This window comes from Anabrus simplex, chromosome 5 (assembly GCF_040414725.1).
Source record: "Anabrus simplex isolate iqAnaSimp1 chromosome 5, ASM4041472v1, whole genome shotgun sequence".
In the NCBI taxonomy this organism is placed as follows: Eukaryota; Metazoa; Arthropoda; class Insecta; order Orthoptera; family Tettigoniidae; genus Anabrus; species Anabrus simplex.
Window position 1 is genome coordinate 48,549,571 of NC_090269.1, and position 273,481 is coordinate 48,823,051.

At 40.4% G+C, this 273,481-nt stretch overlaps 1 protein-coding gene across 1 annotated transcript; it reads left to right on the top strand.

The window, feature by feature from the left end:
- The first annotated feature begins 107,084 nt into the window (after positions 1-107,084).
- LOC136874347 (uncharacterized) lies at positions 107,085-236,672 on the top strand. Its single transcript, XM_068227762.1, has 13 exons — positions 107,085-107,204; positions 112,832-112,909; positions 124,059-124,292; positions 159,934-160,078; positions 163,014-163,097; positions 170,516-170,649; positions 205,358-205,494; positions 212,327-212,481; positions 213,499-213,577; positions 219,567-219,729; positions 221,998-222,172; positions 223,572-223,631; positions 236,521-236,672. Exons 1-13 carry the CDS (start codon positions 107,085-107,087, stop codon positions 236,670-236,672), a joined length of 1,716 nt encoding a protein of 571 aa, XP_068083863.1.
- Positions 236,673-273,481: the final 36,809 nt, after the last annotated feature.

Consider the following 273,481-nt stretch of genomic DNA (forward strand, 5'->3'; position numbering starts at 1 on the left):
TAGTAGTTAGTGGGACGTAAAAACTATAACATTATTACTAATATCACCACTTCCATCGGTGAGTGTTTTCGAGTTTTTAGTAGACTGCGGCACTGTCATTGTCTTTTTTTAAAATTTTGCTTTACGTCTAGCTGCAGTCGCTTAAGTGCGGCCAGTATCCAGTATTCGGGAGATAGTAGGTTCGAACCCCACTATCGGCAGCCCTGAAAATGTTTTTCCGTGGTTTCCCATTTTCACACCAGGCAAATGCTGGGGCTGTACCTTAATTAAGGCCACGGCCGCTTCCTTCCCACTCCTAGCCATTTCCAGTCCCATCGTCGCCATAAGACCTATCTGTGTCGGTGCGACGTAAAGCAACTAGCAAAAAAATTGCTTTACGTCGCACCGACACAGGAAAGGCCTAGGAGTGGGAAGGAAGCGACCGTGGCCTTAATAAAATTATAGTACAGTCCCAGCATTTGCTTGGTGTGAAAATGGGGAAACACAGAAAACTATCTTCAGGGCTGGGTTCGAACCCACTATCTCTCGGATGCAAGATCACAGCTGCGCGCCCATAACCCCACGGCCAACTCGCCCGTTCACTGTCATTGTGACATCATGGAGATCAGTTGTAATGAACAACCCATTCTTCACTTGTACAGTTAGCTCCCAGGTGGATGAATATTAATAAATAATAATGGTCCTTGAGCGATCAACGAATTGCGACCATGTCTTGCGGTCTAGCTGGTCATTCCAGCCTGCAGGAAGGTGAGAACTTAGCAGTGCTTCTTCCGGGATGAGCAAAAACCACACTAGCAATTGTTCAGTTTGAATGTTTATTACTCTTAAGGTGCGCGCTCAACTTGCTAATGAGTGCCCTTCTTCGGGATTTAATTGTATAATGTTAGCTTTTATAACTACCTGCATTTCCTCAAAGCAAAGATACGGCTCATAACAGTGTGACTTCCCATACTGCTCGCTGGAGAGCTGCTCCTCAGAAATATAGACTGGTAATGAGTGATCCTGTTGGAATAATTCCTGCGTACTGTTACTCCATTGTGACGATTTTAAACATCGTATAATAACTCTCATTATGTTCATCCAACCTTAGGTATAACCATTGCCGCGGTCGGCTCCAACATCTGTTGGGTTTCTTATGAACGAAGTAGGGAAGTAATTTCTATCACGTACGAAGTTAGTTTTGTGGATCCGTCGGTCACTGTATCCTAAGACCTCGAGATCAAACCCGGCACAGGTATTCAGAATTCGACACTTCATACCGTTCGATATTTGCATGTGAAATATATCTGGTTGAAAATTTGGTGTTTAAGGTGGTGGTGGTGATTATTGTTTTAAGAGGAAGTACGACTAGGCAACCATCCTCTATATAACACTAATCGGAGAGAAAAATGGAAGGGGTCCGACACTTCAAAAAATGAAGGTATCGGCCAAAGGAAGACAAGGGCCATGAAGGGCGTGAAAATGAAAGATTCCCTAAGCCTCAATACGTAATACCGTCGGGGTCGGAAAAGAACAAGTGTTGACCAAAGGAGGTCGGATAGGATAGATGAAGGTGAGGAGCCTGGCACAAGTAAGTGGAAGCAATGTTAGGACTCAGCTAAGGGCCCCGTGGTCGCCAACCCACGCTCCAGAGTTCAGAGCCCCTGGGACCCCTTTTAATCGCCTTTTACGACAGGCAAAGGATATCGTGGATGTTATTCTACCACTCCCACCCACAGAGGGGGTTTGGTGTTTAACCTACAAAAGTAATTAAAACTCTGTTATGCCTATTGCTCACGGTAAAATGTTCCGTAAAATTTGTTGTACAATTAATTTTATAAAAATTTGGTGAAAACAAGTTGTGTTGCTCGCGGTGAAATTATTTTATAAAATCCGTGGAAGCAGCAGGATGGCTATCTATGAACTCACTTCTGAATTTAGATGTGTATATGCTGCCATCTATTGATAAACTTTTAAACCAAGAATCAGCTGTTCAACTTGCAGTGTGTTTGAGAGTATGGCTCCAACAAACAAAGCAAAATTTGATGCTTTAGCTGCAATTATATGTTGTACAGTGGTAAAAAGGAAGAAAAGAAATGCCAGGAAATGCTGTACTCGGGATTGGAACAAAAAAAAGAGAAGTAGGTAGAGGATTGCTGTCCTTGGTCGAAAATTAGTTGAGGTTAGAAGACCAGCATTCATATAGGAATTCGGCGATTGTGTTTTCTGCCTCTCTTCTTGCATTTCTGTTGTGGTAAAGTGGCGTTTTAACCTCGTACAAACAAGGATATTTCTGGTATTCGTCCAGTAAAACACTAACAGCTTCCTTAGTCCACCCGGATCCTGCCATTTTACAAAGGAGTGTTTGTTTACTATCGAGCTTCACAATCTTCTCACGACGTAGCGCCAGCATCATCGTGATGTCAGCTTCGCTGATTGGTTCGTTTCATAAAATTAATTTTACGGGATAGAACATGTCCTATTTTATGAAAAGTTTTATCAAAGGTTTTATAAAACTTGAATTATACCTGAGCAACAGAAATTTTATTAAACTAAATTATTGTACAATAAATTTTACAGAAAATTTTACCGTGAGCAACATACATTAGACGGAACATTGAAACCAGCCCCCAGGCTTCAGATTAAACTGCGTGCACATGATAGCTGAGACCATGCGATGATTATTGTTACTAGAGGACCTGTGCTGCTCCTCAGAATTCGTTATAGATAGGTCAGATAACTCGTCTTGATATTCCTGCCGTAGTCATATTGTTTTGCCTGCCATTTTAAATGGTTTTATGAACATTTAATAAAAAGCGCGTTATGGTATGCCACAATTTGTAGCCAGAATTCATCCATTCCGACATCATCATGCCATCTGTTTGCTAAAATCTAATAATGTTATTTGTTTTACGTCCCACTAACTACTCTTTTTTATGGTTTTCGGAGACGCCGAGGTGCCGGAATTTAGTCCCGCAGGAGTTCTTTTTACGTGCCAGTAAATCTACCGACACGAAGCTGACGTATTTGAGCACCTTCAAATACCACCGGACTGAGCCAGGATCGAACCTGTCAAGTTGGGGTCAGAAGGCCAGCGCCTCAACCGTCTGAGCCACTCAGCCCGGCTGCTAAAATCTAAAAAGCTATCCATGTAATATAATCACCTTTCTACCCTGCAGTTCTTGATGTAAAGCTTGGTGCTGAGTTGTAGAAGGCAATGGTATTTTTAATTGTTCTCTATACAGAACGGTTGTCTTGTGAGCTCATAGGTTAGTCTGAGGGAGCGGTTTTTGCCAGGCAGAGAACTCATTTAAGATACATGGCCTTCACTCTTTCTAGTGTAACTAGGTTATCCTTCGGTAGGTGTTACCAAATAATGGGTAAGGCGTATGTAATGATGGTCTGTTTGCACGTAGACTTTTCTTTTCTTAGCAACATCTAAGTTATTAGGAACGCTCTGCCATCTGTTGAATATATTTGGAAGCTGGGAAAGATCAGAGAATCTACGAGTATCTAGCAATGAATAGTATTCTTCTGTCATCAGAGGAAGTGCATTCTCTCTGGCTTGGCAGGTGTTAATCGTAAGGATGAAAGTCACGTATATCAGAACTAACCAATGTACCCGTGCTTCGCTACGGTATTCTACATTGTAGGTTTATACGGATTTCTCCGTAAATTACCGTAAAGGCAGTGAGTAAGATTATATTGAATTGCATGCCTCTTAGCGCTATCCTAGAAACGAAGCAGGGAGGACGGAATACGTTGTTTCCGATGTAAGGTAGGCATTGGGGAAGTTTTGAGGATAATGTCAGGCCACATTTCCTACTGCCAATCATAATCGAGTTCGGGAGTTTCTACTACAACGGCAGGCTCACTTGGAAACTGCCATTCACAATAGAGATGGAGAGTTTTCATTATAAAGACAGGCCCTATTTCATAATGCAAGTCACAGTCGAGTTCGAAAGATTTAATTGTAACTTAGCAATGCAGCGCTATCTAACCTATCAACAATCGAGACACGACAATAAGACATAGGACCAAAGTTGTTGATCTCTCCAAATAGAATGGCGATTACGCTATCTGTTTTGTAATACGACTTACCGTTTAGCCACCAATTAACCCGAAACGAAGGTCTGCACAGCCATTAAAATTCATCCATATTTCGATATTTTCCGGAGCCAAAAGTTATACATTTTAATAGCTTGGAAATTTTTCTCAAAGAGAAAATTGTCCAGGTATTGGGATTAGCACTCGCATACATGTGAAGATATTAAGGAAGAAAGTGATACAGTTAAGAAACTTGAAATTAATAGAAAATAGGATTATAACTGAGGACAGCCGGATAGGACAAATATTTAAATACCAAGTGAATGTATTGGAAAATCAAATGCCCCTCAATAAATTGTGATGGTATGAGTTACGGATATAAGAAGGCGATAACAGAGGAGAAATTTAGGTGCAGGGATTCTTAGGTAATCAGATAAGATGACGACTTATAGTGTTATTACTTAAGCTATTCGAGGACGGTTATAACCTCTAACGATATTCCGTCAATATCCCGCAGAATAGCCGATTGACTTCTCTCTTGCTTTCTACCCAAGGAACAACCACGAGTTCACAGCAATGATAAAGAAAATGGCAATACGCTACCTCCCTACTGCAACCAGCCAGAGACGCTGCCATGGTAACCTGTAGGTTCGTTGTCGGTCTCTCGGTCACTCAATGCAGAGCATGATACCCGCAGAAAATAGTAATTTTCTCCATCATCTGAAGAGTAATCTAAATTATGAACATAACAAAAGTTGTTTATAATAAAGAGACGTTTCACATACAATTCACGGATTTTATAGAAAATCAATAGTGTAAGAGAAACTGGAGGAAAAGGAAAACTGTTCTGCTTTTCCTATAAACCCCCGTATATTCAAAGATGTTTAAATTATATGGATATCAAAACCTTCTCCGGGATGAGTATACTCTAAATATGATGTTTGGTCGAGACCTATCCAGCCGTTTTGCCGTGATGGTGGAACAAACAGACAGACATGAAAAATAAAATACACCGATTCGGTCTTGAGTTGACCTAAAACGGCTAATATCTTAAAACTTGGCAAAACAAACGAAATTACAGACAGCGGACCCCCTACAACTTTAATTATGTAGACATTAATAAAAGTGTTAGTCGCTTAGCAACCTGCTAAGTAGAGAATGTATTGCGGGTTAGGGTAAGCCTTCGCCTGCAATTATTGAAGTGACCATTTAATGATTTTATTTTATGATTACTCAAAGTCGGCTGAACTTAGATGTTTCACTGTCTCATGATTCATCGGCAGGTAATTCCTCAGAGAATAAAACAAAAATAAAGCAAATTGACAATTTGAAAGTGATTGAGGTATGAGCGATGCTAGTAATACCATTCGTTATACAGCCAGTCTTTGTTATGAATGGTATGAAAATGTTGCTCATTGGGTCGCTTCGTGCATGCATTTCAGTTGGCTTGACAGACTGATATGTAATAGCAACTTTTGGCTCAGTTAGGAAAGCAACGACAAACTACCTCAATCTTCATTTCCCTAGTACGGCTCTTCAGTGATGCGTAGGCCATTTATGATAGCTAATGGTGGAGCTATTGAGGATCCAACTAATCTAGGGGCTGAGAACTAAACATACACATACATTTCAATTAAATCATAGAAGTTCAAATGATCAATGGTGGGAGAGAGTTTAAATCCGGTACGCCCCTCTCTCACCCCGACCCCCGGCCCCCGCGTACGGCATAGCACGCGATACCCAAATATATATTATATACGAGAAGGTTACAAATATAAATACAGCCCACTGGGTACTGCACTTATAATGAACAAAAAAATTATCTATTAAAAACAGATTTGAACCATATGTGCAGAAGAGTCCGCCTCTGAGGTGTAGTGGTTAGCATGATTAGCTGCCAGCCCGAAGGCCTAGGTTCGATTCCCGGCTCTGCCACGATATTTGAAAAGTGGTACGAAGGCTGGAACGTGGTCCACTCAGCCTGAGGAGGCCAACGGAGTAGAGAGGGATCTGATTCCCACCTCAGCCATCCTGGAAGTGGTTTTCCGTGGTTTCCCGCTTCTCCTCCAGGCAAATGCCAGGATGGTATATACCTAACTTAAGGCCACTGCCGCTTCCTTCCCTCTTCCTTGTAAATCCCTTCCAATCTTCGCACCCCCCCCCCCCTCTACAAGGCAAAGCAGCTGAGGCCGCCTGGACGAGGTACCGGTCCCTCTCCCCAGTTGTATCCTCACGACCCAAAGTCTCACGCTCCAGGACACTGCCCTTAAGGCGGTGGAGGTGGGATCCCTCGCTGAGTCCGAGGGAAAAACCAACTTTGGATGGTAAACAGATTAAGAACGAAAGAAAGAAAGATATGCAAAAGAATACAAACTCATGATTCTTTAGCTGTGCATATTATCAACATGCAATATCTCTTTTCGGTTTCAACTCAGTAATTTATAACTGTTAGGCTCTTCAGTTTGCCGAAATTAATTCTGAATAAATAAATTGATAAACTACCTGAAAAATAAAACATATAGTAACAAAATTATAGCTGAAAAAAAGAAAGCGAATTAAAATTAGAATGCCATGTTTCGTTCTAAAAAGAACATGATCAGATTCTATCAAATCACACTCTGATGATGTTAATTCAAGAAGGTAAAATGGCAAACTATGTTTTTTTTACATTTACCGGGTGAGTTAGCCGTGCGGTTAGGGGCGCGCAGCTGTAGGCTGCATCCGGAAGATAGGGGGTTCGAACCCCTCTGTCGGTAGCCCTGAAGATGATTTTCCATGGTTTCCCATTTTACACTAGCGAATGCTGGGGCTGCACTTTAATTAACGGCATGGTCACTTTCTTCCCACTCCTAGCCTTTTCCTACCCCGTCGTCCTCATGAGACAATTTGCTTTACGTCGCCCCGACACAGATAAGTCTTACGGTAATGAAATGAAATGTCATATGGCTTTTAGTGCCGGGAGTGTCCAAGAACCAGTTCGGCTCGCCAGGTGCAGGTCTTTTGAATTGACTCCCATAGGCGACCTGCGCTCCATGATGAGGATGAAATGATGATGAAGATATACCCAGCCCCCGTGCCAGCGAAATGAACCAATTATTGTTAAAATTCCCGACGCTGCCGGTAATCGAACCCGGGACCCTGTGACCAAAGGCCAGCACGCTAACCATTTAGCCATGAAGCCGGACGATATTATGGCGATGATGCGATACTACGGAAAATTATGTACTGATAGTGGGGTTCGACCCCACTCTCTCCAGAATGCAAGCTCACAGCTGCGCGCCCCTAAGCATCTAAGCATACAGTCAATTCGCTTGGTCGTGTGATTAATTCTTCTGGCTCGGGGACTGTGAATTTGAGTCTGTTCCAATACTCTCCTCTTCATATTCAGACAACACTCCACACTACCCCTGGATTGGCCTGGTGTGAAAAAGGGAAACCACGGAAAACCTCCTTCAGGGCTGTCAACAGTGGAGTTCAAGCTCACTCTCTCCCAAATGCAAGTTCACAGCTGCGCGCCCCTAACAGCACGGCCAACTCGCTCGGTCACTGTGATTCCGATTTCACGTAAAACGGATGTTCACGATGTAAACATTGAGATAAAACTAGAAGCATGCTTGCCTTCTTAAAATTCTTATAGGAGCCGGGAAACGAACCGAGAGCCTCGATTTCAGAGACAGAGATATAACCTTACCATTGTGCTGGTGCAAACTAAAGTACATCAATCACTTTAATACATTTGTTCTCATCTACAAGCTGTCTTTGACAGGATCAGCGACTAGTCTTGTACTGTACTACATTCATAGAGCCTCGATGCAGTGAAGCGGTAGGAGCCATCAAGCATTTAGAGTGGAAAATTGGTGGAAGGAAATACACTGCAGCAGAAATCGAGAGCATGCTACATGGGAAGTGGCGTATCGCTCAGAACTTCAACGAAAAATTATTCTCCTCATATTTATCTTTTCTTTTCTTAAACTCAGTAGCCTGTCTATTATACCACCAGGCTCTCTCTTGGCTAAGTAACATGGGTGTTAATTTCCTGTCTTTTAAATCCAATGTTTGTGTTCTTTCCCCAGTTATAAAGCATACAACGTGACTGCCTCGTGCAAGCGGATTTACTAGCATATGAAATAACTACTTCGACAGAGAACATTCCCTTCACTGGTGTGTCTAAAGGCTATTCTCAGCAAGTGATGGTAATGTGCCCCTGAATAAAATAGTAATCGTTTAAATACATGTCTTTTTCGTAATGTATTGATTGAGAGTTATTTCATGTAATAATAATAATAATAATAATAATAATAATAATAATAATAATAATAATAATAATAATAATAATAATAATGTAAATGTCGTATGGCTTTTAGTGCCGGGATATCCCAGGACGGGTTCGGCTCGCCAGGTGCAGGTCTTTCTATTTGACTCCCGTAGGCAGCCTGCGCGTCATGATGAGGATGAAATGATGATGAAGACAACACATACACCCAGCCCCCGTGCCATTGGAATTAGCCAATTAAGGTTAAAATCCACGATCCGGCCGGGAATCGAACCAGGGACCCTCTGAACCGAAGGCCAGTACGCTGACCGTTCAGCCATCGAGTCGGATATAATCTATATATATAAAAGCAAGTCGGGCTGGAGCGATGTATATATAAATATTTAAAAATGAAAAAAGACGTGAATTAATGAGGCACTTCCAGAAATCTCAGAAATTTGAACCTTTGTACGGAGGAAACTGATGACCCCAGGATCCCTAGAAAAATCGGAAATTCTCAAAATTCCCTGAAGGGGGCACGCTGGGGGGGCTCAAATTTTGGGCTCAGCATAAGAACACAGTCGTATAGTATATCCAAAACGATAACCTATAGGTTTCGTGGGCTTAAAAATTTTCGAGAATTTCCTCATTTTTATCCCCAATCCCCCCAAATCAAAATGGCGGCACAACCTGCCAGACGAAGTAGACAATTGAAATTTGGTGAAATTATAGCTTTTGGTCCCTAACCGACGGGAAAATTCCAAGATGTTCAAATTTTTCACTTTTTACCCCCCAAAGATATTGAAATATGGAGGCAATTTTAATGACTGTGCAGACATTCCTTTTGAGCTATTTTTTGGCTAAATGGTAAGTCGTATCACAAAACGGATGGCACAATGTCGCTTCAATTCGGAGTGATCTACAACTTTGGTCCTGTGACATTTTGTCGTATCTCTCTCCCTAATACGTTAAATTTGGCCGTATTTCTGGATTGTTCGTAAATTTGGTGATTTTTACAAGTATATTTCATTGTTTGACACACTTATAAGTATGATAGGATCATCACGTTGTGTGCGCACATTGGCACGATTAAGGGACATATGTGTACCAAATTTCATGATTCTAGATTGTACATAAGTAGGCAAAAAGTAATGTAAAATGTTAAAAATGCACCCAAATTTCACCCTATTCAAAATTTGATCTCAATTTACCCCCTTAATATGGGAGATACGAGGAAATGGTTTAGAAACAAACATGTAGAGCGATAAATGAGGCGTCTGATGGCGCAAACCGTTTCTTAATATCATAAACCGTTTAGGATATATGAATCTCGAAGTGGAAGTCTGCACTTTTCAACGTGCTCATGCTTATCCGTCATCTATATATATAAAAGCAAGTCGGGCTGGAGCGATGTATATATAAATATTTAAAAATGAAAAAAGACGTGAATTAATGAGGCACTTCCAGAAATCTCAGAAATTTGAAACTTTGTACGGAGGAAACTGATGACCCCAGGATCCCTAGAAAAATCGGAAATTCTCAAAATTCCCTGAAGGGGGCACGCTGGGGGGCTCAAATTTTGGGCTCAGCATAAGAACACAGTCGCATAGTATATCCAAAACGATAACCTATAGGTTTCGTGGGCTTAAAAATTTTCGAGAATTTCCTCATTTTTATCCCCTATCCCCCCAAATCAAAATGGCGGCACAACCTGCCAGACGAAGTAGACAATTGAAATTTGGTGAAAATATAGCTTTTGGTGCCTAACCGACGGGAAAATTCCAAGATGTTCAAATTTTTCACTTTTTACCCCCCAAAGATATCGAAATATGGAGGCAATTTTAATGACTGTGCAGACATTCCTTTTGAGCTATTTTTTGGCTAAACGGTAAGTCGTATCACAAAACGGATGGCACAATGTCTCTTCAATTCGGAGTGATCTACAACTTTGGTCCTGTGACATTTTGTCGTATCTCTCTCCCTTATACGTTAAATTTGGCCGTATTTCTGGATTGTTCGTAAATTTGGTGATTTTTACAAGTTTATTTCATTGTTTGACACACTTATAAGAATGATAAGATCATCACGTTGTGTGCGCACATTGGCACGATTAAGGGACATGTGTGTACCAAATTTCATGATTCTAGCTTATACATAAGTAGGCAAAAAGTAATGTAAAATGTTAAAAATGCACCCAAATTTCACCCTATTCAAAATTTGATCTCAATTTACCCCCTTAATATGGGAGATACGAGGAAATGGTTTAGAAACAAATATGTAGACCAATAAATGAGGCGTCTGATGGCGCAAACCGTTTCTTAATATCATAAACCGTTTAGGAGATATGAATCTCGAAGTGGAAGTCTGCACTTTTCAACGTGCTCATGCTTATCCGTCATCTATATATATAAAAGCAAGTCGGGCTGGAGCGATGTATATATAAATATTTAAAAATGAAAAAAGACGTGAATTAATGAGGCACTTCCAGAAATCTCAGAAATTTGAAACTTTGTACGGAGGAAACTGATGACCCCAGGATCCCTAGAAAAATCGGAAATTCTCAAAATTCCCTGAAGGGGGCACGCTGGGGGGGCTCAAATTTTGGGCTCAGCATAAGAACACAGTCGTATAGTATATCCAAAACGATAACCTATAGGTTTCGTGGGCTTAAAAATTTTCGAGAATTTCCTCATTTTTATCCCCTATCCCCCCAAATCAAAATGGCGGCACAACCTGCCAGACGAAGTAGACAATTGAAATTTGGTGAAATTATAGCTTTTGGTCCCTAACCGACGGGAAAATTCCAAGATGTTCAAATTTTTCACTTTTTACCCCCCAAAGATATCGAAATATGGAGGCAATTTTAATGACTGTGCAGACATTCCTTTTGAGCTATTTTTTGGCTAAACGGTAAGTCGTATCACAAAACGGATGGCACAATGTCGCTTCAATTCGGAGTGATCTACAACTTTGGTCCTGTGACATTTTGTCGTATCTCTCTCCCTTATACGTTAAATTTGGCCGTATTTCTGGATTGTTCGTAAATTTGGTGATTTTTACAAGTATATTTCATTGTTTGACACACTTATAAGAATGATAGGATCATAACGTTGTGTGCGCACATTGGCACGATTAAGGGACATATGTGTACCAAATTTCATGATTCTAGCTTATACATAAGTAGGCAAAAAGTAATGTAAAATGTTAAAAATGCACCCAAATTTCACCCTATTCAAAATTTGATCTCAATTTACCCCCTTAATATGGGAGATACGAGGAAATGGTTTAGAAACAAACATGTAGAGCGATAAATGAGGCGTCTGATGGCGCAAACCGTTTCTTAATATCATAAACCGTTTAGGAGATATGAATCTCGAAGTGGAAGTCTGCACTTTTCAACGTGCTCATGCTTATCCGTCATCTACATAAATTAAATCGTAACGACCGTGTGTCTGTACATTGATTTTGGCGAAATTTCCGTACAGTTATCCGTTTCACCTGTAATTATGACCATCTGCATCATTTTTAGCTTTGGTGTCTGTTTGTCTGTTTGTCTGTTTGTCTGTCCTTCTATAACTTGAAAACTACTGGATATATTTCCACCAAACTTCATATTTAGAATCCACCTCTCCTTGGGTAGGTTTTAGCTCAAATATCGTTTCTAAATCCCTGAACTGAGTGGGGATTTTTACGAAACCGAAACCGTGATTTTGCACTGCCTCAAAGTATACACAACCGAACTTAATGGAAATCAACCTGCCTTAATGAAAATGAATTTCTAAACCTTTTTTTCTCATGTGCATCATTTCGATAACAGGATTTAGTAAGGGATATATCATTAACGGACCGTTTTTCGGTACAAATCCCAGCGGGTGCGTGTAAAGCGTACTTCTTACAACTTGAAAACTAACAAGATATTTGAACCAAATTTTATATATAGCATCCATCTGTCCAGGGGTAGGTTTCCTTGGTGTCTGTTAGTTAGTTAGTTAGTTAGTTTGTTTGTTTGTTTCTTTGTTTGTTGGTCTGTTTGTCTTTCTCTAACTTGAAAACTACTGGATATATTTCCACCAAACTTCATATTTAGAATCCACCTGTCCTTTGGGGAGGTTTTAGGGCAAATATTGTTTCAAAATCCCTGAACTAATTGGAGGTTTATACGAAACCGAAACCGTGATTTTGCACTCCCTCTAAATACACACAACCAAACTTTATGGAAATCTACCTGCCTTAATGGAAATTAATTTCTAAACCTTTTCTTCTCATGTGCATAATTTCAATCACTTACAGGAAAGATAGTATGATCAAACTCTACACGAACATTGGCCCACCCAGTACCCATATGTGAGCCAAATGCTATGTCACATAATTATCCGAAAAGTAATGGAAATGTAAGATATTCTTACACAAATTTCAACCTATTCAACGTTTTTGATTCAATCTGACCCATGAATAGATTAGATGCGAGAAAATATCATAGGACCAGCCATTTAGATCGCTAAATACTGCGCCTTACGGTACAATCCTTTGTCGATATGACGTACCGTTTAGCAGCAGTTAATCTGTAAATGAAGGTCTGTAATATTGTAAACATTCATATACTTTCGTATGTCCATCTGTATATATATTCATTGATGTCGATTTGTAGAGATCGAGAAAGGATGTGTCTGCTATTGTAATCAGTACTCCCTACACCGACTTTGACTGCTGGCAGTAGGAATGGGGTCCTTCTCCAACTCCTGTGTAACTGGCATTAGTAAGGAGGGCCTACCATTTTAATGAATAATTCACTTTTCGATTTGTCTTGCAGAAGGCAAGGGATCATGCAGTTTTGTTCGAAAGTCCCCTACTCTATTGTGTTTGGCTCTAGGCCAGGGTGCCCGCCATTATAAACAAATGTTCCAATCTAAAATTTGACTAGCATTAGGCATTGTGGCCTGCTATTTTCATGGAAACTCACTAATTCTGTGTGACTGGCAGTAAGCTGGCTAGCAGCAGTAAAAAGGGACTGTCATTATAATGATAACTGCACAACTCAATTTTGACTGGTGGTAGGGAAGTTGCCTGGTATTATAATAAAAACTCCTCAACTGTAACCTGTCTGAAAGTAGGAAATGGGTCTGCCATTGTAACTAAAACTCCCCAAATCGATTGTGACCGCGCAGTAGGCATTGGGGCCTGCAATTATAATGTAAACTTGCCAACTCGATTGTGAATGGCAGTAGGCAAGTGAGCCTGGCGTTATCATCACAACTCCGCAACCCTCACTTTACATTGGAAACAACGTATGTGGACCTCCCCATGCTATTTCTCGGATAAGGCTAAGAGACATGCAATTTTAAAACAATCTCATTTGCTGCACGCACAGTATTTACGTCGATATCCGTATACAATGTAGAATACCGTAGCGAAGCACGGGTACATTTGCTAGTAATAATATCAGAGCGTGTTAACCCTGGGTGGAGATCGGATTCTCTTCATACCAGCACGTACATGTCTTATAGGAAATTCCACTTGAAGTTGTCATATTCGAACCCAGAACACTGGAATTAGAAGTTAAATAGGGCACTCTTGTAAACATGAGAAGGAGGTGGTGGTAAGGAATATACTGAATGTCATCCCTATCCCAACTAGTGACCTTCTGTGGCATATACCCCATAACATGACCAAGATATTCCAGCTTCCTTCTTATAACCTCTGTGATCAACTGAGATTGACAATCCCACCTCATTTGTATCTTCAAAAGCCTCTTTACACTCACATTTCAAAAGCTTGGAATCTTTTCTTTGGTAGCTAAAGACTGTGTCTATGCTTCGACGCTGTATAGAAGAATTGAAAATACACAGCATCTTGCAATCCTTTTCTTTCTTTAAGTGTGGGCTCAACCGAGTAAGTGTCTGAGTGTTTTGAGTGACATAACTATCAACTTGCATTCGGGAGATAGTGGGTTTGATCTCCACTGTCAGCAGTCCTGAAGATGGTTTTTACGTGGTTTCCCATTTTCACACCAAGCCGCTTCCTTCCCACTCCTAGCCATTCTCTATCCCATCGTAATCGTCGTCATAAAACCTACCAGTTTCGGAGCGACGTAAAGCAAATTGTAAATATATATATTTAAAAAAGTGTATGCTCAGTTCATGGCTGCTGAGTTAAATTCGAATTTAGTTCGTTCGTGATCTGTTTACCCTCCAGGGTCGGTTTTTCCCTCGGACTCAGCGAGGAATCCCACCTCTACCGCCTCAAGGGCAGTGTCCTGGAGATTCAGACTTTTGGGACAGGGATACAACTGAGGAGAAGTGGGAAACCACGAAAAACCACTTCCAGGATGGCTGAGGTGGGAATCGAACCCACCTCTACTCAGTTGACCTCCCGAGGCTGAGTGGACCCCGTTCCAGCCCTCGTACCACTTTTCAAATTTCGTGGCAGAGCCGGGAATCGAACCCGGACCTCCGGGGGTGGCAGCTAATCATGCTAACCACTACACCACAGAGGCGGACTTCGAATTTAGCATAGTTTCAAAAGGAGGAGATCGCCATGCTTGCGACCAACTAAAGCTCCAATTAGCAAAACAAATGGAGCTTGTTACTAGCGTTGTCGGTGCGGAACGCCATCTCGTGTTTGTGTTTGACGGCTCCCTGCTGAGTTCTGTGACTAGTCAGCTGACAGACGGAGGAGCTTTGTTTTGAATGAGAGTGGGAGAGTGTGACGGACCCACAAGTAAGTGATTCCATTCAGGAGCGGCGATTGGGAATTAAAAGAGAAGGGAGGGGGGGGGGGCAAAAAATGTACAGACAACAAAAAGTGCATGGGTTAGTGGGATATAGCGGGCGGGGGGGGGGGAGGAAGACGGCATGGTGTATGCATATAAACTGAAGGAAAAACCCTCCAAAGTGAGAATTATTTATGCTCTCCGAGCTAATTTCCACAGAGAGGTAAATGTTTTACCAACTTAAGTGTGGCAATAATTTGAGATTCTGATTCAATAATTGACTATACAATAAAAAGTTCACCAAAGGAACAATATATACATCTATTACAATTAAATAGAAGTACGCGTGATTAGGTAAGGTAAAGGTTATTCTGCCCGAAGGCAGGTCCGAACCTCCGCAGAGGTGTTCCTGAGCCGGAGTTTACGTGCGGTAGGATGGCCAGTTCATTTCCGCTCCTCCATACCCTTACCCCCCACCAACAGCGCGTAGCAACCCATCCAACTCCTGACCACGCCCAATGTTGCTTAACTTCGGAGATCTCACGGGATCCGGTGTTTCAACACGGATACGGCCGTTGGCTACGGCGTGATTATGCAATTAAAATCATTTAGTATTTGACTAGGCCTATACACTAAGAAACTAATAGACAGTAAATAGACTGCTAGACGGACGAATGTGCGCGGCAATTCGGTGAATCATACCTCAGTGTCCATGATCTTGGCAAAAAATTATACCCCTGGTACCCTTTTTCACAGCATATGCAAAGTCCCCACTACTTGTTGTGGCGCTATGCAATTCAGTTAGCCGCGACGAGCGACATTTTGTGCGTATTTCCGCTAATAATTAACGAAAATAAAGTAAAGAATTAGCTGAAAAGAAAACAGGGCTTGTACAAAGTGCTTTTATAAAAAAATTACTCCTATATTCCTAGTTTCAGACGGCTAAAATGGAATAATTTTTTTCTCCCCAAAGTTGGGTGGCCACTCCCCCCCTCGCCCCCCTTTGTCGCCGCTACTGAATTTCCATTCACTTACACAGCGCAATCAACTCTTGTGACAAACGTGGTGTGGCCAAACTTTCGAGAGACACCCCTCAAATGTAGAAGAAAATATCTTATATGGACATGGATCAGGAAGCGGTATGTTTCCATGTTAGAACTCACGTTTATGCTCGACGATGCAAAAATATAAATATTATACGCCAGAAAACTGAATCTTAATGAGGCTCATCATAGTTCAAGTTTCATTATGATACAGGTTCTGCACCAATCAGAGTTCAGAATTTCATTCTGTTTGACCAATTAGGTTAGGATAGCATCGCACCTGCGCTCAACGCACTGGCTTCGCAGATGTTTCCAAAATCAAACATGTCGCACACACATACGCACTTTCTACTTCCAATATTCCACAACCACACGACACATTCCTGCAAATTCACTTCACCAACTGTACAATAAACAATTTGTAAAAAGCTGGGTTATGATAACCTTCTATCAAAGCTCTGTTCAGTAAACTCAACTGTCAAGCGACATCTCGACAGAAATGTATGAATATTTAAAAAATAGAGTTATAATTATCGTCGAGCACAAACAGTCGTATGCAACTCGTCTATGATGATAATTAAGACACTCGTATGGAAGTTATAAAACTCGCTTTGCTTCTTTTATAAACGTACTCGTGTCCTAATTATTGCCATTATAGGCTTGCTGTATAATTTACTATTATACAACTCTAGGCTACATTAATAATGGGAAACACGTCCGGCTTGTGGTGTAGTGGTTAGTGTGATTAGCTGCCACCCCCGGAGGCCCGGGTTCGATTCCCGGCTCTGCCACGAAATTTGAAAAGTGCTATGAGGGCTGGAACCGGGTCCGCTCAGCCTCGAGAGGTCAAATTAGTAGAGGTGGGTTCGATTCCCACCTCAGCCATCCTGGAAGTGGTTTTCTATGGTTTCCCACTTCTCCTCCAGGCAAATGCCGGGATGGTAGCTAACTTAAGGCCATGTCCGCTTCCTTCCCTCTTCCTCGTATATCCCTTCCAATCTTCCAATCCCCCCACAAGGCACCTGTTCAGCATAGCAGGTGAGGCCGCCTGGGCGAGGTACTGGTCATTCTCCCCAGTTGTATCCCCCGACCCGATGTCTGATTTTCCAGGACACTGCCGTTGAGGCGGTAGAGGTGGGATCCCTCGCTGAGTCCGAGAGAGAAACCAACCCTGGGGGGTAAACAGATTATGAAGGAAGAATAATGGGGAAATAAAATGAAACGGTGTATGGCTTTTAGTGCCGGGAGTGTCCGAGGAAAAGTTCGGCACGCGAGATGCAGGTCTTTTGATTTGACGCCCGTAGGCGACCTGCGCTTCGTGATGAGGATGAAATGATGATAAAGACGACACATACACCCAGCCCCCGTACCAGAAAAGTTAACCAATTAAGGTAAAATTCCCGACCCTGCCTGGAATCGAACCCGGAACCTCTGTGACCAAAGGCCAGCACGCTAACCATTTAGCTATGGAGCTGGACAGAATAATGGGAAACACACAGGAACAGAACGTACCAGCATACCACAGGAAATGTTCAAAATGTCCTCCGTTAGCGTTGATATCTGCATCAGCCCGCCATCACATTGAATCCCGGGTGCACAGATGTACTGTATTTCTGGAGTAGTGCGTGAGCATGATTCATATTTCACGTATACTATTCTGTGGAGTAGCCCGTCTGGTAGCCATGATCGTTAAGGTGTTGAAGTCTAAAACGTTCTGACACCGTGGTTAGCCGGTTCGAGTCCCGTTGATCAAAAAATTTTCCCCATCAGAATGTTGGTCGGCAGGTTAGGGGAGGTGGTGCTATACAATTGCGGATCACCAGATCGCGCGCCAAAATCCTGCATTAAATTCCAAACCTCTCCGCAGTTCTCATGTGGAGTGAGGGCATATGACGCTGTTGATAATGATTCGTCCGTCGGATGGGGACGTTAAACCTCGAGCAGACTCCTTGGTGATATTCGACAGGAGTCGGCTATGTGCCGGCACCGGCTTTCACCCTCCTCCTTCTCTCGCCATTCATTTCATCTCATTAACTCCTCTGATGAGGCTGACGTTACGAAGGGCATCCGGTCATAAAAGCCCGCCACGACAGATTCATCTCCCCTCATGCACGACCCCCATAGAGAAAAGGGACGAGGGATGGACAAACAAAACATTATTTTGTGAAGTAGAAACAGAGAGTGATAGCTACAACACTGGTTTAGTTTAAGCCGATTTAGCTCGTAGAATACAGGAAGGTTCATTATAAAATGGACACGAGCATTCTAAGTACATAGAAACGGCGCCATTTACTGCAGTCTGCTATGCACGACGTCACGCTAGTCGAACAGAAGTGTTCTCAGCTGTTGATTCTACAGTCTTCTGACCTTCAAAGGTAGTAAATATGTCATTCATTTAAGTGAGTGAAGGGAGAATGTAGTACTCGTTGGCATATGACTGTTACATCTTCTGTCCAGGATTAAACTTAAACCTTTAACTTTGTTTTCAAAAGTGAGAATGGTTCAACATTACTAGGGGGGGGGGGGGGGCACATTTACATTCATTTAGTGTTAATGGGTTTTAGATGTTCATATCATTATAATTTCAGATTCTCTGAGTCCGTTTAATCTACTGTACTCCAAAGTTCGAACGCGCGATTTCTTAATTAATTTGACATATGATAGCTTCGTGAATATCAGTTACTTCCGCGTGAGCATAGACCTGTACATCGTATGCGTATAGATCATAAATATGTACAGATTTAAATCATAAAATGTTGTTAACATAGAGCAAGAAGAGAATAGGAGAAATTCTAAAACCCTGAGGCGTCTCTGCTTCCATGAGGACATTCTTTCGGCGATGTAAACACACGGGTTACAATTTCAGAGAAAATATTTTATCCATGCTATTACATTGACTGTAAAATTCAACGATTCTAACTTCGCCAGAAGTATGTCCACACGCAGTCAAAGATTTTAGTCAAATAAAAATGCCTACAACCTGTTTTCCAATTAGTGACCGGGTCAGGGATGGAATGAATGAAGCCCCCATCTTGCGGCGAGGGTAGGAATTGTGCTAACTGCCGAGGCCTGTCGCACTCCTCTGGGGTAATGATTAATGAATTATAGATGAAATAATAATAATTTCGTGTGGCTATTCCTAGCCGAGTGCAGCCCTTGTAAGGCAGACCCTCCGATGAGGGTGGGCGCCATCCGCCATGTGTAGGTAACTGCGTGTTATTGTGGTGCAGGATAGTGTTATGTGTGGTGTGTGAGTTGCAGGGATGTTGGGGACAGCACAAACACCCAGCCACCGAGTCATTGGAATTAACCAATGAAGGTTAAAATCCCCGACCCGGCCGGGAATCGAACCCGGGACCCTTTGAACCGAAGGCCAGTACGCTGACCATTCAGCCAACGAGTCGGACATAGATGAAATGATAACAGAGAGTGTTGCTGGAATGAAAGATGATGGGGAAAACCGGAGTACCCGGAGAAAAACCTGTCCTGCCTCCGCTTTGCCCAACACAAACCTCACATGGAGTGACCGGGATTTGAACCACGGAACCCATCGGGGAGAAGCCGACGCGCCGCTGCCTGAGCCACGGAGGCTTGTATTGTAGTCAAATGTAATAGTATTAAAATTGTCAGCTGACTTTCAGTTGGCTTCCTGAGTCAAAGTTGAGGGGTTCGTTCCCAACACAGGTAGGTGATACTTGAAGGTGCTCAAATACGCCATCCTCGTGTCGATAGCGCCTCAACCGTTTGAGCCACTTAGCCGGGCAGAGAGAATGAGAGTTGACCAAGGGAGGTCGGATAGGAAAGATGAAGGAAAGAAGCGTGCCCACCAAGCTGTACCGGGATCGACCTCACCAATGTGAGCTTGGAAGTCATCAGAGTCACTTCCGCCGCACCATTCATAGATCTAATCCGTTTACCCCACACTAAGTGATGGGGTTACTGACAATGGAAGCCTTCCACTCCTCCAAGGACCTTCACAGCCTGAACTAAGACGACTTCTTACATGAATAAAGGTTAACCATGATTAATTTCCATTATATCTCCAGAAAATTCAAATTCCCGCGCTTCTCTCGATCAAAGGATACAGTAGGAGATCATTTTATAAGCTGTACTCTTCTATTTTCTATTATGAACCCTAAACTCTGTGAGATACCGACTACAACTCGCACTTTTCCGCTCTTGTTTTGCAATCTTCTCTTGAGTGACACTTGAAAGAAACAGGTCACCTTGTCTGACAAGTGGCAAGTGAACCACCTCGTTCGAATATTTTTTCATTATAAACCTCCACCATTAAAACTGTCAGCATTAAGGAGTCCAATGCATTTCCGAAGTCAGTTTCCTCAGAAGAGCTGATATAGTAGCCTAAAACACAAAGCAAGTAAATGTTCTGATCATTCATCCTACAATAATTACGATGGAGTGAGATATTGATCACGCACTTCAAGTGAACTGCGAGAAAAAGGTGTTTCTATCAAATTTGTATGTCCTTAGTGAAAAATAAGACATGCATATCTCCTGACGCCTGTATCGGGCCTACATTTCGGGTTCAGGTATTCAGTATTAAATTTCGTGCACGACATCTTCACTACTCATTTTAATTTCACTTTTTTAATTGAAGTGTTTACAGTATAAAATAATAATAATGTTGTTTGCTTTACGTCCCACTAACTACTTTTGCGGTTTTCGGAGACGCCGAGGTGCCGGAATTTAGTCCCGAAGTAGTTCTTTTACGTGCCAGTAAATCTACTGACACGAGGCTGACATGTTTGAGCACCATCAAATACCATCGGACTGAGTCAGGATCGAACCTGCCAAATTGGGGTCAGAAGGCCAGTGCCTCAACCGTCTGAGCCACTCAGCCCAGCTACAGTGTAAAAGGTTAATGTTTTATAAATTAACGCGTTAATCATCACCAACCTCTGCCCACACTCAAATCGTATTATTAATATTTTACTTAATGAGATGTGTCAATGCAGATAGCACATGCCTGCACACGACTCCCACCTCACAGTCGTTAGCTGACTGTTCGCGAAGATTTCGCATTAACAGTAAACGCGACAAAAATATTTTGAAGCGACTTTGAGATATCTTGACGAATCATACGATTTTGGTTAAGAAAATCATTACTTTTCCGCGAATTACAGCGAATTAAAGCGAAGGGGCCAGGCTATTGCGAACTTTACTTATTTTGCGATAAGTGCAAAACTGTAGCGAAATTAATGGAAAATACCGAGCTTGGAGTTGTATTCCAATATTACGTGTGTGAAGGGAAAAAGAAGAGAGAATAAGGATTTCTCAGTTCGACAGAAATACATGTTCGTTTTAATATTGCAGGAAATCCTGTAATGGTATGACGGTATAGGATGAAAGCTATGGTCTTGTAGACTGAAAGGGTAATTTGGTATGTAATCCTGATTAGGGCTATACTTTAACTTCATCATCACAAATATTTTCATTCCCTACCCTGAAAAGGTGGGTCTGGCCACCTAGAGGGTTACGACCTCTCTCTGGCCAAGAGATGCGGGTAGGTTTGTGAGATGTCATGGAAGAGGGAGATGGGTAAAGAGATGTGAAGAAGTAGGAGGCGGGAGGGAGTTTCTAGGCTCTTGGCTAAGCATTTTATAGTTTTATTTATTTTGTTCTTTACAATAACGGGTTGCCTACTGCCATTTCTTGATGGATACAGTACTTTTGTATCCAACTCTTGGCACAGGCCAGAGTAAAGTGTAGCTTTCACCGAAGTCCCAGTCTCATCCATGGCTGTGACAATATGGAAGCTGCTGGGGTATGGGTGGTGCTGAGTAATGAAATTCAGAGCATGACCAGTTCATCTGAGTGTTATGAAAGGTGCTGCTCATAGGATCAGTCGTGCTGCAATAGTACTTTCTGACCCAGTGAGGAAAGCAATGGCAAACTACCTCATTCCTCGTCTTGCCTAGTACGCCTCATTTTGGTGCTGCCATTGGTTTTTGCGGTTTCCTTATAACCGCATAACCTTTGGTGGTGCTATTTGAGGATCCAACCAGCCTCTGGGCTGATGACCTAACAGCCAGACACAATAACGGGAGAGAGTAATTGATTTTTTGGTCATGACTTGTTTTTACCCTTCAGTTGTAGTAGGCCTGTTACGTTATTTTGTTTTTTGCAACAACTGCAGGTACATAAATTCATAAATTAACTCTACAGTTTAACAAGGAACTGACTGGTAGCTTTCCGTTAAATCCTGCGCCTAGAAGTACTAATACTAAAGAAGATAGTGGAATTTGTGACTGGTAGTACGTGATACGTTAATTTGTTCTCTTAGTACACTTAAAACCTACGACGAACAGAATATAAGTGGCAGCGTAAGTGACTGGAAGATAGAGCCTATTTTTGTTTAAGCTGAGAGAGCTGTGGGCGTCCCAAGACAAGGGATTCCAGAGGTGTGAAGTTGAAACTAGAATTTAATTCAGAATAAGTGGTTGAGAAGTGAAGGTTGAAGCTTTGATTTGCCATGGCTTTTAAGTGATTAAGATCGGTTGTAGGGATGCCTATTGAGCAATGAAATGGTTAAGAAACGGACGAGATCTTCGATTGTAGGCGGCGAGGAAAGAGAACGGCTGGTTGGTGGACGTGTCGATGGTTCTAATGGAGGCTATGACTGAGCTCAGGTTGGTTTGGGGGAGGTCCAGGGCGGCGTCTGCAGCGGCGCGGGTGTACTGGGTGATTGGCGTCACAGGTGTGACACAGGGTGTTTGATGCGTGTTGGGACATCGGGATGTAGAATGTTATTGACTGCAGTGCCGCGTATGGGATGTTTAGCTGTACAGTGAGTGGTGGGGTGATTGTTATAGACGAGGCATCGCTCAAACTATTATAAAGTACTACTACTAATAAATTTTTTTCACTCCTCCCCTGAAGGGGGAGGCGGGCCTCTTAGACGGGAACGCCGTCTCTCAGGCCGGGAGATTTGTCACGGTGAAGGTGAGAGGATTAGCGGCCGTGGCCTTTACTAGGAACTGTAACTGTCCCGGCATTGCCTTTGTGCAGGAGAATGGAAAACCACGGAAAACCATTCTCAGGACTGCCGACGGTTGGGACAAGCCGTGAAGTCCAGACCTTTCACGTCTCCCGAATGCAGAGGCGAACAGCCATGGTAGAGCCGTGGCACCCCGTCCTGTGTTCGGTTGGCCGGTCAGAGTGCACAGCTGTTGCACCACGGACCAACCGTGCTCACTTATGGGAGAAGACCCACTCTTCATCTAGACCAACCACCGACCATAATTGAGCCCTAATTAAGATTACACAAGGAATGATGATCAATAGTGTTTCACTGACTTCTTATGAATAACTATTGAAAGTGATTACAGCGAAATTCAAGCGATGGGTTAAGATCTATTTCGTGAAATAATGCAAAAAAGTTTTTCCTTTTCGCAAAATCGAACATAAATTAATGCGAAAACTAATCATGCCTCTGGTGACGATACAAATTACGGTGATACCACCGCCACCTCGTATTGCAACTGTAAACTATGTACTACGTACAATGACTCTCACGAGCTATACAACCTGGCAATGTTTATAGACATGATATGGACAATTTTTTTTAAAAAAATCGTCATTAATCACTGTTACTCTTTAGTGCAATTTTATTTTTTATCTCCAACTAATGACCGAAATACCATGTTCTTTAAATGATGTAGATAATTTATTTAAATCTTTTATCCATTACTTCCACGATAACGAACTTTGTGAAAGTATAAATAGAGCAATAATGTATTTTTTGTTACAATATATCTGAAATGGAATACTATTTTGAATGTTTCTTTGTTTCCCATGATATGAAATAAATCAAGACGAGTTTTGGTGAGGATAATATTAATGTTGCAAATATTGTTATCGCACTAGGTAAAAAGTTATAGTTCTCTGCAATTGCTCTCTTTAGAACTGGGAACGGTAGAAGCGGAGCAGTTGTTTTCACTCTTCCTTCGGAGACCTCCTGTAGTCCTCCGATTGAATTCACTGGCGGAAAATTCAAATGCTTTGATGTGGGCAATGTAGTAACGGTGATCTTGGGTGGAATTATAATTTAGGTTTCAGTACTAATTCCACAGATGCATGTGTATTCCTACGTTCGTCATTCAAATGCTGCATTCATTTCAAGATTGGGCATTATTTGTTATGCTATGAATAACAGATTTTTGTCAGCTGAAATTCAGTTTGCAATAGGTGCAGGTGGATAGAATAATGTAGATTGAATATTGCCATAGATCATACCCTTGCAAATGCATTTACAGTATTATTAATAGTAGAAATATTTAAGTAATAATTATATTCCATTGCATGTCAACATGTATTATATACATGAATTATACTCGTAGCTCATTTATTACTTAAAGAGTAAGAACTGATTGAATTGTTTATATGCTGTACTGGACTGAGTAGTTCAGACGGTAGAGCGCTGGCCTGAGCTGAAGTTTGCGGTTTCAGTTTTGACTTTGCTCGGTGGTACTTGAAGGTGCTCAAATGCGACAGTCTCATATCGGCAGGTTTACCGGCACATTAAAGAACTCCTGTGGGACAAAATATCGGCACTTCGACGTCGCAGGAAAACCACGGAAGTGATTAATGGGATGTACAATAATAATATTTCTTTCCGTTTAGCCTCCAGGGTTGGTTTTACCCTCTACCGCCTCAAGGGCAGTGTCCTGGAGCGTGAGACTTGGGTCGGGGATACCTTTTTTTTACAATATATTTTACATCACACCGACACAGTTAAGTCTTATGGCGACGATGGGACAGGAAAGGCCTGGGAGTGGGGAGGAAACGTCCGTGGCCTTAATTAAGGTACAGCCTCAGCATTTGCCTGGTGTGAAAACGGAAAAAAACACCTTCAGGGCTGCGGACAGTGGGGCTCGAGCCCACTATCTCCCGGATGCAAGCTCACAGCTGTGTGCCTCTAACCGCACGGCCACCTCGCCCGGTGGTCGGCGAGGAAGACCAGTACCTCGCCCGGGCAGCCTCACTTGCTATGCTGAACAGGGGTCTTGTGGGGGAATGGGACGCTGGGAAGGGATAGACAAGGAAGCGGCCGTGGACTTACGTTAGGTACCATCCCGGCATTTCCCTGGAGGAGAAGTGGGAAACCACAGAAAACTACTTCGAGGATAGCTGAGGAGGGATTTGAACCCCCCTCCTCTACTCAATTGATCTCCCGAGGCTGAGTGGACCCCGTTCCAACCCTCATACTACTTTTCAAATTTCATAGCAGAACCGGGAATCGAACTCGGGCCTCCGCGGGTGGCAGCTAATCACACTAATCACTACACCGCAGAGGTGGATAATAATAATTTATTATTATTAAAACACTAACGATAAATGAGAATGTATTGTGCCCTTTTAAAGGCAACAACTGCGGTGATCTCTTCTTTCTTCTGTGCGCCGGCTGCTCCTGTAATAAATGACATGTAAATTATACTCACCGCTGCATGTAGACTCTTCTTTCTCAGACGTGCCCGTCCGTTATCCCCGGAGAGGCCACCCGCTGATTAAGGAGTGAGGGAATGAAAAGAAGGGGTAAACTAACTAAAATGACGGTACCCAAGACTGAATTAAAATTTAAATAAAAGACTAATTTATTAAATAAAAAAGCAAAGTGCGAGAAATGAACGTAAACTGAACTAGTGAAAAAAAATGTAAACAAATGAAATAACAGTGACTAATAAAATATAAAGAGTAAGGATCTACCTTACAAAGCAAATGATAAACTGCCTAAATAAACTGACTGAAGGTCAAACACCTCAATTAAAATATACCAGACTATCTTGACACTGTCTTCAAGTTAATAAAATGACTCAGTTAAAAAAACTGGTCAGAAAGACCACCTTCTTGAAATACACAAATACATTACGGAGAAACATATCTCTCAAAAATAAATTTAAAATAGTTGACTCACAATAAAGTAAATTAAATTCTGTTATGCCACCAAACCACTGACTTATAGGAGTTATTAAATGTTTAAGTACATGTGGTTCATTTGGTAAAATACCCAAATTTAAATAATCATGGTCTGCACGAGGCAAGTGTATCCCTTAAGGAAATAACTCGAAGAAAAACAGAACAACCATGAACATCACACTTCATTTCCTACATAACTGTTGTCTTATTCAACACCTCATGAATAAACCAAATTAATTATCGAAACATCACTCTGAGTGTATCCAACCACTCATCTAAATTATAAACTTCATTTGCATGTCTGTGATAGACTGGACTTCTTAAAATAAACAGAAATTTTAGGCCAAATGCCTGATGTTAACATTATCAAATGATAGCGATCCTTGTACATTAAAATTTCTATTGACTTTGCCGCTAACTGCGTTTCATTATTAATTCATACTTGTGGTATCACCACTAGATGGAGGCAGATACCCTCTTATTTACCATTCATTGCGGCAGTGTTATACAATTGGTTTTTTTAAAGATCGCTTCATTTCAAAATAAAAATGTAGTGGATTTTAAAAGAAAGTTTGGTAATTACTTAGATGCCTGGTATGAGCATACCACTACTATTTCGACTGTGACATAATCGATGATCCAATAAACCTAACATCTAAATGGTATTTACATCATTACGTTAATTAACGGAGAAACACTGCTCCGGGAAAAAAATACAGAGATCAAAAAAACTAGCCTAGCTACACTTATCTATTTACAACAAATCAAATATAAATAATTCACATACGCCTGCGTCCTACAAATAAACGGTAAAAGTACAAACAGAAAAGATAACAAATAAGCAAACTAGGTCCCACCATCGCGGCCTACTGGAAATAAAAAGGATAGAAATGCGCAAAACAAACTCGGAGTCACCAGAAAAATATATCCCGCTGCGAGTAGCAAAATGAAATATTGCGAATTTGACGGCAATCTCAAATTTCAGACGATAAATGTCTGGACATGATATTATTTAACCTTGATGGACAAATTACTGTTACTTCACGTCATCCGTGACTCTACATAAATATTCAAAACACATTGACTTGTCACTCTGTTCACATTGTACAATAGCTAGCATATTATCGAGCATCTACTTTCCCTGGAATTAATTAAACAAATACAGGCTCCTGCCTGTAGTATCATAACCCATGTCGTAACACATTTAACACACGTGGTTAAGCTCTTCATTTCACAATTCTTTTTACTCATTAGTTCACGACGTCATTATTATTCATTATTCTCACAACACAGCCTCGCTCGTATCCGGCGGGCACAAATATCTGTCGTGCACATTACGGCTTCTTACGACAAATCAAGACATGGTCCCAATATCATATTTCCATCATCAACGTAGCTCATCAGGGATATTAATCATCTAGCTCGATCTCTCGATCATTCACTGTTAACACATCACAAAAATCACAGAGCTGACTCATCAATGGCGCTCACCGTTTCTATCAAAAACAAAGAATGACGAGATTGCCTCTCAAAACACAAATGTTGAAACATGCGCAACCGCAACTACCCAGAAATAAAAATTCGCGTCTACCAAAACCGGACATCAGAAGGATGATTCCGCAACATAAAACAAGGTGAAATGCGCAAAAATAGCAAAATAAACATTGAAATCATCGCGACGGCGTCCCCAAGATCAAAACTCCAACAAAATCGACTCAAAACCAACGATCTAAAATCATGATGAATAATAATAATAAACTGACATAACACTCGTAGATCAAAATATCAAAGCTGGCTAACTGTCAAAGTGACATACTACAAAAATCAACCATAAAACACGCAAACAAACATCTCCTTAAACAAAGTGCACAAAATAAGCCTATCTGAAAATGCAACATAAACAATATTATTATTATTATTATTATTATTATTATTATTATTATTATTATTATTATTATTATTATTATTATTATTATTATTATTATTAGCAGTATTATAAGACTGTGAATTATTTACAACCCTGCCTAGTACTCTAAACTAGATTGATCATCGATTTTTGCCACGGTCCTACATATTTATTTACATTATAATGATGCTCATACCTGTGATGGTGGAGGCAGGTCGGTTCACCAACCGGCCCCTGTCATGGTTGAAATTAGAATTCCATCTTCAAGCTGATGTGGTATTCCAGATTTTTTTTACACACGCAAATTTGACACATTCTTGCCATGCCGTGACACACGTTTATACAGCATAAAACACTCGTATTTCTCTCACTCCAGTGAAAGTTAGAAAATGCCACTGCAGACTCCTGCCTGTTGTAGAAGGATGGTCGCCTCGCTATCTACCTGCAAAAACACCTGGTGGCCTGCTCGCCGATCCCTCAGCTCTGTTTACACTACAGCTTACAGTACATTAACCCTACTGTCTCCTCAAGGTTGACTATTGCGGTCTCCATTGAAGAAAGTCAATCACCTTCCTGTCTGTCTTTACTGGTTTCTCCCCGTAAACATCTCGCTTGCCAAACAGTTTGTAGAATGGTAGAAACAAGCTAAATACAATTTATGTTGTGGAGAAAATTTTATACTGATCTCACATGTAACACTCCCCGCTGGTTAGAAATGTTTTTATGTAAATATGCTGAAAAACATGGACTTGTTTCCCTCGACTAGTAATGTGAGTTCATTTGAGTTGAAAGTATAATTCTTGCCTACTCTCCCTGAATTTACAGTAAAAGTCTGTGAAAATGTTCATTTTCTGAAATGCTATTCTCCCAAGTAAATAATACAAGGCTTTCTAAAAATGCCTACAAGTGTCTAATCGCTTCCTTACCAGCCAAAATAAAGCTGACTAAATGCATTTGCTGACACACACTGTCACTCTGTCGAACGTAAATTCACTGAGAATACTGAAGTAACACTAAAAGTACTCAAGACAATAACTGAGAACTCTGAAGACACTGAGAGTTGACTCAAAACACTGAGACTGACTGAGAGTTCCAGAAACACTGAGACTGACTGAGAGTTCACAACGACTGACTTGACTGAGAATTCACAACGACTGACTTGACTGAGAACTCAAAAACACACTGAGAGCTCGACCCTGTGGTCGCTGGGTTTTGTAGAAATTCCTCCCACCACCTGGAAAATAGTTCCGTGGAAGGGATGTGGCGTAATAATCTAGTCCTCGGGAGCGCTTTCTCGTGCATCCGTAGGTTATGGTTTTCAAAATTTATATGCAAAACTTCCTAAATTTTGTCCGACTCACATGTGATATTGCGCCGCGGGAAATGATCATAGGATAATCCACACGACTGCGCGCGTCACTGGTGTTATTTTCTTCCGGTGGATGGCCTCATCCTGCCATGACAGCTCCCTCTTCTAGATCCTATTACTCCTCCGTGTGAAGTTGAATTTTAATAATTAGGCACTAATTAACCACAGATTGGCACTGATAATTCACCAAATATTATAAAGAAGTCAGGACACTGTTTTTCACTACCACATCGGGCTTCAGATCGCGAGAAACTGAGTGTAGATTTCCCGGTCTGACGGCTCATTCAAATTTAGAATATTCTGATTGGCTGAGACTTTCGCGCCCTTCCAAACGTGGGTGCATCCGCTTCCTCCCAAGAATTGGCGGTTATAGTCGTTGGTTCCCTATTGTCCTAGCAAAGTAGGTCAGGCTTCAACGCGTGCTTTCCTCGTGAGAACGACCAGCAGATCGCCGCTCCCAGGCGGTGTCATAAAATTTATTGGAAGGGACCCTAAGGATGGATTCCAATTTTGGTCGTGCCTAGAGAAGAGTTTCATGGATTTTCTCGCCGCCTGACTGGCGCCAGAAAGTTCCTTTGTGACTGCTAGTTTCACAGCCTCACTGTGGTATCTCATATGTGAAATATTCAATTTAATTGTGAATTAAATTAGGCCAAATTCGCTTATGGGTGCAATGCCCCCTTACGCCGTTAGAAATCTTACGCGATAGTGGAAGATTTCTCAATTCAACCACTGATATTCTAGACATACTTGCAGCCATAAGCGAATGTATACTCCTGACTATGAAGTATACATCTGCTTATGTCTGAGTTTCTCTCTGATTTCTCTCTCTAATAGTTTGTTCTCTTTCTCGAGGTCATCTGCAATCTGTTTCATGACTGCTAGTATCTCGGCTGAGTTCTGTTCGCATTCCGGACAATTCTCTTCTGCCTGTTGACCTGTCTCAATCTCGAAATGACTGTCGTCTCCTGGGTTCGTTGATAGGGTTTCCTGGTCATCTTCTTCTTCTGCTTCGGTACACGGGTTATCATCATCATCTTCTTCTTCTGCTTCGGTACACGGGTCATCATCATCATCTTCTTCTTCCGTGCCGGAACTTGCGTCTTCTCCTGCGTTTGAGCTCCTTGGTTTTTCCACGAGATTCACTTGAGCTGCGCCTGGTGCTATTCGGTAGGTTCTAAGATTGGCTGCATTCATAATCATTTCATTTTCTCCATCTAAACTTCTAATTTTATATGCATTGTTTTGCATATCCTGGACAATGCTGTAAGGACCGATGTACAATGGTGCGAATTTTGCGTAATACTTCCTTTCAGGATCGGAGATGGCTGGTCTACGGATCAATACCATTTCACCTACCCTTAATGGCTTGTGATAATTTTTTCTTCGGACTCTTCTCAGCCTGCGGTCAGCTTGCTCTCTTAAGTGCTCCCGTACCTGTTGTGTACATAGTTCCGGGGATAATAGGGGTTCAGGCGGACAATTGACGACTGGACACCACGGCCTGGCCGGTTGTAAGCCATTATGCACCGTGGCTGGGATTTTCGCTGTTGCTTCATGGACAGTATTGTTTATGCAGTCAGTGATCAATGGGAGAATATCGACCCATCGCCAATGTTGTTCTGGGATATAAATTCTGCTGAATTTTGCGATGACTTTCATTACTCTTTCTGCCGGATTCGACTCTGGGTGACGTGTTGAACTCAGAACATGCTGTATTCCTAATTGCCTTAAACCTGTTTTGAACTCTGCGGAGGTGAACTGGGTTCCGTGATCTGTTAATAATTTCTCCGGTTTTCCCATGGCCGGAATTATTTCCCTATTAATGCATCTTAAAACTGACCTAGTATTGGCCTTTTGCATTGGAGAAAGGTTTGTAAATTTGGAAAATACATCCATGGTGACTAATATGAACTGATTGCCTCTCCGTGATTTCGGGATTTTTCCATAAATATCCATCGCGAATAACTCACGGGGCTTTGACGGTAGAATGGGAATTGGTTTCTGTTTTAAAAGATAGGAGTTCGCCTTGACACGCTGGCAAGTGTCGCATGTAACTATTGCATCCCTGACAGTTTTCCTTAGGTCTTTCCAGATGAAAGTTTCCTGAATTGTGGCCACGGTCTTATCAATACCTCCGTGCCCAATAACACGGTGTACATGCCATATTAGCTCTTCCTGTAATTCTTTCGGGACGACAATCTTTAATTTAGTATGATCCTTATCTGCGTATTTTAACAATTGATTATTTAACAATCTGTATTCTTGTGCGGCCTTGTGAATTTCGTCATAACGAGGGTCCCCTTGTTGAATTGTTCCCTGGAAATACTGGATAATCGGCTGTAAGGTTGGATCAGCCTGTTGAAAGGTTGGTAACTGGCTCAGTCGGAGTAGTACATTTCGGTCTTCCTGGGTTAAGTCCACATAATTTACCTGCTCTTCACGTTTATTAGGGTTCCTGCTTAAGGCGTCTGCTAAGATGTTTGCCTTGCCGGTACAGTGTTCAATGGTGAAATTAAATTGCTGCACGAACAGTGACCAACTAGTAATTCTGTCAGATGAAACAGCTGATTTTAACATGAACGTTAAAGCTTTATGGTCGGTTCTTATGACGATTGGAAATCCATAAATAACTTTCCGCCAGTGCTGTAGGGCTTGGACTATAGCTAGCATTTCCAGCTCTGTAGTTGTGTAGTTCCGTTCGTGTGACCTCAATTTTCTACTATAAAAGCCTAAATAGTCCTTGGTTTTACATTCATTGTCCTGTTCCTGGAATAAAACTGCACCTACGCCCACTTTAGATGCGTCTGTCTGAAGGATAAATGGTCTGTTAAAATCAGGATACGCTAATTGTATGCTCCTGGCTAACAGTTCTTTAGTACATGTGAACGCTGTCTCTGCTTCCTGTGTCCATTTCCATCTGTTATTCTTACATAGCAGGTCTTGTAGTGGTGCTACGACTTCGGTGAAATTTTTACAGTGTTCTCTAAAGAATTGACACATACCAAGGAACTGGCGAACATGTTTCACCTTGGTAGGTCTAGGGAAGTTACTTATCGCTTCTAACTTGACCGGATTTGGTCGGATTCCCTTGCCGTCTATCACGTGTCCTAGGAATAGGATTTCCGGCTGACAGAAGTGTGATTTCTTGATATTTACCTTGAATCCAGTTTCTATAAGGTTTTTAAACAGTTTGCCTAAATTTTGGAGGTTTTCTTCAAAGGTTTTAGTTGCGATTATCATGTCATCGATGTACAAAGTAGTAACTGCTTTGACTTCGTCTGTTAGGTTCCTGTCAAGTGCCCGTATGAGAGCGCTAGAAGAATTGCGGGTTCCGAACGGGAGTCTTTCAAAAACATAGGTCTGTTGATCAAACATAAACCCTGTTAACAATTTCGACTTATCATGCAGAAGGATATGGTGAAAAGAACTGGTCAGGTCCACACCTGTGAAAATTTCCATGTCTCTAAATCGACGAATTGCGTCCTTAATGGGCATGGCTTGATCATTCTCTGGGATTAATTTGGAGTTTAATTGACGAGCGTCGAGGCACAGCCTCAGGGAATTGTCGGCTTTCTTTACTATGACAAGGCTGTTCACGTACGGAGTAGGTCGCTTCGAGATGATCCCGTTTTCTTCCATTTGTTTGATAATTTGCTTGACCTCCTCGTGGTATTTTTCTGGCACTGGATACGGCTTACGTTTGTATGGTTCCCAGTCCAAAACATTGAAAACGTATGTAAAATTAGGGATGAGGCCTACTTTGGAATCGAACACGGCCTGATGTTCAATTAAGAAGGCTCTTAATTGATCTTTCTGTTCTTTCGTCCCTTTAAACTCTGCAACCTTGTCATTGATTAAATTTTCAATATCTTCTGCAGTATCAACCATAAAAATGTCTGTAAAAATCCCCTCATGGTCCAAAATATTTAACTGTTCATCCGCATGCTCGGTTCCTAAGATATCACGGAAGTCTCCGTCAGTACTGTTATCTGCTTCGTCCTCATCAGTTTCCGGATTTATTGCCACCTTGTCGTGACCTCCATTCCTTCGGAATCTCACAACGCCCCCTGCAAGGTCAATGACGGCATGTGTTTCCCTTAGAAAATCAGCTCCAAGAATTACGTTGTAGTTAACTCTGGCCATTATGATGAATGCATGACTGTAGGTTGAGCTCCCTATTGTCATCTCCAGGTATGTCTGGGACTTACAGGTAGTCACCTTGTCTGGCACAATCCCTTTTATTTTTACTGTCGAGACCGGGATCTCAGGTAGGCTCATTCTCTCTTTCAAATCATTAAACAGAGTCCTCGAAATAATGCTGATACTCGCACCAGTATCTAAAAGTCCTAAAATACTTGTTCCGTAAATTTTGATTTTAATCACAGGTAGAGGTAAAATTTGTGGGCTCTCCTGCTTGAATTCATCATTTAATAAGTCCTCAGGCTGCGCTATCCATGAATCTACTTTCGCTACTTCCCACTCTTCATTCTCATTGGTTAAATGTGTGGCTGAGTCAGTGTCCAATGGAGCTACTAATTCGAAATTGAAGTTTTTTTTTCTAGCACCGGTCCCCTCGTACGTCGGTGCATTCGGATTGAGCGGTCTGCGGTCCTCGCTTCCTCTCCTTCTTGTTTGCTGGAACTCGAGGCTTTCGGCTCCTGTGATATCCGGGTTCATGTCTTGGGATTCGATTGCCTGTTTCCACGGATCGCGCTGCTGTTTGTTACTCAGTTCATTGATGTATCGGCGCCCCTCTTGATACCTCGGGTCCGAGTTCCTATCTCGCTGGTAATTCCTTCTCTCGTTCCATCTCCTTTCAGGGTCGCGATAGTAAGGCCTGTCTCTCCCTCGATCTTCCCATCGCCTTCTGTCACGTGAGAGGTACCTCCTTTGGTATGGCTGCCTGTCCTGGTATCGCGGTCGCCTGTCTGGATAGTTAGGTTTTCTAAACCACGGACGTTGGATTTCTTCCTCCTGGCGTCTCGTGTTCGTATCTCGCCGCGATACAGCGCCTGAATTCGGGCCGTTTGCCTGCGCCTTGCCTCGTGCATTTTCACTGGTGGCATTAGCTAGGTACGCCCTATGTTCCTGCGTTTGCCTGGTCACTCTCTGCGGTACATTGTTAGTGGATGTAGCGTCTAGCTCCCTTAAAATAGCCTCAACTTGAGCTGGATGATCTACCCTCGCTGTAATGAGCATTCTCTGCACGTCCGACGGAAATTGTTTGATTATTGTCTGCACGATCTCTTCGTCTGACACCGGAGAATCTAACTGTCTAAGTTTGACGAGCTGTGTTAAGAAGAAGTCTAAGTATCGTGTGGGCTGTGTCGACATGTACTTGCGAGTGTACAAGTCCATCCTGAGTGCTTGTTGTGTGGATAAGGACCAGTACCTTTCGAGGAAAGCCTTCTCGAAATCTGCGAACGTCTTAAAAGTATCTACGAAACCGTAGTACCAGGTCTTCGCCTGTCCTTCCAGATATTTTTCTACTATGCGTAGTTTCTTGTCTTCTGGGGCTTTAATATCTTGGAAATATTGTTTCAATTCCCTAAGATATACTTTTGGGGTTATTTGTGACGTTCCACTAAATTTCTTCGGCTGATCGTCACTCGTACGCACGATGTTTATGATCTGCGTGGAAGCTTCAGTTCTCTGCGTACTTTCCGGCATTGTCCTTTCCATGTTAAATATTTGTGTTATCGGCTCGGTCTGTGTCGGCTCATGCTGCGGCTGTATCCTAATTTCTCTGGCTACCTGGGACTCAGCTTGTTTGTCTACTAGCATCTTGACCAAGGTCGAGAGGTTTTCACCCTGGGTCTTAATTGCCTGGATTTTTCCCTCTATGACCTCGTTAACTTCCTGTCTTACTGACTGCTCACTGAGTGTAATCGCACCCTCAGTTTCCGCTACCTTTTCTGACAGTTCGGTTAACCTCTTTGTAATATCCTGGGTCTCCGACTTTAAGGTCATGATTTCGTGGCTCGTTTTCTCCTGAGTCTCTCCAATCTGTACGCATACTTTATTCATCTCTTTTCTAGTCTCATCCTCAATTTTATCTATACGCTCTTCCAAGAGTATGATACCTCGAGCTAAATCCGTGCCTTGATCTTGCACCATTACCCTGGTTTCCCTCATGGTTTCCTCAACAGTCGCGCTATGGCTGTCTAACTGCTCTTGTATTTGTGCTTGTGCATCGGCTAACTTCTTAATTTCTTCCATCGTCTCCTGCCTGTTTGCATTGCACGCCTGCATGAGTTTATCCTGGTTTTCCCGTAACTCTTTCTTCAGTTCAACCTGGCTCTTTATAAATTTCTCCTCGAGCTTTATCTCACACTGCTTGAATTCTTCCAAAACCTGTCCGTGTACTGCCTCTACTTTATTCGCAAGTTCGGCTTGGCTACTCTCAATCTTATTTGCAAGTTCAGCTTGACTAGATTTCAATTCACTTTGTGTGGCTTTTAACTCATTGGCTAACTCTACCTGGCTGGATTTTAATTCGCCTTGTGTGTTTTTTAACTCGTTAGCTAATTCGGCCTGGCTACTTTCTACCTTATTTACAATTTCCATAGCTAATTCTGCCTGGCTGCTTTCTATTTTATTCGAGAGTTCGGCCTGACTTGATTTCAACTCACTGGTTGTTACACTTAAATCGTTAATGGTTTTAATCAACCTGTCCCACTGCTCCTGGCTAATCGACATTTTATGTGCTGAGAGAATACGACTGAGACCATCAGGCTCCCCAACCTACTTCCAACACATGCAAGACATAGTAATCACCAATACAAAACAATTTTATCCTAAATTTGGATAAAATTATACAAAACATATCATTTATAATTAATACCACTACTTGTCAAACAGTACTATCACAGCATTCATATTTATTAACACTCAGTAAATCTATGTTCATGGCTGTTAGTCTGGGTACAAAATAAATAAAATGCAAAATGCAAAGTCCCGGGGATAAGCAAATCTAGCCCCTAAAGTTGGGCGGCACGCTTTTCACTCCTCACTCCGGCCCCTGTGCCCTTTTAAAGGCAACAACTGCGGTGATCTCTTCTTTCTTCTGTGCGCCGGCTGCTCCTGTAATAAATGACATGTAAATTATACTCACCGCTGCATGTAGACTCTTCTTTCTCAGACGTGCCCGTCCGTTATCCCCGGAGAGGCCACCCGCTGATTAAGGAGTGAGGGAATGAAAAGAAGGGGTAAACTAACTAAAATGACGGTACCCAAGACTGAATTAAAATTTAAATAAAAGACTAATTTATTAAATAAAAAAGCAAAGTGCGAGAAATGAACGTAAACTGAACTAGTGAAAAAAAATGTAAACAAATGAAATAACAGTGACTAATAAAATATAAAGAGTAAGGATCTACCTTACAAAGCAAATGATAAACTGCCTAAATAAACTGACTGAAGGTCAAACACCTCAATTAAAATATACCAGACTATCTTGACACTGTCTTCAAGTTAATAAAATGACTCAGTTAAAAAAACTGGTCAGAAAGACCACCTTCTTGAAATACACAAATACATTACGGAGAAACATATCTCTCAAAAATAAATTTAAAATAGTTGACTCACAATAAAGTAAATTAAATTCTGTTATGCCACCAAACCACTGACTTATAGGAGTTATTAAATGTTTAAGTACATGTGGTTCATTTGGTAAAATACCCAAATTTAAATAATCATGGTCTGCACGAGGCAAGTGTATCCCTTAAGGAAATAACTCGAAGAAAAACAGAACAACCATGAACATCACACTTCATTTCCTACATAACTGTTGTCTTATTCAACACCTCATGAATAAACCAAATTAATTATCGAAACATCACTCTGAGTGTATCCAACCACTCATCTAAATTATAAACTTCATTTGCATGTCTGTGATAGACTGGACTTCTTAAAATAAACAGAAATTTTAGGCCAAATGCCTGATGTTAACATTATCAAATGATAGCGATCCTTGTACATTAAAATTTCTACTGACTTTGCCGCTAACTGCGTTTCATTATTAATTCATACTTGTGGTATCACCACTAGATGGAGGCAGATACCCTCTTATTTACCATTCATTGCGGCAGTGTTATACAATTGGTTTTTTTAAAGATCGCTTCATTTCAAAATAAAAATGTAGTGGATTTTAAAAGAAAGTTTGGTAATTACTTAGATGCCTGGTATGAGCATACCACTACTATTTCGACTGTGACATAATCGATGATCCAATAAACCTAACATCTAAATGGTATTTACATCATTACGTTAATTAACGGAGAAACACTGCTCCGGGAAAAAAATACAGAGATCAAAAAAAACTAGCCTAGCTACACTTATCTATTTACAACAAATCAAATATAAATAATTCACATACGCCTGCGTCCTACAAATAAACGGTAAAAGTACAAACAGAAAAGATAACAAATAAGCAAACTAGGTCCCACCATCGCGGCCTACTGGAAATAAAAAGGATAGAAATGCGCAAAACAAACTCGGAGTCACCAGAAAAATATATCCCGCTGCGAGTAGCAAAATGAAATATTGCGAATTTGACGGCAATCTCAAATTTCAGACGATAAATGTCTGGACATGATATTATTTAACCTTGATGGACAAATTACTGTTACTTCACGTCATCCGTGACTCTACATAAATATTCAAAACACATTGACTTGTCACTCTGTTCACATTGTACAATAGCTAGCATATTATCGAGCATCTACTTTCCATGGAATTAATTAAACAAATACAGGCTCCTGCCTGTAGTATCATAACCCATGTCGTAACACATTTAACACACGTGGTTAAGCTCTTCATTTCACAATTCTTTTTACTCATTAGTTCACGACGTCATTATTATTCATTATTCTCACAACACAGCCTCGCTCGTATCCGGCGGGCACAAATATCTGTCGTGCACATTACGGCTTCTTACGACAAATCAAGACATGGTCCCAATATCATATTTCCATCATCAACGTAGCTCATCAGGGATATTAATCATCTAGCTCGATCTCTCGATCATTCACTGTTAACACATCACAAAAATCACAGAGCTGACTCATCAATGGCGCTCACCGTTTCTATCAAAACAAAGAATGACGAGATTGCCTCTCAAAACACAAATGTTGAAACATGCGCAACCGCAACTACCCAGAAATAAAAATTCGCGTCTACCAAAAATCGTCGCAAAATACGCGGGATAAGTACAATCAAAACCGGACATCAGAAGGATGATTCCGCAACATAAAACAAGGTGAAATGCGCAAAAATAGCAAAATAAACATTGAAATCATCGCGACGGCGTCCCCAAGATCAAAACTCCAACAAAATCGACTCAAAACCAACGATCTAAAATCATGATGAATAATAATAATAAACTGACATAACACTCGTAGATCAAAATATCAAAGCTGGCTAACTGTCAAAGTGACATACTACAAAAATCAACCATAAAACACGCAAACAAACATCTCCTTAAACAAAGTGCACAAAATAAGCCTATCTGAAAATGAAACATAAACAATATTATTATTATTATTATTATTATTATTATTATTATTATTATTATTATTATTATTATTATTATTAGCAGTATTATAAGACTGTGAATTATTTACAACCCTGCCTAGTACTCTAAACTAGATTGATCATCGATTTTTGCCACGGTCCTACATATTTATTTACATTATAATGATGCTCATACCTGTGATGGTGGAGGCAGGTCGGTTCACCAACCGGCCCCTGTCATGGTTGAAATTAGAATTCCATCTTCAAGCTGATGTGGTATTCCAGATTTTTTTTACACACGCAAATTTGACACATTCTTGCCATGCCGTGACACACGTTTATACAGCATAAAACACTCGTATTTCTCTCACTCCAGTGAAAGTTAGAAAATGCCACTGCAGACTCCTGCCTGTTGTAGAAGGATGGTCGCCTCGCTATCTACCTGCAAAAACACCTGGTGGCCTGCTCGCCGATCCCTCAGCTCTGTTTACACTACAGCTTACAGTACATTAACCCTACTGTCTCCTCAAGGTTGACTATTGCGGTCTCCATTGAAGAAAGTCAATCACCTTCCTGTCTGTCTTTACTGGTTTCTCCCCGTAAACATCTCGCTTGCCAAACAGTTTGTAGAATGGTAGAAACAAGCTAAATACAATTTATGTTGTGGAGAAAATTTTATACTGATCTCACATGTAACACTCCCCGCTGGTTAGAAATGTTTTTATGTAAATATGCTGAAAAACATGGACTTGTTTCCCTCGACTAGTAATGTGAGTTCATTTGAGTTGAAAGTATAATTCTTGCCTACTCTCCCTGAATTTACAGTAAAAGTCTGTGAAAATGTTCATTTTCTGAAATGCTATTCTCCCAAGTAAATAATACAAGGCTTTCTAAAAATGCCTACAAGTGTCTAATCGCTTCCTTACCAGCCAAAATAAAGCTGACTAAATGCATTTGCTGACACACACTGTCACTCTGTCGAACGTAAATTCACTGAGAATACTGAAGTAACACTAAAAGTACTCAAGACAATAACTGAGAACTCTGAAGACACTGAGAGTTGACTCAAAACACTGAGACTGACTGAGAGTTCCAGAAACACTGAGACTGACTGAGAGTTCACAACGACTGACTTGACTGAGAATTCACAACGACTGACTTGACTGAGAACTCAAAAACACACTGAGAGCTCGACCCTGTGGTCGCTGGGTTTTGTAGAAATTCCTCCCACCACCTGGAAAATAGTTCCGTGGAAGGGATGTGGCGTAATAATCTAGTCCTCGGGAGCGCTTTCTCGTACATCCGTAGGTTATGGTTTTCAAAATTTATATGCAAAACTTCCTAAATTTTGTCCGACTCACATGTGATATTGCGCCGCGGGAAATGATCATAGGATAATCCACACGACTGCGCGCGTCACTGGTGTTATTTTCTTCCGGTGGATGGCCTCATCCTGCCATGACAGCTCCCTCTTCTAGATCCTATTACTCCTCCGCGTGAAGTTGAATTTTAATAATTAGGCACTAATTAACCACAGATTGGCACTGATAATTCACCAAATATTATAAAGAAGTCAGGACACTGTTTTTCACTACCACATCGGGCTTCAGATCGCGAGAAACTGAGTGTAGATTTCCCGGTCTGACGGCTCATTCAAATTTAGAATATTCTGATTGGCTGAGACTTTCGCGCCCTTCCAAACGTGGGTGCATCCGCTTCCTCCCAAGAATTGGCGGTTATAGTCGTTGGTTCCCTATTGTCCTAGCAAAGTAGGTCAGGCTTCAACGCGTGCTTTACTCGTGAGAACGACCAGCAGATCGCCGCTCCCAGGCGGTGTCATAAAATTTATTGGAAGGGACCCTAAGGATGGTTTCCAATTTTGGTCGTGCCTAGAGAAGAGTTTCATGGATTTTCTCGCCGCCTGACTGGCGCCAGAAAGTTCCTTTGTGACTGCTAGTTTCACAGCCTCACTGTGGTATCTCATATGTGAAATATTCAATTTAATTGTGAATTAAATTAGGCCAAATTCGCTTATGGGTGCAGTATATATTTCATGTATTCGCCGTCTTCATACTTATAAAGCTGTATTTACTACGTCGCTAGCACATTCGTTGCGCACCGCTACAGGAATTGCAAGCGAGCACACATTCGATAGTGTTCCTCCGTTATCCGCTCGGCCTCCGCTCGCCCTTCGAAGCAAAGATCGAAACAATAACGAACAGGGTTCGAACCCCACTGTCGGCAGACCTGAAGACGGTTTTCAAAGGTTTCCCATTGTCACACCAGGCATATGCTGGGGCTGTACCTTAATTAAGGCAACGGTTGCTTCTTTCCCACTCCCAGCCCTTACCTATTCCATCGTCGCCATAAGACCTATCTGTGTCGGTGCGACGTAAAGCAGATTTTTAATACACATGTTCTCATTCGTCTCTTGACTTAGGCCAGAGCAAAATGTAGCTTCTACCAAAGTCTCAGTCTTGTTCATGGCTGTGCCAGTATGGAAGCTGCTACGGCATTGGTGGTGCTGAGTAATGACTAGACATCGCGTTTGTATGAGAATGCATATGTTATTTGCCGATATGTAGATCTCCAAAACCGACAAGGAAGTGCGTTTGATTGGACGAATTATTAAGTTGAATAGTGCCTATACACGCATACATATGCGTATATTTTAGATGCATATATTTCAAATTTAGGATTCGATGATGATTATGCTGCTTGTTGATTAAAGAGGCCTAACATCTAGGTCATCGGCCCCTAATGAGGCGAAATGTAATTACAATTTAAAAGTACAAAACTCATCCACTGACCAGAATTCAAGACATGATGTTGAATAATGAATGGATGAATATGAATTTAATAATCAGTGGATCTAACTCCCACTATTAAAAGTTTAAAATAATTCCAAAATTAATCCACTGACTAGAATTCAAACAAAAGAGACGATGAACAATAATTATGAACTTAAAACAATCTGTGGGATCGAACCGCAATGCCCCACCTTCCCAGAAACGATTTTAAAATAATAGTGTATACTGACCAAGGGGCTGCTTCCAAAGCACAGTCCTGAATCGATGATGATGTTGTCTACAGAGGTCTAAAATCCAGGTCAACAGCCCCTCATGATGGTACTTATTGCTAGAAAAGTAAGAACCATGGTATTTCTCGTGTAGCGGTACGTAGACTTACGGTGTCCCACACATTGTGGTACTACTCACAGGTAATGTAATACCCACAGATAACGCAGGCCTATGGTGTTTCTCACATTACGGCGCCACTCATAGGCAACGCAAACTCACGGTGTTCCTCACATAGGTGTACTAATCCTGTCTTATTCCTCACAAAGTGGGTACTAATCACAGGCAACGCAGACCCACGGTGTCGCTCATATAGTGGTACTAAAAAATGAAATAAAATGCTGTATGGCTTTTAGTGCCGATGTCCAAGGACATGATCGACTGGCCAAGTGCACATCTTTTTATTTGACTCCTGTAGGCGACCTGCGCCTTGTGATGAGGATGAAATAATGGTGAAGACGACACATATACCCAGCCACCGTGCCATCGAAATTAACCAATGATGGTTAAAATTCCAGACCCGAGCCCGGCCCCTGTGATCAAAGGCCAGCACACTAACCATTTAGCCATGGAGCCGGACACAGCGGTACTTGTCACAGGCACCATCCAGATCCGTGGTGTTTCTCACAATGGAACTGATCACATGCTACGTAAGCCCGTGGTGTTCCGCATATAGTGGTACTAATCACGGATACTGTAAAACCACACCGATTCACCTTCTTCTGTTGCTATTAATCACAAACCTATTGTGCAACTACTCGCAAGTAAAGGCGACCCATGGTGTTCCTCGCGTGATGGTACAAATTACAAGTAGTCTAATAGTTCTAATTCAATCATCCCTTGGTCGCCCCTTTTAGTCACTCTTACGAGAGGCAGGGGATACCGTGGGTGTATTCTTCGTCTGCCTCCCCTTCCCACAGGGGGTAAATTATCGATTTATTGTCCGTGGTAGAGTGTCGGCCTCCGGATCCCAAGATAGCGGGTTCAAACTCGGCAGAGGTAGTCGGATTTTTGAAGGGCGGAAAAAAGTCCATTCGACACCCCATGCCGTACGATGTCGGAATGTAAACGTTCTCTCGTGATACATTTGGTATTTACTCGACAAAATTAATTAAATCTCAGCCATAGACGCCCAAGAGAGATCCGGTTTACTCTAGGTCCGCTAGATGGCAGACAGAGTAAACCGGAACGTCGAAATTGACGAGCAGACAGCCAGATGGCGTCAAATCGAAATGTCTGGAAACGGTAGCTGAGGCCATACGATTATTATTATTATTATTATTATTATTATTATTATTATTATTATCGATTTATTGTGCATGTTTTAACATATTTTACAAGCAGTCTTCAACAAAATACAAAGTAATTAATGCAGTGATCGCTTTCGGCAATGAAACGGTTCAAAGGGAACTGACACTTCCAAATCATACGAGAAACAATCAAGAAGCTAGAAACAAGTGGGTTGAGTCTTGGTGATTCACTGGGTAGTATTCAGAACGTGAACGTGTATCCCACGAAATGTCGGGCTCTGTCTGCAAAATATATTTATCGTGATGTCCTTAAACGCAAACCGGGCTACGACATCATGATGTATGCATGTTTAGTCTTCAGCCAGAAGGCTGGTTGGATCCTCAACAGTTCCGCCATGAGCTGTCATAGATGGCCTAGGCATCACTGAAGAGGCGTACTAGGGAAATGAGGAGTGAGGTAGTTTCCCGTTGCTTTCCTCGCCGAGCCAGAAGTTGCTATTACATAGCAATCTGCCAAGCCCACGGAAATGCATATACCAACCGACCCTATGAGCAACAGTTTCACACCATTCATAGCAGGGACTGGCTGCGTAAGGAATGGCCTTACTAGCATCGCTCATACCTCAGTCACTTTCATTTTGTCAAAACCAAGGATAAGACAGAGACAGATCAATGAAAGTAACAAAATTGCTCTAGACCATACCAGAAGACTTAGTGCAGTGTAAACACTAGGTCCCGCCAGCAAAGGCAAGACATCATGAGCCGGGCTGAGTGGCTCAGACGGTTGAGGCGCTGGCCTTCTGACCCCAACTTGGCAGGTTCGATCCTGGCTCAGTCCGGTGGTATTTGAAGGTGCTCAAATACGTCAGCCTCGTGTCGTTAGATTTACTGGCACGTAAAAGAACTCCTGCGGGACAAAATTCCGGCACCTCGGCGTCTCCGAAGACCGTAAAGGAGTAGTTAGTGGGACGTAAAGCAAATAACATTATTATTATTATTATTATTATTATTAAGACATCATGATAGCTCTAAACAAATATTTGGCTGGTATTCATAATGTGGATCTAGCAGAATATTTAACAACTACACTCGCTCCTGAATTCAAGTACTGTCCTCTCACATCCGTAGAGGTACAGAGATCACTCTACGCATTGAAGCCAACAGACAAATGCCACAGATTTAAACCAGAAAACTTGACTGTTTTTGCAAAGTAAAGCAAAGCAAACTCACCTCCGTACAGGACATGAAGGCCCTTAGAGGAGTGGAAGGTAAAGGCTTCCATCATTGTTAACCTCGGCGCGTGATGGGGTAGAGTGGTTAGCTCTACTCCCGGCCGCCTTTGCCCCCAGGAATTAACCTGGTACTCATTTTTGGTTTAGGCTGAGTGAACCTCAGGGCCTTACTGCTTTTTAGTAAAGCAAGTTATGGACAGGAAAAGTAAGGAGTGCAGTGCAAAATGAAAGAGGGATGTGTATTTAAGTATGTTTCCTCGCGCTTGTGCTTTTCTGCACGGTTTTCTTGCAACTCTATTAATTGATTTATCATGTGCATTAATTAACACACTGTGCCGTATCTAAGAGATGTGCATATTATTTTAACAGTGAACGCTGATTGATTGTTACGTCTCACGAACTATGCAGGGATTGTTATTACTAATGGAACACCCAGCGGCTGTAAGTAGTGTGACTTCTTTGTTTTTATTTCAGTTGTTTATTGATGATCATGATTTTATGTATTGGTTTGGGTGAATCGCGTGAGTCCAGTAAAGGAATGTTACGTTTGCATTTCATACAAGTGTTTAATAGCATGATGATAAGTGCATCCTTAAATGCATATTTGACCACTTTTTGCAGCATAGTTGCATGCTTATATTGGTGATTTATATAGCATGTAAATCCGAGGTCTAGTGATGATATTCGGAGCATAGTGTGTCTCAGTGTTTTGAAAGTTGTTACTCACCGAGCTCGATAGCTGCAGTCGCTTAAGTGCGGCCAGTATCCAGTATTCGGGAGATAGTAGGTTCGAACCCCACTGTCGGCAGCCCTGAAAATTGTTTTCCGTGGTTTCCCATTTTCACACCAGGCAAATGCTGGGGCTGTACCTTAATTAAGGCCACGGCCGCTTCCTTCCCACTCCTAGCCCTTCCCTGTCCCATCGTCGCCATCAGACCTGTCTGTGTCGGTGCGACGTAAAGCAACTAGCAAAAAAAGAAGTTGTTACTCATCGGGTCATGCCTGCTGCAATAACACATTCTGGCCCGGTGTGGAAAACAGTGAAGAAACTCTCTTTCGTCATGCCTTGTACGCTTCATTATGGTGCCACCATTTTTCTTTCTTTTTTCTTTTCGGTTTCTGTATAATGGCGCAAACTTCAGTGTTGCCTTTTTCTTTTTTTAAGTTTCTTTACGTCTCACCGACAAATGTTTAATGTTTGGAGTGGGAAAACCTGGGTGAAAGGAGACGAACTGCTCGACTAAGTGGTCTGTTCCGAGCAGTCAGTGGAGAGGTGGCGTGGAATGAAATCAGTAGACGAATAGATTTGAGTGGTGTATTTAAAAGTAGGAAAGATTACAACATGACGATGGGGCAGGCAAGAGCTAGGAGTGGGAAGAAAACAGCCTTAGCATTTCCCTCGTGTAAAAATGGAAAACCACGGAAAACCATCTTCAGTGCTGCCGATAGTGAGTTCGAACCCACTATCTCCCGAATACTGGATACTGGCCTTACTTAAGCGACTGCAGCTATCGAGTCCGGTGGGCCTTGCTATTTGAGGATCTAACCAGCCTCCGGACTGAAGTCTTAACAGGAGTAGACTAGGACCCTGGTCACCCTTGCCGTAAACATCGCAGTGGAGGATGGTCCTTGTTTGGTTATAATTTCCGCGGTACGGGAGGCCCAGTTGTGACACGGAGCACAGGCTGGAACCGGACCGTTACTCCCGGCCGCCGAACCCACGGCTCCACCGAGGAAGGAAGGAAGAAGCACTCAGCTGGTGGGCGGTCACACCTTCGCGATTCGCAATTGAATGGCATCTGTCGTGCCTTGCTCTGCCTACTGGCAACGAGGGTCAACGCGTGACCTTTCTTCTGCCATTGCCGAAAATCGCTACTAATATTGCATCAGCCAGATCTTTTCAGTTTTCGTTGTTTACATTCCTTAAACAGCAGTAGCTAGCCATACGCGATTAGAGGTTGACTCTTAGAGGCTCTTAGAGAGCAATGTTTCTAAGTAGAACTCATACGGACCACTTTCTAGGACTAGAGAATGTAACAATTTAATGGGATTGATAATTAATAATGACTAATACAGGAATAGGTCTTGTGATTGCAGACTGAAAACCAAATGTAATTGGTAAGGTCTAGTGCAGGAATGTGTACGAACTATCTGACTATACCATTAGAGCTGGAATCAAATGTAGGCCCTAATTGATAAAGTCCAATATATAAATGTATATGGACTATCGCCTGGGTATAGTGACTACACAATTAGACCTCGAATCAAATGTAATTGCTAAGGTCCAATACAGGAATGTACACTGACTGACAGAGCAAATGCAACACCAAGAAGGAGTGGTCAGAACTTTATGCCAATTGCAGGGTAGACTGACGTCACTGAGGTATGCTCATGATGTGAAATGCGCCGCTGTGCTGCGCACGTAGCGAACGATAAATGGGACACGGCGTTGGCGAATGGCCCACTTCGTACCGTGATTTCTCAGCCGATAGTCATTGTAGAACGTGTTGTCGTGTGCCGCAGGACACGTATATAGCTAAGAATGCCAGGCCACCGTCAACGGAGGCATTTCCAGCAGACAGACGACTTTACGAGGGGTATGGTGATCGGGCTGAGAAGGGCAGGTTGGTCGCTTCGTCAAATCGCAGCCGATACCCATAGGGATGTGTCCACGGTGCAGCGTCTGTGGCGAAGATGGTTGGCGCAGGGACATGTGGCACGTGCGAGGGTTTCAGGCGCAGCCCGAGTGACGTCAGCACGCGAGGATCGGCGCATCCGACGCCAAGCGGTGGCAGCCCCGCACGCCACGTCAACCGCCATTCTTCAGCATGTGCAAGACACCCTGGCTGTTCCAATATCGACCAGAACAATTTCCCGTCGATTGGTTGAAGGAGGCCTGCACTCCCGGCGTCCGCTCAGAAGACTACCATTGACTCCACAGCATAGACGTGCACGCCTGGCATGGTGCCGGGCTAGAGCGACTTGGATGAGGGAATGGCGGAACGTCGTGTTCTCCGATGAGTCACGCTTCTGTTCTGTCAGTGATAGTCACCGCAGACGAGTGTGGCGTCGGCGTGGAGAAAGGTCAAATCCGGCAGTAACTGTGGAGCGCCCTACCGCTAGACAACGCGGCATCATGGTTTGGGGCGCTATTGCGTATGATTCCACGTCACCTCTAGTGCGTATTCAAGGCACGTTAAATGCCCACCGCTACGTGCAGCATGTGCTGCGGCCGGTGGCACTCCCGTACCTTCAGGGGCTGCCCAGTGCTCTGTTTCAGCAGGATAATGCCCGACCACACACTGCTCGCATCTCCCAACAGGCTCTACGAGGTGTACAGATGCTTCCGTGGCCAGCGTACTCTCCGGATCTCTCACCAATCGAACACGTGTGGGATCTCATTGGACGCCGTTTGCAAACTCTGCCCCAGCCTCGTACGGACGACCAACTGTGGCAAATGGTTGACAGAGAATGGAGAACCATCCCTCAGGACACCATCCGCACTCTTATTGACTCTGTACCTCGACGTGTTTCTGCGTGCATCGCCGCTCGCGGTGGTCCTACATCCTACTGAGTCGATGCCGTGCGCATTGTGTAACCTGCATATCGGTTTGAAATAAACATCAATTATTCGTCCGTGCCGTCTCTGTTTTCTTCCCAACTTTCATCCCTTTCGAACCACTCCTTCTTGGTGTTGCATTTGCTCTGTCAGTCAGTGTATATGGACTATCTCCTTAGTGCAGTGACTACGCTATTAGACCTGGAATCGAATGCGATTGGTAAGGTCAAATACAAGAATGTGCAAGTATATGGTCTATCCCTTGGGCGTAGTGACTACACCATTAGACCTCTACACTATTAGACCTAGAATCAAATGTGATTGATAAGGTCCAGTACAAGAACGTATATGAACTATCTCTTGACCCTAGCGATTGTACCATTAAATCTGGAATTACTGTGATAGGTAAGGTCTAGTACAGGTTCGATATGGACCATCTTCTAAATTTAATATTTACGCCATTAGACCGAACTATAGATGTGATGTGGACGGCAAGGTCCAGTACATGAATTGATAAGGACCATTTCCTACCCTGATTACGCCATTAACTATATGTATTTGGTAATGTTCAGTAGAGAGTATCTGGGTCACTGAAAGTTATTGTAGTGTAGGATGGAGTCAATGAAATGTTATCTCCTTATTCTTCAAGTACCGAGCTCGATAGCTGAAGACGCTTAAGTGCGGTCAGTATCCAGTATTCGGGAGATAGTAGGTTCGAACCCCACTGTCGGCAGCCCTGAAAATGGTTTTGCGTGGTTTCCCATTTTCACACCAAGCATATGCTGGGGCTGTAACTTAATTAAGGCCACGGCCGCTTCCTTCCCACTCCTAGCCCTTCCCTGTCCCATCGTCGCTATAAGACCTATCTGTGTCGATGCGACGTAAAGCAACTAGCAAATATTCAAGTCAAAATAAATACGTTTTAATCTTAGCACCTTTGGCATATACTCTTTATTTACTGCTTATCTACGAAGGTATAAAACGTTTTAAATCATATATGTTCATACTGTATTTACCGACGTGGAAGGACAAACAGCTGGCTGTCAAAATAAATTGGAAGAATTATGTTAGTCAACAGATCATGATGACACGTTGGTCAATCGATAAAAATAAATACTTGGAGGAATATTCACAGACACAAAGTTGTCATGGAAACATAATGCTTAGAATAGGCTGAAAAATGAAATGTCGTATGGCTTTTAGTGCCGGGATATCCCAGGACGGGTTCGGCTCGCCAGGTGCAGGTCTTTCTATTTGACACCCGTAGGTGACCTGCGCGTCGTGATGAGGATGAAGACAACACATACAACCAGCCCCCGTGCCATTGGAATTAACCAATTAAAGTTAAAATCCCAGACCCGGCCGGGAATCGAACCCGGTACCCTCTGAACCGAAGGCCAGTACGCTGACCGTTCAGCCAACGAGTCGGACTTACAATAGGCTATATTTTAATGTTGAAAATATTTTTAGCAGACAAAGTACTACGATAAACGTAAACTAAAGCAATCTCCTCAAATATGCCGAAATTTGAAGGGCTAAACGGCAAGGAAGTTTTGAAATTGTGAGTCTTGGATAGCTCTGTCAAACTAAAAAAAATCACCTCTGCCCTAAATGCAGTTCCGAACAAACAGCCTAAAATTGCTTCTAGTCTTTTTACTCGTTTTCTTTTTTATTCAAATCCTACCAAATTAACTTATTTACATAATTATTTCTGTAACGTGTTCCTTGGTTCAATACCCTCAGGATTTTTCTGACTTTTTAAAAACTGTCCACTCCGAATGTAGTTATAAGGGTTCAAGTGAAACGATGCATTGACTCACATTAGCGCTGTCGCACTCCTCCTAGCAATGAAAAATGACTGACAGATGAAATGAAATGAAATGAAATGTTAATAGAGAGTGTTGCTGGAATGAAAGATGACAGGGGAAAACCGGAGTACCCGGAGAAGAAACCTTTCCCGCCTCCGCTCTGTCCAGCACAAATCTCACATGAACTGACCGGGATTTGAACCAAGGTATCCAGCGGTGAGAAGCCGACGCGCTGCCGCCTGAGCCACGGAGGCTTCAAAGAATATATTCTCATACTTTATTATATTTTATTTACCTAAAATTCGTAGCTCATATCGCTAGGATGTTTTCGGAATTGAGTTGCTTGCCTGAAGGGCTGGAACTGTGGATTTTTATAATAATGGAACGGCACAATCATGGAAATGAAAATTCATATTAATATTTTATCCTCCACCTTTACACAGTACGTTTCAGAGACACTGTCACTTATCGTAACTATCAAACTAACACGAGATTAAGATCGGACGTGACCGAGCGAGCTGGCCGTGCGGTTAGGGTCGTGTAGCTGTGAGCTAGCATTCGGGAGATGCTGGATTGAATCCCACTGTCGGCAGACCTGAAGATGGTTTTCGGTGGTTTCCCATTGTCTCACCAGGCGAATGCTGGTCTGGGGCTGTATCTTAATTACGGCCAAGGTTATGGATGTTACGAATAGCTCAGGTGGTAGAGCGCTGGCCTTCTGAGCTCGAAAAATGATCCTTCGGGCTTCAGTCGTTCAGAATACGTATTTGCCATACAACCCCAGACAAGTATTTCATGGCTCAAGTGAGGGTATATTACTCCACAGTAAACTTTCTTTAATACAGGTACATTTGTATCAACAATTATCGATAGCCTACGTAATAAGAATATTACAAATGTTAATTCTTTACAAACATAATTTTTAAAATCTTACAAGACATGTGTTTGTCTAGAAAAATGCCTAAGAATTCAGTAGAATCGACTGTTTTAAGGTACGTGCTATTTATCCATGTCATGGTGGCGTATAATTTTTTAAGCACATAAAGAGATCACTCAAAGAATAAGGGAGAAATATATGAAAATTCCTCCGCTACTTGGAAAAGCATAATATCTTGGATATGTTTTTGGTCTTAAGAGACGAAAGAGCGAGTACAGATTCTTTGGTTGCTCCCCTCGTAGTAGCCTATTACGACATGCAAGGGTTACAGATAATCAATCAATCAATCAATCAATCAATCAATCAATCACCACTTATCTGCAATTAGAGCAGTTGCCCAGGTGGCAGATTCCTTGTCTGTCGTTTACCTGGTATTTTCTTAAATAATTGAAAAGAATTCGGAAATTTATTGAACATTTCCCTTGGTAAATTATTATTCCAATCCCTAACTCCTCTTCCTATAAAGAAATATTTGCTGCAATTTGTTCTCTTGAATTCCAACTTTATATTCACACTGTGATCTTTCCTACTTTCAAAAACACCACTCAAACTTATTCGTCTACTAATGTCTTTCCACGCCAACGCTCCACTGAAAGCTCGGAACATATCAGCATCTCTTCTCCCTTCTCCATAGTCTTCCCAGCCCAAACTTCGCAACATTTTCGTAACGCTACTCTTTTGTCGAAAATCACCCAAACAAATCGAGCTGCTTTTCCGTGGATTTTTTCCAATTCTCGAATGGAGTAATCCTGGTGAGGCTCTCATACCATACTCTAGTTGGGGTCTTACCAGAGACTTACATACACTCTCCTTTATATCCTTACTGAAAATGAAAACCTACAACCTGTTTTCCAGTCATTGACCGGGTCAGGGATGTAATGAATGTAACATATATATATAGGCTGTTATTACAATGGGGTCGCCACTCCCAAGGTGATTTATTAATGAGTGATAAATGCTATGAAATGATAATGGAGTGTGTTGCTGGAATGAAAGATGACAGGGAAAACCGGAGTACCCGGAGAAAAACCTGTCCCGCCTCCGCTTTGTCCAGCACAAATCTCACATGGAGTGACCGGGATTTGAACCACGGTATTTATATCCTTACTACAACCCCTAAATATACTCATAACAATGTGCAGATGTTTTTACCCTCTAGTTACAGCCTTTCACTCTGCCCACTGAAAGAGCTAAGGAGTTCCAATAAATGTAAAGAAATATGGACCACCATGATCTTCGTCCAACAATATGGCAGCTGGTCCAGCGCACAGCATTCCCATGCTATGTTATAGGATAGCCCCATTTATCACGACCTACGTCCAACAAATTTTATGGCCATAAATACTTACAAAGTACGTATTGAAAATCCACAGCCTGTTTCCAGTTGTACGACCGGGTCAGGAAATGGAATTAATGAAGCCCCATCTAGCGGCAAGGACTGGAATTGTGCCGGTTGCCGAAATCTGTCGCACTAGTCTGAGGCAATGATTGATGAATGACAGATGAAATGAAATGATATTGCAGAGTGTTGCTGGAATGAAAGATGACAGGCAAAACCGGAGTACCCGCAGAAAAACCTGTCCCGCCTCCGCTTCGTCCAGCACAAATCTCACTTGGAGTGACCGGGATTTGAACCACGGAACCCAGTGGTGAGGTGCAGACGCGCTGCCGCCTGTGCCATGGAGGCTCACGTTCCTCAGTACGGTACAATAAGGTTCATTTTCGTTTACAGATTGGCATAGGAAAATGAATGCAGCGAACATTGTTCTGATGCACTGCGTATCCATGTGTGGCTGGGAGTCTTAAGGAAAATAATGGTTTGGAAGAGCGTTGTGAGATACGAGGTATTGTTCGGGCACCGTCGATGTAGATAGTTCATTCTCTGAAGTTAGTCGGCGATTGCAGAGTGGGCTTCGGCGTGCAAGTGGCCATGGCTGCTCCGTGGTCCGACAGCTCTGCACTCCGACCTACCAACTGAGCAGAGGAGAGGTGGCCACGACTCTGCATTCGGGAGACAGAGAGAGGCAGGTCCCCACCGCTGGCTGTCCTGAGAATGGTTTCCCATTCTCCTGCACTAAGGCGAATGCCGGGACAGTTCTACGGCCACGGCCGCCAATTCCCTCACCTTCGCCGGGGCTAAGGAGACGGCGTTGCCTTCAGGGGTGGAATGAAAACATGTAGTAGTAGTCTGAAGTTACCATTCGTTTATGGTAACTATGGTCACGGCAGAGTACACGTATGCGTTACACGGCTGTTGATAACACTGCATATGCTGGGACTGCACCTTAATTATGGCCAGTGTCACTTCCTTCCCACTCTTAGCCTTTTCCTGTCCCATTATCGCCGTAACACCTACCTGTGTCGGTGCGACGTAAAGCCAATTGCAAACCAAAAAGTAACTCTTTCTTTAAAATATATATTTGTCTTTGTAGGCCTACTGCTTGCTACTCAACTATGCTATATGGTATAATATTAAATGCACGCAGGGCCTATCAAAGGAAAATATTACAATGAGTAATACCCTCTCCCTAATCTGTAGTTTCTGAGATTTTGTGAAATGAGTATTATCTTAGAAATAATGAGTCCGCCTCTGTGGTGTAGTGGTTAGTGCGATTAACTGCCAATCCCGGAGGCTCGGGCTCGATTCCCGGCTCTGCCACGAAATTTGAAAAGTGGTTCGAGGGCTGGAACGGGCTCAATTCGGCCTCGGGAGGTCAACTGAGTAGAGGGGCTATCGATTCCCACCTCAGCTATCCTCGAAGTGGTTTTCCGTGGTTTCCCACTTCTCCTCCGGGATGGTACCTGACTTAAGGTCACGGCCGCTTCCTTCCCTCTTCCTTGTCCATCCCTTCCAATCTTCGCATCCCCTCCAAAGGCCCCTGTTCAGCATAGCAGGTGAGGCCGCCTGGGCGAGGTACTGGTTCTCCTCCCAAGCTGTATCCTCCGATCCAAAATCTCACGCACCAGGACACTGCCCTTGAGGCGGTAGAGGTGGAATACTCGATAGCTGCAGTCGCTTAATTGCGACCAGTATCCAGTATTCGGGAGATAGTAGGTTCGAACCCCTCTATCGGCAGCCCTGAAAATGGTTTTCCGTGGTTTCCCATTTTCACACCAGGCAAATGCTGGGGCTGTACCTTAATTAAGGCCACGGCCGATTCCTTCCCACTCCTAGCCCTATCCTGTCCCTCCTGTCCCATCGTCGCCATAAGACCTATCTGAGTCGGTGCGACGTAAAGTAACTAGCAAAAAAAAAAAAAAAAGAAAAGAGGTGCGATCCCTCGTCTGAGTCCGAGAGAAAACCCAACCCTAGAGGGTAAACGGATTAAGAAAGAAACAAAGAAAGAAAGAAAGAAAGAAAGATATTTATTTTTTTTTGCTAATTGCTTTACGTCGCACCGACACAGATAGGTCTTATGGCGACGATGGGACAAGGAAGGGCTAGGAGTGGGAAGGAAGCGGCCGTGGCCTTAATTAAGGTATAGCCCCAGCATTTGCCTGGTGTGAAAATGGGAAACCACGGAAAATCATTTTCAGGGCTGCCGATAGTGGGGTTCGAACCTACTATCTTCCGAATACTGGATACTGGCCGCACTTAAGCGACTGCAGCTATCGAGCTCGGTAAAGAAAGAAAGAAAGAAAGAAAGAAAGAAAGAAAGAAAGAAAGAAAAATAATGGCGTATGGCTTCCCCAGGGTCCTGGTGCAGTTCTTTCTAACTGACACCTATAGGCAACCTGCGTGTTTGTTAGTATATGAGCCCACCTATGATGAATTGTAATTGAAGACGACACACACACTCTCCAGTCCCCGCGCCAGAGGAATTAAACAATGAAGGTTTTAATCCACGACTCGTTCGGGAATTAAACACGGGACACATGGGATGAAAGGCTATCACACTAGCATTTGGGCCTGTAACGGACAACAAAACAGGAAGAATGAAACTACACTTACTAATGAAGATAGTTTATTCCTACTACTGTTATTCCGACAATAATAATGTTGGGCAGTCCGTAAGTAGCAGTTCATTGAAATGTACAACATAAAGTCAGTAAGTCATAAACTAGAGGGTATAATAATGTGAATACACAAGCTAGTATAATGGCACAGCAATGGCTCACTGTAGTCCGAGGTAATATTACTCTGTAACTGTTTTTTAAGACCCGTAAAATGTTACGTAGTTCACACAACAGGTAAACATCATGTTCATGGCTACGCGGTATGGGCCGAGCAGCTGTGAGTTTACATTTCAATCAATGATCTGTGTTTAGAGCTGTCGCTCTGATGTCTGATTCCCTATCAACGTTTGCCTAGCTTTTCTTAAATCTTTTCGAAGAACTTGTGAATTTATCGAACATTTCTCTTGATAAATTAATCCAATCTCTAACTCTTCGTTCTATAAATGAATATTTCCCCCAATTAGTAAACGGAATTGAGTCAACGGCACGTGATTTTTCCGAGCGGTCAAGTACTGACCACGCCCAATGTTGCTTAACCGCGGTGATCGGTGGAGAATCGGTCTATTCAACACGGGATGGCCATTTGGAAGAGGCTAAATTTGAACCGCGCCGTCAAGAAAGAAAAAATTGGCAATGGGTTTTCACTATTTTAACGGCCGCAGGGTTTTGAGGCTCTCTTAGACTTATTTAAAAAAATATTATATGGGTAATAAATTTTATTCAATATAACGTAGTACACTTGGAATGTGGTAATAACTCGGTGTAGTATGGGTCTGTGATACGAGAAATAAAAGATATAATTTAAGAGCCCGGGAGTAATATTACGAGAAGCGCACGAGTCAACACAGCGCCATCTTATAACAGAGTATGCGTGTGACATCATATACTTAGCACCAATTTTGCCGTACTTTGAAGTGCTATTTCATGAAAACTACGCTTCATATTTTCAATTTCACAGGTAACCTTCATTTTTATCTGTCAATTGAGACATTGAACATAATCGTAAGTTAAATATTCTCCGCGATATATGTTGTTCTACCCGCACACTAAAAGCGTCTCAAAATTTTTCATTCCATGTGCCATTTGCCGAGGAACGTATGTCTACGTTAAAACGTCCGTGCTGCATTACTCATAGACATCTGAAACAGTGAAACCAAGACTATTCTACTGATCGAAAATAATTACTCATCAAGGTCGAACACTTATTTGAAAAACTGAGGTAAAATAAAGTACCGTATGTGTTCGCAGGGAGAAATGGTCTCCCCTTCCTTGTGCCGGGAGGGAGTAGTTTTTTTCGTTGGGTTGATTTGTGTAGTATACAACATGCACGTATTTTAATAGAAATTTATGAGCAATACCTTTTGTATTTCGCTAAATGGATAATAACTCTTTAGGGGGAACTATAAACAAATGTCACTCACATATGTGCTGCAAACATCACAGAATATGATTTTACCATCGAATACGAAGTAGGGAAACTACTGTGAACTTTTAATTAAAGACGACTTGGAAGCTGACACTTTCTTATTTTCATTCATGACACTCACTACGGGCATGTAGTACTGTAGGAGGTCCTTAAGGACTTCCGTGAGTATTGTTTACGGATTCCTGATTTTAAGATTTTGTTTGAAAAATATTTCAAGAGTATACTTCTCAAGATACTTAAAACGAATCAGCAAATATTTTAGTTCCTCTCAACAAATTTAAAGCATTTTAATCAAGTTTGGGATAAAAATCGGAATTATAGGAACACAGACACATTTCTAACGTCAATTTAGACACTATAGGACCACCATTTTTAACGTTATAAATACTGTTATATTATTATTATTATTATTACTATTATTAACAAATACATCGCAATCGGGAAATATGTCGCTAGCAATGATCACTAACACTAGTTTGGTAATGAAGTAAAGTGAAAGTATAATTATCCAACAACAACAACTACTACTACAACAGCAAGTGTACAACAAGCAATTCCATGGAAAAAAAAATTACAAGAAATACTACTGCTTTAACTTTTAGCAACATCCTATACAAATTTACACACAACTTAAGTATTTCCAGTGCTTAACACTACGGCTTACAATAGTATAGGTTGAACTTACTACTAGCATAACATTACAACACCGTCATATGAAAATTCACACATGCCTTAAGTATTTAAAGCAAGTTACGCTACGACTTACAGTATACTGAGTGGTCCAGTTACTAACTATTATCTTAGCATTGTAAATACACGCTCACATACAAATTCACACATACCTTAAATAATTCAAGTGCCTTAATACTACAATTTACAGTGTATTGAGTCTAACATTAAAATGAAATAAAATGTCGTATAACTTTTAGTGCCAGGATATCCCAGGAAGGATTCGGCTCACCAGGTGCAGGTCTTTCTATTTGACATCCATAGGCGACCTGCGCGTCGTGATGAGGATGAAATGATGATGATGAAGACAACACAAACACCCAGCCATTGGAATTAACCAATTAAGGTTAAAATCCCCGACCCGGTCGGGAATCGAACCCGGGACCCTCTGAACCGAAGGCCAGTACGCTGACCGTTCAGCCAGCGAGTCGGACAAATGCAAACTCGTGTCCTCATCCCGAGGTGGTGCAGCTCTTTTCAGGCACACCCTCAATGGAGGTGAACTGCATGTACCATTTCAACCACACACCAGCCCTTCTGCCATTCTAAAATTTCTGGCAGTACCGTAAATCGAACCCAGGCCCCCGAGGACGGCAGCTAATAACACTAACCGTTACGCTACGGAGGCGGACTCACATTAAAATATGACACCATCATTTACACACAATTTACAGAATGCTAGAGTCTGAGACGTCTAAATACAACTTTATTTTAAGTTTTCTCCTAAGGAACAAAATAGGCTTTTGCCTAATATCCGTGGTGTAGTTATAAATAATAAAGATTATTTTTTCTAGTTGCTTTACGTCGCACCGACACAGATAGGTCATATGGCGACGATGGGACAGGAAAGGGCTAGGAGTGGGAAGGAAACGGCCGTGGCCTTAATTAAGGTACAGCCCCAGCATTTGCTTGGTGTGAAAATGGGAAACCACGGAAAACCATTTTCAGGGCTGCCGACAGTGGGGTTCGAACCTCCTATCTCCCGAATACTGAATACTGGCCGCACTTAAGCGACTGCAGCTATCGAGCTCGGTAAACAATAAAGTCAAACAGTATTCTTTACATCATATTCATAGGGAGGAAGAAAATCTATCGAATATGTCCAGAGATATATAATTCATTGTGCTTGTATGAGGTTACAGATTAGCAAATTAGAATTGATTTGCATACGATATCAGAGAAATATTTTTAAAACACAATTCACACGTTTACTTCAAATCCAGATTGATTAATTCCCACATGAAACGGTGTACAAAATTAGGCAAACGATTTCTTCGTTAGTTAATCAGATCAAAACTCGCAAGGCTCTGAAAGACGAACCAAGTGGCTTTTCATGAATCCCTCCTTTACGTTCATTTTTTAAATTTCAGTTCTTTGCTTACATTTACAACAGTTTTGTTATTAAATATTTATTTCACACACTGTGTATGAAAATATTACAGATCGTTCAAAATTTCTATCATGTGCATAGAATGCCAAAGAGTTGGTTCTAGCCTTACAAGACAAGATATGATACTGTTCGCATATCTGACCACAGAGAGCACACAAACAATGAGTTTATGGCTGGCGATATCCTCTTATGTTCCCGAATCAATGGTGAAAACCATGAACGGCCACCCTGATTTTATGTATATGGAATATTGTACTTATATGGGTAATTTTGTAAATAATATTAATCAAAATCTCCTGCTCGTTAGTGCTGCAATTTGCAAAAATTTCTAATGATACGTTCTATATTATCTCCTTCCCCCTTTTGTACTGTAAAACTAAATTTAACTTTGTATCTATCTGAGAACCATTTCAAGACATACATCGAAATAATAATTCATTATCCGTGTGTTTCAGGTGGAGAGTGAGACTGCTGATCCTGTGCTGTACACTTTGTCAGGTGAGTTGACAAACAAACGTGATGGGTAAAGAGTGAAATTGAAACTAGTCCCTGAACCTTTCCTTTATAGTTAGTTTATAGTTAACAAGTCCCTGGTTTGATATCAAAACATAAGTGTTCATTTATCTGTTATTTGGAATATTTTCATTCCTAATCCTAACGGGATATTTACTGTGCAATGCGTAAAAGCTCTCCCCATGACAAAATTTCCGGCACCTCCTCGTCTCTGAAAACCTTAGGAGTAGTAATAATAATACTGGTTTATCGTCCTACTAATTTTATTGTTAGGAAGAGTCGTGTAGCCCGTTCATCCGTTATGTGGCAAGAGTAACATAAATTCTAGGGGTTCTCATGAGCCGTACGCCTAAGGATTATGCAAGACTCATAACACAACCATTGTGTAGGGTACACTATACTTGTTACCCGCTTCAAGAAGTTTGCATTCTAACCTATTCCTGCCTGAAATTTCGACTCGTTGGCTGAACGGTCAGCGTACTGGCCTTCGGTTCAGAGGGTCCCGGGTTCAATTCCCGGCCGGGTCGGGGATTTTAACCTTAATTGGTTAATTTCAATGGCTGGGTGTTTGTGTTGTCTTCTTCATCATTTCATCCTCATCACGACGCGCAGGTCGCCTACGGGAGTCAAATAGAAAGATCTGCACCTGGCGAGCCGAACCCGTCCTGGGATATCCCGGCACTAAAAGCCATAAGACATTTCATTTTTCCTGCCTGAAAATCCGGACTATAAATTATTATAGTAGAGTCCCGATAATTCGACTTTCCGTATAACTCGACAACCTGACGAGCATTTTTCTTCTTTCTTTCAATCGCTAAATGATTTTCACTGGTCAAGCAGAACATTACCTTTGAAATAATATGGTCTATCAATAACTGGACTGTAATACTGTAATTTCTAACATCAACTAAATAGTGCAAACAGTGTAGTTGCATTATGGACATTTTGTTTCTTCACCAAGTGAGTTGGCCACGAGGTTAGGGTCGCGCACCTGTGAGCTTGCATTGAGGGGATAGTGGGCTCCTATAAAACCGTCGGCAGCCCTGAAGATGGTTTCCCGTGGTTTCCCATTTTTCATACCAGGTAAATGTTGGGGGTTGTACCTTAATTAAGACGATGTCTGCCGCCTTCTCAGTCCTAGCCCTTTCCCATCCCTTCGTCCCCGGAAACCTTCGGAAAACCTTCGATGTGTTAGTGCGACGTTCAACAAGTAGCAATATATATATAAAATAATTAGTGGCAAAAATCATTCGTTGAAAGTGCATATGTTTGGTCATATTTTCCATTTTTGGGTCATAATTAGGTATTTTTAAGACCATATTTTGCTGCATATTTGGGTGATTTTCAGATCTTAAACATCTGAAACCAGAGTCGTGTTTAAGATTCGGATCTTAGGGAAAATTCACATTTCATTCCTGAGGTCATTTTACCGGAGACTTGAAAGATAACTGTGAATGATGGGTCCGTGACCACGTTCAAAGCAATTTTTAAATTTCATATAAATGCATGTTTCGAACATTTTTATTGCTTGTGTCATATTTTTCTAATTTTAGTGATATAAGGTCATATTTTGTTATATTTTGAGAATTTTGGTTTAAAGTGAGGCGTCGTTTTTAAACAAGGCTCTTGTTATCTGCGTCGATTTTTAAATACAGTAGATATATTTTTCTTTCTTTTCCCGAAAGAGATCGGTTGCAGTTTTAGAAGAGATGATTCAAGAAAGAAACGCTGTACGCCGACACACAGATACGAAAAACCTCGGGGCTATGTTACTGAATAAATGTATAAAGTTTTAATTTACCTACTGTAGCTCTGTCAGTTTGCATGATGAAATGTGTCTGCTGTATTATCGCCTATCACTTTTTGACGCGTCTAATGTTACGCGTCTATTCCTACAATGCTTAAAACATATTTTACCTCTTTTGGTCTTATTTAACTAGATTTTAGGGCATATTTGATTGCATATTTTGTACTTCTTTAGGCCCTAAACTTCCTAAACCTAGTTATGTGGAAAACGATAAGAGAGAGAGAGCAGTTTTACTTTCTATATGGACACCCTTTCTCCTTGTCTGTCTGCACTTCTCACATGATTTTAAAGAAATCGCCGTGTTCTATTGACAATAACTAAGAAAGACACTACCTACTGGCGTAGAGAGCACGTACGGAAGAGCGGTGATCAGAAACGGGGCAGGATGAAGAATGTGGACCGACAGTTCGTGGTCTGCATAACAACATAATGGCTGAGTGTGTCAACAGCAGTAACGAGGAGAAACATTTGAACCACTTCGTTTAATACACAGACACTTCGCGGTCGGAGAGGTGTCGGCAATTGTAATTTCTTTTTATTTTCTTCAGCGCGTTTTCTAAAAAAAAAAATGTTACCTTGCAGTGTTACGTGACTGTTGATATGCAAAGTGATGCAGCTTTACGTGAAACATGAATAAGAACAACATGACCTTTAATTTCAAATATCCCTCATTCATTGATTAGAAGTCTAATATTGAAGCGGCGTTACTAAGAGTTAAGCTATGACACCCCTCCGTCCCTACTTCCTGCAACTATACTCCCTGGCACGTAAGCCTATACTAAGGGTAAACCTTAATCTTTCTCTCTTCTTAATACTGATGGTAGTGATTTTTAGTTATTTTCTAACTGTTCAGTTCGAGTCAGTGTCCCTAACCATACAGTTTAAAGACGCCACTTGCCGATACGACGTCTTAGAGTTCCTGTTAATCTGGCACGTTGGCACTATTGTATACGGTCATGGTTTGTTTCGTGATTTGCGAGATTTACATACTGCCACTGCCGTGTTGGTAAAATGACTAGTGTTACATTTGCGGGTATAATTAAAGCATATTTTCTTTTTCTGTGGGATTTTAAATCTGTTTGGGTAATGCCAGGTAAGGAGAATTGTGGCATTTTCGAATAATGCATCTAATAACGTAGTTGGGGTGAAGTGACGAACGCAGCATATTATTAATTACGGTCTTATTTCATCCAATACTTGCGTAGAGAATTCGATTGAGATGTCTAAGAAGTAAGAAAAATCTGCAAGAACTCCTCCGAAAAGGAAAGGTCGGTTCAGTTCTCTTCTTTATTTACAATTGACTTTACTTCGCACCGGCAGAGATAGGTCTTTGGGCGACGATGAGATAGGAAAGGTCTAGGAGCGGGAAGGAAGCGTCCGTGGCCTTAATTAAGGTACAGTCCGAGCATTTGTTTGGTGTGAAAATGGGAAACCACGGAAAATCATCTTCAGGTTTGCCGACAGTGGGGTTCGAACCAACTATCTCCCGGATGCAAGCTCACAGCAGCGTGCCCCTAACCGCACGGCGAACTCGCCCGATTAGTTCAGTTCAAATGGAACGAAATTTCGTTATCAATCTAACTTAATCTAACTTTGTCTTTTCACCAATTTGGTACGGTTTGCAGACTTAACCTTTGTGTACCAGGCGAGTTGGCCGTGCGGTTAGGAGCGCGCAGCTGTGAGCTCGCATCCGGGAGATAGTGGGTTCGAACCTCACTGTCGGCAGCCCTGAAGATGGTTTTCCATGGTTTCCCATTTTCACACTAGGCAAACGCTGGGGCTGTACCTTAATTAAGGCCACGGCCGCTTCCTTCCAATTCCTAGGCCATTCCTGTCCCATCGTCGCCATAAGACCTATCTATGTCGGTGCGACGTAAAGCAACTAGCAAAAAATAACTTTGTGTATTCTTATTGACTTACGGCATATGTGCATGTAATATATTTGCGTGTGTGTATTATTACAGCGTGGTTTCTCTCCAGTCCAACAGGTGATAGCAAATTTCAAGAAGGGAGCTGAATTATTTACACCAGGCAAACACTGATGAATACGGTTATAGTAATGCGTAAATCAAAATAAAGGCAGAAATATATAACATTAAATTGAGTGAGGGTGAGAGAGTGTGTTTATTTTCTTCATTCCTCATTAAGCTTGAAAACCGACTTAATTATGAATATCTTGATTGATCATTTATTATCGTTTACTAGGGTAAGGTAAGGTAAGGGTTATTCTGCCCGAAGGCAGGTCCGAACCTCCGCAGAGGTGTTTCTGAGCCGGAGTTTACGTGCGGTAGGGTGGCCAGTTCCTTTCCGCTCTTCCATTCCCTTATCTCCCACCAACAGCGCGTGGCAACCCATCCAACTCCTGACCACGCCCAATGTTGCTTAACTTCGGAGATCTCACGGGATAAGGGAACTTCCATTATTGATACTTACATTGAGGTTAGTTTGTTGATGGTTATATCCTGTGATTTCAATATGTAACTAGTCAAGTTGTCTGCCTCTGCGGTGTAGTGGTTAGTGTGATTAGTTGCCACCCCCGGAGGTCCGGCTTCGATTCCCGGCTCTGCCACGAAATTTAAAAAGTGGTACGAGGGCTGGAACGGGGTCCACTCAGCCTCTGGAGGTCAAATGAGTAGTGGTGGGTTTGATTCCCATCTCAATCCTGGAAGTGGTTTTCCGTGGTTTCCTACTTCTCCTCCAGGCAAATACCGGGATGGTACCTAACCTAAGATCACATCCGCTTCCTTCCCTCTTCCTTGTCTATCCCTTCCAATCTTCCCATCTCTCCACAAGCCCCCTGTTCTGCATAGCATATGAGGCCGCTAGGCGAGGTACTGGTCCTTCTTCCCAGTTTTACCCCGCGACCCAATGTCTCACACCCCAGGACACTGCCCTTGAGGCGATAGAGGTGGGATCCCTCACTGAGTCCGAGGGGGAAACCAACTCTGGAGGGCAAACAGATTAAGAAAGAAAGAACTAGTCAAGTTGGCAGCAGTGATGAGCCATTAAAAAATGAGAATAGGGCGACGATATTTGCCTTTTAGTGTACAGCCTTGCGTGACGAGTAGTATAATAATGATGACCTTTGCTTCTGTATTGTCAGTTCTAGTCCGCGATGCATGGATTTATGAGATTTGGGAGCTATGATGCAGCAATGGTGGTGGGAAAGGTACCATCCTAGCACTTTCCTGGAGTTGATCTTGCCGGGATTTCCTCCTAAGTGTGTACACAGCTTGTATGAATACACGGGTCAACGTGAGAATGAATGACTTAGTACTTAATTATTTACATAAATGCAATGTGAATTGGAGCCTCCGTGGCTCAGGCGGCAGCGCGCCGGCCTCTCACCAATGGATTCCGTGGTTCAAATCCCGCTTTTGAACTGAGGCCCTTTGTGCATGAAACAATTCAAATTAAGTAAATGACTTCTTAATTTGCTCAAGTTTATCAAAATCATGACACATTTCAAAATAACTTCCGAAGTGTTTACAAAAGATTCCGAAATTTTCTAGTTCTGTCGAATCTCATAGCAACACTATTTGGAATTTCCTGGCCTGAATCGTAACTAAGACAGCAGTCTACCTCTCCCGTCCTATCCATTACCTACTCCGGTGTTACGAGACCTGCTTGTACATGCTATACTAAAAAGAAAGAAAATAGATATCTGGTTATTATTATTATTCTTTAATCCGTTTTACCGTCCAGGGTTTGCTTTTCCCTAGGACTCAGCGAAGGACACCACCTCTCCCGCCTCAAGAGTAGTGTACAGGAGCGTGAGACTTTCGATCGGGGATACAACTGGGAATGAGGACCAGTATCTCATCCAGGCTGCCTGTCCTGATATGCTGAACAGGGCCCCTGTGGAAGGATGGGAAGATTGAAAGGGATAGATAAGGAAGAGTGAAAGAACCGGCCGTGGCCTAAGTTAGGTACCATCCCGGCATTTTCCTGAGAAGTGGAAAACCACGTAAAACCGCTTCGAGGATAGCTGAGGTGGGAATTGAACCCTCCTCTGCTCGGTTGACCTCCCGAGGTTGAGTGGACCCCATTCCAGTCCTTGTAGCACTTTTCAAATTTCGCGGCAGAATCGGGTATCGAACCAGGACCTCATGGGTTGGCACCTAATTACACTAATAACTGCACCACAGAGGTGAACAATATTATTATTATTATTATTATTATTATTATTATTATTATTATTATTATTATATAATTCGCTGGGGCCATCAAGGACCACGTTAAGTCTCGTTGCATTTGACACTGAACTTGGCCTTCTTTAGAGCCCAAATTTCCCTCATTCTTTGTGAGTGGGCCTGCTTACGCTCCTCTGTCCAAGGGGCACCGTGTCTTCTCTTCGGTTGCTCGTCTCGGTTTAGCCCGTTCGTCAATATTTTCTTGCGGAAGAGATCTCTGTTAAAGGCGTCTTCAGCTGAGATATGTAGCATTTGCAGGTCTTCTTTGGTATTTCTAAACCAGGGAATTGTGGTTTTGGGGTTTGAATCAAAAAAGTGAAGGATCTCTTTAGTTAACTTTCTTCTGTCCATTCTTTTCAGATGACCGTAAAATCGTGCCCGTCTTTTTCTGATTGTGTCGGTAATTTTCTCTATTTTGCTGTAGACTTCCTTGTTGGATCTCTTTTGATGGATTCCATTTCTGTACTTCGATCCCAAGATTCCTCTCACAATTTTGCGTTCTCTTTTCTCCAGTTCTTCAAGGAGTCCTTTGTTGGCATTTAGAGACAGGGTTTCGGTTGCATATAGAACTACAGGCTTCAGAACTGTTTCATAGTGACGTATCTTGGTGTTTTGGGAAAGGCATTTTTTGTTGTAGATTGTGCGGGATGTTTGGTAGGCTATTTCCAGTTTGCGTACTCGCTCCTGAAGTGCTTCTTTGTCCAGTCCATTTTTTAATGATGATCTCACCCAGGTATTTGAATTTGTCTACTCAGGTGATGTCCCCGTATTTTGTATGGAGTTTTTGTGGAGCCTCTTTGATGTTAGTCATTACTTCTGTTTTCTCAAACGATATCTGCAAATCAGTTTGTTCGGCAATTTCCTTTTGTTCGGCAATTTCCTTTTATTATTATTATTATTATTATTATTATTATTATTATTATTATTATTATTATTATTATTATTAATTTTATAAAAAAATTGCTACAATTTGTGCACAGCGGATAGGCACATACACACTGTACTTAATAAAATCTGTGTATCTTACATACTATATACAAATTTACATTAGTGTTACTAGCATCACTATATACATAAATACACATAACTCCTGTGCATGACCGCATTAACACATAGCTTATAACTAATAAGATAATCACTCACTCACATGCACACACGCATGCACACAGAAGCACACGCTGTTGCTTTCTACAAAATATTTTCAATTTACACGTGTTTTAATGCGTTTAAGAACCTTCACTTTGCGGCAAAATTGTTGTAGAAGAAGGTCCTTTATTTCACGAGGAGGGTCATTCCAGAGTCGGGCAGAGCGATTGTAAAAGCTGGATTCGTACGCTGCTATTCTAGTGAAAGTGGGTAAATAGAGAGGGACACCTTGTACCCTACGGGCTGAGCGATGTGATAGCTGGAGGAGGTCAAATGGGAACGGTTTGACAGTGCCAGCCAGAGATTTTCGGAGAAAGATTAAGTCTGTTTGATTATACACGTCGTTAATAAAATATTAACGGTTTAGTACCAACTTTATTACCTTGTTTGTAAACGAGTCGCTCTGCTCGATGTTGGACTGCGCTTTACATCTTCATGTTTTCCTCACTGGTGGGATGCCAGGCAGGAAGGCTTCATGTTTTCTTCACTGGTGGGATGTCAGGCAGGAAGGCTTCACGTTTTCTTCACTGGTTAGATGTCAGGCAGGAAGGCTTCGTATTTTCCTCATTGGTGGGATGTCAGGCAGAAAGGCTTCATATTTTCCTCACTGGTGGGATTTCAGGCAGGAAGGCTTCATATTTTCCTCACTGGTGGGATGCCAGGCAGAGAGGCCCTACAGCAGAGTGGGTCGTACCATGGAAACATACATCGCTCGGAGTACATGGGTACTAGACCTCCAGTATTACGACGGACGAATCCTATACACCTAATTTCCTGTTCGTGTACATTTCCGCTTTAAGTTGCTGGAAATGTGTATTCCACAGCATTCGCAGTGAATTTTACAAATGAAGAATTCTGCCGCACAGTGAAAGTCTATGTGTCTGGCCCTGCTTATATTTGAATTTGTTCACATCCAGAGTCATATTACTTAGGCCTATATCACACCATCCTGCCACACTCCAGAACTACTTGAAGTGATTTAACGTCTTCGTCATTTCTTATGGCTCTGTAAATCATGGCGTCATCTACATACTGCGTCATAGTGGACGTCACATAGCCTGGAAATTCGAGGGTAAAAACCATGTACAACAAAGGCCCAATCACCGACCGCTGTGATACTCCCAACGTTTACCACCATGTTCGATGACCTGGTCCTGCCGAACACGACGCACTGCGTTCGACCCACCAGGAATATCTTCAACCACGTCATCAGTGTGCCTTCGATGCTTCGATGTCATTTTTGCTAACTTTGAATAAGTCTTTGATGAGGAATCAAGTCAAAAACCTTGCTCTAGTCCAGAGCAACGCAATCTACTTGGGAGACGTTAGACTGTTCTAAATAGTTCTGCTAATCATCAACCACCTTTGTTAATAGAGTTGTACAGGATTTCCCCGGAACAATGCCATGTTGGCTTTGATTTAACAAGTTTCGTTCGCTCAGGAATTCCAGTATGTTCCTAGCAAGCAGGCGCTCCATGCATTTACAGATGCCAGACGTTAGTTAAATAATTGTTTATGTCTTCCTTATCTCCACTTTTGAGCACAAGAAAAACGTTAGCATTCTTCATTAAGGCACAAGTCAATATACATTCAACAAGATCAATACATTAAAAGTTGAAACCTTTCGTAACATTGCATGTTGCGATTATAGCCACGAAACATTCAGTTTTATGTAGGGCGGTAATGTGACTTTCCATTTCAAGAATCCCACATGTATTGGCAGGATTTGAACCGTGGTCACTTTAGTAAGTAGCCAGTGACCATGACACTTCATCAAAAAATCTTAATGCCTCTTCTTCCCCACTGGATCACTGGCGGCAGCCCTGAAGATGGTTTTCCTTGGTTTCCCATTTTCACACCAAGCAAATGTTGCGGCTGTACCTTAATTAAGGCCAAGGGCACTTCCTTCCCACTCCTAGTCTTTTCATGTCCAATCGCCGCCTTAATACCTATCTGTGTCGGTGCGACGTAAAACAATTTGTAAGAAAAAACTTAAGTATCACTGACGAAGGTTGATATGATTTATTTTTAATTTTTGGAAGTTTCATTAGATAAAATCAGAGACCGATGAAAATAAATTAAATAAATAAATAAACAAATAAATAAATAAATAAATAATTAGGGGTTTCGCGTTTTGCTAAGGGCAATTTGTCACATTTATGTAGACTCCTGTGCTAGCATGCATGTTCACCAGACGGTGATCCCTCAGCACGCAACATGACAGACTCACTAATTACACCAGCATAAATAACTTCTGCTACTTGTGTACTGACCCTATGTATCCTAGTAGCACTGTGTGTTTTGTCAGTAGTTACCTCATGTTTATACGTTGTTTATTGTCGCACCTGTGGATGAGAACAATTGAGGTTCTCAATTTTCTTTACCTTGGCTTCAAAGTAAATAATTTACCCTATTAATTTGCATATCTTGTATATCGTCGTGGAAGCTGCAATAAGTGTTAAGTCACAAAAAATCAGTTATTGTTTTTACTGCAACATTTTTACCAAAATATCCCGTGCTAATATCTACAAATAGAAATAGCAACAGATGTAAACAAGCTGATGATTTGGAGCATCGAATGAGGATATAAAAACAGAAATCTCACAATTTCTAATGCACTTCCCAAATTAAGTACCGTATCAGAAATAATATTCTAATTCAACAAAAGTACTTAGGGTGAGAAATACGCAGATGGAAGTCGATTATAGCCATGTGACGATTGAGAAGAAGCTGAGTAAGATAAGGGAAGTATCTGTTCCAGCAGATAATTTGCCTATAATACAATCTGCCAGGCAGAATGCCAAACTTCATGTAGCAGTCTATTGCCAACATAGTTAAGTTTTAAAATTGGAACCACTATTCTACAAAAGCGTTCGACCTGAGAACAAAGTTTGTGTCCCTTGTAGCCTACCAGAGTATTGTATAAGCCATAATTAACAAGCGAGGGGAATTAACCAATTATGGTTAAAATTCCCTACCCTGCCGGGAATCGAACCCGGAACTCTTCTGACCAAAGGCCAGCACGCTAACAATTTAGCCATGGAGCCGGACTTTAAAAGTAGGAATGATCACAATATGAAGACTGATTAAGTTGGAATTCAATAGAACAAATTGGGGCAAATATTTGTTTATACGGATAGCGGAGTGGAATAATTTACCAACGGAGATGTTCAATTAATGTCCAAATTCTTTGCAGTCATCTAAGAAAAGGCTAGAAAAACGTCAGATAGGGAATCTGACGTAAATGCAGATCGATGGTGATTAATAATAATAATAATAATAATAATAATAATAATAATAATAATAATAATAATAATAATAATAATAATAATAATAATGGTGTTCCGTGTGCAGAGATTTTAATTTTACTTTGACGCCGTCTGACTGCCTGCTCGTCAATTGCGACGTTACGTTTTAGTCTACTTGAGGGCACAGTAAACCGAATCCCTTTTGAGCGTCTATGGCCTATTAATGAATTTTGGTGGGTAAACACCAAATGTGTCACAAATATATTTTACATGCCGACATCGCATGAGATGGAGTATCCAATGTACTTTTTTTCCGCCCTTCAAAACTCCGGCTAACTCTTCTGGATTTGAACCCGCTATCTTGGGATCTAGAGACCGATAATCTACTACTAATCCACAGAGGCAGAATGTAGAAGTATAATTCATGATACAGATCGCTTTTCTGTCATCACAATGATATTTTAAGTACAATTAAAGAAGATACTCCATCTTATGATTCCACGGGCTAGAATAGATTTTCTCTTTATAGCGCAGGTCACGAAAACAGAACTTAGATGAGACGGAGTCCGGCTATCTTTCAAATGGTTTTTAAGAGGCAGGTAATGATTACAGTCGCTTCCTTCTCAACTCTCGATCGAATTAAGTGCACACTCTCTCTGGAACAGAAACCACTACAGCACAGATTAACAACTACGTGCAGTTTTGACCATGGGTGCCCTAAGTTCCTTAAATGAAATTAAAATTACGGTTTCAAAAAATACTGTGCGAGATTCGCTTGTTTTTTTTATTTTCATGCAAGCGAGAGTACATTTTTTTAAAGGAGCAATTTTGTGCCCAAAAACACAACAAGTAACGTAATCAATTAACAGATTCTGAATAGTTGGATAGGCGACCAAATAACGTACATTAGCATCGACAGCGCAGAGTGCAATGATTTTAATGAAGTTAATAACGTCGTATTGTGTAACGGAACGAGATTGACTGTTCTAAAGCTAGACGAAAATATCGTTAATGCAAAAATTACGACGTGCTCAGCTTCACGAAGAAGGTGTTTTATTCCAAGAATAGATTTAGCACTTGTTAATTCCGATATACCATTCGTTCTAAAATTTTCCCAGTGAATAAGTCATCATGACAAACTATAATGTTGGGATGAATCTTTCCATTCCGGGATTTTGGGAGAGCCGCACCGTGCGCTGAACCACAGACGTGGAAGTTAAATTCCAATCTACAACTGCACTCAATATGGTTTTTAAGGAAATGCAATAATATTTACTCTGATTCCATTCAAATGCCATATAAAACCTGGATAGTGTAACTTTTGTCATGAACATGTCGTACGGATGGGAATCATCTGATAATTTGTGTAACGTGAGAAAATGCGTGACGAAAGTGACGTCACATTATTCATTAGCGTAGGCCTTAGATGCCAAAGATGCTGCGGCTGTGGATATGTAAAAATAGTTTGTGTTGAAATAGACAGTGTACCTTCGGTGACGTCACATTAGTCGTTGCCGTTGGCCTTGGTCGCCAAAGATGCTGCGGTGAAAGTTTAAGTTCATTTGACGTAGAGTTGCAGTTCTCATTGATATAATATTGAGTTCCATTTATTGAACGACGTATGCATGATTATTAGCTTTTCGTAAAGGAAAACGTTTCTTTTATTCATAATATATATTAAACGTCAATATAAAATTTCCAATTAATTTTTATGTAATAACTTCGACTGTCAAATGTGGGCTTACGTACTAATAATAACGCACGTAGGTACGTTTTGAGAAGGCACGTTCCGCAAAGAACTTACGCTACGATAACGATATTAAAAGTCACGTAATACTACGAGCTAGTTTGAATTATTATTATTATTATTATTATTATTATTATTATTATTATTATTATTATTATTATTATTATTATTATTATTATTGTTACCGGGTTTTGGTGGTAGGTAGAGGTGAAAGAAGGTGCGGGCGTGAATGAGTCTCAAACTACGGAATCAAAGTTACTGTAAAATTTAACAAGGTTATATTTTCTTTTCAAAATTAAGTAATAACAAAGAACAGGTACTTAGTAGCCGAAACACAATTTGAAATGTACAATTACAGAGATTACAGAATTTGGGCTTCGAGCCCTGAGTTCACAATTCGTGAGCAACTAGCCCAACTTTCCGATATACAAATTTTAACCAAGGGGCAGAAGACCCCAATCAAACCCTGGAGCACTTGCTCCAAATTACACAGTAAAGCCTCCTCGAGGCATACAAAAATTGAATTCCAAAAGCGCAATCTGCTCTCAAAGTGTAAGCCAATCACAGGCCACACCAAACTTCACCTTCAAGCTGTCCTCTCAGGACATATACACAGGGGTAAAATACCCAACCTACTGAGGTCTATTGAATGAAAAAGAAGGTTAATTAAATGACCTCTAAAATGACAATTTGGGAGGAGGCAAACTGGCACTCCTAGTACACTTTGATTAAGACCTACTTGGCACTAGGCCGTTAACACAAGGGCTAATCCCATACTAAAGAGGTGACTTAAGAAGAGAACACATTGTTTTACGTTATCGAAGAATAGGTTGAGAAAACTAAGTTCACCTCACAACAATATGAGTGGGAGCTCGAGAGGGTTAGCACTCTCTATCCCAATATGAAGCTTCAAAAGAGAATATATAAAAGAGTAGTTACATTTAGGAAAAGGTTACATGGTAGAACGCTTAGAACCCGCCCCGAAAGTTAAACTGCTGAGCTAGCAAAGAAAGAAGTTATTAATCGGCCATTACCTTGTTGTTGACTGCTGCCGAAGAAAGAGGCGCTTCCCGCCACCTGCTATGTACTTAACACACTGAAAGATGGAACAGAAGTGGCGCAGAGACCCAAAAATCAGCAGTTTATATCCTCTCGTGGAAGGTTCTAGGCGTTAGGGGAAAGAAAACACCCGCCCACAATGTTTTTATTGGATAGGACCCGGCAACAGATACAAGTTGGGGGAAGATACACTAGATTGGTCAGAAATTACTAAAAGAAATTCGGGATTGGATAAATCTAAAACAAGGGGAAAAAGAGGGGTATACAGCCAACTTAAACAATAACAGAAAGAAATTTAGCAAAACCCAAACTTTTGAAATAAAAATTTCTCCAACAAAATAGTTCTTCGACTCCGCACAAGGGTGCACTATTGTTGATCTTCAGTAGTGTCCTCTAGAAGAGAAAGTTCACACTTCTTACTTCAAGCGAAACAAAAACACATCAAAAGTGACACAGTTCAAAAACTCAAAATTTTCCACGTGGTGACATCTTCTGAGAAAGTAGAGAATTAATAGAGTAGATAAAGTTCAACCTTCCTCCAGAAGAGGAGTTTCAACTGGCGCAACTTTTAAATAAACGGTGTAGAGGTGTACCGCCCGGTACAGACCTCCCCCCCCCCAAAAGTTCCTCCAAGGGGTAACACAGAAGAACATAAACTTTTGTTTGAAAATAAGTTCCAAGTTTTGATGTTGAGATTAAGATAACTTGCAGAAGTATTTGAGAAATTTCTTAATTCGGTTCCAAAATTTTGTTGTTGCAGGTGAAGTAAAGTCTTTATGTTTATAGAAGTTGAATTTCTGAAGATAAGCTTTTAATACTTAAAAGTGAAGGAAAAATTTGCAATGTCCATCAGATATTGCTGTTGAATTCCCAAATGTAGTTATCTCTGATAGTAACTATCCATGTAGTTGATGTTGATGAAGTTGGATGGCCGGACCGGCCGTTGCAGCTTGCGTCCAACAGGAGGCCGCTCGGACCCCTCAAGTACCCTGAGATACCGCTCGCCCGCACTATGCGGGGAGCAGAGGTGTTGAAGCACGCCGCGCCCGCGGTGAACATATACAGGCTGCGGGCAAGTAGCAGGTCGTGCGCCGCACATCAGCCTTAGCCGGGAGGAGAGCTCCGGCTCGCCATGCACATGTCGTCCTCGCTGGGGCCAAGGGGGCCCGACCTTGGCTCCAGTTGCTGCACGGCGCCGCGCGGCTGCGGGGGCGCTGAAACATTAAGCTAGGCGGCAGAATTGTGTTGGACCATCATGTTTCTTTTAAGGGCACAGGCATGTAGAGAGGTAGAGGGACTAGCGGCGTGCAAATATCCATGGCATTTAATCTTGGCAAGCCACAGTGTGTACAGCAGGAGACGGGAGCGTGGTAATGGCCGAGGCAAGGACAGAATGGCAGTTTAACAAATCGGGGGAGGTTTTACAAAAGGCTTACATATAAGACAAAATATTATAGAAGGGGCAGAATGCCTAGAAATTGAAAACTCAAAAAAAATATAACCTTCATATCCTTATCAAATTATATGAAGCAAGTTGACACAAAATTTACACCGGTTTCACCTGGGACAGGTGAACCTTAAATATCCTCTCGGTGGCTGGATTGCTTACTAACAATGTAACCGGCGTGAGAAAATCGAGAATTATACAAGGCCCATGAAATCTGGGGGCAAGCTTGCCCGCGGGAACAAAATTCTTGACCATAACTTGGTCACCTACCTTCAAAGGGGTGGGTCTCCGTCCACGATCATACCTTTCCCTAACCTTTTCATGAGACACTTTAAGATTGGCTTTAGCCTTCTTCCAAAGATCTTTAATGTTATCCGGATCTATTGTCTCGGGTAGAATGTCACTCAGAGACCAGAGGTTAGAGAGCGGCGAGTTGGGAATAAACTTGAACATCAAAGAAGCTGGAGTAAACTTGTGAGATTCATGAACCGCCGAGTTCAAAGCAAAAGCTAACCAATGCAGGGACGTGTCCCACCTGGAATGATCATCATGATGATAGGCAATCAGTGCGGACCTGAGATTACGATTAACCCGTTCAGCCAGAGATGGTTGAGGGTAATACGCCGAAGTCGTTACATGAGAGATGGATAAGTCAAAACAGAATTTACGAAATAAATTAGATGTAAAAGCCTTAGCATTATCAGATACAATATATTGGCACGGACCAAAAGAAGCAAAAATAGAATTTAGGCAAGTAATGGTGGACTGAGCGGTAGCCAGCTTAGTCGGAAATAACCAGGAAAATCTGGTAAAACCATCTACACACACAAGGATGAACTTGTTGGCATTACCCTTTGACTGGGGGAATGGTCCTACATAATCAATATACAGGCGTTCCATGGGGCGCGATGCTTGATGCGAAGACAAAAGGCCTACCTTGGTGGACATGGTGGGTTTACTGAGCAAACAAGATTTACAAGCTTTTACAAGTTCACGGATTTCACCGTCCATACCTTTCCAGATGAACATTTCACGAATCTTTTCACGAGTTTTAAAGATACCCAGATGCCCTCCTAATGGGGTTTCATGATAATACTTGAAGATCATAGGCACAAGAACAGCTGGAACGACAACTTTCATCATCTTATCCTGCCTCGAAGGGCAACATAAAACACCATTCCTCAGAACATAAGGGACAACATGTTCCCCAGAAGAAAGGGTTTCCATTATCGGAGCCAGCGTCGGATCTTCACGTTGGTATTTCTCAATGTCCCTAAAAAGCATGGGAGCATCTGTTAAGATGGCATTAACACCAGATAGCATGGACTCGGGGGGTGATGAACTGTCGACCTGTTCATGGTTCTCAACGTCGTCTGAAAACATACGGCTGAGTCCATCGGCAACAACATTTTCGGTACCTCTAATATGCCTGACATCAAATTGGAAGGCAGAAATACGGATGGCCCAGCGGGCTATACGACCAGTACGACGCGGCCTACCTAAGACCCAGCTTAAGGCTTGATTATCTGTCTCCAGGTCGAATTTGACATGTTCCAGATAGAGACGGAACTTCTCTAAAGCGAATAAGACTGCCAAACCTTCGAGCTCATAGATGGAATACTTGGCTTCCTGAGCCGACAAAGTCCTAGATGCATAGGCGATGGGGCGCCTCCCTAGTTCAGTCTCTTGAAGAAGGACTGCAGCTACAGCTGACGATGACGCGTCCGTTTGGACGATGAATTTCTTTGAGAAATCAGGCATAGCAAGGACAGGGGCATTACAGAGAGCTAATTTCAGATCTTCAAAAGCGGCTTGTTGAGAAGGTCCCCACTCGAATTTGATGCCTTTCCTACGAAGAAGGTTCAATGGCGCCGCTCTATTAGCAAAGTTAGGAATGAACTTTCTGAAGAAATTCACCATCCCAATGAACCTGGCGATACCTTTAATGTCCTTGGGAGGTTTAAAATCCCGGATGGCCTGTGTTCTAGAATGATCGACTGCTACCCCATCGGGTGACACAATATGCCCTAGGAATGACATAGAGGGCTTAGCAAAGGCAACCTTGGACAACTTAACAGTTAACCCAGCCTTACGAAGGCGATCGAGAACTTCTCGCAGATGATCTAGATGTTCTTCAAAAGTCTCTGAAAATACGACGACATCATCCAAGTAGTGATATAAGTACTCAAATTTGATGTCGGAGAAGACCCTATCTAATAGCCTAGTGAGTACAGCTGCTCCCGTGGGGAGCCCGAAAGGCACGCGGTTGTATTCATATAAATTCCAGTCCGTGGCAAACGCTGTAAGGTGTTTAGACTCTTCGGCAAGGGGAATTTGATTATAGGCCTGATTTAAGTCCAAGATAGTAAAGAACTTGGCCTTACGAAACCATGAAAAACAAGAATGAAGGTCAGGAAGGGGCACAGATTGTAACACCACCTTCCGATTGAGAGCCCTGTAATCAATGACAGGCCTGAAGCCTCCTTGGGGTGTCGGTACTAGAAAAATAGGCGAAGAATACGCTGACTTAGAGGGCCTAATAATACCGTCCTTCAACATCTGATCGATGATTTCCTTCAGAGCCTTCATTTTAGGTGGAGATAGCCTATACGGTGGAAAACGGACAGGAATCGAATCCGTAACCTCAATTTTGTATTCGATCAGGTCAGTAACACCAAGAGTATCAGAGAACACCTCGGGAAACGACTGACACAATTTGCGAATACTATCAGCCTGCTCCTCAGGTAGATGCCTAAGGTCTAACAACATCTCATCCTGGGTAGGCGAAATAGAAGAACATGACACAGAGTTACACTTTAATAAAGGGATGTTACAATTAGAGGCAAATTTGAAAGTGCAAGACCTACTCTGAAGATCGAGCACAAGACCAGTGTGAGAAATAAAGTCCGCTCCCAATATAATGGGGCAAGACAAGAGCTTGGCCACAAACAATTTAACTTTCCATGTAAACTTAAAAATACGAATTTTGACCAGTAAGGAACCTAGAATTTCTAATGGAGATGTATTAGCCGAAACATATTTAACAGGAGAAGAGTCATAGGCAGGTAGTTTACAAACAGATTTCAATTTAGAATACCATTCAGCCGAAATAATCGAACAAACACTGCCTGAGTCTAAGAGAGCTGTAATAGGCTCGTTATTTAACTCAATCTTAAGAAAAGGAACCGGTGCGGGGGAATCCGCCGCAATCCTGAGACACTCTTTGGGACCTTCAAAAGATGAATTTGAAAATTGCACGTTCCCTGAATTTACAACCTGTTTACCCGGGGCTGAGTCTCGGGAAGATGGATTAGTCGACTCAGCCGAAGCCACTAGTCACTTTTTATTATTGGCATAGGTGGAATTTGCACCAGAAGTTGAGCAGGAGGGGGTGCTATTCGAGTTTGGGCAATTCTTGGCGATATGTGAGAAAGCCCCACATTTAAAGCAGCCTTGTGATGACCCGGCTCCATTCCTTGTCCCACTTGACTTGATCAGTGGACACTTGTTGCGCAGATGGTCAGGCGACCCGCAAGCATAACATTTACGGGGTGTTACTGGTCGGCGAGGTGGAGGCCGAGTATTACTAAACGAAGGAGGGGGTTCTTTAGCGACACGCAGAGAATCGGCGTATCTAACTCCTTCCGCTGAGACGGCCAAGGCTTCAAGTTCAGAGAAAGTTTGCGGGCACGCCGCGAAACACAAGTATGACCTGTAAGATGGTGAAATACCTTCCACAATAGCTTGTACAATTTGATCCTCAGGGAAGTGAAGAGCAAACACCCTAGTATAAAACTTAATGTCCTGTATGAAATCAGCCAAGTTTTCATCCAAGCGCTGTACACGATAATAGTACTTCTGAATAAGGGAGGACCTGGCCCTAGCCGGGATGAAGTTAGCTAGCAAATGGGCATGGAAATCCTCAATAGATGATTGCTCGGCAATGGCTCTTACGATTTTATCAGAAAGAATACCAATAGCATACGGATAGATAATCTGCAAAATTTGACATGGAGAAAGGGAAAACACAAGGGCATGATCCTGAAATTCAACTAGAAATCTTAAAAAAGAAATTACATCACTGGTGGTATTAACGGAAAACTTAGAGATCCCTCTGAGCAACATTGCCAATGGATGAGGCAAGCTGCTAAACCCGGGTGACATAGTCGGTAAAGGTTTCAATGGCAAGGAAGTTAATTCAGAACGGATGTTGCTCAACGATGCACGGCGTTCAGGCTCGTTGTCCAATGGGGCAGAGATAGTTTGAGCAGCAACGGTTATCCTATTAACTTCTCCCTTGGGAGGCGCTTCCTCACTACCTACATTCACTATGGTGGGTTGATCAGATTTGGGAGGAACTTCCCCAGTCAACAATAAAGTGACCTTACTAGATAAATCGGAAATATTTTCCAGGAGCGTACTAGCTTCCTTCCTCTGAACGTCATTCAGTTTTAGAGACAACAGATCGTTAACCCTATTCGAAAAATGATATAGCCTGCCTTGCACACGCTTAATTTGATTAGGAGACGGATCATTTTCATCAAAAAAGCTAACTACAGAAGCTAGCCCAGTAATATTCTCGACGATCGTGGAAAGAGAGTCATCAATTTCTTTCTCTCCCAAATTGGGGATGGAAATGGGCAAATCTAGGGACTCTCTAAGCTTGTTAGTGTCTACTGCAACCGTGCCTCAAGATTGCACATTTCTGATAGTTAATTCATATATCAACTCCTCCTTGCGCAAATAATTAAGATGGAGAACATCGCGAGGGCCTGGCATGGTGACAGAACCATTTAGAAAAACTCAAAAGATTCCAGCAACTGGGAAAAAAGTTAGAGTTCGAAACAAAACAATGTTTAGCCGTCAAAAGGGGCTAAATTGAGACCCATTCAACCACGCTCTGCTACCACTTGTTACCGGGTTTTGGTGGTAGGTAGAGGTGAAAGAAGGTGCGGGCGTGAATGAGTCTCAAACTACGGAATCAAAGTTACTGTAAAATTTAACAAGGTTATATTTTCTTTTCAAAATTAAGTAATAACAAAGAACAGGTACTTAGTAGCCGAAACACAATTTGAAATGTACAATTACAGAGATTACAGAATTTGGGCTTCGAGCCCTGAGTTCACAATTCGTGAGCAACTAGCCCAACTTTCCGATATACAAATTTTAACCAAGGGGCAGAAGACCCCAATCAAACCCTGGAGCACTTGCTCCAAATTACACAGTAAAGCCTCCTCGAGGCATACAAAAATTGAATTCCAAAAGCGCAATCTGCTCTCAAAGTGTAAGCCAATCACAGGCCACACCAAACTTCACCTTCAAGCTGTCCTCTCAGGACATATACACAGGGGTAAAATACCCAACCTACTGAGGTCTATTGAATGAAAAAGAAGGTTAATTAAATGACCTCTAAAATGACAATTTGGGAGGAGGCAAACTGGCACTCCTAGTACACTTTGATTAAGACCTACTTGGCACTAGGCCGTTAACACAAGGGCTAATCCCATACTAAAGAGGTGACTTAAGAAGAGAACACATTGTTTTACGTTATCGAAGAATAGGTTGAGAAAACTAAGTTCACCTCACAACAATATGAGTGGGAGCTCGAGAGGGTTAGCACTCTCTATCCCAATATGAAGCTTTAAAAGAGAATATATAAAAGAGTAGTTACATTTAGGAAAAGGTTACATGGTAGAACGCTTAGAACCCGCCCCGAAAGTTAAACTGCTGAGCTAGCAAAGAAAGAAGTTATTAATCGGCCATTACCTTGTTGTTGACTGCTGCCGAAGAAAGAGGCGCTTCCCGCCACCTGCTATGTACTTAACACACTGAAAGATGGAACAGAAGTGGCGCAGAGACCCAAAAATCAGCAGTTTATATCCTCTCGTGGAAGGTTCTAGGCGTTAGGGGAAAGAAAACACCCGCCCACAATGTTTTTATTGGATAGGACCCGGCAACAGATACAAGTTGGGGGAAGATACACTAGATTGGTCAGAAATTACTAAAAGAAATTCGGGATTGGATAAATCTAAAACAAGGGGAAAAAGAGGGGTATACAGCCAACTTAAACAATAACAGAAAGAAATTTAGCAAAACCCAAACTTTTGAAATAAAAATTTCTCCAACAAAATAGTTCTTCGACTCCGCACAAGGGTGCACTATTGTTGATCTTCAGTAGTGTCCTCTAGAAGAGAAAGTTCACACTTCTTACTTCAAGCGAAACAAAAACACATCAAAAGTGACACAGTTCAAAAACTCAAAATTTTCCACGTGGTGACATCTTCTGAGAAAGTAGAGAATTAATAGAGTAGATAAAGTTCAACCTTCCTCCAGAAGAGGAGTTTCAACTGGCGCAACTTTTAAATAAACGGTGTAGAGGTGTACCGCCCGGTACAATTATTATTATTATTATTATTATTATTATTATTATTATTATTATTATTATTGCCCAGAGGAGTAGCTCAGGCGGTAGAACGCTTGCCTCCTAAGCTCAAGTTAACGGATTCGATTCCAGCTCAGTCCGGTGAAGGTGCTCAAATATTTCAGTTTCGTATTGGTAGATTTACTGGATGTAAAAGAACTCCTGCAGGACACAATTCCGGCACCTCGGCGTCTCTGAAAACAGAAAAAGTAGTTAGTTGGACGCAAAACCAATAACAGTTTTATTATTTAGACTATTATTAGTAGTAATAATATAAATGGATGAGCTTCAATATGGCTCGTCAGAAGGAACGGAAACCGATTTCCCTGAGTTACTGTTGTATATACTTACTTATGCTACTTACTTACATTTCTAGAAAATAAAACTGAGATAATTTTATCTGATCCTGTAATGATTAACACGAGGGTTCCGCAGGGCAGTTGTATTGGTCCTTTGAATTTCATTTTATATAAATAAAATTAGTAAAGAACTGCAATCGCAGATAATGCCTTTTGCGGATATCATTCTGTATAGAGTATTAAAAATAAGTTACAGAATAGCAAAAGCACCTAGACAATATCGTGAGATGGACAACAGATGGCGGTAAACGTGTTGAAAAGTTATCCTTTCGTCACACATTTTGTCGTGTTATGGTACACCAATTATCGGATGACCCTCAGACATAAGAAATATCTAAGACAAAAAAAGAAGTAATAAATAAGGTTTACTGGTCTCTTCATATGCTGGCCCCGTGGTGTAGGGGTAGCGTGCCTGCCTCTCACCCGGAGACCCCGGGTTCGATTCCCGGCCAGGTCAGGGATTTTTACCTGACCTGAGGGCTGTTTCGAGGTCCACTCAGCCTACGTGATTAGAATTGAGGAGCTATCTGGCCTAGAAAGCCAAGAATAACGGCCGAGAGGATTCGTCGTGCTGACCACACGACACCTCGTAATCTGCACGCATTCGGGCTGAGCAGCGGTCGCTTGAAAGGCCAAGGCCCTTCAAGGGCTATAGTGCCATGGGGTTTGATTTGGTCTCTTCATACAGTTATGACGGAATTTATGGGATGTAAAAGAGAGGGCCTATAATTCGCTGGTAAGATCCCAATTGTATTATGGTTCCAGTCTATGGGATCCACACAAGGATTACTTGACTCGAGAATTGAAAAAGATTCAAAAGAAAGTAGCACGATTTTCTCTGGGTGATTTCCGACAAACAAGTAGTGTTACAAAAATGTCACAAAATTTGGCCTGGGAAGACTTGGGAGTAAGGAGAAGAGCTGCACGACTGAGTGATATGTTCCCAGCTATCAGTGGAGAGATGGCATGGGATGGCAATAGTAAATGAATAAGCTTGAGTAGTGTTTTTAAAAGTAGGAAAGAATGTAAAATTGGAATTCAAGATGACAAATTGGGGCAAATACTCGTTTATAGTAAGAGGAGTTAGGGATTGGAATAATTTACCAGGGGAGATATTCGGTGAATTTTCAAAGTTCTTTTAAATAATTTAAAAAATACTAGGTAAGCAATTTTGGGGGACTCTATCACCTGCACGATGGCTCTAAATGCAAATCAGTGGTAAATAAAAAAGTGTGTGTTGTTTGAAAGCACTGATCTGAGGGCTACCAAGGCTATCGGTAAAGCCCAAACCTCATATGAGAACGATGGAAATCTAAAGCACATTATAATGTAAGCATCGGACACATTGTTAATTTAAAAACCTTGATAGCAAGAAAAGAAAAAAAACATTACACGTATTTCTGAGAGCAAGGTATCGGACACTGATCTTTCAGTCCAAGCACTGCGTTCTTCTTCCCTCGACCCACCTAGCGCGGTTTGCTGCTGAATGTCCGATAGATGTGCTAGGCTTCACTCCGTCAGATCGCCACTGCTAACAACTATGCTTTCCTCATCGTATATACTTCCTCGCCTCATACTTCCGACTTAATTATATAGATAACAGAGAGCTGGCATTTCACTCCCGTTTACTTCTGCATTCTTATAGGAAGACACTGCAGGGCGGCTGTTATGGGAGCAATATAGTTTTCCTTTTATAGGCAAGTTACAGGCAGATTTGTTAAAATGAAATGCAATCTTCCAGATTTAGTGTTCTCTTTTGTTGGCTGGAATCGAATCCATGATCAAGGGTCAGAAACCACCACTAATTTCCCGAGTAAGGTAATAAACCAGTGAACAATGGGTATGACCGCTGGTAATGCCGTAAAATTCGAAATGTCAATGTAATAATAATAATAATAATAATAATAATAATAATAATAATAATAATAATAATAATAATTCGTAGCATCTGTATAGGCTTGGTGGTGGCCTAATGATGATGAAATAAATGGTGAAGACGTCATAAATACGCAGTCCCCAAGCCAGGGGAATTAAGAGTATGAGGGGTTGATTCTGAGAATTGAACCGGGCCCATCGGTCCAAAGGCAAGCGTTCTATCTATTTAATCACAAAGACGGACTTTAATTTGATAAACCTTAGAATACCACCTCCACAGATCAGCTGTTGAGTATTGACAGTAGCAGAAGCCAGAGGGCAGTAGCTTGTGAAACAGTCTTGACAACACAGCAGGCTACTCCGTTGGCTATTGGCTGCAGCTCAAAATGCTTAAGGTTTGACGTTCACTAAACCAACAATCGAAAAGGGGTAACCTAAGTCTAGTAGCAGCCCACCATCTTGATCCCAGCATACGCGAGTGCTAATATGGCCTAGCCGGAAGAAAACAAAACATATTAGTGCAGTGCCCTAATCCTCTAATAGTAGCATTACACTGACTGACTAGTGTTTGCAGATGAGATGTCCTCTGCATCTTCTGTTGTCATTCTTTCCCGCTGCATGGCAATACTTTTGTCGTTACGAAAACTAACCCGTCAGCGAAGGTCCACAACATCCATTTGAATTCATTCGGTAGAGTAGCTCTCGAACAATGACTTGTGTGATGCTCAACCTCCTTGTGGTAGACCTTGGCCGGAGCGATCGGCTACAGGAGAGAGGTCCGGAAGGCGGAAGCCATCACAGTTTCCGCTGTTCCGGTCTCAGGAACCACCAACCGTCCGTGGATACAGCACATCTCTGGTGGTCAGCCAACCACAGCTAAGAGACTGTACGACAACAAAAATTAGAATAATTATGATATTCTGTCTCTGTGTAAATGACTTTATTATATTATCAGAAGATAAGGTGTCTCTTCTGTAAGATGCTTTGAGGTGAGTACCACATAGCAAATGTTGCTACTTCAATGACCGAGCTAGAATAAAACGACCAGACATCTCGACTTAACCCAAAACAGTCTCTTTTAACTTCTTTCATATTTAAATCTGGAGGGCAAATTTCCTGATTTTTACGATTAAACCTATCTTTTCCACCTTACTCATTTCATATAATATCTTGTATTGTGAGCAGGTTACGAATGGAGAAGCTCTATATGGGAGTAGTCTTCGCAGTTTGCCGGAAGAAGCTACTCCTTGCGGACAACGAAATAATTGATGAAACATTACTTTCTCCGAAAGAAATCATAATTTAATTTCATCGAATGCAGATGCTAAAAGCATTCGCTCTCTTTAGGTCATTTCCACCGTGAAATTACCAGCGTTTCGCCCCAGTATGGTAGGAGCTCTTCAGTTGGATTGCTACACCTTTCCAAAACGCTGGCGGCTATTGCGCCGTTAAACCACCACTGCAAGCCTCCTTTGTAGTACAATGCAGTGAAAGTTTTGAATAATAATAATAATAATAATAATAATAATAATAATAATAATAATAATAATAATACCGAGCTCGATAGCTGCAGTCGCTTAAGTGCGGCCAGTATCCAGTATTCGGGAGATAGTAGGTTCGAACCCCACTGTCGGCAGCCCTGAAAATGGTTTTCCGTGGTTTCCCATTTTCACACCAGGCAAATGCTGGGGCTATACCTTAATTAAGGCCACGGCCGATTCCTTCCCACTCCTAGGCCTTTCCCGTCCCATCGTCGCCATAAGACCTATCTGTGTCGGTGCGACGTAAAGCAACTAGCAATAATAATAATAATAATAATAATAATAATAATAATAATAATAATAATAATAATGGTTTTACATCCTTACTGTGCCGTACTGTAGGAATGTATGTTTGATGACATATTTACCCGCTCCTGGCGAGCCGAACATGTCCTCGGACACTCTCGGCACTAAAAGCCTTCCGCCATTTCATTTCATACCAGGCAAATGCTGGGGCTGTACCTTAAGTAAGGCCACGGCTGATTCCTTGCAATTCCTAGCCCTTTCCTATCCCATCGTCGCCATAAGACCTATCTGTGTCGGTGCGACGTAAAGCAAATTGTAAAAAAAGGGCCATAAAATTAATTGAGACATACTTTTTCATTAAAGCGTAATATTAATATATTCTATGTTGCTGGATTTCCGACCTATTTATTGCATGTTATAAGCATTCAAGTATGTTGATATCGTCGCTCCTATGCCAAAACCCCGAATGTGGGAATGCTGTTCCTATCCATTATTTCCTTTAAGACTGGTCGCGCCTCCCAGCCACGTATTGATATGCAGTCCCATCAGAACAATTTTTGTTGAGTTCGCTTTCCTATGCGCGTGTGTAAAGGAAAATGAACCTTAAATACATCACACTCTAGGAGCGGGTAAATATGTCATCAAACATACATTCCTACAGTACGACACAGTAAGGATGTAAAACCATTATTATTATTATTATTATTATTATTATTATTATTATTATTATTATTATTATTATTATTATTATTATTATTATTATTATTATTATTGCTAGTTGCTTTACGTCGCACCGACACAGATAGGTCTTATGGCGACGATGGGACAGGGAAGGGTTAGGAGTTGGAAGGAAGCGGCCGTGGCCTTAATTAGGGTACAGCCCCAGCATTTGCCTGGTGTGAAAATGGGAAACCACGGAAAACATTCTTCAGGGCTGCCGACAGTGGGGTTCGAACCCACAATCTCCCGGATGCAAGCTCACAGCTGCGCGCCCCTAAACGCACGGCCAGATCGCCCCGTGACCATTCGTTTTACAAATGTTATTAGGTTAAAGCAAAAATACACCTCTTTTTTAAAGGTAATTTTCAGTGATGTTGCCAAATAAAATCATCAAACATTCAGACGAATGGATTTATGTGTAATGTAAACTAATACCTAATAATGAATTCAGATGATGAGTTTAATGATGATTTTAAAGGAAAATAACCGATGACACATTAGACAGTAAAAAGTAATAAACAAGACCTTAATTGACACGCTAGTCGGTAAAGGTTTGCCATCTCTGACCGAGACAATAGATTACTTCAGCTGGAAATGCAGAGACGCCATTTTTATTGTAGGTGCGTGCGAGACTGCAGTGCTGCAATCAGGCGGAGGAAAAATTCAACGAAGTTAAATTTGGTGTTCGCTGATTCATAGTCTCTCGGACTTTCCGTGTTTATATTACTGTCAACCGGAGTTCAACCCATCAGAGAAGATTTCTAATAAAAGCGCATTACTGTTGCCATTTTCCTCATTTTCTTCTCGTGGAGTAAAAATACTACCCGGTTCTGTCTGGTACCTAGTTATAAGAAAGAGCTTCCGTTCGGTGTTATAAACTTCTTTTTTAAGGAAAGTCATGACTGAAATATTATGAGTTTTGTCCAAAAAGTCGATTTTTTATTTTAACCTTAAAAATTCCCCAAGTCTTCCTCTTTCAAATCCGTGATCAATTTTGCCCTCCTCCCCCTCCTCGCTGGCCGGGCTGAGTGGCTCACACGGTTGAGGCGCTGGCCTTCTGGCTCCAACTTGGCAGGCTCGATCCTGGCTCAGACCGGTGGTATTTGAAGGTGCTCAAATACGTCAGCCTCGTGCCGGTAGATTTATTGGCACGTAAAAGAACTCCTGCGGGACTAAATTCCGGCACCTCGGCGCTTCCGAAAACCGTGTAAAAAGTAGTTACTGGGACGTAGATCCATTATTATTATTATTATTATTATTATTATTATTATTATTATTATTATTATTATTATTATTATTAGTTTTACCCTAACGCCATTTTAAATCTATAAATGCTGGATATTAAGGGTACATAGAGCAAGCCACGCCACTTTCTCTCGCCCTGTCAAGACAGCATTCGCTTCAAAGATTTTTCGGACTAGCATTTGAATAATCCCGCTGGAAAATATTTACCTTGTAGTAGGCCCACGCTTTGCATAGCAGGAGAAAGAACTATGAGGGAGTAATTTACAGTCCAGATCAGTTTTGAAGCAAGTATGTTTCTTAAAATATTCAGTTTTAATTTTTATAGCTTAAAATATTTCCAGCTCTTTGCGATGTACAAAAGGCTCCTTGCGACAGAGTTCTTATTAGATTCACCTGAATTCAGATAGTGTTTCAATGTGTACAGAAATGCGACCCGTTGGCTGAATGGTCAGCGTACTGGCCTTCGGTTCAGAGCATCCCGGGTTCGATTCCCGGCTGGGTCGGAGATTTTAATCGCTTCTGATTAACACTCTCCTTATCATATTCAGACAACATACCACACTAACAACCACCACAGAAACACGCAATAGTGATTACATCCCTCCATATAGAGTTGGCGTCAGGAAGGGCATCCGGCCGTAAAATAGGGCCAAACCCACATGTGCGACGCAGTTCGCACCCGCGACCCTACAGGTGTGGGAAAAGTGGTAGGAAAAGAAGAAGATATTTGCTCCTAAAATGATACTAAACTAAATGTTTTCCTATTGTGTGAATAATGAAAAATGAATTACTGCAAAACCCAGAGTTATAATTGTGTATTTCCGATAAGTCTGACAAATTATAGCCCAAAGATAATTAAAAGTCCGCCGAAAGGAGAATTTCCCATGTAACATATAAAAGTAAATATTATTTGTTAATAACTGTGCACAAATTAACTAATCAACTCCAATTTTGTGTGGTGCTCTATCTTATTAATATATGCTTGTGTTTTAAATTTGGTTTGATAAGTGGTTAATTGTATAAGTTCCAAATTTTAGCCATGACTCCCCTTAAATGCCACTTGATTCAGGTTAACTTAAAACCATCCAGCTAGACAAGAAGTGAAATAAAACGTAGGTCCTCACTATGTCGCTGGCCTACTTGTGTACAGGCTCTTGGTGTGAAGCTCACGTGGGGTCACGGCAGGCATTAAGCCTTATTATGCAATTACAGTATCAGTCCGTTGTTTTGCGTGTTAGCATGTCACTGTCCACTGAGCTACACGTAACGTACCTGCTCTCACAGACACACTGACACCAGCAGATAACAAGAACCAAAGACTGAGACTGTTGTGGTGTTATACGCCTACACATTTTCCGCGACACTCTGTTAGTTTCAAAATATAAAAAAGATATCTTCTATTCAATACTAGCTACTGTGGCCGTCGTTCATAGGAAAACCAATTAGCATGTGCATGGTCTATTTATTTATTTATTTATTTATTTATTTATCTATCTATCAGATACAGCCGATGGAGGACCATTTTCACGCTAATAATATAACAAATTTAAATAAGTATAAAAAGTAACAATAGCAATGTAGCAAGAATGGCAACGATACCTTGCAAAGGTCGGTTACAGAGTTAGCAAGAAGAAAGGTCGTGGGTTGGAAGGGCGAAAGGAAGTGGAAACCTGGAGAGGACAGCTGATTCAGAAAGTCATGGAGCCAACTAGAGGGAAGAATATTCTGGACGTGGTGCTGGTAAAACCAGATGAGCTCTATAGGTAAACCGAAGTGAGCACGAAGCTGATTTTGTCATAGTTTGAATGTGATAGAAAGGAAGGTCGTAAAAGTAGTGCTATTAGCCAGTACCATATTGCTGATAAAGCAGGCATGAAAGAGTTTTTTAAAAAAAGTAACTATGATAGATGGAAAACGGTAAATAAAAATGTAAACAGAATCTGGGATGGATTTTAAACAATTGTTGGGGAATGTGAAAACGGTTTATTCCTTTAAAGCTGGTAAGGAATGGTAAAGACCCATTTTTATAATAACAGAAAAATTAAGAAACTAAGAAGGAGGTGCAGATTGGAAAGAAATAGTTAGAATTGGCTGTGGAAGTAAGGAGAAATTGAGGGAACATACTAGGGAAACTAAATCTAGAAAAAAAAGTCAGCTAAGGATAACATTTTTTGCTATGGGCTTTACGTCGCACCGACACAGATAGGTCTTATGGCGACGATGGGATAGGAAAGGCCTAGGAGTTGGAAGGAAGCGGCCGTGGCCTTAATTAAGGTACAGCCCCAGCATTTGCCTGGTGTGAAAATGGGAAACCACGGAAAACCATTTTCAGGGCTGCCGATACTGGGATTCGAACCTACTATCTCCCGGATGCAAGCTTCACAGCCGCGCGCCTCTACGCGCACGGCCAACCCGCCCGGTAAAAGATAACATGATGCCAAGCATAATTGGGAGTCATACACATTTTAGTGGAAAAATGGAAGGGCATGTATAGGTACTTTAAGGTAGAAACAGGTTCTAAGAAGGACATTCCAGAAATCATTAATGACCATTGCGAGTGTGTATATGAAGATCTTCAAAAGGCACAAGTATTCATTCAGCAGTATGTAAAGATTGTTGGTTACAAGGATAATGCCCATTTAGAGGAGGTGACTAAAATAAAGAACTATTAAAATTTACCTATGATAACAATGACATTTACAATAAGAAACAAAATATGAAAACTAGAAAAGCGGCTGGAATTTATAAGATTTCTGGGGATATACAAAAGACAATTTGTTGTGATATAGTACCATATCTGAAGTACATATTTGATTATTGTTTGCGTGAAGGAACTACACCAAATGAATGGAGAGCTGCTATAGTAGCCCCTGTGTATGAAGGTAAGGGTGATAGATATAAAGCTGAAAATTACAGGACAGTCAGTTTGACATGCATTGTATGTATGCTTTGGGAAAGCATTCTTTCTGATTATATTAGACATGTTTGAGAAATTAATAACTGGTTCAATAGAAGGCAGTTCGGGTTTAGGAAAGGTTATTCCACTGAAGCTCAACTTGTAGGATTCCAGCAAGACATAGCAGGTATCTTGGATTCAGAAGTCAAATGGACTGTATCGCATTCGATAGGATGGATAATGGGAGACTACTGGAAAAAATCAGCTCAATTGGACTAGACAAAAGGGTGACTGAATGGGTCGCTATATTTCTAGAAAATAGATCTCAGAGAATTAGAGTAGGCGAAGCTTTATCTGACCCTGTAATAATTAAAAGGGAAATTACTCAAGGCAATATTATTATACCTTTATATTTTCTTATATAAAAATGATATGAATAAAGGCAGTGGTGACAAACGGGGTTAAAAATCACGGTGTGAGTTTCACAAATATGAAAAGTCCTCTCAGTTTTAATTACTGCGTTGATGGAGTGAAAGTTCGTTATGGGGATCACTGTAAGTACCTAGGTGTTAATATAAGGAAAGACCTTCGTTGGGGCAATCACTTAAATGGGATTGTAAATAAAGGGTACAGATCTCTGCACATGGTTATGGGGATCTTAAGCGGGTTGTAGTAAATAGAGTATGGTTCCAGTGTATGGGACCAAGGCCGCATTAGATAGACCTAGTTGGCCTTGATGGGACCCTCACGAGGATTACTTGATTCAAGAACTGGAAAAAGTCCGAAGAAAAACGGCTGGGTTTGTTCTGGGTGATTTCCGACAAAAGAGTAGCGTTACAAAACATTTTGCGGAATTAGGGCTGGGAAGAATTTGGAGAAAGGAGACGAGCTGCTCGATGAAGTGGTATGTTCCGAGCTGTCAGTGGAGGAATGGCGATGAATAAGTAGACGAATAGTAGACGAATAAGTTTGAGTGGTGTCTTTAAAAGTAGGAAAGATCACAATATGAAGATAAAGGTGGAATTCAAGAAGAAAAATTGGGGCATATATTCATTTGTAGGAAGGAGGATTCGGGACTGGAACAACTGACCAAGGGAAATGTTCAATACATTTCTAATTTATTTGAAATCATTCAAGAAAAGGCTAGGAAAACAACAGATAGGGAATCTGCCACCTGGGCGACTTCCCTAAATACAGATCAGTAGTGACTGATTGATTGATTGATCGACTTCAAAGGAATCTTTTAATTTTGTGTTTGAATTATGCAAAGGTTGTGTGTATGTGGATATCGAGTAGTGAGTTACCAAGATTAGAGGGACGGTGGAAGATTGAGAGCGTTGCTGTAAGGTTAGGCGCGAACGGGACACATAACGACAATGCCGGTTGCATGTTGGGTGGTGGGGAACGTGTATTACATTCGGTATAGCCATTGCTTATTTTATGTAAGTTACAAGGGAGAACTGTAAACAGCTTCTCAGGTCAAGTACTGTATACCCAGGTAGTTCAAGATGTTAGATTTAGTTGTGTTCTTAAAAGCAGGACTGCGAGTCTTAAGAATAAAAGTAAAAAGTTAAAGAATACTATTTAGTTGAGATGTGTTTGTGATAGTAGATGAGGACCAAATAGCGGAACAAAAGTCAATTATGGGGAAAACATAGGAGAGGAGTATAATTTTAAGGCGTTAATATTAATTTCAGTGAACCTGTAAAGAATGCCAAGGCTACGCATAGCTCGGCATTTTATTGACTCGATATGAGCAGAGAAGGTCAGTTTACAGTCAATTATAACACCTAGGTGTCTTACCTGGGAAGCCGATTTCAGTGTGTTTCCCTGGATGGCATATCAGTGTTCATTCCTTGCTTTAACAATGAAAAATATATTATTGTATTACATTTCTTAACATTGGAAGAAAGATTCCGTTCTTTAAACCATTTGTATCCATCTCTCATGTTGTTACCAAGATTTTGAGGCACGTACTTATCCATCCCTGTCAGCCGCTTGTCATATCTAGAGGGCGAATTTTTTTTGCATGTTTACATGTTTTGTTTGTTTCAAGATATGAAATACCCTTAATAAGTAAAGGCGATTCATAGAATGTGAAATCGAATGACTAAGTTTTATAGTGTACATAAATGCATAAAATTATATATGTACTGTAATACGCGCATGTTTTTGACATACGTGCATATAAGTGCATAATTGCAGTTTTCATTATTATTTTGTGTAAAACAACGGAAATACTGTATATTGATATTCAAGTCGGCACAGCAATCCAAAGAAATGATTATGTTAACATTCAGTTTCCCGCCGGAAGCCTTTACAACACATTGTTGTTGACAAGTGTAAGTTTATTTCGGTACCGCTTTGGCTCGGAGGTTGGGAACGAAAGCAGAAGTTAAATATCAATAATTTTGAAACTTATTATTCTTTTCCTTCTTCTTCCGCTTCTTCTACCGCTTGTCCAACTACTGTGGGGTCACGGGTGCGAACTGTGTCACACACGTGGTTTTTGTCCTGTTTTACGACCGGATACACTTCCTGACGCTAACCCTATATGGAGGGATATAATTACGGTTGAGGCGCTAGCCTTGTGACCCCAACTTGGTAGGTTCGATTCTAGCTCAGTCCGTCTCTTGTCGGTAGATTTACTGGCACGTAAAATAACACATGTGGAACAAAATTTCGGCACCTCGGCGTCTCCGTAAACCGTCAAAAAGTAGTTAGTGGGATGTAAAAACATTATTATTATTATTATTATTATTATTATTATTATTATTATTATTATTATTATTATTATTACTATTATTATTATTTTATTTGTTTTACGTCGCACCGACACAGATAGGAGATGCGTACGGACGTCATTTTTTTAAACTTGTCGAAAATTCCAAAATCAAAACAGGCCATTTTACAAAATGATAAAGATTCATTTGCATGCTAAATTTCAGCCCAGTTGCCTTGGTAATGATGGCGTGATAGACCAGCAAACAAACAGACAACATCTCACTTTAGCTATGAAGTGACTTTGCGAATAATTTTATAAATAATACCTCTAACGGTCAATATTTTGAGGAAGCAAAATCTCATGAAATTCCGTCTAGTGGTTTGATATCGTTTCGGAAGGGAGACAGACAGACATCAACTCAGTGTTATACAGTTTGAATATTGTAAAATTACTTTTACATTTATTTACAGTATTTATTTATTTATTTATTTATTTATATACTTACATGTCCGCCTCTGTGGTGTAGTGGTTAGCGTGATTAGCTGCCACCGCCGGAGGCCCGGGTTCGATTCCCGGCTCTGCCACGAAATTTGAAAAGTGGTACGAGGGCTGGAACGGGGTCCACTCAGCCTCGGGAGGTCAACTGAGTAGAGGTGGGTTCGATTCCCACCTCAGCCATCCTGGAAGTGGTTTTCCGTGGTTTCCCACTTCTCCTCCAGGCGAATGCCGGGATGGTACCTAACTTAAGGCCACGGCCGCTTCCTTCCCTCTTCCTTGCCTATCCCTTCCAATCTTCCCATCCCTCCACAAGGCCCCTGTTCAGCATAGCAGGTGAGGCCGCCTGGGCGAGGTACTGGTCATACTCCCCAAAAGTCTGAAGCTCCAGGACACTGCCCTTGAGGCGCTAGAGATGGGATCCCTCGCTGAGTCCGAGGGAAAAACCGAACCTGGGGGGTAAACAGATGATGATGATGATATACTTACATATTTATTTATTTATTTATTTATTTATTTATTTATTTATTTTGCTAATGGTTTAACGTCGCACTAACAGATTGAAGGGTTCCGGCGATGCAAGGATGGGAAAGGACTAGGATTGGGAAGGAAATTGCCATTGCCTTAATTATGGTACAGCCCTAGTATTTGCCTAGTGTGAAAATGGGAAACCACGGAAGGCGACGCTGGGATTATTTTCATTGAACAGTTCTTCTTTTTCTACCACTTTGCACACACCTGTGCCGTTGCGGGTGTGAACTGCGTAGCATATGTACATTTGGCCTTGTTTTATGGCCGGATGCCCTTCCTGACGCCAACCCTATATGGAGGGATATCATCACTATTGCGAGTTTCTGTGGTGCTTGGTAGTGTGGTGTGTTATCTGAATATGAAGAGGAGTGTGCTGGGACATAAACAAACACCCAGTCAACGAGGCAGAAGAATTAACCAGAAGCGATTAATATTCCCGACTCGGCCGGGAATCGAACCCGGGGCCCTCTGAACCGAAGGGTAGTATTTTGCAACACGGACCTTCGAGTTCACAGAATTGTGCCATACCAAATACGCTACACCGGGCGAGTTGGCCGTGCGGTTAGAGGCGCGCGGCTGTGAGCTGGCATCCGGGAGAAGTGGGTTCGAACCCCACTGTCGGCATCCCTGAAGATGGTTCCTTCCCATTCCTAGCCCTTTCCTAACCTATCGTCGCCATAAGATCTCTCTGTGTCGGTGTGACGTAAAGCAAATTCTAAATAAATAAAAAAAGTACTCCACGGTGACACCGCTGTGTTTATGTTTGATGCTGATTTCTCGGCAAGGCTCTCAAGCTGGTCTTAAACAACGTGCAGATTCAGCAACGCCGCCTCGCGAAGCCCTTCTGAATCTGATTGGCTAACTTCAGTAGCTGGTAAGATTATAACGGTGTGCTATATCGAATTATTTCTTTAAAATTATTTATCAGCACGCCCAATCCTCTTACGCTCACAATACCCGGTTCACGTTGTTCCCGTCCGGCTCCGTGGCTAAATGGTTAGCGAGTTGGCCTTTGGCCACAGGGGTCGGGCAGGGTCGGGAATTTTAACCATAATTGGTTAATTTCGCTGGCAAGGGGGCTGAGTGTATGTGTCGTCTTCATCATCATTTCATCCTCATCACGACGCGCAGGTCGTCTACGGGTGTCAATATGTCCGGCTCCATGGCTAAATAGTTAGCGTGCTTGCCTTTGGTTCAAGGAGCCCCGGGTTCGATTCCCGGCTGGGTCGGGGTTTTTAACCGTAATTGGTTATTTCCACTGGCCCGGGGACTGGGTGTGTGTGACGTCCTTAAACAAAAAATACAAGAAAAACAAAGAGAGAATTAGAAAAATAAGAAAAATATATCAGTTAGAAAAAAGGTCTAAAATATTTAAAAAGAAAATCAAAAGACCTGCATCTGGCGAGCCGAACTTGTCCTTGGACACTCCTGGCACTAAAAGCCATACGCCATTTCATTTCCATTTCACGTTGTTTCCGACCACCCTGAGCACTACTCATGTCAGCAGGCCATACGAAGTCACTTAATAGGGAAGTTACGAAAACGTTATCCGAACAAGACTGTTAACTCGTGGCGTGAAGTATATCGCGTGCGCAGGACACACATGCTAGGATACATAAGCGGGATTTATAGACCGGAAAAGTGACTCCTAACAACGTGATCATTAGACTGTCACCGCCTGCCTATGTCGACTGCCACAGTCATGGTTACTCTATGTATGAATATCTACACCTTTTTCCCGTTTCTTGGAGCGCGGTCGGAGATGACGTGAGATAATTTACGATTTGTTTATTACGGCCGTATGCCCTTGCTGACGCCAACCTCAGCTAAGGAGCTATTGAAGATGAAATAAATGATGGTAAATTAAATTGGGTAAGGAGTTGGAAGGAATTGCTTGTGGCCTATGAATAGAAACTCTGCCGGCATTTTGTCTACGGTAGAGTTGGAGCCCACTCGCCTTCCGAATGCGGAGCTTGGTTCCATAGCTGTAGCGCTTTAACACGCGCGGCCACTCTACTCTGAGGTTATCGGTACACCAACTCCGTACATTCAAACTAAGCGCCTTTAGGAAGGCCATCTGTTACGTGAACAGTGAAACTCATTTCTGAAGAAGTTTCGAATGTTGTCTCCATATGACTCTACTGTCGATTTATGTGCTTCCTCTGGAGAGAGGATGGACAGTTAAATTTCAAGAGAATTTTTGTATTCATAAGTTTTCAAAACTGAATTGTTTGTAGATTGTTTTTGGTGTTCTAAGGTTTCTACCACTTCTATCTCTTCCCACCTGCTTAAAATTTTAGCCAGTCAGGAATTTTTGGTATTTACTGAACCAACCAATAGAAACTTTGGGTGTGGACAGGGCTTCGGCCCAGAGAATTTTGGAACCTTCCTCTCCACTACAAAAACTGGTACCTTTTGGGCCATGTTGTCTTTCGATCGCTCCAGTCATGAGGTTTAGAGCGTGTTCGCAGAGAAGGGAGCGGGCTTGCGCTGTCCATCTCTGGAAGGCCCACCAGCTAAAGGTAATGGCAGGCATCTTTTAATCATGTAATAGTCTCAGAAAGCTAACGTGAGGGGAAGGTTTCAAAATTATTTCTTAATGTAAAAGTAAGTCTTGCAATGTAAATTTTCAAACAGGTCTAAAGACCTGAATCTAACTTAGGGATTAAAGAGTATAAACACTCCTTTATTCCCCTTACATTTTGGTACTGATGGTAAGGGTTGTTCTGCCCGAAGGCAGGTCCGAACCTCCGCAGAGGTGTTCCTGAGCCGGAGTTTACGTGCGGTAGGGTGGCCAGTTCCTTTCCGCTCCTCCATTCCCTTACCCCCCACCAATAGCGCGTGGCAACCCATCCAACTACTGACCACGCCAAATGTTGCTTAACTTCGGAGATCTCACTGGATCCGGTGTTTCAACACGGGTACGGCCGTTGGCTTTTGGTACTGAGGTGACTATGATTTCGTAAACCTTAAAATTTTCCTTTTGTAATTTACAATTTTCTCTCCATCTAGTCACCTGCGTAGTATAGGCTTAGCCTCTGTAAATTCGGCCCTAAAGTCCACATAGGGTTTTTAGAATTTCCAGTAAATTTCAAAGGAGTGCAAGTGTTTGCCTCTTAACATTTTGATTTTCGGCCAGTAACCTTAATCTTATCCTTTTCCAGTAAAGGCAGGTGGAATGGACATTCAGTGCCAATGTTTTAACTTCCAATTTAAATGTAATTCACCGGGCGAGTTGGCCGTGCGCGTAGAGGCGCGCGGCTGTGTGCTTGCATCCGGGAGATAGTAGGTTCGAATCCCACTATCGGCAGCCCTGAAGATGGTTTTCCGTGGTTTCCCATTTTCACACCAGGCAAATGCTGGGGCTGTACCTTAATTAAGGCCACGGCCGCTTCCTTCCAACTCCTAGGCCTTTCCCATCCCATCGTCGCCATAAGACCTATCTGTGTCGGTGCGACGTAAAGCCCCTAGCAAAAAAAAAATGTAATTCAGACTGTTGAGTGGGTAATACAGTGGAAAATGTTTGTATTGTCCAAGTTAGATTGTGCCTTGGAGAGGCTTGAATGTTGTAAATCTTGGAGACTAGCCTCCTAGAGATTCAAGTGTGTGGAGCAAAGACGCTCTATCGAATGTAGTAAATTTTGGAGCTATTGGATTAATTTAATGAAGCAGTGGTGCTCTTGTAAAAATTGGTAACTCGGGAGCTTCAAGCTCATTTTGTTAAATCGTTGTTGTCTGATTATTGTAGGCTTTTCTAATAGTTATTCTCGAGCTCACAAGCTAACCTTTATCTATCCAATTGTTATTTGATATTGTTTAACAAAGTTTAATCTGAAAAGAAACGCACAAAAAAAGGAAAGAAATACAATTTCGAATTTTAGAGTTTTAAATTATGCTTTGGTCTTTTTACTGTCCACCCATTCATGCCCGCACCTTCTTACACCTCTATGCTCTACGGTATCCCCGAACAGTTATTATTATTATTATTATTATTATTATTATTATTATTATTATTATTATTATTATTATTATTATTATTAGTATTATTATTATTATTATTATTATTATTTCGTGTGGCTATTTCTAGCCGAGTGCAGCCCTTGTAAGGCAGACCCTCCGATGAGGGTGGGCGGCATCTGCCATGTGTAGGTAGCTGCGTGTTATTGTGATGGAGGATAGTGTTAAGTGTGGTGTGTGAGTTGCAGGAATGTTGGGGACAAAACAAACACCCAGCCCCCGGGCCATTGGAATGAACCAGTTAAGGTTAAAATCCCCGACCCGGCCGAGAATCGAACCCGGGACCCTCTGAACCGAAGGCCAGTACGCTGACCATTCAGCCAACGAGTCGGACATTATTATTATTATTGGTATTATTATTATTATTATTATTATTATTATTATTATTATTATTATTATTATTATTATTATTATTATTATTATTATTATTATTATTATTACCGAGGTTTGGTCGACCAGCAGAGGTGAAAGAAGGTGCCGGGGTGAATGGGTCTAACTACAAAATCAAAGTTAATTTAAAACTTAACAAAGGTTATATTTTTTTGAATTTCAACACTCAACAACAACAAAACTTTTCACTAGGTGAGATAACAATAACATACCAGGTATCATGACAATGTTTATACAAGGCAAGCACATCCAAAATTTAGTGACAGTTTAGTAATCCGGGCTTCCAGCCCCTCGCTTTACATTTCCTGAGCTCTCAGCTCGACCTTACAAAAGATTACTATTTTACACAAGGGCAGAAAACCCCTAGTCCCTGGAGCACTTGCTCCCGACTTCAAATATCAAGCTTCCCAGAGGCCCAGTTATCACACTTGAAAAGAGCTGACACGCTCTCAGTTTTTCAAGCCTATTCAAGGCAATATCAGACTTTATAATTACTTGCCATCAAGGAACAACTTACACAAATGAAACGGGGGTATCTTGAACCCAATCTACTGGGCCTTAGCAGAAAAAGAACAGGTTAAGCAAATGGCCCGAAACACCAAATTGAATGGAGGCGTGTACTTGCACTCCTAAATATGCATTCTTAAAACCTAAAAGGCACTAGGCCGATGAAACTGGGGCTATTCCCAAACTACGGAGGTGACTCGTTTAAGAATAATTTAAGACATTACGGAAAGGAAGAAAACCAGTTGCCAAAACGTAGTCACCTCAACCAATATGAAGGGGAGCTCGAGAGGGTAAATCACTCTCTATCCCCGAATTACGGTTACAGATTTTATGAAATTTTCACATTAGCCGACAGAACTTACATTTTAGAGAAGTAGGTTACATATTAAAGTTTCGGACCTCTCCCTCGGGTTAAACTGCGGAGCTAGCAAGAAATAAAGATGTTAAACGGCCATTACCTTGCTGAAGAACTGCTGCCTGATGAAAGAGGCACCTCCCACCTCCTGCTTCACAAACACACACTTAGTGAAATGTTGATCAAATGGCCAAGAGATGTGAAAATCCGCAGTTTATAAACCCTCGGGGAAGGTTCGAGACCTTTCATGAATAATCAAGCCACACCCTCTCAATTTTATTGGACCATACAAAATTTACACATAGAGTCGAAGAAGAAATCCAGGATTGGTCGGAAATTAATTACAAAAAAATAGCGATTGGCTGGATTCAAAACTGGCGAAAAGGAAAGATAAATATTGCCAACCCACAAATGAATGAACGAAATTTAGTAAAGAAAAAACTTATGAATACAAAATTTCTTCAAAAAGTTCCTTCACTTCGCACCAGGATGCATGATGATAGTTTTTTTAGCAGTGACGTCTATGACAGAATGTCCACACTTCTTGATCAATGGAAAACAAAACAAGTTGAAATTCACACAGCCTGGAAACTTCACAATCACAAAATTAAGGTAGTGACATCTTCTGAGTAAAAGTTTAAGGAGGTCTAGTTCCAAGTTCAGTGTTTCTCCTGTAGAGGAGTTCTAATTGGCGCATGGTTTAAATGTGCTGCGTAGAGGTGTACCTCCCGGTACAATTATTATTATTATTATTATTATTATTATTATTATTATTATTATTATTATTATTATTATTATTATTATTATTATTATTATTATTATTGCGTATGGCCTACGGAGAGGCCTGGTCGTAGGCGACCTGTGAGGATGGCCGTTTTTATCTACCACTGGGCCACCGCGATAGGTACCTTCACAATTCCACCAGATCCATCTGGAACCGTACACATCACCTTGGGCATAGTCAGCCAGCACTCTACCATCCGAGGTGCTCAGCTCGCTGCCATGCCATAGGCTCAATGCGAGAACTTTTTAGCCCGTCAACCGATACCGGTCTTGAGCGCTATGTCAATAATGTCTACTCCCATGGCTGTAATATTGCTGATGAATGGGGTTAGGGTGAGATTCTAGACAATCCTTGGCCAGAGTGTGGCCGGGCGCGTGAGCGCTGTGTTAGGTAGTGAGGTGTAAAGTAATGGCGCTAGGCACTTAGAAGAGAAAGTAAAATGCGCTAGGTGCGCGGAGAAGTTAACGTTACGAGTACCCACGGTCTCTTGTTTTTGAGGCCACGAGTCTCGTAGGAGCCTAAGTGGTGAATGAGAGGGTTACCAGTTAGTGGGGCCCTCCTGTAGATTGTCTGAGCTAAGTTAATGAGCTAGGCATGAATTAAGTTTTCATTGTAAACGAAGCGAACAGGACAAGAAGTACGCCCCTAATGTTTGTCGTGCTAACTGTGCTAGCCATCTAAGAGAGAAATTCGGATATTCAATGATATGGAGAGAACCCGACAAACCTTATTAACTACTGCATTCATATGCATTAACTAGAAAATTTAATAGAAATGTAATATTCAATATTGCATCACCCTAAAATCTCCTAGTCACAGTGATGACGAAGAGAAAACAATTCCTGTTTCTCTCGAAGAGGACACTGAAGGAAATGTTGATACCGAACAAAGAGCTTCATCAAGTTTGAATTTATAATTTGATAGTCCAGATCTGAAAGGATAACGTAAGCAGGTTCAGGAATTTCATGCAGATCTAATAATTTTCTGTCATGTGTTCTATATGGGTTGGAGAAGCGTTGAAGTCAACACACATACCCAGAATCCAAGCGAAGGGAATTAACAGCTCATGATTCAAAAATTTCATTAACCCGGCTGGAAATAGAACCAGTAAGCTACGGTGTCGGGATTTCATGTAGCAATACGTAATGCAAACGAATATCGAGTAATTGTTTACGCAACAGTTATGCTACGAGATTTGCATGGATATTTGGGGAACAACTTTCTATAACTCCTGCTGTTTATTCAACTATCCCTACACGATCGTTGAGCGGGTAACAGGTTACTTGATATTCCTTTGCATTCTAATCTAATACTGCACGAGAAACTTGACCTTCGTCGAAGGATTAATCAGAGTGAATTTAATGATCTGGTTCGTGATGTAAATCGTGTCAAACGAACAAGCAAAGGGGTTACGTTGCACTTTATAAGAAATAAATGTTCCAACCGAATTAAGATCGAAAACAAGAAGACTGCTTAATAAGTGCTTTGACATGGAAAGTTCCCTGTGTAATTGTTGTGATGTTGATGGGTTAATGAACGCTCTTCGTAAAGATGAATGAAGACTCTTCAAAGACAAGAAACCTGTTTGTGTTTGACCGTACTGATTGGAATGAAAGTTGGTAGGAAGGTCAATTAAGATATCAGAAGTTCGCTACACGCCTGCCTTTTGCATTGGCTGTTCGTAGCATGAAAAACTGAGTGATTCTGAACGGAAATTCCGGCAGTTTTCTCGTTTCGGCTAATAAAAGTTTATATTAATAACATGCACTTTTCTCCCACGAACCTACTACGCTGGCGTAACAGGGGTAGAGGTGATACTCCCACGTGGCGCGTATCAGGTGGCGGATAGTGGGGTCCCAACCGACTTGAGTGAAATAAAATAGATCTCGCGGACCAAACAGACCACCCCGTGGGGGTGGGGCACGCAGAGGACGAATACCCCCCCCCCCCCAGTATTCCCTGCCTGTCGCAAGAGACGACCAAACGATGATTGAATTAGAACCATGAGACTAATTGTAATTGGTACCATCACATGAGGAACACCTTGGGTCGCCCTTACTTGCGAGTAGTACCATTATGTTAGGCACACAATACGTTTGTGATTAGTAGCAACAGAGGGTGAATCAGGGTGGGTTTTACAGTACCCACGATTAGTACCGGTATATGCGGAACACCACGGGATAGTACGAGTCCTTTGATTAGTACCCACTATGTCGGAAACACCACCGGAATACCGGCGCCCATGATTAGTACACCTATATGGGTTTGCGTTGTCTATGAGTGGTGCCATTATGTGAGAAACACCATAGGCCTGCGTTACCTGTGCGACGTACAATACTTGTGAGTAGTAGCATAATGTGTGGAACACCGTGAATCTACGCTACTTTTGGTTAGTACCGGAACATAAGACATGCCATGGTTCTACTTTATTAGCGATAAGTACCATTATGAGGGGCCGTTGACCTGGATTTTGGACACTTAAGACAGCAAGCATCATCGATTCAGGATTGTGCTTTAGAAGCAGCCTCTGGGTCAGTGTATACTATTGTTTTAAGACCGTTTCCGGGAAGGTGGGGCACTGCGGATCGAATCCACTGATTGTTTTAAGTTCATAAGTGTTATTCATTGTCACTTTTATTTAATTCTAGTCAGTGGATTAATTTTGGTATTATTTTAACTTTCAATATTTTGAGCTGGTCCGCTGATTATTTTAAATTCATATTCATCCATTCATCATAATTATACCTCGGATTTGTAGGTGGTAATAGGTTAGAATACAAAGTAATTTCGTTTGTAGGAAGTGTCATGCAACTCGTTGTACCATAGTGTAGGAAGAGTAGCATAAATTCAAGGAGTTATATAGGCTGTACCCCTAATATCTATGCAAATCTCATAGCATAACCGTTGTACAGTGTAGGGTATACTTGTTACTGGCAGGTAAGTTTGCATTCTAACCTATCAGTACCTTATAATCCGGACTCTAATCATAACGTTTTGAATTCTGGTCAGTGGATGAGTGTTGTAGTTTTAAATTGTTATTACATTTCGTACCATTAGGGGTCAATGACCTAGATGGTAGGCCCATGTAAACAACAACCATGTACTTTTATATGCAGGGACTACCTGGCCGAGGCGGTAAAGCGTTCTTGGTTCTCCCGGAAATGATCCGGGTTCGATTTCCCATCAGGAAGTCGAAAATTTTAAGAGAAGAGATTTGCACTTCTGAAGCGGCACATGACCATATAGTTAATTCATCCTGCACCAAAAAATTCGTGCCAGATTAACTCCTGGGGGCAAAGTTGACCGGGAATAGAGCTAATGACTCTATCCCCGTCAAGTGCCGAGGTTACGGCCCTCCATGGCCATGGGGCTTCATGACCTGTACAGAGATGACTTAGCTTTACTGTACTTTTATATGTAGATGACCAAGATGTCATATTACATAATACAAGGCGTGTCTAAAAAGTACAGCGAATGGACCGATGCCGCAAAAGCAAAGTGTGGTAACACTGCGTGCATGCGAGTGTGAATAGAGAGATCTCAAGAAGCGCCACGTAGAGTTGAACACACGGAGCTGAAGCCGGTTAGTCTGCTGCGGCCAGACGAAGCTGCACGAAGACGAAATGAGTGCGAGAGACAGTCAAGCATCAAGACATATTATCCTACAAAGAAATAGTCATTTATTTAGTTGTTCATATAAGTTTATTTTTTATGATGTAATATTTGTGTGCCCTGCATTGTGGTAGGATGGGGGGCTGCCTGGCCGAGACGGTAATGGCGTGCTCGGCTCGCCCGGAAGGACGTGGATTCGAATCCCCGTCAGGAAGTCATAACATTTAAGAAAAGAGATATCCACTTCCGGAGGTGCAAATGGCCCTGAGGTTCACTCAGCCTACACCAAAATTGAGTACCAGGTTAATTACTGGGGACAAAGGCGGTCGGACGTAGAACCAACCACTCTACTGCATCAAGTGCCGAGGTTACGGATAGTGGAAGCCTTTACCTTCCACCCCTTCATGGCCTGTACGGAGATGACTTTTCTTTTTTTTTCTTTTTTGCATTCAATTAGAGTGGTGAAAATGAAATGAAAATGAAAACCTACAACCTGTTTTCCAGTCAGTGACCGGGTCAGGGATGAAATGAATGAATCATATATAGGCTATTATTACGATGGGGTCGCCACTCCCAAAGTGATATATTAATGAATGATAGATGCTACGAAATGAGAATGGAGAGTGTTGCTGGAATGAAAGATGACATGGAAAACCGGAGTACCCGGAGAAAAACCTGTCCCGCCTCCGCTTTGTCCAGCACAAATCTCACATGGAGTGACCGGGATTTGAACCACGGTATCCAGCAGTGAGAGGCCGACGCGCTGCCGTCTGAGCCACGGAGGCTCTCAATTAGAGTGGTATGCAGTAAAATATTATTAGTTATAAATAACCTATCTCTTATTCCGTAAAATCAACATTTTGGAATCTCGGCACCACCGAGTTCGATAGCTGCAGTCGCTTAAGTGCAGCCAGTATCCAGTATTCGGAAGATAGTGGGTTCGAACCCCACTGTCGGCAGCCCTGAAAATGGTTTTCCGTGGTTTCCCATTTTCACACCAGGAAAATGCTGGGGCTGTAGCTTAATTAAGGCCACGGCCGCTTCCTTCCCTGTCCCATCGTCGCCATAAGACCTGTCTGTGTCGGTGCGACGTAAAGCAATTTGTAAAAAAAATAAAAAAGTCGGCACCCTCTCAGTCCACATTAAGTCGAGTTTGCAGGACTCTATTATGATAACAATAATAGGAACACGTCGAACGCATAGCCAGCTTGAAAAACTGGCAATTAAGGAAAGGAAGATTATCCGAAAAATTCTTGATCCCAGTCTCAAAGATGCTGTTTACAGACTTCGGAGCAACTGAGAAATATACACCCATACCTAGAAGATATCAAGAGCAATCCGGAAAAGAAGGATAACATTTTACGCTCACTTGTTCAGATTGCCAACTGAAGGAATCTGTAAACGTTTGTTATCCTACTTCAGAAATCTTAAAACGATTCCTCCTTGGTTGGTGGAGATCGACAAAGATCTTTTAGAAACACAGAAACGGACATTCAACTCCGAGCACCACTCCTCAACACAAACAGGTTCACCAAGAAGAAGTCCCAACTCGACTGAAGCATGGAAAAAAGCACACTCCGAAAGGATGAAAACCTGGTGGGCCCGCAAGAAGAAAAACAGTTGAGATCTTGAGGTCCTTAGTAGCCCTAACGATGAATAATAATAATAATAATAATAATAATAATAATAATAATAATAATAATAATAATAATAATAATAATAATAATAATAATAATAATGGTTACCGTGTTTTGTGGAACAGAGAGGTGAAAGAAGGTGCGGGCATGAATGGGTGGATATTCACAAGTCAGAAGATTAATAATAATAATAATAATAATAATAATAATAATAATAATAATAATAATGCTATTTGATTTACGTCCCACTAACTACTTTTTACGGTCTTCGGAGACGCCGAGGTGCCGGAATTTAGTCCCGCAGGAATTCTTTTACGTGCCAATAAATCTACGACACGGGGCTGTCGTATTTGAGCACCTTCAAATACCACCGGACTGAGCCAGGATCGAACCTGCCAAGTTGGGGTTAGAAGGCCAGCGCGCTAACCGTCTGAGCCACTCAACCCGGCAGTCAGAAGATTAAATTAAAAATTTAAAATTGGCAGTTTAACCTTTTCCTTTTTTCTGGACGTTAAGTTTACACTTTGCTAAGCAAATAACACAATAGGTACAAAATTTAGCTCGTCAGCCTACGTAAGGTGGTGGTGGTGATTATTGTTTTAAGAGGAAGTACAACTAGGCAACCATCCTCTATATAACACTAATCAGACGGAAAAAATGGAAGGGATCCGACACTTCGAAAAATGAAGATATCGGCCAAAGAAAGACAAGGGCCACGAAGGGCGTGAAAATGAAAGACTCCCTAGCCCTCGCAAACCTAATAGCGTCGGGGTCGGAAAAGAACAAGAGTTGACCAAGCGAGGTCGGATAGGATAGATGAAAGTGAGGAGCCTGGCACAAGTAAGTGGAAGCAATGCCAGGACTCAGCTGAGGGCCCCGTCGTCGCCAACCCACTCAGCCTACGTAACAAAGTTAGAAAAATCAACAACATGAGCTTGAAGCTCCCAAATTACAACCTTTCCATGAGCATAACTGCTCCCTTTTAACCAACAGTCACGAGACAGATCTCCCAATTTCTTTTACACTAGAAGGAACTGCATCTTTGCCCTACAGTTTTACATTTTTCGGGTCTATCAGAGGCACCACCTACATTTAACAAGAATAAAACAGTATTCACTGTCTTAACTGCTCAACAGTCTGGTATCATTAACATGAAATGAATGAAATAGAGTTTAGCAGGGGTAACAAGTACCCATATTACATGGCCTTTGGTGAAACAAAATGGTAAAGTTTCTGGCCGAAAATCAGAATTGTAAGGAGGTGAACACTTAAAACTCTATGTGGCTTATGGCCCGACGTTACAGAGGCTAAACCTATACTACGGAGGTGACTAGATGGGGAAAATATTTAAGTTACTAAAATTACTGGATTGATTTTAAAGGTTACAAAATCGTAGTCACCTCGATATCAAGTTAAAAGGGAATACAAGAGGGTACCTCACTCTCTATTCCCTGATTTCGGTGAAGTTCCTTCGACTTGTATTTGAAATTTACATTTGAAAAAAGAAAAGTTACATTACCAAAGACTGTAAACCTTCCCCTCGAGCTAGTTTTCAAATACTATCACATGGTTATACTTAAAATACCATTACCTTGAGCTGGTGGACCTCTCGGAGATGGACGAATCGCTGCCGCCTCCGTTACTAACACACACACTGTAGACTGGAGCGATCACTAAGACATCATGGCTCACCAGCTCTCTCGGCTTTTATAGCGGAGAGGAATGTTCCAGTAAACCGTGAGCTAAGGCCATGACACACCCCAAATTTTCATTGGATAATCAAATAAGTATCAGAAAGGTTTGATTGGCGGAAAAGTAAATGTAACTTACAAAATTTTTCATTGGCCAAAATCTTAAGTTGGCGAGAATACAAAGAAGAATTGATAACTTTTGAAACCCTAATAGTTCATCTTCACTCCAGAGGGCACAACATAATTCGATTGTAGCGACATCTGTCGAACAATGTCCAAACTTCTTGAACTGATCGTTTCAAACTTTACTTTACAGGGGACCTTTTCCAAGGCGCTTAATTTAAATGTACTGGGCGGGTGTACCTCCGGTATAATAATAATAATAATAATAATAATAATAATAATAATAATAATAATAATAATAATAATAATAATAATAATAATAATAATAATAATGTATGTTTAGTCCTCGGTCCGAAGGCTGGTTGGATCCTCAACAATTCCACCATCAGCTGTCATAGATGGCCTAGGCATCACTGAAGAGGCGTAATAGGGAAATGAGGAGTGAGGTAGTTTCCCGTTGCTTTACTCACCGAGCCAGTAGTTGCTATTACATATCAGTCCCTCCAAGCCCACTGAAATGCATGCACCAACTGACCCTATGAGAAATATTTTCACACCATTCATAGCAGGGACTGGCTGCGGAAGGAATGGCATTATTACTACCATCACTCATACCTCAGTCACTTTCATTTTGTCAAAGCCAAGGATAAAGCTGAGACAGATCAATGAGAGTAACAAAATTGCTCTAGCCCATACCAGAAGATATAGTGCACTGTAAACACTAGGTCCCGCCAGCAAAGGCACAATAATAATAATAATAATAATAATAATAATAATAATAATAATAATAATAATAATAATAATAATAATAATAATAATAATAATAATAATAATAATAATAATGGCGTGTGCTTTACATTACGGATGAACAAAATTGAAATGGCGTATCATTTAACCAAAGACATCTACAACAAATGCCAATGTGTTTTGAAGGAAAGCTGGGGCATTACTGCATTGTCATCCGTCCAGAGATTTTATTCGCTGCAGGATGTCTTGATATGAACAAAAAAATTCCTAGTCAAGAAACTGGAGGCCAAAGAAAGGAAGAATTTGAGAAAAAACTTAGGTCCCATCAAAGACAATGGGGAGTACAGAAGACGGCATAACGACGAACTATACGCCCACGTAGAGATTACCGATATCATCCGGAAAATAATTACATTTTATGGGCATGTGACACGAATGCACCCAACAAGACTGACCAGCCGCATCATTACGTTCTTTCAGCAGAAGGAAACTAATTGGTCTTGGTTCATTGAGGTGGATAGAGACCTTGAAGAAGTGGGAATCACACATAATGACATCCAGGAGCGTGTCCCACTTAAGAAAACACTTCAAGCGTTCCAGGCTTTCCGAGACAAACCAAAATTAAAAACTGGAAAGGCATGGACGCAAGTGAGGAAAGAACGACACCGAGAACGCATGCAGAAGTAATGAATGGGCAGACATCAAAGTCAGAAATAGCCAGCCGAAATGACGTGGTCCAAAGTTGGCCGATACGACATGAATAAATGAATAATGGCGTGTGGCTGGAGACATGGGAATTAACCAATGAAAGTTAAAATCTCTTATATGGTCGGGAATCGAACGTGGGACCCTGATACCAAAGGCAAGGACGCTAACCATTTAGCCATGGAGCCGGACTACTTCCAGTGGTGGTCTAGTACATTGAAGCATGACCATAACCGCAGGGCTTGCCGCTCCAGCAGTCAGCAACTAGCGGCTAGCTGGAGAACAGTTAGAGAGCCAGTCGTCAGTAATTACTGCATAGGCCGCATTGTTTTCAAGGAGGAACACTGACCACGTTCGAGACCTTCGGAAGTGTTCAAAGTCTTACTGAACTCATTCACAGCTTTTAAAAAAAAATTGTTGCTGTTACAATGCTATTGCCTTTTCCTAAACGTAGGATTGTGGATGTAAGTATAGACTATTTAATATAGTTACAGGTTAATTTATGACAGAATTAACGAATCTATAGAACATTTTAACAAGTATATTAGAGAACCATTGCCTAATTAGTAAAAATAAAATAATAATTGCTTAAAAAAGTAATGTCATAACACCACAGGAAGCCGGTGGTTGGCCTTTCTAAACAATAACTAGCGCAATATCTTGGTTGACTTCTTTAAATCTCGATGAGCTGACGGAAGGTTCAATCCGTTCAAACCGATCATTCGACATTGTGCTGTTTAAAGAGGTTTTTAATCTCGTTAAAGTAAAAGAAAAAAGACAGTTCACAAGAAGATGATGAAACAGGTAATGATTCTGCAAAACATAACGTGTAATACACAATGGGATAAAGTAACTTATCACTATACCTCGGATTTGTGGTGGTAATAGGTTAGAATATAAAGTAATTTGGTTTGTAGGAAGTGTCATGCAACCCGTTGTACCATAGTGTAGGAAGAGTAGCATAAATTCAAGGAGTTCTATAGGCTGTACCCCTGATATCTATGCAAATCGTATAGCATAACCGTTGTACAGTGTAGGGTATACTTGTTACTGGCTAGTAAGTTTGCATTTTAACCTATCAGTACCTAATAATCCGGACTCTACTTATCACACATATCCAAATATGTTCACTGCTTCACCGCATTTAGTCTTCTGTGATTACATTCACAATAATAAGCCAAGTAACTCAGAGTTGCATCACTTCAAAATGGATTAAATGCATATTATCATGCTATCGTATCCGTCTGTGTTGTTTAGTGGTTAGTATGATTAGCTGCCAAACCCAGAGGTCCGGGTTCGATTCCCGGCTCTGCCACAAAATTTGAAAAGTGGAACGAGGACTGGATCGGGGGTCCACTCAGTCTCGGGATGTCAAATGAGTAGAGGTAGTTCGATTCCCTCCTTAGCTATCCTCGAAGTGGTTTTCCAGTTCTTCTCCAGGCAAATGGCGGGATGGTACTAAACTTAAGGCCACAGCCGCTTCTTTCCCACTTCCTTGCCTATCCATTTCAATCCTCCCATCCTCTGCAAGACACCTGTTCAGCACAGAAGGTGAGGACACCTGGGCGATGTACTGGTCCTTCTCCCCAGTTTAATACTCGACCAAATATCTGACGCTTCAAGACATTGCCCTTGAGGCGGTAGAGGTGGATCCCTCGCTGAGTCCGGGTGGAAAATTATACATGCCAGAAAGTATAAAGGATCGTGTTTGTTTGTTCTATACAATTTGCCAACAGAGTGAAAAAACGGGAAATATCAGTGACAGCCGTGTGAAAAACCAATATCTTACTGTATAGAGAGCTGCTCTATGGTGTAGTGGTTAGTGTGATTAGCTGCCACCCTCGGAGGCCCGGGTTCGATTCCCGGCTCTGGCATGAAATTTGAAAAGTTGTGCCAAAGTTGGAACGGGGTCAGCTCAGCCTCGGGAGGTAAACTGAATACAGGGAGTTCGATTCCCACCTCAGCCATCCTCGAAGTGATTTTCCATGGTTTCCCACTTCTCCTCCAGGAAAATGTTGGGATGGTAACTAACTTAATGCCACGGCCGCCTCCCTCCCTCTTCCTTGTCTATCCCTTCCAATCTTCCCATCCCTTCGCAAGGCCCCTGTTCAGCATAGCAGGTGAGGCAGCCTGGATGATGTAATGGTCCTCAACCTCAGTTGTATCCCCTATCCAAAGTGTCACGGCTCCGGGACACTGCCCTTGAGGCGGTAGAGGTGGGATACCTCTCTGAGTCCGAGGAAAAACCCAACCGTGGCGGGTAAACAGATTAAGAAAGAAAGGAAGAAAGAAAGAAAGATGAAGAGCTGCTATGAAGATCACCTTTACAAAGTTTCAAAGGCTTTAACATCAGGCTGTACTTTTTGTACCTGACACTTGGTTTTTAAAGTCGTATTTTTTTGATCTGTGTGAAAGGAAGGGAGAGCAGAGATGAAGGCGCGAACACAAAGACTACTAAATGCGATGATATCTCCATTTACAATATCACTACATTATATTTGGTACCAAATCTCCGAAAAATTGGAGAAATAAACATTTCTGAAGGACGTTTAACACTTCCAGGATTCAATATCGAGAAGCATTTTGTGGCTAACAAACACCATGGGTCTTGACTTTCAAGCTGAGCAGCGGTTGCTTGGTAGGTCACGGTCCTTTAGGGTTGTTGGTGTTTGGTTTGGTTTCATTTTATTTGTTTGTTCCTCTACCAGATGGCAGAAAAACAGATATCTACTGGACGCTCGATGGCTGAGGTTAAATTCATTTTTAAGTGCGGCCAGTATCCAGTAATAAGGAGATCGTGGGTTCGAGCCCCACTGTCGGCAGCCCTTAAGATGGTTTTCCGTGGTTTCCCATTTTCACACAAGGCAAATGCCGGGGCTGTACCTTAATTAAGGCCACGGCCGCTTCCTTCCACTTCCTAGGCCTTTCCCATCCCATCGTCGCCATAAGACATATCTGTGTCGGTGCGACGTAAAACAAATAGCAAAAAATAAATTCATTTTGTCGTGTAAACACCAAATTTGTCACTAGAGATTTACATGCCCACATTGAACGACATAGAGCAGTGGTATTCTAAGTGTGGTACACGGGGTCGCCCTAAAGGGTACGCAAAGTTATCGTAGCTTCTATTTTCAGTGAGCGGTTCAGAACAGAGTCTAGCCTGCTCATTTTCAGTAAAATCTTCCTTTGATTTAGTGTTTTTGCCTACCACTGCACTGAGTCCCCTTTCGGAGCTATTCATTCTAAAATATGTGTCAGCTTGTACCTCCCATGCCTATCTAGTCTATGTAAAAATTCTTACTTATGCTGCATTTCTCATTTTACATTTTGTATTTCGAAATTCGCTCATTCACTTCAACTTTTTCAGTAGCAGAATATATAATATGATAATAATAATAATAATAATAATAATAATAATAATAATAATAATAATAATAATAATGCTATTTGCTTTACGTCCCACTAACTACTTTTACGGTTTTCCGAGATGCGATGTGCCGAAATTTAGTCCCTCAGGAGTTCTTTTTACGTGCCAGTAAATCTACCGACACGAGGCTGACGTATTTGAGCACCTTCAAATACCACCGGACTGAGCCAGGATTGAACCTGCCAAGTTGGGGTCATAAGACCAGTGCCTCAGCTCGGCTAATACGATAGTACAGTGGTCTGCCAAATTATTATACTCACTGATAAGTGCTGCATTCTTTTAAGACATCTGTATGTTGTTCAAGGAACAATGGAGAGGGGTCAGCAGGAGCTAGTTTTAAGCAACTAACTTCTATCTCAGAAGAAGATTATACAGCCACATTACTGCACCGTAACATGAGGCAAAAAGTAGGATCAGAAAATTAATGTCTAGGACTGGCCATCAAATTCTCTTGACTTCAACCCAATAGAAAACATTTGTATTACACAGAGGGAAGAAATTAGGCCGGAAGGACATATTGCCAACTGGAATATCTCATAGAAAGAATAAATGAGGCTTGTAGAATCCCAGGAGCTGACAAGAAAATGCGTTTCAAGTGGCTGCAACTAAGTCTGACTTCAGAAAGTACTATTACCTTAGTTAGTTCAGTGTGAAGAAAATTAGTGATTAACAAATCGTTTTTGTACAGGAAATTAATTGAAAACCACGTAAAATATTAACACAATAGAGGCAGTGTAATTTTTCACTAGTCCGTATATACTACCAGCATATATTACAAAAACTTAAGAAAATATCTTATCTTTCTGAGTAAAATAATTTGGCAGACAACTGTAATTGCTGTATTAATTATACTCGTACACATATGTTGCTATGCCTTTGCTGACGAGATTTAGGGTTTACAGTGCACTATTTCTTCTTCCGGTGTGGGCTAGAATAATTTGTTACTTTCATTCAGCTGTTTCAGTCTCCTCCTTGGCATTGACAACACGAAAGTGGCCGAGGTATGTGTAATGCCATTCCTTATGCAGCCAGTCCTGTTTTGAACGATGTGAAAATATCGCTCATTGCGACGATTAGTGCATGCATTTCAATGAGTTTGGCAGACAGATATGTAATAGCAACTTCTGGTCCTGTGAGGAAAACAGCGGGAAACTACCTCACTCCTCATTTCCTTAGATTTACTCTTCAGTAACACCTAGACTATCAATGACAGCTCTTGGTGGAGATGTCGAGGATCAAACCAGCCTTCGTGCTGAATACCCAACATACATACATATGTTGTTAGACAATCAAAACCTCGTAATTCCACTCACGAGAAAACTACGTTTCTACATGTGTCTTGCGAAAGCTTGTCGCGATGCCTGAGAATAATTGGTCGAATCACTGAAAATGCCAGGAACAGTTCTCCAGCTATTGCTGACCGCTCAATATTGGGCTTTTTCAGTAAACTTCACACTGAAGGAGTTACAAGCTTTCCTTTGCCCAGTGACGATGTACACTGCATTATTATTGGGGAACAGGGTGGTGTAATGGATTAGCTGCTTGCCTGTCATCCCAGTGACCGTGGTTTGATTCCTGGCGTTGCTGGGGTGGGATTTTCAGTGGAAAATCCCGTGTTATCAGGAAGGGCATGCGACCTAAAATCCCCGGCCACAACTATTTCATGCCTCAGTACGTGAAAGGATCCTGAGCAAGTGGGATAGACTGCGGATGATGATGATGATGATGATGATAGTTATTTAGCATCTAGCAACAATCATTTGTTATTTCTGGTACAATCGAAATATATTCGTACTTCAGGGATACGAAGGTAAAACTACTAGATTTTGGGGGTACGCCAACCAAAAAGTTTGAATACCACTGACATAGAGTGCAGAATTGACTTTTCCCCCTTTCAAAAATCCGACTACCTCTCCTTCCCAAAGAGGGAACAATAATCATGAAAACTAAGTTACCTGCATATCGAACGTTTTTCTCTTAGCGCTTCTAGTACCTAGGAATGAAAACAATAGAGTTCGACACAATCCTGCGTCCAAGATGCTGCACAAGGAACGACGAAGCGTATCATTATGTTCCTGTAGCGGTTCTTGAATACACTTTACTATTTCAGTCGCACATTAAACAGCGTTTACGTGTTGCAAGTAGAGTTCGCGTCTCTAGTTTCTTATTTGCATTCCGCATCATAAAGGAGCAATGTACCTCACTTGGAACATTTTATTACAAACTCAGATGGAACACCAGGTGCGCCAAGCGGTAAGCCAAGGCGGAGGAACCCTGGACTGGAAAGTAGGCCTGCCCTTGGTCCACCAGGAAATGAGTGAGGTCGTTAAGAGGAGGGAACTTCCTTCCGATGTCTCTACTTACTCCTTAAAGGTCACAACCTCTCTTCTCCTTAAGGTCATTTTGATTCAAATGTGAGTTATTCAAAACAATGTTCCATCAAAGCAATAATTAGTTCAAGTCTAGTGTATTCTTATGCTTATGTTCGTTGTTATTGCAGGCTAGTCTTGGGAATAAATCACCCACAGCCTTCACAAAGGAACCGACTTACCGATTTTGTGAATCTGAAATGGAAATGGTATGATGGTGAATGTGATGAAAAGTGAGGTTGTAAGGTTTACCAAGAGAAAACGTTCTGTTAGTTTTAATTACTGTGCTGATGGGGTGAAAGTGGGCTACCCCACGGGGATCACTGTAAGTATCTAGGTATTAATATAAGGGAAGATATTCAATTAAAGGGGTTATAAATAAAGGTAACAGATCTCTTTTTTTTTACAAGTTGTTTTACGTCGCACCGACACAGATAGGTCTTATGGTGACGATGAGAGAGGAAAGACCTAGGAATGAGAATGAAGCGGCCATGGCCATAGTTAAGGTACGACCCAGCATTTCCCTAGTGTGAAAATGGGAAACCACGGAAAACCATCTTCAGGGCTGCCGACAGTGGGGTTCGAACCCACTATCTCCCGGATGCGAGCTCACAGCTGCGCGCTCCTAACCGCACGGCCAACTCGTCCGGTTGCCCTTATTTAAGGCACAGCCCCAGCATTTGCCTGGTGTGAAAATGGGAAACCACGGAAAACCATCTTTAGGGCTGCCGACAGTGGGGTTCAAACCCATTATTCCCGTATATTGGATACTGGCCGCAATTAAGTGCCTGCAGCTATCAAGCTCGATGGGTACAGACCTCTACAATAATAATAATAATAATAATAATATAATTTCGTGTGGCTATTTCTAGCCGGGTGCAGCCCTTGTAAGGAAGACCCTCCGATGAGGGTGGGTGGCATCTGCCATGTGTAGGTGACTGCGTGTTATTGTGGTGGAGGATAGTGTTATGTGTGGTGTGTGAGTTGCAGGGATGTTGGGGACAGCACAAATACCCAGCCCCCGGGCCATTGTAATTAACCAATGAAGGTTAAAATCCCCGACCCGGCCGGGAATCGAACCCGGGACCCTCTGAACCGAAGGCCAGTACGCTGACCATTCAGCCAACGAGTCGGACATACTACTACTACTACTACTACTACTACTACTACTACTACTAATAATAATAATAATAATAATAATAATAATAATAATAATAATAATAATAATAATAATAATAATAATAATCGTATGGCCTCAGCTACCGTTTGCAGACATTTCGATTTGACGCCATCTGGCTGTCTGCTCGTCAAATAATAATAATAATAATAATAATAATAATAATAATAATAATAATAATAATAATAATAATAATGTTATTGGTTTTACGTCTCACGAACTACTTTTACGATTTTCCGAGACGCCGAGTTGCCGGAATTTAGTCCCGAAGGAGATCTTTAACGTGCCGGTAAATCTACTGACACGAGGCTGACGTATTTGAGCACCTTGAAATACCACCGGCCTGAGCCATGGTCGAACCTGCCAAGTTGGGATCAGAAGGCCAACGCCTTAATCGTCTGAGCCACTCAGCCCGGCACAGACCTCTGCATATGGTTGCTGGGGTTGTAGTAATGGTGAAAAGGAGAGGGCATATAAAACCCCAATTAGAGTACGTTTCCAAAGTTTGGGACCCACGGATTACTCGATACGAGAACTGAAGAGGATCCAAAGAAAAGCAGCCCTATTTGTTCTGGGTGATTCCCGAAAAAAGAGTAGTGCAACGAAAATGTTTCAAACTTTGCGCTGGGAAGACATGGGAGTAAGAAGACGTGATGCTGACGAGCAGTCAGTGGAGAGATGTCGTGGAATGACATTAGTGGACGAATAAGATTGAGTTGAGCTTCTGAAGATAGGAAAGATATGGAGATAAAGTTGGAGTTCAAGACGACAAATTCGAGCAAATATTCATTTATAGCAAGAGGAATTACGGATTGGAATAATTTATCAAGTGAAATAGTCGTTAAAATTCCAAGTTCTTTGAAGTCATTTAAGAAAAGACGAGATAAACAATTGATAGGGAATCTGCCACCTGAGTGACAATCCTAAATTGATTGATTGATTGATTGATTGATTGATTGATTGATTGATTGATTGATTGATTGATTGATTGATTGATTGATTGATTGATTGATTGATTGATTGATTGATTGATTGATTGATTGATTGATCGATCGATCTCATCGCATGTGCAGTACAGGGTTGAATACTCTGCTTGTATTACAGATTCATGAAGGTCAGTAGCTGAGTGCTCAATATCTTTCCCTTCGGTCCTCGGAATCCCAGATTCAATTTTCGGCCGCGTCGACGGTTTTTTATGATAAACGATTTATTTCTGGGTGACATGATTCCATCCCACGGTCAATTTTTATTCGCAATTCTCTCCAGAACAGAAATGGTACATATGCTAAGTCCCTCCTAACCAGAGAGGAGCACCAAGATTTAAACAAACGTGTTCCCTCATAAGACATATACTTTTCTGTCAGAATTATGTAATACAAATTACATTTAGAATATACCGTTGTTCAACCTGATAGACTACTTTTACGTCGAATTAAAAAATGTAGAATTTGTATTTTAGGCATTTATATCAACAATGTTTTAGTGCAAAGTCGAAGTTATATTTTACTTCATGGCCGAGAAAATCGAGGAAAGAGGAAATTTCGAATACAACCTTGTTCAACGCTTTCCGTCCCTCGTAATTCAAAATTGTTATAAAAAGGCAGAATTTGAATTATAGGCATTTATATCAAGAATATTTTAGTTCAAAGTTGAAGTTATATTTTATTTCGTGGCCGAGAAAATCGAATAATAGATCAATTTCGAACGTACCCTTATTCAGCTCTTTGGACCCAGTAAATCGAAATTCAAAAAATGCACAAATTTTTTTTTAGGAATTTATGTTATGAATGTTTTAGTGTAATAACGAAGTTGTATTTTTTTCGCGCCCGAGAAAATAAAAAATTAATATACACCCATTTGATTTAAAATCAAAATTTTGCAAAACCTTTTCTTCCACACTTACACAAACATATCCTTAAAAGTGTATGTCTCTAGCTTTAATGGTGTCGGTTGGGCGTATATGAGTCAGTCAGTTGACTATAATACCTATAATACAAATTCTGCATTTTTACAACAATTTCGACTTACGAGGGATGGAAAGGGTTGAACAAGGGCATATTCGAAATTTCCTCTTTTCTCGAATTTCTCGGCCATGAAGTAAAATATAACTTCGACTTTGCACTAAAACATTCTTGATATAAATGCCTAAAATACAAATTCTACACTTTTTTAATTCGACACCGTTGACTGAAAATAAAAATCAATAATGAGGATACAAATGGATATTGTCGCATAGTATTTGGCCTTCGCTTTGTGTTGGTTGCTCTGAATAAGTTAAAGCTTCAACCTTTCCTTTTCGAGCACATCAGATGGCCTGTACTCATAATATGGTATTTTCTCATCCATAAATCCCGACTTGATTCCCAGCTATTGGTGGACAATTTTCGCTACCATATCATGCCGATGAGTATATTTGCCTGCGCAACTACAGTATCCACCGTCTCAACTATTTATTATTATTATTATTATTATTATTATTTCGTTTCGCCCTCTTTGGGGTACGTTGAATCAATCTGTGTGTTGTTCTTGTCTTAGAGCCCAGTATTTATTCATTCTTTCTGATCTTTCTCTCGTCTTCCGAGATATTGGCTTTTAATGTAGATTTGTTTTGGTACCTTATATTTTCGTCTATAGTTAATACTTTAGCTGTTCTGTCGAATAGCGAACTTTCTGTCATTTTTAATTCTACTAGGTCTTTTTCATTTTCTTTAAACCAGTTCGGGTTTTGTTTTGTGGTTACGGAAGAAGTTAAAGATTTGTTTGACTAATCTATTAGAGTTCATTATGAGAAGATAACTGTACACATTTATACTTCTTTTTTCGCAGAGTAGCTGAGAGCTTTTCAATTTTCTTGTAGAGTTTTTCTTTCTTGATGTATATCATCTTATTATCCTGAAATGTTGGTCCTACGATCTTTCTTAAAATGTTCCTTTCTTTTAGCTCGAGTTTCACCACCTGGCCTTTGAAATTCATGTTTAGTGTTTCTGCAGTGTATAGTGCTTCTGGTCTAATCACTGTATTACAATGTTTAATTCTGGACTCCCATGAAAGGGATTTCTTGTTGTATGTATCTTTTGTTAGTTGGAAGGCCAGTGCAATATTTTCCCTGGGTTCCATTGTTTTGCATTCCACAGCATTCCAACTAATCCCATATTATTATTATTATTATTATTATTATTATTATTATTATTATTATTATTATTATTATTATTATTATTATTATTATTATTATTATTATTTCTCCGTTAGGGTCTTCCAGGGACGATGTGACAATTTCAATGCTTCATTCTTTGTTGTTCCTTCTTCTTCTTCCAATACTCTTTCATCTGTTCACTGTGCCTCCTTTTCTTCTCCTCAGACCTTTTTGAGCCTGTTTTATTTCCTTCCCGACCTTTGAATCCTTTCATTTTTAACACTTTTTTTTTTCTAAAAATCTCTCTGTGTTGCTTCTTCCCTTATGTGTTTCTTTCCAAATTCATTAACTTCATTAATCCAGGTTGTTGTTGACGTCTTGTTCAAAAGATATTTGAAGATCTGTTTGGTTAACCTGTTGTCATCCATTCTGCATGTGTATCCAAAAAATATCAATCGGCTCTTCCGTATTGTTTCCGTTATCTTTTCTATGTTCCGGTACATTTCATCATTACTTCTAATTTATTCAGTTTGTCCATTCTTATTATTATTATTATTGTTTACATCGTTATGCCCTACTCAGGAGCACGGTTGAACTTGCTTAGCTGATGTGTTGGCCTTCTTTTCCTCCCAAAATCTCTTCATCCTCTCGCTGAGCTTCTTCCTTCGTTCTTCTGTCCAAGTTATAGTAGCTCTGGTGTTGAGTTCGTCGTCAAAGTGGTGATTGTCGATTTTGGTTCTGAATTTACATCTGTCCTGTACAATGTCTTCTGAGATGTTGATTTCCTGGAGATCTGTGTCAGTTTCACGAAGCGAGCTGTTATTGGTTTTAGACGAAAGGGCCAGGTTGAGAATTCTTTTAGTTAGCCTGTTAGTGTTCATTCTGCTAATGTGTCCATAAAATTTCAATCGTCTTTTTCGAAAAGTGTGAGAATTTTTTTCAGAATGACAATATATCTCCTGAGATGATTTTTCCCCCATATTCCATCTATACAAATTGGGCCAAAAAAGTTTCGTAAAAATTACTTTCTTGTTTCTCAATATCTTTGGTTGAAGATCCGCCACAAATGATTAAGGTTTCTGAGGCATATAACGCTTCAGGTTTGATCACTGTATTATAGTGTCTAAGTTTTGCATTCCGAAATATTAATTTTTTATTATACCTGTTCCAAGTGATCCTGTATGATTTCTGTAATTTATTATTATTATTATTATTATTATTATTATTATTATTATTATTATTATTATTATTATTATTATTATTATTATTATTATTATTATTATTATTATTAGTTAAGGTGGGTCTGAAAGATTAAAAATGACTTTGAATTATTGTTGACCACCAAGGTGGGCAGAAAACATTATGTTAATTACCTTAGATTCTTTTTCGTAGTGACACTTCACTCACCTCGCACTGACCACATTTTTTTACGTCTAGTGGAATCCAGAGAAGACCACTACAACAAACAATTAATTGAATGTGCAGTGAAGGGTCAAAGCTCCTTGCGTGACGTTCAGGGAGATCTTGAAAGAAAAACTGTTCTCCAGATAAGATGAGTCATTTGAACAAATCACCTGGACACAGTAGCAAAGAAGGCGATACTTTGTGAAGGTTCTTGACAAAGCAGTCCTCGTTGTACAAATACGGTAGCTCTACGCAAAGCTTCCTCCTCCCACAAGAATGAAAATGAAATGAAAACCTACAACCTGTTTTCCAGTCATTGACCGGGTCAGGGATGTAATGAATGAATCATATAGGCTATTAGTACGATGGGGTCGCCACTACCAAAGTGATTTTTTTAATGACTGATAGATGCTATGAAATGAGAATGGAGAGTGTTGCTGGAATGAAAGATGTCAGGAAAAACCGGAGTACCCGGAGAAAAACCTGTCCCGCCTCCGCTTTGTCCAGCACAAATCTTACATGGCCTCCTCCCACAAGAATAAAAGGTGCAATAGGAGCTCGGGATCTGTTCGTCAAAACACTCGACTTCAATGCTCAAGTTTGAATGTTTGAATCTCGGCGAAATCAGTAGGTTATTGTGAATTCTTAAGTGTGAGACGATTTACTGATGCGAGGAATAATGCTTTCCGGAGCAAAATTTTGTCACTTTTGTGTCACGTAAAATTGTTAGATATTATCTTTCTTTCTTTCTTTCTTTCTTTCTTTCTTTCTTTCTTTCTTTCTTTCTTTCTTTCTTCGTTATCCCCATTCAAAGAGCGCGTTTGAACTTGTTCCTTGGCCTGATGGTTTTCGCCTTCTTATCCTCCCAAAATCTCTTCATGAATGCGCTATGTTGCATCTTGCGTTCTGTGGACCACTTCCTGCCAGTTTTCTTTTTAGGTGTCTCCACGAATTTCTGCTTGGCTACTGTTGTACTAAAGGCTCCACGATCTTCTGTGATGTCGTCCGTGATATTCACTTCTTGGAAGTCCGCCTTAGTGTCTTCTAGTTAGTTTATTTTGACCTTCTTTGAGTTGAGTACTTTAAATAATCTTTCAGTGAGCTATGGAATTGTAGGCCTCTCTTGCATACGGCATCAGTGAACCTGTCAGTTAATGAGGAGAAGTCCGCTGTTCTCCTCTTAATCCACATTCTATTTTCTCTCGTGACACCATAGATTTTCCGGAGAATTTTCCGTATGACGATTAATAATAATAATAATAATAATAATAATAATAATAATAATAATAATAATAATAATAATGTTACTTTCTTTACGTCCCACTAACTACTTTTACGGTTTTCGAAGACGTCCCGCAAGAGTTGTTTTACGTGGGAGTAAATCTACCATCACGAGGCTGACGTATTTGAGCACCTTCAAACAGCACCGGGCTGAGTCAGGATCGAACCAGGAGTCAAAAGTCAAAAGTCCAGCGTCTCAACCGTCTGAGCCACTCAGCCCAGCAATTTGTTGTTGTTATTATTATTAATCTTGTTGTTGTTGTTGTTGTTACAGAGTTTCCATGGCTCACAGAGGAATAAAAAACGCGTAGGTTGAATGGCTGGACAAGGAATTAACTAGAGCAGGACCTGACATAACAAATTTGGAAATTTTATTTCTTTCCTTTTCTAAAATTGGGAGAGAGATTTGTTTTGGAACCTTATATTTTCGTCTTTAGTTAATACTTTAGCTGTTCTATCGAATAGCGAACTTTCTGTCATTTTTAATTCTACTAGGTCTTTTTCATTTTCTTTAAACCAGTTCGGGTTTTGTTTTGTGGTTACGGAAGAAGTTAAGGATTTGTTTGACTAATCTATTAGAGTTCATTATGAGAAGATAACCGTACACATTTATACTTCTTTTTTAATATTAATGAGCTGGCCATTTCTAACAATATAGGGGACTTAGAAGTCCGAACATCAGGTACAAAACTTGCGATAATTACAAGGTAGTTAATTTTACATACAGAAGAGCATAATTGCTCCAGAAAAATGCAATATTTTACAAGAGCAACTTTGCTCCTATTAGTTACATTACACAGAAGTCTGAGCTCCAAAATACCCTGGTCTAATCTTGCAGAGACACTCAGTTTCATGAAATGCACTGCAATTAAACTAGCCAACTCATCGGGTGATCCAACTTTAAAGTGTTCATCAATTGTTCCACAATAACAATAGCTTTAAGCACTGTCCCAAAGGGAACTCAGAAACAGTTACAGAATAAACAGGGGCATAAAGGCCCATACTACTTGGCCTTAAATTAAAAAGAAAAGCGCTGTACATAATCGGCCATAAACAAATGGCAAGGGGGCGAAACACCTCCACTCCTTATAGAAATTACTAAAACCCTAAGTGGGCTTATGGCCCGTTGATACAGAAGTTAATCCTATACGACAAGGTGTGAGTAACGGAGAAACAATTAACGCCAAGACAAGATTTACAAAATGTTGAGGTTGAAAACTTCAATCACCCAGAGCTAGGTTGGCGTATTTAAAAGTAGGAAAGATCACAATATGAAGATAAATTTGGAATTCAAGCGGACACACTGGGGCAAATATTCGTTTATAGGAAGAGAAGTTAGGGATTGGAATAACTTACCAAGGGAGATGTTCAATAAATTTCCAATTTCCTTGAAATCATTTAACAAAAAAAAAATGGCGTATGGCTTTTAGTGCCGGGAGTGTCCGAGGACATGTTCGCCTCGCCAGGTACAGGTCTTTTGATTTGACTCCAGTAGGCGACCTGCGCGTCGTGATGATGATGATGATGATGAAGACAACACATACACCCAGCCCCCGTGCCAGTGAAATTAACCAATGATGGTTAATATTCCCGAACCTGCCCGGAATCGAATCCGGGACCCCAGTGACCAAACGCCAGCACGCTAACCATTTAGCCATGGAGACGAAGAAAAGGCTAGGAAAACAACAGATAGGGAATCTGCCACCTGGGCGACTGTCCTAAATGCAGATCATTGATTGATTGATTGATTGATTGATTGATTGATTGATTGATTGATTGATTGATTGATTGATTGTCTTTTGCGGCAAACCATTCGTCGAGGCATTTATAAAATCCTCGAAATTGTTGAATTGCTGCTCTGCGAGCGCGTCCCCCATTGATGCGAAGAGATGATAGATGGTGCCAGGTCGGGAGAGTACGGCGGGTGCGGGAGGATGTCCCATCCAGGCGATTTCAAGGTGTCTTTCACTGGTTTTGCTGTGTGAGACGGCGCATTGTTGTGTAACAAGATCCCTTTGCCATGTCTTCTGGCCCATTCCGGTCGTCTTTTGATCAATGCATGATTTAAATTAATCATTTGTTGGCGATAGCGTTGTGCATTAACGGTTTCGCCGGGCTTCAAGAGTTCATAATGTACCATACCGCTACCAGAGCGCGCACTGTCTTTCACATTCAAATCACCACATTTAAATTGTGTTACATCTTCTAATCGATGGTCCGTGTTCACCATTATGTTCCTACCAGCAAACAATGACTTTCCACAGCCTTTTTTCCTTTGATTAAATAAGGAAAAACAATGCGTACCGCAAATGTTCTTTTTCAGGTACAAACGTCGACATGATCACTGAACGATACAACACAGACGCTAGTGTTTGGCGGACTCAACTTGTGTATGTTGGTAGGTTAATGTCAGGCAGACAAACTGACGTATGTGTCAAATTCATACGCTGCGTACTGTTCGCTGGCGCCATCTTTTAGTGAAACCGGGAAAGACTTGTAATAAAAACAAAAACAAAACCAATGTTGACATATATGTCTTATTGTTGTGGATCATCTGAAAATTTGCATTACGGAAATGCGCGTGACAAGTGTAACCCGAACAACCGTGCAGATTATGTCTTATGACTGGTGGTTATCTGAAATTAGCAGCCGGTGATGGATGGCCATGACCGTGAGATATATTTATGATCACTTGATTTTCGCGAAGAGAAAAGTGGTTTCTTTTCGTATGAAAAGGATATATTACGGCTGAAGTCTAGCAATTCGGAAGTTTTTCTGTTTCCCAAATCTCGCAGATTATCTCAGTCTATCGATCACCTTGTCACATGTATTTTTTTTTTTTTTTTTTACCAGAGTTCGACTGTTATAAGAGTCCTCGCCAGATGTTTTGTTGTTCTGGAGTAATTGAATATAAGTCATATTTCTTATCTGGTGGGTGTAGGTCAGTCAGGGTTGGTAGCTCCACGTCATTTCAACTTCTCCTTCCCTAGGCTTCAATATTTGCCCATTACTCCCGCCATTCGTTGCCAGTTTCTTTTCTTGTTTCTGTCTATGCCTTCACGTTTCCAGCTCCGGCTTTTCTTGGAAACCCTTGTGGTCTTGAAGTTCCTTCTTAAGTGGGCTGCGATCCGGGATATTATTATTATACATACATACATACATTATCATTATAGACTGTTATGCCTTTCAGCGTTCAGTCTGCAAGTCTCTGAGAATTAACTAAACGTCGCCACAATCCTCGATTTGCAACTAGTGTTGTGGCTTCATTTAGTTCTATACCTCTTATCTTTAAATCGTTAGAAACAGAGTCTAACCATCGTCGTCTTGGTCTCCCTCTACTTCTCTTACCCTCCATAACAGAGTCCATTATTCTCCTAGGTAACCTATCCTCCTCCATTCGCCTCACATGACCCCACCACCGAAGCCGGTTTATGCGTACAGCTTCATCCATCGAGTTCATTCCTAAATTAGCCGTTATCTCCTCATTCCAAGTACCCTCCTGCCATTGTTCCCACCTGTTTGTACCAGCAATCATTCTTGCTACTTTCATGTCTGTTACTTCTAACTTATGAATAAGATATCCTGAGTCCACCCAGCTTTCGCTCCCGTAAAGCAAAGTTGGTCTGAAAACAGACCGATGTAAAGATAGTTTCGTCTGGGAGCTGACTTCCTTCTTACAGAATACTGCTGATCGCAACTGCGAGCTCACTGCATTAGCTTTACTACACCTAGATTCAATCTCGCTTACTATATTACCATCCTGGGAAAAAACACAACCCAAATACTTGAAATTATCGACCTGTTCTAGCTTTGTATCACCAATCTGACATTCAATTCTGTTGAATTTCTTACCTACTGACATCAATTTAGTCTTCGAGAGGCTAATTTTCATACCATACTCATTGCACCTATTTTCAAGTTCTAAGATGTTAGACTGCAGGCTTTCGGCACAGTCTGCCATTAAGACCAAGTCGTCAGCATAGGCCAAACTATTTACTACATTTCCACCTAACTGAATCCCTCCCTGCCATTTTATACCTTTCAGCATATGATCCATGTAAACTACAAACAGCAAAGGTGAAAGATTACAGCCTTGTCTAACCCCTGTAAGTACCCTGAACCAAGAACTCATTCTACCATCAATTCTCACTGAAGCCCAATTGTCAACATAAATGCCTTTGATTGATTTTAATAATCTACCTTTAATTCCATAGTCTTATTATTTATATTATTATTATTATTATTATTATTATTATTATTATTATTATTATTATTATTAACTGTGATAGGGTGACAGGTTATTTTAAGGAATCTATCCTCAAAATAATAATATTCTAAGACTGTATGTTATTTCTGTTTGTAGCAGAGGGTGTTGTCCCAAGAGCTATCTTTGGACGGCTCGGGCAGTGGAGGCGGTGCATCCACCGAGCTCTACTCGCTCTACGTAAGTCCCGTGGAAGCTGTTGATGGCGGCAGTGGCGGTGGAAGCTTCTTACGGCAACTGGAGCTTCCTGTCGAGGCGGTGGCCGCTGTCGCCAGAGAGAACAACGAGACGAGAGACGCGCTCAGTTTGGAAGGCAGCGAGCCTCACAAGTCGGTGAGTGTATTTGATAAACACAAAGTGCTAAAATGTCTCAGTATTTTGAGGATCGTTTGAAAGTGTTCTGTGTTAACTTTGCGCACACAGATATGATACACAAACAGTCTAGGAGTTTGTGAAATATTTATTTATTTATTTATTTATTTATTTATTTATTTATTTATTTATTTATTTATTTATTTATTTATTTATTTATTTATTTATTTATTTATTTATTTATTTATTTATTTATTTATTTATTTATTTATTTATTTATTTATATATCTATTTATTTATTTATTTATTTACTGCGCACGACAGGATTTCTAATCCCAATTACAGTGGCAAATGTTTACACTTTTTTTTGTTTCAATCAGTCTAATATCTTAATATCTAAACTATTCTAATATTATATTTACAATGAATAAGGAACAGTATTTAACATCTTATCTAATTTAATCTTTACATGAAAGAGGAAAAAATATAAAAAATAAATAAAAAATCGTAATTTCATATTTAAACTATTATTTGCTTTTAGTTCTTAGTTCTAACACTTATAATTACATTTGTGGGATAGGGCTTAATGTAGAATGTTTATAATACAATTTTTGGGTCAGCATTACAGAGTTTTCACGGAGATGGTGAATTGTTGTAAAAACAGGCCTAGAGGTACACAGAAGTCTAAAGAATTATTTTTCTGAACTGCACTGTTGTAGACATTGCATAGCCTGTAGAGTGGGGAATTTTTGTGAGCGGTTGTTCTGACTTGTTTATTATGAAAAGTTACATTTGTCCTCGCATTAATGTAACTTTTCATAATAAAAAAGTCAGAACAACCGCTCACTTTTTTATTATTAAGAAGTGTCAGTTTCACAAATCTGTGTTCATCTTACTTCTGAAAATTCGTTGAAAGTATCAGTTTTATAAATCTGTGTTAATCTTACAAACACAGACACAATATAAATAGCCTAAGAATTTTGTGGATTCTCTGAAACTGTCAGCTTTAGAACTCTATGTTAATCTTACAAACACAGACAGACACAGTGTGGGAACAGCGTAGGGATTTGGGGGATTCTCTGAAGTGTCAACTTCACAAGCTTGTGTTAATCTTATAAACATAGGCATAACATGATAGGAGCCTCAGAATGTTGGGCTCCTCTGGAAGTATCAGCTCCACATATTTGTGTTGATCTTACAAACACAGACACAATGTCTAAATAGCGTAAGGATTTTGAGGATTCTCTGAAAATGTCAGCTTCACAAGTCCATGTTAATCTACAAAGAAAGACACAATGTGCAAACAGCGTAATTAGTTTGATGATTCTCTAAAACTGTCAACTTCACAAGTTTGCTTTTTTTCTTTTCTTTTTTTTTTTTTTTTTTTTTTGCTTTACGTCGCACCGACACAGATATGTCTTACGGCGACGATGGGATAGGAAAGACCTAGGAACTGGAAGGAAGCGGCCGTGGCCTTAATAAGGTACAGCCCCGGCATTTGCGTGGTGTGAAAATGGGAAACCACGGAAAACCATCTCCAGGCCTGCTGACAGTGGGGCTCGAACCCACTATCTCCCGATTACTGGATACTGGCCGCACTTAAGCGACTGCAGCTATCGAGCTCGGTTCACAAGTTTGTGTTAATCTTATAAACACAGGCATAAAGTGATAACATCCTCAGGATTTTGGGGTCCTGTGAAAGTATCAGCCTCACAAATCTTTTTTGATCTTGCAAACCCACATACACCATATGTAAACAGCCTCAGGATTCTGGGGATCCTCTGAAAGTGTCAACTTTAAAAACCTGTTTTAACCTTACAAGCATGGATACAATGTAAAAACAGTGTAGGGAGTTTGGAAATCGATTTTTGGCCGCCCCACTTGTAGGAACTATATTTCGTAAGCTTGTGAATAATCAGAACCAAGGTGCAATATCTTCAAAGCAATTCACAAGCCATGATGCCCGATGGATGAGTTCAGGGTAAAGATTTTAATTAATCATAACACCAGCACTAACTGAGATAGAACGGTAATGTGTACACTACGCCACACTTGCCGCAAGGAACTAATCTGATACTCACTCCCGGGCGGTTAGGGGTGCGCAGCTGTGAGCTTGCATCCGGGAAATAGTGGGTTCGAACCCCACTGTCGGCAGCCATCAAGATGGATATCCGTGGTTTCCCATTTTCACACTATGCAAATGCTGGGGCTGTACCTTAATTAAGGCCACGGCCGATTCCCTCCTACTCCTAGACCTTGCCTATCCTATCGTCACCATGAGACCTATCTGTGTCGGTGCGACGTAAAGCAACTTGTAAAAAATAATAATAATAATAATAATAATTTAAAAAAAACTCACTCATGATGTACGTTGCTAGAATCTCCTTTCTAGATTTACAGATGTGGAAGAAAACCCACGTGCTTCCCGGCGAACCGAAATCATACCTTCACTGCCCCAGTTATGTGGATATCAGTTTCTTCTTCAAAACTGACAGTTTGAAACTCATTTTATATACAGCGTGACCCAAAAGTCCGTAAACATTTGACGAGGCAATACTTAACGGAATATTAGAGGTAGAGAGATAATAATTGACACACATGATTGGCATGCCATGGGGTTTTATTGACACCAAAATGAAGTGCAGTAAAGCTTCACTAACAGTGCCTTTTCTGGTAAAGTTAACATGCCGCGATTGCAGGCGCATCTGACGGCCTCTCTCACGACAGTTCCTTTCATACCATCCACGGGTCGCATTGGACATCATTGGCGTGTTGCTGTCCAACGCCATCTATTGGCCTGTTTGTGCACTCGTTGTTGGTGTTAATAAAACCCCATGTCATGTCAAGCATGTGTGGCCATTTGTACCTAACATATTGCTGTCCAGCTCTATCTGTTGGTCATTTTGTGTACTTGATTTTGGTGTCAATAAAATCTCATATCATGCCAATCAAGTGTGTGAATTATTACCTCTACTTCCAATATTCCGTGAAGTATTGCCTCGTCAAATGTTAACGAACTTTTGGGTCAACCTGTATCATACTCGCATAGACCTCGCAGCCCATTTTTTAAGCTAGAATTTTGGAGATGCCAGGTGCTCTTCCTGAAGCCAACCCTATCCAGAGGGGCATATTCAGTATTGCGTATTACTGTGGTGGTCGATAGTGTGGTATGTTGTGCGTGTATGATGAGTGTGTTGACACAAATAACCAGTCCCCGAGTCAGATGAATTAAAAATTAACCCTCACACTACATACTACGCCTGGGGTCACATACGCAGCGAACACAAAATTAATCATTTCTAAGGCATCTGTAACTGATTGATGAATTCAGCTCCTGCAAGCCGCTTACCAAGATTTCTCGAAGTCCCATTTCACAGTTATTATTATTATTATTATTATTATTATTATTATTATTATTATTATTATTATTATTATTATTATTATTATTATTATTATTATTATTAACCAGTCCCGTGATGTAGAGGTAGCGTGCTCGGAAGTCAGTCCAGGAATTTTAATTCTCAATTGAGGGATGGAACAGGGAACTGTTATGAGAAGCAGTGGACCCGGTAACGGAAACCAAGTAATACCGCTCAGGATAACGTCACACAGACTATGAGCCACTCCAACCCAGGGCTTGGCAGCAGTCACCTTGGCAGGCCAAGGTTCTTAATTGACTGTTACGCCACGGATTTTTGTTATCATAAAAATCATCACAAAATTAGTAAAACTTTACAACAGTTGCTACAAGTTAAATTGCATTGTTTAGATCAAGGCCTCTCAGAGTGCAGGTGCATGCACTGTGCACGGTGCAAGAGACGACTTCGCTTGGTTGACCAGAGTGCAGATCCCCACTCCTCGATTTGGAGCAATAGCGCTTTCTCTCTCTCTCTTTCCCCACGCCTGTCTCTCTCTCTCCGCCTGTCTCCCTCTTCCTCACTTGCTCCGTAGCGCTCCAAATCCGAGCCGAGTTGAGCCGAGCTTAGCCGAGTAGCCCAGAGACGAAACGCTGGTCCGAGCCGAGCCGAGCCGAATGGGACTGATGCACTGTGCACAGGAACTCTGCGCCTCAATTTGCACGCGTGAGATTTTGGGCGTTTGAGATACCCTGGTTTAGATTATGATGATGATGATGATGATGATGATGATGATGATGATAGGAATAAAATACAATCATCTGAAATGAGATTCCTAAGATCAGTGAAAGGATACTCCCTAAAAGATAAGATACAAAATGAAGAGATAAGACAACAATTAAATATCTTCTCAGTGAATGAAAGAATATTCCAAAACAGGATAAATGGGAAAAGCCACGTTCTGAGGATGGATAACAACAGAATCCCAAAACTTGGCCTGGAATACCATCCTACAGGAAGAAGAGATATTGGTCGTCCTATGAAGAGATGGAATGAAATCTGAGGTCGGAACAGGCTATTAGCCTAATCCAAGAAGAGGAAGTAAGTATATATGATAATAATAATAATAATAATAATAATAATAATAATAATAATAATAATAATAATAATAATAATAATAATAATAATGGTTTTACGTGACAGAAAATATACCGACAAGAGGCTGACATATTTGAGCACTTTCAAATACCACCGGACTAAGCCAGGGTCGAACTTGTTAAGTTGGCGCCAGGAGGGCAGGGCCTCCACCGTCTAAGCCACTCAGCCGGCAGGGTTAGAATCCTCCGGGAATCGAACCATGGACTATTTAAACCGAAGCCCTCGACGCTGACCATTCACCCAAAGAGACGAATCCTGATATTTAAACACCCATAAAATATGAAAATCACCTGTACTTGTATTGTAACCTACAACATTTGGAGGCGAACGCCATTATTATTAATATTATTATTATTCTCTTCTTCCTTTTTGTTATGCCTATTCAAAGAGCGCGTTTGAACTTGTTCGTTGGCCTGATGGTTTTTGCCTTCTTGTCCTCCCAAAATCTCTTCATGAATGCACTCTGTTGCATTTTGCGTTCTGTGGACCACTTCCTACCAGTTTTCTTTTAGGTTTCTCCACGAATTTGTGCTTGACTACTGCTGTACTAAAGGCTCCATGATCTTCTATGATGTCGACCGTGATATTCATGTCTTGGAAGTTCGCCTTAGTTTCTTCTAGACAGTTTATTTTGATCTGCTGTAAGTTGATGACTAAATAATATGTTGGTGAGATATGGCCGTGAAATTTCAGGCGTCTCTTGCGTACGACATCAGTGAAGCTGTCAGTTAATGAATAGAGGTCCGCTGTTCTTCTGTTAATACACATTCCATTTTCTCTCATGGGATCATAAATTTTCCGGAGAATTTTCCTTTCTTGCTTTTCAATTTCTTTAATTTTAGTGTGACCTCCAAAGGATATGGTTTCTGAGGCGTATCAAGCTTCCGGCAAAACAGCTGTCTTGTAATTTCGTAATTTTGTATTACGCGATATGATTCTCTTGTTGTAGTAATTCCACGTTAGTCTGTACGCCTTATGGACTTTAGTGGCTCTTTCTATGCTGGCCCTACTGTCTAGTCTCGATGGTAGTATGATTTCTCTAAGGTATTTGAAGGACACCTGTGAAACTGTGCCGTTTCCATCTCTAGCGGAGTTGTTTTTTTTTTTTCTGGGTTGATGTAGCTTGTCCATGGACTGGGTGTTTTCGTACGATATCTGTAGGCCTGCCTTTGATGCTGTATTGTATAATATCTGTACGCCGTATCTGGTTTCATCTCTGGTCTTGGTATTATACGGGCGTTCGTCAAGGTGACGGCATCTCCCCTATGCTGTTTAACTAATTCTAGACGAAGTCATTAGAGAAAGAGAAAGGGATGTCGAAGGTGTGAGCATCGGAAACTTAGGAAGCAATGTCAAAGTGAAATGTTCAGCCTTTGCTGATGATCTAACAATCATTACTACGAAAATCCCCCTTTTTTTTATTTTAAGAAATCAAGCGAAACCCACCCCACGTCATGATCTGGGCCGGAGTGACACAAACGCATCTGTTTGGCCCATATTTAGTTTATCGTTCTGTTAATCAGAATAGTTATCTCCAGATGCTTAATGACTGGCTCATCTCGCAGCCCGCAGCTGCAAAATGCGGGAATCTTAGACGTTGTTTGGTTTCAACACGATGGCGCGCCAGCTCTCTTCGCAGTGGCTGTTTCACAACGTCTGAACGCAGTCTTTCGGAATCGCTGGATCGATCGAGGATCGAACATCGAACAATGATCCAGCTCCTCTTCCATGGCCACCAAGGAGCCCTGATATAACAATACTCGATAACGCGCTCTGGGGTTACATCAAGGAACAAGTGAGGAAGCAGCACTATGTGGAACTGATGATCTGAAAAGTGCGGTGTGCGAAGCTTTCCAGACAGTGACCCCAAGTATATTGCTTAATATGATCATCAGAACAAGGCGGTGTATTCATTTGTGCAGAGACCATGGAGGGACACACGTGGATTTGTTAATTCCTAATATGTAAGTAGAAATAAATAATGAGTATGGGCCTCTGTTCTTTTATATCATATCAGTTTGAGTTCAATTTAATTTAATGTAAGAGTTTACGGACTTTGTGTGCACCCTGTACAATTGACGTACGCATTTTTGTCATTTTTATGTATATCTGATCATCGTGGGCTTTCGTTGAAAATAAATAGTTTGTATATAAGTAGCTTCAAATAGCATTAAATCTTCTTATAAGAAATGCTTAATGAATACCTGTGATTCAACGTCCTGTGCCCAGCTCTCGGGCTGAGTGAAATCCAACACGACCATGATGCAAATTATAGACAGGCGGACGAATAACGGGCAGTGTCTTCCGCCACGCCTAACCGTAGCGTACAGCACCGCGCTGCGTGACAAAAGCCCTAATTTGTCACCGCAAGTCTCGAGATCGTTCAAAACTTGTTCCTTTATCCTAGATCGGTGCCACACTGGGCTGTATGATCTAGGTCATCGTTTCTCTTTTGTATAGTGTTTCATTAACTCAAAGTAAAACACAATATTATATATAATGCATTCGATAACTTATGTCACCTTAATATGTGTATGTCGGTGTATTAAAATCCTATGGGCTGAGGCTCCATCTATATACTGTACATAAAATAAGCGTTTTGTCTGTACATTGCTCAGAATTTTAAAAAGAATTGTATTTCTGTATCGGATGTGTCCACAGAAACAAGAAAATGCGCTTTTTAAATTTCCGTCAAGTCTGTCTGTCTGTCTGTCTGTCTGTCTGTCTGTCTGTCTGTCTGTCTGTCTGTCTGTCTGTCTGTCTGTCTGTCTGTCTGTCTGTCTGTCTGTCTGTCTGTCTGTCTGTCTGTCTGTCTGTCTGTCTGTCTGTCTGTCTGTCTGTCTGTCTATGCGCGCATCACGAGAAAACGGCTGAAGAGAATTTAATGAAAATCGGTATGCACAGTCGAGAAATGATCCACTACAATTTCGGCTGCAAAACATTTTATTCACGCTGAGTGAAATGGTAGTTTCGGGGAAGGCCTAAAATGTAATTCTGAAATATTTGTGCTTTTATTGGTCCTGTCGATGAATACTACATAACTAAAGTTATATAGAATTAAATTTCCGATCATTTATGTCTTGTACATTTTACCGTACCGGCTGTGATAACACAGATATTCATGAATTTAAATTTCTGTTGCCAAGTCCATATCAACGCCGAGCAACGAGAAAATGGGTAAACAGAATTTAATGAAAATCGGTATGTAGAATCGGGGAATAAGACACTACAGTCTAGGCTATAAATAATTGTATTCACCCTGGATGAAATGGTAGTTTAGGGGAAGGCACCAAACATTGAATTTTTAAATGCCTAGGGCCTATGTTATTGGTCCTATAAAAAAGTACTACATAACAAAAGTTATAGAAAATATAATTTCCTATCATTTATATTTTATTCACTTTAACGGTGAAGCCTCCGTGACTCAGGCGGCAGCGCGTCGGCCTCTCACCGCTGGATACCGTGGTTCAAATCCCGGTCACTCCATGTGAGATTTGCGCTAGACAATGCGGAGGCGGGACAGGTTTTTCTCCGGGTACTCCGGTTTTCCCTGTCATCTTTCATTCCAGCAACACTCTCCATTCTCATTTCATAGCATCTATCAGTCATTAATAAATCACTTTGGGAGTGGAGACCCCATCGTAGTAATAGCCTATATCTGATTCATTCATTCCATCCCTGTCCCGGTCAATGACTGGAAAACAGGTTGTGTAGGTTTTTTTCACTTTAACGGTACTGACTATGATAAGAATGGTATTTCAGAGTCGGAAGAAAACAAAATGTGGAGGCCTACAATACCGAAAACTCATAAAATTGATCAACAAAAACATGACTTGACCATTGTTTGTTGTGCTGCCACTCATCTGCGATAGATGGGGTTACTGCTGCGTATCGAGCATAACAACCTGCCTGAATATTGGCATGCAATTCCTCTGGTTTATACATTTTTCTGATATTGCTGGTACGTAACACACTGGTTCATCATAGTATTCCAGTTCTTCGATTCCTACTCTGAGGCGCTGATTGGAATGAGCAGTGTGCACACCTACCGGAATAATGGCAGAGGAGTGTTCACGGCTCTCTGCAGCCTGGTCATTCCAGCTCTGGAACTTTGGACTATTAGATCGGCTGCATAGTACTGTTTGTTAAAAGTGAGAAAATGTGTGGTTTTCATTTGACCGAGTATTTCATATGATAGCATTGTTTTAAATCGCTATATTCCTACTGACGTCATTAAAATGACCTATGCCGGGCTGAGTGGCTCAGACGGTTAAGGCGCTGGCCTTCTGACCCCAACTTGGCAGGTTCGATCCTGGCTCAGTCCGGTGGTATTTGAAGGTGCTCAAATACGTCAGCCTCGTGTCGGTAGATTTACTGGCACGTAAAAGAACTCCTGCGGGACTAAATTCCGGCACCTCGGCGTCTCCGAAAACCGTAAAAGAGTAGTTAGTGGGACGTAAAACAAATAACATTATTATTATTATTATTATTATTATTATTATTATTATTATTATTATTATTATTATTATTATTATTATTATTATTATTATTATTATTATTATTAAAATGACCTATGTTGATTTCATTTGGGAAAACAACGAACACAGTCTTTCTGAGGATGTAAAAAGGCAAGTGGAGAGTGTCTGCCATTATAATGAAATTCCCCAACTTGATCGTGACTAATGGTAGGCAAGAAGGCATATCATTACAATGGATATTCCCTAACCCAGTCTTCACATGAGAAAAGAAGTATGGTGACTTCCCCGGGGCGTTTCTGGGGTAGTATTAAGAGCTATACAATTTAATACAATCTTACAACATGTACACTACCTAACGTAGAATTTTGTATAGAATGTAGAATTCCGTAGCGAAGCACGGGTACATCAGCTAGTCTGGAATAATGACACCATGGTAACCATGGCAACCAGTGTTCGTCATCTGTTTATACTAAGTCTTCATCTTCCTTACGTTATTACCATGTGCCAGAACTCTACCTTCTATACAAGGCAGGCGCGCCGACTTCGGGTAATTATTGGGTGGGGGTGGGGGGCATGATTAACGTATACGTAAGCATGTGAAATGAGGAACAACTATTAATGCAAACACTCCTATGTAATAACAATACACTCAACTCTCGATTTACCGTAATCGGATCAACCGCGTTGCGGCTTAACCGCGATATCAAAAACACTAAAAATGCACGAGTGTTAGGAGTTGCAGTAATACAGAATTACAAAGGGTCGGGATAATATTGCCAGGATGATGCTCTCATCACCGAAAAATTTGTTTTGAGAAACTTGAGAAGCAAATTAAAGAAAAAGTGTTTCTCGGTACAAAAGCAGAAAACCATGACAGATTATTTTTAGAAATAGTAAAGTTAGGTATTCTGAATATTTTTTGACTTATTAGTTTCAACGAAAAGTGGTGTTTATTTTTCCATTTATTAATTGTGCTAAAGGGCTACTTTTACTGCAACCTATTGGGTAGGTTAATAAAAAACAGTACAGTAGTATAATTTATTATCATTTTAACTGTACTTTTAGTAGGCTTGTTCTATTTTTAACTTCTTGCTGTTTAACCGCGATTTTACTTAACCGGGAAGCCTTAACCCTACATTAATCGAGAGTTGAGTGTATTCACAAATAAACAGATAAAAACAGAATAATAATAGAGCTTGTTTCTCAAGTACAGTTTTGAATGAGTCTTATGTACTGAGTTTTCAATAATATTCACAAGTAAACAGAAAAATAGACCTTGATTCATAAATACATTGAATATTTTGAAGAATTGTTTTATGTAGGAAGCTATCAAAAATAATCACAAGTAAAAAAATTAGAACTTGCTTCATAAATAAATTTTCTTAATAAATATCCAATTACCGTACTGCATATTATGCATTTCATAATACGAAATATGAAAAGCTCCACCACCAAATGTACCGCCTGAACAGTCTCCATTGGGAAATGTAGTTCTCTGAAGGAATGCTCGCTTTCTAATCTCAGTTCTTGATATAAAACCATCTACCACCTTCTCCAGATTTAACACCTTAGCAGCGTCCGAAGACTATCAAACTCTACGCTTTAAAGGGACTTAACATTTAGGAAGAAAATCTTATGGGGGGAAAATGGCACTTTGCCACTTTGCCCCCATAAGACCATTTCTGGGGGTGCATACAACGCCTTGCCCCTTACACCCCCAAAGTCGGCGCCTCTGATACAGGGTGTATTATAATTAACAGCTGTAAGTACACGATACTAAAAGCAAAAATTCGTAGTAAACATGAGTCCGCAAACGAGCCGTTTGCGAGATAATTTAGAATTTGTGGTTACCAGACACGACTGACTTGATTGTGTGTAAATGTCATCCTAGTTAGGAAAAGGTACCAGTACAACATTAAGAAACGTTAAGAGATACTTTGGTAGAAGTCCAGTTGTTTTTAATGAACAAGAAGACAGTCTTACTTAGTATGTTATAGTTACTTACTAATGGTTAAAGGAAGTGTTGAAAGTGTCTTCCTTGTACCCGGATGCAGCCCTGTACTCCCCACCGCACTGAATTTCGAATTCTTTCAAACACACCTGGATTATTCTGAAATTCTTGACAAGCATTTGGAAGTCTACGCTCAAATTATTCAACTGTTTTAACCGGAGTGTCGTCTTAATTTTACCAAACAAACTCAATGGACGGAATTACCTTCTATTTCTATGGCATCATTTTCCAGGATTGCAAAAGCAAAGTGTAGCTTCCACTTGGTCTCATCCATCGCTGTGACAATATGGAAGCTGCTGAGGTGTGGGTGATGCTGAGTAATGATATTCGGAGCACGACCACTGCGTCTGAGTGTTACGAAAGGTGTTGTTCATAGGGTCAGTCGTGCTGCAATAGCAATTTCTTGCCCAGTGAGGAAATCAATGGCAAATTACCTCACGCCCCATCTTGCCTACTACATCTCATTTTGGTGCTGCCATTGGTTTTTGTGCATAGTCTTTGGTGGTGCTATTTGAGGATCCAACCAGCCTCTGGGATGAAGACCTAACAGACAGAGAACACGTTAAATACCAGCTTACCGAGCTCGATAGTTGCAGTCGCTTAAGTGCGGCCAGTATCCAGTCTTCGGGAGATATTAGGTTCGAACCCCACTGTCGGCAGCCCTGAAAATGGTTTTCCGTGGTTTCCCATTTTCACACCAGGCAAATGTTGGGGCTGTACCTTAATTAAGGCCACGGCCGCTTCCTTCCCACTCCTAGCCCTTCCCTGTCCCATCGTCGCCATAAGACCTGTCTGTGTCGTTGCGACGTAAAGCAAAAAACAAAACAAAAAAACCGCTTCAAATGTATGTCAGAAGAGCGAGGAACGGGTGCAGCAGCCGGGAAGGATATGCCAGGACCTTGCGAAGTTAACAGGCAGTCATTGCATGTTTGAGGCTCTTTTATCTCATCTTCTTTCACGCATGGTGGAGCGGAGTGTTATGATTTACAGTTTATCAGGAAAGGAAACAGCTGTTTTGTATGAAATACAAATGCATGTTGAAGTTATGTAAGCTCCTTTTGGAAAGTTGTCTGTTGGAGAGAATCATTTCATCCTTATGAAATGCGAATCTATAATGTTTCACGGATGTCTGCCAGTCGAGGCGTAGATATCAACACTCACATCTGTTGGTCCTAATGGCACATTGCAACTGGAGAAACAGCGAACAGAGATCGAGATTATTTTCGTTAAGAAAATAGGACATGTGGTAGGAGTCCACCAGGAACTCCAAACTTAATATTCAAAAGGTCATACTTAGATGAAAACAATTGAAATGACGTACTGCCAGCAGTAATAAGTAGGCTACTAAGGATATAAGTATTTTCTCATCAGATTAGGTACTAATAATAATAATAATAATAATAATAATAATAATAATAATAATAATAATAATAATAATAATAATAATTATACCTCTGACTTTTAGGTGGTAATAGTTTAGAATGCAAAGTAATTTGGTTTGTAGGAAGTGTTATGCAACCTGTTGTACCATAATGTAGGAAGAGTAGAATAAATTCAAGGAGTTCTATAGGCTGTACCCCTAATATCTATGCAAACCTCATAGCATAACCGTTGTACAGTGTAGGGTATACTTGTTACTGGCTTAAGTAAGTTTGCATTCTAACCTATCAGCACCTAATAATCCGGACTCTAATAATAATAATAATAATAATAATAATAATATTTGCTTTTCGAAGACACCAAGGTGCCGGAATTTAGTCCCGCAGGAGTTCCTTTGCGTGCCAGTAAATCTACCGACACGAGAGTGACGTATTTGAGCACTTTCAAATACCACCGGAGTGAGCCAGGATCGAACCTGCCAAGTTGGGGTCAGGAGGCCAGCGCCTCAACCGTCTCAGCCGCTAAACCCGGCAGATTAGATACTAATGACTTCTAATACCAATAATATGTCTTCTTTATCGTACAGCCTTTTTTTAGTGCCGGTAACGTTGTAGGACAACCACCATTTCCGTCGCCTAATGGTCAGCGTTAAGGGAACCTGGGTTCAATTTCCAGCCGCATCGGGGATTTTTAATCGCTTCTGATTAATTCTTCTGGCTCGGGGACTGGGTGTTTGTGTATCTCCCAACACATTATTCTTCCAATTCATACAATACGCCGCACTACTAATCATCACAGAAACACGCAATAGTAATTACATCCCTCCATATAGGGTTAGCGTCAGGAAGAGCATCCGGCCGCAAAAACACGCTCAAATCAACATGTGCGACAGAGTTCGCACCCGCGATCCCACAGGTGTTGGAAAAGCGAAACGGGAAAAATAATAAGATCTCGCAAAATACAAACCTGAGCCTTGAATTTAAAAATATGACGTAACTATTTTGATACTGCGCACATTCATTTGTTAGTTTATTTTTAGTTCCGTAAAGTCTGTATGTATGTCCACCCTTTAGAACCTTTCCTAATACGGGGTCGGAAACGAGGTGAGATGGAATTATATGGCATGTTTGTACGGCCGGATGGCCTTCCTGTCGCCAATACTAGCTGAGGACCTATTGAGAAATAAACGATGGTGAGTGAAATAGGGTGAGGAGTTGGAAGGAATCGGCTGCCGTTTGTGAACAGAGTTGGGATGTAATTGAGTACACGTAATGGAATAACTTGTAATGAATACCCTTTAAGTAATTTTTACTTGTAATCGTTCCTTTTCGCAAAATGAAATTTTGAATTCTAATTTCATTCTTCCTTTCTTTCTCAATCCGTTTACCCACCAGGGATGGTCTTTCCCTCTTACTCAGCGAGGATCCCACCTCTACCGCCTCAAGTGTAGTGTCCTGCAGCGTGAGACTTTGGGTCGGGGTATACAACTAAGTTGTAGAACCAGTACCTCGCCCAGGCGGCCCACCTGCTATGCTGAACAGGGGCCTTGTGGGGGGGGGAGATGGGAAGATTGGAAGGGATAGACAAAAAAGAGGGAAGGAAGCGGTCGTGGCCCTTAAGTTAGGTACTCGTAACATTTTGGCATTTGCCTGGAGGAAAAGTGGGAAACCACGCAAAACCATTTCGAGGATGGCTGAGGTGGAAATCGACTCAGTGGACATCACGAGACTGAATGGACTCCGTTCCAGCCCTCGTGCCACTTTCCAATTTTCGTGATAGAGCCGGGAATCGAACCCGGGCCTCCAGGGGTGACAGCTAATCACACTAACCACTTCACCACAGAGGGGGACATACTCCTAACTTACTTCTTGAAATGAAATTGTAATCGTTACTTTCTAGTAATCGATATACATCACATCAAGAATTTAGCAACTTCGTAGCGCCAGCATTCGCAAGGCGTCATGCCAAGGGTTTAAACCCAAGGATATGACGAGGAAAACAAGCATCTCAAAACACCAAATCTATGGCCAAGGAGCAGCTCGTTCAGCTGAAGGTCTGCTTACCTTACTTCAGGGTAGGAGTTGAAATCACTTAAATTGTATTGTTTTTTGGAGACGCCGAGGTGCCGGAATTTTGTCTCTACGTTCCAGTAAATCAACCGACACTAGGGTGACGTATTTGAGCACTTTCTAATATCACCAGACTGGGTCAGGATCCCACCTACCAAGTTGGGGTCAGAAGGCCAGCGCCTCAACCATCTGAGCCTGGCTTTGGAATTACTTATTTTAGTTCATTCATTACTCTCAGCCTGAGGTTTCTAGCGGAGTTGTGTTGAGATTTAGACAATCGACTACCACGACTTTGTGACCTCGCACGTGGTCGATAATGGAACAGGAATAAAGATGAGATGGCTAACGGATTAAGAAATTCCCATTCCCCTATCTCAATACATATTTTGAATTGGTCCTCCGAAGAGCAATGAGAACATGAAATGTGAAATGTTTGGGAGTAATCGTTTTGGAAGTTTCATGGTATTCTATTTAGTCTCCTACGAACCTACTACGCTGGCGTAGCAGGGGGAGAGGTGATACTCCCACGTGGCGCGTCCAAGGTGGCGGATAGGGGGATCCTAACCGGCTTGCCGGCGGACTTGAGGGAAATAAAATACCTCTCGCGGACCAAACACACAACCCCCTGTGGGTGGGGGACGCAGACGAAGAATACACCCATGGTATCCCCTGCCTGTCGTAAGAGGCGACTGAAAGGGGTGACCAAGGGATGATTGGATTAGAATCATGAAACTACTTGTGATTAGTACCAACACGCGGGGAACACCATTGGTCGTTATTACTTTGCGCGTAGTACCACTATGTTCGGTACCAAATAGGTTTGTGTTTAGTAGCAATCAGGAGCACCGTGCGGTCAGGCTTTTACGGTACCTATGATTAGTAGCACTATATGAGCGACACCAGGGTTCTGGCTTGCCTATGATTAGTACCCACTGTATAAGGAACACCACGGGATAGTCTGAGTCCTTGTGGTTAGTACACTTAGGTGATGAAAACCATAGGTTTGCGTTGCCTGTAAATGGCGCCGCTATGTGTGAAACATCATAGGTCTGTATTACATGTGCGAATTTCACTACCTGTGAGTAATACCATAATGTGTGGAATACCGCGAGTCTACGACACTTTTGATTGGTACCGCACCATGTCAAATACCATGGTTCTACTTTCCAAGCGATAAGTACCATTATGAGAGGCCGATGACATATATTTTGGACCCCTTTCGCTTGCAAGCATCCTCGATTCAATATTGAGCTATAGAAGCAGTCCCGTGGTCAGTATTACTATTGTTTCCGTCAGTTTCTGAGACTCAGGCATTGCGGGTCGGCTCCACTGATTGTTTTAACTTCATATCCATCCGTTCACTTTTCGTCCTCACGCTTTGAATTCTGGTCAGTGGAGGATTTTTTATTTTTATATTGTCATTACATTAGATCTCATTTCGTATCATCAGGGGCCAATGACCTCGATGTTAGGCCCTTAAAACAACAAGCATCATCATCTTCATCATCATCATCATCATCATCATCATCATCATATTTAGTCTCATTTGACGATAGGCACTTAATGTCTCTATGCTAAGATAAATCGGCGGTATGCTGTCACTATTGTAATGGCCGCAGGGTTTTCAGGGTTTCCTAGACTTTCTTATTAGAAATAAGACAGATATTATGTGGACAATAAATGTAATTCAATAGAATATGGTACACTCGGAATGTGGGTAATAAGTCGGTGTAGTATGGGTCTGTGCAAAACAAAGTCATGCCATGAAGGCCCTTGGAGGGGTGGAAGGTAAAGGCTTCCACTATCCGCAAGCTCGGCACTTGATGGGGTAGAATGGTTAGCTCTGCGCCTGGCCGCCTTTGCCCCCAGGAATTAACCTGGTACTCATTTTTGGTGTAGGCTGAATGCACCTCAGGTCCATGTGCACCTATGGAAGTTGAAATCTCGTTTCTTAAATTTTACGACTTCCTGACGGGGATTCGAACCCACGTCCTTCTGGGCGAACCCAGCTCGCCTTTACCGCCTCAACCAGGAGTCCCTAGTATGGATCTGTGATATGAGAATTAAGGGACATAATTTAAGAGTTAAGAAAATGTCTTACCGGGCGAATTGGTCGTGCGGTTAGGGGCGCGCAGCTGAGAGCTTGCATTTGGGAGATAGTAGGTTCCGGCCCCATTGTTGGCAGCTTTGAAGATTGTTTTCCGTGGTTTCCCATGTTCACATCAGGCTGTACCTTAATTAAGTCCACGGCCGCTTCCTTCCGTCTTCAAGTCCTTTTCTGTCCCATCGTCGCCGTAAGACCTATCTGTGTCGGTGCGACGTAAAGCTACTTGCAAAAATGATGATGAGGATGATGATTATTATTATTGAGGAAAGCAACGGGAAACTACCTCACTCCTCATTTCCCTAGTATGCCTCTTCAGTGATGTCTAGGCTATCTGTGGCAGCTGTTGGCGTAACTATGGACGATCAAACCAGCCTTCGGGCTGAATACCCAACATACAACATTATATATTATTATTATTATTATTATTATTATTATTATTATTATTATTATTATTATTATTATTATTATTATTATTATTATTATTGTTATTATGCTATAGTGTTATGAAAATCTCTTTGTCTTCATTTGTTTAAAATGGTGGAACTAACACCATACCTAGCATTTCAGAACATTTCATCACAATTTGCAAAGTAAACTTGCTCATAATTGGCTACGAGAATACACAATATTATAATGGCGCCTATCCTCCGTGATGTGCGAATATTTCGGTGTTCACGGTTCGCAGATGATAACGCGATGCAAAGGGCGTTGCATACGAAATAACGGAAGGACGGACAGCGTGAAAGTACTGACCTCTTGTTGTAAGAAAGGAGGAGTTACTTCACTGTTACTTCCGTTGAATACATTGCAAACATGTGTTTTGTTTATGTCCATAGTTTACCTAAGCAGGTCGAGTTTCATTACAGCCGCCTTCAACAGTATCAAGGAGTATTTCTTCATAAGGCTCATAAGTCATGTTCCACAGCCTTGCACAGTACGCAAATGAATTTCATAATGGTATAACTACTATGGAACCTCAGTTGTGTACTATTCACTTCAAGGTTTATCGTAATTATAACCTACTCCTTAATTGAATCGATTATTTCAGAAAGCAGTCAAGTGCCAAAAAATGAAAAAAAATGAGTTATTGGCAGAACATGTTACTAAGAGGGTATACGCACATTTTGGTACTGAAACCAGTCAAGAAACTTCCTCCTATAATAGTCAGGTATTGCGTTGAATTTCGTATTTAGTTCAGAAACCAGTTAAGTGACATCACTTGGCTGGTTTCTGCAGTAAACTGCTGGTACATTTTGTGATGTGCCGCACCTTGCCGGTTGGCGCTGCTGTTCTGAATCCAGAATAACCAGCTCTTCAGCTGTTTTTATTGTCATTGTTGTGTTTCTAGAATCGCATGTTCGTAGTTTTGTGTACAACTGATTGAAAAAGTGTTTCTTTTGTTTAGTGCAGTGTTTTTATAATCGTAGTGATGGGTCTGAAAGTTCAGGAGACGAACCTGTATCTAAAAGGAAACGAGGAGTGATAGAGAAACAAACTCATATGCGTAATACTATTCGGAATGCAAGAGTAAAAGGAGAAGGTTCTATTTCTTACTCGGGCAAGGAAGTTCCTGCCTTGAGCCCTACATTATTCTTTGTTACTGTTTGTTTTAGGTTCCCATCAATATAAAGAATATGCGTGACCTAAATGCCTTAAAACTTTACCTGATGAGATATGAACGCTTTTATGACAGCATTTTACAAAGGCTTACAACAGAGACAGTATGTGCTGTGGAGTTTGTTTGTGAGGATTGATTACCTCCTGTCATGAGCAGGCATTGCTGATTTCATCCTTTTAATAATTATATTTGTATCAGCAATGTAGTCTAAACCTATTAAAATATGTTATATTTCCATAATATGGGTTTTATGACAAAATCCTTTTAAAATTCAAGAATTATCCCATAAAAACATGTTTTCAACACTCGTTTATTTCAGAAACCAGTCAAGTGGAATTCTTTCGGATTTTTTACAGCAATGCTAATTAGCACAAAATATTTTTCCTTAGATAGAAAGTATTAACATATATAATACTTTCAAGCTGAAATATTAAAACCTCTACCATAACATTTTATTTGATGCTAAACAGTTTTTTTTATTTTCCCAAAAATGACAGACTTGGCGCTTGACTGGTTTCTGAAATAATCGATTCAATTCACTCCGCATTGGCTTCAGTCATATCGTCGCTGTTACAGCAAAACCTTGTATCTCCTAATGCCCTTTCTATCCATTATTTTTCTTAACACTGGTAACGCCTCGCAGCCACATACGGATATGTAGTTCATCAGAACAATTTTCGCTGTGTTCATTTTCCTATGGTTTTCGGTAAAGGAAAATGAACCTTACCGTACCGTACTCTAGGAATGTATGTTTGTATGACGTATTTACTCACTCCTGCAGTGTACAGTAATGCATTTAAGGTTCAGCGGTCTTTACTCATTAGCATAGGAAAATGAACCCAACAAAAATTGTTCCGATGGACTGCATATCAATATGCGGCTGGGAGGCGTGACCTGTTTTAACAAGAATAATGGATAGGAGGTTTTGCTGTAACGGCGAAAGATATATTTTTCATTTACATATTCTCTCACCTACATGTTGCTTTCTTTTCGGTTCCCAACTGAAAAATTGTATCTGTAATATTTTTCGATTTTTAGGTGCCGATGACCTAGAAGTTAGGCCCATTCAAACAACAATAATATTTTTGGCTTTAATGTTGAAAATGTTTATTAGAAAACAAAGTAGGGGTCCCCATACTACAGCCCTTGAAGGACCTTGGCCTTCCAAGCGACCGGTGCTCAGCCCAAAGGCCTGCAGCAGATTACGAGGTGTCGTGTGGTCAGCACGACGAATCCTCTCGGCCGTTATTCTTGGCTTTCTAGACCGGGGCCGCTATCTCACCGTCAGATAGCTCCTCAATTCTAATCACGTAGGCTGAGTGGACCTCGAACCAGCCCTCACCTCCAAGTAAAAATCCCTGTCCTGGCCGGGAATCGAACCTGGGGCCTCCAGGTAAGAGGTAGGCACGCTACCCATACACCACGGGGCCGGCCCCCATACTACGAAAAACGTAAAATTAAGCAAGTTCCTCAATTGTGCCGAAACTTGAAGGGCTTAAAGGTCCCAGAAAGGTTTCAAATTGTAAGTCCTGGATAGCTCTATCAAACTCAAAAAGCAAATTTCGAAAATCGCTTCCGGCCTAAATGCTGCTCCGGAAAACAGCCTAAAATTGCTTTTTTTCTTTACTCGTTTTCTTTTTGATTCAAATCCTAGCCAAATTAACTTATTTACATAATTTTTTCTCTAATGTGGTTCTTGGTTCGACACCCTCAGGTGTTTTTTTAACTTTTGAAAAATGTCCACACCGAATTTAGTTATTAAGGCTTAAGTGAAACTCTGCATTGACTCACTCCCTAGCGCTCGTAATGGTAGAAAAAGGCAAACTGCTAATCTAATCGCTCGAATAACGATGATTAAGTAAAGGATTGCATTTTTACGAATAAATAAAGAATATATTCTCATACTTCATTATATTTTATTTACCTAAAATTCGTAGCTCATATCCCTAGGATGTTTTTAATTACGGTTAGGCTTACAAACTTTCATAACTAAGAATATCGGGCAGAAACTTCAATTTCAAGGTATTTTTACGGAAACAAGGATGATTGGGCTAACAAACCAAATGAATCACTATCATATTATTACTTTGTAACAAGCTCACCTCACCATACAAGGAGCAGACTTCAGTGAAGCTGAAGAAATCCTATCCCAGGACCTTGAGAAGATGGATGGTTATTTCACAAAGTGGCGACTGACACCTAGCCCTCTAAAGACAGAAGTAGCTACGTTTCACCTCAGTAACAGGAATGCAAACTACCAACCGACAATCAGGTTCAGAAATCACACACTGCGGTGTAATGCTACCCCCAAAAGCCTCGGTGTAACTTTAGATAGATCCCTAACCTACCGCCATCACCTTCAGAAACTGTCAGCTAAACTGAAAAGTCGTAACAACGTTTTGGGTAGACTAGCTGGAACATCATGGGGTGCAGATGTGAATTCACTGCGAACAACTGCTTTAGCACTAGTATATTCTTCAGCTGAATACTGTTCTGCTGTATGGTTGAATAGTCGATGTCCAGCTGCGCCATACAATGAGAATCATATCTGGCACCCTGCACTCCACTCCTATACAGTGGTTACCCGTACTGAGCCACATTCAACCTCCTCACATCAGACGACAAAATTCTCTTGTCAGATTATGGACTAAGGTGATAATGAACAGCTCACTTCCCATCCACCAGGATGCAGAAGGAAACGCCGTTGCGAGACTGAAATCCCGGAAACCTGCCTGGAAGACGGCCAGGGAACTAACTGACATACATTTTAGACCTGACGAAGCATGGAAGCAAAAATGGACCAGATTACACCCACATGGTCTAATCAACATTGATGACCCAACAACAAAACCTCCATGGTTCAACCTCCTACGCACCATCTGGACTAGATTAAACAGGATACGCTGCGGTGTTGGAAGAACTGCTTCTGCACTACACCAATGGGGGTGGTTGGAGTCTCCTTCCTGCAACTGTGTTGCTGAAGTGCAAACCATCAGCCACATTGTGAAAGAATGTCCTCTCCGAACATTCACTGGACCTATGGAGGAGCTACATCAAGGAACCCCTACGGCACTCACTTGGCTGGAAGGACTTGACATCAGCTTGTGATGAAATCTCAGAACCTGCAGGTGTGTGTGTGTGTGTGTGTGTGTGCGTGTGTGCGTGTGCGTGTGTGTGTTTACCTCCTAGTTAGTCTGTAAATACTCTATATCCATGTAGCCTATTTAAATATGTTTATATTTTTCTAATAACACATATTATATGTAAAATACCTTTCAAACGATTGTCAAATGAAGCATCATACGCTAAATAATTACCAATATACTAAGAAAGTATCTCTGAACAACCTCCAAAAGTTTGTCGGTGGAGTTCGGGTTCATCCTGTATATGGTTCAGAGATGCTCCAGTTGCATTCCCTAGTTGCCCCGCCAGAACGAACCATCTGTCAAATTATTTTCACTTAGCGCGTTAGGCCTTGATTCCAATAACGGTCGTAACGGTCGGTTACATATTATCTAAAGAACTAACATGATTCTGATGCTTGTCGCAAAATAAAAACCGCACAATTAAAAGGTTGCACGCAACGTCCCTGGTAACGGAACTGCTAAGGCGTTGCAGGAGGCTCTGCCAACAAGGTACAAGTCTTAACACGACCATAACGCGGAACAGCTTACACATGCATGTTCACAGTAGTCAAAAAACACAGAAAATGGACCACCTCTTGAGGTAGTGGCCACAGGAGGATACATATCTAACTGTCAAGAAGACCGGGCGAGTTGACCGTGCGGTTAGGGGCGCACAACTAGTAGCTTGCATCCGGGAGATAGTGGGTTCGATCCCCACTGTCGGCAGCCCTGAATATGGTTTTCCGTGGTTTCCCATCTACACATCAGGTAAATGTAGGGGCTATACCTTAATTAAGGCCACGGCCGTTTCCTTCCCACTCCTAGTCCTTTCCTATCGTCGCCATAAGACCTATGTGCGTCTGTGCGACGTAAAGCAAACTGTAAGAAAAAAAGTCAAAAAGTACATTCTAAAAACAAATGTTAATACAAATGATAACAGCTTTCATTATTACATCGATGAGAGAAAATCATGAAATTCTATACTAACGCCACAAAGTTAAGTCATACCATGAAGATATACATACATATTTTTCATACAATGTGAGTATGTCACTTTAAAGCACTGAAACTTGAAAATGTAATTTGTTTCAAGATTTACTAACCAAAAAAGTTTATATGTATTTTCATCGAACTATACAACTTTTCATTTTTTATTTTGCTTTTTATTATTTTCCCAAATATCCGTATTTGCTGCACGGACAACTATGAAAATGAAAACCTACAACCTGTTTTCCAGCCAATTACCGGGTCAGGGATGGAATGAATGAAACCCCCATCTTTCGGTGAGGATAGGAATTGTGCCAGCTGCCGAGGCCTGTCGCACTCCTCTGGGGCAATGATTAATGACTGACAGATGAAATGGAATTATAGTGGAGAGTGTTGCTGGAATGAAGGATGACAGGGAAAACCGGAGTACCCGGAGGAAAACCTGTCCCGCCTCCGCTTTGTCCAGCACAATCTCACATGGAGTGAGCGGTATTTGAACCACGGTATCCAGCGGTGAGAGGCCGGCGTGCTGCCGCCTGAGCCACGGAGGCCTTGCTGCACGGACAACAATATGAACAATAATTGCCGGGCTGAGTGGTTCAGACGGTTGAGGCACTGGCCTTCTGACACCAACTTGGCAGGTTCGATCCTGGCTCAGTCCGGTGGTACTTGAAGGTGCTCAAATACACCAGCCTCGTGTCGGTAAATTTACGAGCACGTAAAACAACTCCTGCGGGACTAAATTCCGTCACCTCGGCGTAAAAGTAGTTACTGGAACGTAAAGCCAAAATTATTATCATTATTATTTAATATGAATAATATTGGCTGAATAGTCAGCGTAATGACCTTAGGTTCAATTCACAGTTAGGCCAGGGATTTTGATCTTAAATAGTTAATTCCCTTGGCTCGAGGTACTTATGGTGTCCCCAACATTCTTGCAATTCATACACCAAACACAACATCAATAACACGCAGTTTCCCATACACCCATACACGACACATGCCGCCCAACCTCTTCGGAGGATCTACCTCCAACGTGCTGCACCAGGCTAGCAATGCCTACACATTATTATTATTATTATTATTATTATTATTATTATTATTATTATTATTATTATTATTATTATTATTATTATTATTATCGAGGTTTTCACTGTTTTATCTCAGACACCTCTTGAGCTGACAACATGGGGTTAAATGAACACTTTCAAACTAGGATTACATCAACCTAGAATGGAACCAGGAGTCTCAAAAAGAGAAAACAATGTATTATTCTTCTTCGTAGGATAATATTGCAATTGTCTGTTTGCTGTTAACCCTTCGAGAATAACACAGTTGTACCATACTGTAACTGCTTACTGCTAGTAGGATCATCAAAACCTGTACTGATTCTTACAATTACAATTACATTTAACAACCAACAGATGTCGATTTAGTTCGCACCTCCATTCGTGCATGGCGGAGATAAATACAACCTATAAGGATTTGTTCCATAAGTACCATGAGAAATGGTCTATAGTACAGTACATCGAAAAACCCTGGCATTAACGCATGTTCTTTAGTAGGAATGAACAGAATTCCGCTAGCTAGCTAGCTAGACAGATAGAAGAAAAACTTCGCCAGAGGAGGGATTTGAACACAGACCTCCGAGCTGACAGGATCGCGCTATAGCAAATACGTTACGGTGACACTGGTTGAAATGCAAGGTGTGTTTGTGTTTCATGCTGATTTTTCTGCATGGCTCTCAAGCCGGTCATAAGCCACGTGCAGATTTAGCAACACCGCCTCACAAAGTCCATTTGAATTGGCTAACTTGAGGAGCTGATAAAATGACAACTTCACGAGATTTCGAATTATGGTTCGAATTCCCGTCAGGAAATCGTAAAATTTAAGAAATGAGATTTCCACTTCCGGGGGTGCATATGGCCCTGAGGTTCACTCAGCCTATATAAAAAATGAGTACCAGGTTAATTCCTGGGGGAAAAGGCGGCCGGGTGCAGAATTAACCACTCTACCCCATCAAGTGTCGAGTTTGCGGATAGTGGCAGCCTTTACCTTTTACCCCTCCAAGGGCCTCCATGGCCTGAACGGAGACGACTTTTATTTGGTTATTTTTTATGACCAAACCCTTTAATATACTCGGTGCTATACTGTACTTCTAAATGAACAGAGTTCACATTAACCTGATTTATTCATTATATTTAATCCAATAAGTAAAGAGTTTGCCTAATTTTTAATCAAAAACACAGTGCTTCAGTAATCATCTGTCTTATCTGAGGTATTCTTGGTTCACATTAACTCAGATAATCGAGACTGTGCCCTAACTTTCTCCAGCCGAGGAAACATATATTAGATATAATGATACATTTTTGCCCAGCTGATTTGTCAATTCAGGATCTGCTTATCACAAGTACTGTATATAGTGTAGAAAGTATCAGAGTATTTCATTTACTTATCTTATTGTACTTTTGCATACCATCAACTGAATATGCTATTGCTTCTGCACAGGTTTTTCAGTAAAAATGTGCAAAAGTCGAACAGAAAATAGAGGATTCTCTACTGAACTGCGATGTGATTCAAAATACGCCACGGATATTTGAGAGAGAGTGCGCAGAATCTCGTAAGCCGATGTCATGTTTTTATTGAAGTTGATGTCTGTCATTTTCAAAAACTGTTCTGATATACAAAGTGGTACGTTACCTCAGGTTTGTCACTGATAAGGCAGTGTACAGTAACTTAATTATCACAAATAATATAAAAAAATAAATGTAGCCTAAATAAATCTTTCTTTCTTTCTTTTTTCTTTCTTTCTTTCTTTCTTTCTTTCTTTCTACATCCATTTACCCTGCAGAGTTGGTTTCTCGCTCGGACTCTGCGAGGGATCCACCTCTATCACCTCAAAGGCAGTATCCTGGAGCGTGAGACTTTGGCTCGGGGCGAAGACTGGGGGAAGGACCAGTACCTCGCCCAGGCGGTTTCACCTCGCATGTTGAACAGGGGCCTTGTGGGAGATGGGAATATTGGAAGGGGTAGACAAGGAAGAGGGAAGGAAGCGCCCGTGCCCATAAATTAGGTACCACGACGGCATTTTCCTGGAGGAGAAGTGGAAAACCACGGGAAACCACTTCGAAGATGGTTGAGGTGGGAATCGAACCCCTCTACTCAGTTGACCTTCCGAGGCTGACTGGACCCCGTTCCAGCACTCGTATCACTTTTAAAATTTCGTGATAGAGCCGGGAAGAGAATCCGGGCCTCCGGGGGTGGCAGTTAATCACACGTACAGTAACTTAATAATCATAAATAATGTAAAAATATTAAATGTAAATAAATACACGCAAAAATTAGCTTAAATAATCCAGAAAAGGGTAATAGCCATAACTGTTTGAGCCCATAGGCCTATCTCCTTAAGCTAGCTTCTCAGACCCTACGTTCCCTATCCCAAAGTGTTCAGTAGGGCATTCCAGATTTACCGGAATGCTTTTACTGAAACCCTGTATGTCCCCTCAACTGATATCCCTTTCACTTAGGGGATATTCTGATTAACATAACAAAATCTATACTTTATTAGGTACACATTTGAAACTTTCCTCACTATTGAATTTGGGTTAGCCTATTTACAACACAAAATTTGGAATCAGTATCTTAAAAAGTTCTTCAGAGAATTGATTTTTCATTATAATTTTTAACAAAAATTTAAAATAATGATAAAGGTCCTTTTATTATTGTTTTCTTGTAGGCACTTGGAATATTTTGTACAAATTCACCTTGGTATTTTGAAGAATTTCGTTTATGCTTTTTAAAATTATGATTAGAGAAATTAATAATTTAATATGGTTTACTTAATTTTTCACATACATTATCCACTTTGTAATATATATGATTGAAAATTAGATTTTCTTCTCTTTTTTCTTGAAAGGACTCTGTGAATCATTACGTAACCTACCAAGATATAACTGTGCAAGTTTAAAAGACAGTTGGCTAATAACTGTTCTTCAAGGAACAATCTAAATATATTGAAAAATAGTTTTTTAGAAAAAGCAGAATAAAGTACCAAGACATTTACAAGCTGCCGAATACTCTCCTGCACTATATGTAGACCCTTTTTTCTGCTTCAGGAACTTTTCTAACATTATTTTCTTAAGTTCCGGTTTCCTCGTCAATTATTTGGTCTGCTCAAAACGCCTAGCTTTGGAGAGGCGGATACGTTGCCTATCTCGTTGCCCACTGATGTTCCTTGCAATGTCACATATTTCTTCTCCTGAGACAACTTTCCGCGCTTCCAGGCTAGTTTCTCATCCCATGTTGAACTGGCTTACAGCTGATACAACAGCATATTCCAGCCGTTTCTTAGACACAAATTTTGTTTTAGGACATTTTGACCACAGAGTGCTGTGAAGAATCTCATTTGCATTCTGAGTCCCACCACCAACACTGCTGCCAAGAAGTATATTTGCTTCCAGCCTTTGGTAAACGGACATTAATTTTCACTACCACTGCAGACTCCAGCTTGGTTTTCATGTCTTTGTGACTTACTGGCTTTTCATTCTACACAATACTCTGTTGTAGAAGCATAATGCCCAAATCTCTGGAGGGCTGAAGTGGCGAGGATTTTCATCAGTACTCATCTGATGGTATAATGCAGCATACAGCGCAGATTTCATTTCCTACACGTTTGGAATGTTATTTTTCAGGACATGGCAAGCATAGTGAAAAGGCAGCTGGCTTCTATGACAAGCAAATGAAGTGCAATGGCTGTCGTTATGAGGATGAAATGATGATGAAGACGACACACGCACCCAGTCCCCGTGCCAGATAAACTAACCAATTAAGGTTAAAATTCCCGACCCTGCCGGGAATCGAACCCTGGAACCCTGTGACCAAAGGCCAGCATGCTAACCATTTAGCCATCGAGCCGGACTATAAAACAGAGTATCTATAGCATACAACCACTATAGCATCGTTTTGCATTATAAATGCAACATGATATTGCATTAAGGAGTGTACAGATGAATAATTTGTCACAACGGAAGCTTTTGCCTGACCAAGCCCACTTTGCAAGGCGATTTAAAAGTAGTGATCAAAGGCCTTTAAACATTCCAAAGTCAAAATTCGCAACATCACATGAACAACAATTGAAGTCATTAAAATGAACAAATATTTTTTCACAATTGTCATTATTTCGTCTCATTTTTTACCAGACTCTCCAATATAGGTTGCTTAATGTGACAATGGAGAGGGATGGCTGGCCCTACGGGACAAACTTCTGGTGTGTCTTAAAATAAATAGCAAGTCAAGTGGTGTTCAAAAAATTTAAATTACCTTTTATAGAAATGAGAGTGGTTGTTCAGTTGCACTTCTTCGTAAACCCATACACCACCACTTAATGGAAAAAATATGGTGTGGTAAAGTTATTTTACAGGAAAAAAGTATACAAAACCGTGAGAAAATGCTGGGGAGACGTAGCTAGCTCAGATTCCGAAGAGATATTCTATGATAATCATAAGTTTCTTCAATCAAGATATAGGGCAGGAGTGGTTCAAGTATAAAGCATAACATCTGCAAGAATGCAGATTACGGTAGTTGTAAAGCGCGTGTGACATGTAGTCAACAAACCGTAAGTGGCCGGGTAGAAAAACTGCTGCTCATCACCATGTCTTCGTGCTAACTCTGAAATAAGGCCTCTCGGTCACAAGGCTGAGATTAAACAAGATGTGTATGTTGTTTGACACTCATATTCTTAGAAGCAACTGTGTAATTACATAGTAGTGCTCGAATCTTTGGCCAGTGCGCATGAAAAACAAATGTTAAGTTCGTTGGCGCTCACATTCTTCGAGGATCGACATAATAGGAAATTTATCAGCCATCATTGCCTAACAAATGTTAGCATAATATATCATTTGAAATTTAATAAATAATGTTTTTAACGTCCCACTAACTACTTTTGAAGGTTTTTGGAGAAGCCGAGGTGCGAGAATTTTGTCCCAGAGTTCGTTTACGTGCAGTAAATCTACCGACACGAGCCTGACGTATCTGAGTACCTTCAAATACAATCGGACTGAGCCAGGATCGAACCTGCCATGTTGGGGTCAGAAAGTAGCGCCTCAACGGTCTGAGCCACTCAGCCCGCCTGGACTGGGGTCACTGCCGCGCGTTTTCACGTAATACGTACTACGTGTAGGCTTACAAAACCGGGACACTTACCATATTGCAATACTATTAGGTTGTCTCATACTTAACGTTAATTTTATGTAATACAGTCTTAAGTTGTAATGAAATTTGCAGGAAGCTAATGTTTTTATTGTTTCATGGCACGTTTTAGCATCTGATAGTAATTTGTACCAGAAGGATGCTGAAATATTCCCCGAGGTAGCTAATTCGTCTGAACATAATGACAGTGTTATAATCTTAAGTGAAAATGAACATGGGACTGAGGGTATCTATTGCGTGAATGAAGAAAGAAAGTGATAGTTCCTACTCGGAAAGTGAAGATAATTTTTCAGATGAGAATGACCGTTCTACAGGCAGTGACATTTCTAGGCTCAAGTATGTGACAAAAACTGATAAAGTGGTTCTACAGAACTATCTCGAGTGACTAGACTGAAATTAGGACATTAAACATATTTGCATATCTATTAGTAGGCAAGTCGTTGAAAGGTTGACACCTGATGATGTGACCAAGTTATAAGCTCTGTCTCTGCTGAAAATCTCAAACAATAAACATTATAGATTCCCAGAAACTTGACATTAAGTGCTGATCACACAGTACCCCCTCCCCACTCCCCCACCCCTCCCGTGTGTATACAATGAAATAAAATATAGGTTGGCATTCCTAGGCTTAATTTCAGTGTTAATTGCTGTAGCCTCACTTTTCTTTTTTTTTTTTTTTTTTTTGCTAGGGGCTTTACGTCGCACCGACACAGATAGGTCTTATGGCGACGATGGGATAGGAAAGGCCTAGGAGTTGGAAGGAAGCGGCCGTGGCCTTAGTTAAGGTACAGCCCCAGCATTTGCCTGGTGTGAAAATGGGAAACCACGGAAAACCATCTTCAGGGCTGCCGATAGTGGGATTCGAACCTACTATCTCCCGGATACAAGCTCACAGCCGCGCCCTCACTTTTCTTTCTGGCTAGTGTTAAATAACTTCTAAATTACATACGAAGAACAGTGCGAGGTCCTAAATCTTATATAATGCAAAACAGAATGGCTTCTATTACCGTGATTGTTCTATGGATTCATTCTTTTTAAAATAAGAAGATAATGTTGGTCAACATTCTTCAACTGACAAATTATTGTTTAGCACTTCTCAAATAGACAGTAATATCTGAGCACCCTCCACGTTCTTCAGAGAACATCAAAGCACACTGAACACATTGCATTCGATTGACTTCATCTTGGGAGCCTGGGGAACAATTCCTAAATTCTAATCGCAGTTTTGGACTTTATTAGGTATAGAAAAACGTATGGACAAACATAGCGGTAGTTACCATTAATATCAATATTGAGAAACCATTTATACATTCAATAGTTTCGTGTGCGTAAATTTTGCTTCTTAATTCCTTCCTGTACCGTATGTGAAAGACATTTCATATTCCTCGCTGATATGTTATGTAATGAAAAATGAATTATACCTTGTCCTATTGGCAACCCTCTAATAGGTAAGTTCTAAAATAAAATTTAAAAAATAAAATAACGCATCCGTAAACTTACACTTTCCTTTAGGCACAACGACACGCTTTTTTATCACAATATTAATTATTCGCTGTAATAGGATTACCCTGTAATTAGTACAGTAAGAAATGGAACCGGAGAGAATTTCAGCTGAATGAAAAGCTTTATTGCTCCAACTGACCTTTAAGACCCGCCTCTGTGGTGTAGTGATTAGTATGATTAGCTGCCAACCCCGGACGCCCGGGTTCGATTCCCGGCTCTGCCATTAAATTTGAAAAGCGGTACGAGGGCTGGAACGGGTTCCACTCAGCTTCGGGAGGTCAACTGAGTAGAGGTGATTTCGAATCCCATCCTGGAAGTGGTTTTCCGTGGCTTCCCACTTATCCTCCAGGCAAATGGCGGAATGGTACCTAACTTAAGGCCACGGTCGCTTCCTTCCCTCTTCCTTGTTTATCCATTCCAATCTTTCCATCCCCCGTAAGGCCCCTGTTCAGCATAGTAGGTGAGGTCGCCTGGGCGATGTACTGGTCATTCTCCCCGGTTGTATCCCCCGACCCAGAGTCTGAAGGTCCAAAACACTGCCTTCGAGGTGGTAGAAGTGGGATCCCTCGCTGAGTCCGAGGGAAAAACCGACCCTGGAGGCTAAGCAGATAAAGAAGAAGAAGAAGAAGAAGAAGAAGAAGAAGAAGAAGAAGAAGAAGAAGAAGAAGAAGACATTTAAGACTCTGGTTCCGGCAATGTGGCTAACTTGCCAATTCTCCACAAATTTGGGCAGATTAACAACACTGTTTACATAACACTTATTTTCGTCATTTCTAAATTTTTAAAATTGTTATCGGGGTTTTTCGTAAATTGTCCGGGACAAGTGGATAGAACGTTCAAACCGGGAAGCATGATCACCGTAGTGATAGGTATTGTCGAAAAAAATATATATACTTAGTGTGACTTTAAAAATGTATCCATCACTGAGGCAGTAGGTGTGCTCTCGGCTGCGTGAAACTCGTCTCACGTCGCTCGGCTGCTTGACTTTGATGCTCCAACGTGCTGCAACTTCTGCAACTTCACTGAACGCCTTTCGTGTATGCCACCCGACGTGCAAGCGTACATTGCAAGACGCTGGAGTAAGGCGTTCCCTTCATTAGATAGCTCAAACTACTTGCGTGCGAAGTTCGTAGGAGTCAACCATACTTGACGTCTCGACAGATAGCTTTAAATATCATCATCATCATCTGTTTACCCTCCAGGTTCGGTTTTTCCCCCGGACTTAGCGAGGGATCCCACCTCTACCGCCGCAAGGGCAGTGTCCTGGAGCTTCAGACTCTTGGTCGGGGGATACAACTGGGGAGTATGACCAGTACCTCGCCCAGGCGGCCTCACCTGCTATGCTGAACAGGGGCCTTGTGGAGGGATGGGAAGATTGGAAGGGATAGGCAAGGATGAGGGAAGGAAGCGGCCGTGGCCTTAACTTAGGTACCATCCCGGCATTCGCCTGGAGGAGAAGTGGGAAACCACGGAAAACCACTTCCAGGATGGCTGAGGTGGGAATCGAACCCACCTCTACTCAGTTGACCTCCCGAGGCTGAGTGGACCCCGTTCCAGCCCTCGTACCACTTTTCAAATTTCGTGGCAGAGCCGGGAATCGAACCCGGACCTCCGGGGGTGGCAGCTAATCACGCTAACCACTACACCACAGAGGCGGACAGCTTTAAATATACGAAAATAAAAACAACTTTTAAAACTGTTGTATTTAGTTCAGGACAGTAGAACACCAGACGCAATAAGCATTTCATTTAATATAGACATTTATATCAATAACAAACTCTCCATCTTCAGGATATATTATTCATGTTAGGAAGCACAAACCATTTTGCTTCTAAAGTTTTGGTGCTGAAAGTGTAGCAGAGTATTGTAAAAAATGTGACCTGTTGAGATGATGAAGCTAAATAGTACTAATATACAGACTTGTTCATACATAGAAAAGCTTCGAAACATCTTACATTATATGACTCAGCAATCAATGTATTGAATATGACAGTAATATTTACAAAATAGTTTGAAGGTGTTGTCCTTAAAATAGGCTTTAATGAGTTAAAAGATTAGTCTGAAATACGCCTTTGGCGTCATGAAGTGTTACTAAAATTTAATCTGAACAGTTGTATTTAAGATGAAATAACTTTAAATTGAACAAAGAAGAGGTGATTCACTCGGTTCCATATGCTGTATGTGAATGCACTGTATTGATAGGCGTAAGGTTCGAGGATCGAAACATTAAATTACAGCTCAGGAAAGAAATCTTAAGGCTCAACGCTCAACCCCTAGTTATTGTGTGAGATTTTTGCGGTGTGAATGAAGTACAGTAATTCTTTAGTAGCTTCTTCTCCTCCACTTCATCGCCTGTTGAACTTCATTTGCACAATGGCAGGAAAACTCATAATCGATCCAGACTGTTTGATGTACATGTACACAAGACTGTAGGAATCATTCCTGACATCGGTTTTCGGGATTTTAAAATTAAAAATATAATTTCGGTACACTTGCTAACACGCTAAATAACTTCTTGCCTACCAAAATGTTGGCACTGAGACATCTTTGAGATCATCAGCAGTGTATATTTATTTTGCTAGTGGTTTAACGTCGGACTAACACTGGAAGGCTTTTAGCGACTTAAGTATAGCAAAGGGCTAGAATTAAAGTCGTGGCTTTAATTATTCAGGTGACTACCTGGTGTGCAAATGTAAAACCACGGAAAGCATCTTCAAGGTTACCTTCGGTGGGATTCAAACCCACCATTTCTCTGGATCAGTATCAGTGGTAAAGTGTCAGCCTCTGGATTCCAAGATCGCGGGTTTAAACTCGGCATGAATAGTCAGATATTTGAAGGGCGGAAAGAAGTCCATTCGACATTTCATATCGTTTGATATCCGAGTGTAAAAGATCTCCGCTGATACATTTGGTGTTTAGCCGACGAAGGAATTAAAATCAGCCATAGAAGACCAAATATCCGGTCCTCTGCTGGAGTAAAATGGAACGAAATTGACACGCAATCAGCTTATATGGCATCAAATCAAAATGCCTGCACACGGTAGCTGAGACCATATGATTATTATTTATTGCTATTTGTTTTCAGTCACATCGACGCAGGCAGGTTTTATTGCGACGATAGAATAGGAAAGGGCTAAGAGTGGGAAGGAAGCGACCGCAGCCTTAGTTACTGTACAGTCCCAGCATATGCCTGATGTGAAAATAGGAAAAGACGGAAATCCCTTCTCAGACCTGCCAGCAGTGGGGTTCGAACCCACTTATTACCCGAACTCTGTCTCACACGCATGTAGCCAATTCTCTGATTATTATTATTATTATTATTATTATTATTATTATTATTATTATTATACCAGTCTTTCTCAGAGTGCGTTTATATTCAAATTATACAGGGTGACCCAAAGGTTCGTTAACTTTTGACGAGGCAATACTTCACGGAATATTGAAGGTAAAGAGATAATAATTGACACACGTGATTGACATGGCATTGGGTTTTATTGATACCAAAATAAGGTACACAAAATGACCAACAGATGGCGCTGGACAGTAGCACGTCAGGTACAAATGGCCACACTTACTTGACATGACATAGAATTTTATTGACACCAACAACGAGTGCGCAAACAGGGCAACAGGTGGCGCTGGACAGTAGCACGTCAGTGATGCCGAATTGAGACCCGTGTACGGTGTAATAGGATCTGTCGTGAGAGAGGGCGTCAGATGCGCCTGCAATCGCGGCATGTTGACGTTATCAGAAAAGGCGCTGTTATTGAAGCTTTGTTTACTTCGTTTTGATGCAAATACAACCCCATGTCATGCCAATTATGTGTGTTAATTTTTACCTCTCTACCACAAATATTCCTTGAAGTATTGCCTCGTCATATGTTAAGGGATTTTTAGGTCACCCTGTATATCGTTGCCCTTGCGTATCATTAATTTATACCAGCGGTCGCAAAACGTCGCAAATTAATGATGTACTGTGAATACTACCCGTTCGCCACACAGAGGTGGTGAATCGTTCGTCGCAGTGAGCGAGAAAGGAGAAGGGGAGAGTGGTTTTGAATACCGGCTCTATCGCCAGTGTTCACAACAGAGAAACATCAAGAGAAAGGAAGACTGAAAATCTATTTAATATTAGGCCAAAATTTTAAAAAAATTCAGGGAACTGAGTGGAATCGTCTTAAAAAAAGTATGCGGATTTTAACGGTTTCATTACCTACAATCGTGTCAGCTGAAAAAATCAAATTAAGAAAAAGTGGCTTTGTCATTGGAACAAATAGTTCGTGTCAAATTTAGTTCAACTTCAGTTCTCTTATTTATTTATTTATTTATTTATTTATTTATTTATTTATTTATTTATTTATGTATTTATTTATTTATTTATTTATTTATTGTCGTCTTGTTTCCCATAGCGTGGCGCAGGCTATAGAGCTTGCTATTATGCCCAATCAACATACACTGTGTCCGGCTCCATGGCTAAATGATTAGCGTGCTGGTCTTTGGCCATAGGGGTCCCGGATTCGATTCCCGGCAAGGCTGGGAATTTTAACCTTAATTGGTTGATTTCGCTGGCACGGGGGCTGGATGTATGTGTCGTCTTCATCATCACTTCATCCTCATCATGACGGCAGGTCGCCTATGGGTGTCAAATCAGAAAGACGTGCATCTGGCGAGCCGAACTTGTCCTCGGACACTCCCGGCACTAAAAGCCATACGCCATTTCAACATACACTGTTTAATTTATATTAAATTCTACAACGTACTAAAATTGTGTAACTTACAGACTAACTGGAAAAACTTATCATCTAGTCCCTACGGTTAATATTTACATGTAAAAAGTAAATTATATTAGGATATGTGCTATAGGTTATGTTCTTATTAGCATTAGCTCACAAAATGCTGTTCTTCTATCAAAATCATCTTCGCTGAGCTATTGGCAAGTTCGTGTTTCGTAACACTTGACGTTTATTTGTTTTCTTGTTCGCAGAGCCAATTTCTTCGAATTTACATACTAGATCTATGACCTATCGGTGACTTTTGTCTTTCTCACGATATTATTTCTTGAGGAGTATACACCATTTTCTATTCAGCTCTGATCAACAGTAGCAATATTCCGGATTGTTAAGACGATAGAAAACAAAATACTGTATGTGAGAACAAATGAAAGCAAAAACAAAGTCACCTCCGTACAGGCCATGAAGGCCCTTGGAGGAGTGGAAGGTAAAGGCTTCCACCATTGTTAACTTCGGTACGTGATGGGGTAGAGTGGTTAGCTCTACGCTCGGCCGCCTTTGCCCCCAAGAATTAACCTGGTACTCATTTTTGGTGTAGGCTGAGTGAACCTCAGGGCCATATGCACCTCCGGAAGTGGAAATCTCGTTTCTTAAATTTTCCGACTTCTTGACGGGGATTCGAACCCACGTCCTTCCGTGCGAACCGAGCACGCCTTTACCGCCTCGGCTAGGCAGCCCCTAACAATTAAATGCTTTTTCAAAATAAGTAGGTACCAAAATATAGGGATGTAATTTGGAATTTGAAATATGCAATTTGCAATTAACCCTGGCTTGAAAACTTCAGCTCAATATCTAATTGACGTATCCTTTGTTTAAATTAATTATACTGGAAAGATTTGAAATGAAAGATCAGTGGTAATGAACATGTTACAGGTGGTGTTTGTGGGAGACGGTTCGAGCTTCGTGCCCATAACACAACTGCGGTCACATCCTCTGGATGAACTAGAGTGGAGAGTACCCGTGGAACAGTGGGACCGAGGCTACAACAAACATCGCCACAACACAACCAGAGTACAGCGTAAGTACTAATTTCATTCCATATTATAGAATACTCCCATTTCCTAGTTCCGGATCACCTGGAACGGAGGAGAGATTGATCATTTATTGCAATCCAAATTATTTTTGATACAGGGGCAATTTGCTTCACATCACACCGATACAGATAGGTCTTATGGCGACGATGGGATAGAAAAGGTCCACAGTATTGGGAAGGAAGTGTCCATAGTCTTAATTAATGTACAGCGCCAGCATTCTCCTGGTGTGGAAATGGGAAACCACAGAAAACCATCTTCAGGGCTGCGGACAGTGGGGTTTGAACCCACTATCTCCCGAATGCAAGCTCGCAGTTGCGCACCCCTAACCGCACGACCAACTCGCCCGGTTTTGATACATGCATGCTTTTCTTGTTAAAATTAATTTATCTACCACTATCTTAAAAATTACAATTACACCTAATCACTATTTACACCCGATCTCTAAATTGTGGCTTTTTTAAAAATTGTATTTATTGACAATGTTATGTAGTCTGGGACAACATGAATCCTACCCTTATTATTAATTAGTGCAAGTATTTGTTTTTCTGACGAGTCCGAACAGATTTCTCCTTAGCTTACAACAGACATTACGAATTAACTGAATGACTGTACGAATGAATGAATGAATGCCTGGACGAGTTGCTCATGAACAAACACTTCTCTCTCCCAGTAACGGACAGCCACTAACTGGGGAGGGAGCATTAATAATTGAATGATAGAATGAATTGAATGTTCTCAGCCTACATCTATGGAGCCCCAGAAGATAAGGTGAGAACACTCCAGTTTGGATGAATGAATGAATGAATGAATGAATGAATCAGCTGAAATTAAGTGTCTCTCTCCCAAACGCGGATAACCGCCAACTGGGTAGAGAGTCCTTATTACTGGATGAATGAATGGATGAAGCAATGAATGAATGTTCTCAACCTACATCTACTGAACTCCAGCAGATAGTGTGAGAACATTCCAATGCATCAAATGGATAAGTGGATGGATGTATGACTGAACTGAATTCGTGCACGCATGCAAACAGGAAAGAGAGTCCCTCTCCCAGTCACGGATAACCACCAACCGAGGAGATAGCCTTCATTATGAATGAATGAATGAATGAATGAATGAATGAATGAATGAATGAATGAATGAATGCTTCCAATATACAGCTACAGTATTCCCGCGGCTGAGGAAAATTCCATACACCGTGAATTCCACTTTAAGGTATTGTTTCTTACTATTCTAAGACAGCGATATTCGAATGTCCATGCCCATCATCATAACCAAATTTTAAAAGAACTATATATTAGATTTTTCTTTTCTTTTCTTTTCTTTTCTTTTCTTTTCTTTTCTTTTCTTTTCTTTTCTTTTCTTTTCCATTGATTGATTCCACAGGAGAACGTTTAGTTTCAAATTATTCTTCAGTGTTATTTGAGTGTTTGTAATTGGGTCGACTCTGTGCTTTCCCGCTTGTTAAGGAATTCCTGCGGGAGCAAATTCTTACCTAGGCACTGAATGAATATTACAAACTATCTGCTACTACGATTACTAGTAAGTTTGAAAAGCTGTTACTATTCAGTAATATGTTGCTGGACATAGGAACTTGCGCTGTTATTCCGAGAGTACTTCGAACCCACGTCCTTCCACGCCTTTATCGCCTCGGCCAGGCAGCCCCTGAATATTTCATATACCAGTAAAAAAGTAAACTGTTGTCCTTTCTCGAGGTTGTGCAGCTCTTTTCAGGCACACCCCCATGTACCATTTTAACCGAACACCATCACTCCTGCTATTCTTATATCTCTGGCAGTACCCGGAATAGAACCCGGGCCACCGAGGACAGCAATAAATAAAGCTAAATATTACGCTGCGGAGGTGGGCTTATACCGGTAACAACAGGTAAAAGAATGCCGTGAAAATTATAAACTGAAATAATATAAACGTATTCAAAGTTCTTTAGTCCTTTGCAATCGTTAATTATTAGCGTTTCGCTCCAGAGTGGTACTGGGCTCATCAATTGGAGTGTCATACCTTTCGCAGGTGCTGGCAGCAAGTGCGCCTTTGAGACACCATTGCAAGCCGCCTTTTGAAGCACATGTAATGACAGTGTACCGGGGGAGATGTGTATCTCCACTTATTTAAATGTCTGCCTTTAGCTTCAAGTTCTCATAAGGAAACCATGTCAGTGATTGCGAATATTATAAAAGTGTTAAAGCTATTTAAATCGTGAATTAATAATAATTTTCATCATTATTATTTGTCCGCCTCTGTGGTGTAGTGGTTAGTGTGATTAGCTGCCACTCCCGGGAGGCCAGGGTTCGATTCCCGGCTCTGCCACGAAATCTGGAAAGTGATACGAGGACAGGAACGGAATCCAGCCAACCTTGGGAGGTCAGCTGAATAGTGGAGGTTTTATTCACGCCTCAGCTATCCTGGAAGTGGTTTGCCGTAGTTTCCCACTTCTTCTCCAGGAAAATGCCGGGATTGTACCTAACTTAAGGCCACGGCCATTCCCTTCCCTCTTCCTTGCTTATCCCTTCCCATCCCTCACAAGACTCCTGTTCAGCATAGCAGGTGAGGCCACCTGAGCGAGGTACTGTCCTAATTCTCAGTTGTATACCCGACCAAAAGTCTCACGCTCCAGGATACTGCCCTTGAGGCGGTAGAGGTGGGATCCCTCACTGAGTCCGGTATAAAACCAACCCTGGAGGGTAAACGGATTACATAAAAAAACAAGAGTACCGGGCAGAAAAATGAACTAGGCCATGTAGGCACAGAGGGCGAACTTATCGACGATAGTTAAAATTTGTAATGATTTCGAGTTAGACCTAGAGGGCGTTGTCGTGTGTGCAGAGTCACAGTGTAACAGTCTATGATGAAATACTGCATATACACTAAATATAAACGTTTTGTTTCTATTGTCTTTTTCAGACATTGAAGCTGAATGCCAAGATGACTATATGAAGATCAGGATCGGATTCAATGGATCATTCGCTGGACTGCTCTACTCTTCAGGTATGTTGTAGTGAGATTTGGCAAGTAATTAAGTAAAAGTAATCGAATTATTATTATTATTATTATTATTATTATTATTATTATTATTATTATTATTATTATTATTATTATTATTTCCTTACGGCCTCCTTAGGATCACTGCTCTATGCTAAAAATTAACGATAAAGAAATATCTTCTTCCTTGCAAACTTTGGTAACATTGCAGACCCATAACATAAAATTAGCGATTTCCTTAAGACTGGTGTTCTTTGAAGTAATTGTAATATTACTGATTACTTGTTGAAAAAGAGTAATTTGTAATTTGAGTACAATATATATCAGGTAACTGTTTTCTTTTTTTTTAATGATATTTGTTCGTGGCGTCGACCTGCACTATGTAGATCTTTTGCCATTACTTTCACCATATGATAGGAACCTGTGTGTAAGAGGAATTGCGGAAGTGTAGAGTGTTGAATGTGAGGAAAGGAACGTTAAGGACGGCACAGACACCCAGTCCCCAGTCCACGGATATTAATCATTTACAATTACAAACCCCTGACCCGGCCGGGAATCGAACCCGGGGCCGCCGGGATTCAGGAGGACGCGTTGCCTCCTACACCGCGGGGCCGGACCAGGTAACTGTTACTTAGGCCGATTATTTCTCGTTTGAACTTCTCCTGTCACTGGTTGTACAATAACCTTAAAAACTGAGCATATATTGTGTATGATGGGTATTCAGCCCGAAGGCTGGTTTGATCCTCTACAGCTCCACCAACAGCTGTCATAGATAGCCTAGGTGTCACTGAAGAGGCATACTAGGGAAGTGAGGAGTGAGGTAGTTTCCCGTTGCTTTCCTCACTGAGCCAGAAGTTGCTATTGCATATCAGTCTGCCAAGGCCACTGAAATGCATACACCAACCGACCCTATGAGCGATATTTTCACACCATTCGTAGCAGGGACTGGTTGCATAAGGAATGGCATTACTGGCTTCGCTCATACCTCGGTCACTTTCATATTGTCAAAGCCATGGATGAGACTGAGACAGGTCAATGAATTTTTTTTTGTTAGGGGCTTTACGTCGCACCGACACAGATAGGTCTTATGGCGACGATGGGATAGGAAAGGACAAGGAGTTGGAAGGAAGCGGCCGTGGCCTTAATTAAGGTACAGCCCCAGCATTTGCCTGGTGTGAAAATGGGAAACCACGGAAAACCATTTTCAGGGCTGCCGATAGTGGGATTCGAACCTACTATCTCCCGGATGCAAGCTCACAGCCGCGCGCCTCTACGCGCACGGCCAACTCGCCCGGTGTCAATGAAATTATCAAATTTATTCTAGCCCATACCAGAAGACATAGTGCATTGTAAACACTACATCCCGCAAGCAAAGGCATAACAAACTGAACACTTATGGATAATACACCAAGAAGCGGGATGATGATTCTTGCTGTTTAAAGGGACCTAACATCTTGGTCACCGCCCCATTTAAACACCGGGGAAGTGATTTTAATTAAAATTATTCATTCATTCCGTATGTAAAACGTTCTTGTGGGGGTGGTCGTGATTATTGTTTTCAGAGGAAGTACAACTGGGCAACTATCCTCTGTTAACATCAATCAGAGGGAAATAATGGAAGGGGGTCCGAAACTTTGAAAAATGAAGGTATCGGCCAAAGAGAGCCAAGGGCCGCGGAACGCGTGAAAATGAAAGACTCCCTAGGCCTTCATACCTAATACTGTCAGGGTCGGAAAAGAACAAGAGTTCGCCAAGGGATGAAAGTGAGGAGCCTGGCACAAGTAAGTGGAAGCAATACCAGGATTCAGCTAAGGGCCCCGTGATCGCCAACCCACGCTCCCAAGTTAAGAGCCCCTTGGGCAACATTTCTCTTGGGTTTTCACCGCATAATTATTTAATCATTCCATTATTTTAGTTTTTTACAATTTGTTTTACATCGCACCGACACAGATAGGTCTTATGGCGACCGTGACCTTAATTAGGCACATCCCCAGCATTTTCCTGGTATGAAAACAGGAAACCACGGAAACCACGAACCTACTACGCTGGCGTAGCAGGGGGAGAGATGATACTCCCACGTGACGCGTCCCAGATGGCGGGCGGACAGGGGGTCCTAACCGGCTTGCCAGCGGACTTGGGCGAAATGAAATAGCTCTCGCGGACCAAACACACAACCTCCTGTGGGTGGGGACGCAGATGAAGACTACACCCCCAGTATCCCCTGCCTGTCGTAAGAGGCGACTAAAAGAGCCGACCAAGGGATGATGATATTAGAACCATGTGATTTCTTGTCATTAGTACCCCTGCCTGTCGTAAGAGGCGACTAAAAGAGCCGACCAAGGGATGATGATATTAGAACCATGTGATTTCTTGTCATTAGTACCATTACGTGCGGAACAAAGAGCCTCCGTGGCTCAGGTGGCAGCGCGCCGGCCTCTCACCGCTGGATACCGTGGTTCAACTCCCGGTCACTCCATGTGAGATTTGTGCTGGACAAAGCGGAGGCGGGACAGGTTTTTCTCCGGGTATTCCGGTTTTCCCTGTCATCTTTCATTCCAGCAACACTCTCCACTATCATTTCATTTCACCGGGCGAGTTGGCCGTGCGCGAAGAGGCGCGCGGCTGTGAGCTTGCATCCGGGAGATAGTAGGTTCGAATCCCACTATCGGCAGCCCTGAAAATGGTTTTCCGTGGTTTCCCATTTTCACACCAGACAAATGCTGGGGCTGTACCTTAATTAAGGCCACGGCCGCTTCCTTCCAACTCCTAGGCCTTTCCTATCCCATCGTCGTCATAAGACCTATTTGTTTCGGTGCGACGTAAAGCCCCTAGCAAAAAAAAAATTTCATTTCATCTCTCAGTCATTAATCGTTGCCCCAGTGGAGTGTGACAGACTTTGTCTGCCGGCACAATTCCTATCCTAGAGTGACAAAGAATGTCACGAAAAACACAGGATGGAAAATAGAATAGGGCCAAAGTTACACCCCTGTGGTGCATCAGAATTTGAAAATTTTGGTAGACCTACTCTGCATGTTCATGTCCTCGGTTAATACGCATTCGGCATCCACCAGAAGAATTAAGTACTCAGCCTGTGAAACAGTCCAGTAGAGCTGTGGTTTCTTGGTTAGGGAGCAGTCCATTTGAAATGCCATCTGGTAGTGTTCTACTTTCGATATCTGATGCCAATGTAAACGGAATACCAAAAAAAAACACTCACGCCATCTAAATGACGAAAAATAAGAAACTTTGTTCCGGAACTGTTTCATATTTACATTGAAGCATGGAGTTAATGATCTAAGAATACAATGTTTTCCTCAATTTGTCTGAATAACTTGTAACTTTTTTGATGACTACTATTAAATAAAATCATGAATAAAAATATATAAATAAAATTACTATAAACTTAATAAAATTAATAAGCATAATTAACCGAAATGTCCGTAGTATGGGCGCCAGAGTTCACCAGAATGGATCCCTCGAATTTAGATAAGAGCATGATAAACTTTATATCCCAGGGCGTGTACATAATGCTGCGTACTGGTACATCTGCTGCAGGCCTTACCCAACCTCCTGAAAACGACTAATTAGGTAGGAACTGCACCTAGGTTCATCAATAACACTGATTCTAAAATAGCTAACTATATTCTTAACAAATTCCGTGCATGAGCACCTCATCAACATACAACATTATACATATAATACACACATAAAATATTGCTGGAAGACTCCATATTTACAACAACAACAACAATAATAATGAAAACCGTGGGAAAACGAAAGCGAGAACTAAGCTACCATTTGTAGATAGTCCGATGTACATGTATGAAGATAAATACCCTTCACTGTCTCTATATCAATTCGACTTACCGATTCTCATAATCGGCAGTTATCACATCACATAGATACTGTACCTTGTACTACTGTGTTCACATATTTTAACACTTGTTGTAAAGATATATACACACGTCTGTCGATCCACAACATAAATTATGGAAAGCCTGAGATAGCTTTCACCAACATATAATGCTAGGCCGCCACAAGTGCTACAATACTTAATGCGCAAGCACTCTCCACAATCATCCACTTTCCACGAACATAACAAGACTACACTCCACGAACGTTTGAAGTCCAGTCCCTTGCAGCCGTGTCACTCCAGTACCGTGTATCAGCACAACTTCCTTCCCGTACAGTGCGTCAATTGTAGTTCTCTTATACAGTGTCACTGGTTGTAGTTATCTTCCTTCTCGTTCCTTTACAATCACCTCTGTTGCCGCCGTATGATCAACCTTTATAGACATCAACATCCCCCTCCTCTCAGATGATACGTCTGGATTGGTGCTTGCCAGCCAATCATGAGTGAACCTCTTGTCAAGACATGCCCTGAACTTCTCCTTTCTCCTAAGAGATAAACAAACTCTGGGGTATATTCGATGAGTCACCAAACTTTCCTAATACAACAAGCTCATCTCATCAGGCTGGGATATATACATGACTCATTGAATATCCCAACACAAGTACATCACAACAAACACTGGGGTATCCACATGACTCAACCAAATTACCAGAGTTATTAAAGCAATATTTTCCCACTCGTGCAGAACAAATTACTCATACCTACATATGTGGATATCTTCCAGCTTACCAATATAAATGGCAAAATATACAAATGAAATACTGATAATAATAATAATAATAATAATAATAATAATAATAATAATAATAATAATAATAATAATAATGATGATGATAAATCGAATACTGACAATAATATCTCTAACTTCTACATATAATTCGGGGGTGTGATATATGTACTATCACAAACTGGGGTAGGAATTACTTGGTTTAGTGCCATGGAACACAATAGCTGACACAAGAAATATGGTGGCACACTTCTCTGCATTTGTTTGAACACAAAAAGAATACCATGTAGCCTCGATTGCGTAAATAAGAAAAAAATAGTCGTTTATATCAACACTAAATCAATAGATACCAAAGATAATATACAACAACTAGCAAATTTGCCCGTGCTTCGCTACGATATTCTAACTTATATACGGATTTCTACGTAAATAACTGAACACACCGTGAGGTGTTTTCTGGCATATGCTGCGAGGGTGTCCGTCATCCAAGGCAGAAAATAGCAATTTTCTCCGTCATTTGAAGAGTAAGCGAAATTATACGCATAACAAAGGTTATTTAAAACGAAGAGTTGTTTCACATACAGCCTACGGAATTTACAGAAAATCAATAGTATAAGAGAAAATTGAAGAAAACTTGTTCTGGTTTTCCTATAAACCCCCAGCCTATTCAGCGGTTTTTAAATCATATGCATATCAGAACCTGTTGCCATCGATACCTGGAATGTTCGAACGTGTCCGATAATTAATGAGGTGACGTGTTCAGGAATTCATTCAAGTGCATGGTAGACATTTTGAGGACTTCTTCTGTTAAAATGCAATATTCCTGCTCGTACACCAACATCGCGACAGCTGTTCAACATGGGATGTGCCAATACTTCCCGTACGAAGTTGGAAAGTCTGTAACTCATAAACTATCAACCAGAGATTAGATGTTCGAAGGAACATTTTCTTTTTTCTTTAAAGGCTCTTTTTTTTTTACTATCCAACTCACTCCTTCCCCCCCCCCTCACGCCCGCGCCCCTCAATTACTTCTCACATGTTCAGAATCACCCTGTGCTTGGGTTGTACGACCTGGTGACTGAAAAGCTAATCTAAGGATAGCGTGGTCATGAAATCCCCATAATAATAATAATAATAATAATAATAATAATAATAATAATAATAATAATAATAATAATAATAATAATAATAATTGTACCGATGGTACACATTCTCCGTGTATTTGAACAACGCGTCTTCTAGAAGGCCATCTGTGATGTAAACCTTGAACTGTGTATCTAAAGAAGTTTGGACCTCTAATCTTCAGATGTCTCTACTATCGACCTATGTACCCCCTCTGGTGGGAGGACGGACTACTAAGTTTTCAAGGGAAATTTCTATTTTCAACATTTGTATACCTGAAATGTTTGCAGATTGTTTCTTTTTTATGTGCTGAGGGTGTCAGCACTTCTAAGGCATCCTTCTTCCTTATGTTATAGACCAATCAGAATTGTTTGTACATATTTTTGTAGTCAATTAAAATTGGGGGTGTATACAGGCATTCTGCCTAGCTCTAGAGAGTTCGGGAACCTTCCCCCCTGAGTTGCTATATAAGCTGGGCGCTTTCGAGCCATTTGTGTCATCTTAGTCGCTCCAGTCTTAGAGTGCATACGGTGTAAGTGGAGGCAGGGGAAGCCTTGCCCGTCGTCGGAAGGCGCACCAGCTCAAGGTAATGGCAGATATATTTTTAAAATATGATTGCGCCAGAAAGATAACTTGAGGGGAAGGTTTCAAAATTATTTCTTAATGTATATTTCTAAAGTTTAATATCACCTTTTAAATGTAATTTTTCAGGCAAGTCTAAGGACTCTATTCAAATCCATGCTGGTAAATATGTAGCTTAGGGAATAAAGAGTGTTCACCCGCTATTAATTCGCAATCAACTTGGTATGGGGGTGACTGTGATTTTCTAAAACTTTAAATTCTTAAAATCATTTTGGAACTTAATATTTCGCCATCTAGTCATCCTCTGTGGTATAGGCTTAGCCTCTGCAAACTTAGGACCATAAGCCCATGTAGGATTTTAAGTGTTTTTCAAAGTGTATTTCAAAAGGAGTGCAAGTGCTTCCCCTCCTAGCATTTTGTTCATGACCGATTTCTTAAACCTTTTCTTTGCACACTAACGACATTTAGAATGGGCACTTATTGCCTCTGTTTAAAGGATCATTAATTATGGATGAGTGCGTGATAGACTGTCGAGCTAAAATGACAGTAAATACTGTTTTCGAAGTTTATCTAGTGTAAAATTTGGATAAGAAAATTGTGCCTTTAAGAGGCTGGACTGTATTAAATTTTGGATCTCAGTCTCCTAAAGCGTAACTGAGTGGAGCAAAAGTGCTTTTTGAAATAATGTAACTTTGGAGCTACAAGTTCATTCCTTGTGTACCTGAATTTTGACTTTAGGTCATTCCTGTTATATGGGCTGACGAGCTCATCGTTATTCTATTTGATTGTTATTTGATGTTGTTGATTCAGATTATTTATCAAACTTCAAACTCAGAAAGAAAGAAAGGAAAGAAATGAAATTTCAAAATTTAGTGTTTTAAATTATGCCCTCGTCATTTCTCTGTCCACCCATTCACGCCTGCACCTTCTTACACCTACCACAAAATTCTAATAATAATAATGATAATAATAATAATAATAATAATAATAATAATAATAATAATAATAATGACCTACCCGTTTTGTTATATCCTTATTAAAACCAAGCTTCTTTACTAACTAATTCATGCATGTGTGCAGGTTACTCGTACGATCCTGACTGTGTTTACATCAATGGAACGGGCAGAGACTACTACGAGTTCTATATCCAGCTCAATCGATGTGGAACTCTTGGCAAGAACACACACGCCGAGGATAGCCGGAAGTCACCTACGGTAAGTTCCTTTTCTTGCTCATTTCTAGATGATCATGTGGTTTAGCCTACTAATATATTATATACAGTACATATATAGTCGAAACCGTTCATTGTGACATCGCTTTTAACCATGTATTGGATATAACAGGGAAATCTAACGGTCCCGTCTATATCCTATATAAGCATTATATTTAAAAAATCGCTTAGTAGGACATCGCTTAGTACGACATATCGTATAAAGGCGTATTTTCGTGGTGGGGGGGGGGGGATGTACCCACTATAACGTCCAATGTTGATGTTTGTTTGTTACCTATTTGGGGATTGCTGACAACAGTGTGAAACTTATTTTCAAACTGTTGTTTTCTGTAGATTGTATATTTCAAATCAGTGTGTCCGCTAAATAGTCAAGACAAGTGTCGCTGTGAAGATGTCACAAGTGAATGAAAAAGTGTTTATAGAAGAAAAGTCACACATAATAAGGGCGATTAGAAAATGGGGAAAAATCAAACTTCAGCATCGCAAAGGAATAGGGTGTACCACACTCGACGATTTCTACAATCTGGAAGAACGGGGAGAATATCTGATTTAATAACCAAGACTGTATATAACATTACGCCGTCCCTGCAGTGTAGCGGTAGTGTGACTGCCTCTTACCCCAGAGGACCCAGGTTTGATTCTCGGCCGGGTCACGAGATTTTACCTGGATCTGAGGGCTGGTTCGAGGTCCACTCTGCTCAAGTTATTACAATTGAGGAGTTATATGACGGTAAGATGGCGGCTCCGGTCTAGGAAGTCAAGAATAACGGCCGAGAGTATTCGTTACGATGACCACACAACACCTCATAATCTGCAGGCCTTCATGCTGAGCAGCGGTCGCTTGGTAGTCCATAGCCCTTCGGGGCTGTTGCGCCATGGGGATTGGTATATAACATTACTGATCGTTGTACATTGTTGCTACTTCTTTCTTCACTTATTATTTTATATTTCACTTTTATATTATTGCTGTATACGTACTGTATTAACTTTTAGGAGACAAACTCCTCTCAGGGCCAACTTCACAAATATTGTATTGCAAATAGAGCACTTTTTCACTTATGTTTTTTGAAGTTTTAACTTTATTCTCTTAATTAACCATTTAGGTGTGTCGACTAAAACTTACAGGTTTTTAGTAACAAGAAATAGGCCGATTTTGGCGACTACCACCCTGTATGTTCCAGTGTTGCCTGAAATTACGCTTTATACAGTATCTTCTTATTTCTGCTTTTTCTATCGCTTATCCCGCACCAGTGGGATCGCGGGTGCGAACTGTGTCGCGTATGTGGATTTTCCGTGTTTTACGGCCGTATGCCCTTCCTGACGCCAACACTACGTGCAGGGATGTAATCACTATTGCGTGTTTCTGTGGTGTTTGGTAGTGTAGTGTGTTGTCTGAATATGAAGTGGAAAGTGTTGGGACAAACACAAACACCCAGTTCCCGAGTCAGAAGAATTAATCACACGACCCAGCCGGGAATCAAACCCAGGACCCTCTGAACCGAAGGCCTCAACCCTGACTATTCAGGCAATGAGTCGGACCGCTTTATACGATATGAAAGTAATAATTATAATTTCACGTGGCTATTGATAGGCAGACCCTCCGACAAGGGTTAGTGGTATCTGCCATGTTTAGCAAACTGCGTGTTAATGTGGTGGAGTATAGTGTTGTGTGTGAGTTGCAAGAATGCTGGGGACAGCACAAACACACAGTCCACAAGTCAACGGAATTAGCCACTTAGGATTAAAATCACCGACTCGGTCGAGAATCGAACCTGGGTCCCAATACGCTGACCATTTAGCCAAGGAGCTGGATCGTATAAAAGTCGAGTCCAACGCTACAGTGCTGTTTGTAATATACTACTTCCTTCATTTTGTGGAATCTTCCCACTTCAACGTTGCCATTAATATTAAACTGACACATACATAAAATTAGCCTCGATCCCATAAATGAATCGGACAGGTCGTAGAAGTAGTTATATCATCAAATATTTCATAAAAACTGGTCATAATATATTATACTAGCAAATGTACCCGTGCTTCGCTACGGTATTCTACATTGTGTACGGATTTCTCCATAAATTATTGCAAAGGCAGTGAGTACGATCATATTTATTATTTTTATACTCAAATGGCAGCTGGAATCATAACATTTGGCGAATATATGACCACTGGTCGTGTCAGTGTGCATGCCGAATATGATGATTCTATCTTTCGTATAAATGTGTCAAACGATAACATATACATGTAAAAACTACAAAATTAACATGAAAACGATAAATACAGCTCTATTTAACGTATAAGGGATAGAGATACGACACAAAGTCACAGGAACAAAATTGTAGATCTCTCTAAAGTAAACAGCGACTGTGCTATCTGTTTTGTGATACGACTTAACGTTTACCCAGCAATTATCCCGGAACAAAGGTCTGCACCGTCATTAAAATTGCACTCATATTTTGATATATTCCGGGGCCAAAAGTTGCACATTTCAACAACTTGGAATTATTCCTCAAAGAAAAGAGTGTCCAGGTTTCGGGATTAGCTTTCGCATACATACGGAGTAATTAAGGAAGAAAGTAATATAGTTAAGAAAGTTGAAATTAATATAAAGTAGGATTATAACTCTGAGGACAGCCGTATAGGACAAATATGTAAATACCAAGTGGATTTATTGGAAAATAAAATGCCCCTCAACAAATTATGATAATATGATTTACGGATATAAGAAGGCGGTTACAGAGGAGAAATTTAGGCGCAGTGATTCTTAGGTAAACTAATAAGGTGACTTATGGTGTTATTACTTAAGCCTAAAGATACAAGGCAGCGGCAAGAAATTAAAGCGGAAAACTGAAGTAGAATAGAAATACAGTAAAAATTATAGCAAATGCCTGAAAACACCGTAGGGTATGAAATAATGCGCTGCACTCCGCGTTACTGTTCAAATATTAACAACGCCCCTTAGTGCTATTCGAGGACGATTGTAACGTCCAACGGTATTCTGCCAATATCCCGCAGAATGGCCGATTGACGCCTCTCTTGCTTTCTGCCCTAGGAACAACCACGAGTTTACAGGAATTATTACAAAAATTGCAATACGTTACTTCCCAGCTGGCAAACAGTCAGTGACGTTGTCATGGTAACCTGTAGGTACGTTGTCGGTCTGTCGGTCGCTTGGTGCAGAGCATGAGACTAACAGAAAATAGTAATTTTCTCCGTCATTTGAAGAGTAAGCGAAATAATTTACATAACAAAAGTTGTTTATAATGAAGGGTCGTTTCATTTACAGTCCACGGATTTTACAGAAAATCAATAGTTTAAGAGAAAATGGAAGAAAACTGTTTTGGTTTTCCTATAAACCCCCCGTCTATTCAGAGATTTTTAAATCATAGGCACATCAAAACCTCATGCCTTTGCTGGCGAGATGTAGTGTTTACAGTGCACTCTGTCTTCTGGTACGGGCTAGAATAAATTTGTTACTTTCATTGACCTGTCTCAGTCTCATCCTTGGCTTTGACAAAATGAAGGTGACCGAGGTATGAGCGATGCTAGTAATACCAGTCCTTATGCAGCCAGTCTCTGTTATGAATGGTGCGAAAATACCGCTCATAGGGTCAGTTGGTGCATGCATATCAGTGGGCTTGGCAGACTGATATAAAATAGCAACTTCTGGCTCGGTGAGGAAAGCAACGGGAAACTACCTCACTCCTCATTTCCCAAGTAAGCCTCTTCAGTGCTTCTTCCATGACAGCTGTTGGCGGAACGTGGAGGATCAAACCAGCCTTCGGGCTGAATACCCAACATACAACATACATCAAAACCTTCCCCGGGATCAGTACACTTTAAATATGAAGTTTGGTCGAGATCTATTCAGCCATTACGCCGTGATGGTGGAACAAACAGACAAGAAAAATAAAAACTACATACGGTCTTAAGTTGACCTAAAACGGATAAAATATCTGAAAAATTGGCAAAACAAACGAAATTACAAACAGCGGACCCCCTAAAACTTTATTTAGACTATATTGATATGGGTGGATTTTATGCGTTGACCCCATTTATGATACCTATGCCCTTAACGGATATACGGGATAAACGAATAGCATTGAACTTAAAATAGAAAGGAATATTTATGATACAGTCTAGCGTGTTATTCTCTGGAAAATTAACCTCAATTATATAAATGAGTATCAATTGATTGCTTATGCTTATTATATTATCGTAGTTTATGCCATTTGTAAATAATTAATTCACCGGGCGAGTTGGCCGTGCGGTTAAGGGCGCGCAGCTGTGAGCTTGCATCCGGGAGATAGTGGGTTCGTACCCCAATGTACCGAGCTCGATAGCTGCAGTCGCTTAAGTGCGACCAGTATCCAGTAATCGGGAGATAGTGGGTTCGAGCCCCACTGTCGGCAGCCCTGAAGATGGTTCTCCGTGGTTTCCCATGTTCACACCAGGCAAATGCCGGGGCTGTCCCTTAATTAAGGCCACGGCCGTTTCCTTCCACTTCCTAGGCCTTTCCTATCTCATCGTCGCCAAAGACCTATCGGTGTCGGTGCGACGTAAAGCAAAATTCAAAAAAAAAAAAAAAATCAAGCTATTGCAACCAGATTACGTTCAATTGAACTTCAAAACAATCCTACAATTATTTCCTCTTGACAATTCCTCTTCCTATAAAACTATTAACTGATGGCATGTGTAATATGTACTATGTACGAATAACACGACATTTCGATTAAATTGCGGTCGTGGAAATTCAGTATTCATTGATGGCACGTGTGTTCAAATCAGTTAATCAGATTAGCCTAGCTGTTTTAATTATCAGGATATGAATTTTATGAGAGCAGAATTTTCATTTCATTGTTAAGTCAATGCAGGTCAAAAAAACCTATGAACAAAAAATGTCTTTAAATTCCTAGTTATTCAACTTTGCACCAGAGTGCATGACATCAGTTCTTAAGTAGAGACATCTATGGAGAAAAGTCCCAACTTCTTAAAATAGCTGTTGTAAATAGCGTTCTTCCAGGCGCTTCATTTAAATGCACGGGGTTGAAGTACGGATACAATGCAGTATGTATGTATGTTCAGTCCGTCAGCGCTAACGCTGGTGGGGTCCTCAACAGCTCCGCCATCCGCTGTCATAGATCGCCTAGGCATCACTGAAGGAGCGTACTAGGGAAATGAGGAGTGAGGTAGTTTCCCGTTGCTTTCCTCACCGAGCCAGAGTTGCTACTACATATCAGTCTGCCAAGCCCACTGAAATGCATACGTACACCAACCAACCCTATGAGCAACATTTTCACACCATTCATAACAGGGACTGGCTGCATAAGGACTGGCATGACTAGCATCGCTCATACCTCAGTCACTTTCATATTGTCAAAGCCAAGGATTAGACAGAGACAGATCAATGAAAGTAACAAAATAGCTCTAGCCCATTCCTGAACACATAGTGCACTTAAACACTAGGTGCTGCCAGCAAAGGCATAGTCCAGTATGTAGATTCCTTTAATTAAATAACTAGAAGACCCGTGCTGCTCTGTAGCATTCGTTATAAATAGGTTAGATAACGTGTCTTAATATTAAATTGCTCCATATGCTGCCCGGGCACTTTCTTGAACTTTTAATTTCAGAATTTGTAGTACCTGTTAATTACGTGTGAAGTGATATTTTTTAGATTCGTTTATTGTGAAGTTGATTGATAATTTATTAACTATTTTTCACAATTTGTTTTTCTTCGCACCGATAGATAGGTGATCTGGTGACGACTAGATAGGGCTGGGAGTGGGAAAGAAGTGAACATGGCCTTGATTAGGGTACAGCCTCATTTGCCTGGTGTGAAAATAGGATACCACAAAAAAACCACATTCAGAACTACCGACAGTAGGGTTCAAACCCACTATCTCCCGAATGCAAGCTAACAGCTACCTGACCCAAACCGCGGAGCCACTCGCTCGGTCATTACGAACTATTTTGCAGCTTCGAAGTTATTGCTGTGTGTTTAATTTAAAGTTTTAGATTGTTTTGTCTCGCGTGGAACTTTGTTCTTGTGGTTGTAATTGAGACTTTCACATAATAAGAATAAGTGATAACTTTATGTATTTACACGTCCCGTTATAGATAGGACGTACACGATTCCAACTGTCAGTGGGACTGTCACCAATCAGGCTAGAGAACCGCAAAACTGTGAATTCAGTAGTGATCTCGGTCATTTTGGACATTTTCTTTCTCACCCCTTAATGACCCACACGGCGATGGAGGCTGAACTTAAAAGGCATGCAGAGTGTCAAATTCATCTCGGTGACCACGAAAGTAGGGACTCGACATTAGAGCGTTTTCGATTATTTTTAAATGTCACTCCCTCCCCGGTCCACCCCTAGGAGTGCTAGGTGTGTCTTACTCCACGTTATTTCTCTCGACCGGGCGAGTTGGCCGTGCGCGTAGAGGCGCGCGGCTGTGAGCTTGCATCCGGGAGATAGTAGGTTCGAATCCTACTATCGGCAGCCCTGAAAATGGTTTTACCGTGGTTTCCCATTTTCACACCAGGCAAATGCTGGGGTTGTACCTTAATTAAGGCCACGGCCGCTTCCTTCCAACTCCTAGGCCTTTCCTATCCCATCGTCGCCATACTGTGTCGGTGCGACGTAAAGCCCCTAGCAAAAAAAAAATTCTCTCGAGATAGTATCAAGTCAATGTGTACCAAGTTTGGTTGAAATTGCAGGTTTGCATATAGTGTAGTCGCCGTTAGCTTCATCAATATCTTTACGTAAAGATATGGCTCCTTAACTGTATGCAACTCGCTAAGTACAGAATGTATTTTGAGGTAGGGTTAAGTTCTTCGTCTGCAATTAGTTGAAGTGATCATTTAGGGTGTTCTATCGTTGACGACAAATTGCAAAGCGAGAGATAGAGGCTTTTCGAATAATTAGATTCCCCCTAATGACTTGATTTTAAGATTACTTAAAGTTGGTTGAACTTAGAGACCTAACAACGCTTGATGATTCATTGGCAGATAGTTCCGGAGAGAATAAAAGAAAAATAAAGCAAATCGGTCCAATAGAATGGATGGACGGAATGGACAAAGTAAACTACTTTAATATATACATTTCACCAATTTTCGGTAAAATTGAAAATTTTCGTATTTATGTGACCAGAAATCTGGCAGCCCTGTGTACATATCACGCCCCCCTAACGTTGGCGACCACTGTGAGGTGCAATCTCTTGCCAGACGGAAAAGTCTTTCGACACTGTGAATTCATGTCTATTCCCAACCCGTGATGCTTTGCATAATCCGTTGTACGATTTAGTAACGATTTAATCAAGGTAAGAAATTTCTGCGGTTGAATGGAATGGAGTACCGGGGGTGTCCGAGGACATGTTCGTCTTGTTAGGTGCAGGTCTTTTGATTTGACACCCGTAGGATGAAATTATGATGAAGATGACACATATACCCAGTCCCCGTGTCAGGGGAATTAACCAATTATGGTTAAAATTCACGACCCTGCCAGGAATCGAACCCGCAACCCCTGTGACCAAAGGCCAGCATGCTTATCATTTAGCCATGGAACCGGACAATTTTGCGGTGATAAGAGACATTTTTATCTGCTAACCCAATCAATTAACACCGGGCGAGTTGGCCGTGCGCGTAGAGGCGCGCGGCTGTGAGCTTGCATCCGGGAGATAGTAGGTTCGAATCCCACTATCGGCAGCCCTGAAAATGGTTTTCCGCTGTTTCCCATTTTCACACCAGGCAAATGCTGGGGCTGTACCTTAATTAAGGCCACGGCCGCTTCCTTCCAACTCCTAGGCCTTTCCTTTCCCATCGTCGCCATAAGACCTATCTGTGTCGGTGCGACGTAAAGCCCCCTAGCAAAAAAAAATAAAATCAATTAACCAACTTCAAACAGAGCCTAGCGCCATGTGCTTACCCCTTCTTCACAAATTTCCAAATGGGTGTAACTCAGATAATTCGAGAAGGGAGCATCACCATTACTCAACCATTCCTTATTCGCGATTCCCTTCCTCCAGACCCCTGGGCTAAGGGGAAGTGATGAATTAGTCAAGGAGATACATTTCCGAGAAGAGTGACTTTCAAACTAACCTCTTTGCTGAATAATTCATTTACTTATTCATTAGAATGGCGTCTCCAGGCTGAGACCAACATTGTCATTCACGTGCTCTCATAATCGAGGCAGATAGGCATCATTTGATAAAGTGTACGTTAGTTTACATATTCAGAAGTCTCTCCGATACCACCCCTAGGCCCGTATTCACTAGTGTCAGTTACTTTTGCCGGTATCTTAGTTTTCCGAACTCGGACAATGTCATTACCTCAGATAACGTATCATTCTTCTTCTTCTTCATCTGTTTACCCTCCAGGGTCGGTTTTTCCCTCGGACACAGCGAGGGATCCCACCTCTACTGTCTCAAGGGCAGTGTGTGATATATACGAGTGCAGAAATGTTCGGGACAGCAGAAACACCCAGTCCTCAAGCCAAGGAAATAAATAATTTACGATTAAAACCTCTCAACCCTGCCGGTAATCGAATCCGAGATCCGGAGGACAAATAAAAACTGACTACTCAGCCATGGTGCCGGATAGAGTTGGACAAGGGTGGTCGAATATGAAAATAAGGAACTTGGCACAAGTAAGTGGAAGCAGTGACAGACTCAGCAAAGGGCCCCGTGATCGACAACGCACGACCCCATGTTTATTTATTTATTTATTTATTTATTTATTTATTTATTTATTTATTTATTTATTTATTTATTTATTTATTTATTTTAACTTAAGCAGTGGCGATGTTAGGGCTCGTGATGTTGAGAGCCTTCTGTCTTAAGACAGGTAGATGGATACCGTGAATGTACTGGGTGGGCAAAATTAAACTGGCGCGGAAAATATTTTTAAGACTGACTCGGAAATGGCCCTTGTTAATGAACAAAAGAACTGCCCATCACAGGAAATGCTGGAAACCGTAATTTCGGTGCACCAATCGGTTGCTGGCACATGTCAGCGCATGCGCATCTCCCGAGTACGTCGCTGTGTCATTACATGTGAGTGAGTGTGAGGATCAGACGTGGTTAGTGACCAGTTGAATGCAACACAAAATGGTGCTCACGATAAAACAGCGCCTGTTCATTGTTGAGTGTTATGCGAAGCAGGATTCGGGGAAATCCTGTGCGGAACTGTTTGCACAAGAGTTTAAGACTGGAAGTGTTTTGGCAGAGCCTCCAGCTAAGTCAGCAATGCAAAACTAGTGCCAAAATGGCGTGAAATGTGCTCTTTAGGGAATAAATACCGTAACTGTCCGAAAAGAATTTGAACACCAGAAAACATTGCTCGAGTGAAAGAAAGCCTGGGACGAAGTCCGACGAAATCTCAACGCCATTTATCTGTGCAAGTGGGAATTAGGAGAGCGTCGTGTCGAAACATTATCAAAAAGGACCTGCATCTGTACCCTTACAAATTTACTGTTGTGCATACGTTAAAGGATCCAGCCGAACTTTCGCGTGTTGAGCATGCGGGAGGTGCGCACGTGCAGACATGTGGCAGCAACCGAGTGCATCGAAAACACGGTTTCCAACATTTATGGGCAGTTCTGTTTATCGACAAGGGTCAATCCCGCGTCAGCCTCATAAATATTGTCCAGGACAGTTCAGTTTTATTTTGCCCACCTTGCATATGTGCAGCACCCCAGGCGGTTCTTGAAGCTGAATGCACGTCATCGTAGTATATCAAGCCAGCCTTTAATTCGTGGCAAGCCGCTGCTCGAACGCAAGACAATCAGGTGGGAAGCTGCAAATAATAAACGCATGACAATGGAAATAGTTTACGGATGACTTTATTCGGTCAATTAATGTCCTTGTGATTCCGATTCCCGGACAAATGCCAGAAGTCATTCAGCCGAAAAGACATGTCTCCGAATCCTATTTCTCGAATTAACTTTTCCCGAAAGCCCATTTCATCGGACTACAAATTCTGCAAAACGAACAACTAAAGTATTCTAAAAAGTAAATACGAAGAAAGCTATGTAAGTAATGCTTTATTATACAGCAATAAACAGCCACCGGGCGAGCTGGTCGTGCGGTTAGAGGCGTGCGGCTGTGAGCTTGCATCCGGGAGATAGTGGGTTCGAATCCCACTGTCGGCAGCCCTGAAGATGATTTTCCGTGGTTTCCCATTTTCACACAGGCAAATGCTGGGGCTGTACCTAATTAAGGTCACGGCCGCTTCCTTCGCACTCCTAGCCCTATCCTATAGTCGCCATAAGACCTGTCTGTGTCTGTGCGACGTAAAGCCATTAGCAAAAAAACAGCCGTAATAATATGTTCACACTTTTTTTAACTTGTCAGTTTTAAATTAGATAGTGGTGTCTTGAATATTGCAGTCAGAGTGATTAGTTGTAGCTTATGTGGCGCATTTACTCATGAGGCAGGACTTTTACTCCTCTGCTGTCTGAACGAATACTGTAATTTGAGTATCCATGTTCCACATATGTGGGCGTGGGTGTATAGCAACAGAATCAATTGTTAATTCGGGTCTTTGTAACCTTCAAGGCTTTCTACGCTTCGGAAATTCTCGTTCGGGGAAAATTCTTCCGATATTTCGATTCAGGTGATTTGCAACTTGCTTTACGTCGCACCGACAGAGACAGCTCTTATGGCGACGATGGGACAGGAAGGAGCTAGGAGTGGGAAGGAAGCGACCGTGGCCTTAATTAGGTACAGCCCCAGCATTTGCCTGGTGTGGAAATGGGAAACCACGGAAAACCATCTTCAGGGCTGCCGACAGTGGGGTTCGAACCCACTATCTCCCGATTACTGGATACTGGCCGCAATTAAGCGACTGCAGCTATCGAGCTTCAGGTGATTTGATTCGGTGAATTGCCCGTTCGGGGTACTTTGTTCGGGGAAGTGGGCGGGAACGTCGTTTTCACGTAAAATTTGGGGGCCGTGGTCATGATCACGATTTTAACAGTCAAGTAAAACTACACACGTTTTATTTTTCTGCTATCTTTCTTCTTCGCCCGGAAGGACGTGGGTTCGAATCCCCGTCAGGAAGTCGTAAAATTTAAGAAACGAGATTTCCACTTCCGGAGGTGCACATGGCCCTGAGGTTCACTCAGCCTACACCAAAAATGAGTACCAGGTTAATTCCTGCGGGCAAAAGCGGCCGAGCGCAGAGCTAACCACTCTACCCCTTCAAGTGCCGAGGTTACGGATAGTGGATGTCTTTACCTTCCACTCCTCCAAGGGCCTTCATGGCCTGTACGGAGGTGACTTTGCTTTTGCTATCTTTCTTCTGGATCCGTGTTAAATGCTACGGCGTTCACGAGTGAGTGTATCAGCGACAATTCAACATTACGTTGTTGTTGTTGTTGTTTTTATTATATTAGCTTGCGTTGTTAATTAGATTCACAATATGTAGCCAGCTTTCTTTCAGAATAGCTACGCCATCCAGACCATCTCACTGAGTCCAACTTATCACCTGATATATTGCAGTAATGCATAAATTCACAACATTTAGCAAACAGTGCCAAGTTAAGTATGGGACATGCATCATTTTTAAGCAACGATTATACTCGTTCTACTGCTAACTGTCTCGAATATTGATCGCAGTACAAAACACATTTCCGGCTACATCAATATTCAATGGACATCGACAGGCGACAGGACCGCCACATTACCTTGCTTTTTCCATCCCACTATTTCACCAAGGTTCAATAAACTTCAGCATGGTTGAACTCGTGTACAGCAAAGAGAGCGAAGTAGAATTGTTTCTACCTGCAGGTCATCTTTATAATTCAAACATGATCTCGTAAACTAGCACTGCCCAACTTTCCCCATCCATTCCTTCCTCAAGATCCCTTGCTCACACATCAGTTTCAATCGGGGATGTATGAGCTCTTTCATTGCTCCGGTTGTCTCCCGGTCCAGCAACCCGGGAACTACTTGCCTATCCTTAAGGGCCCTTACACACGAGCGTTTTTCTGTCGTCATTGTCGACTGCAAAAACACGCTTCTTTGTCCCCGGCCCAACCACCTCTGCAGTGGCTAAAGCCAGCGTCAAAATGTGGTCCAGCCCGCTTCACCGCGTATGGAGCAATTTCGTTCGACAAGTGGAACTTCTGTCATTCACAGTATGAATTCTGAAGAGGAGGCTGTACTTCTTTTGCTCGTGCGACGACGCATAAAACGAAGGAAAACGCGGAGAATGTATTGCATCCAATTGTAAAAGCCCGGCTACAGTTTGGGGAGTTTCATTCGTTATATCACGAACTTTGTAATAATCATCATCATCATCATCATCTGTTTACCCTCCAGGTTCGGTTTTTCCCTCGGACTTAGCGAGGAATCCCACCTCTACCGCCTCAAGGGCAGTGTCCTGGAGCTTCAGACTCTTGGTCGGGGGATACAACTGGGGAGTATGACCAGTACCTCGCCCAGGCGGCCTCACCTGCTATACTGAACAGGGGCCTTGTGGAGGGATGGGAAGATTGGAAGGGATAGGCAAGGAAGAGGGAAGGAAGCGGCCGTGGCCTTAAGTTAGGTACCATCCCGGCATTCGCCTGGAGGAGAAGTGGGAAACCACGGAAAACCACTTCCAGGATGGCTGAGGTGGGAATCGAACCCACCTCTACTCAGTTGACCTCCCGAGGCTGAGTGGACCCCGTTCCAGCCCTCGTACCACTTTTCAAAAATTTCGTGGCAGAGCCGGGAATCGAACCCGGGCCTCCGGGGGTGGCAGCTAATCACGCTAACCACTACACCACAGAGGCGGACAACTTTGTAATCATCCGGATAAATGTTTGCAGTTCTTCAGTGTCTAAAAATTATTTCAATGGGCTACCACAGGAAATAGGACCAATTATTTCAAGGAGATATATTGTGATGAGGAAGGCCATATCGACAGAAGAAAGACTCCTAATAATTTTTAAGATAAACTTTTATTTTTCGCCTTCATTTACACCAAAATAAGTCAGTAGTTACAGAATTTTGACTCCCTTGGCTCACCACGAAACTGAGATGAGCTGATACGTTAGAAAATAAACGCACTGAACAACTGGGTGATTCTTGGGAGAAATGAGCCTTGGGCTGTGCCATTCGTGGGGAAGGTGCATGTTAAAAAATAGTTCTACGCAGGCGCGAACGAAAATTGCCTACCTAAGAAAGAGTTGACAGCGAAGGGCACAGTCAGGATGACCGGCCAGCGAGAAGGCCGCCAGAGGAAGTGAAGTACACGTCTGATTAAAACTGGCTGCATGCGGGGCCTAATATCAAAACTGAATGTATCATCATTCAAATTGTCAGTAGTTGTAAATCCATGCAATAACAGTTACTTAGCTACAAGCTGGAGGGGCACGTACCCCTTTGCCCTTTAGAGTGAGCCGCTACTGCAAATCACCACTAGAAATCTCCCTGGCCTGAGAGAGAGTTACCCAATAACAGACCCGCCGCACCCCTTCAGGGTATAGAATGAAAACTTGTGTAGTTAGTTAGTTAAGCAATGCATCATTTGCTTCGGTGCAGTGCACGCCACTGAAATCTACTAACATGGGCGCCCGCAGGATCTTTTCCAGGGGAGGGGGGGCACATTAACAATTTTCTTGAGTATAAAAACCAATATAACGTCAGCAACATTAAATTGTTTACAGAAACTTCCAGTTATAACATATGCTAGATGACTGTCAGTAATTTCAATTTATGAAATAATCTGGTATGATATTAAACAATTGAACATCAACATCTTTAGAATTCCAGGGGGGGGCAAGTGCCCCCCTTGCCCCCCCTTGCGGGCGCCCATGTCTACCAAAGCTTCTTGTTGTTGCAGACCCTGGCAGTTACTGCATACAAACCATAATAAGTACGTCGATCAATAGGCAACGATTCCTCAACGTCCTGAAATAAACAATAAAGAGTAAACCATAGGGACATGCCTTTATTTTGATAAACACATAGTGCGTGCACTGACTAGAAAACAAACACCAGCCACGTTGGTAAGAAGATACCAAAGAAATAGTCTGCCCAGTCTACTCAAATTAGACTCCAAAAATTGGTTTGCACTTAACCATCAATCAGTGAAATATTCCTGAACTGTCGACTCGGATTTGTACACGTGCCAGCTGTAGCTAAAAGGCGGTCAAGGCCTAGGGAGTCTTGAGCAATGCATGTCCAGTGACGCTGTTGAATATTGCAATATGATAATGTGTGCAGCCGCGAGGAGCATCTGGTGGCGAGAGGGGAAGGGACGATACTTCTCACTTCATGCATTATAATAGTAATATAAGACTGGCTACCTGAAACTAGAAGTAGACATGAAGGAAGTCATCACACTGATACGTTCACGAAATTGCAAATAGGCAATTAGATTAGTGGTAGAAGACTATGCTTGACCTGTTAATTAGTACGAACCTCTGGAAGTGATAGCTATCACAACATGCCTTGAAGAAAATCTGAAAATGAACCATAGGAATAAGAACATTTTCGTTTTATGGACAGCCAAGCGGCCATTAAGGCACTACAGTAGAAGCAGTCCAGATAATATCCAGAACTGTCTGGTATTGCCACTCACTTCTCCTGAAGCTCTCAAAGTACAACATTGTCAAAATAATATAGGTACCAGGGCATGCAGGTATATAAGGAAACGAAAAGGCAGATAAACTGGCCAGGAAAGGGGCAGAAACACATTTTGTAGGCCCAGAACCTGTATGCGGGATTTACTATGGACAAGCCCAACACTACATAGGAAAATGGGTACAAAAGAGACAAATGGAGAACTGGAAAAATACTCCAGGATGCAGGTTTACAAAGGAACTGATAAAAGGACCAAACAAGAAGCATACTAAAGAACTGTTGAAACTCAGCAGAGAAAATATAAGATGGGTAGTAAAACTGTTGACAGGACACTACCATCTGATAAAACACCTACATAGAATTGGAGTAATAAGAGACAATATATGTAGGAAATGCAATGAAGCAGAGTAATCAGCTGAACACATACTTTTCGAATGTGAGGCGCTGGTAGAATCAGACTCTCCACTCTAGGACTACCAGGTGAAGAGAGAGAAAAAATCCAAGAAGACCCAATAAGAACAACCTCCAGATTTGTGAAGGGAGCAGGTATGTCTAGGTTGGAATGAAGGAAAAACATGGTAGCAAAAGATCTTAGAGGTGGACGCGAATTAGGAACTAATATTTAGAGGCCCCATGAAGAAAATAAGAAGTAGTAGTACGAACCTCTAAAGATAAGTTCGGTGCTTTAACAATCGATTACTTTATTACTTTATCGTTTACTTTCAGCTAAAACGCCATAAAACGCTTCTTAATTTCAAAAAAATGACATTTTAAATGTTATCCGAAATGTTGGTTATTCAAAACCACCTCTCCCTACCCGTCTTTGTTCCGATAAACAGAGGTTTTGCTGTATTTATAACAGATTAGACAGTTTTAAGGATCTCAAATGTATACTTCCTTCGGCTTGTTCCACATTTTTCATCCCACCACCCCTTCCCGGCCTTCCACATTGAAGAAAACTCCTCAGAGAGTGAAAAAAGATAATGATTGTTAGACTTGGGCACTAATGGATACCAATACCGCTAGCAATTTTCTGTAGCAATATAACGAGACCTTCAGATGCTATCGGTAAATTCGCGATCAAGGAAACTGAGTGATCCGAAGCTCGAATAGTATTTATTTTGACTCTTGGGAGAATAACTACAAAATTAAGCAATGACGATAAGAGTGCATGTAAATAAAATAAATCAAATGCATAGTTATTTATAACCTATACAGAAGAATGGAAAAACAAGTTGAAACTGAGTTGGGAAAATATCAATTGGGCTTCCAAAGAAATGTAGAAAGACGTGAAGCAATCCTGAGTCTGATCTTAGAGGACAGAATTAAGGAGAACAACCCAATTACATGGCGTTCGTAGATTTAGAAAAGGCATTCGATAATGTTGATTGGACCAAGCTATTTGAGATTCTGAAGATGATCAGAATCAGATACCATGAAAGAAGAATTATCTACAATCTGTATAAAAATCAGTCTGCAGTGATAATAATCGAGGTCTTTGAAACAGAAGCAGCAATTCAGAAAGGAGTGAGGCAAGGCTACAGTTTGCCCACCCCACCCCACCCCTTTCCTTTTCAATGTTTATATAGAACAGGCGGTAAAGAAAATCAAAGAGAAAATTGGAAAGAGAATCACAGTCCAAGGAGAGGAAATCAAAACCCTGAGATTTTCCGATGATATTGTTATTTTATCTGAGACTGCAGAAGATGTGAAGAAATTGCTGAATGGTATGGACACAGTCTTGGTGAAGGAGTATAAGATGAAAATAAATAAGTCCAAGTATAGTCGAACGAACTCAGGTGATGCAGGAAATATTAGATTAGAAAATGAAGTGTTAATAGACCTAAGAGTTCAGGCAGTGCATTCACTTTTACTGACCCCAGACGTACAATGTTTTCGACTTCCTATACAGTTTTAAAAACCATATACCAAACCCCATGGCACTACAGCCCTTGAAGGGCCTTGGCCTGCCAAGCGACCGCTGCTCAGCTCGAAGGCCTGCAGATTACGAGGTGTCGTGTGGTCAGCACGACGAATCCTCTCGGCCGTTATTCTTGGCTTTCTAGACCGGGGCCGCTATCTCACCGTCAGATAGCTCCTCAATTCTAATCACGTAGGCTGAGTGGACCTCGAACCAGTCCTCAGGTCCAGGTAAAAATCCCTCACCTGGCCGGGAATCGAACCCGGGGCCTCCGGGTAAGAGGCAGGCACGCTACTCCTACACCCCGGGGCCGGCTTAAAAACCATATACTCCTGCGATAAGCTAGCCTAAGTACATACATAGCTTACACACTCATGTCCATAAGTTAAGGGATCTTTGAGATCCACGATAAATCTTTGCGTCATGATGATGTGCGGACTAAACTGTGGCTGGACAACATGGAAACACGTGACAAACCTAACAGCTCAGAACGAGACCCATTAGAGTGACTGAAACTATCAGTGTGAGCAGAGGTCTGGGGTACAGCGGTTCTGGCTGCGTGCTGTGTGCGTTTGGCACACCGTTTTCGAGTAGTAGGGAAGCAGGATGGCACAGAGAACACATTTGTATGACACTACGCATAGTCAGATTATCGGCAGATTAGAGGCCGGCCACCGTCATCGCCAGGTGGGCCAGGAAATGAATGTCGCCCGTAACGTCATTTCACGGCCGTGGAGAAGATTCCAGGAGGGAGGAAACATCCAAAGGAAGTTGGAGCAAGGTCGATTACGTGCTACAACCCAGCGTCACGATCGTTAGCTTGCCTTAAGGGGAATACGCACCTCAATTTTTGCAAAAATTTGCGAATTTCATTTTAATGTATTTTAGTATCCTTTGGTATATGTACAATAGAGGACCGTTCTTTATTTCAGCGAAATCGCGTTACAAGTGCCTATAATTTGGATATTCCATGGCCCCTCCCATTTACAAATGCCACGCCCTCCTCTGACTGCAGGCTGGATTTTACTTTTTGATAACTTCCTAGGAAATGCAAGTACATTATTGAACCCCATAGACTGTTGGGGCTTATCATCAGTCGAAATCTTATGAAGAAAAGTTGCCCACAGCAACAGAAATATCCAAAATAGCACAAACGGTATCAGTCCCGGTACCGAAACTTGCCCAACATTAGACAGAAAAAGAGAACAAACTAACATGAAGTTTTCCAAAACATAATTTTACCGTATGATGTACGTAGGTGCTTTGAAAAGTTCTCGGAATGTACTAGAATTAAGTATCTTACCTCGGTGGAAATGCTTTTATTTTTCAACATAGTCTCCCTGTAGACTAATGCATTTGGTCCAGCGATGTTCCAATGCCTTGATCCCATCTCGAAAATGAGATTCCTCCAGGCCAGCAAAATACCTCTCCAATTCGGCTGTCAGTTCTTCCCTTGTAGAAAATCTCCGTCCACCGAGGAAAAGTTTCAGCTTGGGGAATAGATGGAAGTCTGATGGTGCCAAATCAGGTGAATAAGGTGGATGTGGCAACAATTCGTACCCCAGTTCATGAAGTTTTGCCATGGCAATAACACTTGTGTGCAGCGGAGCGTTGTCCTGATGAAAGATGATCTTTTTTCTTGCCCAACCAGGCCTTGTTTCGCGTAAATTTTCCTGTAGTTGGTCTAGGAGGTTTGCATAGTATTGCCCCGTAATTGTTTGGCCAGTAGGACGATAATCTATCGGCAGAATGCCTTTTGCATCCCAGAAAACTGAGGCCATGACCTTTCCGGCCGAACGCACTGCCTTTGCTTTCTTTGGTGGTGTGAATCAGCATGTTTCCACTGCATTGACTGCTGTTTTGTCTCCGGGGTATAGTAGTGGACCCAAGTTTCATCTGTAGTCACAAACCGGCGCAAAAAATCTTGTTGGTTTCACTGAAAACGGGCCAGACTTTGTTCGGACATTTCCAATCTGGTGCGTTTATTGTCCAATGTCAAGAGCCGCGGCACCCATCTTGCGGATAATTTTTCCATGCCCAATTCTTCGGTTAAAATATAATATACCCGTTCAGAAGACATCCCTACAGCTTCAGCAATCTCCCGCACTTTCAGTCGACGATCCTCCATGACCATTTTATGCACTTTTGCGATAAATTCTGGGGGCGTAACACTTTTTGGCCGTCCAATACGCGGATCATCATGCAAGCTCTCCCGACCAAATTTAAACTCGCTGGTCCACTTGGCAACAGTTGAAAATGAAGGAGCAGAGTCCCCCAGTGTGTTCTGAAAGTAGGCATGAATTTCCTTTGCTTTCATACCTTTCTTTACAAAGTATTTAATCACTGCTCGAATCTCAGTTCTTTCCATTGTCACAAATCACTAATCACTACGCGGGAACAACAACAAAGAGTCGTCGCTACCACACTCCTGCAGGTAGAGCACTGACGCGCCACGTGTTCTCTCACAAAGGATGTGTGATTATTGCGCGGGAACCTCGTTGCTCTAGCACTGACATCTAGTGGTGATTCCGAGAACTTTTCAAACCGTCCTCGTACAGATAATATCTAGGATCTGAACACGTTTAATCCAACTTCACAATTTTTTTACAGCTAATCTCTTTAATCCAATTTCAAGTTATAGGAATATTTGATTTCTCTTCAAGGTTTTTATGTTAGCTTATTATTTCGGGTTACTGAGTTGCTTGTCGTGGTACTTGGTGCACGTATAACAAAGACAAGGAAACCTACAAATACCATAGATTTCCAAAAGAAGTGATCCTTCTGATTAAGTTAATTTATAAGGATCGTGCCCGACCCGATTTATTGAAGGAATGTTTGATGGGAAAACCCAAAATGTAAACGAGTCTTCGTTTCATTGCTCTCCTTGACTTCCTTATCTTAGCTTCCACTAGAAAGAGCTTTCTATTCTCCATTTTGATCCGACGAATAGCAAAAGCTTGAAACGCGCTAAGCGAATTCCACCCTGGTTGGATCCCCAGCTGTTCTAGTAGCTTAATTCTGCCTGAATTTCCCATATTAAATGATAAAACAGCATCACGTACTCCTAATTTTAAGGTTTTATATCCAACAACAATATTTTTAGGTTCACGGCTCCAAATAAAACTGTTAAAAGACTCGTTTCCTTTCCTTTGCTTTCATACCTTTCTTTACAAAGTATTTAATCACTGCTCGAATCTCAGTTCTTTCCATTGTCACAAATCACTACGCGGGAACAACAACAAAGAGTCGTCGCTACCACACTCCTGCAGGTAGAGCACTGACGCGCCACGTGTTCTCTCACAAAGGATGTGTGATTATTGCGCGGGAACCTCGTTGCTCTAGCACTGACATCTAGTGGTGATTCCGAGAACTTTTCAAACCGTCCTCGTACAGATAATATCTAGGATCTGAACACGTTTAATCCAACTTCACAATTTTTTTTTTGTTTTGTTTTTTCTTTATATAGGTACGCTCAGTCAAAAAACTCTAAAGGGTATAAATCTGAAATAATTATCAGTGATACTTCCATACCTTCTCACTGTAAAGCTACCAGTTTATTTTAGATATGGGGTATGGGTAGTGCTGAGTAATGACATTCAGAGCACGACTAGTGCATCTGAGTGTTATGAAAGGTGCTGCTCACAGGGTCAGTCGTGCTGCAATAGTACTTTCTGACACAGTGAGAAAAGCAATGGCAAACTACTTCACTCCTCATCTTGCCTAGTACGCCTCATTTTGGTGCTGCCATTGGTTTTTGGGGTTTCCTTATAACCGCATAACCTTTGGTGGTGCAGTTTGAGGATCCAACCAGCCCCTGGGCTGTTGACCTGACAGACAATATATGGGACCAGAAAAAATTATTATTACTCAAAGTTTTCATGAATACTTTTCTTAAATTTGGAAAAAAAAGTCCCCAAAATAACCACGCATCTAATCCTAAAATTAAGACAGCAATGTAAAGAACAAAGTTCATGTAATAAGACTGTAAAGTTTCAAATCTGTTGGACAAAGGACCTTTTACCTGAGCGTACCTAAAAATGGAGAAATTACCATTGTCAGCATAGGCAGTACGTACGCCGCTGAAGTGCTCGAAGTAGTCCAACCAGCGCAGCACCTGCACTGGCTAGAGACCTCGCAGCAACCTCTGGGTCACAAATCTTCCGTCAAACTGTGTATCGCCGACTTTGAGAGGTTGCTCTGTATGCTCGGCGAGCCGCCGGATGCATCCCCCTCACACAAAGGCACCGCGTGGCGAATCGAATTTGGTGTCTTGCTCATCGTGATTCGATACAGGAACAGTGAGGTAGTGTGCAGTTCGCGGATGAGTTGAGTTTTAACCTAGAGGATGACTCTTGCCGTCTGTCCATCAGGCGCGCCGCTGGGACACGTTACAATCGTGCCAATATTGTGGAAATGGAGCGGTATGACGACGCCAATGTTCTCGTATGGGGTGGCATCATATTAGGAGCACGTACCTCACTGCATGTGGTACTATGGCGGGTGCTGTCTATAGGGATGGCAACCTGCAACAGTATGTGCGGCTTTTTCGCGGTGTATATGGACCTGGGTCCCATCTGATGGACGATAATGACCGCCGACACAGGGCTGGGCCTGGTGACGAATACCTGCAACATGAGGACACCACACGTTTGGCCAGCTCGCTCCCCGGACTTAACATCCGATTGAACATGCATGGGTGGCACTAGGCCAAAGGTTTGCAGGCCTAACACCGAAACCACCGACCATTGTTGACCACCAAAGGGCTCTTGATCAGCAATTAGATGCGTTACCGCAAGCCATGCTGGACGGCCTGATCCAGAGTATGGGGAGCCATTATGCATCCTGCATTGCCATGCGAGATCGTCAAACCCCGCAAGGACGTTCTGTATGCCACCGGCGGAGGAACACCACGCAAGGCCAGTGCCACCCACTGTCCATGTCTCGTTTCCCTGTATACCTGGTATCAGTAACACTGTGTCACGAGTCGAATTGTTGCCAGGGCTTCTTTTAGCGCACACGTTATCACCGTGCCCCGTGTTTTTTTTTTTTTTTTTTTTTTTTTTCGTGGATCTCGAAGATTCCTCTTATGGACATTCGTATAATTAACAAGAAGAAATAAGCTCTCGAATGGTGAAAGAATTACTGAAAACGAATGAGTGATTCCCAGTATTAGCCTCCATATAAAAAACAATATTTCATCATCATCATCATCATCTGCTTACCCTCCAGGTTCGGTTTTTCCCTCGGACTCAGCGAGGGATACCACCTCTACCGCCTCAAAGGCAGTGTCCTGGAGCTTCAGACTCTTGGTCGGGGATACAACTGGGGAGAATGACCAGTACCTCGCCCAGGCGGCCTCACCTGCTATGCTGAACAGGGGCCTTGCGGGGGATGGGGAAGATTGGAAGGGATAGACAAGGAAGCGGCCGTGGCCTTAAGTTAGGTACCATCCCGGCATTTGCCTGGAGGAGAAGTGGGAAACCACGGAAAACCACTTCCAGGATAGCTGAGGTGGGAATCGAACCCACCTCTACTCAGTTGACATCCCGAGGCTGAGTGGACCCCGTTCCAGCCCTCGTACCACTTTTCAAATTTCGTGGCAGAGCCGGGAATCGAACCCGGACCTCCGGGGGGTGGCAGCTAATCACGCTAACCACTACATCACAGAGGCGGACAACAATATTTCTCTCTTTATAATATTTATAGCCTATGGATAACCTATGAATATAAATAACAAGATATATCAAAGGGGTCAATAACTCGAACACACATAAGTAGGTTCCCTTTGGTGTTCGTTTTACAGGGGCCAATCATATTCTACTCTTTAGAGATAAACTTTCAACTAGCATTATCTTATCCTGTAATGATTAAGAGGGGAGATCCTCAAGGCAGTATTATTGTACCTTCATGTTGTCTTTTATATATAAATGATATGAGTAATAATAGATTGTGGCCTCCAAAAAGGCCTGGGCAGGTCTTTCGAGTTGACGCCGTATAGGCGACCTGTGCGTCTGTGAGGATGGATGATAAATTCTAATGATGAGGGCAGTACACTTTCAGCCCCCGAGCCATCGTAAGTAATCAACGAAGGTTAAAATTACCGACCCAGCCCAGTATCGAACTCGGGACCCCCTGGACCGAAGTCCAGAGGCCAGCACGCTAACCATTTAGCCATGGAGCCGGACATTATTTGAGTAAAGAACTGAAATTACAGATAAGGTTTGTTACGGATTATGTAGCCTACTACTCTACAGAGTAAGACTTCAATGAAGTTCTGAGGTGGACGACACATTTTTCTTTACAAGTTGCTTTGAGCCCCGCCGGCACAGATAGGCTCAGCCCTCAAGCCAGAAAAATTTATCATAGCAGATTAAAAAACCCGAACCGGCCGAGAATCGAACCATGGCCCTCTAAAGCGAAGACTTCAACGCCGACCATTCAGCCAAGGAGTCGGATGTATTACAGAATCAATATGAAGAAGCAAAATATGTACACTAGGGTGAGTCAAAAGCGCCGCCCCCGAAGCCTGGTGGAAGCGTCCCTGCCTCTTACCCGGAGAACCGCTATTGGTGGTAGGGGTGGTAGAATAACATGTGCCGGGCTGAGTGGCTCAGACGGTTGAGGTGCTGGTCTTCTGACCCCAACTTGGCAGGTTCGATCCTGGCTCAGTCCGGTGGTATTTGAAGGTGCTCAAATACGTCAGCCTCGTATCGGTAGATTTACTGGCACGAAAAGAACTTCTGCCGGGCTAAATTCCGGCATCTCGGCGTCTCCGAAAACCGTAAAAGTAGTTAGTGGGACGTAAAGCAAATAACATTATTATTTATTATTAGAATAACATGCTCGGTATCTCCTGTCTGTTATAACAGGCGAATAAAAGGGCCCCGGGCACTTTTAACTGAGGAGTGTGGGTTGACTACCAAGGGACCCTGACCTGAGTTGCTTGAGTTGCATTGCTTCAAAACCTTGTATAACCTGTTCTTTTATCTATTTGGAAGTCCGGTAATCTACAAATCTTGGTATATTCATTGTAAATGTGTAACTTATTTTCATTATGGAATTTTAACATGCAATGAGGTAAAAAAAAATCTGTAACTACGTACATCTGTGAAGAAAAAAGGGGCTCATTGCACTGAACTACTGTCTGAAGTCTCTGTATTATTGTTTAATTTCATTATTATTACTAACTAACACGAGCAATGTATAAACTATGACCATTTTTCAAGTCTTTAACAAGCACAAAATCACATTTTACATATAATAATTTTAGCAGACGTCCATCACTTCACGTAGCACAGGCTACAGTTCATCATCCATTAGGGATTTTGGAGAAATACTCCCTTGCCTCATAACCACAGAATCTCATTAATTGTTGCAAGTCTTTGAACTTCTCAGCAGATATGGGCAAAGCTCTTAGGGGAGAAAAGCATTGTATTACATTTCATTGTGGTATGTTAGAATAATTAAGTGAAGGTGAGAATTACACCATGAAGGAAATGATAAGCTTCCTCTGGCAGGTCAAACTGGTCTTCAGGATGATTGGAAGCATCAATATCTCTTCCGTTTCGCTGGTGTGGAGACGGATTCCCAAGCGCCATTGTAAGAGGTCCGGAAGCTCAACAACGGTCCTCTCTGAATCTTGATCTCTGTTACTGACCGGGGTGGAAACGGTGATTCTTTGCATACCTCTCATTTAAGTTATTTCAACCCCCAAAACATTGTGGGGTCAACTGTTACAACGTCGAACTGTGAGGGCTTTTGACGAGCTGTTTTGATGATAGAGATCTAGTCACTAGGAACAATTGCCTGGGCTTTCGAATTCACCAAACCCGTGTTCTTTGAATGACGCCTTGCAGGGAACGTTACAGCGATGGACTCCAGTTTTTTTTCTCAACGTTCACCAAGCTGTAGAGGAACCGAAAGAAAGTGAAGTTCTTCTGTTGTCCACTACACGAATCTCAGAACATACTGAGGTTCTTTACGTTTGAATCTAAATAGTTGTAGATGAAGTGATGCAACAAGGAGCATACATCGCCGTTTCCCTCTTTACCTTCATGCTCGGGATACAAATAAAAAACCATTTGGGAAGTGAACAGTACATGCACGTTAAATGCAAACACAGATAACTGTCTCCTGTAGTAGGCATCATTCGTGGAGATGTTAGGAACAGCCAAAGTTTCTCCCATAGTCGAAGCAAATCGCCTCAAATTCACATTGGCTTTTCGCTCTCTCCTTATCGCCTCTTTTTCTCAACTAAAATGCTTCTGCTTTTTTCTTATGAACAGTGTTGATTAATGTCAGCCGACGTAATTCATCGTCCAATCTGTGAACCTCTTCCGAGCTAGATTTTAGTTTCTTCTCTGCCTCTATAATTTTCTTTCTGCCAATATGCTCGTCGCATATGTTACAGGTATCAGTCCTGGGATAACCGAAGGCAATATTGAAATCCTTACAGAATATGCTCCTGTAAGTCTCATAGCTTACTTGGATACCTGAATGTTTTTCTTTGAACATTTTACACATCTTGTTAATATTTAGATCTTCCGGCAGGTAAAGTTGGGACGAATCATGTAAGTTGTAGTAGCTGTGACGGCCTTTGAAAGAATTTATGTGCTGACGCACACTAATTACAGTGTTAACACTAAGTTCATGGTGGTGTTGTCCATGTTTCTCTCTCATATCCATCGGTGCTGAACCCGTATTTTGTAAGGATTTCACAAGATACTCAATTTTTTTCTTTCTAATGCCATGTATAGCCATAAAGGCTTTGCGGTATACATTAAAATCTTTAATAACTTTCGTGCCGTCTTCCCTAACTGGACCGCGAAACTTGTATGTTGCACCGTAATGTACAGCAGATTCACTAGTTGCAGGTCTGTTTACAGGTAGAACAGAAATTGATCCACAGAGGTACATATTCTGTTCATCATGTGATTCAAGAAGATTGAATGATTGTAATATCTTGTATCTTGTTTCTTCCGGAACAGTCTGAAAACAGTGGTGTTTGCAATTACAGTCATTCCCTATTTCATGGGACTGCAGTTATAGCTTTTTAGTAGCTACAGACAGCAAATACAGTAGAGACAATACGCGACACTCGGCGAGATATCAAGGGACACCTATTAGAGCTCTCTCTAGCGCGTGGACCTGAGAACTACTGATTTGTCATAAGAGCACGTGTATTTGTGTATGAAGTTTTTGGTGTTATTTATGCGATTTCAGTGAGCTTACATAATTAAATAGTAGCGTGTGTCATTCCTTGATATCTCTTCTCAACATGAAGGGAAAGTTATGTGCTGTGTTTGGCTGCAGTAACTATGAAGTAGAGAATGCGCAGACTTTCTTTCGCTTCTCTCGTGACAAGAAAATGTAAGTAATATTGTGTTTGCATATATATTCTTCCAGTGACAAAGAGAATTTTATAGTACTTCATAATCTTCTGACCTGCTCGAGCCACATTTTAACTGGCTTAAAATATAATACGCATATTTTATTGTATAGTGCAGCAGTTAACCTTCAATACCGATGTGTTGTTGTAGGTGTGATCTGTGGGTTTTGAAATGTCACAGAAGTGATTTGGATAAGATGTACAAGAAAGAAGGGACGTTACGCTTATATAAGAATTATAAGATCTGTTCAGATCATTTCCAGGCCAGCGACTTTAGAAATCCTCGACTATACAGCCAAGGGTATGTTACATTTTTACTCTAATTGTACGTAAATATTCCTCAAAGCATCACTATCGACAACATGTTCATACTTTTCTTTTTTTCATCCCTCTTCTCATATTAAAGCCGGGATTTTATAGATTTTCTTTCAGTTAGTAGGCTTCATGTTAAGAGGAAAATTGCCCAACTTTTAAATGTTAATTCATTGCATCATGTGTGTAAGGAATGTGCCGAATTTTTATTGACAAGTGTCGTAATGTGATGTTACAATGTTTTTTAAATGAGAAAAAAGAGAAATCTAACCGTAAAAGTTCAGGCAGGAATGCTAAAGCAAAAAAAGTAATGCATAAATGAAAGATCAAGCCATTTCACAACAGTCCATTTCACATCTTGTTTATATGTCTAATTTCAGTCTTTAAATAATAACCTTTTAAATGATTCTTCATTCATTTATCCAGAATTGCTTTAGCAACTTCGAAGTTAATATCTCAATAGTACTTTCTTTCTAGACGTAATTTATTTATCCATTTTCGTATATGCATTTCCATTGATATTTGAATTTAGCGCGACTTGTCAGGTCAAGTCACTAGGAGCGCCACCGTCGAATTGTCTCCCATTGTAAGCAGGCTAAATCCGTAAGTGTCGCGTATTGTCTCTACTGTATTTGCAGACAGTCTACCATACGATTTACGTTTCTTTGTTTTCAGTTCCATATTGTCTCACTTGTCCATACAACAGACACACAGTTAAGAAACACAGTAGTAGTTTACAACCACTTGTCCCCACGCACACACAAACAACATTGCGTAGCTAACCTCCTGCTGCTCGTACACTGAGCGCGGTAAGAATACAATGAGCTCCTTCTTCCCCTGCAGGTATGTCGATGAGCCCCTTCTTTCCCTGTAGGCCCTATGCCCTTTTTTCTTCAGCTCGTATCTCTGCAAGGAACTCTTTCTTTTACAGACGAAGTTGGTCACTAGAAACTTCAAATGAAATCCACCGGATGAGTGAGGACCACGATTTTTCCAAAAAAAATGCAATGAGCCCCTTCTTTCTCTGTACCCTTCGAATAGGAAAAGTCCTCTCAGTTTTAATTACTGCGTTAATGGGGTGAAAATTCCTTTTGGGGATCATTGTAAGTATCGTACCTAGTTGTTAATACAAGGAAAGATCTTCATTGGAGCAATCACATAAATGGGATTGTAAATAAAGGATACAATTCTCTGCACATGGTTATGAGGGTATTTAAGGGTTGTAGCAAGGATGTAAAGGAGAGGGCATATAAGTTTCTGATAAGATCCCCAACTAGAGTATGGTTCCAGTGTTTGGGACCCTCACCAGGATTTCTTGATTCAAGAACTGCAAACAAAAGCAGCTCGATTTGTTCTGGGTGATTTTCGACAAAAGAGTAGCGTTACAAAAATGTTGTAAAGTTTGGGCTGGGAAGATTTGGCAGAAAGAAGACGAGCTGCTCGACTAAAGTGGTAGGTATGTTCCGAGCTGTCAGCGGAGAGATGGCGTGGAATGACATTAGTAGACGAATAAGTTGGAGTGGTGTCTTTCAAAGTAGGAAAGATCACAATATGAAGATGAAGTTTGAATTCAAGAGGACAAATTGGGGCAAATATTCGTTTATAGGAAGGGGAGTTATTAATTGGAATAACTTACCAAGGGAGATATTCAATAAATTTCCAATTTCATTGCAATCATTTAATAAAAGACTAGGAAAACAACAGATGGGGAATCTGCCACCTGGGCAACTGTCCTAAATGCAGATCAATAGTGACTGAAGTTTGATATACTGCCGCGGACTTTGTTGTAGAGCTTTCTATGCTCAGCAACTCCGTCACATATACTTGCATTAAACCCTTGCGGTTTTTTTTTTTTTTTTTTTTTAATGCTATGAACTTGTTGCCAAATGTCACGTGCCTACGAATGGACAACCACCAGAAACGGTCAATAAATTTAGGTACCGGTATCTAGGAATAACCTTGCAAACCACAGAAAAATCATTCAGATGTCGTGTACAAGAGAGAACAGTAACCGCGATAAGAGCAATTTATAATATCAAGAATATAACGGACCTTCTCCCTGGCCACATCAGTGACCCGTTTCAAGATAACCGTATCTCCAATAGCAACTTACGGCTTACAGGTAGTTTAGGAACACTTGTTGATTAAGGACCTGGCAAAAATTGAGTTTAAAGAGTCGATTTAAAAGCATGTACCGGTACTGAGAGTGGGGAAATTTGCACCGACAAGGCTGGTTTAGGAACTAGCTAAGGAATCCTTCTATGTAGAATATCTGAGTTGTGTGTGTATTCTGTTCAGTAAAAAGTGTGATAGATATATAACCGTGTGCCGAGCGTGAACAAGATCGTTGAATGACTATTGTAAAACCTAGTTTCTTCTTCTTATTGTACGATAGAAAGCACAGAGAGCAAACTTACGTTGATATAGAAGTGTATCCATTGGCATTCAATATATTATAGTGAGATGTATATAGCTTTATTATTGGAGTAGGCTTATGCTCCCTCTAGTTTATATGGAGAATATATTTGTACCATTAATGCATTGTTACGCAGGCTATTGCACTTGTTGTTTAATGCCCAATAAAGGATTCATTGATTCAATGGCCTAACGGATATTTTTCCGCCCTTTTAAAATCCGACTGCCTGTCCTGGCTATGAAACCATCATTCTTGAGATATGGAGTTCGATCCTCTATCACTGATTCATAAAGATATCTATTGTATGATTTAAAAATCTAAAATACGCTCTTGTTTTCCACAAACCCCTTCCAAAATTCTGACCGCTTTTTACTCCAACTTCAAACTTGCAATCGCATTCCTGACAGCAGTTTTGGCCGCTCAGATCAATTAACTTGCATTTTCGTCGCTGTCGTATTGAACGAAATAAACGAATTTCGCTCCTGCAAATATTTCAAAAGGAAGGGATATGCTAACACGTGCATCTTTTATATCAAGGCCGGAAAGCAGAGCTGTCGGAGCAAAAAGCGAAACCAGAACTCGTTTCTTCATACATATTGAGTTTTGCGGAATAGTTTACCCATGAAGCTCCGCCCAGGACATTATTCTCCCTCCCCTTACTTGATATTAGTTGCTGTATAAAGTGACAGTTGCTACTTAGTTTCTTCGGGGTCTAGTAACTGTGAATTTCTTCTCTCTCTTTTCATAGCAGTGGTTACTTTTCCTCGATATTTTTTCTAGGACAGTGATTTGATTTGAGTGAAATTCTATTATTTAACAATTATGATTTATTCTAACTTATCTCGAATTTTATACGGTATTTTATTTTTCCCCAGAAACATAGCGTGACTACACTGAGAGTTAATTACAAACTGCTCTTTTTTTAAAGTTGTTGATGCTCTGTAACTCTGACTTGGCATAAGGTGCACCTGATTTGATTTGGGAAGTAGATGTGTTTAAAATTCCGTACATTTATCTTTTACTCGTTATATTACAGTTCAAGACCAGTGATAAAATTTACATTTCTACATTAGCTGGGTTTTAGAAAACATCTCTTCGTATTTGGAATAATTAAGTTGATTGTTGAAAATTGATCAGTTAAAAGTCAAACAAGATTTTGGTGAATACTCTTCTTATTCTGGCACAACTATATATCACCGACTCTGCAGCAAATTTGCAGCTTTTTTTTTCTATAATAATTGATAATAAGCTATCTACATTCTTCATCAAAGGATACTTGTGTACCAAAGAGAAGGAACAGAACACCATTAGTAAATCGCTCAAGTCTTTTGCCTCCAGAAATCAATATCTGAGATTGTTTGTATATTCTGAAAATCACTTATTACCAGTACATTCTGTATGGTTCATTTCTTATATTATTTTTCTTCACACATATATTACTTGTAAATATTGTTTCAAAGCTCTATCTAGGAAATTTTGGGGAGTGCTTAGGCCACGAACAGTATCACAGCCTAAGAATTTAACATAATGCAATATTAATTTTATTGTATCTGTTTGCCAAATATCTTCATCGTTTTCATTAGTTGTCGTAGATTTTATATTTATTTTCTATACCATACTTTTCACGTTCCCTATTCTCTGCTTTACTTTTTAAAAATTTTGGTGCAGTTTGGAAATTTGGAATTCTTATTTCCCCTGATACCCATTCTATAAGAACAGCTTTTGAGACATTCAGAATTTTTTCATGTCACGAGTAATTATGGGAAAATCCAGGTCCTGGGGGCCAACAACACAAAGAAGGAATCTAGCATCATCATCATCCTCCTCCATCCAACAACCAATTACTGGACAGCAGCACAGTTCCTGTCATTCAACAGAAGATTATAGGAATATTTCCCACAGTTGTAATTCAAGAAGTGAAGACTTCCCAAATAAAATATTTAGTGATAACAATGACAGTTCTCAACTGAAACCATTGCCTCAGAGAAGTGTTATTAAAGGGAAAGAGCAAAAGGGGAAATCAGAATTAGATTTACATTCAGAATCAGATCATATTTCCTCCAAATCTTTATCAGTTATCCAGCACAATGAATCATATGAAACATCAGCACAAACTTTAAAGAATGTTTATTTTGCTAATAGACTTCCTTCAAGTAGTGATCAATCAAAGTCTATAGATGGACAATGCTGCAAAGTTCCACTTGAAAATTCATATTCAGAGTCTTGCGATCTGCAAATCATTCGCTCATGTAAAGCTAATAAAAAGGACATCCATCTTCAGACAAATGAGGTACTGACAGGTGAACAACATGGCATTACACTTCCTGAATCCAGTTATTTAAACAGTGATTCCCAATTGTATCATTATCAGCCAATAATGTATTGTCCATCAAGTAGGTCTTCAAAAATTTCAGATAATGCCAGTAATGATAGATGTCAGTTTAATCACCTCCAATCTTCTCCATCACAAACTAGTACAGAACCTCAAGTCTTAAGCATGTGTTTTCACCAAACAAAGAGAATAGAGGACATTTCCACTGAGCAATATCAGTCTGCTTCAGCAGAGCACTCGCAAAATGTTTCAAAACCACGACGAACAAGATCACGGAAGAAAAAAATGAGAGAAGGCAAGCAGCATAATTCAGTCTTGGATAATTTCAGTTCTGTTACGGTCTTACATGAAGGAAGCGAAGAACGGAAAAGTTGCGGATTGTCACAAGCAAATAAACTCATGGAAGTGTTTCCTTCTAAATGCCAAGCAGTTGTATTCCCATCTGTTTCTGGTATTCCTGTATCATGTTATGCTCAGGCTATGGCAGCACTGGTTGGGGGACTCAACATAGTAGCTGCCTCTCGAATGTCAAAACAACGTGTATGCATTTACTTATCAGCTAAGAGCATAGTACAGAAGTTCTTGAACAATTACGGTGGCTTAGCTTTAGATCAGAATCTATTTGTACCTGGAAGACCTCTAATGATGTCTGCATCACGACGACTAGTATTGTCCAATGTTGCTCCTGCTGTTCCACACAATATACTTGAAGGTGCAGTACGACACTTAAATCTTGTTCCAGTTTCTCCAATGCGGTTTCTTTCCTTAGGTTTACGTCAGCCTGACTTGAAACATGTTGTTAGTTTTAGACGTCAAATATATATTGACTCAGAAAATATAAGCAAAGTTGTAATACCAGAGTCCATAATTGTCAAATACAATGGTGAATTATTTCGTGTATTCCTCAGTTTGGACATACCTACACATTTACAAGGTAAAGAAACAAGGAATTCACTTGGGGCTCTTCGCTCAGTTTCACCAAGGGACAGTTCTGAAATGTATCAGCCAACATGTTCCACTACAGCAGACAAAGTAGTACAGAATAGTCCTTCATGTTCCAGTAATGACAAATATCAAATAAATAGCCAAGATAAGACTAGTAACTGTGATATTCTTCAACAATGTTGCCAGTTTCAGCATAACGAACACCCTGTAAAGAGTAGTATCCAAGAACTGAACTACAGCAGTAGTCAACATTTCATTAGTAATCAAGAAGATTCTTACTGTGATGATGACTTACAAGAAAATGAATATCCTCAGACACCACAGAATAACAAAGAGCTGGAAATAAACTCTTCACATTCACAAAATAATGGTAATTATGACAGTTGGAAAGATACTAATGAAACATCTACTAGCAACTCTGATTTTCTACAACAGGGCACATATTGCAGAGACAAATGTAGTGACTGTTTGCCGGTGAGTGGACAGAACACAGCTCAAGAAAACAGTCTCAGTTGGTATGAAGAAAGTTTGAATGTTGAAGTTTAAGGCTCTTTTTAAATCCAGCAGGATATTTTTTTCATTCAAATTTATCATATTATCAATTATTGGGCTAGGTTATGTGGAGCCAAGAACAGTTCAAATGTGGACAGAAATCTAGTAATTTATGTTTGTACATTAATTTATTAATTACTTTTTCAGTCATGATCTCAATAATTTTTTTTGAAAGGAGAGTTCTATTGAAATGGAAGGTAGATAAAACTTGCAATTTAGTGTAGGCTATACAGGGTTTCTGTTTCTGTCACAGAACAAAACACGGAACAATGTTTGCATTCCAGCCTAGAATTGAATTGAATGACAATGCTGTTTTCTATTATATTATCAGAAACAGCCCTGAAGCTTTAAGTTGGAGGAGGGCAGTCTGAGAAGTAATGGTAGTAATGGTATGTAAAGAAAAACCCAGAGATTTTTATTTATTTATTTATACAATATTGCTAAGGAAAATAAAAATATCATTGTTAAGCAATATTGATAATAGGCCTATTTATACTCAATGGGAAAAACAGCCTGTTAATACATTTACCAGTAATGAGTGTTTCAAACTTGACATTGAATCATAATGGTTATTCCTAATATGGAGGGTTCTTGATTGATGCAGTTGACAAAATGGACATTTCTGACTTGAGAATTTTAAACAATAGTTGAGGAACATACTACATAAATGCAATGAAACAGATCATAAGTACATTGTCATTAGGAATATAATTCAAGAGTTATTGGTTAATGTTCTCAATGTATAAAATTTCAGAGCAAGACTGTTATACTGGTAATAATTGAACTTTAAAAACTAAAACATTGTTTTGAAATTATGAATGTGACTGTTAAATTATATTTTTTTAAATTAAATGGCTTAAGATAGCCAAAATTAAAGTATAATTAAAGTTCACAATTCTTTAAATTGATAAACGGAACCAACCATTCTAATACTCATACAACTTTTAGAGCTCAACTGAAAACTAGCCTCTTTCTTCTTCTTCTTCTTCTTCTTCTTCTTCTTCTTCTTCTTCTTCTTCTTCTTCTTCTTCTTCTTCTTTTTCTTCTTCTTCTTCTTCTTCTTTTCACCCTCTCTGGGGTAGATTGAATCAATCATTTCTCTGTGTGGTGTTATTTTCTTTCCTTTCAGTATGTGTCTTTGAGAATTTTCACTACTGGAGTCACATAATGATCCAAAATTGAAATAATCATACTTTAAGTGAAAGTGCACAAAGTTCTAAAACAAAATCTCATTTTCTATCTTAGAGCTGCAAAATAAATTGTATCAATTGGAACTTTTAACAAGAAATGAACCTTCCAAAGGGTTTCTCTAAGGTAATACAGGGTAGGTCAGAAACAACGTTGACTGGGTATATGAGTGCTAGAGTGTTTGTCATACTGATAAATAATTTGAAAAAATAATTTCATATGTTGCACCATTCTCATTTTATCAGCTGCATAAGTTAGCCAATCAGATTGCTTTGTGGGCAAATTTAAATGGACTTTACAAAGCGTTGTTTTTATTACTGGAATTATTGGTACTGTTACTTCTAATTTTTATTTTTCATATAAGAAAAGCACAACTCTGAAGTTACTAGAAAAATGAATTACTTGTCAATTTTTCTCACCCATTCCACTGCAAACAAGAGCCCTTCTGCTAAGTTATCATTCTGTTCTCCAAAAACAAGTCAACAGCTACCAGTTCTTTTATACATTACCGGTACATCAAATTACTGTCCTGGAATCTGGAAATAATGTTATGAAACAAATTTTAATATATATTCCTTAATTTAAAATGAAGAAATTTACAAAACTGCAAATTTGAAACATGTCCAAAGATTGTAATAACTGTTCTGCTATATTTACCCCTTCTCCAAAGAACTGTTCTTTTCCATTTTGTTGATTTTAATGCATGTAATAAAATAAATTTTGAAGGTGAGTAATATCAATATTTTACTGTTCTGGTACTTATGTTTGATTGATTTATGCAGAAAGATGTGTACCGGTATATAAAATATTCTTAATCTGTGTAGTATATTATACTTTAAGTGAAGGTGCACGAAGTTCTAAAACAAAATCCCATGTTCTATGTGATGAACTGAAATAGCTTAAAATAATATGCTACTTAAAATAACATGCTCTTCAAAATAATATGCTACTTAAAATAACATGCTCCTCAAAATAACATGCTACTTAAAATAACATGCTCTTCAAAATAATATGCTACTTAAAATAATATGCTCCTCAAAATAACATGCTACTCAAAATGTTGCAGAAGAACTTTATGTGGAACACAGTAACAGTGCAGTACAACCCTTTGATTGAAGAAGAATGGGATGAACACTTTAAAGTCACCTGTGAATATGGATATGACTTCTGGAAGACGGTAACCTTTCCTTTCTTGGATGTCGAGTAAGTCAATTTTTTGTTACATTAAATTATCATCATCATCATCATCATCATCATCATTTTCATTTCCCCTTGTGCAGCTCCTGCCAGGTTGGGGTATTGATGGTAATTGTATTCCATTCCAGTCTTCTTTTTCCTTATACTGTTCTTAATAGTCTACCCATCCTGTTCTGGGCCTCCCTCTTTCCTCTTTCCTTTTATCTTAAGCCCAACACTTGTTTTGGTGTCCCTCCTCTCTCCATCATTCAGTTTTTCTACCCCTATTTCTTTTCTGACTATAACATTTCTTACCCTGTCTCTCCATGTGTTCCCTACCATACTCCCCAGGAACTTCATCTCCCTGGCCTGAATTTTACTCTCATCTCTTGATGTCAATGTCCACGTCTCTGATGTATACGTTAATATAAGGGGTATAGTACATTTTGTACATTATCTCTTTATATTTCATAAGAACTCCTCTGTTCCACACCAAGTTCCTTACATTCTGGTAGAACTTGTTTCCCACTCGTACCCTTCTGCTGACTCCTTTTCCAACCTTGCATCTTGCATTATTTCACTTCCCAAATATTTGAAGCACTCAACAACCTCACTCCTCATTTCCCTAGTACGCCTCTTCAGTGATACCTAGGCCATCTATGACAGCTGATGGCGAAGCTGTTGAGGATCCAACCAGCCTTCGGGATGAGGACTAAACATACATACCGAGACTTAAGCAGTGAATATAAACTTGAAAGCTTCCCAGTCTGCCGAACGCACAATTTCACTATAAATATTACACTATAACATACCTTTTAAAAAAAAAAAATTAAACAAGGAATAAATACATCATATCTATATCATACTATTAAACAAAGAATGATATGTTTCATTCTAAAAGAACATTATCAAATTCTGTCAAATCACATTCAATATTTGGAAATATATATGTTTATCTCTGTCCAAACATCTATGAATCTGAAATTTAGAACTTATCTTAAGAAAGACTTGCTTTGTCACCATTCCAGCTTACCTTCCTTCTTAACAAATTATGCGACCAGTCAGGCAAATTATGAAGCAAAAAAAGTCAAGTCACTTAAAATCAGCAGTTGGTGGCAACTGTACAAATATATCAATCAAAGTATGGTACTTATTTTTCAAATGGTGAAATTTCCATGGAGGCAAAATCACAAGTAATCAGGAAGATTAACTAAAGGTTGAGTTGAAAATATGTACTGTATGCTTGTACCCAAGGAAAGCCATTCTTCTTCTGGATTCATGGACTGGGCAGTACCAAATGATAACGAAATTGTACTACAGGCCTTATCCAACTGTTAGATGTTCATGGGTTTGGGGTTTGGAAACAATTTGTTTGAACTTTTTATGATATGCTTCTTCTGCATGATCTTGATGTTGATACCCAGGTTAGAAATAGTATTTTTCAAACTTAAGCTTTTGTTCACAATCTATTGTCTTCACCAAGATTTTGAGCTGTGTGACAGTATGGATGGTATACCCTAAATCAGGATAGACAACAGAAAAGCCTTCACACTGTAAAAACTCAGTTTGCTATTGTTTTCATTCTGATATTGATTCTACATGTACCTATTGTGAAGAGCTCTCTTTAATTACATGTGTATAGTGCAAGATCAATCTTTACCTGAACCATTTTTCTTTCTCTATAAAATACACTTGTGTAATGTTTACAATCAATGATATAATAAAATGACTATTACTTGCCATGATATCTTATTGTTAATTCAGTGGTCACATACCTGCATCTGTATAGAATCATGTACCTATTCTCCTTAAAAAATGCCCCATATGGCTAGAGTATATAGTTCATATATAGTATGTAGATTGTAGTGGGGGTTTGATTCCCAGCTCAGCCATTCTCAAAGTGGTTTTCCATGATTTCCCACTTCTTCTCCAGGCAAATGCCGAGATGGTACCTAACTTAAGGCCATGGCCACTTCATTCCCTCTTCTTCTTCTATATCTTCCAATCTTCCCGAACCCCACCACAAGGCCCCTGTTCAGCATAGCAGGTGAGGCCACCTGGGTAAGGTACTGATTCTTCTCACCGACTCAAAGTCTGACACTCCAGCACACTACCCCTGAGGTGGTAGAGGTGGAATTCCTCCCTGATTCTGGGGGAAAAACCAGCCCTGAAGTGTAAACGGATTAAATTTTAAAAGTAGTATATAGATTATACTCTACTTAGGAACTTGTATACCTTATAGTTTATTTACCAGTTCAATGGCATACATCAATACATAACAGTAATTTCCTTTCGTGTGAGATCCACCCTTACATGTTTATGGTTCTCCTCTCCCTAGCGCGGAGCGTCAATGAACGCACTAGAGCGATGTTACCTTCTGGCACCACGATCATTGCTGCTTCCTCTCCTCTTCCTATTGCCATTCTTCCTCTCCCACCCACCAGCAGTCCATTTGAGGCGTGCTTAATTAAACAACAGTTACATACTGTATTTAAAACTTGGAAAATTGCACCAATAAATTTAGCTCAGACTGACAAGTCACTATTGCCAAAATTTCCTTGTTAGTGAGGAAGCAATGGTCTGGTTTCTCTGCCATCTGGTAGAGTAAGCTGGAATCTCAAAATTGGCATGCAGATAGGCTATTATTATTATGATATTATTATTATTATTATTATTATTATTATTATTATTATTATTATTATTATTATTATTATTATTATGATGTCCTACTCTTTGGCTGAACGGTCAGCGTACTGGCCTTCGGTTCAGAGGGTCCCGGGTTCGATTCCAGGCCGGGTCGGGGATTTTAACCTTAATTGGTTGATTCCAATGGCCCGGGGGCTGGGTATGTGTGTTGTCTTCATCATCCTTTCATCCTCATTATGACGCGCAGGTCGCCTACAGGCGTCAAATAGAAAGACCTGCACCTGGCGAGCCGAACCCGTCCTGGGATGTCCTGGCACTAAAAGCCATACGACATTTCATTTCATTATTATTATTATTATTTATTGTTGATGTTGTTTGAGTCATCAGTCCATTGACTGGTTTGATGCAGCTCTCCATGCCACTCTATCCTGTGGTAAACTTTTCATTTCAATATAACTATTGCATCCTACATCTGCTCTAATCTGCTTGTCATATTCATACCTTGGTCTACCCCTACCGTTCTTACTGCTTACGCTTCCTTCAAATACCAACTGAACAAGTCCTGGATGTCTTAAGATGTGTCCTATCATTCCATCTCTTCTTCTCATCAAATTTAGCCAAATCGATCTCCTCTCACCGATTCGATTCAGTATCTCATCATTCGTGAATCGATCTATCCATCTCACCTTCAGCATTCTTCTGTAACATCACATTTCAAAAGCTTCTATTCTCTTTCTTTCTGAGCTAGTTATCGTCCATGTTTCACTTCCATACAATGCCACGCGTCACACGAAAGTCTTCAAAAACATCTTTCTAATTCCTATATCAATGTTTGAAGTGAGCAAATTTCTTTTCTTAAGAAAGCTCTTCCTTACTTGTGCTAATCTGCATTTTATGTCCTCCTTACTTCTGCCATCTTTAGTTATTTTACTACCCAAGTAACAATATTCATCTACTTCCTTTAAGACTTCATTTCCTAATTTAATATTTCCTGCATCACCTGCCTTCGTTCGACTGCACTCCATTACTTTTGTTCTGGACTTATTTATTTTCATCTTGTACTCCTTGCCCAAGACTTCGCCCATACCATTCAGCAGCTTCTCGAGATCTTCTGCAGTCTCAGATAAAATAACAATATCATCAGCAAATCTCAAGGTTTTGATTTTCTCTCCTTGGATTTTGATTCCCTTTCCAAATTCCTCTTTGATTTCCTTTACTGCCTGTTTTATGTAAACATTGAAAAGAAGGGGGGTCAAACTGCAGCCTTGCCTAGCTCCTTTCTGGATTGCTGCTTTTTTTTTTTATTTTTATATATACATATTGTATATAATTCTTCGTTCTCGGTATCTGATCCCAATCACCTTCAGAATCTTAAATAGCTTGGTCCAATCAACAGTATCGAATGCCTTTTCTAGATCTCGAACGCCTTGTACGTGGGCTTGTATTTCTTAATTCAGTCCTCTAAGATCAGACGTAAAGTCAGGATTGCTTCATGTGTTCCTCCATTTCTTCTGAAGCCAAATTGATCTTCTCCCAACTAAGCTTCAACTTGTCTTTCCATTCTTCTGTAAATAATACATGTTAAAATTTTGCAGGCATGAGATAAACTAATGGTGCAGTAGTTTTCACACTTGTCAGCACCGGCTTTCTTGGGAATAGGTATAACAACATTCCGCCAAAAATTGGATGGCACTTCTCCTGTCTCATACATCTTACACACTAAATGGAATAACCTTGCCATGCTGGTTTCTCCTAAGGCAATCAGTAATTCAGAGGGAGTGTCATCAATTCCAGGTGCCTTGTTCCTATTTAGGTCTCTCACAGCTCTGTCAAACTCTGACCTCAAAATTGGGTCTCCCATTTCATCAGCATCACACCTTCTTCTTGTTCCAGAACCAAATCATCTAGATCTTTATCTTGACACAACTGTTGATATGTTCCTGCCATCTGTCTGGCTTTCCATCTGAGCTCTTAATATTTATACAGCTATTTTTCCTTCCTCCAAAGCTTTCCTTGATTTTCCTGTATGCAGCATCTACCTTTCCTAGGACCATACAACCTTCGACATCCTTGCACTTCCCCTTCAGCCATTCTTCCTTAGCTACCTTGCATTTTCTATCCACTTCATTCTTTAATTGCCTGCATTCTTTTCTGCCCTCTTCATACCTAGCATTCTTGTATTTTCATCATTTATCAATCAGGTCTAGTATCTCCTAAGTCATCCATTGATTCTTAGTTGATCTTTTCTTCCTTCCTAACATTTCTTAAGCAGCCCTACTGAATTTTTCATGACTATCCACTCTTCCTCTATTGTGTTTCCTTCAGCTTTTTCATTTAGTCCTTGTGCAACATGTTCCTTGAAACAATCCCTCACATTATTTTCTTTCAACTTGTCTAGATCCCATCTCCTTGCATTCCTTCCTTTCTTCAATTTCTTCAACTTGAGATGGCATTTCATGACCAACAATTTGCAGTCAGAGTCCACGTCTGCTCCTGGAAAAGTTTTGCAATCCAACACCTGGTTTCTGAATCTCCGCCTAATCATAATGAAGTCTATTTGACACCTTCCAGTGTCTCCAGGACTTGTCCATGTATACAGCCGTCGTTTGTGGTGTTTGAACCAAGTATTGGCAAGGACTAAATTATGATCAGTGCAGAATTCAACCAGCCGACTTCCTCTTTCGTTCCTTTGTCCCAATCCAAATTCTCCTACTGTATTACCTTCTCTTCCTTGACCCACCACTGCGTTCCATCCTCCCATCACAATTAGATTCTTGTCACCTTTTACATATTATATTAAATCTTTTATCTCTTCATATATTCTTTCGATTTCCTCATCATCTGCTGAACTTGTAGGCATATAAATCTGCACTATTGTGGTGGTCATTGGTTTGGTGTCTATCTTGACAACAATAATTCTTTCACTATGCTGGTCGTAGTAGCTTACCCGCTGCCCTATTTTCTTATTTATCATTAAACCAACTCCTGCATTTCCCTTGTTTGATTTTGTGTTGATAATTCGGTAGTTGCCTGACCAAATGTTCTTCCTGCCAACGTACTTCACTTATACCAATTACACCTAACTATAGTCTGTCCATCTCCGTTTTCAGATTCTCTAACCTACCACAATGATTCAAATTTCTAACATTCCACGCTCCGACTCGCAGAATGTCAGTATCCATCTTCCTGATGATCACCCCTTCTCGTGTAGTCCCCACCCAGAGATCCGAATGGGGACTACGTTACCTCCGGAATATTTTACCCAGGAGGAAGCCATCATCAGTACATCATTCATACAGAGAGAGCTGCATGTCCTCGGGAGTTAGTTACAGTTGTAGTTTTCCGTAGCTTTCAGCCGTGTAGCAGTATCAACACAGCCAAGCCATGTTGAGTATTATTACAAGGCCATATCAGTCAATCATCTAGACTGCCGCCCTTGCAACTTCCGAAAGGCTGCTACCCCCCTTTCGATGAATCATTCGTTAGTCTGGTCTCTCAACAGATACCCATCCGATATGGTTGCACCTGTGGCTCGGCTATCTGCTTCATTGGGACACGCAAGCCTCCCCACCGAGGCAAGGTCACATGGTTCGCAGGGGAGGATTGTTGTTATTATTATTATTTTTATTGATCTTCTACTGGTTATCCCACACCTTGTGGGGTCATGGATGAAAACTATGTTGCACAGGTGGATTTAGTCCTGGTTTATTATTATTATTATTATTATTAGAAGATTTAAATCATTAGAAGATTTACAAACTGTGATCGTCTTCATCATAATTTTTTTTTTTTCCAAGAACTGATATACATATTGAAGAAAAGAAATTCATCCACTTGACCAAAATTGTCACAATTTCATACAATGCATTTTTCATGCAAAATTGATTTTTTTTAATGTTCCTGATGCCAACTCTATGCGTACAGATGGTAATCACTATTGCGTGTTTCTGTGGTAGCCGGTAATGTGGTGTGTTTTCTGCATATAAAATGGAGTGTGTTGGGAGAAACACAAACAACCAGTCCCCAAGCCAGAAGAATTAATCACATGCAATTAAAATCCCCAACCCAGCCAGGGATTGAACTCAGGACCTTTTGAACTGAAGGCCTCAATGCTGACCATTCAGCCTAGGATTTGGACTATTATTATTAGTAATTTATTTATTCATTTATTTATTTTGAAATTACTACAAAATTGTATTATCTTCATTTTCAGGGTAGCAACAGGAAATCCTGTAGTGTTCACCCTGTCTCCACCTGAATGTTACATGGAAATTCGGTATGGCTATGGCACAACAGGCAACCGTGTGGGTGGACCCGTTCGTGTTGGTGATCCTCTCACACTTATTATCTATATGCGCAGTAAATATGGTAAGTTTGAGTGGAATAACCTTTCTCATCATCAGTTATGCGATTGTCAAAAGGAATTATGATTAATCAAGACAGCAAGAGATTAACTTGGATTAGCTTGCATAATTATCAAAGGTTAAGTTCAAGATTATTGATTAATGAATGAATGAATTAATTATAATTACAGGTTATTACAAACAATCAAAGGCATTTATGTTGACAATTGTGCCACAGTGGGATTGATGATGGAAAGAGTTCTTGGTTCAAAGTATTAATCTTTCACTTTTGTTATTCATAGTTTACATGGTTCATTTACTGAAAGGTGTAAAATGACAGGGAGGATTTCAGTTAACTAATGTTATTGATAAGTGAGTATGCTGGCATCAAGAGGAACAGTACCATTCTCTAGTGAGGAACTCGGACACTTCCAGACGTATGTCCATTAGACCTTTCACATTCCTTATCCTCTCAACAATCGTCTCCTGCAGTTTGTCCCTATTGCTCAAAATCACCTGTATATATTGTCCCTATTAATACTGTCACATTTCACATCAGATATAAGTCCCCCGGGCTGAGTGGCTCAGACGGTTGAGGCGCTGGCCTTCTGACCCCAACGTGGCAGGTTCGATCCTGGCTCAGTCCGGTGGTATTTGAAGGTGCTCAAATACATCAGCCTCGTATCGGTAGATTTACTGGCGCATAAAAGAACTCCTGCGGGACTAAATTCCGGCACCTCGGCGTCTCAGAAGACCGAAAAAGTAGCTAGTGGGACGTAAAGCAAATAGCCTTATTTATTATTAGAAATAACTCCCTATTCTGGTCCTCTACCATCAAGATTTTGTTTATTTTTACTGTAATGCAAACAGATTACAACTAAGGGTAAATCATTAGAAGATTTACAAACTGGTCGTCCTCATCATAAAATGTTTTTCCAAAAACTGATATATGTATTGAAGAAAATGTAATCATCCACTTGACCAAATTTGTTGCAATTTCATACAATGCACTTTTCATGCAAAATTGATTTTTTATTTGCAGATGGGTTTGATATTGTAGTCAATGACTGCTTCGCTCATAATGGTGCTAACAAGAAAATCCAGCTGATTGATCAATATGGGTAAGTAGACTTTCCATGAAATAAAAGCATTAAATATTTATACTCATCAAATGATGCTGATAAAGATTTTTTTTTTAATGAAACCTGGGGATAGAATTGAGGGGTTATTTGTAAAAACAGCCTTTGGGAGCTTTTTTTAAAAAAATGAGAATTTGATGCCATCTAGTGGATGGTGATTTCTACTGGAGCCTGGATATATCATTTACATGAAAATCAGCCCATGTCAAGCTTGAGGATTTGGGAAATATTTGGTGGTTTTACAAACAACCCATGACATTCATGGTTTTGATACAAATTGCTTACTATTTTCAGTCAAATTTTAGCTACATTCTAATTGATTATTTAGATTAATTCAACCCAGTTGCTGTCAAATGTACACAACAATGTAGTTTTCAGCATTTGTTTGTTCACTTCTATCATTGTTAGTTCCGGCTCAGTGGCTAAATGGTTAGCATGCTGGCCTTTGGTCACAGGGGTCCCAAGTTCGATTCCCGGCAAGGTCGGGAATTGTAACCATGATTGGTTAGTTTCGCTGGCACAGGGGCTGGGAGTATGTGTCGTCTTCATCATCATCATTTCATCCTCATCACGACGCACAGGTCGCCTACAGGTGTCAAATCAAAATACCTGCATCTGACGAGCCGAACTTGTCCTAGGACACTCCTGGCACTAAAAGCCATACGCCATTTCATTTCATCGCTAGTATTCTGTGGTTTGTCATGAATAGCTTCTACACAAGAGGATGTTAATTTTTCACTGCTTGCAGCAATACTTTCATAAATCTTGTTTGACAAGGGCTGTTTTTGTAAATAACCCCTAAAATCTATACAATGGATATACACAGATCAGAGCAGGTGCGGCGGATCTATGTTTGCCGTGTTAGCCGGGCTAACGCCATCTAAAATGAAAGATTTGAAATATCAGTGAATATGACTACATACAGTAATATTATGGCATATAAATTGTTTATTTAATACTGTATAATATAACAACAACAAAGCCTAATTCTCTTACGTATAAATATCACTTTAAGTAACAAAAGTTTAGCATCTGTCGAATGATGAAGATGTGCGCTTTGTTTACTTTGGGTAATTATTGGGGGGCATGATTAACATGAACACAGGCATGTGAAACGAGGAACAACTATTAATGTTAACATTCCTACACATTATAACTATATTCACAAACAAACAGAGAAAACAGAACAATAATAGAGCTTGTTTCTCAAAATACATTTTTGAATGAGTCTTATGTATAGAGTTTTCAATATTCACAAGTAAACAAAATAGATATAACTTGATTCATAAATAAAGTAAATATTTTGAAGAAATGTTTTATGTATGAAGCTATCAAAAATAATCACAAGTAAAAAAATTAGAATTTGCTTCATAAATATATTTTCTTAATAAATATCCTATTATCATACTGTATATTATTCATTTCATGATACAAAATGTGAAAAGCTCTACCACCAGATGTACCACCTGAACAGTCTCCATTGGGAAATGTAGTTCTCTGAAGGAATGCCCACTTTCTATTCTCATTTCTTGATATGAAACCATCTACCAACTTCTACAGATTTAAGGCCTTAGCAGCCTCCGAAGACTACCAAACTCCACATTTGAGGGGACTTATCATCTAGGAGAAGATTTTTTGGCAGGACAAAATGACACTCTGCAGAAAATGCATCTTTTGCCTACAACAGCTTTGTTGTTGCTGAAGGGAGATTCAGTTATGATGGAGGACAAATGCTGCTGTGTTATTGAGGACTTACTAAAACATTCATTCTTTAAGCCAAACTATTGCTGCTTGCATACAAATCATAGACAATGGGAGACCCACTTGCCATATGTCAGCTATGGTAACAGAATGAGTAGGCAAAAGTGGATCATTTTAATGATTCCTGGCACACAAATGATACATGGTTGTGTGACTGAAGGAAGTCATGTTCCTTGTTTTTTTGGCCTTGCCAAGCAAACATCTTGTTCAACATTTGACAAACTAAAATTAATGACATAATATATTGTGCTCTGAATGTCGATAAATTAAAAAGATTTCTGAATGACAAACAAGATAAATTTTATTGTTTCGGATGCACTGCACAGACGAACATTCATAAGTTTTATCAAATTAAAATGAAGTTAAAGTTAAAATGCAGCGAATTGGTGATGTGGAAATTGACAAGCAGAAATCATACTGAGACTGTGTTGCAGGGACTTGATACAAGGTTCGACATATAACCTACCGTATATCCCGAACTGAATAAGCTGGAATTTCTTTCTCTTTTGGATTTTGACTTGTTTGAAACATATATTGACTCTTTCCCTGCTCGGCCATTCAAGTCTCTGGTTAAATCATATGGTAACTACTTCAGTGTCCTGGTACTCAAAACTGAGTTGTCGGCCACCTACACATCAACAGAATTTAAGAAGTCTGCATATTAGAACTTTATAAATATTTAACATGTTCAGAATTAAATGTGGTATTACCTGAAGTAACCAAACTCTGTTCTTTAATTTTGACTATTCCTGCTACTAGTGCCTCTCTCGAACAAATTTTCTTGTCAATAAAATGGATAAAAGTTATTTAAGAGGTACGCAAACATAAGAAAAATTATCAAAATTGTCATAATATCACTTGAGAAGAACCTTATGAAGAGCTGTACAAACAATCCGGGTTTCCATGATTCTGTTATAGACAATTTTGCTGCCAAAAATTCCCGGATAGAGCTATGTTACAAGAAGTAATATATGCAGATGTACAAAGAGAATTGAATTTCTAAGTTTTAAAATGCATGCTTCTATTTAAGCTTTAATACCCATACATTGTTTTATCCATGTTTCTACAAACTAGTGTGCTAGGGTCACATGCTACCACTGGGTCAGAGTCCATACAGGAACCAGAGGAAAGAATTTGGGTTAGTACTGATAGGAGTGTTACCCCAGGAGAGTGACCAGCATACTCTAAGCTAAGTAGTTAGTTGGATATTAAGTTACCGAGTGAGTAAGCTACATGGTCTTTAGCATGAAATTTCAGTTTAATCTCCTTTCTCATGTTTTGTAATTGTTTCTCCCATTTTCAGCACATCTGAAATTTTACGGTACCTTACTGAAAGCAGTGATATAACAAACACCAAATTATTCAAGAACCTCAGGCCAGATTTGGCTCCATCAGCTGAAATGCTTTGTCCATGTGGTGAGGAAAGGACCAGAAAATATTAAGTTGATCATTCAGGGAAAAACCAAGGGACAGAGGCCAATAGGAAGAACACCAATGAGGTGGATTAGCCAGATTACCAGTACCGGTACATGTATAAGATGAGTATGCAGATAGTGGACTACATAAGTGATAGAATAATCAATATACAGTTAAACCTCCAGTTACACGGATGGGCAAGTGCTGCATGGAGTGTGGCTCCTACAAAATATCACTTAAATGCACATTTTCTGGAATGATCAAGGGATCTACAGAAATCACTAGTTTTCAAAATGAAATAAGACACACAGTTTGATAAGTTAATTTTATTCTGTGAAAAAAAAGGGAATGTCTTCATGCAGAAATGACCGTAACTAGAAGGTAAAGAAAAGCAAACTTCAAATTATTAAAATAGATATTTGCCAGAAAAACATGGCAAAGGTGTAGGAAAGCTGAAATGTAATCTGCTGAATGAAAACTATAGTCTACACTTACAAAAATCATGATCAAAAATCTTTATCAAGTTCTTCAGTATCTTCTTTTCTACATGTGAAACAAAGTACCTCCCAAATCCAGTGATCCTTGCAGACATGTAAGGCACACATTTGCGCTTGACTGTTGTATTATTCCACTTGTGGCAACCACAAAGATGACAGAGCCTGGTTCACTTCTCTTCCATACGCATGGGAGCTGGTAGCTCACATTACTTCACCGAAAACAAGCTGACGTTCTTTGGCAGACTTTCCATGGTTGCTCTCAATCAAAGGTGGCTTTCCATCAACTCAAAAGACAGATCAGTCAGGAAAAGACTTCTTCTATGCAATTTTTCAGGATTATTTCCAAAGAAAATTATCATCAAATTTATTCCTGCTATATCCAGATAGTGAAAAAATACTGACAATGGCCATCTTCTTATGATTTGAGAAGTCCAGTAAGGTGCTGACATATGATCTACTGTCATAGTTAATAGTCACGGTTAATAGTAATATTTTTCAAAACTTTGATCTAGTGTATCAACACCTCCCTTCATCGCATTGTAGTCAAGGTTCACAACTGCCTTATTGGTGTCCTTGTCAATTTCATCAGAATCATGCACAGTTGACAAAATTAATACACCCCGTATAGGTTTTCTCATCATGGACAAAAGCAGCATGTTGTACAGGAACCCAAACATACAAGACTTCAAAGCTCTTGTTTCGCTCAGCACATACTCAGGTGGTATTGATTAATTCTTAATCAAAAGAGCAAATCATAGACACAATCTTTTTACAATTTGCTTTATGTTGCACTGACACAGATAGGTCTAATGGCGATGGTGGGATACGAAAGGCCTAGGAATAGAAAGGAAGCGGCCGTGGCCTTAACTAAGGTACAGCCCCAGCATTTGCCTGCTGTGAAAATGGGTAACCACAGAAAACCATCTTTAGGACTGCTGACAGGGGCTTTGAACCCACTACCTCCCGGGTGCAAGCTCACAGCTGCATGTCTCTAACCTCATGGCCAGCTCGCCCGGTAAATCATAGACATTTGGTAGATGTAATAGCCTTACCAGAAGTAGCCTTTGATGGGGACCATAGAGCAGTGATAGGAAAAATAGTGAACAAGAAAGAAACAAGAGAGAAGGAAGTATGAAAATTAAAAGTTATGAAAGTAAAAGAAAAATGCCAAAATGAATTGAAACAACACACACTCAGAACTGAGGTGGAGAGTGTGGAAGTGGAATGGGACATGTTCAAGAAGGTATATGTAAGCTGTGCAGAGAGTGCTTGTGGCAGAAAAGCTGAAAGAGTGAAGGATAAAGAGAGGGAAAGCATGGCAATTATTAAATAGAGATAAACTAGAAGAAAGTACCAGGAAATGTAAAGAAGGTACAACAAAGTAGTAAGTGAAGAAAAGTTGAGAGAATTCATCGCACTAATCGTGCGTCACCTCATAAACTGCAGGTCTTCGGGCTGAGCAGTAGTTACATGATAGGCCAAGATCCATCAAAATGGGGTTTTGGGTTAGCATTTCAAATAATTTGCCATTTATTTTCCAAAATAATTTGTTCTTAAAATTCTCATTGCTAAGCCTAAATATTTTGGCAAAAGTATATCTTTGTAGTTTATGAAAAGATACTGTACAGGAGCACTCAAAAGATTTACTTCTGTTTATCTAGTAGTGATAGATATTGTAGCATAAGTTTTGATGTATTTGGAAGTACTGGAGAGGTAGGAAAGTACTTCATCCAGCACTTGTGAAGCTACAGGTTCTGCTTCAGTAGAACTCAAAAAATTATCTTCATCACTTAAATTTTTCTCATTTTTGCTTCCGTTTGATGTATATTGATTACTAGAATGTAATGATTACAATTTTATTTCAAGAAGTAAATTACAAGTAAAAATAATATTTTGTAAAAAGTAATAATTACCAGTAAAAATTACTAAAACAGTACTTGTTACAAGTACTTTTACTCAGTTACTTCCCAGTTCTGCTGATATGCCATGACACCTTCCAACACAATGAGAAAAGAAGCAGGAAACTGCCTAAGCTTCACTTCTCTAGTATGTTCCCTCCAGGGCTTTATATGACAACTAATGGTAAAGCTATAGGCGATCCAACTAGTCTTTGGACTGAAGATACAACATACATACACACACACATACTTACATCAAACATGCATGTTCGTTATTATGTATTAACTTATTCCGAAATCCATAAACACTGTAAAGTAAAAGCTCCTCATAAATAGCTTCCAATTTAAAATATTCTTGCGAGGGGATGGATGTTAATAAAATGTCTTCTTACGTTACAGATGCCCAGTAGACGACAAGCTTATCAGTCGGTTCCGTGGCTCTTGGAGTGAAAGTGGAGTGTTTGAGACACAGGTTTTTGCTTACATGAAGACATTCCGGTTCACAGGTTCACCTGCCCTCTACATTGAATGTGATGTGCGCATGTGCCATGGAAGGTGCCCAGTAAGTAACAATTTTTAAATTTATTATTATCTGACAGAGGTTAGCATTTCCACACAAAAATACATCAAATTTTACATTTTGTTATCACTTATAGTACATGTATAAATGTTCTAATTCTAACAGTCAGTGAAATTGCTACACGATGAGGTGATTTTTCTTTTTTAAATACCATAGGTTATTGTACAAAACTGAAATAAGCACCTGAGAAAATTGTCTACAGTATATTGCAGCAAGATTACTTTGTTCTTTTATCTTACATATGTTCATACACTTTTATACTCACATAGTAATTCCCATGTAAGATGAATTTATTTTGCTGTTGTTGCTTCATGTAAGGAACTATGGAACTTAATCAGTAGTGCCATAAGCCATATATGAGTATCATGCCTGTCTTATTCATAACCCAATTAGCTTCAGAGTAAATACTTGTGCTTATTTTTGTTTTAAATAATTGGAGATCATTAAAGAGGAATCAGCTGTGGGTGAAATGTTTGGTATCATCCTTACATTCACCAGGAATGAAACTAGCAAACTATGGAAAACACCAAATGTTAGATCATAATCCACTTCCTTCCTCAGCTGTATTCACTTCACAGAACTAAGATATGAAGATAGAAGTTGCTCTGAGTTTCTGTTAGATTTACCATATTTCAGTCTAAAACAATCTACATACTGTATATCTTATCCTGGAAATATGTTTTAAATACTTATTCCTATATTTAAAAAATAGCTGTCATATACAGAGATGGTAAAAAAAGTGTTTGATTGGACAATTTCCTTCCCTGAAGTGCATATCAAACATTTAAGGTGGTGTATAGATCACAAGAATTGCTAACTACCTTGGATCTGTTGTCACTAACACCAGGGACTGAAAACCTAAGATGCACAGGCACTCTGTGATGGTGAGAAGTTTGACAGCAAAGCTTACTTACATGGTATTTTGAACATCCTCTGTCAACACCGCATTGCAAATGCATTGATGCGCTTTTTGTCCTTGCCCCTCCCTGTCTGCGATCCATAGCCATAGAAGAAGGCTGAATATACCAAGACATAAACCAGAAATTCCTTTGTGGTTTTACTAACTGCTTGGTTACACCAGTCCATAGCAACATTTCCAAGAGCAATGTTCATTTACTGATGTTTTTAAAAGTGTATGATTTCACGTATTTAGTTTGTTTGGTTACTGAAGATTCTAAACTGTTAAATGGCTACTTGTGAGACATCACAATACTGCGGTGAAGTAAAGTGACTTTCTTCACATGTAATTTTTTTCTACATTTTACTGATTAAAAAAAGGGATAACAGTTTTTCTTAAGATGACTTCATGTTTATTTATGCTGGAGTTGGAATTAAATAAAAAAATATTAATGCATTATTTAATAATCGATCAATCATTATGTCTATATACATATTTTGCAAAACTTAAAATCACTATTTAATTTTTTACACCTAACCATTCCGAAAATACTAAATATTCTGAAAAAATCAATAAAAAACTCCTCTTAGTGTATACCAGTACCTTATCATATACAAGGGTTGTAAATAAAGTAGTGGTGATGTTGTCCAGGAGATCAGGCATGCGCAAATAGGATATGGGAGCGGTCAGGTGCCGAGTTATAGTGTGCATCTGATGGGCATCCAGTTGGGAGTGTTGTTGCTGTATGGCACTGAAGTGAAAAAGTGTCAATTTCACCGCTCTAAAGCGTGTTTTCAAAAGGTGATCAACATTCATAGATTAAAATCGAGGTTGCCTGTGGAAGAAAATGCATGAGAATATTATTGAGGATTACGTGAAGCCTATGGCGAGAATGAACTACCGTACAGGCCGGTTGCATGGTGGATCAAGGCATTTAGTGCGGAGCAGAATGAGACTGTGGATTTGCACTGCACAGGTCGGCCGTAATCACTAGACATGAATCCTTGTGACTTTGACCTGTTTCTGAAGTTGAAGGAACCGCTCCAAGGCCGCCGATTTCCTGACATGGCATCTGTACTCTGCACAGTAGGGCACTCCGTCACTGTCATCAACAGAGAACGCCTTTCCAATGATGCCCAACAGCTTCCCAACATTTGGCAAAACGTAATAGGCTTTGCGGGTGACTACACTGAAGAAATGTAATGTAGTATATATATATATATATATATATAGAGAGAGAGAGAGAGAGAGAGAGAGAGAATAATTTATTTTTATATATTGTATTCATTATAATATGATGATCTTTTAATTCTCAAAGGAAGACTTACTGAACAGGTGGTTTATGATTGCAGAGTCAACCTTGTCACTGGCGTAATGCTAAGACAGTGGTTAAGAGATCACTGGAAAGTTCAGTAGCCAACAGCTCTACACCAGCGCCCCAGGTGCAGTCTGAAAATGTGAACCTATTCCAGGCACTTCAAGTCTTACAAGATGGTGAATCAGCTGATGGAGATCTTGCACGTAACAGTGAGTTGTTCCACCATTACAATAACAGGTCTTTAAAATAGATATAACTTTATCTCAGCCCATCATAATAATGTAAGAACAGGATAATAATTTTATTTTTGCCTTATACAGGTTGGTTGGAAACAACGAGAACCAAGTATATAAACCTTAGATGATTGGTCGTACTGACAATACCTCACACCATTGTCACTCTATCAGCTGCTGAAGTTAACCAATCAGATTGCTATGCAGGTGACTTCAAATGGGCTTTGCGAGACGGTGTCACTAAATCTACATGTGGCTTATGATTGCATTCACCAAGGGAGGGATTTGAATACTGACCTCCGAGCTGAAAGGATTGCGTCATAGCAAGTACGCTATGGTGACGCAGGCTGAAACCCATGGTGTGTTTGATACTGATTTCTGGGCATGAATCTCAAGCCGGTCCTAAGTCACATGTAGATTTACCAACACCAGCTCACAAAGACCATTTGAATTGACCACAAAGACATGATCTGATTGGCTCTGTAGCTGATATAATGACAACGGCATGAGGTATCGATTTTTATTTTTTAAATTACTAATCAATATGACTAACCCTCTAATGCTCTTATACCCGGTTCACAATGTTCCCAACCAACCTGCATAATTTATTTTGTCTTTCCTTGTAAGCAGTCTAGGATAATCCATTCCCTATGACATTGAAGATTTCATAATTCTATTTTTTAAAATTTTATTTTATTTTATTAATATTGTGAGTCCTGTTTAAAATATTATAAATATTAGTGTCTGCTTCTAGAACACTGTCAATCATCAATCATCTATGATATGCATTTAGTGCTGTGACCCAGGTGGCAGATTCCCTATGAGTTGAAAAGCCTTTTCTTAAAAGTTTTTAAAGAACTTGGAAATCATGGAACATCTCCCCTGATAAATCATTCCAATCCCTTACTCCTCATCCTATAAATGAATATTTGCCCCAATTTGTCCTCTTGATTTCCAGCTTATCTTCATATTATGATCTTTCTTACTTTTAAAAGCTGGTGTAATGGTGTTTTATCTAACTGCCCTGCAATTGTTTTGAGGACCTGTATCAACAATACATCAACAGTAATGGAAAGTTTGATGGATGAAAATTTGCTTGATATCAAAACTCTTTACCTGTGGGTAGAGTGAAAGGATGCATTAACTGTACCCCCTGCATGTTGTAAGAGGCTACTAAGAAGGGGACAGCCAAAGAATTTATCTGTACTTGCTCTCTCATCTTTTAAGCTCAAAATCATACCCATGATCCTATGCTTATCTGGGTAGTAGAGAAATGTACATACATCCTTTTTCATTGAGGGAAAACTGTTATAAAGCAGCAATTGTACCTTGTGATTAAGAAAGTCTTCAGTATGGTTGTATTTTTTTTTTACAGAGACACTCCTAGATCCTAACAGTGTGTGCCTTAAAACTGGTGCCTTCACAACTCTCATGGGTGAGTACTAATAATGTTGTTTTTAATAATGTGAAAATGGGAAACCACAGAGAACCATCTTCAAGTCTACTGGCAATGGGGTTTTGAACCCACTATTTCCTGGATGCAAGCTCACAGCTGAATGCCCCTAACCGCATGGTCAACTCGCTTAGTGTGATGCTTAAGCTGTAGATTAGTGGTTAAAGATCTGTTCAAATGAACACTAAGTTATACCTGTTTTGTAATTCTAACGGGGATACCCGTGGAATGCAGGGGTGAAAGAAGGTGCGGGCTGGAATGGGTCTATCCACAATATGAAACTAAACTTAAAATTTTACTGAAGGTTATATTTTCAATAGATAACACGATTTAACAAATTTTCACTACGTGAAATAACAATGAAAAATCAGGTACAAGGTATAATTTTACAAACAAGAGCACAAAAGCACAAGTTTAGGGGTCTTTACAAGTTCTGGGCTTCGAGCCCCAAATTTTTACAATCCTTGAGCTACTTGCCCAACTTTACCAAGGTACACGTTTGTCCAAAGGGCAGAAAACCCCTTCATTCAAGGAGCATTTGCTCCAAAAACCATATCAGGCCTCCTAGAGGCACTTTTACCACATAGAAAAGAGCTGGCCCGTTCTCAGTTTTTCACGCCTATTACCAGGCCATACCAGATTTAACACTTAATTGCCCTCAAGGCACAAGAAACATCAAATGAAGCGGGGGTATCTCGTACCCAACCCACTGGGCCTTAGTAGAAAAAGAATAGTTTAAGTAAATGGCCCAAAATACAAAAATGAATGGAGGTGTGTACTTGCACCCCTAAATGCTTAAAACCTAAGAGTCACAAGGCCGATGGAACAGGGGCTATTCCCAAACTATGGAGGTGACTCGTATAAGGAAAATTTAAGGCATTATGGAAAGGAAGAAAACCAATAACAAAATGTAGTCACCTCAAACCAATATGAAGGGGAGCTCGAGAGGGTAAATCACTCCCTATCCCTGAATTACAGTTAAAGATATATGAAGTTTTACAAAAGCGACCAAAAATTACATGTTTGAAGATAGGTTACATAGTAAAGGTTTCGGACCTTCCCCGCGGGTTAAACTGCTGAGCTAGCAAGAAATAAAGATGTTAAGCGGCCATTACCTTACAGAAGAACCGCTGCCTGAAGAAAGAGGCGCTACCCGCCTCCTGCTACACGTCCATACACTAAGCTAAATGTTGATGATGTGGCCCAGAGACAAGAAAATCAGCAGTTTTTATACCCTCGGGGAAGATTCGAGACCTTTCATGAATAATTAAGACACACCCACAGGCGTTTATTGGCTACAGTACACAGTTACACACAAAATCGAAGAAGAAAGACACGATTGGTCAAAATTAATTACAGAAATAATTGATTGGCTAACTTCAAAACTGGCAGAAAAAAAGATTAATATTGCCAACCCACAAATGAAAGAACAAAATTTAGTAATAAGAAAACTTATGAGTACAATATATCTTCAAGAAAGTTCCCTCACTTCGCACCAGGGTGCATGATCATAGTTTTTTTTGTAGAGATATCTATGAGACAATGTCCAAACTTCTTGATCAATGGAAAACAAAACAAGTTGAAATCCACACAGTATTGACAACTTCGTAATCACAAAATTTACGGTAGTGACATCTTCTGAGAAACTTATGAGTTGACCCAGTTTTTAAAGTTCAGAGTTTCTCCTGTAGAGGAGGATTTATTGGCGCAAGATTTAAAACTGCAGCATAGGAGTGTACCGCCTGGTACAGTAATATTTGAGGGGTTGAAAGCACAGTGGTAACATGTTTACTAATACAATATAAATAATATTGGTACGTTTGTCTTCCCTCCACGTAAAAACTACTTGCCCGATCAAGCTAAACATTGTCCAGCTTATAACTGGTATATTTGGTTAACACATAGGCCATTTACTATCACACCACCTCTTAGGGGGGCCATGCAGAAAAAGAAAATGCGTAGCAAGTCAGAGGAAATTGTATTCCTAGGACCCATAAAAAAAGAATACATTGCTTAAATGGTTAGTCCCATTAAAACATTGAGCCCATTGTATGTACTCGGAATTCAATTTCCCAGGGGAAAAAGAGTTTGTTTTCTATATTTTGATGCATAGTTTGTGGTTAAACTTGTAGTCTTACAAGAAAAAAGAGCATACACACAAGATTTACAGTTAAATTTCCTATACAGACTGTGCTTTCTTACATGTAAAAGAAGCATTTCAAATATGCAACTGAGGGCAAACATTCGGGCAGTGTCAAGTACACTATTTGCATGGAGTGTTGAAGCACTGCCACTGTCTCATGGGAAAACAGACACAACTTATTAATGATTGAATTCATATAATATTGAAAAGAATTCTATGCATGTGACGCTGCTAGTATACATTAGTCCATGTATGTAAGGTCAATCAATATCAATCAATACTGATCTGCATTTAGGGCAGTCGCCCAGGTGGCAGATTCCCTATCTGTTGCTTTCCTAGCCTTTTCCTAAATGATTTCAAAGAAATTGGAAATTTATTGAACAGCTCCCTTGGTAAGTTATTCCAATCCCTAACTCCCCTTCCTATAAATGAATATTTGCCCCAGTTTGTCCTCTTGAATTCCAACTTTATCTTCATATTGTGATCTTTCCTACTTTTATAGACGCCATTCAAACCTAGTCGTCTACTAATGTCATTCCACGCCATCTCTCCGCTGACAGCTCGGAACATACCTACCACTTAGTCGAGCAGCTCTTCTTCTTTCAATTCTTCCCAACCCAAACATTGCAACATTTTTGTAACGCTACTCTTTTGTCGCAAATCACCCAGAACAAATCGAGCTGCTTTTCTTTGGATTTTTTCCAGTTCTTGAATCAGGTAATCCTGGTGAGGGTCCCATACACTGGAACCATACTCTAGTTGGGGTCTTACCAGAGACTTATATGCACTCTCCTTTACATCCTTACTACAACCCCTAAACACCCTCATAACCATGTGCAGAGATCGGTACCCTTTATTTACAATCCCATTTATGTGATTACCGCAGTGAAGATCTTTCCTTATATTAACACCTAGATACTTACAATGATCCCCAAAAGGAACTTTCACCCCATCAACGCAGTAATTAAAACTGAGAGGACTTTTCCTATTTGTGAAACTCACAACCTAACTTTTAGCCCCGTTTATCAACATACCATTGCCTGCTGTCCATCTCACAATATTTTCGAGGTCACGTTGCAGTTGCTCACAATCTTGTAACTTATTTATCACTCTATAGAGAATAACATCATCCGCAAAAAGCCTTACCTCCGATTCCACTCCTTTACTCATATCATTTTTATATATATATAAGAAAACATAAAGGTCCGATAACACTGCCCTGAGGAACTCCCCTCTCAACTATTACAGGGTCAGACAAAGCTTCACCTACTCTCAGTGGCGGCTCGTGAAAAAATCGTCCTACGTGCTACAAAAAACAAGCTAAATACGCTGTTTTAAATCTGCATATTGCCATGATGAACAACTCATACTTCAAACTTGGTACTACTACTACTACTACTACTACTACTACTACTACTACTACTAATAATAATAATAATAATAATAATACAACTTTTCTCACAATTTATAACTCAGAACAAACAAAAACAACATTAATTTGGAAGCAGATGAATTCTTCGACAACTGTCTACGAGATAAATAATTAATTGGAGAAATATTGTTTTTACTAACCTAATGGCGCAACTTACATCAGTGCAAATAGAATCGTGGGAATATAGATCCCCACTAAGAACACTAATTTAATTTCACTTTATATACACTGCAGTGGATAAATAATTTGATAAATCTTCGTATAAACTTTAGCATTAACACAATGACAGAAAAAACACGCACCAGCAATATAACTGCGAGATTTAAAACCGCACAAAGCAACTGAAAGAGCTGCCAACTGATTCATTGAGACCTCCCCTATTACCAGAGTAAATATCCGGCTCCATGGCTAAATGGATAGCGCGCTGGCCTTTGGTCCCAGGGATCCCGGGTTCGATTCCCGGCAGGGTCTGGAATTTTAACCATCATTGGGTGTACATGTTGTCGTCATCATCATTTCATCCTCATCACGACTCGCAGGTCGCCTACGGGCGTCAAATCAAAAGATCTGCATCTGGCGAGTCAAACATGTCCTCGGATACTTCCGGCACTAAAAGCCATACGCTATTTCATTTCACCAGAGTAAATTACATTGTAATGCGGGATAACATTTAGGGTCAGTCAAAGATTCTTTGACTCACCTACGAATTCCTTATTTTTGGCACAAAAGGAAGATGGATATTTTAATAAGCATGTGTGAGATAGATTGCCTCCACTTACGCTTTACTTTCGAACCCAGACGATGCTACTCTCTAGTGGCAGATTCGCTTACCACGTTCAACATAAGCACGGCCGACTGGATCCCTCGCTGCGCTCCGGGTAGCAGGAGACACCGAGTAATTCTACCCCCTTGCGGGAGAGGAAGTAACTATAAACGGGATCAGTGAAAGTTGATCCCGGTTTACGGTATACTCCGCCGGCTAGGGGGAGTGTTCCAAGCTTGGCTGCGCCTGCGTATTGCTTCCTTCAGGCTACAGGCAAGGGCTCACTTCACATGAGCACGAGCCTTGTTCCCCGGGAGAACGGCGCTAGGTGTTCGACAGATCTCGTCCTGATTTGCACAAAACACAAATTCATATCGTACTCACAACAACGAAAAGGCACCAGGATAATTGTACTGTACATAAATAATATTCCTTACAGTTCCAAGCTACGTGCTGAAGCCCGGTAGCACGTACTGACCGGCCGCCACTGCCTACTCTAACTCTCTGAGATCTATTTTCTAGAAATATAGCAACCCATTCAGTCACTCTTTTGTCTAGTCCAATTGCACTCATTTTTGCCAGTAGTCTCCCATGATCCACCCTATCAAATGCTTTAGACATGTCAATCGCGATACAGTCCATTTGACCTCCAGAATCCAAGATATCTGCTATATCTTGCTGGAATCCTACAAGTTGAGCTTCAGTGGAATAACCTTTCCTAAAACCGAATTGCCTTCTATCGAACCAGTTATTAATTTCACAAACATGTCTAATATAATCAGAAAGAATGCCTTCCCAAAGCTTACATACAATGCATGTCAAACTTACTGGCCTGTAATTTTCAGCTTTATGTCTATCACCCTTTCCTTTATACACAGGGGCTACTATAGCAACTCTCCATTCATCTGGTATAGCTCCTTTGGCCAAACAGTAATCAAATAAGTACTTCAGATATGGTACTATATCCCAACCCATTGTCTTTAGTATATCCCCAGAAATCTGATCAATTCCAGCCGCTTTTCTAGTTTTCAACTTTTGTATCTTATTGTAAATGTCATTGTTATCATACGTAAATTTTATTACTTCTTTGGCCTTAGTCTCTTCCTCTATCTCGACATTATCCTTGTAACCAACAATCTTTACATACTGCTGACTGAATACTTCTGCCTTTTGAAGATCCTCACATACACACTCCCCTTGTTCATTAATTATTCCTGGAATGTCCTTCTTGGAACCTGTTTCTGCCTTAAAATACCTATACATACCCTTCCATTTTTCACTAAAATTTGTATGACTGCCAATTATGCTTGCCATCATGTTATCCTTAGCTGCCTTCTTTGCTAGATTCAATTTTCTAGTAAGTTCCTTCAATTTCTCCTTACTTCCACAGCCATTTCTAACTCTATTTCTTTCCAGTCTGCACCTCCTTCTTAGTCTCTTTATTTCTCTATTATAATAAGGTGGGTCTTTACCATTCCTTACCACCCTTAAAGGTACAAACCTGTTTTCGCATTCCTCAACAATTTCTTTAAACCCATCCCAGAGTCTGTTTACATTTTTATTTACCGTTTTCCACCGATCATAGTTACGTTTTAGAAACTGCCTCATACCTGCTTTATCAGCCATATGGTACTGCCTAACAGTCCTACTTTTAAGACCTTCCTTTCTATCACATTTATTTTTAACTACCACAAAAACAGCTTCATGATCACTAATACCATCTATTACTTCAGTTTCCCTATAGAGCTCATCTGGTTTTATCAGCACCACATCCAGGATATTTTTCCCTCTGGTTGGTTCCATCACTTTCTGAATCAGCTGTCCTTCCCATATTAACTTATTTCCCATTTGTTGGTCATGCTTCCTGTCATTTGCATTTCCTTCCCAATTGACATCTGGCAAATTCAGATCTCCCGCTACAATCACATTTCTTTCCATGTTGTTTCCCACATAGCTGACTATCCTATCAAATAATTCCGAATCCACATCAGTGCTACCCTTTCCCGATCTGTACACTCCAAATATATCAAGTTGCCTATTATCTTTAGAAATGAGCCTTACACCTAGAATTTCATGTGTCTCATCTTTAACTTTTTCGTAGCTTACAAATTCTTCTTTCACAAGAATGAAAACTCCCCCTCCCACCTTTCCTATCCTATCTCTACGATACACACTCCAGTGCCGTGAGAAAATTTCTGCATCCATTATATCATTTCTCAGCCATGATTCAACTCCTATTACAATATCTGGTAAATATATATCTATTAAATTACTTAATTCTATTCCTTTCTTTACAATACTTCTACAGTTCAACACTAACAATTTTATGTCATCCCTACTTGATTTCCAGTTCCCTGTTCCCTTATCACCGCTCCCTAGGCCATCCCGTTTCCCTGAATGTACCTCCCTATTACCCTTCCAAACAAATTTCCTAACTTATACGTACCACTGCGGTTTAAATGAAGGCCATCCGAGCGCAGATCCCTTTCTCCTACCCACCCATTAGGATCTAGAAATTTCACTCCCAGTTTCCCACATACCCACTCCATAGTCTCATTTAAATCCCCAATCACCCTCCAGTCAGTATCCCTCCTACACAGTATTCCACTAATAACAATCTCCGCTTTCTTAAACTTCACCCGTGCTGCATTTACCAGATCCCACACATCTCCAACTATGTTGGTACTTATATCAGCTTGCCTTACGTTGTTGGTACCAACGTGAAACACTACCACCTTCTCCTTTGAGTTTTGAGTTTAGTAGCACTGCAAGATCTGGTGAAATATAAAAACATAAGTTGCAGTGTTATTAGGTTAAGAAAAGAAGGAATTTTCATGCAAAAATAATTGAATTGTGTGAATCCAGAAGTTTCAATGGTATATTTCACCTTAATTTTTAACTACATAACTCATAAATCCAGTCTCCTCGAATATATTTTAAGATTCTACCTTCTTTTTTTTTTTTGAGACTAGTAAGCAATAATCACCATAATATTTAATAATAATAATTGTTACAGGGATACCCATGGAGCAGAAAGAGGTGAAAGAAGGTGCCGGGGGAATGGGTCTATTTACAATATTAGAGTTAATTTAAAACTTCAACAAAGGTTATATTTCTTTAGAATTTCAAAAATCAACAAATAACAGTGTAACAGGTACAATTAGCAATTTAGAATCAAGTCAAGGAAAATACAATATAGTGAATTCCACAAATCCTGGGCTTCAAGCCCCTTTGCTTTACGATTCTTGAGCTCTCAGCTCAAATTTACAAAGGGCACAAATTTATTCAAGGGCAGAAATCCCCTAATTCATAGAGCACTTGCTCCCAAAATACAATATCTAGCCTTCCAGAGGCATTCGTTACAATCACAAAATTTGAAAAAGAGCTAACAGGCTCTCAGTTTCTTACTGCGTACTCAAGGCAACATTACATCACTCTTTGGTCTCTCAAACCACCAGTTACAAAATTGAACTTACTTTTACAGGGGTATCAAATACCCAACCTATTGGGCCTTCGTGGAATAAGAATAACAGGTTAAATTAGTGGCCCGAACACAAAAATGAATGGAGGCGTCTACTTGCACTCCTAGATATGAACACCCAAAAAAAAAAAAAAACTAAGTGGCTCTAGGCTGATGAAACAGGGGCTATTCCCAAACTACTGAGGTGACTCGTATAGAAATTACATTACCACATTACAGAATGAAAAACAGTTATGAAACGTAGTCACCTCAAACCAAGATGAATGGGGAGCTCGAGAGGGTACATCACTCTCTATCCTCGATTTACAGTTAAAGATTTATGAAATCTTTACATTAGCTGGCAGAAAGTTACATTTTTAGAAAAGGAGGTTACATAGTTAACGATTTGGACCTTTCCCGTGCTAATTTTGAATGCGCGGCGTAGAGGTGTACCTCCCGATACAACAACAACAATAATAATTGTACCGGGAGGTACACCTCAATGCCGTGCATTTAAAACAAGCACCTAAATAAACTCCTCTATAGGTGAAACAGTGAAACTGAAACTACACCAACTTAGAAATTTACTCAGAAGATGTCACCACAGAAATAGGATGTAATTTTGTTATTGTGAAGTTTCCTGAACTGACTGAATTTCTACTAGTTTTGTTTGCTATCCATCAAGAAGTTTGGACATTCTTCCACAGATGACACTACTAAAAACTATGAGCATGCACCCTGGTGTGGCGTATGAGAACTTATAATTCAAAGAAGTTTTGTATTCATAAGTTGTTGTTTTTTTTACTGATTGATGTTCATTTATTTTTGGGTTGGCAATATTTCCTTTTTATTTCCACCAGTTTTGAATCTAGCCAATCGCTAATTTCTGTAATTAATTTTCTACCAATCACTGGCTTCTTGTTTGATCCTGAAATGTAACTTTGAATTGGACCAATTAAATTGAGAGGGTGTGGCTGGTTTATTCCTGAATGATCTCGAACCTTCCCTGAGGGTTTATAAACTGCGGCTTTTCATGTCTCTTGGCCAATTGATCGTCATCTTACTGAGTGTGTGTGTCAGAGCAGGAGGCGGGCAGCCTCTTTCATCGGTCAGCATTACATCTACAAGGTAATGGCCACATAACATCTTTCTTTCTTGCTAACTCCGCAGTTTAACCCGAGGGAAAGCTCTGAATCGTTAATCATGTAACCTACTTTTCTAAAAATGTAACTTTCTGCTGGCTAATGTAAAAACTTCATAAATTCTTTAACTGTAAATCGGGGATAGAGAGTGATGTACCCTCTCGAGCTCCCCTTCATCTTGGTTTGAGGTGACTATGTTTTGCAACTCTTTTTTCTTCCTTTCCGTAATGCATTAATTTATCCTTACACGAGTCACCTCCATAGTTTAGGAATAGCCCTTGTTTCATCGGCCTGCTGCCCTTTAGGTTTTAAGTGTCCATATCTAGGAGTGCAAGTATTCGCCTCCATTCATTTTGTGTTCGGGCCATTGATTTAACCTGTTATTCTTATCCCACAAAGGCCCAGTAGGTTGGGTATTTAATACCCCTGTAAAAATATATTCCATTTGTAAATAGTGCCTTGAGAGGCCTGTAATTGAAAGTTGAGGTTGCCTCGAGTAGGCTTGGAAAACTGAGAGCCTGTTCGCTCTTTTTCAAGATTTTGTAAGATTTATAAATGTCTCTTGAAGGCTAGATGTTGTAATTTTGGGAGCAAGTGCTCTTTGAATTTGAGGATTTCTGCCCTTGTATAAATTGTGCTCTTTTGTAAATTTGAGCTAGTAGCTCAGGAAATGTAAAGCTAAGGGCTTAAAGCCCAAAGTGTTAAGATTCTAAATCTTGGATTTTGCCCCATCTTGTTTAATGATTGCTACTTGTACCTGTAATATTGTCATGAAAAAATTGTTGTGTTTGAAGTTCTAAAAATATAACCTTCAGTTTAAGTTTTAAATTCAATTCTTGACATTGTAGTTAGACCCATTCACCCCAGCACCTTCTTTCACCTCTGCATTCCACGGAAATCCCAAAATAATAATAATAATAATAATAATAATAATAATAATAATAATAATAATAATAATAATAATAATAATAATAATAATAATAATAATAATAATAATAATAATAATATATCTATTATACTTTATTTCTATGCATTACTGCCACACCTTCCACTGTTCAGAAATCTCACTTAACTTCTATGATGTCATGGATTATATTAACTGTTTTCAGTTTTAATGGTGGGTCATTTTTCTTTGCAGTGTACATTCTTATGAAAATAACTAATAGTAATTACTATGAGATTAATAATAAAAATCACTAACAATATTCCTTATTCCAATTGTATTCTCTCCGACTATAATCACAGGAAATTCTAAATATATGTAATGGTTGTTGGGATCAACGAGGCCTTCGATCCCAACAACCCTTCATATCCTAATTCCTACAGACCACCCTAAAATCCTCCCTATACACCCTATCCCCACTTCATTATCACCGTATTTTCATCTAATCCACAAACCAGCCACCTCCATAAGAACAGACTGTACCAAGGTAAACCCTCGTATTTAATCCTACCACACCAAGCGCATTCCCTACCCCACCCCTTTCCAATATGGTCATCGTCTGTGGGATTAGTTATGTGCCTAGACAACCTTCGGGCTTACCACACCATTAGTCCGACAGTCTTGCCATATAATATTCATTTTAAGTATTCAATGTCTTAATGTGATTCATAATTTCACCGTCTATCATTGCATGTACACGTACTTTAAATGTTTCAACAGGAGTTAGTAGGACACAGTTTGCATATTTTCATTTACGTTAGATCAGCTCAGGTTTTTTGTTGTATTTATCATTTTTCCTATTCAGTTCTGTGCTTCTAGTGTACTCAAAATCCAAATGGAAATCTTATGTCCAAAAAAAATGAATGAATAAATAAATAAATAAATAAATAAATAAATAAATAAATAAATAAATAAATAAATAAATAAATAAATAGTAGCCAAGAGGCCCAATCCTTCCTCCATCTCTGTTATTTTTCATATCCTTTTATCCACCTCCCTTCTCTATCACATCTCCTTAACCAGCCTGCATCGCTTGGCCAGAGATAGGGTTTTGCTCTTTAGGTGGCCTGCCCCACCACATCAGAGTGGGAATGAAAGCTTTATAATAATAATAATAATAATCATAATTAATACATGTCACAGAGTGAAGTGGGCCTCAGCTTAATAACGGTTAATTTTGGTTAGCCTTGCAGCTCTATGTGCTGTAGGCAGAGGTGCTGGTCCCTACTATTGGTTGTCCTGAGAATGATTTTCCGCAGTTTCCCATTCTCCTGCACTAAGGTGAATACCAGGACGTATTTTATAGGCCACGGCCGCTACTCCCTCGCCTTCTCCATACCAAATCATCTGTTTAAATCTCCGTAGTCTGTGAGAGGGTGTTACCCTCTAGGAGGTCCACCATATCTCTTCAGGGTATGGAATGAAAGCTTGATTTTTAAAAACTTTAAAAAATACACATGTTACATATTTTGTGCTGGATAAAAGCAGAAAAAGTTTTTTCCAAAATAATCCCAGAAAAATTAATGCCACTAATTTCCCAGTATTCTTCTTCTTCGTGCCCTATCCGATCTCCCATACACTGGTGATACATATGGAGAGTATTCTTTAGTATTCAGCAACATGATAGAGTTCTCAATGCTTTTATATCCATCCTGTCTTAACAGGCCTAACCTTAAGGCATGATGTTCACCTCCTGTCTATTTCTCTGTGCGCTCCAATTTTACCTTTCAGAATTAGTTGCAAAATTGCAAATGTTTCATTGCATAACGCATGCCCCCAATATGCACTTTTTCTGCATTATATGGTGATCAGCAGTTTTCTTTAGCAGTTTGCTCTCTGTAATATGTATTCACCGGGGCTATGTTCAACCCATGATCCATAGTTCTAGAGATTCCACTTGCTTGATAGTGGCTTGTTTTAATGTCCAAGCTTTGACCCATAGAGCAGAGTAGGCCAAATGTAACATTTAACTATAGACCTATGCTGCTGCTATAAGTTTCAAATTTAAAACATCATCACACAATAACATCCTCATTTTCTTTAATGTTGATCTTGCTATTTCTATTCAGTTTCTAATTTTCAGGTCTAGGTTTAAATGGCCTGTTATCTGTAGGCCTTCAGCACTACTAGCAGGAATTACTGTGTAATCATTCAAACAAGAAATATGAGTAAATCATTCACTGCTTGCTTTTAACCTTTTCACTCCAGTGGACTGCTATAGCAGTCAGGAGAGAGCCATGCTGGATAGCTAGTGGACTACTGTAGCAGTTGTGCGGGAGCGATGCTACACGGTTCTGTGTCGTTCGTCTCTTCTGTGCTTTGCTGTGACAGACCGCTGGAGAAGTTTGACCTTCATTATATCTAGTGGTTATCTTGCGAGTCTTTAGTTAATAGCAGAGTCACGAGAAGTTGGGGGCAATTAGTCAGAAGGTAAGGGTTCGAGTGACCTTCACCCTCATCATTTGCTGTATAATTATAGTTCACTGCCAGTGTATTAGCACTTCTATATGCAGCTTCAGTGCATTGTGGTACTGTATTTCAAAATGCATGAGAAACTGTATACTGCGGATGAAGTTCTTATCCTCGTATTGGGTAGTGACTTTGAAGAAAGTGAAGAGAGGAAAGATGTAACTCTGTCAATGCTGTGTTCAAAGTCAAAGATCTAAAAGGATGGGACACTCTGCATGACTGAAGATGACTAATACTTGCACAAACAATTTGAACTATTTATAGATTTTTTAAATAGTCAACCTGTCATTTCTTAACAATGTGAACAAATGTGAGCAAGATTGTAGAGAGTAATAAGTATCCCGTGCAGCGAGCACAGCCAGGTGCCATATATACTCGTCCCTGAAGCCACACATCTGCCCTCGCTTTGCCAGACTGAAAAGGTTAAGAGGTCTCATTATCAATGATATTTACTACTATGCTAACTGACTAATCTGTTATGGTTTTAACGTTCACTGATCTTATATTCTTATTCTGCAGGTTTGGGATGTGTTCTCCTCGCACTACTTAGTCTTGCTTTGGTGGTGTTGTGCTACCGAGTTCGGCGCCTCAACAAATGTGTGGATGCCACCACTCCATCGAGCCGCTATGACCACGATTCCTTTATGACTCATAAGGGACGGATAAACTGAGGATCCAGACCTTTCAAAGTGGTGTCAGGATGTGCTTTCTGTTAATGTTCTTACTTTCTCCTTCCTGATGTTATTATATAACAATCATGGAGATGAAGAAAGTGGAGGGAACATTACTGCTATAAATAAGCGCGAGGGAACTTTGAAACCATTATATATACAAAGATCAAATGAATGCTGGAAAACATGTGTATGACTTGATTTATACAAGAGTTTTTGCTTACTGATTGTATTCAAGACAATGAGGCTTGATGGAGACTCATCACTCTTTCAGCTTACTAGACCTTTATGAAGGAGCATCCATCACAGTTTCTTTCCATATGAGATATGCATTCAGTGACCAGATAGGTCTGAGAACGAAAAGAACACATACATATCCATCTGCAGAGGAATGCAGCACTAATGTAATGAACTGTATTAAATCATCTTGTAGGCATATATTTCATTATAGAATTGTGTAACCACCACAAAATACTGTTTTCCATTGCCTGGATAGGGATAAGAGTTGGATTTCAACCATAAGACAGCGATATTTGAACATCAACTGAATCAGAAAAGAACTATAAGCTTTCGAAGACTTATGACTCACTGAAGAATGCATTTAAGCCAGAACAGAATAAGTCATCTTGTATTCGGGCATGAATTTGCAGTACGATATCAGACTCTACAACAGCCTTGCAAGGCTGTGTGATTTTCATTTCTTGTAATCCTTAAAAAAACTCTTTTCATCAAATGAAGAAGTAAAACGGGTAGTGTTTGATTGTTGCCTAGTTACAACAAAAGTGAAATTTTCTCTCACAGGTCAATCCTAATACGTTCATTGTGAGAGAAAGGATATTTTGTGCATTAGGACTACAGTGAAGATCTTTTTCATGTAAGTGTTCCTGTTCACCATTCAGATACATCACATTTTCCAGACTTTGTTTGAAGGGCTCTTGTATATATAGGGAAATAATGGAACTTTAGATGTCTTCTGAAACATCTGCTCTTTATAAAAGAGCACTTGTTTCAGATTAAATGATTATGACACCTTAATTCTCTGCAACATCTTCAATATAAGTGTGCAACTTCTTGGAAATTAATGCTGTATGCTCTAGTCCTCTGACTGCATGTTTACTTTAAGAAAATATCTACCTGATGTTTGTGCCACTGTATGTTATTCCATTTGTTATATAAAATAGATACTTAATTATGGAATCATTGGCTTCTTAACATTTTTTAATTAGTATTATTTGCAAAGGACAATGTACTGTATTACAAGTAGCTTGCAATGGCTAAGAATAACGTTTTATTATCTTTAGTTGGCTGATGAGAAGCAACAATTCAGTAAACTGTACTTGAGATAGAATGTATTACATAAAGTGCTATAATGTGCTACAGCTGCTACTACTGCTGGAAAATATGGTCACAGAAGCTTGTCTGGTATACTGTTAAGAGTGGAGATCATTCCTAAGAAAGTGAATTTTGTTAGGACCCTTTATAAGGACAGGTAATTAAGCATTTCAGATCTACCAGCATGTGAAGCTGGTCAAACAAACTATTTTTTAAAATCAACTATAGATTTATCTGTCACCCAGTACTGAACATATACATTATTTAAGAGAAAAACTAGAGAGGAAAGATGATAGGTAAAAAAAGGTGTCCCTTCCCTTTATATGGCTTTACATTATTGTACTTTTTCAGACCAATTGGATGAACATGAGAAAGGAGAGCAAAAACTTCATCCGTATCAGACCAGTGACTGACTCAAAGATTGAATTCAAGGAAGAAATATTAACTGTAGGAAGTGGTATAGTGTTTATTAGATTTTTTCTTGAAAGGAAAACTGAATATCTAGAAAATCAGGCAGATGAATTATCAGGCATCTGTTCCTCTGGACAAGACTTATCATACACTAAAGTTACATCCTGAATAGTTTGCCTTTTAGCATCACATTTACAGCTTAGTGAAGAAAATTTTGAGAAAAGTCAGCACATTGGTAGCCTACAGTTTTTCTGTTACTTATGTTGAGAGCAGACCTAATTTTATGGCTTAGTTCAAACAAAGCCTGACAGCTAGGATAAAAAACAGGATATTTTAATATGATCAGAAGTAGCATTATTAGTTATGTTGAATCCTCTTTCAATAAGAACCCTTACCGGTACTGTTTTTGAGGGAAGCATGACCAGAATGGATCCCGTTTCTAATGATTACAGACATCTTTCAGCTGACCTCCATAGATGTCCTTGAAGCTGGGTATTTGAGACATCTTGAGCTTCTGATGGAAGAAGAATGTTCTCAAAGTAGATCCTAAGGTCCATATTGACTAGTTCATTGTTGAAAAGTAAAGTATGTAGATCTCCACTAGGAACATATGGTTGTAACCTCCTTTTACCAAGAACTGATAACTTATTGGTCACCATGGTCGCTCACACAAGTACCCAATTGTCAGCATATGCAAACTTGCTTGAACTGTTTAAGTTGATGTTTTCATAGCCCATAATTGTAGATATGATATAAGCTTTTGGGATTTTGCTGTGTCAAGAAAATAAGGTGAAATTCGTTATGTATCGCAGAGAACTTTGCTCCATGTCTTCTGAAGAAAATCAAGAAAATGGAGAAGTCTTCCTCATGAACAGCCGATTTTCTTACTTGAACTGATTTCAGCCTTATTTTCTTAGTATCGGTATAGGCTAAACTTGATGGCCAGAAAAGATCTGTGCAGAAGACCATGAGCTCAAATTGTTACTCAAAAAAGCTAGAAACAACTAGAAAATTTCTGTAAACAAGTGTGATATTAATGAGTTACTGGTTTACAGGCATAGGAGGATTCATGTGAGTGTGAATATTATGCCTTGTCTATCAAAAATCCTGTCTGCTTAAGAGATGCCTATGTTTTTAACAACCTTGTGGTTAATTCTTTTCTGAAGTAATATTTCCAAAAGTAAAGCAATGGATGAGGCATTTTGTGCTTTGGCCTGTGGTCTATCTGGTTTTATGAGAGATTTTTTTTTCTTTTTATTTCGTCTGAAGAGCTCGGCTATGTACTTTTCCACAAAATTGCTATGGTGCAAGACTTCACCTACTGCTACCATCCACAACAAGTTATCGGGAACTCTTACAAGAACTGAAAGAAAAAAGAGCAGATATTGGGATGGATTTCTACGAGACAGATGCCATGATCAACCGTGAATGGACATGCACAGGATATGACTTACGGCATACAGTTACGAGGTTTGCCATACATGGGTTTCATCATAAAGTATGCCAGATCTTGAATTACCACGAACCAGGTCCGGATTGCATGTGCAGACTCTGTGACCAACACTATGAGAAGTATCATGCTTTACAGTGCAAGCGTAGGCAACAAACAATCACCCAGCTTGCTAATGAATAATGGACATGACAATTAAAAGTGCAAACAAACTTTGTGACAATAAGTGGAAACATATTTTATTTATTTCTTATATGGCCATTGGCTGCAATAAAATTCTTATTATTAAAATGCTGTATGAATACCACCAAAACAAGAGGCATTCTGTTATTTAAGGACATGGTAGCCAAGTGGCATTGTCACACGGGTTTCTCATTAAAGTATCATAGTTTAAGTCCCAGCCAATAAAAACAGAATATCTGAAATGAAAAGTGGCATCCCTGCAGTTAAGGTTCCACATAACAACTGGTGGTCTCATCCTTTTTTTTTATTTAATGCTATTTGTTCAGGGCATCGACCTATGAAGATCTTTTGCCCCTACTTGCACCATATGTGAGGAACCTGCGTGTATTATGTAAATGGCGGAAGTGTAAAGTGTTGAATGTGAGGAAAGGAACATTAAGGACGACACAAAAACCCAGTTCCCAGGCCAGGGATATTCATCATTTACAATTAAAAACCTCTGACCCGGCTGGGAATCGACCTGGGGTCGCCGGGTGACAGGCGGACGCATTGCCCTCTACACCGCAGGGCCGGACAAATTCTGACTTAGTGTGAGAATATTTCCTACACTAATCACTGTATGCTTACATACTAGAGATATATTATAATTAACTGAAACTCACCAGAAGAGGTATCCATAATAATTTTTATGAAGCACCATTGTTTTGTTGACAGAAAACTGTTTAACACACTTCACACATTAATACTGCTGGTTTCATCACTGTCATGGAGGGTAAAGTCTATGAACCTAACCTCCTCTGTGATATGGGACTGCACAGATATGTTTTTGTAAGTTTTAATTTGCTGAACGATCGCTTGATGGATGCTGTTGTGACTGGTAAAGCAAGATATAGTTGCAGCACTGTACACAAATCAGGCCCACTAATAGCAATGACCAAGTTTTCTATCAGGAGTTTGGCCAGTTCCTTAAGAGTTGAAAGGTCACAAATGTTATTTTGAAATCTTTATCTAACTCACCGCTGTACAGGCCATGATCAGTGTCAATTATATTTTTCACACTATGAGTTTTAATATCACTCTCTTGTGCTGAAATGTCACTAATACATATTTCAAAATCACTAGCACTAACGCTATTGCTAGTGGAACCTGGCAAGGAATCTTCACTTACACTGTTAAAGAAAATCAATTTTTTGCAACTTTTTAACAGACTCTTCCTTTACACATTCCCTTTAGCAGTTTTGGAAAATTTCAACATTCTGTATTTATGAGATAGTAAAAACTATATAATTTTCATTCCTTACTTCATAGATTTAATTCATAATTATATTGTGTTGTATATAAAATCATCACTTCAAAACCCAAAGAAAAATAACAAAAGACCATATTTGCATGTATTTTCACCAGCCTTTCTTTCACATTTTCTTGACAAGTTTCATTCTTCTATGCTTGTGCCTATACAGTACAGTACATTACAGAAGAAGTAGAACCAACTAGGGGACTATGCAGCAGTGGATATCTATTGTAACAATGAGTTTTGTTTTGTCCACTTGCCAATCCTGAGCCAACTATCTCACAAATAAATGTAGCTCACAACAGTATTGTAAAGGTGGAATTATAGAATCTAAATTTTCACAAGCTCACAACTATGTGACCCACACTGCCTTGGCAACTCACTCTATATTATTATTATTATTATTATTGTAAATGTCCAACTCCATGGCTAAATGGTTAGCGTATAGGCCTTCCATCACAGGGGTCCCGGGTTTGATTCCTGGCAGGGTTGGGAATGTTACCCATAATTGGTTAATTCCCCTGGCACAGGGACTGGGTGTATGTGTCGTCTTCATCATCATGTTATCCTCATCACGACACGCAGGTCGCCTATGGCCGTCAAATCAAAAGACCTGCACCTGGCGAGTCAAAGTCCTTGGACTTCTGGCACTAAAAGCCATATGCCATTTCATTTTTCATTTCATTATTGTAAATAAATGATCCTTGCCCTTACCAGTTGATGGTCACTGCTTGTGTTCAATTTATTTAATACTGAAATGGGGCAATTCCTAATCTGGATGAAGTGCTTCAAGTCCCATAAGTATTTCTTCCAAAGTTCAACATACTGAATGAAGAAACAAACTGCCAATGGACATAGGCTCATAGAAAGGACTTTTATTAGAAAACAAAAACTTGTTCTTGAGGGGAGCTGTGGAGATTATCAGAGACCAAGAGGAATTCCACCAGACTGATAGTACAAAGACTGCCAGAGAACAACTGGAGGTCGTTGTCAGAGAATTCCCCAAGACCATACTGCCTGGAAAGAACTGATAATTGATAGTGTGTATTTAATATTGAAGGGTTGTGCAATATATTGTACAAAATTTAAAAAGTTTGAAATATATTGCACAAATCGCAATATACTGTACCTGTCTTGGCAATATTGCATCTTCCCGCCAGTTGGTATCAATAAGTGGGGCAGAAAGTATTGTGATGGCAGTCAAACAGGTGCTGTAAAAGTTTATTTTGGAATTTATCGAAGTGTACCATGGCCTTCCAGCTGTATGGGATGTTAAGAGCAAAAATTACAGTAATCGCGTTAAAGAAGGAGAACAGAACGAGGTGCTTATTGAGAAATATCGCAAAAAATACCCGAACGCCGACAAGCAAGAAGTTATTTTTAAAAATCAGTTCTTTACGTACAAACTTCTACAAGGAAGTGAAGCGGCTTCGTGATGCAGAAAAGTGTGTTCACCAAACAAAATACCAGCATGGACTGACTATATATTGCCACGCATATTGTACATCTATGATTGCTTTGCACAACATATTGCACAACCATCAATATTATCTCCACAGCGATTCTATTTATTGTACAAACCTGATTGTTGTGCAATAATATTGTATGTCTGTGGGCAGCTAACAATATATTGTACAATCTATTTTGCGCAATAATATTGCACATCTATGGGCCTCTTAAGGGTCAATATTGTGTTCATTCAATCAGGCAATCAATCAATCATTGATCTGCAGTTAGGGTTGTCACCCAGTGGCAGATTACCTATGAGATTTTTTTATCTGGCCATTTCTTAAATTATTTCAACGAACTCGGAAATTTATCGAACATTTCATTAGGTAAATAATACCAATCCCTGATTCCTCTTCCTATAAATTAATATTTGCCCCAATTTGTCTTCTTGAATTCCAACTTTATCATATTATGATCTTTCCTACTTTTAAAAGCACCGCTCGAGGTTATTAGTCTACTAATGTCATCAGATCAAAAATTAGATGTATGGTTTTTCAGGTGTCATCCCATGCCATCTCTCCACTGAATATTGTCAAAGAATCCATGCTCTTCATAATACATGTGCAGTGGGTCAGTATTTCTCCAAAAATATTATCACATATCAGTTATTGCCACTGCAAATATGATATAATGTATCCTTTTTGTAGGCCCTACTTCCTTCTGGGTGTGAGACCTGGACACTGAATGAATTTGAAAAAACAAAAACTTAGAACAGCTCAAACAGTCATGAAAAGATTATGCTGGGTTTCTCAAGAAGAGACAGAAAAACAGCAGATAACATATGCTAAGTTACTGACATTACTGATATCAGTTATTGCCACTGCAAATATGATATAATGTATCCTTTTTGTAGGCCCTACTTCCTTCTGGGTGTGAGACCTGGACACTGTCTGTCATTTCTTGATGGATACAGTACTTATGCATCCATCTCTTGGCACAGGCCAGAGCAAAGTGTAGCTTCCACTGAAGTCCCTGTCTCATCCATGGCTGTGACAATATGGAAGCTGCTGCGGTATGGGTGTTGCTGATTAATGACATTCAGAGCACAACCAGTGTGTCTGAGTGTCATGAAAGGTGTTGCTCATAGGGTTAGTTGTGCTACAATAGCACTGTCTGGCCCAGTGAGGAAAGCAATGGCAAACTACCTCACTCCTCGTCTTGCCTAGTACGCCTCATTTTGGTACTGCCATTGGTTTTTGTGGTTTCCTTGTAACTGCATAGCCTTTGGTGATGCTATTTGAGGACCCAACCAGCCTCTGGGCTGATGACCTGACCTAACAGACAGACAGATTCAAAGGATGGCAACACTGAAATGGCAGTAGGTTGGACATGTGACTCGCAGAAAGGACTTTCAATGGAAAAATAACTTGTTCTGAATGGAACTGATAATGATTAAGTTGATGAGACGGACAGTCCAGATTCTTCAGGTATGGGTCCCAGTTTGTCCTTTCCACGCCCATATTCAGGGTGTGACTGTACCTAACACTTTCAGGTACAGTACAAGTTAATATCAACCCATACTGGTTTGAAATATACATCAGGTAGAGAGAAGTATGGTATTTTGCTTTTGTTCTAATTGATGCCCATCGTCACCATATGACCCACACCCGTGTTGGTGCAATGTAAAGCAAAAAAAATTGATGCCCAGAAGCTTGCCTGGTGGCCATAATCCTAAAGGTATCAAGTTTATATGGTCTGAGACCATGGTTAGCCGGTTCGAGTCCCGTCAGTGGAAAAAAAAATGCCATTGGAATGTTGGCCGGCAGGGTAGGAAAAATGGTGGTACTGTATACAATTTCTAATCACTAGATTGCATGCCACAAGACTGGATTCAATTTCAAAACCTCTCCGCAGTGTTCATATCAATGAAGGCATATGACGCTGTTAATGGTTAATCGTCCATCGGATGGTGATGTTAAGCCTTGAGCAGACCCCTCAGTGTTATTCAACAGAAGCAGGCTATGTGCCAACACCAGGTTTCTCTCTCTCCCTACTTCATTATCATCATCATCATCATCCCACATCTATACAAGCAGGTCGCCTATAGGTGTCAAAAGGAGGACAGGCACCAGGCGAGCTGAGCATGCCCTTGGATACTCCCGGCACTAAAATTCATATGATAAATAAAGTAAAAAATATTAAATAATGAATCACAGATTTTTTCATCAAAATATCTTCCGTCAGGTAAAACAGAATTTATTATCCTTACCATGTCACGTAAGTTCTGGATTTCGAGAGAAATCAAAAGATTACTTATTTTTGAGTGGAGTGGCCGCACCCGCATGTTTTCGCGTTTTGGCTATGTAACCAAACTCTGCATTTGGGAGACGAGTGCTTTGAACCCCATCGTCGGCTGGTCTGAGATTGATTTTCTGTGGTTTCCCATTTTCACTTCCAGGCAAATGTAGGGGCAGTGGGACCAGTGATGCAGATGTTAGGCAAGCAACAAGCTGGGACTGTTCCTGTTCAGAGACTACAATCAATCACTACTGATCTGCATTTAGGGCAGTCGCCCAGGTGGCAGATTCCCTATCTGTGTTTTCCTAGTCTTTTCTTAAATGATTTCAAAGAAATTGGAAATTTTTTGAACATCTCCCTTGGTAAGTTATTCCAATCCCTAACTCCCCTTCCTCTAAATGAATATTTGCCCCAATTTGTCCTCTTAGATTCCAACTTTATCTTCATATTGTGATCTTCCTACTTTTAAAGACGCCACTCAAACTTATTCATCTACTAATGTCATTCCACGGCATCTCTCCGCTGACAGCTAGGAACATACCACTTATTACACGTTGTAAATCTCATTTTTGGTCCGTATTGAAAATTTACAATTCAACAGCAATAAAGGTGTTTTAATTTAATCCACCTATTCAATACTTTTATTTTCACTTATAGTGGTTACATAAACAGACTATCAGTTAAATGGGACATGTTTTGCCCACAGTTAAGGGCATCTTCAGCCTAAAAACAATCATCAAGAGTACAACTAATATTAAATGTGGAAGCTAAAAGTTTAGCCAGTTATTAAAATTCGAGGCATAAAAATGTGAAAAATGATACAATATATAAAGATGCTAATGGTAACACTGTCAATGATAAAACTATAATCTTGTCGGAGACTAAAACTTCTTCCATTAAAATTCTAATTAAAACAGTTCATTTAAAATGTTAGTGGAATACCAAAGTGGTACTGTAATAATATAAAGCCAACGACATGAGGGCGTGAACACAAGCATAAACATGATGTCATAAATACAATATGTCCAAGGCCGCTGATGAAATTCGTGAGCATAAAGTGAGACAGAAGCATCAGATGAAAAGTTGTGGAAGTGGCCCTTAGCACCGGTAGGTAATACTATTGGCTGAAATCTTGTCAGGAAATGTCAGTAGATACTGAAATAATGTTTTATGTTAGTTGAAAGTTGTTATTTGTTATCTACTGTTGTGTTGGTTGCTGCCCTTCTGTTGGCTCTGAGTCTCATGTTGTATTACCTACCGGTGCTAAGGGCCACTTCTACAATTTTTCATCTGACGCTTCTGTCTCACTTTATGCTCACGAATTTCATCAGCGGCCTTGGACATATTGTATTTATGACAATCATGTTTATGCTTGTGTTCATGCCCTCATGTCGTTGGCTTTATATTATTACCATTTTTGGTATTCCACTAACATTTTAAATGAACTGTTTTAATTAGAATTTTAATGGAAGAAGTTTTATAGTCTCCGACAAGATTATAGTTTTATCATTGACAGTGTTACCATTAGCATCTTTATATATTATATAATTTTTTACATTTTTATGTTCCAAATTTTAATAACTGACTAAACTTTTAGCTTCCACATTTAATATTAGTTGTACTCTTGATGATTGTTTTTAGGCTGAAGATGCCCTTAATTGAGGGCGAAACATGTCCCATTTAACTGATAGTCTGTTTATGTAACCACTATAAGTGAAAATAAAAGTATTGAATAGGTGGATTAAATTAAAACACCTATATTGTGGTTGAACATACCACTTAGTCGAGCAGCTCGTCTTCTTTCTCCCAATTCCTACTCTTTTGTCAGAAATCCCCAGCTGATTCCTTCACCTCTTTACCCATTTTCATTCACCATCATTCATTTCACCCTTCATTAGCTCCTCAGTTGAGATCGGCGTCAAGAAGGACATCCGGACGTCATGTCATAATTTCATCTCACCTCATCCTCGACCTCGTATCAGATACGGAACAGCATCACGAATTTGCAGTCAAGGATCTTCTAAGAGTGATATGAGTCGTTGCCTACGAGGCTGAGTGGACCCGTTCCAGCCCTCGTGCCACTTTTCAAATTTCGTGGCAGGGCCGGGAATCGAACCCGGACCTCCGGGGGTGACAGCTAATCACACTAACCACTACACCACAGAGGCGAACACAAATTTAATTTAACGGGAAGAAAAAGAGAAATACGGTGAAACGACGCTAAATAATTGCGTAACGGGCATAACATCGCTCACCAAACAGCGGCTTCAATACGACTGTCGAAATATCAGATGTGCGGAGGAAAAGATTGATCGCTGATAATTGATGAAAGGACGATTAAGCCCAAAGTTATTTATGACCGCAATCTCGATCCGCTTATCGGAAACTCTGAGGCACAATTAAAGTAATCGGTAAGAAGTGACAAACTCGCTATCAGATTTCTCTGCTTCTTTCGTGAATTACGTATTTCGTTTAAGCATATTGTAAGACATACGTTGTAGAAAATAAGTCAAACAATTGCTCTTGGTCTATCTTTGATCTCATATCTGTTTGCTGCCTTCGGAAATCACTAGTTTTAATGAATTTTTATAGTTTTTCGTATTCGAAGGTGTTGCAATGAGCGGGCGAGACAGATCAGTAAAGAGAACTCTAGCGGCACTTGCCGGAAGTATCTCGAGTACGAGTCTAGTGTGCTGTATTTCCCGGCCTTGTGTATCTCGTAGGCAACGTATGAGTACGATCCGTTTATAAAGAACTCTTTCATTTTCAAATCTGGGTCCAAATATTCTCCCATTTTAGTTGTTTTGGTTATACCCTTAGGTTACCCAATACTTGCTACTGTCAGAGGCGAACTGGAAATATTTAGAGAAATTTGCTGGTCTTACGTTGGCACCACTCCACAAGAGGCGCGTTAATTCTGAAGTCAAAATTCAATAGAAACTTGTTGAAACATGTGTTTAAAGTGTTATGTAAATGATCTGTTTCTAATGGTTAACTGTAAAATTGAATTGATTAATGTGAATTCGATGCTTAGATGAAAGAATTGACATTTACCGTAAAGGTTAAATTAAAATTGTAATTTGCATTCGAAAGTAATCTAAGGCAAGCCGAAGTAGTCGTTGGTAACAGGACCCTCGTATGGTTACAACTTTGGATTGAAGGTAGGATTTGTTTATGTTGTGACACTTGCTATTATATCCAATAGTTTTATCCATGTTTGTGTTTAAAAAATATTAATGATGAATATCGGAACTAACTAATGTTGTTTGAGGTTAGGTTACATTGTGACGTTTAGGTGTTTGGTCGAGTGATTCATATCGTGATATTTACATTTTCATATCTGTTGAACGCAGCTCTTATGGAGAATATTACAGCTGTATAGCAAAACAATTCGCAACCAATTTTTATATCAGTATTATAATGAAATGAGTTGTGAGATTAAGATGATACTGCTACATCTGTGATGTAGAGGTTAGGTTGACATTCGACTTTCTTCTTTCTGTAATACAGTATGCACATTAATAGGCGTGGTGAGAACTTTTGTAATCAGTTTTGAAGCTACAAAGGTAAATATTTTATTGTATAGTTCCTTTTTTCTTCTTTCTTTTGCGCCGCTGTTGACTTTGATTGTTCCTCGAATCCTGTAAATGTGATTAGTGATCCTTTCCTTCCTTTCATATCGTATTTCAACTATTTTCAAACGAATACATTATATGATTTTTGAATATATGCCATAAACCAGAATAGAATTATTCAGCCGTTGCATTTCATATTATGGTATGTGAAGCTTTGAGATAAGGGCTATGAAACGTGAGCCGAAAGTTCATGTATCCCCACCAGATTCTCTTTTATCTTGTTCATTAAATCTCCACCAAAGGTAGCTCTTTTTGTTTTAAATCATTCAGACGTCTTAATTAGTTGAAAACAAATTGCGTACTGTATTACTAGGTTTTATTTTAGTCTGAGGAATTACAGCTGTAGGTAAAGAACCTGATCATAATAATTATATTTGCTGAAATTTTACAATAAGTGGTTCTGCAGTTAAGATACCATATATTGATTGGAGGTCTGACAGAACTACTGTTGGCTTCTACGTCTGATAGTATTCGTTAACTCACAACTAACAAGTTAAAATGTGATTTAATTAATACAACTTCCTCCATGAGCAGGCTGCCACAAGGACAAAGTGTATTAATTACAAAATATTATGTCTTCCAAATCATTGGTGAATTTGCTAGAATGTGCTAAATAGAAATAACAATAATCACAAGGCTCAGAAATAAATTTTGAATATAGCATCATGATGTTCAGCTCATCAAATGCTATATAAATGATGATGGAGTATGGTTATTGAACCTTGTATTGCAGCAATAGCTAAGTTGTGTCTGGTTTAGACCAAGAGAATCCCACACCTGTACAAAAAAATTTAGGGATTGCGCCTTGAGCACCGATTATGAGTCCTTGGATGGAGATGTTGTCTAGGTGATATTTGCTTTTATAATAGTTTACGGTTGGCTAGTAAATCAACTTCTTCTCGGCGTCCACCTCTTCAAGCTCGCCAATATGCGACTCGAAGCGTACTATGGGATCTAGCTTGCTTGCTAGCTGGTTGAAAAACTATCATGTCAGTATGCCTGTTACTCCCATTGGTAGCCAGGCCAGAAACTTTTTCGAGCACTGTGAAACTGTGATCTCTCAGCGAGTTTGCAATCGTGTGCCATATCGAATGATGGCAGGAATTTCTCAATACCACCTCATGAGGACAGGCACCTGGGACATGGGCAAGGGGTTCGTGCTCTCTGTGGCAATGCCGACAGAGGGTGCTGTCCTGGAACCTTCCCGGCATGGAGCGAACGGCACACATAGTCGCCGTCATCTTGATGGCTTCTCTAAATTTTGCACAGGATAAGCCTCGATGATCTCTTATTCATTTGTTCCCTGGCATGTATTTCTGGAAGAAGAGCCCAGTGCCCTTTCCTTTGTGCAGCAGCTTCATGCATGACTGAACTTCTCTCTCTCTCTCTCTCTCTCTCTCTCTCTCTCTCTCTCTCTCTCTCTCTCTCGTATCTGCTGGATCTTCCTCACATTGGGAAGATGGCTACTTTTGAACATAATTTGATCATTCATTTCTGTAAGTTATCTGGATTTGCAAACAAGTTAGATGTTCTTGCTCCAAGTTCCTAGTTGCATTAATGCAGCCATTATTTGCAAGCGTTAATTTTTATATAAATTTTAATATGCAGTAGTTTGGCTTCCTAAGTAGCGTGAAACAAATTGAGGCCTTTGTACTTCCTTTCGGTGTATACCATGTGATCCAGAACGTCTGCTGGTAGTTGTAATATTTCTTTAGTTTCACTCTTAAATATTTTATCTGCATCTGTCAGAAAAGTTTGAGGAATCTTGTTTAGGGGAGTAACTTGGAGTGGAGAAAAAAAGAGGAAGTGATATTGAACTATTTAAAATTGAAAATTTCTGATTTTATTGCAACAGCAGTGAGCTAACAAGGGGGTCAATCTTGTTTTGCATCTTGTCAAGTACAGCTTGTGGATCCGCTCTAGTTCGTTTAATGAAGTTCAAACCTAAGTAGCAAATTGCATCTCCATTGCTCTGTGATTTAATTTCACAGCCATAATTTATGGTGATATTCTCCTCCGTCAGTTGATCTTTGCTAGAAAGGCAAGCTGATTTTGAAGTGCTGATGGATGTCCAGGCGATTTCCTGTGATCTTTCCATTGCAGTCTTGGCTAGTTCGATGGCAGACTCAAGTGTTTTTCCCAAATATTGCTGTATCATCACCAAAACATATTATAGTGAGGTTAGATTGGTAATTTGCAAACAGATAACCATAATTCCCTGCTAATGAATCTTCAGATAGTTCTTCCACAGTTTGATTGGTCACTATCACTATCAGCCATATTCAATCGTTTTTACGATGTGGCCTCTTTAAGTCCGAAGCAAGGTAGGTTTTCATGAGGTCTCTCCATCTGGGACGGTCTTGAGCACACCACAATTAATTTTGATAGGTTTTGTTCCCTGTATCTGTGTTATGTTACCTTCTTGTAGAGCGATTAGCAGCCTCGCCAGTTTTTCGGGCACTAAAAGAGACTCCAATGTACTCTGGAGGTGCGCGTGTCCAACTTTATCAAAAGCTTTTAGAATGTCAAGAAAGGTATTGCATGCATTGTCCTTTTCTTGTCTAGCGTGCTGTAAAACGGCTTCCAAACTCGAGGTATTTATGTAAGTACTGGATGTGTTGGTAAAACCCTTTTCATTATCATGAAATACCGCATAATTTTGAAACTGTTTATCAAGAACATTTTTGATGGCTTGTCTAATAACTGAGCATATAGTTACTGGACGCTGGTTACTGGGATCATTTACATCACCTTTATGAACTAGAATTGTACAGGCTTTTCTTGAAAGTCGATTGTACTAACCCTGTTCTTAACATTCTAGTGGTGATTGCGATTATCCCTGAAATCTTGACGTTTTTAATAGCTCGCATGATTATGTGGTCAGGACCACTTGCAGTGTCTATCTTGATCTTCTGTGTTGCCTGAACAATGTCGTCTTCTTTAGAAATGACCAGATTAAATAAGTTGTTTGTCTCAATGAGTTCACTCTGTGTCCTTTTGGGTGTACTCTGGATTGTTCGGCTAAAAAATATGTTTGAAAAATACATGTGCAATTCTTCTTCTTTCAGCCTGCAAATTGGTTGTTCATTTGTAAACACGCTGTGTAGGACCTATGGCTTATTCGCCGCTGATTGTAATAGTAAAACTGAGTTAATTCATACATATGCTTCTTCTCTTCTCTCTGCTTTTTGTTGATCTTTCAGGGTTCAAAAAGATCCTATATGAATGTTGAACGGTGTTAAGTTGTCCTTTTCTTCTCAGTTCATAATATTTCTTGGCAGGGTATTTCAGCCCTGGCAGAATATGAGGCACTGAAATTAAGGAGTGGACAAAGTCATTAACAGCATTGTCAAAGTAGTCGTTTGTTAGGTTTCCAGAAAACTTTGATTTCCATTTAATCAGCTTGTGGTTGTACTCATCCATGTTTGGAACTGGACAATTCTCTGGAGAATTTTGTAAAATACTAATCTTATTGCCTATTTGTTGGATTCATAGGCATATACAGTAGAGCACTTAATATCATGTTTTAGGAGAGATAATGAAGTAGATGGTTTAGTTTTATACTGTGTATAGTTGGCTTATTTAGTATGAAATATGCTGGCTTGAAGTTAAGGCTGTATAATAGTTCTCCTGTCATGTAGGTGAATTGAGATACATTGCCTGATAATAGGATGCTGCTCAGAGGGATGTTTTGTTTTTGTGAAATGGAAATACATTTAATCAGTGAAGTGGAAAGTAATTCAAGAGGACAAATTAGGGCAAATGTTTGTTTATAGGAAGAGGAATTGGCAGTGATTTATCATGGGAGATTCCATAAATTTCCAACCTCTTTGAAAATTTGGGAAGATTAGGTAAACAATTGATAGGCACCTACTACCTTAGTGACAGTCTTAAATACACATCAGTGGTGAATGATGGTGGAATAAGGTGGAAATAGTTTGCTTTCTTTCAGTCATTGTTAATAATATGAGTGGGAATTAGCTGTTTAGCTTGCTAAACTGAACCACGTATAATTATCGGACTGATAAAGCACAGTAATCAATTACCTTTTTTCAGGCAGTAAATTCCAGGTTAACTAGGTTCTGTGACGTGTCTAAAGATGTTGAAGATTGTCATGTGCTGGTTGTACTAGTTAACTTGTAAAGCATTGTTTAGAGTGCATGTGTATTGTTCACTATGGGCATGAACTAGCTTTATGCCATTGGTTCGTCTTTGCAGTCTAGTTATTGCCATTGAAGCCGCCTGGGCACAGTTTCTCTCAGATGACTCTGTAGAATTAGTTGCTTCTATGGCAGTATGTTTGCAATTCAAAGTTTCACAGGTCGTCGTAGTAATTTCTTGCTACCATCTTAACATTACCTAACATGCTCCTGCCTGAAAGTGGAGATTTTCTCACTGAGGGACTAATAGCGATGATAATGAGGTGCCACGTGGTACGAAGTAAAGGGCCTTGGAATTATACTACCTGCCACATGGTGTCCACTGGAAGATCTTGGAACTACTGGATGAAAGGTAGCAAGTGATGTAGGAAAATTGGCAATCACACAAAAACTACTATTCTTTTAGGACCTTCAAATTGTGAGCTTTAAAATGATTGTTGTTTATTGTAATCTGTTCTGCCATTTTCTTACAATTTTAATTCCAGAAAATGGCTTATGTAAGGCCACGGCCGCTTCTTTCTCACTCCTAGCCCTTTCCTGTCCCATCGTCGCCATAAGGCGTATCTGTGTTGGTGCGGCGTAAAGCAATTTGCAAAAAAAAATTAATAAGCATTTGCCTGGTGTAAAAATGGGAAACCACGGAAAACCATGTTCAGGACTGCCGACATTGGGTTTCGAATCCACTATCTCCTGGATGCATGCTCACAGCTGTGCATCCCTAATCGCATGGCCAACTTGCCTGGTAAAATCACTCACAGAATTCAGTGCAGATATATTTCATTACTAACTGTAAAATAAAAAAGGTATTATCAGCGCCTGTAAATTATATGCTGTTATTGTTGTTATTATTATTGAGACCAGTAATCTGTGTTGCGGAGCCTAACTCCTTTCAAGGAACTCTTTTCTGAGCACCTCTGATATGTTAGACTGTTTTGTTACTAGCCAGGACGTGTGCAAACCAAGCTCCTGGGATTTACCGGAACAGATGGTTGTATCATTTAAGCAAGTGACGTAGCCGCTTAGAGCAAAAGAGCATTGTCCTTCGGGCTTAATGCAGCACGCTCTCGCATGCTAGTTGATGGGGCGGTGCTGATGTTCTGCCAACGTTTTTTTTTAGGACAAAATTTAGTGAAACTCATGTTTATTTAACAGCTATGGCTTTAAGTAACCTAAATGTTAATTGGCTGTAATTTATATGAAGTAGAAAGCCTTGCTACTGAACACTAGGTCGTAATTAGATATACCTACTGTTATTTAATAATAATTATTAATTTTTTTAAAATGTTATGACATCATCTTCTGAAGATGCTGACAGTGCAGTTAAAAAGCACAAACCTGAAAAACGTAAATGAAACATCATTGTTTACAATGCATAAACCATCATCAGATGATACAATAGTGTTCCATCTAGAATAGTTTTAGACAGAATTGTATTTTATTGGCTTTCAAATTGTGAATCATCTGTAGATAGTTTGGTAGATGTATTGCATTTTGCGTTAGTATGCATTCAAAAATTTTATTCTCAGATTCAGAAACAATTTTAATACTAGAGATGTTCATGTCAGAATACAGGTACTTTTGCAACGATGTAGAGATGTCAGTCATAAGATTTATGTGTATTTCATTGACTTTGAGAAAGCATTTGACAAGGAACGGCACTGTAAACAACTGCAAATTTTGAAATGTGTTGGCCTGTATGATAGGGACTTCCAGATAATAAAGAACTTTTGCTGGCACCGAGTGGCTAATGTCAAAATAGGCCAGAAGTTCTCGGATGATGCTAAAATACAAAGAGGTGTTAGGCAGGGCTGCATCTTATTTCCTCATATATTCAATATATTGTATATTCTGAAGAAATCTTCGAGGGGGCACTGGAAAATTACAGAAGTTGGCGTCGAGGTGAATGGTGTACCAGTCAACAGCTTGAGATGCACTGATGACACCATTCATATTGCCAATTATCAGAATTATGGCAGTATGTCAAGAACTTGGCTTAAATCTGACCACTGCTAAAAGAAAATCATGGTCGTTGGTAAACAACTCTATTACCAAGGACAACAGCAAATCGAACTCTGTTGAAGACATTAAATAAAATATACCTCGGCTGTAATATCCAGGTGAACTAGGATACAACCATGGATATAAAAACACGAATGGAGAAAGGTCGAGCCATGTCTGTAAGATGAGAAATAAATTAGCCTTTGTTATAAAATTGATTATCAGGCTTGACAGATGTCCCTCTTACTGGTCCTTCACAGACACTTGTTTAAACAGACTTGAAGTATATGAAATGTGGGTGTACAGATCCATATTGCAGATAAGTTGGGTTGATAAGCGAGAAATATGGAGATGCTGGAGCATATGAGAAATTAAAAATAAATTGTGAAATACGTCAAGAAATGCAAACTAGAATATTTTGTCCATGCTATGTGACATCCACAGCAATACAGTTTTTTGTATATCATCCAAGGCAAGATCAAAGGCAGGTGAGGTCCTGGTAGAAGAACAACGTTATGAATAAAGAATCTAAGGGGCTTGTTTGGGAACCTTTGAATTGTTTAGAGCATCAGTTGATAAGAAAAAAAAAATTATCGCCAGTGCTTTTTAAAGAGATATGGCACGGGAAGAAGATGATGAAGGATGTGTATGTCGTACAATACTACTCTTTGGAATTTATTGAAACTTTTTTTTTTCATCACAAATTAATGTTATCTTAAAATATAAGAGCAGATGAGATCGTTTTTTTAAGTTCTCACAATTTTAATAGCGTCTAATTCTGTTACTGTGAAGTATGTGCCTTATACTATGTAGCCTATTTATATCCTATAAATTCCATTTTTATTCCATATTGAAGTGCAATACTATGCAATATATCAAGTAAATGATATTACATAAGTAAGTGGCTGAAACTAGTCCCAAGACTTGTGTAATATCATTTACTCAATGTACTGTATTGAAATACTTACATGTATTTGTACTTTTTTTAAAAATGCTGTTTGTTCGGGTCATCGACCCATGTGGATCTTTTGCCCCTACTGGCACTATATTGTATGAATCTGCGTGTAATTGGAATGGCAGTAGTGTGGAATGTGGAAAGGAAGATTAAGGACGTCATAAATATCCAGTCCCTAGGCCAGGGATATTAATTATTACAATTAAAAACCCCTGACCCGGCCGGGAATCGAACCCGGGCCCTTCGGGTGACAGGCCGACACGTTGCCCTCTACACTGCAGGGCTGGTATTTGTACTACAGAGTGACTTTAAAAAATTCATAGAAAGTTACTGAACATATTGCCTTTCTTCAAAATGTCGTATGTATTATATGACTGTTATGGTCAGACAACTGCCTCTGTGGACCAGTGGTAGAGTGTCGGCCTCCAGATCCCAAGATAGCGGGTTCAAACCTGACAGGGGTAATCAGATTTTTGAAGGGCGGAAAAAGATCCATTTGACGCTTCATGTCGTACAATGTCGGTATGTAAAAAGTCTCTGGTGACACATTTGGTGTTTACCCGACAAAATTCATTAAATCTCAGCCATAGACGCCCTAGAGAGTTTCGGTTTACTCGGTCTGCCATCCAGTAGGCCTAGAGTAAAACAAAACGTTGACATTGGCGAGCAGACAGCCAGATGGCATCAAATTTAAATGTCTGCACATGGTAGCCAAAGCCATTCAATTATTATTATTATTATTATTATTATTATTACGAGTATTATTATGGTCAGATGGAAAATTAAGTTAGATCTAAAAAAAGTACCCATGTACAGAAATTAAAGGAAGGCATTCTGAAGTAGGTGATAATGTTATTTATACTTTAGTCTGTTGTGATGTAAGCCTATTATTAACAAATTAAATAATAAGGTTAGGCCTATTAATTTTACGTCCCACTATCTACTTTTGTGGTTGTATCAAATTTAAAATCTTACTGAATTTTTTATAAGAAACAGCGGCTGAGAACATTAGATCTTGGTTAGTGAAGAACAGAAGAATGTTGATGATCATTGTTAAAAAGTAGATGCTGCTGTGAGGTATAATTTCGGTGTGGTTGCAAGGGAGGATAGGCAAGTTGAAAATGGGAAATTTCGTGAGTTTCTTTTTTATTTAGCCTAGGCCTGTTCTGTCTACTTTACTTACATAGCAAGTTATTGCTTTCTGTCGGTTTCCAATGCTTGTTCTGTTCTACAGTTCACCACATTTATGCTCTGCTAGCATATGGTCACTGTCAAGTCTGATATACCATAAAATAAGAAAATCAAATGTATGTGAACAGTTTTCTCAAACTGGTACACATATTGCATTGATGAAGTCTGTATGCATATTTAGGCTCTAGTATTTTTAATTTTTGTGGTATCCATTCTCTTTTTGTATGAACCTGCATATGAACCTAACTTAGGACAAATTGATGTTACTTTTTAATCAGAATTTATACCTCTTTCTCCCTGTTGTCAGGAATATACAACCAATAATTAGTTATTTATATGGAAGTAGCACTTGAAGTAAAGGACAGTTAGCAAGGATTTTAGTGTTGTGTGGTTGATGCATTTGCAAATAAGTAATTGAACAACTTAAACTCATATCTTCGATATTTCTGAATAATATTACAATCTTATAAGATTCTACAGAGTTGGCTTGTGTGGCATGATGGCATTTATTTTAAAATGTTCGACATTCTCTTGATTACAGTAGGTACTGATTAACAGTCCTTTAAATTGTACATATTTTTGTTAGCATTCTATAATTTACAATTCAGAAGTGATTTATCATTGTGCTGAAGCTAAATATTTTTTGTAACATAAAGGACTAGTTGGGTCATATTTCCAGCAGTTGTCGTTTGCAAATTCTATGACCCTTTCCACATGCAGTTCTCTTCATTTATACATTATGCACACTTGCTAAGCCTTTAATATTCTTGTTAGTTCTTTATAGAGCCTATTTATTACAACAGTGAAGTAATGAAAGAAGTGTTAAACTGGCTGTATGTTATGATGCGTATTTTGTTGTAAATAACCATCATGTGATTTCTTCCCATAACTTAGTGAACATCATACTGACGAGAATTGTTTTCCATATTTTTAGGCCGAATGGTGTAATTTTTTTCCCCTGGGTAATTTATGTGTTTATAAATTTGTAAACAATTTTGTATCATTAACTATTTCTCTTATTTTGTAATTTTGTGTGCAATATTTGTCTGTAATGAGTGAGCCAAATATGGCTATGAATGTGCATGAGTGTAATATAAATTTGTGAGTATTATTGGTTGTGTTTTTGTATTGAATGTTTCCCCAATTCATTCCCATCAAGTTTGATCCAGTTGGTTATTTGATTCAATCTCTTATTACCAGGGCTGGGGTTTTAATGTCTTTAGCAGAAATTATATTGTTTTTTTAGGATGTAAGACATTTTAGGACAGTTTTAGACATTCTCATACAGTATTTTACAATAACCTATTTAATGTTAATTTTATTAAGTTATTTGTTTCTCTTTTTTTTAAAGACAATTTGCTTTGCTTGTTTAGACTAGTACATACAAAATTTAAATTATACTTTTATTGTAAGAGATAAGACTGCTGGCATCTTCTTCTCTGCTTGGTATTGACAACTTCAGTTGCCCAATAGATAAAGCATTCTGAATATAATTTACAGTATGTTTTATAATCAGATGGTACATGAGATTCACATATGTCAGTCATAACAATTACACATATACAAATGATTCCTCAAACTAGCAACGTACTGGTAAACTTTAACAACCACCAAGGCCCGAGTGTTCATAAGTTTATTGCCCATCCTGAATAGCTTACAGAACTGTGCAAATATGAATGTTATTGTGCCACTAGCTCCAAACATAAGGTAAGGAGCACCACCTTTCATGTTCTTTCAGGTGTAGGTCTTGTCTCAACTGATGAGCACTTATCAGTTCTGAATTGGGTTGTTTGCTAGATAGGTCTAGTTTATGCAAAAATTAATCTATTTCAGCATTTATGTTGCATGTGTGGACTGCATGAATGTTGTTGTTCGTGTTTTCTAGTTATCAACTTTACTTACTAATTAATCATTCATTTTAAAATATAGGCTACTGGGTGCAGAGGCAGATCCAGGATTCCCTAAATGGTGGTAGGGGCTGAATTTTTATTAAAAACAGACTATACCATAAAGCAAAAGCTGCTAGTTTATATTTTGTAGTAAAGCGAGAAGAGAGAACCATACTAAGAGGCTACATATCCCCTTGAACAAATCAAACTTTTATAGTTCCATACACTTTCATGAATATTAAAGCATTAGTGTTCTCAATGTCATATGACTATCAAATTTGAACTAAGCATTCAGTAGGAAACATTTTCATACATAAATATAATATGAAGGAAAATTCCTCAGGAATTTAGCAAGTCCTTTTTTAAATTCAGGACCAGGAACAGCATAACACCGAATTACAAAGATCCGAGCTATGTACAATAGATATTAATCTAAAATGAAAGATATATAAATATTTACAAGAGACACAAATATAAACACAATCATATATAATACATATTTACATAAACAACGACATTAACAAAGGAAAATACATTTACAGTAAATACAGGAGCAGAACAGGAAAGAACACGAAGGAAAATTAAGTTATATGATAAATATAATGACAGAAGGAAGAAAACGTTACGAAGATGTCTAGGTTCTTGTTGATAGATAAGGTATTAAGCATTGCTGGAATACGTACAGAAAGGGACCTTTGAGTGAGAGGAAGCCGGGAGTAAGGAATATGGAATAAGGTCTTCATTCTGGTACTACGGGATGGGACGTGGAGGGGGAATAAGGAAACTAAATCTGGAGACCTAAATAGACCATTAGCTGCTTTGTATAGCAGCTTTAGGTTGGCTACTTTCCTCCGAGCAGAAAGAGTCTTGAGTTTGTTTCCCAAGCACTTGGATAGTGTTTAAGTTGTGACATGCAGGGACCCTGGCTCTGATGATAGCACAGGAAAAAGATTGTACACGGTCAAGGTGGCTGAGATTTGAAGAAGCAGAAAAGGACCAGACTGGAGAGGCGTATTCAACAATAGGTAAGATACAGGAAACGTAGAATGCTCTGAGGGCATTTACATCTGTGATGTCAGAAAACCTGTAGAGTAAACCAAGGAGTGACATAGCATGTGAGGTGACCCTGTTTATGTGCGAGACAAACAACAATTTACTGTCAAAATGCACTCCTAAGTCTTTTTGATTGTCAACAAGTGCAATCGGTTTGCTCAGTAGGTGATATTCTTGTAGAACGGGGGATTTACGAATTGTGGACGAAATGGTAGAACACTTGGAGGAATGAGGTTTAAGACGCCATGTAGTACACCAACGTGACAGTGAACCAAGTGCATTTTGCAATTGGATTGTGTCTGTGGGTGAATCGATTTGCTTGAAGATTTTACAATCATCTGCAAAGAGAAGGATTTCACATGAATGGTGGGAAACAGTATCCATAACGTCATCAATAAACAGGGCAAAAAGAATTGGACCTAGGACAATGCCCTGCGGGACACCAGAGAGGGTGGTGGTGGGAGAAGAGCTGCATCCATTAAGGACCACGCGCTGTAGTCTTTCGCTCCGAAAGCTATTAATTAGAGCTAGGAGTTTCCCATGCACGTTAAACCGTTCAGAAAGTTTGTGTGTTAGAAGCAGGTGATCCACAGTATCGAAGGCCTTCGCGATGTCGATATAGCATACATCAAGTTGAGAGCTCGCGTGGATGGCAGACGTGGCATGTTGGAGGAGGATAGCCATGTTAGTTACGCAGGAGCTTCTAGAAAGGAAACCATGCTGCTGAGGGGATATATATGGAATAATTGTAAACGCACGCAAATGCTGGTCGATGATCCTTTCACAAATGATTGATAAAGCAGGTAATATAAAGACCGGACGATAATTAGCGATATCCCACCTCTGTCCACCTTTAAGAACGGGTATGATATAAGCAAGTTTCCAGGAGCTCGGAAAGTAGCCTACTGAGAAGCACCGATCGAATATCACGCTAATAGGGTATGAAAGAGTTACTGCTGTATTCTTAAGGAAGATAGGACTGAGACCATCAGGACCAGTGGGTTTATTTTCTGACAAAGACGAAAGTAGGGAGTACACTTCAGATTCAGCGGTAGAAATATTCCTGGGGCTATACTGTGTATTACAGATTACTGTTAATGCGGAAGATGTAACCAAGCATGCATGCAATATCATGTGTTTAGTTTATGAATTAATAATGATATTGCCATTGATGCTTTCACGGCCATACTTATAGACATGATATAGACGTTGAAATGCTTTACGTTTCGCAGAGAACTTTGCTCTTCATCATCAGAAGAAAAGCTCGATTGTCCACGAGAAAGGCTTCTTAAACAATGAACTTTGAATTTAGACGTTATAATATAAGTGGAAATGGTACTTTCGTCACCAGATGGCTCCGCGGACGCGGTACAGCGCTAGCGTTCGAAGCGGAAGCTGACGGAACCATCAGAATCAGTCTGCGAGGATAACATAACAGGTGTACGCGCATATGAAGCTATGACATTGACACAAGCCTGAAATGAAACCCCACCATCCAGCACAAAAGCAAGGCATTCTCACGACACTCGCCAAGAGGTCGAGGTGAATTTGTGAGCCTTCAAATATCCAGGTAGAGATGGACACACTCAGAGTTACGTTCAAGGGTAATTGTTACAGCGATTTGCAGATTCATAGAGCCCTGCATCCCAGAGAAACGACCAAGCAAAGCTCACCGAAGGAAGAAGTGAAGTGAACTACCTACTTGGCTTATATTCACAACACCACAGATCGAATTGCCAAGGTACTCCGCAAACACAATATACAAACAGTGTTTGGTACCGTCACTAAAATTGCTCACAGTCTGGGTAAAACCAAGGACAAATTGTTCCCATTTTTTACATCCTGGGGTATACGAAATTCCCTGTACTTGTGGTAAGGTATACATTGGCCAACCATGGCGGTCCATTGGTATTCGTATCAAGGAACAACCAGCCAGACAAATCAATAGCTGAGCCCGCTCAATCGTTGGGTCATGATGTGATGCTCGAGCTCTTACTCACACTAGACACTACAGATCCAGGATTATACGGGAAGCTGTGGAAATTCGTAGAAATCCTAACACTTTCAACAGGGACACAGGCTATCAGTTAAGTAATACCTAGTTGCCAGCCTTTTTTTCCCCTTGCCTGTCCCTTCACCGTCTTATATGCGGCTCGGGTGGCTTCGCCTGCAAGAACGACGCACACTTCATACTCTTTGCTTCTTGCATACTATTCTTAAAAGTTCTCAACCAGCCTATCTCCGTGATCGAATGAAGCTCCTCTCCACAGACCATAACAAAAATACCCGATCCTGCAGCACCATGTGTTTATCCCTTCCTGTACACAGAACAGCAATCTACACGAAATCATTCACCGTTACCGCAGCCCGACAATGGAATCTCTTACCAGTGGACGTCAGAAGCATGTCCAGCAGCTTAGCTTTTAAACATGCCTGTGTCGAAATACTAGGTAAACATGCATGAATCATCAAATTATGACCTGAAAACACCTACTCCTACCGCCTCTTCATCATCATTTCCCTCTTCCTTTCACAGATATTCTTCTTCTTCCTCTTCTTCTACTTCTTACTAATCCTTCTCTTCACCTCTCAACTGAAGGCGATATTTCGGTGTACTGTAGAAATGTATATATTTTCTAAACTTTTTCTTAAGTAGTTGTTATAGTACTCATTATTCATAATGATATTCTTAGTACTCATTTTTCATAATTATATTCTTAGTACTCATTATTCATAGTTATATTCTTAGTACTCATTATTCATAATTATACTCTTAGTACTCATTATTCATAATTATATTCTGCACTTTACGTACGATTTATATTATATAGATGATATGATTTTTTTTTTTTTAAGTGTGGTTACTTTTGTTAATGGTATTACTGTTACTATTGTCCATATTATCATATTATTGTCATCAGTAGTTATTATTAAGTGTTCTAGGTTAAGACTGGTTAAGTGTAAGAAAGGGAGTACATCCCTAACTTTGCCAGGATAAATAAAACATATTACTATTACTACTATTACTATTACTATTACTATTGGTATTTCGGTGTTTTCCAAATTCGTACGTTCCTCATCGCCAGATGTTTAATTCCAGGCTTGTGTCAGTGTCTTAGTTTCATATGTGCGTACACCTGTTATGTTATGCGACCCTCGCAAGACTGATTCTGATGGTTCCGTCAGCTTCCGCTTTGAACGCTAGCGCTGTTCCGCGTCCGAGGAGCCATCTGGTGACGAATGAACGTACCATTTCCACTTCTATTATAACGCCTATATTCAAAGCTCATTGTTTAAGAAGCATTTCTCGTGGACAGTCGAGATTTTCTACTGATGACACAGAGTAAAGTTCTCTGCGAAACGTAAAGAATTTCACCTTATTTTCTTGACACGGCATAAGCCCAAAAGCGTACATCACGTTGACAATAATAATAATTTATAGTGCCTACACAAGTCTTTTGAAAATTACACTTCAGTAACGTTCTTAATTTTACAGCAAGTTTTTGATCATCACTCACGAACTGCTTAGCACTAATTGAAAAGTTATGTACTATTTTAATAGTAAACATAGCCCCTGTTTAATTTCATCTACCTGTTTGCATGCGACAGTGTCAACGTCATTTGAGATAGTGGAATTAGATATTTCCACTGAAGTGCTAAGAGGACATATCCTTATTGCATCGTCTGTGAACCCTTTCTCTTTTTTTTAGTAGTAAGCAGGTCAGCGCCACGAGAGGAAACCTTAACTGCAGAATTTTGATTTTTTATCTTCTGCTTCATTTTTAGCTTTTAAAAAATGATAACATTGAAACACTAGAACATTTACGTTTGTTACTCATTTCGTAGAAAATAGTAAACTTTCAGCTGGTATTCAAAGTGAAGTAAAACTCGGTTAGGGTAGCGCAGCTGTGAGCTTTCATTCAGGAGTGTAATTCTACTTACCTGTTATTACCCAAGAGATCCACAGTTCTGCAGAATAAAAAATTATGCCCTACTTATACACGCAAATGTAACACCAGTGACTTTCACGATATGGCATTGGCAATACGTGAATCTCGCAAGTCACGAAAAACAAAACAGAAAACCCATGACTGTATAGTGCTTACATGTAAGATTAACAGTAACTGTACGACGACGAATCGGCAAGTAGGGTCCCTAAGCTGTATGGTTAGCGACACTGAATCGAACCCAACAGTTAGAAAATATCCCCCTGTGGGTGGGGGCGGTAGAATAACACCACGGCATTCCTTGCCTGTCGTTTTTCTCCGGGTACTCCGGTTTTCCCTGTCATATTTCATTCCAGCAACACTCTCCAATATCATTTCATTTCATCTGTCATTCATTTATCAGAGTAGTGCGACAAGCTTCGGCAGCCGGCGCAATTTCTGTCCTAGCCGCTATGTGGGGGCTTCATTCATTCCATTCCTGACGCGGTCGAATGACTGGAAACAGGCTGTGGATGTTCATTTTCATATTCCCTGCCTGTCGTAAGGAATGACTAAAAGGGGCCCCAGGGGCTGTCAATTTGAGAGCGTGGGTTGGTGACCACGGGTCCTTAGCTGAGCTTTGGCATTGTTTCTACGTACTTTTGCCAGGCTCCTCACTTTCATCTATCCTATACGACCTACCTTGATCAACTCTTGGTTTTTCCGATCCCGACGGTATTACAGTATTCGAGGCCTAGGGAGTATTTCCTTTTCATCCTCTTCGTGGCCCTTGTCTTCCTTTGGTGGACACATTCATTTTTCGAAGTGTCCAATCCCTTCCATTTTTTCTCTCTTTTTAGTGTTATATAGAGGATGGTTGCCTAGTTGTACTTCCTCTAAAAGCAATAATCGTCATCACCACCAGTTAGAAATTAATTATAAATCACTACCTTCAGTATTAACAGGGGAGAAAGAGTAAGGTTGTGCCCTTAGCGTCTACCCTTACATGGCATGGGGTATAGTAAATGTGGCCATTCGTGGTGGAATAGAATATTGTGTGTGTGTGTCCCCAAAAATCACCGACAAGCCTGAGTATGTTGTGTGAGATTACGGACTGATAAGTTTTTAAGAAGGAGCCCCTGTCCGGAAATGGACGGTTTGGGCGCTGGAGAGCGTCGAAATCTGAGAACGGTTGTGACCATTTGTTCCGATTTAGTGTCTTAATACCGAAGGTATGCAATCTTTTACCCACCTGTATACTGCGGATGGACGACTTCAGCCTAATAACGTTCCTGGGCATGCGCTACATTCCTCACACAGTTTTTGGTGCGCATCCTACTGCGTTACTTGTGTACTGTTGTACTGTAGTCAGCTAGTGCGGTAACGTCGTTAACAGCAGTGTGACATGTACCAGTACACAGCTGCGGAAATGATGGTGCTTGCATACGGCAAAGCGGATTGCAATGGTAGAGCTGCTGCAAGATTATATGCGGAACGTTTTCCTAACAGACGCACCCCACACCATTCCACGTTCGCGAAAAAAAAAAAAAAAAACTTCACTGGAATAATCTTTCCATACCCGAACTGCCTTCTATTAAACCAATTAGTAATTTCACAAACGTGTCTAATATAATACAAAATAAAGAATGCTTTCCCAGAGCTTACAGAAGTCAAGCTGACTGGCCTGTGATTATCCGCTTTAATATTTTACCATTATCGAGGTCCACTCAACCTACATGAGTACAATTGAGGAGCTGTCTGACATTGAGATGGCGGCCCTGGTCTAGAAAGTTAAGAATTACGCCCGAGAGGATTCGTCGTGCCGACCACACGAGACCTCATAATCTGCAGGCCTTTGGGCTAAGCAGCCGTCGCTTGGTAGGCCATGGTCCTTCGGGGATTTTATGCCATGGTGTTTGGCTTATGTTTATCAGTATCACCCTTTCCCTTGTATACTACGACCACTATCGCAACTCTCCATTCATTTGGTATCGTTCCTTCATGCATACAATCATATATTTCAAATATGGCACTATATCCTAACGCATCGCCTTTTGTATATACCCAAAAATCGTATCAACCCGAGCTGCTTTTCTAGCTTTCAACCGTAAATTATTATCGTAGGTAAATTTCAGTAATTCGCCAGTATTAGTTGCTGACTCTGTCTGAACCTTATCCTTATATTCAGCTACTTTTACATACCTCTGACCTCACATATACACTCCTTGTTTAGTAATGATCCCTGGAATGTCCTTACTGAACCTGTTTCTGCCTTAAGGTATCTATACATATCCTTCCATTGTTCCATACAACTCATAGGGCTGCCAGTTATGTTTGTCATCCTGTTTTTGTTTTTCAATTCGCTTTACGTCGCACCGACATAGGCAGGTCTTAATAGCGACGATGGGATAGGAAAGAACTAGGAGTGGGAAGGAAGCGATCGTGGCCAGTCCCAGCATTTGCATGGTGTGAAAATAAACCACGGAGAACCATCTTGAGGCTGGTGGCAGTGGAGTTCCAACCCACTATCTTCCGAATGCAAGCTCACAGCTGTGCGACCCTAACCGTACGACCAATGAGTCCTTACCACCTTTAAACGTACATACCTCTTTTCACACTCCTCAGCAATTGCTTTAAACCCATCTCATAGGCCGACAATTTTTATTTACCATTTTATGCTTATAATTCCTTTTTATTAAATTCATCCATCTCCCCCTTATCAACCGTACGGTATTTCCTAATAGTCCTACTTTTACAACCTTCCTTTCCATTACATTTATTTTTAACAGCTTCATGATAACTTGTACCATTTATCACTTCAGTTTCTCTGTAGAGAATTTTCAGCACTATGTCTAGAATATTTTCCCCTTTGATTGGTTCCATCCTTTTTTGATTCGGCTGTCCTTCCCATATTAACTTATTCACCATTTATTGGCCATGCTTTCTGTCATTCGCATTCTTCCCAGGATCCCAGGTAACATTCGGTAAATTGGAGATTACGCTCTACAATAATGTTCCTTTCCATATCGTTCCTCACATAGCTGAATGAGCTTGACAACAGGAAACAAGTACATCTGTGAAAGTCTGTTCCCCCTTACCCAGTATTGAGTGAGGATACAAGCCATGCTTAGATTTAGTTGGGTTAATTTCGGTAATAATAGTTTGCAGCACCACATAAACACATTCAATTGTCAGTCGTAGGTCTGTTATTGGTGGTGTTATTTTTATTGAGTTGATTCTGTGTTCTGTTCTGTACTTTCGCGTTCTTTGCAATGGCACGCTAGTTTATTTATGAATGAACAACGAAGTTACGTAGTTTAGTTATGGCGGAAGTATGACAAAAATACTTCCAGATTTCATAACGACTTTATTACGAGGTTTCCTGATGTACCGTTACCAACTCAGCAACGTTTGTGAACACTTAACCTCAAATTCGAAAGAATGGGAAAGTGAGATACGTCAAGATCCGGTCGGCCACATAATGAAGAAAAATGTTCGATCGTTGCTTGGGCATTTGTAGCAAGTCCTCATAAGTCAACGAGGAGGGCGTTTGCTTAGTTGAGCATATTTCAAAGAAACCTGCAGAGAATCCTAAGAGATGTCAAATTCAAGCCTTTTCCTCCAAAATTACTTCTGGTATTGCATAACTATGATTATGACCGATGACTTGTGTTCTGTGAGTTGTTTGTAATCCGGATCGAAGCAGATCCATTTTTTGGCGGTGGTACTACGAAGTGCAGCGTGTCTAAATAAGCTACTGAAGTACCTGTTTCTTGAAACAAATAAGGTCTTACCTATCAATCCGATACTTGTAATTTCTCCCCTGAATTGGAAAACCACCTCATTCAGAATTCCATTGGACAAGAAGTTGGAGCTGCACCCCACTTTGTATTGAATGCTCGCACCTTTTTTGTTAACATATTCACAGAGTCGATCGGATGCCGTGGGACTATTGATTGGCCATTACACTCTTATTATTTGACGCCATGTGATTTTATGGACAGATGAGGCAATCTTCAAACTAAACGGGCGTGTTAATAGCTATAATTGTGTTTATTGGTCCGACACAAATTCTCGTGATATAATGGAGAAAGATCTTTATGTTCCATGTATGGCTGCCTGGGGAGGAATTTCAAGTATCGGATTGATACGTTGGACCTTATTTGTTTCAAGAAACGGGTACTTCAGTAGATTATCTAGACATGCTGCACTTCGTAGTACCTGAATTGAAAAACCACCTCATTTAGAATTCCTTGGACAACAAGTTGGAGTTGCATCGCACTTTGGATTGAATGCTCGCACCTTTTTCGATAACATATTCACAGAGTCGATCGGATGCCGTGGGTCTATTGATTGACCATCACACTCTGTGATTTGACTTTAGTCTATGATGTTTTCCGTATCACCAAAAGAAGAGTTAATGAGATGAAGTGGGGTGAGAGAATTGAAAAATTAGATGAATTCTTTGTATGAGGATGCTTATATCTAAATATGTTATAGATGTGGAATTTGGTATTTGGAATCTCTTTTAAAAATAAAGCAACACGCATTTTCAGGGGGAAAAGTAACTTGCGGCGGGCGGGCGAGGAGTTGACTTATTTTTATGAGGATACATACACTGATCAGCCAGAACATAATGACCACCTACCTAATAGCAGATATGTCCATTTTTGCATGGATAACAGCGGTGACGCGTCTTGGTATGGAAGCGATGAGGCCTTGGTAGGTCGTTGGAGGGAGTTGACACCACATCTGCACACAAGTCACCTAATTCCCGTAAATTCCGAGGAGAGGGCGATGAGCTCTGGTGGCATGTTCAATCACATCCCAGATGTGTTCGATCGGGTTAAGATCTGACGAGTTGGGGGTAAGCACATCAATTGCAACTCGCCACTGTGTTCCTCGAACCACTGCATCACACTCCTGGCCTTGTGACATGGCGCATTATCTTGGTGAAAAATGCCACTGCGTTGGGAAACATGATCGTCATGAAGGGGTGTACGTTGTCTGCAACTAGTGTACGATACTTCTCGGTCGCCATGTTGCCTTGCATGTGCTCTACTGGACCCATGGATGCCCACGTGAATGTTTCCCAGAACATAATTGAGCCGCTGCTAACTTGTCTTCGTCCCGCAGTACAGGTGTCAAGGAGCTGTTCTCCTGGAAGACGACGGATTTGCACCCTCCCATCGACATGATGAAGGTATCGGGATTCATCGGACCATGCAACGCTCTGCCACTGCGCCAACGTCCAGTGACAATGGTCACGTGCCCATTTCAGTCGTAGTTGCCGATGTCGTGGTGTTAACATTGGCACATGCATGGGTCGTCGGCTGCGGAGGTTCATCCTTAGAGTATTCGGTGCACTGTGTGTTCAGACACACTTGTACTCTGCCCAGCATTGAAGTCTGAAATCAGTTCCGCCATAGTTCACCGCTTGTTCTGTTTTACCAGTCTGCCCAGCCTACTACGTCCGACATCTGTAATGAGGGGTGGACGTGGTTTAATCTTGGTTTCGCCACTTGTTGAAGACACTCACCACAGCACTCCTTGAGCATTCGACAAGTCGTGCAGTTTTCGAAATGCTCGTGCCGAGCCTCCGGGCCGTCACAATCTGTCCCTTAGACAGATCGCGTGCCCTCCCCATTCCACACACGGACATCACGCTCATTGATACTACAAGCACCGTGTGCGTGTGTCTGACTAGCAGTCATTCCTCTTCAGGTGACGCTACTATCGCCTGGACGGGTTTGTATCGATAGTAGGTATGTGGTCATAATGTTCTGGCTGATCAGTGTATATCTCAAAAACTGAAGATGTTACAGTCGTGAATGTTTTTTTATTTGGAAGCTCCTTTATAAACACGTATTTTTTTGTTTTCGGAGAATCCACTTAAGGGGGGAGGGCGTGAAAAGAAGTGAAAAAGATTGAATTCTTTTATGAGGATACATACTTGAAAAACTGAAGGTTACAAACGTAAAAATTGGTGTTTGGAATCTCTTTTAAAAATAAAGAAACATGTTGTACCCTTTAGGTCCATATTGAGTGGTACCTACCTTCCTTACCTATCAGCAAAGTTCATGAGATCTGTCTCTTGGGTCGTTTCGGGTTCTTCGTCACTTGCTGAGGTAAAGGTAGGGTTCATTAATTCTAATCTATCTACTGGAATGAAAGGTCTGTTTAAAAGATTCCTATTTATTCAGGAAAATTCTGAAGTAATTTACTATGTCAACGGTGTCATAGTCAATTGTGTCCACTGGACACCACAATCATTTTTACATAAACGTCAGAACACTGGTGTGAGACTTTAACGTAAGTGCCTGATGGGCATTCTTACTAGAAACCATTATCTCAATTATTAATCATTTAAGAAAGAAAAGTCTGGAAATCCTTAAATTCGGCTTCCATGTGAGACCACATGTACCATCATAGTGATTCGTTATGGTCCAGCCCTCGTAACACGAACTCTGGACTCTGGGAATAATTAAGGCCGTCCAATCGGTGTGTGCCACACAGTGGTTCTACGGCATGGACCCTTAATTGAATCGATGTGACCTGCGTCTATGTCATGGACCGACATCTACTCTTCTAAGTTACTTTAAAGTCATTGTGGATGATGACCGCAAGGAAATGATGCTACAATGGCATATGGCCCTAATCTAAGTCACTGAGGTTGATGACCCCCTGACCATCCAAGTTTCTAGGCTGAAGGCTAAACACAATTAAGTTACATCGGTTTATGACCAAAGTTCCGCTTTACTATCCCCAGCACATTCACTGCTCAATCAATCAAAATTCAATAATTACAACAATAGCAATGCTCACAAACTTAGTGGCAGAAAAATCCATTTCCTTCGGATATGTCCCTTTAATCGTTACTTTACATGTTAACATTCCCCAGAAAACAAACTAAATTTTCCAGAATGCATCTCCAAGTTATTCGCTTGATTAAAGTTATTTCAAATGCGGTTTCACTGAATTTAATAATTAAATAAATTTAAATGATTTAACGAAATATTAACGAACAACAAATTTTATCTCCGCGGACTCTGGTTTCTTCACAAATTTCTACGCAGCTGTGATGTGAGTTCAATATTGCGATGTTTATCTGGCTGGAAAAGAATTTTTACATAATTCATGTCCAGCTACATATATCCTATCTCGTGATATCATGCTTAAAAATCTAATCTAGTCCTAACCGTTATTAACACTTGGATATCATAATAATCTACGTACAAACCAAACAGCTCGCCAATAATTACGATGTCATATCTCGTCATCACTGAATTTTGCACACCCCTCGCAGACAAACCGATCGTCACGACCATCGCTCTATATTTTGGACAACCCTGAAATTGGGTTACTCTGTTCCTTATACTCAAAGTTCGTGATTTCAAATGTTCACTACGTCCCCATTTACAGTATTTCACAATACTTATATCATTACCGGCTATGAATTTCAACTAAATCCAGCATTTTAACGTTTCCCCTGGCCGAGAATTACAGTACAATCTCAACTCCACTCCTTTCCCGCTATCATAGCTGAGGTCTCTCACCCCATGCTCGCTTGGCAGTTACATAAACCACCCGGTTCGTTCTACCTGACTGACTTCTCAAAATGCTCCCTTTAAACTCTGCCGACATGATAAAACAAATACGATATTCTAACCAACAAAATGCACAGATATGCTTCAAGATGCCCACACTAATTATACGCGTCGCCAATTATACCGCTATGGATTTCTATGAATTTCTTTCCATTCTCAACATTATAAATATTGTTCGGGTTATCATGTCCCGGCTTCAAATGACAGGACTCTAACCTGATTCGCACATCTCATCTCAACTCATATAAAACATTCCTCGGGCTTCCGTGTCCCGGCTTCAATGACAGGTCCAACCTGATTCACAAAACTAACCTCTGTTTCCCAGCTCCACAATTATCATCGACCAAGAACTGGAATAAAATCCCCACTAGAAATCCCAACGTCTAATATCGCACAATGCATTAATCATGAATAACTTCGCATAAATGATATCGTATTTAATAACTTGATTTTTTACGAGAAATGACTGAAACATTCTACTAGATCTTTTATTGTCAGTCAGACACAGTTTAAAATGGGCATTAAATAAAACGTTTCTCTCCGTGACAAAATTCATCACCCTAGGTTCTCATCCAACAGCGCGCTTCCACTCGATTGAAAATGAGTGACCATGGATTATTATTATTAACGTCAAATTGCAGACATAAGAATTTTACGTCGAATGAACATCTTAATTTGACATCACAAAATATAGGCAGTACACTCACACGGATGACGATCTACATTGGACGTGATATCACTTCGGAACCCTATTCAATAACTTTTTACAACATTATACGGCCCTCGCAAGACTTCAAAAATTTATCCAAGTGGAAAATAAAACAAATGACTCTTTTAGTCTTACTCTCACATTTACAAAACTTAGTAGGGTGACCACTGCGTCGTATATCCCCATTCAAATACACTTTAAGAAATCACGAGACAGGATATAAGAGGTAGTAAGATGGAAAATCACCTACCTCATGTCTTCATGCCAGTATTCGTCTTAGGGCTCACCTGCGACCCTGGCATTTTATTTAGCCATTTTTACATTCATGGCTTCACAATTGATTATTGTTTCTTCAGGTTTCCTGGAATAAAGCATAAAAAAAAAGAAATACCCTTCACTTGTTTGCTTGAACGCACACGATGGACTATAATTATTTCCGCACACGAATTACTTAATCACATTAGAATTTATTCAGTACTTTGACCGTCCTATCTGGTACAGTTATTTCACTCAAGAAACTATCTCCTCATGGAGTCAAGACTTAGCCGCAATGGCTAAAATCTGCAGTTGAACTCAGTCTACTTTCGTTGGTTTGATTTCGCAGAGCAGCTCAACAATTTTTCGTCCGCTTTGTATCACAAATGCCGGAGAAGGAAGCTTCGTCATGGCGTCCCTTCATATTTATAGCAGTTACCCCCTCTCTTCGGATCTCTCCCTTTTGCCGCCAAGAAATTTCCTATAAACTTTCTGACTTACCTAAACTGTAATTTCAAGAGTTTTGAAAGTGACTACATGCTTGCTACATTTCTGGCGGTAGTGTTCATGGACATTTAAAAATTTTACGGGTTCGATTTGTGAGATGATTGACCTCCTTTGATAGGCACTATATTTTTTTGACTTGGCGTGGTCACGCCATGTACACGCGCTTTGAAATAGTTTATAAAAATGACTTGAGATTCTTCCGCCGTCGACACGTGTGGTTGACGTCACGTACCCCAGAGCGTGGGACCGAAGGTAATCACCCCCTCGTCACGTGTCAAATCCATGCTATCAAGAATCCAACTTTTAATTTAATTGTTATATAATGCATAATGTTCTTAGGGCACAAAGGTCATGGGTTCAATGTATTATTTTATTTTGGTATTTGGAATTTCCGTAAAAAAAAACACTTTTTTGTTTTGTTTTCGACTTGAGGGAGAGCTGTTTCTCACACGGACATTTCTGTGTGGCATGATCCAGAGTTAGCTCTGCCAGTAGCCTGGTCATCTTAGC

What these genes read in the sequence shown, in the direction of transcription:
- LOC136874347 (XM_068227762.1), top strand. Translation starts at nt 107,085, where the DNA reads ATGGAGCCGGACTACTTCCAGTGGTGGTCTAGTACATTGAAGCATGAC. An exon ending in CAACACAACCAGAGTACAGC is followed by an intron (nt 160,079 to 163,013) that starts GTAAGTACTAAT and finishes TGTCTTTTTCAG; the next exon opens with ACATTGAAGCTGAATGCCAA. An exon ending in TTTCCTTTCTTGGATGTCGA is followed by an intron (nt 205,495 to 212,326) that starts GTAAGTCAATTT and finishes CTTCATTTTCAG; the next exon opens with GGTAGCAACAGGAAATCCTG.